Source organism: Microcaecilia unicolor, chromosome 9 (assembly GCF_901765095.1).
Source record: "Microcaecilia unicolor chromosome 9, aMicUni1.1, whole genome shotgun sequence".
Classification (NCBI taxonomy): domain Eukaryota; kingdom Metazoa; phylum Chordata; class Amphibia; order Gymnophiona; family Siphonopidae; genus Microcaecilia; species Microcaecilia unicolor.
This window is the reverse complement of record NC_044039.1, coordinates 27,561,709-27,811,669: the sequence shown is the minus strand read 5'-3', so window position 1 is coordinate 27,811,669 and position 249,961 is coordinate 27,561,709. Positions and strand designations below refer to the sequence as shown.

At 44.2% G+C, this 249,961-nt stretch overlaps 3 protein-coding genes across 6 annotated transcripts; 1 reads left to right on the top strand and 2 right to left on the bottom strand.

The window, feature by feature from the left end:
- Positions 1-22,939: 22,939 nt before the first annotated feature.
- SLC41A2 (solute carrier family 41 member 2) lies at positions 22,940-143,760 on the bottom strand. 4 transcript variants are annotated; one of them, XM_030215518.1, is made up of 11 exons: positions 143,737-143,760; positions 115,928-116,691; positions 113,381-113,488; positions 100,760-100,831; positions 96,115-96,259; positions 93,329-93,475; positions 64,044-64,191; positions 59,726-59,805; positions 47,522-47,653; positions 45,674-45,822; positions 22,940-24,079 (listed from the first exon to the last, which is right to left on the bottom strand). In XM_030215518.1, exons 2-11 carry the CDS (start codon positions 116,480-116,482, stop codon positions 23,894-23,896), a joined length of 1,722 nt encoding a protein of 573 aa, XP_030071378.1. In that variant the 5' UTR covers positions 116,483-116,691; positions 143,737-143,760; the 3' UTR covers positions 22,940-23,893. The 4 variants fall into 4 exon arrangements, with proteins under 4 accessions (XP_030071378.1, XP_030071376.1, XP_030071377.1 ...); XM_030215516.1 differs by lacking the exon at positions 143,737-143,760 and adding an exon at positions 143,261-143,382; XM_030215517.1 differs by lacking the exon at positions 143,737-143,760 and adding an exon at positions 142,746-142,837.
- On the top strand, positions 143,453-160,402 carry C9H12orf45 (chromosome 9 C12orf45 homolog). The gene is made up of 5 exons (XM_030215520.1): positions 143,453-143,535; positions 150,879-151,065; positions 152,684-152,770; positions 156,902-157,038; positions 159,749-160,402. Exons 2-5 carry the CDS (start codon positions 150,948-150,950, stop codon positions 159,932-159,934), a joined length of 528 nt encoding a protein of 175 aa, XP_030071380.1. The 5' UTR covers positions 143,453-143,535; positions 150,879-150,947; the 3' UTR covers positions 159,935-160,402.
- A 4,409-nt stretch (positions 160,403-164,811) lies between these two features.
- Positions 164,812-247,015, bottom strand: ALDH1L2 (aldehyde dehydrogenase 1 family member L2). The gene is made up of 23 exons (XM_030214764.1): positions 246,859-247,015; positions 239,393-239,537; positions 235,369-235,603; positions 233,317-233,482; positions 231,976-232,077; positions 230,532-230,621; positions 228,920-229,054; positions 225,667-225,792; positions 223,239-223,330; positions 220,967-221,111; positions 218,104-218,223; positions 214,901-215,028; positions 209,993-210,143; positions 206,347-206,417; positions 199,540-199,645; positions 196,231-196,318; positions 190,070-190,163; positions 182,058-182,157; positions 179,672-179,770; positions 178,392-178,557; positions 174,365-174,470; positions 172,374-172,573; positions 164,812-166,438 (listed from the first exon to the last, which is right to left on the bottom strand). Exons 1-23 carry the CDS (start codon positions 246,904-246,906, stop codon positions 166,383-166,385), a joined length of 2,769 nt encoding a protein of 922 aa, XP_030070624.1. The 5' UTR covers positions 246,907-247,015; the 3' UTR covers positions 164,812-166,382.
- Positions 247,016-249,961: the final 2,946 nt, after the last annotated feature.

The window sequence follows — 249,961 nt, the reverse complement described above, 5'->3', positions numbered from 1 at the left end:
CCAGAGACCCACAAATGTACTACTACTACTTAACATTTCTAGAGCGCTACTAGGGTTACGCAGCGCTGTACAGTTTAACAAAGAAGAACAGTCCCTGCTTGAAGGAACTTACAATCTAAAGGACGAAATGTCAAGTTGGGGCAGTCTAGATTTCTTGTATAGTGGTTAGGTGCCGAAGGCGACATTGAAGAGGTGGGCTTTGAGCAAGGATTTGAAGATGGGCAGGGAGGGGGCCTGGCGTATGGGCTCAGGGAGTTTATTCCAAGCATGGGGTGAGGCGAGGCAGAAAGGGCGGAGCCTGGAGTTGGCGGTGGTGGAGAAGGGCACTGAGAGGAGGGATTTGTCTTGAGAGCAGAGGTTACGGGTAGGAACGTAAGGGAAGATGAGGGTAGAGAGGTAAGGAGAGGCTGCAGATCAAGTGCATTTGTAGGTTAGTAGGAGAAGCTTGAACTGTAGGCGGTACCTGATCGGAAGCCAGTGAAGTGACTTGAGGAGGGGGTGATATGAGTATATCGGTCCAGGCGGAAGATAAGATGTGCAGCTGAGTTCTGAACGGACTGAAGGGGGGATAGATGGCTAAGTGGGAGGCCAGTGAGGAGTAGGTTGTAGGCCCAATGGGTCTACAAGGATAGAGGTGGGGTGGGGGGCTGGGACTGGCTTAGAATTTCTTCAGAGCATGGGTGGGAGGGGAGATCTTAGATGGGGGTATCTAAGGTTTTGGGGGGAACGTGGGGATCGGAAGGGGGGGGGGGGTCATTATCTAGCCTGAATATTTCTGTGAGTCCTGGCTGATATTCAGCCGGGATCCACATTAGCGTCTTATGTGAGTCCCAGCTGACTAGGAACTGCATAAGACCCTATGGCTGGCACTTACAGAATTTTCCCTGGATATTGAATGCCAGTGTCTGGGCATGGCCCAACACGGAATATCCTGGAATATTTCTGCCTGTGGTGGTCAGGGGTTTAAAAAAAAATGCTGACTGCTGTGAGCTAAATAGCAAGCGGATATTTTTCAGAGCACAGTTAACTTTGTGCCCCAGCAATCCAGGGAAAGGTTTTCAGGCCAGGGTAAAAATAGCACTAATAAAATGTTGAGCATGTAAAAATACAAGAAAAAGAAAGAAATTAGGAGAAAAAGATATAAAGAAAAGAAAGAAGAAGAGCAGTAGAAGGGTAAAAGCAACATAAATGGGCAAGTCCTCTTGCTTTATGTGTTAACTAGTAAAAAAGGCCCGTTTCTGTAGGCAAGGAAACGGGCCTTAGGCAGGCAAATTCCCCCCCCCCCCCTCCGCGCTACAGCCCCCTCGAACCCCCCCTTCCGCGAACCTGTCGATTCCCCTCCCCCGTGCCGGCGAAAACCGCCGTCGCTCTGCTACCTGTGTTTACAGCTGAAGTGTTGCGCTCCCTTCGCGTAGTTTCCTCAATCATCTTGTCTGGAAGTTCCTCTGCGTGCGTCTGACGTCAGATGCACGCAGATAAACTTTCAGTGAAGATGATTGAGTAACCTACGCGAAGGGGAGAGCAACACTTCAGCTGTAAACACAGGTAGCAGAACAACGGCGGTGGCAGGGGGGCCGGTTTTCGGCAGCGGGGGGGGGTGTTTTTCGGCGGTCCGGGGGGGGGGAATCGACAGGTTCGCAGAAGGGGGGGGTTCGAGGGGGCCGTAGCGCGGGGGGTGACAGATGATTCCAAGGCAGTAGGAGGAGTAGGGAAACACTTGTGCCTTGGAATCAGCTGTCTTGACGTCAGTGACGTCCATGCGTGTCTGCCTCACAGACCACCTCCAGCCAGGGAGCCACGGTCCCAAGCACAGAACGTTGGAGGTGAAAATTATTATATAGGACAAAGTATGAACTCATGTAACACTTGTGTGCACAATTTTACGCTCAGGTCTAGATTCTATAAATGGCGCTGAAAGATTTAAGCACTGAGCGCTATTCTATAAAGGATCTATGCCCTTTAAAGAATAGTAGCTAAGCACATAAACAGCACATAACTTAAGGCACTGCTCGGGTCTATTCTCTAACAATGTGCGTAAGTTCCGGGAATCCCCCTAGAACGCCCCTGGAACACCCTTTCATGTGCATAATTGTAGCATACAATGCACCTATAAATCCCAATTAAGGTCAATTAATGGCAATAATTGGTGGTTAGCAGCCAGTTATTGGCGCCGATTGGCTCCTTAATCAATTTACGTGCCTGCAACCTACCCATGGCCATGCCCCCTTTTCAATTGTGCGGATTAGAATTTATGGGCACCGCATTATAGAATATGCCTAGAAAGCTGTGTGCGTTAATTCTAATTAAAGTCAATTAGTGGAGGAGTAGCCTAATGGTTAGTGCAGTGGGCTTTGATCTTGGCAACCTGGGTTTGATTCCCACTGCAGCTCCTTGTGACCTTGGACAAGTCACTTAACCCTCCATTACCCCAGGTACAAAAGCTTAGATTGTGAGCCCCCTAGGGACAGACAAAGTACCTGTATATAGTGTGTACAGCACTGCGTACGTCTAGTAGTGCTATAGAAATGATTAGTAGTAGTAATTATTGCTAATTGGTTAAGTACTAGTTATTGGTACTGATTGGCTTGTTAATCAATAGAATACACCTAGAAAGTTGTGTGCATTGAAGCCAATTAGTGCCATTAATTTGTTAAGTACCAATTGTTGGCACTGATTGGCTTGTTAATCAATTAAGTTGTGCACGTAATTTGGCCATGCATAAGTACATAAGCATAAGTACATAAGCACTGCCATACTGGGAAAAGGTCAAGGGTCCATCAAGCCCAGCATCCTGTCTCCGACAGCGGCCAATCCAGGCTTCTATTGTTGTGGCACCGGTGCTTACCCGGTGGTAATCAGGCAGTGCGCATTACTGCCATGTTAGCACAGGAGCCCTTACTGCCACCACAATGGGTGTCGGTAAGTGCTCTTCCCCCCCCCCCCCCCCCGAAATGACCACATGGCAAGTAGTTCACTTACGGCATAGCCATTTCTTTTTCAGCTAAAAAGACAGCCTTTTACACACAGCGGTAAAAGGGGGTCTCAGCGTGTACAGTATCAAAAACACGCACTGATGCTAGCACAGCCCCCCTTTATCACAGCTTAGTAAAAGGACCCCTTATTGCTTTAATCTTTTGTTATAAGTCCTGATTTTTCTATAAGTGCATATTGTAAACAACAGTCTTTAGTCGTTTATCCACTAGCATTATTTTGTGCAAAAGATCTTTTCAAAGAACTGTATATAAATTGGACTTATCTGGCACTCACGTTTCCTTGAAAATAAGGTGCAGCACATACAGTTCCACAAAAAAGCCGACAAATTTGAGCTAAAGATCTGTAGCAGGACATGGCTGTACCAGTGGCGTAGCCAGTATGGGGCCACGGGGGCCTGGGCCCCCTTGGATTTGCCTCTGGACCCCCCTGCTGATGACCCTCTCGACCCCCCCTCCCGCCGCCAACCCGCCGTCACCTACCTTTGCTGGCGGGGGACTCCAACTCCCGCCAGCCGAGCCGAGGTCCTCTTCTTCCCAATCCTGCGCAAGGCTTCGTACAACGTGCAGGACGTCAGACTAGAACGAAGCCTTGCACGGGATTGGGAAGAAGAGGACCTCAGCTCGGCTGCCGGGAGTTGGGGTCCCCCGCCAGCATAGGTAGGCGAAGGCAGGTTGGTGGCGGGAGGGGGGTAGAGAAGGATCGGCGGTAGGGGGGTCAAAGTTGGTGGCGGGGGGTTCAGCAATGGCGGGGGGCGGCAGCGCCGGGAGGGGGGCCTAAAATGTGCCCCCTCACCTCGGGCTCTGGACCCCCCTCCTGCCGAAGTCTGGCTACGCCCCTGGGCTGTACGCCGTTGCAAAATTTCCAAGCATCACAAAAATTCCTTTTTTTAGAAAAACCTTTTTTTTATCTTTCAGAGAAAGCGCACTTGCACTCTCCCTGATTACTCCAGGACTCCATCTTTTGGAGGAGCAATGCTTGTAGAAAATAGGCAGGTCTACTTGAGAGGACCAGAGGGGAGGTTTTTAGTAATCGGGAAGAATGCAAGTGCGCTTTCCCTGAAAGAAAAAAGTTTTTCTGAAGCAGGAATTTTTGTGATGCTTTGAAATTGTGCAAAAGCATTCATGCTATGCCTTGATACAGAGCTTTTCATTTGTCATTTATTTGTTACATTTGTATCCCACATTTTCCCACCTATTTGCAGGCTCAATATGGCTTACATAGTACCGTAAAGGCGTTCGCCAAGTCCGATAGAGGAACAAATACTGTTAGGGTTGAATAAAGTAGGTATGTTTCAGGCACATTAGGGGTCAAAGATAGGGAAGGGGTGCTGGTATATCTAGGGTAAAATAATACGCTGTTTGTCCAGTTAACAATTCACAGCCACCTGCTCAAAAAATCAGGGCTGGTTTTAACAATGAGGCAGCCTAGGGAGCTGCCTAGAGTGGCATCTTCGAAGGGGCAGCAAAGAGCTGCTACAGTCAAGGCAGAACCCTAGGTCATGACCTCTACATAAACTTGATCTTTTAGCTTCAGGGAGGGTGAGCACTTTTCAAATGCCTTGTAGAAATTGGCCTTATGTATTATATCTCTGGAAGAAAAGTTTAATATTAAAAGTATGATTTCCAATTATGAGCTTTTACAGGATTGTTCTGTAAAGCAGTGGGTTTTAAACCTGTCCCGAGAAACCACCAGTCAGTTCGGTTCCCAGGATATCCCCAATCAACATGCATGAGACAGACTTGCATGCCAGTCATCTCCATTGTATGCAAATCTTCCATGCATATCCATCAGGGATATCCTGAAAACCTGACTGGTTGGTGGTCCCCCAAGACAGCTTTGAGCTTGGGCTTGAAATGTGATCGAATTTGGGGGGGGGGGGGGGGGGTCCTTTTACCAAGCTGTAGTAAAAAGAGCCCTTTGCTAGCGGCAGGGGCCATTTTACCGCAGTGGGTAAAAAGCCCCCAGACAAACATGGTCATGTGGTAAGACAGGGGTAGGCAACTCGAGAGCCGCAGGCAGGTCAGGTTTTCAGGCTATCCACAATGAATATGCAGGAGATAGATTTGCAAGCACTGCCTCCTTGGTATGCAAATCTATCTCCTGCATATTCATTGTGGATATCCTGAAAACCTGACCTGCCTGCGGCTCTCGAGGACCGGAGTTGCCTACTCCTGTGGCAAGAGAACTCTTACCGCATGGCCATGCGGTAGTAAGCCCTTACCACCACCCATTGAGGTGGCGATAAAGACTGCCATGGTAATCCGGCAGTAATTGAGTAACACACGGCAATGCCCGATTACCACCGGGTTACTACTGCGCAAGCAATTTCCGAGGATTATCTTTTTCCCCGGAAATGGCACGCACTCAGGGTGGACCTACCACCAGCGGGTGTGTTGGGCCAGTGGTAGTCCCAATTTGGCATTCAGTAAGCCCATGTTGGGCTTACTGACGCTTTGTAAAAGACCCCCTGGCTTTTTTGTGGAATTATATGTGCTGTACCCTATTTTCAAGGAATAGTTATTGTCAGATAAGACCTATTTATCTAGACACCAATGTCAGCGGTGAATCCATACCCTGTGCCCTATTCTATAAAATGCATGCCTAAATTTTACAGCATGCAACTCCAAAGGGGGTGTGGCCACAGGAGGGACATAAGCAAGTCAGGGGTGCTCCCAGAAATTAGGCACAACACTGTTTCCCCCTAAGCTGAGCGGGTGTCCTCCAACTGCATTGCTACCAGTAGGGGATGGTATGTTTTCAATTGCTAGGGACAGGAAGGCTCCCTAGAGTCGTGCAGAACTTGCTTGTCCCTCGTTATTGAAAATGTGATAGTGAAACAGCACCCCCCACTGGTAGGACTGTGGGTGGAGGATTCCTGCTCAGCTTAGAGAGAACAGTGAGAATAGGGTCATTTATGCATCCAGCTGCCATTAGCTGTATGCCAGCATTTACACCATTTCAGCAGGCATAAGCGTCACACCCAAAGTTAGAGACGAGATCCACACGTGCCCTTTGCAGAATACTGGTTTAGCACAGATCTTCCTAGCGCCTAACTTTGGGTGTGATTTATAAAATTCCCCCCTATCTATATAGTGTGGCACTGGATTCACTAATGACTGCTAGAGGTTATACAGAGAGCAGGTGATATTCAGCTGATATTTGTATGGCTTTGCAGCTGACTTTGGGCTGAATATTACTAGCGGCGGTTAGTGAGGAATCCATATATTTAGTGATACTACCTGTATAATGTGGCACTTAATACTTGGATTATTTTCTTTAAAAACCAGGATTTTACAAATCCTATTGCCTGAGAGAGTTGAATTTTAGCCATTTATTTACAAAGCATTTTGGGACGCTCTTTTTCAGCAGGCCTAAACAAAGCTGCTGAATATTAACACTGTCCAATTAACTAGACATCACCATTCACATTCTGCTCTAACTACATAGATAGTGCCAGTGGTTAGAGTGATTTTCACCAGCCACATCCATATACCCCCAGATTTGGATGCCCAAATTTGGGCATGTTTCCGAGATGCGCATAAAACTTAATTGGCTAACCAGCAATAAATAATTGGATGCGAACAGCCCATTATTGACATTAATTGATGCCAATTGAGATTTGTATGCACATCTGGCTGTGTGCTATTCTATAAAGCCAAGTGCCCAAATCGCATAAGGCTAGATCCTATATATATATGACCTGAAAAATCCATGCGGTAAAAAAATACGCCTAGGTGTATTCTCTAAAGTACGCCTAAATTTTATAGACTAGGTTTAAATTTCCACACGGTATATTAAGTAACGCTAAGCACCTCTCCATGTGACCAAATATGGTCATGTCCATTTAGGCTATGTTTTACTCGGCGTAAATCCCGACACCTAAATTAGTCGCAGCGTGGGTGTATTCCATAATAATGCACATAGATTTTTGATGGCCCGCCCATTCCACACCCGTAACCATGTCCCTTTTCAATTGTGTGACTTGCAATTTATGCGCACCACATTATAGAATATGCTTAGCAAGTTCTGCGTGTAAATGGTAATTAATGCCCATTAGTGCTGATAACTGCATGTTAACATCCAATTAACAGTGCTGGTTAGCTAGTTAACCAATTAAGTTATGCGCATTGTTATAGACTACACTTCGATTTCCATGTGGAAATTAAAATACGATATATAGAATCCCAGGGATAGTGTGCAACTCAAAAGGGGGGGAGGGGCATGGGTGTGTCAGCAGCATTCCACAAAGTTGCAAGTGTGGTTACTGAATAACGGGTCAGCATGCCCAACTTGGGCAAAAGCATTTTCACCAGTTTTAGCAGGCATAAGTCTGGTGCCCCAAATTAGAGTGCGGGAATGTGCACTAGGGTGCACACCCTTTATAGAATTGCGCTTAGTGCCGAACTTTTCCATTGTCCAATTTTGAGCACCATTTCTAGAATCCAGACCATAGGGACCCCATAGGGGACAATTCTATATCTGAGGAACTCTATTTAGGAGTCCCAAGGGCAGAATATTAGCATAACCTGTTTGTTCTGCTTTCCTTCCATATGATTTTTTTAAGTACGAGAACATGGCAGGGTTCTGCAGAGTACTGGTTGCTAAATAGCTCATAATTGATTTCTAATATACATCGTCTTCAAACACAGGAGCCAAATTATCAAAATGATTATGGGAGCTAAACCTCACAGAAATGACCTCTTTGCACACACTGCACTGACACCTATGTCTTCAAACGCAGTTATTTTTCTCATGTAGAATATCCTCGTCGTTGTTAAGTGTCTGTTGTGTAATATTCTGTATTCATGTGTCATGTGCATGTGTGGTGATTATATATTCCAGCAGGATGCTGAATCTTTGGAGAATATAGTTACTTTCTTATGTCAAAGTTTCCAAATGTTCCTCCTCTCCCCCCCCCCCCCCCAACATACCATAACCAGAATGAAATTCACTCATGAACCAAAATATATTGGATATGATCTCAGTCTGTTTCATGAGAGAGAAAGCTAGAAGTTCTCTGTGAAAATATGTTTGAAAGATGTCAGACACTCAACTGTCTCTGGTTCGATTTTGCAAGTATTACCCCTCAAAAATCCAAATGTGCAGCATGTATATATTTCTGTAGGGTATGAGAATACTGTGACGTAGGTAACAATATCTAGCACTCAAAAAGGACATAACAGTTTACAGAAAGTGTACTAAATAATCCATGACCCCGTTACTAAATTGTCGCATTTCTTTTTAAAGATTTTCTGAGTGAGCCAATCTTTCTTTTGGGTCTTCAAACCTCGCCTGGTAACATTTATTCCCAACATTGTCAGCCACGGACCCACAGTGAAACCATATTTGATTGGCAGCAGAGTATCCTGCATAGATTATGCTAAGAGGAAAAGTCTGGCAACTTTTTTAGGGCCAGACACTAGACTTACGGAAATGGCCAATAGTATTAATTAGCATTAATTCCTAATCGGAAGTGGCAAATCCTGAAACTTGTACACACTGATATCATACGCCTACCTTCTTCTCCCAAATAAATTGTAATCATTTAGCAGGTGCACCAAATGACAGATGCCCTGCCCTCCAGTAATACACACAGTTCCTTCCTGTTCATGTTAGCAGAAAGTATGTTGGATAGTTCAGGTATATTTCTTCTGAAAAAATTAAAATTAAAAAAGCCTTTTCAAAGTAGCTGCAGTCTGTGTGCTTATCCGTCTACACTTAAGCATTAGAGTGAAGTAATCCTCAGATAAATACGCTTCTAGAAGTAAACCCGGACACCCTACTCCAGTCTGCCACATGTTTCAGGCATAGAAGGGATCGTCCTTGCTATTACTCTTGTTACAAAGAGTGTTATTTTCTTAAATGCATGCACAGTACAATGTGTATATATAATTTAACATCAGTGTGGGGTTGGATCCTTTTTTTTCTTTTTATCTATTTGTACACAGTAGAAGGCTTGATGTAGAGGAATTACATATCCGAATATACTGTAAAAAGAAAACTGAGGAATTCTACCAACAAAAGTTGTGTGAAATATATTCATAATCCCTTCCTTGAAGAATTGCCATTCAAGCCTGATTATTTTTCTAAGCAAATTTCATTAAACTGAAGCGAGAAAAGAATTATGTTGTGTCTGCGTTTTATTTATGCCCCAGAAGCAAAATATGCCTTCAAAAAGGTGCAGCTTTTGATCGAAAATATCTGGTGGCTCTTCCAACGCAAAACCAAGAAGACAGAAAGGGCTAGATTCTATGTATCGCACCTCAATTTCCGCGTGGAAATCAAAGCGTATTCTATAAAGTACTTAATTTAGGCGTACATAATAGAATGCGCCGAGTGCTGCTCCGCATAACTAAAGTTAGTTGTGTTAAATTATGCCAATCAAAATCTGGGGTAAATCCCGATGTGTAAATTAGGCTCAGAGCGGGTGTATTCTAGAACAACGGCATAGATTATAGAAACGCCCATGATCTGCCCACTCCAATGCCCATAACCACACCTACTTTTCAACTATACAACTTAGAATTTATGTGCACCACATTACAGAATATGTGTGTGTAAATCTTAATTAATGCCGATTAGTGCTGATAATTGCTTAACATCCAATTAACAGTGCTGATTAGCTGGTTAAGCAATTAAGTTTTGTGCATTGTTATAGAATACTCTGATTTCTGAGCACAAATTAAGGCGCCAAATATAGAATCCCAGGAATAATCCAAACAGGTAAGTAGTTTATTATAGTCAAAACCTTTCAGATACCACCAGATTTAGATTTTTGCTCACACCTTTTTCAGTAGTAGCTCAAGGTGAGTTACATTCAGGTACACTGGATATTTCTCTGTCCCAGGGGAGCTCACAATCTAAGTTTGTACCTAAGGCAATGGAGGGTTAAGTGACTTGCCCAAGATCACAAGGAGCAGCAGTGGGATTTGAACTGGCCACCTCTGGATTGCAAGACCGGTGCTCTAACCACTAGGCCACTCCTCCACTAGCAAAATTCCATCTAGAATCTCAAAAAGTGGCAACATTCCATGTAGAATCTTCAATAGCAACATTCCATATATTTATTTATTTAGATTTTGCTCACACCTTTTTCTGTAATAGCTCAAGGTGAGTTGCATTTAGGTACTCTGCATACTTCTCTGTCCCAGGAGGGCTCACAAGCTAGTGAGGCAACGGAGGGTTAAGTGACTTGCCCAAGATCACAAGGAGCAGCAGCAGGATTTGAACTGGCCACCTCTGGATTGCAAGACCTGTGCTCTAACCACTAGGCCACTCCTCATACCCTACTTGTTTGCTTTCCCTTGTGGCTTTTCATAGTGGTGTTCTCCTTCCTCCATCTTTGGTGGTTTTCCATGTTACAGGGTTTTTTTTTTCCCCAGAACATGAAATGATTTGTAATACTGGGGCCCTATTACTAATCTGTGTTAGGCATTAACATTTATTTATTTAGAAGCCCTTTTACAAAGGCATGTAAAGCCCTACATGCCTCCAACATATGCCAAACCAGCACTACCGCCTGGCTACCACATGCCCCATGCGGTAATTCTAAATTTGGCGCACGTCAAAAACACGCAGTAGAAAATATTTTTTATTTTCTACCTCTTTGGTGCTTACCTGCGGTAAACGGCAGTGTACGCATGTTGCACACCTACTGCCCAGGTAGCGCGTGAGACTTTACCGCTAAGTCAATGGGTGGCGGTAAGGTCTCAGGCCGAAAATGGACGCATGCTGGTTTATAATTTGCCACACGTCCAATTTCCAGCCCCTTAAAAAAGGGTCCTTTTCCAGGAAGCGGCAAAAACTGGTCCAGTGTGTGCACAAGAGACGCGCTCGCACTGCCGCAGGCCACTTTCTGCTTCGCTCCAGGGGCAGTGATGTAAGAGACGAGAGGAGCCTGCAGAGCCAGCAGCCAATGCCTCAAGGCTGCCTGCGGTGCCACGCTTTTTTTTTTTAAACATTTTTTGTCATTAGCGCTCAGCTCAGTCAGCTTCTTTTTGTAGCGCTGGCCCTGCTGCTCAACAGGAAAAACAGCAGTGGCTGGCAATGGGAGCTAGGGCTGGCGCGGGCCTGGAGGAAAAGTGGGCGGGCAGTGTGTGTGCGCTTGGGTGGGCGGGCCAGAGCTGAAATTGGATGGGCCTGGGCCCACCCATAGCTACGCCCCTGCGACAGGGACCCATTTCATCATATGGCTTCATCAGGGATAATCGGTGCTAAATGATGCAAGGTTGTAAAAATGATTTAGCACCGACTGTCAAAGGAAATGTCACACTCAAGTCCAGGGTGGCAGAATGCCTAGACTAGCTTACCATGAATACAGAGCTTCCAAGAGGGTGACCCACTCAGAAGGCGATCTAAGGCCCGCCCCAGCCCATTCCACCCCTAGCACCACCCCACCCATTGCTCCACCTAGCACCTCCCAGAACTCTGCCCACTGCTCTGCCCTAGCACAATTGATTCACGGCCAGTGGCAAAAGAAGTGGTCTCCTTGTCCAGCGGTAGCAGGAAACGCCTTCATAAAACGTCATCGCCTGCTGACATGGGATCAGCGGCAGCAGGAGATGGTGCTTTATGAAGGTGTTTCCTGCTGCCGCTGGACAGGGAGGCCACTCAGTGGGAGATCCTGACTTGTCGGCGGGAGTGTGGGAGATGACCAGAAAAAGCGGGAGACTTGGCAGGTCTGTGAATAATACTACTCTCAGCTGTGGCTAGCAAAATCCATTTAGTGATGCTGGCAAGTGATCTGAGCTGTCAGGAAGCCCTTTGCATTATGAGGAATGGACACATGGAAGGTAATTCTATAAGGGCCTGATTGGAGCAGATTCTGTAAAGAAAAAGTAGGTGCCTTCTTTTGTCTATAGAATACTAGTGTAACAGATAAAATATGAGCATATATGGCAGAGATGAGTAACATAGTATTCTATATACTATCGGGTCAATATTGAGCCGGCAGCAGTAAGTATTTTTTTTAAACCCTGACCTCTGCCAGCTAACTTAGACTCAGATATCCTATGCCAGACCATGTCAGAGTACTGGCGTTGAACATCTAGGTCAGTGGCAGTACCTGGAATTTATGTGGGTATGGCTGGTATTTGGTACCATATCTAGGTAGTTAACCAAGAAAAGACAGGACTGCCTTGACTCTGCCCCTGGAGCACCCCGGCACTGCTCAGATACTGCTGTGGAAGTCATGGAGTATATTCAGCAGCAGTGCCCAAGTTCATCAGCATGATTTAGCTAACCAGTCCTGCCAGGTTAAATCCTTTTGAATATGGAGCCCTGTAAGTATACTGTAAAAAACAACGAAGCCAACGCCAACAGAGGGTGATCTCTCCACAGGAGAAACGAAAGCCGACACAAACAAACCATGGATCTAACAAAAAGTCCTCTCACAGATGGGGTTTCCTAAACAAGGTCTTTATTTCAAATTAATAAGAGTGACCCGACACGAGTCGTGTTTCGGCCGTACAGGCCTGCGTCAGGGGTCTATAAACTTCCAATAAAGAAATAATCTTGCAAAATAAATAACACACAGTTAACTTTCTGCTGAGAAATTGCATCAAAGAGCTGCTAGGCAACCTACTCCGTCAATAACGGGTGTACCAAAATGGATAACCTAAAAAAACACTGTCAATCCGCCCCTGAGCGGTTCTGTATGGCTAAGCATTTCTGAACATCAGTGCTGGTCCTGGTTAATATGATTTAACCAACTAGGAGCTCTCTGAATACACTGAAGGTCAATCCCTCAATTATTAATGTCAATATATCCATGTTCAGGAAACAGAGGGGAGTGGGGAACATAGGCTCTTAACAAACAATGGAGAAGACGTATAGTTTCAATTCAAAAAGTTTATTACAACAGGTTGACTCAACACAGCCGTAGCGCCTTCTTCAGAAGTCTTCCAAAGGTTATCAAGTGCTTGACTACGATCACGCTCGCTACCTGTTGCAACTGCCACCGTCTCCATGGAGAGAAAGAATTGTGAATTTCTATGTACATTGTTTACTGGTGTTTTAACCACCCAAGCACTTGACAACCTTTGGAAGACTCCTGAAGAAGGCGCTACGGCGCCGAAACACACCTGTTGTAATAAACTTTTTGAATTGAAACTATACGTCTTCTTCATTGTTTGTGGGGAATAAGTGCACCTCTACACTGTGTTTGGTACCCCCACACTTAGTGCGGTATTCTTTTTGGAATATATCCATGTTCATAACCTATTTAGAAAAGATCAGTGAATAAGGCTTTATCTATCATTTGCTTAATATCACAAAAATAAACTGATTTCTAATGGTCAAAGAGCAGCAATACTTGGTAGTCATAAGTACATAAGTAATGCCACACTGGGAAAGACCAAAGGTCCATCGAGCCCAGCATCCTGTCCATGACAGCGGCCAATCCAGGCCAAGGGCACCTGGCAAGCTTCCCAAACGTACAAACATTCTATACATGTTATTCCTGAAATTGTGGATTTTTCCCAAGTCCATTTAGTAGCAGTTTATGGACTTGTCCTTTAGGAAACCGTCTAACCCCTTTTTAAACTCTGCCAAGCTAACCGCCTTCACCATGTTCTCCAGCAACGAATTCCAGAGTTTAATTACGCATTGGGTGAAGAACAATTTTCTCTGATTTGTTTTAAATTTACTACACTGTAGTTTCATTGCATGGCCCCTAGTCCTAGTATTTTTGGAAAGCGTGAACAGAGGCTTCACATCCACCTGTTCCACTCCACTCCACTCATTATTTTATATACCTCTATCATGTCTCCCCTCAGCCGTCTCTTCTCCAAGCTGAATAGCCCTAGCCTCCTTAGTCTTTCTTCATAGGGAAGTCATCCCATCCCCGCTATCATTTTAGTCGCCCTTTCGCTGCACCTTTTCCAATTCAATCTGAGAAATAAGAAGAAAGTTCAGGTTGTAGTGTATGCATGTGACCTTTCACAGCAAACTATGATCCTGAGTGTGTGGGCTATGTAAATGACTGCCTGAGCATTTAGAACAGAGATTATTTTACTGTCACACAAAGCATCATGTGTTCCTTCCAAGCACCTAGGTCAGAGGAAGTTCAAAACCTGACCCCCACAAGAGTCTATCAGTTTCCATGAGGCAAGCAGATAGATTTTAGCTTTGCATGGGAATGGAAGCTAAGAAAACTTTGGTATGGGTACAAAGATTCAGTGGAATGAGTTACAATAAATTGTTACATATTTCATATCTGTGACCTTTGTCAGAATCCTTTAGCATCCAAATTCCATTTCTTCGAATAAACAAACAGCCAATGTTTGGCATTCCACACAGTGACGTAGGAACAGGTGGACCAGGAGCAGCACAACTATGATGTGGCTGACGGGAATCTCCAAGCCCCACCAGCTGAAAGCATACAACTCTCCCGCTTGCATATCTTTTAAATAGCAGATTTTCGAAGGCAGCAAGTAGTTGACTTGATACACACTGCTTGTGGAGACCCTACGGTCTTCCCTCTGATGCGCTCCCGCCTACGCGGACACAGGAAGTTGTGCCGGAGGGATGGCTGTGGGGCCGGTGTGAACAGAGGGAGATCAAACCTGGAGAAGTCGGGAAGGGGATCAGGCACTCTTGGTGGTAAAAGCGTGGGGGGAGGGGGGTGTGTGTGTGTTGGGTGACAGTTTGTGTCATTATGAACATCTATGCTGCTATTTCACAACACAGATGTTCATGTGTTGTGAAAGGGACATCTATGTGCCCGCTTTTTACTCATCCATATTTTGAATGTTTTTTTGGGGGGGGGAGGGGGGTTCTCTAAAACAGACATTCCTGCTGCATAGAGCTCGCCATAAATGTCCATTTCACCATGTATTTTCGAAGAGGCGCTACGTCTGCAGATCCTGTTCTAAAATACTTGTAGAAGTTCAGATGTCCTGACCTGGATTTTTTGTTTAAAAGTCCTTTCTAAAATGTTGCTCCATATGAAATTAATTCAATTACGCTTCCTGCTCCTTTTGCTCCATGGTAAAAGAATGTGCGGTATAAAGAGGACATGCACTAGGGCAGCTGACACCCGGGGCGGGTCGCCGCTGCGCACCCCCCCCCCCCCCGGGTGCAGCGCGACGCACCCTCCCCCCTCCGTAGCGCAACACCCCCCCCCCCGCAAGAACATACCTGGAAGGCGGTGAGGGGCGGGTGGGAGGGCCAATCCGCCGAGTGCACGCCGCTGGGGGGTGTCGGCGCCTCACTGGTTCCTTGCTCTCTCTGCCCCGGAACAGGAAGTAACCTGTTCCAGGGCAGAGAGAGCAAGGAACCAGCGAGGCGCCGACACCCCCCAGTGGCGTGCACCCGGGGTGGACCGCCCCACCTTCCTACGCCACTGCACTAGGGAGAAAGGGGAAATTTTAAAGTATACTTTTCATACTGTGGAGGAGTGGCCTAGTGGTTAGAGCACCAGTCTTGACATCCAGAGGTGGCCGGTTCAAAACCAACTACTGCTCCTTGTGACCTTGGGCAAGTCACTTAACCCTACCCTACTACTACTATGTACATAGCACTACGAGAAGCACGCAGCGCTGAACAATTGACATAGACAGTCCCTGCTCAAAGAGCTTACAATCTAGGTAAAACAGACAGACAAGACATTACGGGCAAGGGAATTACAGGGTAAAGAGGGATAGGGAGGAGGACACATGGGTAGTGGCTAGGAGCCAAAGGCAGCAGTGAAAAGGTGAGCCTTCAGCATAGATTTAAAAACAGGTAGAGACGGAGCTAGACGTATGGGCTCGGGAAGGCGGTTCCAGGCATAAGGTGCAGCAAGATAAAAGGAGCTGACAATCTAAGCTTGCCTCAGGTACAAGCTTAGATTGTGAGCCCTCCTGGGACAGAGAAATATCCAGAGTACCTGAATGTAACTCATCTTGAGCTACTACTGAAAAAGGTGTGAGCAAAATCCAAATAAATAAATAAAATACAGGTACATCTGTTTGCCCATGTAAAATGTTTTTTTAAAGCTACCATTATTGATGATTTAAAAACACACCTGTATTTATCACTTTGCATAAATCACTTTCATGGGTATACAAATACAGATAGACTGAGCACATCTCTTATCTGCATACAAACCACTGTTTGTAATTAATCAAACTAATGGTTCCAGTTGTCATTTACAGCTACATTTAGCAGACAGAAAAAGTGAACATCTCAAAGTCAAAAGTATTTCCTGGTAAGAAAAGTCAGACTCGATGGGTAAAGTGTATTGCACATTCCTGAGGTAGGGACAGACGTTCCTAATAGAACGTCATCACGATTTCAGACCTGGTGGTAGCGTAGCTCTCTTTCATTGCATGCTGGCATATTTTAATATGCTCTACAATCATCTGCTATGTCATCTGTGACCTGAAATTTATCCAGAAGTACTTTTCTTGTGAATGGTGACAAAAATCTCTGCAACAGCTTTGACTTCTCTTTCAACAAAAATCACAGTATACTCAAAAACTGCAGGTGCTGTGAGATAGTGCAGCATGGTACTTGCCAGACGACACGTCCAATGCTTTGCTGGATCGTTAATCTGGAACCTTTGGTGGTTATTTCAGAAGCTCTGAGGCCCTCTTGCTAAGGCGCGCCGAAAAATGACCTGCGTGGTGTAGGAGCATGTTTTGGACATGCGCAGGTCCATTTTTCAGTGTGCCTGGGAAAAAAGGCCTTTGTTTTGTGGCCGAAAATGGACGTGTGGCAAAATTAAAACCAGCACGCATCCATTTTCGGCCTGAGACCTTACCTCCACCCATTCAGTTAGTGGGAAGGTCTCACGCGCTAACCAGGCAGTAATCATCAGCACGCGTGAACTGCCGATTACCGCCATGGTAGAACATTGAAAATATTTTCTACCATGTGTTTTTGACACACGTCAAAAATGGAATTACCACCCAGGGCACGCCGTAGCCGAGCAGTAGTTCCAATTTGACGCATGTAGGCACCTACACACGTCATATTAAAAGGGCCCCTCTATTCTTGTTTTGGACATCTGAAAACCGGCATCTAAACATCCATATTGTAAGGATATCCAAATCCCAATTTGAAAAAGCCAGGATATGGACATCTAAAGCTGCAGTATGTCCATATGGGAAAGGGGTGTGATCTGGTTGTGTTTTGGCGGGATTAGGGAGGGTCCAAAATACGGACGTTCAACTTTGATTTTTGGCCCACCCAGGTTACAGAAATATACTCTGAATGAGTTCTCCACTGGAGGGAGTAAAAAGTCAAAGTAGGTATTTTTTGTGTTGTGGGAGGGCAGTGGGATTTGAACCAGTGCCCTCTGGTTCACAGCTGGCTGCTCTAACCATTAGATTACGCACACAGGTGTCTCTGTGGCCATTTTACAATAGGGATGTGCCTCTGCTGCCACAAAGATGTCCATGTCCCTTGTTTTGCTCCATTCATAGGGGTCCTTTTACAAAGGCACGCTGAAAAATGGCCAGCGGTAGTGTAGGTGCGGGTTTTGGCCGCACGCAGAATCATTTTTCAGTGCACCTGTTTTTTTTGGCCGAAAATGGATGTGCGGCAAAATCAAAATTGCCGCATGTCCATTTTGGGTCTCAGACCTTACCGCCAGCCACAGACCTAGCGGTAAAGAATTTGGGCAGCAAGGACCTATGCGCGTCAGATGCCACTTGCTGCGCGTCCGTTATGCGTGCCAGAAAATAAAAAATATTTTTCAGATGTGCGCCAACAATTAAATAACCACAAGAGCCACACGGTAGACGGCCGGGTAAGTCCATTTTGGCGCGCATTGGCGCCTACGTGGCTTAGCCTCAGTTCGGCAGTTGCAATTTGTAAAATGGATGTTCATGCTGGACTTAGCCAAGACTTGGATGTCCATTTCCCTTGTATTTTAGAACAGGCTGTATGTCAGCAGATCCTGTTCTAAAATACACGAGAAATGGATATTCATATATGACACACACCCTTATTCTGAGCTGGACCTTTCTAAAATCTACCTGTTTTGGACCATGCTTCCTTTTCCACCCTGCTGCTGGAGTGGAAGGTGAAACCTGCCTCTGGACATGACCTAGATTTTTTTTTTTTAAGAAAATCAACCACTGTTCCCAGTTATTTGGGATGTGCATTCATTAGAATGCCTTAAAAAATTTAGGGGCCCTTTTAATAAAAAAACATTAAAATCTGGGCTTAACGCATTTTACTGTGGAAGTTTCCTGTGTACTAAGCCCAGATTTAAAATGTCAGTATTTAGGGCTTTTAAAATATTCTTTTTGCAGGTCCTGTGCTAATTTTTCCATTAGAGCACGGGACTTGCAAAAAAAAAAAAAAAAAATTTAATGCAGAAGAACTAAGTGCTCCTGCATTAAGTCTGCGTTGTTCAGTTAGTGCGCGCTAATGCGAATCAGCTAGATGGATAACGCTTCCATGCTAATTCCCCACCCATGAAACACCTCCTCCCAAAAATATTCAAAACACATATGTGATCAGCGCATACAAACTGGCAAACAATCGCATAATGCTTTAAAGCATTTTGCGGTAAGCCTTTTCTTGTGTGTTAAACGTGCATTAGAGCTTAACAGCCTTTAGTAAAAGGGCTTCTTAGTGCACACTAAATTGATTTAAAGCGTGTTAATGCTTAAGTTGATTAATGTGCATTAAAAAGTTACAGTATGTATTAACATTTGTTAAAATGAACACATGAAAAGAATCAAATATCACATCTGAAAATTGTTGGGGGGGAGGGGTGGTGGAGGAGAAGCCCAAACAAACCAAAACGTTTTGTCCATGCACATCCCTAGCAGATATATACAGAACAGAAGGACTGGCACTTAAAAAAAGGTAAGACAGCTTTTATTCAAAAACAAAGAGGCATATATTCATCTGAACTGGTGAAAGCAGATTTCTTATTCCTTACAACCAAAATGGTTGCCAGATCCCCTTTCCCATAGTTATCAAACTAAAACGCTTTGCTGGAAAAGCTGGAATACAAAACATAACAGGTCGTCTAATGTTTGGTATCAACCCCCAGAATCTATATATGGCAACTAAAGTTGCGCTTGCAAATTTGGCAGTGCAGCCAAACTGCGCATGCAAATTAATTCTTTAACAAGCCAATCAGTGGCAATAATTGGCCAATAACAAGCAACTACTGGCACTAGAATTTACAAACGCAACTTTTAAGTGTATTCTGTAACGTGCTGCGTGTAAATTCTAAAGCACTGATCTCAAAAGGGGTGTGGCCATGGGAGGGGCATTGGAGAAGGGTCACGGGCATTCCTAGAAACTACATGCACTGTTATAGAATACGCCTGATCTGCACCTAAGTTAGGCTTGGCATTTACACCAGGTTTTAGTTGGAATAAATGGTTGCACCTAAATTTAATTGCGGGTCTGGGTGCTACGCATATTCTATTAACTGCGCTTAACGTTATAGAATAGTGCTAAGCGTGTTTTTTTTCAGCACCATATATAGAGTCTAGTCTTAACCTCACACATAAGTTACAGATTACTAGTACTTACGTGTGTTAACGGTAACAGCTGCACACACGTGTTCATAGGTATTCTATAATTTTAGTCTGCAACTCGCTTAGCATGTAAATCACAGGGGGATGAGCATAGACAGACCATAAGCGTGTCTTCCACTTATGCACGTATCTAACAGAATACTGTAAGTGATGCGCATAACTGCTAGAATTCCATAACAGAAATTATGCACGTTATTGTTGTTATAGGATAAGTTCCCAGCCTGGGTAAGATGGGTGCCCAAATTGTAGTGCCCAGTTATAGAACTGCCCCCTAAATATTTGGTGAACTGCTAATGCTAAAAAAATTCATTCTGAAGCAACACAGAATAGCGCAGGACTCTAGTGCGAGACATAAGCCCATGGTACCTGGTATTTAACAGAAGAGAAACAGAGAAAAACATTAAGGGGTGAATTCTATCTATGGAACCTAAAAAAAAAGCACTATTTTATAAGCTGTGCTTAAAGTTCAGTGCGGTTTGTAGAATAGCGCTTACTTGCGGGAGTCACGCGTAAATTCAGGCACCATCACTTACACCAATGAAAACATGATGCAAATGCCAGCCTAAATTTATATGCTATGCACCAATTACATGCGTAACTCAAAACCACGCCCAAAATGCCCATGACACCCCCCCCCCCCCCATTTCCATACCCTCTTTTTGGAGGCCAGGCGTAAAATTTAGGTGTGGATCCTGTGCCTAAATTTACACATATAAATAGCAACTAAATCTAATTAGTGGCAATAATTGCTTGCTAAAAAGCCAATTTGCACTAATTAGCTTATTTAATTAAACTGCATACACAAATTGGGTGCGTGCCCAAATTTGCACATGCAATTTTTGGCAACTTTCATAGAATTAGGGGGTAAATATTCTGCAGAAAACAAATAGCAAAACGTGGAGACAGCCAGGGGGATAGTGATGCCACTGAGTGAGCCACACGCAAGTTAATAATTTATTGCCGTATTTCAGTGAGTGCTTGAGTCGGGATCCTTGATTTTCAATGTGAGTAAATTCGGTATGTTTTCACAAACTTCAAGTGCTCTGATATAATCAGTTGATCCATCCAAGATACTGCTACACCATTCAAAACAGTGCTAAAACAGGAAGTCTTCACAAGCTCACGTGTTCGTGGTTGCTGCAAAGTAAAACAAAAAAATTTGGCACTGACCACAAACGTGTGAGCTTGTGAAGAGTCTTTGTTTCTACACAGTTTTGAATGGTGTAACTGTTGGATTAACTGATTATGTGAGAGGCTTAAGATTTGTGAAAAGGCCGAGTTTACGCACATTGAAAAAATCAAGGACCTATGACACAGGCACTTGACAAAGCACAGTCATATCAGGTCAGCTGGTCTGTAACTACATAAATCTATTTAAAAGGGTAATCCAGTGTTCTGCCTGCAGAAATGGACTTTCTTAAAACTGACTTCTCCATATGTGGGTTGTATATTCCTTCCTTTACTAGGCCTGTAAGACGGGTCCTGCTAGCCCTCAGATTTCCTAGTTTTGCTGTCATCAGCATAATTTTACTTTCTCCCTGCAGCTGCATGTAAGCAAGAGTGCTTTATCAGTAAATGGAAAGTACATATCACATGCCAAGGAGAAACTCAGGAGGAACTGAGGCTATGCGGCCCATATATGTCAGATACAAATGGATATAACCTTGATGGTGATGAGAGACTGAGGACCCTGCAGAATCCAAGATGTTCCAACAGAAATATGTGTTCAGAGGACACCAGGTGTTTCATACTACTCATTTGTTTGTGGCTTTTGCACGCAGGTATCATGCATTACTGATAAGGCATTAGCCAATGGCCACAAAGTGTGCATGTGATCACAAGAAGAGAGAGGATGATAGAATAGAGGAAATTGCCGTTTTTGTATATTACTATATTGTGTAATGGAAGGAAACAGGAAAATCCATATATGATCATGTTAGTTTAGGAGAAATCACATGATTTAGAAGAAACGAAACTTACAACAGTATATATACATATGATAACTAAGAAAGTTTTACTGAGCAGATTTTGTTATTCAAGTCTGTGCATCTGGATACTGGGTGACAACCTGCTCCAGAGAGAACAATTATTTTGTATTCGCTTAGTGAGATACCAATAAAGATTTTTACTGGTTGCGCCTATACCCAAGTCTGATTGTCTCTCTTATTCCAGCCTCTAGGGCTGAAGTGTCCTCTCCTCCTAGGGAGCAAGGGACTGAGGGGGACTTTAAAAGCACATGCATAGTGCTATTTAACATTTTTTTAGGGGGGGGGGGTAGCACTGGGTTGGAATTTGGAACTACACATGCACTTTTGGATTTTCAAAAGCATTTGTTTATTTTAGTTCATAATGATAGCCACATATATCCTGATTCTGTAAAAGGCACCCAAAGTCAGATGCGAAATTGGGCACACAGTTATAGAATAGGGTTAGTTACGTGTGTAAATTAATTGGCTAACTGGCGCTAAACTGACATTTAATTAGCGCTAAGTATCAATAACTGGCTTTTTACAAGCACTAATTGGAGCTAATTATATATATGTGCATAACTGCTTTACACCGTTATTCTATAAGCACTGCAAATAATTTCTATTGCATGCAACACCAAAGTGGATGTGGACCTAGGAGGGGCATGGGCGGGTCAGGTGTGTGATAGAATACTATCATTTACGTACTTGAATATCAGTACTTAGGCGCCAACATTTACATCAGCCTTTGCTTGGCGTAAATGCAAATCTTAATCTAGGATGCTATAACAGCAGCTCTATGCAGAACTGCCGTTAAGGAATTTGCGCATAGCGCCCATCATTTTAGGCATGTACTTTATGCTAACGAGAGCAGTTATAAAATTACCCCAAAACAGCTAATTAAAAATGAATGGTACATAATTTTTCATGCTTAACATGTTCTTACTTAAAAAAAAAAATTACAAAATCTGAACATATATTATTTCACAGACAGAAATGTAATTTATACAAATACAGCTTACTATTGACAGAACATAAAAACTTGTTTTAGGAATTTTACAGAAGCTTAGATGATTGACAAGTTCTAGAGTCGATCTTCTACCCCAAAGTAGTGTTATAATCTCAATTTTACCTTAATTTTGTTTTAAATTTTCCTTTGAAGTTTCACGCTATGATTGGGCATGACAGGCATATCCGTTCTCTAACTCATCTGCCATTGCAACATTCTGAGTAAGTCAAAGTGCTCCATCCAACAGCACTAAAACGAGACAAGTTTTCTATTCTGTGGAAACCATTATTAATACACTAGTAAAAAAAGGCCCGTTTCTGGAGCCAATGAAACGGGCGCTAGCAAGGCTTTCCTGTGGCCCCCCCCCCCCCCACCCGTCGTCGATGTGGGTGAATTGCTCCGCCCTCAACGTCATAACGTTTGACGCGAGGGCGGGGCCCAGAGACTGTGATTTTCGAGGCTTCAGAGCTTCGAACATACGAACCTTGGCTTCAGTGACGTCAGCAGCCAATAGAACGTTGAGGGTGAGTTTTATATATATAGATTGCTGCTGAGCGTTCTAATAGGTACAAACTAGCTACTGCAGATCATAAAGGCAGATGCTTCTGTCTGCCCCCCCCCCCCCACCCGCCTCCCCTCATTGCTGCATTGTGGCCTTTGGATAACAAGGGACAGCACCAGATCAACTTTTTAAAATGAGATTGGCTTCTTTGGTCAACAAAATCTTCACTCCTGTATGATCATTCAAGTTACATGTTAAAGCACCTGAAATGTCTGGGTAAAACCCATTACTGCTGTCCGGCCACAGAATTCTGGATTTAAAGCGAGCTCTTTACCTCTTATTATTTTCCAGTCTATTGTAAGAGGAAGAAAAAGGAAACACCGCTGACTATTATGTCCTTCCCCTACTAATCATAAAATAGGCTTAGGAAATTAATGATTCAATCATGTGTCAGACTGGTATAGTTCAACACACTGATCATAGCTCAAGGCAAAGAGATACTATTCACATTTTAACAGCTATATAAATCTGTAGGTGGGGTGGGTTAATGAAACAAGGTCTGTGGTGACTCTTGCTGTGTAAATTCACGTGATACTATTTTATAGCGTCAGTATACAAGAACTGCATGGTATAGAGCAGACGTTAAACACAAGATTTCTTTTTTTAAAAATATATAAAAATGAGAAAGAAATGCTTTCCACCTGCAAAGCAAATAAAACCGAAAAGGAGGATGTTCCATCACGCTTCCTTTTCCGCTAAATTCAGTCATAAAGAGAAATTAAGGCTATTTAATCCCATCAGTGCCACTGTATTGCCAGATCTCTCAAACACAATGGAACTGTTGTCCTGAAATCCTTCAAGTGGAACCGTAAGCAGGTGTCTTCTCTTCTGAGCTTAATCCCCTGGCAGCAGTGTGCAGGCTGCAAGATATTCAGTCACCAACATCCCCATCTCTGTCCCCAATGAGCCATAGGAAGTGAAAGCTGACAGCTAATAAGGCAGTCCCCAGCAAATCTCCCAGAGCAGTCAAATACGGAATTGAAAAACTGTCAGGATCTTTTCCTTTTCTCCAAATATGGTGCACCATCCAGTCGGCAATCCACAATAGCATAAACACCTGAATTGTTAAAAAAACAAAACAGAGCCTCATCTGTAAAGAGCCAGCTATGTCACATTAAACCACAAAATAAAGAGTGAATATATATTATTATTCTGAGTCAAAGGAGACTAGAGAGCTAGATAACCTGTGGGAAAAACGATAACACAGGGGGAGAAAAGTTATTTACGCAACAGAACTCAAGAGTGGGCCATGGAGTCAACTCTGCTGAAAGAACACAGACCAGCACGGTGCCATCGATATCAATACTAGGTCCAGTCCTCTTCAATGTCTTTCTAAGTCACTGTTTCTTATCCCTCTCCTGGAGGCACGTCTATTCTGTTGGGTTTTCAGGAATACCACAATGGATTTACATACCATAGCTCTCCGGTATATGCAAATTTTTCTCAATCATATTCAGGGGTCCTTTTACTAAGGTGCGCCGAAAAATGGCCTGCACTGGTGTAGACGCGTGTGTGCATTGGACAGGCACAGGTCCATTTTTCAGCGTACCTGCAAAAAAAAGGCCTTTTTTTGGGGGGGGGGGGGGGGGGCCAAAATGGGCGTGCAGCAAAATTGGCAGGTGTCCATTTTGGGCATGAGACCCATTGACCTAGGTCTGACGCATTAACCGGGTAGTAATCGTCAGCGCGCATATAATGCACGTAATGCACATAAAGTGGTAGTTCAAATTTGACGCACGTAGAACGCGTGTACATGCCTACGCGGCTTAGTAAAAGGGCCCCCTTGAAAACCCAACAGGCTAGGTGTGCCTCCAGGAAAGAATTGAGAAACACTTTCTTAGTGGTACTGTGGAATGGTTAGAAGGGGAAAGGGTTGACTTGTCTTTGGGTGATATAAAAATCGATGATGTTTAAACTGAATATCATCTAGTCAGCAAACTATCCATTTAAAGTTAGACTTGCTATTTTGCAGAACTAATTTTAAATGCATAACTTACCTGAATATACGTAGTTTGGAATTGGAACACCTGGCCGTGGAATTTTGTAGAAAGCACTGGCACTGAATAATTAATGAAAGTGATAGAGCTGTCTTTTGAGAGAACTTAGCTAAACTATGCATATTTCATAAAGAATAAACAAGAGCATGTTTGTTAATAGTTTAAAACATGGCCATTTTATGTTTAGTGGCTGAATAATGTTGCAAAACATAAAAGTGCCAGCTCTGCCTTTCTCCCTTCCTAATGATGGCTCCTTCCTTTACAGATACAATTATTCCATTTGATACAATTAGGTATGTTCGACACAGTGGTTTACAAAATATAAAAGTCTATAAGAGATATACATAGGTACGAAACAAGAACATTAAAATGTATCTACAGCAAATGTAAAATATAAAGACTAACTGTTCAATTCATGCTAAGGTTCAGTGCTGTCTTCTATCCTTAAATGCTTTGTCGTTGAGATCTAGACTGAAAGTCATCTGAAACAAACGGGTCTTGAACTTGGTCTTAAATAGTGAATAACAATATGCTAATTGTAAGGGTTGGGGTAAGTGGTTCCAGAGTGTAGGGCCAGTGATACTGAAGATGGAGTCATGGAAGGACTGTAGACGAATGTGACGGAACGAGGTGATAACTAATAAATTTTGATTTGATTAACGTAGAAGTCTGGGTGACATGTATGGTACAGTATTAGAGAAGAGGGGATTGCAGATTGATAAGATTTTGTGCACTGGGATTAGTAATTTAAATTTGATTCTGTATTGAACAGGAACCCAGTGTTCTTCTACAAAGGAAGGAGTTACGTGATGCCATTTTCTTGTACCTTTTATGAGTTTTATTGCAGTATTTTGTAATAATTGCAGGTATCAGAGTTCTATAAGTTGAACTCCTGAAAACAGTGAGTTGCAGTAATCTATGTAGGTAATAATGATGGAAAGAACCATTATTCATAGAGCTTCAGAAGTGAATAGGGATCTTACTGAACAAATCATATGCATTATATAGAAGTATTTTTTTACACCTGAGGCATATTTTCAAAGCACTTAGCCTTCCAAAGTTCCATAGAAACCTATGGAACTTTGGAAGGCTAAGTGCTTTGAAAATATGCCTCATAGTGATATATGATCTTTAAAGGATAGATCATTATCTATAATTACCCCTAATATTTTCAGAGATGTAACCCAGGTTATCACAGAATTCATTTGTACCTTAGGCAATGGAATATTTGCCTCCCTTTCTATTAAGCAGAATACCTTTGGGGGTTTTTTTTTCCTAGGTTTAATTTAATGTTATTATCTACTAACCAGTTTGCAATCTTCTCTAATTTCTGGTTAAGTGAATTAATCTCCACATCAATGTAATTATCGAATATGGTCATTATTTAAACATCGCCTCCATAAGCAAAGGCTGTTAAATCAAGAGACTGACTGAATCCAAGTAGCGGCACCAGAAATATGTTGAACAGAATTGGTGCCAGTAGGAAACCTTGGGGGAACTCCACAGTCAAAAAGTAAACTGAGCTGAATATGATGATGCCCATCTTACAGAGTGTTCTCGATTGTTTAGTTATGAGTTAAACCATGGTTGATCCACTCTTGAGATTCCTATCGAGGAAAGCTTGGCGAATAGAAGTGTGTTATCAATACCATCAAAAACAGCAGACAGATCTAATGAGAGTAATATAATAGTTTTATTTTGATCATTATGAGTCTGAATATAGGTCAATAATTCTAAGAGTGCCTTTTTGGTACTGTGGCCTTTGCGGAATCTAGATTTGTTGGGATGGAAGACATTGGTCTTCTCCAAAAAAAAAAAATCATTTAGTTTTTGGGATACTAAGGGGCTCATTTTCAAAACAATATATTTCTATTTTATCTCTTATCAACTTATTTGTATTAAGCAAATTTTAAAATTATCCAACCTATTGGTCCCATTTACTACATAGTTTTTGTACTTTGGGGAAATCTTGACAAATGTATTTAAACATATCTTTTATAAATAGCCCCTGCAGAGTACTTCAGAAACAAGAAAAACTTGTTCAACTGAGCCCAGTTTGGGTAGCTCTAGGTAGAAAAGGGTGCATTCAAGATGTAACATTCAAAATTAGAAACATATTTGACAAAAGGTTCACTGAACACGGAGCCTTCTGTAAAACACACATATGTATACAATATAGAGTATAAAAGGGGTAATTAGCATACAACTTTAGAATAATCTTCTTTTAAAAAGCAGGAAGCAAAAATGCTTTTTTTTAATATGCTAAAACAAAGAGAAATGATTAAAATATTCAGGCATCCCTTCAGAACAGTGAGCATGAGATTTACTGAATTTTCACTGAATGACTTCCTCTCAAAGAAACAGTTAAAAAGCAGATACTTTATTAAGTCAATAAGTAAACCAATGCACACTCTGCACGATGGCCACATTTTAAACTATAATCACGAGTTACTTTTCATTAACAAACATGCTCTTGTTTATTCTTTTTGAAACATGCATAGTTTAACTAACCAAGTTCTCTCAAAAGACAGCTTTAACACCACTACTAAGAATATTTAAGAAAACATGTTTTCTTTGGAATAGGCTTCCAGGTCCTTTGACTCTGCTCCTTTCTGCCCCAGCTCTGACCAAGTCTGTTTATAGCGAAACACTGACAACTATTTAGAAAAACACTGCAGTTAGGGCAACCTAAACAGTGACCGTATTTGCATATTTAGGGATCTTTTTACTAAGGTGCGTTAACGATTAGCGCACCTTAGTAAAAAGACCCCTTAGGGAATCTTTTACTAAGCTGCGCTAGTAAATGGGCTTAGTAAGTCCTAATACGGGACTTTCTTGAATGCTAAACCCATTTAAAATTATTTCATTATCTGGCCGAATGCTAATATTAGCATTAAAGGGAAAGGGAATGGGACTTATATACTGCCTTTCAGTGGGTTTTCCAACTACATTCAAAGCGGTTTACATATTATATACAGGTACTTATTTGTACCTGGGACAATGGAGGGTTAAATGACTTGCCCAGAGTCACAAGGAGCTGCAGTGGGAATGCGCAGGCACTGAAAAAAATGAACACGGGAGCCCTTACCGCGTTGTCAGTGTTATTCAGATAGCACACGCTAACATCGGCATGCTAGCTGAATAACGATTCCTCTCCCTCCAAATAAATAAGGAGCCCTTTTACTAAGCCACACAGGCACCTATGCACGCCCAACTCACGTCAATTCGGAGTTACCACCCGGCTACCGCATGGCCTGTGCGTTAATTTCATTTTTGACGTGTGTCCACTTCACACACCAGAAAATATATTTCATTTTCTGGCGTGTGGCAAAAATCAGGCGGTAACTCAGACTTGACGCATGTAGGCAATTACCATGAGAGACCTTACCACTAAGTCAATGGCTAGCAGTATAATCTCAGACCCAAAATGGACACGCGTCAATTTTTTATTTTGCCGCATGTCCATTTTTGGCAAAAATTTTAAAAAAGTCTTTTTTTTTTTTTTACAGGTGCGCTTGAAAAATGGATCTGCGTGCATCCATAATACGCGCCTACAGTACAACAGCCCATTTTTCAGCGTGCCTTTGTAAAAGGACCCCTTAACATTGTATGGCTAGCAAGCAAAAAAGGCAAAACAGACGCAAAATGCTTTACTGCATCAGGCCATTTTTCCCATGTTAAGGGCCCTGTTTACTAAGCAGCGTTATAGGCGTGTTAACGCTTTTAACGAACCTTAACCATATACGTGCCTGCAATATCCCTATAGATGTGCCTACATGGTTAGCATGCATTCTAAGTGTAGGCGCGCTAAAAACACTAACGCACCTTAGTAAACAGGGCTCCAAGCTGAGCACTAGCTCTTAAGGCAGTTTAGTGAAAGGGCTCCTTAGTGCTTTTGAAATGCAGTGGCCCTTAATTTGCTGTATACTTTATTTCATAACCTCAAAAGGCAGGCTGCAAACAGATTAAGCAGGACAAAGACACAAGATGGTATGATATAGCACAGAAAATATAACCCCATACTCTTATTTTAGACAAAGGCAAATATATATATATATATATATATATATATATATATATATATATATTATTTAAATAAAGGAAAGCCCTGGCACAAAAAAAAATTTATTTTAAAAACTTTTATACTGCTTCACTGGTACAGTTCTCTGAGGCAATTTATAATGACATCCTGTCAATCAACCCACCTTTATTGGTAGTTTTAATCTACACAAGCCAAACCACATATATCTGTTATGCTGATCATATTGCTCGCTAAGGGGTATGTTTACTAAGGCGCGTTAGCATTTTTAACGCAGCTTTAAAGTTAAGGCGCGTTAAACGCTAACGTACCTATATATTCCTATGGGCGCATTGGCGTTTTAACGCACTTCCACCATTTACACGTGTTAAAACCGCTAACGTGCTTATAGCGCACCTTAGTAAACATAGGCGTAAGTGAACTGTAGGAGTTTCGCAATTCTCTCTCTAATCTGAAGTCCTTCTAGTACTAGTTTGTAAGCTATTTCATACAATAGGATCCATGGTAACATACATAGTAGATGACAGCAGAAAAAGACCTGCACGGTCCATCCAGTCTGCCCAACAAGATAAACTCATATGTGCTGCTTTTTGTGTATACCTTACCTTGATTTGTACCTGTCCTTTTCAGGGCACAGACCGTATAAGTCTGCCCAGCACTATCCCCGCCTCCCACCACCGTATTATAAGGTTATGAAGCATAATCCCCAGTGGGTTGAATCACTCAAAACTCAGGGGTCCTTTTACCAAGTTGGGGTAAAAGGGGGCCTGCGCTAGCATCAGCAAGTGCTTTTGACATGCGCCAAGTAGTGCTGTAGCGAGGGCGGCTGACACCTGGGGCGGGTCACCGCTGCACCCCCCCCCAGGTGCAGCACGGCGCACCCCCCCCCCCCCCGGAGCACATTCTTACTGCCATACGAAAGTGGGGGGTGGGCGGGAACGCCGATCCGCCCCGAGTGCACGTCGCTGGGAGCTGCGTCGGCTCCGCTGGTTCCCTGCACTCTCTGCCCCGGAACAGGAAGTAACCTGTTCCGGGGCAGAGGAAGCAGGGAACCAGCGGAGCCGACACCCCCCCCCCCCCCCCCCCCCAGCGGTGTGCACCCAGGGCCAAGACCCACTTTTACTGCAGCGGGTAAAAGGCTGTCTTTTTTTTTTTTTTTTGCTGGAAAAGAAATGGCTGTGCGATAAGTGAACCACTTGCAACGCGGCTATTTCAGGGTGGAGCACTTACCGCTACCCACTGAGGTGGCGGTAAGGGCTCCTGTGCTAACCCAGCTGGGTATACACCAGTGCTACAAAAAGAAACTTTTTTGGAGCCCTGGAAATGGCGCATGCTGGGGGTGGGTGGGAACTACCGCCGGGCTCCTGCGGTAGTTCCAGATTGCCGCATGCCAACCCTTTACTAAAAGAGCCCCTTAACTGCTCAAAAAAGCAATTAGTAGAACAGCTTAGTAACATAGTAGATGACGGCAGAAAAACCCCTGCACGGTCCATCCAGTCTGCCCAACAAGATAAACTCATATGTGCTGCTTTTTGTGTATACCTTAACTTGATTTGTACCTGTCCTTTTCAGGGCACAGACCGTATAAGTCTGCCCAGCACTATCCCCGCCTCCCACCACCGGTTCTGGCACAGACCGCATAAGTCTGCCCAGCACTATCCCCGCCTCCCAACCACCAGCCCCACCTCCCACCACCGGTTCTGGCACAGACCGTATAAGTCTGCCCTGCACCATCCCCGCCTCCGACTCTGCCACCCAATCTCAGCTAAGCCCCTTAGGATCCATTCCTTCTGAACAGTCAGTTCTCTGTCTCTCTCTCTGTATAATGAAGCTGAACTTTTTCACATTTGCTAGAATGTTGTGATCGTGTTCTCCTGATTGTACACACTGTATTTGAAACTGGAATGTTTACATAATACGTGCAACTGTGGCAACTTCTTATTAACTCAAATGAGGAAAAATAAACCGGACTATTTCAACTCCACAGTTATGCTTTTGGGGGCTCCTGCATGAATGATCGGAAGGGATGGGGTGGGCACCACAAGCAACACTAATTGCTCCTCCCTGGATGTAATGAAAGAGCTTGCTCAATATTGGGGGTGCTCACCCACTGGTACCCACAGAGCTGGCTCCTATGGCCAGAAGCATCAGAGGGAATAAATCCGAAGGGGTCTTTGCTTTTGCAAAAGTATTAAAACACCCTCAACAAGTAAAAAAAAAACAGAATCAGTTTTCAAAGTTAACAACAGTGAGAGAAATTTACATGCTGAATGCATGGGCACAGTTTTTCATTTCTAGACAGCATAAGTGCTTTGGGATACTTTATATGTCAACAATATATATTTTTTAAAATGTATAACCGTGCTCACCCATGGCCACATTTGCAGAACTTTAACACAGTGTTGCACTTTAGCTTGCTGATAAATGTTATAGCTTTGAAAAGCAGTAAAATACTAAACAGCAGATATTTACTTAGCCACAAACCAAACAGAAAATTAAACTGTATCAAACTGGAAAAAAATTGGGGGTTTACTTGTGTTAGATTCTCTCTATATTTCCCCCCTCTCAACACAGTTCTACTAGAAAGATTTGTAAACATGTAAACTTGCCCATTTTTACATTTGATTTTATTCTTCTACATCCTTCTTTGTTCTTTTTTTACCCAAATAATTTTGCACATTGGACTGTTAACAATGTTAAATGCAAGCATATTTCTGTATTCACAGAACCCTTCCTCTCTCCTGAAATGGGTGCAGAGCAGAAACTGGACATTTCATCACAGAACTCACCAAACGCTTTTTGAAAATCTAGTTGCCCTACATCAACTAGCTCACCTTTATCCACATATTTATTCACGCACTCAAAGAAATGAAGCAAATTGGTGAGGCAAGACTTCCCTTGGCTGAATCCATGCTGACTCTGTCCCAGTAAACCATGTTTTCTGTGTGTTCAGTGACTTTAACCTTTATAATAGTTTCCACTATTTTGCCTGGCACTTTAGTCAGCCTTACCAGTCTGTAATTTCCGGGATCACATTGGCCACCCTCCAGGTATTACAGACAATTTTAGCAACAGATCTGCAAGTTCTTATTTGAGTTCCTTCAGTACTCTGGGGTATATATCATCCGGTCGGGGTGTTTTACTACTCTTAATTTGTCGATTTGGCTCAGTACATTTCCCAGGTTCACCGAGATTTCTTTCAGTTCCTCTGCACTGTCACTCTTGACAAGTCATCTCTGGTACAGGTAAATCTCTTACATTTTCTTCAGTAAAGACTGAGGCAAAGAATTCATTCAGCCTCTCTGCCTTTGGCCCTGTCTTCCCCATTTACTCCTTGATGATCTAACGGTCACACAAATTCCATCACAGGCTTTCTACTTCTGATATACCTGAAAAAAATATTACTATGAGTTTCTGCCTCCAAGGCAAGTTTCTCTTCATATTCTCTTTTGGCCTTCTTTATCAGTGCTTTGCATCTAACTTGCCAGTGCTTATGTTACTTCTTGTTTTCTTCATTTGGATCTTTTTTTTCCATATTGTGAAAGATGTTGTTTTGGTTCTATTAGGTTCTTTCACTTCTACCATTAACGATGCTGACTGTCCTTTGCTCTTCCTTTCTACTTTTATTAATACATGGAATACATCTGGTCTGGGCATCCAAAATAGTACTGTATTTGTACACAATGTCCATGCCTGATTTAAACTCCTAACCTTTACAGCTGAGACTGTCAAGGTTTATTTTTAACCATTTTTGTCATTTAAAATAGTTACCCTTTCGAAAATTAAATACTGCTACAGTAGATTTCCTGTGAAACAGGATCATTTTATGATCACTGTTTCCCAGTGGACCCAACACTGTTACCTCTTGTATTAAGTTCTGCATTCCACTAAGGACTAGATCTATAATAGCTCCCTCTCTTGTCAGTTCCTGAACCAGTTGCTCAAAGAAGTTGTCATTTATTATATCTAGGAATTTTACCTCCTTAGCACTCCCTAATGTGGCATTTAACTAGTCAATATTGGGGTAACTGAAATCATCTATTTTTGTACTGTTACCAAATTTGCTAGCCTTTCTAATTTCTGTTAACATATCTTCATCTGTCTGATCATTCTGGTCTGGTGGACAGTAGTATAGCCCTAAGCATATATTCTTTCCCTCCACACATGGAATTTCTACCTATAAGGATTCCATGTTGCTGTTTCATGCAGAATTTTTGTTTGACTCAATCTCCTCTTTAATGTACAGCGCAATGCCCCTTGAATTTCATCCACCCAATCATTGCGATATAATTTGTACCCTGGTAACACAGTGTCCCATTGACTGTCCTCCTTCCACCCAAGTCTCTGAGATACCTATTATATCTACCGTTTCATTTACTGCTATATACTCGAACTTGCCTGTCTTATTTTTTAGGGTTCTAGCATTTGTATACAGACACTTCAAAGTGTGTTTTCTCCTTGCATCTACAAGCCGCTTATAAGTTGACAGGGATAATTTGCAACCTTTGGTCTGTTCTACCCTTAAACAGTCCTGGCTTTCTTTCAACTTTGTTGAAACCTCTCTATTGACGTTCTCTAAATGTCTTGTTATAATAGTATCCTTCATAGATACCTCACTCCAAACCATGTGCTCATAAGCAATTGTCAGCATCCCCACCCCACCCCCCATTCTAATTTAAGAACTGCTCTATCTCCTTTTTAAATGTTAGTGCCAGCAGCCTGGTTCTATTCTGGTTAAGGCTGAGCCCATCCTTTCAGAATAAGCTGCCCCCTTCCCCCAAATGTTGCTCAGTTCCTAACAAATCTAAATCCCTCCTCCCTGAAACATTGTCTCATCCACGCATTGAGACGTTGGAGCTCTGCCTACCGCTTGGGTCCTGTTTCTGGGAGGGGTGGCATTGATGTGATCATGATTGTTGAGTTTATTGTAATCTTAGGGAAGAGTCTAGGGTTCTTGAAGTTAACTGAAGGGGGCAAAAGGAAGAAGATTAACATAGCACCTAATACTCTTGCAACAGGACTCTGCCTGGATCAGGGATGAAAAAGAATGAGAAATACATTCCCACAGCACTTTCAAGTAAAGGAACCTCTACTTGAGGAGGGGCCATAGACAAATGGTGTCAGGCTATATAGGGACTGTTTCATCTAAATCTAACCAAAAGTCTTTAATTTCTTTTATAAGAAAATCTACCAGTCTTCATTTGACACTTCTTTATCCAAAGTTTGAGAAAGTACATGCATCAGACTGTTTGCTAGGTGGAGAAAGGCCATAAGGGTCTACTTCCTCATTAATACTTCATTAAGCCAAGTTTCTAATTATAAATTTAATTTGAAGTATTTCTGTTCTGCCCTGTCACCCAAAAGTACGTACAGGGCAGATTACACATTATGTAATACAATCTTCTACATAAGTATGAACAGTTTACTTAAGTCATTATCCTTGTGTCATTATCCTTACTGAGCTTAAAGTATTTTGATAATCATTTTTTAATATAACAGAGCTGGCATATCTCCTTTTCAATCTCCTATTTCTTCTCTATAAAAATATATGTATAAACATTTAGGTGTCATTTCAAAGCGCACAGACTTACATGGAGGCATATTTTCAAAGCACTTAGACTTACAACATTACGTGGAGGGTCATTTTCAATATAACGCCTAAGTTCGATTTTGGATGTTTTGCACAAAACTGGGGGAAGGTGTGTTGGGGTGTAACCCCCGATTCCCTCCAGTGGTCATATGGTCATTTAGGGACCTTTTTGTGCCTTATTCGTTCTGAAAACAGGTCTAAACCAAAACATCTTAGTTTTAGTCCTGGACATTTTTGTTTTGTTCCATTATTTATTTTTATTTTAGTTACATTTGTACCCTGTACTTTCCCACTCATGGCAGGCTCAATGCGGCTTACATATACTTGCCCAGTTAAGTGACTTGCCCAGAGTCACAAGGAGCTGCCTGTGCCTGAAGTGGGAATCGAACTCAGTTCCTCAGTTCCCCAGGACCAGAGTCCACCACCCTAACCACTAGGCCACTCCTCCACTCTGTAAAATGTCTGCATGTTAGGCACGCCCTAATCCTGCCTTCGTAACGCCCAACACGACCCCTTGTGATTTGGACACACTGCAGGCAAATTGCACAGATAAACGTCTGCAAATAACTCTCTCAGTGATATGGTATTAGGTTATTTTGGAGGAAAAGACTAGTGACGAGCTAGCCCGATATCCACTATAAGAGGAAATCTCTTTCATGTTGGATATTGAAGGCATTAACCAAATACAGTTAATCCAACAGTTAACAAAAAAGGTTAAGCATCTGAAGTCTTTTCCTACAAAATAACCTAATATCATATCATACAAAACCGAACTCTTATCACATGACTGATTAACCTCTCTGATATTAATGATTAAGCAATATCACTTTACACCATATGCTAAATAGGGTCTCTCTTTAGTCGATGATCTAATGTATGTTACTATCCAATTTACTACTCAGGAACCTTCATGCACTACCATAATTTATTCTTCTTTACCATGTATATATATATATACACACACACCATGATTTGTTCCATATATGTTATGTTCCACATTTGCTACCATGTATGTATGCACCTTAACGCAATACCATTTGTAAGTGTAATTCTGCTACCCGGAAATGGCAATCACCATTACGGCAAATGTAAGCCACATTGAGCCTGCAAAATTGATGGGAAAATGTGGGATACAAATGCTACAAGTAAATGGTAATAAGCCATCTGAACTACTGCAACGCACTGTACGCTGGCTGCAAAGAACAGACTATCAAAAAACTCCAAACAGCCCAGAATACCACAGCCAGACTCATATTTGGAAAAACTAAATACGAAAGTGCAAAACCCCTAAGAGAGAAACTGCATTGGCTCCCACTCAAGGAACGCATTGCGTTCAAGATCTGCACGATTGTACACAAAATCATCCATGCAGACGCCCCAATCTACATGCTAAAGCTTGTGGACCTGCCTCCCAGAAACGCCATTAGATCATCCCGCAAATTTCGCAATCTACACTTCCCCAGCTGTAAAGGACTAAAATACAAGCTGACACACGCTACCACCTTCTCCTACATAAGCACGCAGTTGTGGAATGCATTACCTACAACCCTGAAATCCATTGACAAAATAACCAACTTTCGCAAAGCTCTGAAGACACACCTCTTCAACAAGGCCTACAAAGAGAACCCATAACTTCACAAAATTACTTCACCAACCCACTCAGTTATTAAAAGGACACCTTTTATATTATCCTGTTTATCATCTTTCACTCTCTTTCCCTTACTTTTCTCTGAACATTACTAATTGTAAGTGTACAGATACTATTTGTAACTGACACCCTGGAATGAACATGTCTTACATAACTCTGTAAGCCACATTGAGCCTGCAAACAGGTGGGATAATGTGGGATACAAATGCAATAAATAAATAAATAAAAATAAAAATCACAGAGAATTATTTGCATTGTTCAACATTTAACTGAGGTTTATTGGCAATACACCATCCGTTATCTAAATTATAGATAAACGTCTGCAAAATAGGTTTTGAAAATACCAATTTGGATGTTTTGAGAAGAAAAACATTCAAATGGTGCTTTATGACACTTTTTGGACATTTTTCTCTTTCGAAAATGAGCCCCGTAGTAACCTATGGAACTTTGTAAGTCTAAGTGCTTTCAAAATGAGCCTCATAGTAACCCATGTAACTCTGTAAGTCTATGTGCTTTGAAAATGAGCCTTTTAACTAACCCACCATTGAGAGAGAATAATTCTGATAATCTAATGCACCATTATTCTGTAAAAAGAATGTACAGGTTCCCTTCGATCCTCGTTGAGAAGCACTGTAATTGCAAGGAGGACTCTCGATTCCTGGGAACTCATTATTTTGTACTGCAAGAGAAAAAGAGTTGCCAGGGACGGAAGCACCAGTCACCGACAGCACAATCATAATTCTGAGGCAGGTAGAAAATTGACTCATCAGGACAGCTTCCTTCCCATTGAGAAAGGTTTCGGCAATATTGATGCAATATGATGTTTCTCAACTCATACAATGGGACCAGCGCAATGCTGAACACAACATGATTGAGGTGACTCATTCTATGGCTGTTCTGTATCTGTATAGAGTCTACATACAATGGTCCTTTGTTAAAGGCATAAAGCTTTATTTTATTTGTTCGTTGAAGGCATAAAGCTTATTTTATTTTCTAACACAGTACAGGGATTACTTTAAGAAAATCAAATTTTAGTATGACAAATCCTCTTACAAATATATTGGCTTCTAGCCTTTCTGTTAAAAAAGGGCTCATGGAAGGGGCATAAACGTTTATGGACAGAGAGGAAAGAAAATCACTGGCATGGAAGATGATCGATTTTAAAAACTGTGCTCTGCAGTTTTGTTGGTTTTTTTTAAAACACGTATTATAGATGTGTATTCGTATAACTGCCAGGTCATTCCTCTCATCTTCACCGAGCTGACATGTTGCTTAACCAGTTAAATGCTGAGAACAGGATGAGAATTTCAGAATGCCAGACTTAGCTAACTGCACTTATAGAATCATGATGTGACAAACCATGGAACGCACAGCTTTACATTCTGAAAAATACGATTCCAGTGAAGCTGATCCTCTAAAAGCTATGGGGGCAATTCTATAAATGTACGCGCAACAAAGAAGTGTACTTAGCGCCATTTCTATAATGGTGTTAAGACGCACCTAACCTGTTATATAACAGTAGTGCAAAGCCACTTTGGCGTGCTGACAGGTTCAACAGCTTATGCCAGGTCAATAGGCAAAAAAAGTTGGTGCATGCATCTGATAAGAATGTAATAGCAGCCATATTGGGTCAGACCAATGGTCCATCTAGCCCAGTATCCTGCTTCCAAAAGTGGCCAATCCAGGTTTCAAGTACCTGACAGAAAACCAATTAGTAGCAACATTCCATGTAGAATCTCAAGTAGTAGCAAGATTCCATACTACCAATCCCAGGGCAAGCAGTGGCTTTCCTCATGTCTATCTCAATAGCATACTATGGATTTTTCCTCCAGGCATGTGTCCAAACTTTTTTTTAAACCCAGATATGCTAAACCCTGTTACCACATCCTCTGGCAACGAATTCCAGACTTTAATTATTCTTTGAGTGAAAACATATTTCTTCCTATTTGTTTTTAAAGCATTTCCTTGTAATTTAATTGAGTGTCCCCTGGTCTTTGTACTTTTTGAAAGGGTGAAAAATTGATTCACTTTTACCTGTTCTAGTCCACTCAGGATTTTATAGACCTCAATCTATCCCCCTTCAGCCGTCTCTTTTCCAAGCTAAAGAGGCCTTTCCTCATATGAGAAGAGTCCCATAGCCTTTATTCTATACCAGTAAAAGAGGCCTGTTTCCAGGGCCAGTCTTAGCAAGTGCGGGGCCCTATGCATACCAATTTGGTGGGGCCCCATCCTAACTCCGCCCCTATCCTAGCCCCGCCCCCGCCCATTGATAAGATTATTCAATTTTTAGAAAATTTTTTATTTATGAAATTTCAAATAAAGACAAATGAAGCTAAACTTGTACAGAAAAACTGATTGAAATAATAAGCACAATGCTATCATGAAATCCCCCCTCCCAAGAAATTATTCAGTTCAAGTCCACAATTAGTAGTTCAAATTCTCATAACCCCGGGGGGTCAGAGGTGCGGACACACAATCTCTCCACTGCAAAACACTATACACAAACTTGTGCAAAAACACAGTCAGAACCTTACCAAACCATAACAGCAATAATTCCAAGGACAGGACGAGCTACAACCTTATGCATGGAAAGGCAGAACTGTAATTACACCAGGCTCTATAACACCAATACACTACCTTGTGAAAAAAAAAAAAGGGCTGCAAATACTACACGCTAGCAGAATACTGTACCTTGATCACACATGAAAAACACATGACACAACAAATATGAAGGCAAAATACTGAATGGAAAGTTACCTCAAGAAGTCAGACTCAGCATGAAGCAATACTAGAAAAATTGAAACTTACATGCAAAATATCACAGATGCACATTTCTAAAAGCTGACATATTCCAATTAATAAATTCTGAATAAAATACTTTTTTTCTACCTTTGTTGTCTGATCATTTAGTTTTTCTATTCGCTTTGGTCCCAGTGTCTTCTGTTTTATGCAGTGTCTTCTTTCCGTTTGATATTTTTTCTCTCACCGTGTCCACCATCCTCCTGTGTCCTTATGTGTTCTGTCTACCATCTGTAGCCCCCTGTCCCTATCCTTTCTCCAGTTTCAGCATCTGCCTTCAAAGTGTTCCGATCCAGCCCTTAAATTCAACAATTTGCCCTCCATCCACATCCAGCATTTCTCCTCTCTCCCCTCCACTCCATTTCCAGCAATTTCTCCTCTCCCTGGGCCCTGCTATCCCATCCAAGTCCATCCTTGGCCCTCTCTGCCCTTCCCTCCTCCATCCACATCCAGCAATTCTCCTCTCTTCCCTCCCCTCCATTTCCAGCAATTTCTCCTCTCCCTGGGCCCTGCCCTCCCATCTGTTCCTCTCTCCCCTGCCCCCCTCCATTCACCCATGTATCCAGCAATTCCCCTCTCTCCCTGGGCCCTGCCATCCCATCCAAGTCCATCCTTGGCCCTCTCTGCCCTTCCCTCCTCCATCCACATCCAGTAATTGTCCCCTCTCCCTTCCCCTCCATTTCCAGCAATTTCTCCTCTCCCTGGGCCCTGCCCTCCCATCTGTTCCTCTCTCCCCTGCCCCCCTCCATTCACCCATGTATCCAGCAATTCCCCTCTCTCCCTGGGCCCTGCCATCCCATCCAAGTCCATCCTTGGCCCTCTCTGACCTTCCCTCCTCCATCCACATCCAGTAATTGTCCCCTCTCCCTTCCCCTCCATTTCCAGCAATTTCTCCTCTCCCTGGGCCCTGCCCTCCCATCTGTTCCTCTGTCCCCTGCCCCCCTCCATTCACCCATGTATCCAGCAATTCCCCTCTCTCCCTGAGCCCTGCCATCCCATCCATGTCCCTCTTTCCCCTGCCCGCCCTCTTCTCTCCCCCACGATCGATCATCGATCCCATTCCCTTTCCTTTTTTGCTTTTAAATTTACCTCCAGTCCGGCAGCGTCAGTGAAAGCGCTCCCAGCCAGTAAAAGCGCTTCTCTTCGCTGTGTCCCGCCTTCTTCTGACGTCATGACGTCAGAAGAAGGCGGGACACAGCGAAGAGAAGCGCTTTTACTGGGAGTGCTTTCACTGACGCTGCCGGACTGGAGGTAAATTTAAAAGCAAAAAAGGAAAGGGAATGGGATCGATGATCGATCGTGGGGGAGAGAAGAGGGCGGGCAGTTCGGACGAGCGGCGGCAATCCCCGGGCGGAACTAGGTCAAGGCTGACTGAGGCGCGCCACGCGGGGCCCCCCTAAGCGCGGGGCCCTATGCGGCCGCCTCGGTCGCCTCGGCCTAAGACCAGCCCTGCCTGTTTCCAACAGAAAGGAAATGGGCGCTAGCAAGGTTCCAGGGCCCACTCCCTCGCTACCTCCCTCCCTCCTCTGAGTTCCAGGCCCCCTCCTCCCCCTCCTCCTCCTCCCCCCCTCTCATCTCAGGACCCCCCTCTCTCATCTCAGGACCCCCTGCCCCCCTTCTCTCATGTCTCAGGACCCCCTCCCCCCCTCTAATTCCGTGCCATCCGAGTTCCACAACCCCGCGGCTCCCTCCCTCTCTCTCTGTGGCCTCCGAGTGCAAGCAGGACATGTGCGGGTGCCCCAGCCCTTCGTAAGTGCCAGCTGTTTAAAACGTTTTACCTCCTGCTCCGCCGGCAACAGTGAAGTCCAGCACGCACGGACGCCGCTTGACACTGCCTTTGCTTTCAGCTGTTCTTCTGGTCCCGCCCTCATTTCCTATTTACGAAAGAGCGGGACCAAGAGAAGCGAAAGCAAAGGCAGTGTCAAGCGGTGTCCGTGCTTGCTGGACTTCTCTGTTGCCGGCGGAGCAGGAGGTAAAACGTTTTAAAAAGCAGCTGGCACTTACGAAGGGCTGGGGCACCCACACACGTCCTCCTTGCACTCGGAGCCCACAGAGAGAGAGGGAGAGAGGCGCTGGGCGGTGGAAATCGGAGGAGAGGGGGGCGTGGAACTCGGACGGGAGTGGGGCCGTCGGACTGGAGTGGGCCTGTGGAACTCGAACGGCCGGGAGTTGAAGGAGGGAGGGAGGGGGTCATGGAACTCGGGGGGGGGGGGGGGGGATTGTTTACTCACCTCCGGTGGCTGCTGCTGGGTTCCCTTCCCTCTCACTTGCCATTGGTCCACCCTGTGACGTCATCCCCAGGGCGGACCAATGGGAACTGTGTTATGAACCCAGGCAGCCAGACGGAGGTGCAAATTATTATACAGGATCGTGTGTGCATTGCCAGGCCCATGACATGCCCATTAGTGCAGCCCATTTGTTGTTTCATGTCATGTGACTAGCGTGCCAATTTATAGAATAGCACCTAGTACATATGTGCGTACATGCCAATTTGTAATGCCATTTCACACGCGTAAGCGCACCTATAAATTAGTGCATGCGATTGATGCCTAGATTTAGGTGCCCTTTATGTCTTTAGGAGAGCTGAATGCAGAAATCACATTTTGATATGGCACATGTAAGTGTTCAGTAGAAAGGGAATTCAAGAACAAGAGGTCTTGACATAAGGCTTAATGGAGAAGGACTCGGGGAGTAACATTACATCATATCTATCTCTTCACAGAAAAAATGGTGGGTGCATGAAATACCTTATCAATGGACAAGGTGAAGGTAACATCAGTACAAAAAAAGAAAACAAGAAGAACCACACTCTGCAGATCAACCAGGACAAAAGAAGAGCAGAGACGGCCAAAGGACTTAGAAGGATTGCCACAGTAGCCACACTACATAGATGGAATTTTGACTCAACGATCTGACATGGCCGCGTTTCAGCATGTGCCTGCGTCAGGGGTCCGAAGTCTCCGTGCAGTCAATTACAGCAGATCGCAGAAAATGAGGTTGTGCCCAATGCCAAAAAAAAATTAACTGTGCACTCTTAAAAAGAAAGCTACACTCATGGTAATAAAACCACTTTAACTAGTAGCGTGGCTCCTCTGGCAAGCCTTCTCACGCCTTTGGCCATCTGCATTCTTCTGTTGTCAAAGGTAATAGCAGAGTCGTAGCAAAAATAGGAGAAAAGACTACTCCGAAGCATAATCATAAAAAGCAGAAGGAAGTAATGGCAATGTGACAATATACATTAACTTATTCTTTACTTTTTTATTTATTATTTTTTAATTTTTTTAAATTGAGAAGAACGACAGGGAGGTATCGGATATTATTATTATTAGCATTTGTATAGCGCTACCAGACGCACGCAGCGCTGAACACCTGACACAGAGAGACAGTCCCTGCTCAATAGAGCTTACAATCTAAAAAATACAGATAGACAAGACAATTAAGGGCAAGGGAAGTACTGGGTGAGAAAGGAACAAGGGGAGGGTAATTGAGTAGTGGCTAGGAGCCAAAAGCAGTGGTGAAAAGGTGGGTTTTCAGCATAGATTTGAAAACAGGTAGAGATGGAGCTAGACGTACAGGCTCAGGAAGTCTATTCCAGGCATAAGGTGCCGCGAGGGAAAAGGAACGAAGTCTGAAGTTAGCAGTTAGCAGATATGCACTTATAATACCATTGGATCTCTTATAACTCCAGCTATTCCAAATCCCAGACTACAAAATATAATCAAATCACTTGCCTCCACTAGCTCTATCTCAACATATATCTGGACCAAACGGCTCCACAATTTAAACTTTATTCATGATCCTAAAAATCTAAGTAGGGACCAATAATGTCTAAATAAAATTCAAAATCAAACGTAAGAAAAAAGTGACCACAATGCGACATTGTAGCAACTGACGCCCACACTTCCAACATTGGCGTTTCAATCAAAGAGACCTGCTTCTGGGGTTGCTGTGACTAAATTCTAACTGGCAAAAAAACATCATCTTGTACAGCCCTGCGCTGTATTTTTACAAGATGGCGGACCTGGGCACCTTTCTTAATGCATTGCTCTTATTGATCATGTCTTCTTTGTTTCGGCCCGTTTACATTTTATTTTTTTGTTTATTTAATTACATCACTTGCTAACCTGCACAATCCAACTCTGTAGAGAAAATTCATTCTTCATTCAGGGGCCCTTTTACAAAGGCATGGTAGGCTCTACAGCACATGCCAAAATGAGACTACCACTTGACTAGTGCGCCCCCCCCCCCCCCCCCCAGGTGGTAATTTCAGATTTGGCGCGCGCTCATACAACCAGGACAAATTATTTCTTTTTATTTCATACCGCATATGACGTTTCCAGCATCAATCTGCAGTTGGCACGCGCCAACCGGTCACTGCATGTGAGCCTTTACCACCAGATCAATGGGTGGCGTTAAGGACTCAGGCCGTAAAAAGGCGTACGCTGGTTTCAATTTTACCGCAAGCTCTTTTCCCGGCACATTGAAAAAAAAAAAAAAAAAAAACCTTTTTCCCAGATGTGGTATAAACTGGCCTGGTGCATGCCAAAAACATGTGTCCACACTAGCACGGGCCACTTTTTGCCTCAGCTTTGTAAAAGGGCCCCTCAGAGAATAGGAAAGTGGTGCCCACTGCCTACAATTGAAATTCAACGCCAGAGTTATACCAAAGAATCTGGTAGCAAGACAAGACTAGGAAACTAGCTTTAAATTAAAAACTCTCCCTCTTCAGCAGTCATCATGCTCACACGGGACACTAATGAAAGTGACACACAGTTTCACACAGGACACTATTGAAAGTGGGACACGTTTTCATGCAGGACATTAATGAAATGGCACACATTTTCACTGCAAGCACAATTCTACTGCTGATAAGAATTACAAGCAGACTGGTTGACTTTCTGTGCTTTGAGTGCTGGAATGCAATCTGGTTTAATTACTGAGCTGTTTAATGTTGTGGTTTTAAACAACCTGTGTTTAACAGGATGGAAAATGGAACCACAAATTCTTATCTAGAGACTTAAATTGTGAACCCATCTAGTCATTAAACTATTTTGGTTAGAAACTGTTTCTGAGAGCTAATTGGCTTCTTTTAATAGGGTCCCGTGGGCTGCTCTTGGAAGGAGATCTAAGGCAAGTTAAATCAAGCTGAGGTACTAGTGCTTTCAAAATATGTAAGAAAATTCTGTTTCTAGAGAAATTCATTGTTTAGAAAACATGATTTAAAGGGGAAAAAAAAGAAAGCCTACTAATTTGTACCAAAACAATTGTAACTTCCTGATTAGAAAGCATATTGTATTATTATTGGGATATGAAACAACATATGCTCTTGCTAGCCGGCATGTTGCAAATGCGAGTCATTTATGCATCAGGCAGTAAAAGGAACATCAGGGCCTATAATTTGCAACACTGCTACAGCGCCACGTACACATCTGTGTTCCCACAATGACATCAGAAGCCCAGTTTCAACCGTCACAGAATTCCTGGAAGCAACCAGGTACATTGTGTTAAAAATAAGAGGCTTCCGACTTTTAAAACAAGATGCCTTTTCCAAAATCAGAGCCTCCTAAGGCGATTGCTGCATTTATTTACCTTAACATTTATGCGAACATAACAATCCTATATAATAAAACGCACCTCCAACATTCTGAAGCCGAGAAAGTGAAGCCTTCAAGCCTTGAAGCGTTCCTGCAACGTTCCGGAACTACGTGTCGTCAATTGAGGAGATGGAGCCTTACAGAGCGCACGAATGCTTCAAGGCTTGAAAGCTTCACTTTCTCACACACACACACACACACTCACTCACTGTCTCTCACGTACACTCTCTCTCACACACACAGACACACACACTCTCTCTCTCTCTCTCTGACACAAGCACACACTCTGTCTGTCTGTCTCTCACTCATTCTCTCTCACATACACATTCCATCTCTCACCCACGCACTCTCTCTCTCAAACATACACAATCCGAGGAGAGGGGGGCATGGAACACGTAGGAGGAGAGGGAGGGGGCATGAAACTCGGAGGGAAGGGGGGGCCAAGAACTCTGAGGGGAGGAGAGAGAGGGAGGGGGAGAGAGGGAGGGGGGCCTGCACCTCGGACGGAAGGGGGACCTGGAACTCGGAGGGGAGGAGAGGGAGGGAGGGAGGGAAGGAGGGGGTCATGGAACTCTGAGCCCCACACACACACTCACTCTCTGTCTCTCTCACACACACACTCTCTCTCTCTGACACAAACACACACACACTCTGTCTGTACCTCTCTCACACACACACTCCATCTCTCACACACACTTTCTCTCTCAAACATACACACTCCGAGGAAATCCTTGCTAGCGCCCGTTTCATTTGTGTCAGAAACAGGCCTGTTTTACTAGTTTTTCTATAAGCCGGGTAGACCTGTCAAGATCCCAATGAAACCTAGAAAGCAACAACAATGATGCTATTTGGAGCACACATTTAAAACTGAGCAGGTCCATTTTAAGCCTGTCTGTCAGCTTTGGCATGCAGATTAATGCAGTGTTATCCCCTGCTCTTGGAAATATGCTTTCTTCTTATCCTCATATTTTATTTATTTCTTACCTGTAGGAGAGCAGCCAACAGATATACAGCTATGAAGACAGGGGTCAGGGAAGTGTGACCACTTTTCATTAAATGGATAGTGTACAGGAAAATTAAATGTCCAGGAATCACTAGGAGGAACAGGACTTGGGCTGATTTATTGTTTACTCCTGGAACAAAACAATCAAACAAAATCTTACACACACTTGGAACAGAACAATGTTCTGATTAACAAGAGACAACAAAAGGTATTGATGTCCCCTTACTAAAATTAATTTCACATTAATTTCCACATACAGACTAAACAAACAGAGACAGCATTAACAATAATAATCTGAATTTCTTTTGGCATTTTTCTTGAAAAACAAGACTCCATTCAAATTCCATTAAAGAAGGCTGTAAAATGTGCCTAGACCTTCTGGGATATGAAGGTTATGAATGTGGTACAAGGAGTGAGTAATGAGGGTGACCATCCTTGGCACCATAAAAGATTGGCAGAAAAAGGGGAAGGGTGCCCATGTTTTAAGTCAGACTGAAGGTACATGAGTTCAAAAGGAAAAGAGGGGCAATGAAAGGAAGGTTAGGGCTCTTCAGCTTGGAGAAGAGATGGCTGGAGGGGGGGGGGGGGGGAAGAGGTCTACAAAATCCTATGTGGTGCAGAACGGGCAAAATTTAATTGATTTTATACTCTTTCAAAATGTACAAAGACTAGGGCAGTGGTTCCAAAACCTGGTCCTGGAGGCACCCCAGCCAGTCTTCAGAATATCCACAATGAATATTCATGAGATAGATTTGCATGCTGTGGAGGCAGTGCATGCAAATCTCTCTCATGAATATTCACTGCAGTTATCCTGAAAACCTGAGTGGCTGGAGTGCCTCCAGGATCAGGTTTTGGGAACCACTGGACTAGGGGACACGCAATGAAGTTTAATATTTTTATTATTAAGAAATCTTTTTATTAAGAAAAATACCAAAACACAGAACAAGTGCATCCTGACTACAGGCTGCTGGTGAGAGTGAGTTCAAATATGGAGTCCAAATGGTCGGAAACTCTTTCTGACACTTCGGGTGTTTACTAGCCCAATATGATTCTCAAAGCGTCAAGGCATGAAATATATTCCACCAATACCAAAATGCGGGCAGGAAGGCTTGTAGCCAATGATTTAACATACATTTCTGACCCAAGACATAGGCTTTCCCCAAAATGTATCCTTCCCCTTTGACCTGCGAACCCAAAAAGGAGAATTCATTCAATAGAACCCCCTCCAGGGGATGTTGCAAATAGGTCAGGAGAGCCACCCAAAAAGCATTGACTTCCCACAATTCCACATGCCACGGTAGAATGTGTTGTCGTGAGTGTTACATTTCATGCAGCAGGGAGCGTCAACACAGCCTGAACGATAAGCCCTACTCTTGAGATAAATAGGTGCAATGAAGCACTCAATACCGAAGCTTAGCTCATGGTAATACTTTTAAAAGAAATAGGAGAAAATATTTTTTCACTCAATGAATAGTTAAGCTCTGGAACTTGTTGCCGGAGGATGTGGTAACAGCAGTTGGCATATCTGGGTTTTAAAAAGATTTGGATGCTCCTGGAGGAAAAGTCCATAATTTAAGATAGACAGGGGAAAAGCCACTGCACTAATCCCGGGATCAGTAGCATGGAATTGATACTTTTTGGTATTCTGCCAGGTACTTGTGACCTGGATTGACCGCTGTTGAAAGCAGGATACTGGGTTAGATGGACCATTGGTCTGACCCAGCATGGCTATTCTTATGTTCTTATGCTTGGGATACCATTTTATACGCTGACTGGTCTGCATGTGGATGTCTGTGGAAATCAACTACAAATCAATATACTGTGTGTACCTGTCCCGTAATAAGTCCGACACGGGTAAAAGCAACCTTTGGCTTCTTCGGGCAGTTCCCCAGGAATACTATGCAAATGAAGGTGGGTAGAAATCCGGCTAGCTTGAATGGCCACTAAATTACCACCAATACCTGCAAACATTAAAAAAAAGAGAAAAATGTAACACAGAACTGCTATTCTCTGTTAAAGTAACATTTTTGCTTTTACCGATAATCTGCTCTTAGTAAAATATCTCTATGGCAAATTATTTTATTTTAATGTGCTTGATATACCACATATTAAAAATGCAGCCAAGCAGTTAATTCTCAGAGGGAGTTGGATTTCCAGCAGCTGAAGCATAAACACTGATATACAGAAATATAGAGGTTAGGGAATAGTTCCCCTCTTTTAGTCACAAATAGAGAGCCAACACATATACAGTCATGAACACAAAATTACATATACACAAGACACATACACATAGCAAATGAACACTTTCCAGCCGATATTCAACACTAAACCCGGATATTCAATGCTGAGCCATTTATTTATTTATTAAATTTGTACGCCACATTTTCCCACCTATTTGTACGCTCAATGTGACCAGCATTACGTTGGTAAGCCTATAGAATTGCCACTATGTGAGAGATTTAAGATTTTCGCGATAACCACTTTGGGTGTGTAGATTTATCACATAGTCTATGGGCCCGCTCCACCTGAAGTTTACCCAAGACAGTACCTGTGATGTCCAAGTTTCCAAAAAAACCCAGTAAGTTCATGATCTTTGATTGATTCTGGTATGCCCACAAACCGAAGATTACTTCGGCAGGAGTGAGTTTCCAAATCATCCCATTTTTATTCGTATTGCTCATTCTGCCGTTGTACAGTGACAAAAATCCACATGGAGGTGACGTAAATCATCTTCTAAATCAGAGATTCTGCAGTTCTGTTTCTCTCACTTCAGCCGCCTGACCTGCCAAGGTCTGAGTAAAGGTAGTAAATTGAGTTGATAGGCTCAAACTCACTCTCCAGAGCTAAAGCCACTGCTGCTGTAATTTGTGCATATTGTTCTCGTGTGAAACTATTCCCCCGCTGTGGCCTGATCCACCATCTTGTCATCCCCCCATTTAAACTGCTTGTCCTCATCTGCGGTTTAGATGTCATATCAGATCCAGATTTCTGAATATACCTATCCATAAACCATTTGGCTCTCTGTTAATATCAGGAAGATGTCAAAGTTTGCAGTTAGTTATGAACAAAGACAGGGGGATACTCCAGGGAATCTAAGAGCCTCAGGAAAACACGTCTGCCCAAGCTCAGCACATCACATGATTGCCATAAATGGAAGCTTTATGTGGGCTTCAGGTTCCAGAGTTTCTCTTGAATAGTTTATGTCTTAGTGACAGGTTTTGTAAAGTATATATATATATATATATATATATATATATATATATATATATATATATATATATATATCTCACTTTAAATCATTTTCAAAGTTTCTCATTTTTGTTATGTTGTCTTTTACCATTTATGGCTGTTTGCTTTTCAGAGGTGACACCAGGCCCACCTACCTTAGAGGTGGCTTCATGCAGGTTTCTGACACATTGAACTTTGACGTATGTTTAGACAGAAAGCACTGTGCAAACTCAAAGCATTGTTATTTATTGAATTAAAAAAAACACCATTATTGCATTCTTAATCCTCATTCAGGAGAAAATATTTCCCATGAACTAGTAGGCCCTGCCTGGATCCCCTCTGGCCACTCAGTAAGACTCCGGTATTCACCATTAAAAAAAAAAAAAAAGAAACATAACATATATCAGAACACAGTAAATTAATTCAGAACGAACGTTTTTACAAAAGGTTCATTCTTGAACTGTGCGTACACAAATGTCTATTTCATCCAGCAGTGTGAAAGCAGACATCGATTTACTTAAATCCTACATAATCACGAGTGTGAATTTTAATGAGTAGATACGAAATAAAAGGATGAGAAATAATGTGTTGGTTCAACTGTTATTAACCGCAAGGGGAAGGAGAAGGGTCTTCAATAAACTGAGGCAGGAACAGTGTTTATCAAGATGATTGAATTGAATGGCTGGAAAAACATATCCGAGAAAGGGATTCATCCATCCAGTGTCAGCTACAATTTGTCTATTTATTTTGCACTGTTTCTGACCTACTAAAGGTTATCAATAGAAATCAAACAAAATAAAACATGGAAAAGAAAATAAGATGATACCTTTTTTATTGGACATCACTTAATACATTTCTTGATTAGCTTTCGAAGGTTGCCCTTCTTCGTCAGATCGGAAATAAGCAAATGTGCTAGCTGACAGTGTATATAAGTGAAAACATTCAAGCATTACTATGACAGTCTGACAGGGTGGGAGGAGGGGGGTGGGTAGGAAGTATGCATGGGGACATCATAGTAACATAGTAGATGACGGCAGATAAAGACCTGCATGGTCCATCCAGTCTGCCCATGACAAACTCATATGTGTATACCTTACCTTGAATTTGTACCTGTCCTTTTCAGGGCACAGACCATATAAGTCTGCCCAGCAGTATTTCCCGCCTCCCAGCCACCAGTCCCGCCTCCCATCACCGGCTCTGGTACAGACCGTATAAGTCTGCCACCCCTATCCTCGCCTCCCAACCACCACCCCTCTTCCCCTCAACTGCTCCGCCACCCAATTTCAGCTAAGCTTCTGAGGATATATTCCCTCTGCACAGGATTCCTCTATGCATATCCCACGCATGTTTGAACTCCGTTACCGTTTTCATCTCCACCACCTCCCGCGGGAGGGCATTCCAAGCGTCCACCACCCTCTCCGTGAAAAATACTTCCTGACATCTTTCCTGAGTCTGCCCCCCTTCAATCTCATTTCATGTCCTCTCGTTCTACCGCCTTCCCATCTCCGGAAAGGTGCGTTTGCGGATTAATACCTTTCAAATATTTGAACGTCTGTATCATATCACCCCTGTTCCTCCTTTCCTCCAGGGTGTACATGTTCAGGTCAGCAAGCCTTTCTTATACGTCTTGGAACGTAAATCCCATACCATCCTCGTAGCTTTTCTTTGCACCGCTTCCATTTTTTTAACATCCTTCGCAAGATACGGCCTCCAAAACTGAACACAATACTCCAGGTGGGGCCTCACCAACGTCTTATACAGGGGCATTAAAACCTCCTTTCTTCTGCTGGTCACTCCTCTCTCTATACAGCCTAGCAATCTTCTAGCTACTGCCACCGCCTTGTCGCACTGTTTCGTCGCCTTCAGGTCCTCAGATACTATCACCCAAGATCCCTCTCCCCTTCCGTGCCTATCAGACTCTCCCCGCCTAACACATACGTCTCCCTTGGATTTCTCCTCCCCAAGTGCATCACTTTACATTTCTTCGCATTGAATTTTAATTGCCAAACCTTAGACCATTCTTCTAGCTTCTTCAGATCTTTTTTCATGTTTCCACACCCTCCGGGGTGTCCACTCTGTTGGAAATCTTGGTGTCATCTGCAAAAAGGCAAACCTTACCTTGTAACCCCTCGGCAATGTCACTCACAAATATATTGAACAGAATGGGCCCCAGCACCGATCCCTGAGGCACTCCACTACTCACCTTTCCTTCCTCCGAGCGAACTCCATTTACTACCACCCTCTGGCGTCTGTCCGTCAACCAGTTCCTAATCCAGTTCACCACTTCGGGTCCTATCTTCAGGCCGTCTAGTTTATTTAAGAGCCTCCTGTGGGGAACCGTGTCAAAAGCCTTGCTGAAATCTAAGTAGACGACGTCCATAGCACGTCCTTGATTTAATTCTCCCGTCACCCAGTCAAAGAATTCAATGAGATTCGTTTGGCACGATTTCCCTTTGGTGAAACCATGTTGTCTCGGATCCTGCAACTTATTGGTTTCCAGGAAATTCACTATCCTTTCCTTCAGCATGGCTTCCATTACTTTTCCAATAACCGAAGTGAGGCTTACCGGCCTGTAGTTTCCAGCTTCTTCCCTATCCCCACTTTTGTGAAGAGGGACCACCTCCGCCGTTCTCCAATCCCTCGGAACCTCTCCCGTCTCCAAGGATCTATTAAACAAGTCTTTAAGAGGACCCGCCAGAACCTCTCTGAGCTCCCTCAGTACTCTGGGGTGGATCCCGTCCGGCCCCATGGCTTTGTCCACCTTCAGCTTTCCAAGTTGTTGATACACAATCTCTTCCATGAATGGCGCTCTATCCACCTCCTTCTCAGGTGTACTTTTGCCAGTCCCTCTCGGTCCTTCCCCAGGGTTTTCATCAGTGAAAACAGAACAAAAGTATCTATTTAGCAAATTGGCTTTTTCTTCATCATTTTCTACATAGCGTTTTGATGTTTCTTTTAGTCTCACAATTCCCTTTATAGTCTTTCTCCTTTCACTAATATACCTGAAGAAGTTTTTGTCTCCCCCTCCTTACATTTCTAGCCATTTGTTCTTCCGCTTGCGCCTTCGCCAGACGTACCTCTCTCTTGGCTTCTTTCAGTTTCATCCGGTATTCCTCCCCGTGTTCCTCCTCTTGAGATTTTCTATATTTCTGGAACGCTAACTCTTTAATCTTTATTTTCTCAGCCACTTGCTTTGAGAACCATATTGGTTTCCTTTTTCTCTTGCTTTTATTTACTCTCCTTACATAAAGGTCTGTGGCCCTGTTTATGACTTCTTTTAGCGTGGACCACTGTCCTTCCACTTCTCGTATGTCCTCCCAGCCCATTAGCTCCTTCCTCAGGTATTCTCCCATTTTGTTAAAGTCAGCTCGCTTGAAATCGAGGACTTTGAGTTTAGAGTGGCCGCCATCCACATGAGCCGTTACATCAAAACAAACTGTTTGATGGTCACTGTTTCCCAGGTGTGCAGCCACTCGGACATTTGACACACTATCCCCATTCGTGAGCACCAGATCCAACGTGGCTCCCTCCCTCGTGGGTTCGTTCACCATTTGTCTGAGCAGAGCACTTTGGAAAGCATCCACAATCTCTCTACTTCTTTCTGATTTTGCAGACGGAACCTTCCAATCTACATCCGGCAGATTAAAATCTCCCAACAACAGCACCTCTCTTTTCTTCCCCAACTTTTGAATATCAGCAATCAGATCTTTATCTAGTTCTTCCAATTGTGTCGGGGGTCTATAGACAACACCCACGTGGACCAAGGTTCTATCCTCTCTTTTTAAGGTGATCCATATCGCTTCTTCCTTTCCCCAGTTCCCTGTCATTTCAGTCGCTGCGATATCATTTCTGACATACAGAGCTACTCCTCCACCTATACGTCCCTCTCTATCCTTCCTAAAAAGATTATAGCCTGGTATGTTTACATCCCATTCATGGGAACCATTGAGCCATGTCTCTGTGACTGCAACTATGTCCAAGTTAGACTCCAAAATCAGGGCTTGAAGGTCAGGAATTTTCTTGCTTAGACTGTGAGCATTTGTGGTCATCGCTTTCCATGTACATTTCCTAGTATGTGTTTTGGTTTTAGTGATTTGTGAGGGTGTTTTCTCTTTGGGTACCTTCTCATATTTTTGTTCCCTCTTCCATCAAAGCATATCATTGATATTCTAACAGGATGGGTGTGGATAGGTGAGGGGAGGGTGATCAACAGAGACATACAGCTTTATGGTTTATAATGGGCTAGGAACCCCAGATCCTTGTTACGTCCTTTCTGTTGGGTGTTAAAATATTCAATGACCTACTAAACAAATGGACCCTCTGTGGCAGTCCCTGCTAGGAAAAACAGCCTATCTGTCACACCCAGGCTCACAGACAGTCCCCTCTGGATCCATCTGAGAGCAAATTAGCCAGAGCATTTGGATTATCTGCCCCCAGTGAGTGGTATCTGTCAGAAAGATCATAGGAAATCACTGAGCTCTCCAACTTCAAGGCTTAATGACCAACATAGGACTGCAGACATAATTCCTTAGCGATTGTAAAGCACGGCCATAATGATATATTGTCTGTTTCCAACACTATTACAATGATTAACACTCAACAGTATTAATGGCTCTTGAGTTCAGTGGATCTGTTAGCTGTGTTGGGGGCACCATGAGACACATCTGCGCAACACAAATTTGATTGCACTGAGACAGGAAAGCAGAAAAGCAATTCTACAGCCCATAGAGTGGTGAATTCGGCAGAGTCTTAAAACAGTACAATTCCAGTTAACACCCTCAAAAATCCCATGTGCCTATTATTTGGCTCTGCTCTTCCCTCTGCTGGATTTCTTTTTCTATCTAGAATAAAGCAACATGGCTATCTAACTTTAATGCACTTGAAAATGTAGGAATACAAGTCAGTCAAGATGCAGGAGATGTCTCTTATCAGCCTACATTAGTAACTTGGGGGGGGGGGGGGGGGTCTTTACAAAGGTGTACCAGTGTTTTTAGTGCATGCTAAATACTAAGACGCCCATTATATTCCTATGGGCGTCTTAGCATTTAGCGCATGCTAATTTTTACCGCGCGCTAAAAAAAGCTAGCGTGCCTTTGTAAAAGGGACACTTAGAGACAGCCTTTTAAGCAAGATTCCCTTCATTCTATAACTTGGCGCCGACAATTAAGCACCATCTGCACGCTTAAATTATATAATACTGGGACTTACATGGACAGAGGAGCCAGCGCTGTGGGTGATTGAGCACCCCCAATAGCGAGCGAACTCCTTGACTATGTCTGGGGAGCGATAATTTCTAGGGCTGCATTTTGGTTAAAATTTTTAATTGCAATTAATCATGTGATAAAACTGTAATTGCTATTAATCACTAATTAAAAGTATTTTATTTATTTTTTTATTTCCCACTGCAGCTCCTTGTGACACTGGGCAAGTCACTTAACCCACCATTGCAAAGGGTACAAAATAAGTACCTGTATATAATATGTAAACCGCTTTGATTGTAATCACAGAAAGGTGGTATATCAAATCCCATTCCCCTTCCATTCAGGACTCATAACCTCCTTCCCTTCCACTGCCAGATCCAACATCTCTCCCTTTCTCTTCCATCCTTCCTTCTCACTTCTGTTTCTTCAGGTCCATTATCTCTCTTTCATTCCTGGGGTCCATTATCTCTCTCTCTTTCTTTCCTTCCTTCCCCCCCCCCCCCCCCCCCCCCCCCCCCCCATTATCCAGCACCTCTCCCTCCCTCCCTATGAGCAGTAACACATACTTAGTGGTGACCAGCACAAAGCTTTTCTTGAGGCTACTGGAGCTTACTGCCTTACCCATAGCTTTAATTGGTGGCCCCTCCAGTTCTGCTTGTGGGTCTGCAACTCACTCCTCTCCTCCCATCCAGGGTTCAGCATCTTTCCCCTTCTCAATCCTCCCTGCCAGTCTACCTTAAAGATGGTCTTCTGTCGGTCCCCAGAAGTGGCAGCGTTGCACATATACTGCATGCAGCCTGCTCGAAGCTTTCCCTCTGGCCTGTCCTACCTCCTCTGACATCACTTCCTGTTCCTGCATGGGCAGGAGGAGTCAGAGGGAAGCTTCAGACCAGGCTACAAGCAGCTTATGTGCAAGGCTGTCATTGGTGAGGATCAACAGAAGACCACCTTTAAGGTAAACAGAGTGTGTGTGTGTGTGGGGGGGGGGGGGGGGGGGGAATGAAGATGTTGAATCGCGGATAGGGGAAAAGAGGATTGCACCGAGGACATAGGTTGGGAGTGGAAGAGAGAAGAGATGTTTGGAGGAGACAGGAGACGCAGCAATGCAATTAATATTTTAAAAGTGATTGATGATTAACATATTAATCACAGAGTTAATTGCGATCAGAATGCACCCCTAATCATTTCCATTGGGTTTAGCACCCCCTATCATTTTCAAAGGTTTGCTCCTACAGGTAAGTGTACACTTATGCACATAATTCTAGGTGTGTGCTCAGCGCTAATCAATAAACGATGCACGCACATCGTTACAGAATATGCTTAGTGAGTTGTGCGTCTAAATTCTAATCTGTGCCAATTAATGCTCATTATTGCTTGTTAAGTGCTGTTATCAGTACTCATTAGCTTGTTAAGTTATGCATATTGTTATAGATTGGCACGGATCTCTAGGCGCACTATACAGAATCCGGAGGTCTGTGCCTAATTTAGGCATTGGGAATTACGCCAACTAAAACAGGGCATAAATGGCCACGACTAAATTTGGTCGCATAAGGAGGGTGTCACCAAAACTGACAAATATAGGAGAAAGCTCAACTGGTGCCAAATTCAAAATAGTGCCTGCACTATGCCATTCCCATTTATTCATTTAATAACTGGCCTTTCACACATACATGAAAATGAGGTATAATTAAAAAAAAAAAGAAACATCCAACACACATTCATAAGTAAAATACAACACAATAAATAATATCTGCACCTAAATATGCATACTGCCTCTCTCCACCTGTAACCTCACTAGCAATTACAAATTGAAGGCTATTTCAAACAGCCAGAGACCTTTAATTCTGTCCAGAACACCAAAATTAGCAGCTTCCAATCATAATTCACAAGAGACACTGCTCTACAACTGAGGGCAAAATAAGCAAATGTGCAGTCATGTTACAGTAAGCGGAGATACTGTTATAGCTGGAGTGGCTAAAAAGAGATTGATGGGATTTTTAATTTACATATCATGTTTAACAAAAACTGATTACAAAGCAGTATGCAAGTATAGAAACATACAAGGAAGCACAAAGCATTCACACTCATAGTGTGAACAAAACAGTACATCGCAATAAATCATAAATAAAAAACAAACAGCAAAATAACACAAAATTAGAAATAAAACCTCCCCAAACCTTGATACAATAATCCCTCACAGTAAAGGAGAAAAAGACCTTCCAACTTGGTATCAACTACAGTATTGATAGAAATATAGTGCTGACAGGTTCTCTCACATTGTATTTCACATTCACTCTGCAAACAGCTCCACGTACCATGGGTGCTTATGCAGGGGTTCCCAAACTTGGTCCTGGAGGCACCCCAGCCAGGTCAGATTTTTAGGATATCCTCAATGAATATTCATGAGAGAGATTTGCATTCAGTGGAGGCAGTGTATGTAAATTTCTCTCATTAATACTCCTTGTGGATATCCTGAAAACCTGATTGGATGGGGTGCCTCCAGGACCAGTGGCGTAGCGCTGCGCACCCCCCCCCCTGGGTGCAGCATGACACCCCCCTTGGCGCATCACCCAAGCCCCCCCCCCCCCCGAGTGCATTCTTGCCTGCCGTGTGCACGCCGCTGGGGGTTTTCGGGTTCTGCTGGTTCCCTGCTCCCTCTGCCCCGGAACAACCTGTTCCGGGGCAGAGGGAGCAGGGAACCAGCAGAGCCGTGGCGTGCACCCGGGGACCGCCCCGCCCTTGCTACGCCACTGCCTATGGATTGCTTGATAGTTATGACCAAGTTTTAGCTTTTTCGCCTGTATTTTCACCTAAGCTTACTAATTATTATTGTCTGAAATTTAACTTCAGCTACCCATACCTTTGTCAACTTGCTTTGAGCTAAATCTTTCATGAAAGGAATCAATACAAGGAGAGTAACTGCATCCTCCATTTTAGCTTCCTAAGGATAGCTCAAGCATTAAATCAAGGAAGGGACACACGCTGTCATCCTTGAAAGCACACAGTGAGGCCTTGAATGGATGTTGGACTCTGTGTAATCAAGCATTTTCCAAAGGCACGGTGGCATGTCGCATTCAGCACTGTCAGGAAAGACAGGCATTTGACTGGCCCACTGGAATTACTGGTTTAAACCAATGACATTCTGCACAAGGCACAGATTATATGCTGATGGGCTTTTCTTAAAACATATAACACTATACCATGCTTCGGCACTGGTGCAGATGGAACAGATCACTTACCGCTTCGTGCTCTTCACTTAAAAACCACAATTACAAGCCAAGCAATATCAGTATTTTAGGCTGACAGAAGCCTTTTATTGTGGCATTATGTACATTCTGTTTGAAGTGTCTCCAAAATCACCCTTAATGTAAAATTAATAGGATGATAAAAAGAAAAGGGCTTGAGTTTCTAAGGAAAAAAAAAACCTCATTACACATCTGACTTCTCCATATTAGCAGAATCACAAAATCATGGATTGTCTGACGGCCAAATTATTGGTATAATATAAAAGGTCTCAGTTTTTGCAGGAGCTCCTTTTAGTTAAGAGAAGCTCTGTGATTGAACGTAAAATGCTCTCTGATAGATGTCTAGGGGCAGGTACCCAAGTTCTAATTCATTTCAATTCAGAAATACAGATTTACAGTAAACATTCAGCAGTTCCAAGTTCCAAGTAATGTTGCTATTTTTTTTTTTACATAACTTTTTTTACTTTTTCTTTTTTTCTTCTAGCTCAATTTATTAAAAAAGACCTGAAATAAAGAAATTGCCCAAAACAACTCTGTTCTTAAAAAAGAATTACAAAAACACCATCTCAGAAGAAAATAGTAAAAAATTGATTTACATTTACTTGTTCTATACCATTCAGTATTTTGTAGACCTCTATTATATCTCCCCTAAGCCATCTCTTTTCCAAGCTGAAGAGTTCTAACCTTAAGCCTTTCCTGATTTGAGATGAGTTCCATCGCCTTAATCATTTTGGTTGCCCTTCTTTGAACTTTTTCTAATTCTGCTCTATCTTTTTTAAGACACGGAAGTGATAGAGAGGCATTATAATATATTCTTTGGGGGATAGACGGTTTCCTAAAGGACAAGTCCATAAACCACTACTAAATGGACTTGGGAAAAATCCACAATTCCAGGAATAACATGTATAGAATGTTTGTTCGTTTGGGAAGCTTGCCAGGTGCCCTTGGCCTGGACTGGCCACTGTCGTGGACAGGATGCTGGGCTCGATGGACCTTTGGTCTTTTCCTAGTGTGGCATTACTTATCTACTTATAATAATTCCTAGCATTGTTTGGGGTTTTTGTTGGCTGCTGTCACACACTGGGCAGAAGATTTCAGCGTATTGTCCAGTGTGCATCACTGCACTAGTTCTGGCACGTGAAGGGCCATTTTTTAACACAGCAAGAAAAAGGCCTTTTTCAAAATGGGGCGGTAAATGGCCGTGCGTTAGTATTAAAATTAGCACGTGGCTATTTACTGCCTGAGCCCTTACCGCCACCTATTTACAAGGTGGTAAGGGCTCATGTGCTACTCGTGTGGTAAAATCGGGCAATGCGCAGCAATGTGGCCTCGCTGCTGATTACCGCCAGGAACGCCCCCCCCCCCCCCCCGGATAGAAAATTATTATTTTTTTACTAGGGAAACTGTGCAAGACAACTTCGGAACTATCGCCGGGCGCCCACACTACCCTGGCAATAGGGTCGATTTGGTGCATACTTAGTAAAAAAAGAGCCTCTAAATCTCATCTGCCATTTGGACGCCCAATCTTCCAACTTCCTACAATTTTTCACAATCCGCATGCATTTTAACAACTTTGAATAGTGTCGTATGCAAATTTAATCACCTCACACTTCATTCCCATTTCTAGATCAACGTAAATATGTTAAATAGCACCGGTCCCAGTACAGATCCTTGGGGCACTCCACTAGTCACCCTCCTCCACTGAAAGAATTGGCCATTTAACCCTACCCTCTGTTTTCTATCCATCAATCAATTCCTAATCCACAGCAGAACACTGTCTCCTAATTTTAATTTTCTCAGGAGTCCTTCATGAGGAACTTTGTCCAATGCTTTCTGAAAATCTAGATACACTACATTAACCGGCTCATCTGTATTATCCGCATGTTTATTCATGCATTCAAAGACATGGAGCAAACTGGTGAGCCAAGACTTCTCTTGGCTGAATCCATTTTGACTGTGTCCCATTATGAAAAGGCTGCTGGGCCATACCCTTCCTGTTATACCGTTCCCCATTCCATGATTCTCTTTATCCCCACTGAGACTTCACTTCAACAGGGACCACAGAATTTAACTTGCCAAGAAATTGGGGGAGATTTGAAGTTTAAGTGTTGGAACTTGATAGAGACTCCGAGCTGTCAGCTTTCTTCTTTTGCTGGTAGCTGCAGCATCACTACACATACACACACAGCTGCTGTTTTGGAGAACCCCATGTTAAGCTCATCACCATGCAAAAATCAAATTGTCCAATTATTCTAAATCCTATCTTTAATGTCAAGTCCCTTTACTGTTTGTATTTTACATTCACGTGGACTACTGATGTGCCACAGATAATAAAAGAAAATGCCAAGGTCATTCTTACCATTAATTACAGGAGTATACACGACAATGCCAGCCAAGTTGGGATCAGAAACTGTTGTGTCTAGTATAAGGCCACCGATGCTGAAAAACACAACTAAAATACTTAGATTATTCCAATACTCTTGAGTGTACAGACAATGATTGCATTTGAACCATGATATTCTGTCATTGTGTTGTTAGCTACAGAGGGTAGGGATTTCTTCATACTGGTGGATTGTGTGATACGCTCCTGCCTATGCCAATTCTAATCTCAAAATGGCTGCCAGGACCTCCCGCACCAGTCTCGCAAGGCTGCTGCAGGAAGAGGAAGTCCAAGCAGCCATTTTGGCTGAGGAACCGGTGGGGGCAAGAGCGACTGTGGATCGCTGTTGCCTGGAAAAGGTCACTAGAGCACCAGGGAATTTAAAGGGCAGGCTCAGGGAAGGCAGAGGGGTTGTGGTCGGGAAGGTAGTTGGCCCTGTGGAACTCAAACTCACTCTGGCAGTGGTGGAGGCAGGCAAACTGAACTTGGATCTCGGGCCAGTTTCAGTGCTAAAGTCGAAACCAAAGCCCAAACTCAGTTGGCCTCTATTAGACACACTAGGGACCAGAGCAGAAAGTAAAAAGTGGGTCCAATCAGTGCACAGCACCCCGAAGCTCTATTGTAATGGCATTATTTAGATATGCCAACAGCAAACCTTGTGGTGTTGGCGACAAAAGATAAAGCATCCCCAAAACTGCCCCTGCTAAAGGCGACAGAGGCATTATTTACATTCATTAAAAGTGTATTAATGTGTAATATGATTCATGAAAAAAAACAAACATTAAAACTGCAGTTTTAATAAAGCTATTTTACATAATACATTTGAGAATAAGGGAGATTTTGGTTTAGCAGTGGCGTAGCAAGGGGGGGGGGCGGGGGTGTCAGCTCAGGGGGGGTGCTCCCTGCCAGCTCCCCCCCCCCTCGGCGCATCGACACCCCCCCCCCCCCGCGACCAGCTCCCACACCCTACCTTTAAAAAGAATATCGGAATCCGAGGCGAGGCGCAGCGCCTCGCACCTGCCCTGCACGTAAAAGAAATGTGGACAGTCGGGCCTTCCCTCGCTCTCTGTCCTGCCCTCCGCTGACGCAACTTCCTATTTCCGCAAGGGTGGGACAGATAGAGCGAGGGAAGGCCCGACGGTCCACATTTCTTTTACGTGCAGGGCAGGCGCGAGGCGGTGCGCCTCGGATTCCGATATTCTTTTTAAAGGTAGGGTGCGGAAGCTGGTCGGGGGGGGGGGATGTCATCGTGCTGCACCTGGGGGGGGTGCAACGGCGAACCGCCCAGCCCCAGGTGGCAGCCCCCCCTGCTACGCCACTATGGTTTAGCATTCGTTTTACAGAATTTCATTCCTATGAGATACAACTTTGTCACCTCCTCCATTATAGGGTTACATAAATGAATACATTTCCACAGTGGCGCTCCTAGCTTGTTCACCACCTGGAGTAGGTCGCCACTGTGCCCTCCTCCCACCCCTGCACGTCACCCTCTCAAGGGGGTGCGTGAAGCAAGCGTGGCTGTCGGCTCTGCCTGTTCCCTGCACCGGAATAAGAAGTAACGTCAGAGGGGGCAGGGGACCGGAAGAGCCGACAGCCGCGCTTGCTCCACGCACCCCCTTGGTTAAAGGAAAGGTGGTGGGGTGATGCGCTTGGGGGGGGGGGTGGCACACCTTGGGAGGATGACGCATCGGGGGGGGGCACAGTGGCCCTGCTCCATACACCCCCTTGGTGCATGCACCCGGGGGCGGACCCCCCCCCCCTTGGTACGCTATTGCACTTCCATGGTAGCCCCCACCAGAGCTACAGATGGGGATCAGATTGATGCATACAAACCATACAGTAGTTCCTGGCAGGAAAGGATCCCTGCACAGGCCTACTGGGCTCAGGCCCAAGGGTCCAAAGGTCTGGGGGAAACCTTCTCATTATGAAGGAAGGCTGGCTTTGCTTAGCAGCCAACCTGCACAGTTTGGTGGTCGTGTTTTTTTTAGGAACGTGATAAATATGTTTCTAAACTGTGCTGAAAACCAGACATTTACCATTTATTAATGCTCGTGTGACAACACTAACAGTATCTTAACCAAGCAGAATATTTTCTTTTCTTCCATCTACCAACTATGCAGACTATGTTTTGTACTCTATGTAGCCTACTTCCACTGACGTCATTTGTCATTGACATTTTGTTGGTTGTCGATACTGTTATTGTTAAATGAATCGTAAGCCTTTAAGTGGTGTTGCTGAGTGACCGGGAAGGGGGAGGGGGGGTCCTATATGCTATTTGGCCCAGGGGCCCACAAACTTGTGATCTGTCCCTGGTTCTTGGATGGCAGATGAACTACAAAAATCAGGTGGCTGGAAAAGGTTCTTTTGGTTTTGAGTGAGGACCTCTGCACTGTTCTAGTGGACCATTATCTTATCCAGAACATACTCCACTGATTACCACTCAAATATAAGGTCTGATCTACAAGTGATGAATGGATCCTTCCTGAGCTATATTAAGGACCTGTACAATATTAGGGTGGAGGGAAGGGGCTAAGAGTTGAAAATTAATACCCAGACACTAGAGCACAGCTTCCCAAACTCTGGGTTGGGGTCCCAAATGAGGTAACAAAACCCATTTAGGATCTCAATCAGTGTGGACTTTCCATAGATGCATCATTATTCTGCACCTCCAAGAAGGGGGGGGGGGGCACATAATTCGATCTAGCCACTATCATGGGGTCACTGACACAAAAAGATTGACACTTGCATTAGAGACATGATTACATTAAAACCATTGGCCAAACAGGATTACACCATTTTTAAAATATGCAGCAACTGAAGAGAGGACTCACGAAAGGAGAGCTGGGAAAATAAGGGGTGTATCCATAATAAAGGTGCCTTTGACTCTAATATATTTTGAAGCATTAAAATGCAAGAATTAAGGCCAAATGACAGAGTGAGAAAGCCAAGAATCGGACAAGTTCAGCCAGTGGATCTGCTTTAATTCTATATACCTCAAAATGCACTGAGGGAAAGAGGAGTGGCCTAGTGGTTAGGGTGGTGGACTCTGGTCCTGGGGAACTGAGTTCGATTCCCACTTCAGGCACAGGCAGCTCCTTGTGACTCTGGGCAAGTCACTTAACCCTCCATTACCCCAGGTACAAATAAGTACCTGTACATTGTGATAAAGTCACCTCCAGGATAGTTGGGTTAATGCAGTTTCAGTCTGAAATACAAGTCCCAGAAGGCATTGCAGGCAAGGAGCCAGAGGAGCCAGAGGGTGAGATGAAGAACCCGGACTGGACTCCTAGCTGCAATCGGGGAAGACATGGGTGTAAGCTGCCAGGGTGTGTAGAGTGGCTGCCACTAGGCAGAAAGAGAGTTAGGAAACCCTGTGTGCAGGAGCTCATCATTGGTCTCAGTCTAATGCTTAACTCAGCTGGTATGGGTGTGGGGAAGCTAATGGAAGGAGAATGATTGGTTGTGGTAGCTGAAGCCAGGGATTGATTAGACAGGTGGGAAGGAGTCTCAGCAGTTCAGTTCAGGAGAGAGAAGCAGAAGAAGAGAAGCAGTTGCAGGCTGAAAACCCTTGGGCAGGGAGGTCCCTAAGTACTGGCAGTTGCAGGCTGAAATCCCTTGGGCAGGGAGGTCCCTAAAGTACTGAAGCAGGCTGAAATTCCTTGGGTGAGAGGAAGTCCCAAAAGTATTGAATTTACTGTGAAGCTGGTGCAGGGGCAAACCCTTGGGTAGAGGGAGTCCCTAAAATATTGAACTCTCCTGAAGGTAAAGAGGATAGAAGGTAGAAACTGCTGCTTGGTGACTGAACTGTGATGCTGAACTGAAAGAACTGTTTGTCTTAGGAATTGAACTACTGTTTATTGTGCACTGGATAAAGATCCCAGACTGGAGCTGACTGTAAGCCTGTATTGAATCCTGGTATGTGCTGATAGCCTGCTGCTTAAAGGGGACTGTTGGCCACACACTTTCAGGTGGCTTACATGTGCTTAAGATTGAAGGTGAATGCTGCTGTTGGAACTGTGTATTAGAAACCTGCATGGAATAAAAGTCCTTAAGATTGAAGTTACTGGTGGACATCTATTTCTTCATTGTACCGGGAGCCTGTGGCTGGATGAGATTGTTCTATCCTTGGCTACACAAGAAAGATACCTGGTTACAATATGTAAGCCACATTGAGCCTGCCATGAGTGGGAAAGCGCAGGGTACAAATGTAACAAAAAATAAAAAAAAAATTGTTTTTCATTATGAAGAAAGCTTCATACTCAACAGATACATTTAGCTCTCAATGCAAGATACTAACCTGCTAATAAGCATTGCAATTATGACAGGTTCCCACCCCGAATGCAGGACAATCTTAGTTGCCGGATGCTTGGAGGCTATGATAATCCCAATAGGAGTCAGAGCTAGGAAAAAGGCACCGACTAAAGCAGGTACATAGGAGTAAGTGCCTGGGAAAAAACAAAAAAGGTTACCAGAGACTGGGTTAGTCAATATTTAACTTTGTCTTTCTCTTTTAAATCCATTTTTAAAAAGTTTTGTAAAATATGGTCTATTACAGCATGTAGGGAACAAAATAAATGGGTTGGTATTTGTACTCCCTGATTAGCATTTCATAAGCACATAAGCACGCAAATATGGAATGCACTACCAAACGTCATAAAAACAATGCACAACCTAACAAACTTCCGGAAATCACTAAAAACCAACCTGTTCAAAAAGGCATACCACAATGATCCATCCTAAATACCAGACAACGAAACATATACTAGACCTGGATATAACCGAACTTGTTATACTTGATTGCTTCACCTACTGTCACCAATGAACTCTAAACGCAATGCCACTTTATTTCACACTCTGGATTTGAACTCTCTCTACTTAACTGATTCACTCACTTGTCACTTATGAACTTTAATGCAATACCACTTTGTATTTCTCACTGCGGAAATGGCAATCGCCATTACGGCATAATGTAAGCCACATCGAGCCTGCAAATAGGTGGGAAAATGTGGGATACAAATGCAACAAATAAATTCACACGCTGACTGCAGTGCTTCATTTGGTGCCACCCACTATCTACCGGTTCGGTGTCAATTAGGCACTTAACTTTTAGGTGCTCAAATGAAAGTTAAGGGCCAGATTCTATATAAGGAGCCTAAAAAATCCATGCTGTAAACATTTCCGCCTCAGCGTATTCTATAAGCGGTGCCTAGATTTAGGTGCAGTATAAAGAACAGGCTTAGCTGATATCCCAGAGCCTAAAACTACAACAACAAAAATGTGACAAATCCTTGCGCACAGATTTACATACACTTGGACATATTCTACATCTACTTGTGTACATTTTGGAACGCCCATGAAACACCCATTTCCCCGCCCATAGCCATGTCCCTTTTTAACTGCACGCCTTTAGCAAGGTATGCATCTAAATTCTAATTATTGCCAATTAGCGCTCATTATTGTGCTGTTATCAATGCTGTTTACCTTGCTAAGCCAATTAAGTTACGCGGTTGTTGTAGAAAAGGCCTGGATTTCGGCGCAGATCTCTATGCGCACTATATAGAATCCGGCAATAAGTGCCAAAATGAAGGTGAAACAGCTCTTCGGCTTCTAAGCAGGGACGTAGCCAGACCTCAGCGGGAGGGGGGGCCAGAGCCCGAGGTGGGGGGGGCACTGTTTAGCCACCTCCCCCCGCCACTTCGGACCCCCCCCCCCCCCCCACATCAGGTACCTTGTTTGCTGGCTACATGCATGGTGCAGGACGTAAGGTGTCAGAAACAGATGATCACACAATGAAGGCGCCGGAGTCGACCGGCGCTGAAGACGACTCTTCGGCTGGCGGGGTTTGGGGACCCCCGCCTGCAAACAAGGTACCTGATGCGGCGGTGGGGGGCGGCCGGCATCAAATGCAGAGGGGGCCAGGGTGTAATCTGTGGGGGCCCATGACCCCGTGGCCCCACGTAGCTATGCCCTTGCTTCTAAGTGCACTTAGGCTGTATTCTATAACTTGTTGCCTAACTGTTCTAGAATGTAACTGCAAAGGGGGTGTTCCCATAAGTGGGTCATAAGCATTCCGACTCTTAAAATGCACACTTTAGTGAATACTGTCTTTTAGGCACTTAGGGACCCTTTTACTAAGGCGCATACAGCACGTGTCAAATTGGAACTATCGCCCAGTTACCGTGTGTCCCAGGCGGTAATTCCATTTTTGACGCGCGTCCAAAACATGCGGTAGAAATTTTCTACCGCGTGGCGCTTACCTGGTGGTAATCGGCAGTGCACGCGCGCCTGGTTAACGTGTGAGAACTTACCGCTAAGTCAATGGGTGGCGTAAGATCTCGTGCCGAAAATGGACACACGCTGGTTTTAATTTTGTCGCACGTTAATTTTCAGCCACAAAAAAAAAAGGGGAGGGGGCCTTTTTTGAAGGCACGTTGAAAAACAGACCTGCGTGCGTCGAAAACACACGCCTACACCAGTGCAGGTCATGTTTTGGCACACCTTAGTAAAAGGGCCCCGTAAACACTGCATTTAGGTGTGCCCATGTACACCTGCCACAGAACTAGTGTAGTAGTACAATGATACATAGTAGATGACGGCAGAAAAAGACCTGCACGGTCCATCCAGTCTGCCCAACAAGATAACTCATATTTGCTGCTTTTTGTGTATACCCTACTTTGATTTGTACTTGTGCTCTTCAGGGCACAGACGTGTGTGTGTGTGTGTGTGTGTGATGTGTGCTGGTATTTTATAATGGATTAGACAAACAAATTTGTCATAGAACACTAGACTTGATTTTGGGTGCCTAACTTTTAGCACCCTTTACAGATTTGCCCCCTATCCAGGGGTGTGCTGGTAAATTTTTAACAACAGGCTCTTTCTCCGGATGTAGCCAGCTCTGCAGTTGGAAGGGCCAGGGGTGGCCGGGTGGGGGTGGGGAGCAACACTTGCCTCTCTCTCCTCCCTCCCTTCGTGCGAGCACGCTAGGCATACCTTTGCTGGCAACCAATAAATGGACTGCCACCACTCCCAACGTCTTGCTCTGAGCAGCATGCTGAAACTTCTCACACATGCTGGAGAAGTCCTAGCCTGCTGCTCAGAGCTGGAAACAAGGAGCTAGGAGGAACAGCAGTCTATTTACTTGGCTGGCAGGGCTCAGCATCCCCACCAGCAAAGTAAAAGAGAATTCAGCAGGGGGCCCAAGCCCACATTTTGGGAGCCAGTTGTTAAAGTAGCCATGGAGGGCCCTACTTTAACAACCGGCTCCCAAAATTCTTAAAAACTTAACCAGCTCTTGAGAGCCTGTGAGAGCCTGCTCCAGCACACCACTGCCCCTATCCTATCTAATTCACAAAATACTCTACGGTGATGCCCCTGGTTATATGATTGGCCTCACTGATCTACCAGCCAGGAATAGTATCAGCTCATCTCGTACCTATATGAATCTTCACTATCCTACTTGCATTGGCCTTAAATATAAGGCGACCTACGTGTCCAATTTCACCTATTTAAGTACGCAAACGTGGAATGCATTACCAAAAGCAGTGAAAACGATACACGACCATATACAATTCAGGTGAACTTTGAAGACCTATCTGTTTTGTAAGGCCTACCCTGCTGTTCCTGATCAGCAACCTCAACTCTGCACTGATTTAAAAGACACTTATTTCTTATATCTTTGCCATTTATTGTTCCCATTTACCCCTACCTTACCTTACCCTGATTCTATTTGTATTTGTTTAACATCGGCCGTATTGTAGCTCCCAAATACGGTGACTTGTAAGCCACATTGAGCCTGCTAGTTTGTGGGGGAAATGGGGGATACAAATGCTGCAAATAAATAAGGGGCTGAGCCTGGTTTAACTCTGCAATTAATGCATTAATTATGATTTAAAAAATTAATCACATTGCACTGTCTCTTGCCTCCTCCAAACATTTCTTCCACTCTCGACCTCTGTCCTTGACGGGATCTGGCATCATCCCCCCACTTTGACGGTCTACCTTAAAGGTGGTCTTCTGTTGGTCCCCGGCAGAGGCAGCATTGCACATGCTAACTGCGGCCTGTTCTGAAGCTGAGCCGTCCCATCCATGCCAAAACAGGAAGTGATGTCAGAGGAAGTAGGACACAGGCAGCGTATGTGCAATGCTACCACTCCCAGAGACCAACAGAAGATCACCTTTAGGATACATCAGTGGGGGAGGGGGGATGGAGAGGGGAAACAGACCTGCAAACAGAACTGGAGAGGCCACAATTCAGTGTTGCCAGGTGGGCGGTTTTACCGCCCAATTGGGCGGTTTTCCGCGACTCGCCACGGGAAATTTTTGCCCGCGGCGGGTCGCGGTTTTTTGGGCGGTTTTTTCAGCCGTGGGGGGCAGGGTTAGTGACGTTTTGGGCGGAGTTAGTGACGTTCTGGGCGGGGCCGATGACGGGGGAGGCGGGGCCGATGATGGCGGGGGCGGGGTTGATGACGCGGGGGTGGGGGTGTCAGGGGCGGGGTTTGAGTTTGGGCGGGTTTTGGGCTGGATTTAGGCTGGTTTGGGTGGGAAAAAAATTTTCCACCTGGCAACCCTGCCACAATTGGAAGCTATGGCAGAGGCGGTGAGCTCCAGCAGCCACGAGAAGAGCTTGGTGCTGCTGCTTATCATCAAGTTTGTATTGCTGTTCATAAGGGTGGAGTGGAGGAAGAGAGAGGAGGAGGAGGAGGAAGAGGAGGAGAGAGAGAACGAGAAAATGGACCCCAGGAAACAAAGAGAGATAACAGACCTGGGGATAGGGAAGGAGGGAGATTATCTGTCCTTTAGGGAAAGGAAAGGATTTAATACATCACCTTTCTGTAATTACAATCAAAGCGGTTTACATATTATACACAGATACTTATTTTATACCTAGGGCAATGGAGGATTAAGTGACTTGCCCCGACTCACAAGATGCTGCAGTGGGTAATAAATAAATAAAAACCTTTAATTGCATGATTAATAGCGATCACATTTCTAAAATTGTGTGATTAATCATGATTAAAAATTTTAAATCGAACTACGGTCCTACTTTATTGTACTTAATATACTGCCCTTCCTGATTATCTGAGTAACTGTGATATTCAATACCATTAGCCAGCTTTTTTGCTGTTCTAAGAAATTCAGACATCCAGAAACCGGTGTTGCATATCATCGGTCTCCAAGCAACTCCTGGTGGTGCCCTTGGACTGTCCCAGCACTACCTAGCGCCAGGAAGTGGACTGCAGAGATTTTCCACTGTCTTATCCAGATAATGTGGCCAGGGCCGCCGAGAGACTAGGCCGGGCCCGGGGCAAGGACGCCCCGCCTCTGCAGTCTCATCTGCTTGCCTCCACGGCTCCGGGCCCCCTTCATTCAAAGCAGCAGTCGCGTCTCTTCTGGCCTTCCCTCCCTGTGTCCCGCCCTCGTCTGATGTAACTTCCGGTTTCCGCAAGGGCGGGACACAGGGAGGGAAGGCCAGAAGAGACGCGATCTGCGACTGCCGCTTTCAATGAAGGGGGCCCGGAGCCGTGGAGGCAGGCAGGTGAAACCGGGGACTGCAGCGCCGGTAGCCTGACCCCAGCGCCGGGCCCCCCTTGGAGGCCTGGGCCCGGGGAATTTTGCCCCCCCCCCCGCCCCCCTGAATGCAGCTGATAATCCAGGTATGGCCCCAATCAGTGGTACTCATCTCAGGGGCAGCATCTATTACATGGATAAGTGGCAGCGAGACTTGGGTGGAAAGCTTTTTAATGCAGGTAAATCGCAGAGCCGGTAGTGGGAGGCGGGGCTGGAGGTTGGGAGGTGGGGATAGTGCGGGGCAGACTTATACGGTCTGTGCCAGAGCCAGTGGTGGGAGGCGGGGCTGGAGGTTGGGAGGCGGGGATAGTGCGGGGCAGACTTATACGGTCTGTGCCAGAGCCAGTGGTGGGAGGCGGGACTGGAGGCTGGGAGGCAGGGATAGCGCTGGGCAGACTTATACGGTCTATGCCAGATCCGGTGGTTGGGAGGCGGGGCTAGTGCTGGGCAGACTTATACGGTCTGTGCCCTGAAGAGCACAGGTACAAATCAAAGTAGGGTATACACAAAAGTAGCACACATGAGTTGTCTTGTTGGGCAGACTGGATGGACCGTGTAGGTCTTTTTCTGCCGTCATCTACTATGTTACTATGTTACTATTATTTCCTGCAAAAGGGTGTCACTAATCCTTCCAGCTTGCAAATCAACACGCTCTGCTCAATATGCATTTTTCTATTATAGAAAGATATATTACCAAATTCTTCTGTTAACGATGTCATATTCATAATAATTAGGATCCCAATCTGCTCTGCAATTATAACCTTTCAAAAATATGCATACTGTCACCACTGGTGTGGAAAACCTGGCTACCAATTTTTAAGCATAGGGAAAGCAGCAGCAGCTATTATTAATATTACCCAGCTACTAATGGGTAAACAGAGAGGCCAACAGATGCAGGCTAAAACAATCTGTGAGACAGCAGGATGTGAAATTGGCAGGTTAGTGCACTATCTGATACAAACAAACACTCCAAGATACACATTATCCCCGAAATTCTTTAAATAGCGCTTAAAATCGTGCGAGCAAATTTGCATGTACAATTTAATTGATTAAGGAACCGATTAGCACCAATAATTATGTGGTAATCAATTATCAGCACCAACTGGCACTAATTAAAACTTGCGTATACATTTCTAGTTGCAGGATCCACGCATAAAGCTCCAAAGAGGGGATACGGCCAAGGGAGGGTCAGGTGCATTCCTATAATTTATGTGCACCGTTGTAGAAAGGGGGATCCACACCTAATCTAGATTTTAGGATTTACACCAGGGTTTTACTTGGTGTAAATCCTTACGTTTAAAGTTAGGCGCCAATTCCAGCACTAAGTATATTCCATAAACACCACCTAACTTTCAGAGCCGTTTTGTAGATTATCAGTGTGTTATTTTTTCAGTGTCAAATCTGCAGCACTATTTATAGAATTTGGTCCTATCTTCCTTTGCTTTAATGTTTTTCTCCAATGAGAAAAAAAAAATCTATCCAGTGCACACACACAGTTTAAATTAGACTTTAGCAGGCGAGGTGAGAGGTGTTGGTGATTTGGGGGTTGGGGGGTTATTGCTAGCGGAGATGAGGTTTGAAATTGATTATGTGGAAGTGTTGTATTCAATTGTTGTTTTAACATGTACATAAGTACATAAGTACATAAGTAGTGCCATACTGGGAAAGACCAAAGGTCCATCTAGCCCAGCATCCTGTCACCGACAGTGGCCAATCCAGGTCAAGGGCACCTGGCACGCTCCCCAAACGTAAAAACATTCCAGACAAGTTATACCTAAAAATGCGGAATTTTTCCAAGTCCATTTAATAGCGGTCTATGGACTTGTCCTTTAGGAATCTATCTAACCCCTTTTTAAACTCCGTCAAGCTAACCGCCCGTACCACGTTCTCCGGTAATGAATTCCAGAGTCTAATTACACGTTGGGTGAAGAAAAATTTTCTCCGATTCGTTTTAAATTTACCACACTGTAGCTTCAACTCATGCCCTCTAGTCCTAGTATTTTTGGATAGCGTGAACAGTCGCTTCACATCCACCCGATCCATTCCACTCATTATTTATACACTTCTATCATATCTCCCCTCAGCCGTCTCTTCTCCAAGCTGAAAAGCCCTAGCCTTCTCAGCCTCTCTTCATAGGAAAGTCGTCCCATCCCCACTATCATTTTCGTCGCCCTTCGCTGTACCTTTTCCAATTCTACTATATCTTTTTTGAGATACGGAGACCAGTACTGAACACAATACTCCAGGTGCGGTCGCACCATGGAGCGATACAACGGCATTATAACATCCGCACACCTGGACTCCATACCCTTCCTAATAACACCCAACATTCTATTCGCTTTCCTAGCCGCAGCAGCACACTGAGCAGAAGGTTTCAGCGTATCATCGACGACGACACCCAGATCCCTTTCTTGATCCGTAACTCCTAACGCGGAACCTTGCAAGACGTAGCTATAATTCGGGTTCCTCTTACCCACATGCATCACTTTGCACTTGTCAACATTGAACTTCATCTGCCACTTGCACGCCCATTCTCCCAGTCTCGCAAGGTCCTCCTGTAATCGTTCACATTCCTCCTGCGACTTGACGACCCTGAATAATTTTGTGTCATCGGCGAATTTAATTACCTCACTAGTTATTCCCATCTCTAGGTCATTTATAAATACATTAAAAAGCAACGGACCCAGCACAGACCCCTGCGGGACCCCACTAACTACCCTCCTCCACTGAGAATACTGGCCACGCAATCCTACTCTCTGCTTCCTATCTTTCAACCAGTTCTTAATCCATAATAATACCCTACCTCCGATTCCATGACTCTGCAATTTCTTCAGGAGTCTTTCGTGCGGCACTTTGTCAAACGCCTTCTGAAAATCCAGATATACAATATCAACCGGCTCCCCATTGTCCACATGTTTGCTTACCCCCTCAAAAAAATGCATTAGATTGGTGAGGCAAGACTTCCCTTCACTAAATCCGTGCTGACTTTGTCTCATCAGTCCATGTTTTTGTATATGCTCTGCAATTTTATTCTTAATAATAGCCTCCACCATCTTGCCCGGCACCGACGTCAGACTCACCGGTCTATAATTTCCCGGATCTCCTCTGGAACCTTTCTTAAAAATCGGAGTAACATTGGCTACCCTCCAGTCTTCCGGTATTACACTCGATTTTAGGGACAGATTGCATATTTCTAACAGTAGCTCCGCAAGTTCATTTTTTAGTTCTATTAATACTCTGGGATGAATACCATCAGGTCCCGGTGATTTACTACTCTTCAGCTTGCTGAACTGACCCATTACATCCTCCAAGGTTACAGAGAATTTGTTTAGTTTCTCCGACTCCCCCGCTTCAAATATTCTTTCCGGCACCGGTGTCCCCCCCAAATCCTCCTCGGTGAAGACCGAAGCAAAGAATTCATTTAATTTCTCCGCTACGGCTTTGTCCTCCTTGATCGCCCCTTTAACACCATTTTCGTCCAGCGGCCCAACCGACTCTTTGGCCGGTTTCCTGCTTTTAATGTATCTAAAAAAGTTTTTACTATGTATTTTTGCTTCCAACGCTAATTTCTTCTCAAAGTCCTTTTTTGCCCTCCTTATCTCCGCTTTGCATTTGGCTTGGCATTCCTTATGATCTATCCTGTTACTTTCAGTTGGTTCTCTTCTCCACTTTCTGAAGGATTGTTTTTTGGCTCTAATGATTTCCTTTATCTTACTGTTTAGCCACGCCGGCTGACGTTTAGTCTTTTTTCCCTTTTTTCTAATACGTGGAATATATTTGTCCTGAACCTCCAGGATGGTGTTTTTAAACAGCATCCACGCCTGATGCAAGTTTTTTACTCTGCGAGCTGCTCCTTTCAGTCTTTTTTTCACCATTTTTCTCATTTTGTCGTAATCACCTTTTCTATAGTTAAAAGCTAGCGTACTTGATTTCCTAGTTTCACTTCCTTCAATGCCAATATCAAAACCGATCATATTATGATCACTGTTATCAAGCGGCCCTCGTATCGTTACATGATATAAACAATTTTAAATTTATGGAATGCACTACATACAGACCTGAAAACAATCGACGAAAAAACTAACTTTCGCAAATCTCTGAAGACATATTTCTTCAACAAGGCCTACAAAGAGAACCTATAGCCTCACTAATCCACTTCACCAACCCACCCAGTTATGAAAGTCCACCTTCTATACTAACCCCCTGATCACTACCTTCTTTCTTCCCTTACTTAATCTCTGCACATCACTAATTGTATCTGATATCCTGGAATGACTGTCATAACAAAACTCTGTAAGCCACACTGAGCCTGCAAATAGGTGGGGAAATGTGGGATACAAATGCAATAAATAAATTAAAAAAATAAATACAGTAAATAAATAAATAAATAATCCAGCCCTGTTCAGGTTGCCCAAACTGTGGTAATTATTATTGGTTTTAGTCAGTCTACGAAAGGTGAAAGAAAGCCATTGGAAGTCAATCAGTTCCACATGTGAAGACACTGCTTTCCTTCCAGACAGTAAACAAAGCACAAACTAGCGCATGGCTCTGAATTTTAACTTCTCTTGCAATACCATTAATGTCTTGGAATTCATCCAACCTAATTTCAAAAATGGCTACTCAAAATGGCTGGTAGTATGTTGGTAGCATATTCAATAATGACCACTCTCAACTGAGATGGATTCATTTGTTTAAATGGATTTATGCCAATGTCAGACGAAGGTGCCTTTCGTTTTATCCTACTTTCTATACACGAGTGTCTTCTCCCATATCACAGCTACTGCAAATCTCATAATATTCAGTGGCTTTATGTGCAGTTACCCACCAGGGCCGCCGAGAGTCAGAGCCGGGCCCGGGGCAAGACCACCGTTGCCGCCGGGCCCCCCCCCCAACTCGGGACGCAGCTGCCGGGCCCTCTCCCACTCGGGACGCAGCCGCAGGGCCCCCTCCCCACTCAGGAAGCAGTCACCGGGCTCCCCCACCCACAGTTAGGATACAGCCACTGGGCCTAACCTGGAATGCAGCCGCTGCTGGTCCTCACTTTTGAGCTGCCATGAGAGATCCCAGCACCGGGCCCCCCTTTGAGACCGGGAGGAGCTGACACACTGATGTGAGGGGCCCCGCCCCCTACGTCAGTGCATCTGCTCCTTCCCAGCCTGCAAGGAGGACCCGGCACCGCAGCCTGTCTCTCACCTGCTCCAGCATACTGGGACTGGTTCTCGATAGGAGCAGGAGAGAGACAGACTCCAGGACCCGGTGCCGGGCCCCCCTTGGAGGCCAGGCCCAGGGAATTTTGCCCCCCCCCTCCCCCCCCCCCGGCGGCCCTAGTACACACAAAGTAATCCTCAGCAATGCACATAAATTTCCTTCTTACTAGAAAGCTGGGAAGCACTGCATTTCTTAACAAAATACATGGGGGGCAATTTATTTATTATTATTATTTTTTTTTTTTGTTACATTTGTACTCTGCGCTTTCCCACTCATGGCAGGCTCAATGCGGCTTACATGGGGCAATGGAGGGTTAAGTGACTTGCCCAGAGGCACAAGGAGCTGCCTGTGCCTGGAGTGGGAATCGATCTCAGTTCCTCAGTTCCCCAGGACCAAAGTCCACCACCCTAACCGCTAGGCCACTCCTCCACTGTTCCTACTATTTGAGATTCTACATGGAATGTTGCTACTATTGGAGATTCTACATGGAATGTTGCTATTCCACTAGCAACATTCCATATAGAAGTCAGCCCTTGCAGATCACCAATGTGGCCGCGCAGGCTTCTGCTTCTGTGAGTCTGACGTCCTGCACGTACGTGGAATAGCAACATTCCATGTAGAATCTTCAATAGTAGCAACATTCCATGTAGAATCTCAATAGTAGCAACATTCCATGTAGAATCTCCAATAGTATCTATTTTATTTTTGTTACATTTGTACCCTGCGCTTTCCCACTCATGGCAGGCTCAATGCGGCTTACATGGGGCAATGGAGGGTTAAGTGACTTGCCCAGAGGCACAAGGAGCTGCCTGTGCCTGGAGTGGGAATCGATCTCAGTTCCTCAGTTCCCCAGGACCAAAGTCCACCACCCTAACCGCTAGGCCACTCCTCCACTGTTCCTACTATTTGAGATTCTACATGGAATGTTGCTACTATTGGAGATTCTACATGGAATGTTGCTATTCCACTAGCAACATTCCATATAGAAGTCAGCCCTTGCAGATCACCAATGTGGCCGCGCAGGCTTCTGCTTCTGTGAGTCTGACGTCCTGCACGTACGTGGAATAGCAACATTCCATGTAGAATCTTCAATAGTAGCAACATTCCATGTAGAATCTCAATAGTAGCAACATTCCATGTAGAATCTCCAATAGTATCTATTTTATTTTTGTTACATTTGTACCCTGCGCTTTCCCACTCATGGCAGGCTCAATGCGGCTTACATGGGGCAATGGAGGGTTAAGTGACTTGCCCAGAGGCACAAGGAGCTGCCTGTGCCTGAAGTGGGAATCGATCTCAGTTCCTCAGTTCCCCAGGACCAAAGTCCACCACCCTAACCGCTAGGCCACTCCTCCACTGTTCCTACTATTTGAGATTCTACATGGAATGTTGCTACTATTGGAGATTCTACATGGAATGTTGCTATTCCACTAGCAACATTCCATATAGAAGTCAGCCCTTGCAGATCACCAATGTGGCCGCGCAGGCTTCTGCTTCTGTGAGTCTGACGTCCTGCACGTACGTGCAGGACGTCAGACTCACAGAAACAGAAGCCTGCGCAGCCTTCTACATGGAATGTTGCTAGTGGAATAGCAACATTCCATGTAGAATCTCCAATAGTAGCAACATTCCATGTAGAATCTCCAATAGTATCTATTTTATTTTTGTTACATTTGTACCCTGCACTTTCCCACTCATGGCAGGCTCAATGCGGCTTACATGGGGCAATGGAGGGTTAAGTGACTTGCCCAGAGGCACAAGGAGCTGCCTGTGCCTGAAGTGGGAATCGAACTCAGTTCCCCAGGACCAAAGTCCACCACCCTAACCACTAGGCCACTCCTCCACTCCAAATTTGATAACTGGGTGCCATAATTCAGGTGCCTCGATGGCTTAACCTTAACAGGGAGTCAATATCCATGGTTGTAGGCCCAACTTTGTGGAATTCACCGCCATTAGAATTGAGACATATAGAGTGTATTTTCAAAGCACTCAAACTTACACAGTTACACGGAGGCATATTTTCAAAGCACTTAGACTTACAAAGTTCCACAGTAACCTATGGAACTTTGTATGTCTAAGTCAGTGTTTTTTAACCAGTGTGCTGTGGAACATTGGTATGCCACAACTGATCCCCAGGTATGCCGCAAGAGTTGAGCCAACTTAATTTGTGCCAGAATGGAGTAAGTTTTCTTGTCTCTAGTGGTCGGTGGCAGGGAGCAGTGGAGCCTTTTATCTGGCGCATCCCGCCTACATGGAAGCAGGAAGTTACATCACAGAGGAGGATCCGGCATTGGCGCGAGTAGGATGTATGAATCGCTGCTCCCTGCCACAGACTGCTAGAGAAGAAAACTTTGAAAAGGTACGGGGGTGGGGTGGTGGGGGAATCAAGAAAGACAAGAGGAGATGCCTGGCTGGAGAAGGGGACAGGAGAGAGAGATGCTGTATGATTTTGGTGGGCGTGGGGGAAAGAGAAGGTAAATGCTGTACTATTTTTGTGGAGCTGGGGGGGGGGGGGGGGGAGGTAAAATGCTAGACTCTTTGTGAGGGGGTGTGTCTTGACAATTTTAGTACTGTATAGTTGTGCCATGAAGCGAGAAAGGTGAAAATCTCTGATCTAAGTGCTTTGAAAATCAGCCCCATGGAGTTTTGCTTTCTTTACGAAAATAGTTGTAAGCCTAATTGTTTCAGTAGGTGTCCACTGTCTTGTTGATTATATAATGGACTAGATTGTATACATGGTGCCTAAAAATATCTGTGTCGAAAAATACCAGCATAAGCGCTATTCTACAAGCTGCACCTAAAGTTCTGTGCGGTTTACAGAACAAACGCTTAAGTGGAGAGGTCGTGCATAAATTTAGGCACTGCCATTGGTACAAACGCTATGGGCCTAAATTTACTGCAGAGCACCATATTCTGTAATTACGCATGTAACTGAAAATCACGTCCCCATTCCACCCTGAAATGCCTATGACCCTCCCATTTCCGCACCCCTTTTTTTAAGGGGGGGGGGGGCGCAGTCTGCGGACAGGAGGAATTCTGCGCAAATTCTGCTTTGCGCAGTAGCACAGAATTCCCCCTGGGAATAAGAAGTAATGCCCAAAAAGAACATGGAAAAAGCAACGTCTTTGACTCTGCAGATATTGCTATTACTGTCAGACTGCTGTTATCAGTTATGAACACGAATGGCTTAATAGTAGAAGCAGTCCGATTGGCTGGATCAGAGCTCATCAATGTCAGACATCTTCTATCACATCCAAGTGAGATACACAGTGTCTTCAGAGATGAGAGATGCAGTGGCGTTCCTTGGTCGGCTGCCACCCGGGGCGGATTGCTGCTACGCACCCCCCCCCCCCACCAGATGCAGCGTCTTCTGTCCCCCCCCCCCCCGGGTGCATTCTTCCTACCTGCTGGGAGCAGGCGCCCGGCTGTCTGCTCCTCTTGTTCCCTGCTCCCTCTGCCCCGGAACAGGAAGTAACAGCAGAGGGAGCAGGCAAATAAAAGTCGCCTACCTGTAACGGTAGTTCTCCTTGGACAGATGATCTTGCAGCCACACAAATGAAGTGACTCTCCCGCGACGACACTTACCCAGACCAATACCAAAGCATTAAGCTTAAAAAGCTATCACAATATGCGTGCGTGCAGATTCCCGCTCTAGTCCACACTATATACCACCTGGTAATAACCGCCCCTTTTCAGTTTGATATAATAGCTAGCGGCATCTAAAGGGAGGGTTGGGAGGGATTGTGTGGCTGCAAGATCATCTGTCCAAGGAGAACTACCGTTACAGGTAACCAACTTTTATTTCTCCCTGGACGGAGTATCTTGCAGCCACACAAATGAAGACTCCCAAGCTACACAGGTAACAAGATTAAGAAACATACATATGTCTATTGAAAAAAATAACTGGTACCTGTGTGAGGAGGAGGTGGTAGTTGACGCCTCAGAGTACAGAAGAAAGGACAGCATGACCAAAAACTGCATCAGTAGATGAAGCTGTTATCGACGCAATAATGTTTCACAAAAAAAAGTGTGCACAGTTGACCACGTAGCTGCTCTGCAAATGTCCTGTAAAGGAGTTCTTTGCAAGTGAGCCCTTGTGGCCGCCATGGACCTGAGATTTATTTATTTTATTTATTTATTGCATTTGTACCCCACATTATCCCACCTTTTTGCAGGCTCAATGTGGCTTACAGGGTGTTAATTTGGTTTGATCATTACATAGTATTATATACAGTCGGTAATAAATTGGAAGTAAGAGAGGAATTAATTAGTAGGTAATGGGTAAGGTCGTGTCGAAGTGTTTTAGAGCGTTTGGGTGATGTACTGAGTAGTATGATTCATCAAGGATTGTTTTTGTATGCTATGTTGAAGAGAAATGTCTTCAAAGCTTTGTGGTATGATTCATCGAGGATTATTTTTGTAGGCTTTGTTGAAGAGAAATGTCTTCAAAGGTTTGCGAAAGTTGGTTAAGTTGTCCGTGGTGTGACACAAGGAATGTTTGAGGGATTAGATGTCTGTGCAAGTTGATAACAAAAGGTGATACAATTGGCAATCCACTGAGACAGAGTTGCTTTCGTCACTGGTTGCGGTTGGAGAGTAGATCGAAGTGACAAAAATAATTGAGAAGGTCTATTTTTGGATTTGGTTCTATCCAGAAAAATGGGTAGAGCCCTCAGACAGTCTAGAGTATGAAACCTCCTATGATCCTCAGAAACATGTGGAGGAGGATAAAAAGTTGGAAGTACTATCAGTGGTGTACCTAGGGTAGTTGACACCCGGGACCGGTCATTTTTTAACCCCCCCCCCCCCCCCCCCCAAATCCAGTACTAGGCATGCCGAGAATACAAAACACTCAGGACCTATAGAGCAATTCTACCATACCATAAGCAGTAATTTCTACGAGTCACACAAGGAAAAGGAAAGCATCTTAAACACTACAGTGAGCACTAGAACATCAATTCACCTATTGTAAAACGAAACCAGACAGAATAGTACAGATCGTCGATCCTGCACCAGTCAATGCCAACTGAAAGCCATGTCTTTTTCACAAACACAGATACATGCTAATCCACTACAGAATACGTTGGTGTATATGAGAAAGGTGTAGACCAAACGAATTTATGTTGATCTATGAGAACATCATGTAATGGCAATGCTATTATCTCTTTCGGTGCTTCCTTGTAGCGAAGAGCTTGTAGCTTCTTTGATCGTGGATCAGGTTGAGACGTTGAATGAATTTCCAAAGCTGATGCCAACTTTAGAAGAAATTTAGATGGTTGCGGAGGAGAGGGGTCTGAAGGTAAACCCAGAGTAGTGCCTGCATCGTGATCAGAGTGGTTATCAGGAGAAGAACACCTAAAGTGACCCTAAGATTCTATAGGAGAAGATTCATAGTCCGAAAAAAACTTCTGCTGCCATGGATTCTGATGTAGACACTGACCATGAACATTTCCTATGAGATGAAGAAGGACCGGAACGTGAGAAAGAAGCTGCCGAGTCTGAAGGTACTTGAGAAGTCGTGTGCTGTTGGTGACACTGCTGGTTCTGATTTTTTAATTAAAAAATCACGAAGGAGATGGAGAATATCTTGATTAGATTGTGACACTTGAAAAGAAGAAGAGACATTGTCGGTAGGCACTGTGCCTAAAACCCCTGATTTATGCCTAGGAGACACAGCTTGATTGTTGAAGTCCTGCCTGCCTTCTGGAGAGACAGATGGTATCTGATTTGGAGTGGTTTGAGTATGAGGAGAAGAGAAGCCAGAAAACTGCTGAAAGGAAACATTGTGCTGGTGAGAAGGGGAGGAGCTACATCGGTTCCAATGAGGAAGGGAGGAGCTAACTTGATTATGAGAGTGGGAGGAGCCAGCTCAGTGATGATAAGAATGGGAGGAGCTCTGTCGGTGCTGACGAGCAGGGCCGTGCCGACACGGTAAGCGAGGTAAGCATGGCAGGAGGGCGCCATCCTCTGGCGGGCGCCCCTCCGCACCATGCTTACCTCGCCCTCTTCTCCCCAGATCCTTGTCTTTTTTTTTAGTTTAAATTTACCTCTCCGGCGCGTGGCAGCGTAGCGTTAGTGAGGAGGCGGCGCTCCCCCGCCCCGACGTGTCAGTCTCTTCCCTTCGCTTGGTTCCGCCTTCTTCTGACGTCAGAAGAAGGCGGGACACTGAGCGAAGGGAAGAAGACACGTCGGGGCGGGGGAGTGCCGCCTCGTTCTCACTAACGCTGTAATGGTATCTTTTAAAAATATATATTTGACACGGCAGCAGAGAGAATAGTTTCATTTCAAGCCTCTCTCTCTCCATTCCTTTTTCTGGGAACTTCTGAGATAGTTAACTACACACACTTAAACACAAAAGAGCTTCCTCTGCCCTCCCACCTAACAAAAGATGGACTAAGGTGGACACCTGAATAAAACAAAAGAACTCAGAGGAGGCATAAACAGGACATTTGCTTGTCAAAAGTATACCTGCCCCTCCCATCAGCTTCCAGACATGTGCAGAAAGGAAGGACTTGTAATGTGTATCTGCCCCAGAGACTGAACAGGACATCAAAAGACAGTTGCCAGCAAAATCCAGACTGTAAGTCTTGTGATGTCATACCAGGACTCAGGGGTCATGTGCAGACATGAGACCAAGATACCACAATGCTTTGCAAATGCTCAAGGGTCGTGTGGAAACCAGGACAAAGATCCACATGGCATATCCTCCTGCAGCTTCCAGGATATAAAAGCAAAAGCTGTTTCCCCAAGACTCAGATTCTCTTCAACTGCAAGCAGATTCTCATCAACTGCCTCCTCCTCTTGGGAGCTGCTGCTCTCTTTGGGGTCTGCTGATGCCTTGCCCCTCAACATGTGCTCATCAATCAGCTGGACCACAGCATGCTTGTAACAAGGACTTGTAAGTTAACCTACCTGCTACTTTGTTCTATTTTATGCACAGATTATCTGTTCTAAGATCCTTTTAAAACCTACCTCTCGTGTGCAATTGTATATTAAATCAACCTTTTTGAAGCTAAAAATACGGTCTCTTTGTGTTCTGAGTATATTGAAGCTATATATATTTAATTTATTGCAATTATCACCTTTGGTGATTGGTGGAGAAATTAATATCCTAAAACTTATACATACAGCACCTGCTCTTAAATTATAAACAGTAGCGAGTGCTCTCGAGCTCTTTCCCCAAAATAAATAATTTCTTGTAACAACGCTACGCTGCCGCGCACCGGAGAGGTAAATTTAAACAAAAAGGAAAAGGATCTGGGGAGAAGAGGGCGGGTAGTGTAGCAATCGTTTTCGGGGGGGGGGGGGGGGCGCCGGAGACCTTACGCACGGCCCTGCCGACAAGTAGGAGAAGAGCTCTTTCGGTGCCGAGAATAATGATGCTGATGAGCCTGAGCTCTGTGATGAGGCAGAGAAGAGTCAGATCGGTGCCGATGAGAGTGAGGAGATTCTGTGCCATGCTGAAGATCAGTAAAGCATTCTAGCTCGTTGAGCAGGAGATTTTGTCAGCTCCAATGGAGGAGCTATAAAGGGCGTGTCCTGAATCTGAGTCTCAGCACCGACAACTGTAAGTTGTGGTGGCAGAGACTGAAGAGAGATCAACATTTGCTGAACAGGCTGCTGATTCGTGAGAGAAACTGCACCATCCGAACTTTTAGCAGACAAGAGGTTCATCGGAGTGCTCTCTTTTGCTTGTAGCTTTCTTACCAAGCTGTTTAGAAGACGTCTGATGAGGTAACTGGTCGACAACGGCTCTCATTTTAAGATCTCTGATTTTTCGTGTTGGAGGGAGCGTGCTAGCACACTTGTCACAGTTGGAATCTAAGTGTGCTTTCCCCAGACAGCGAACACACTGATTGTGAGGATCTGAGAGACATTTTACTATTACAGTCTTTGCAGCATTTGAAACCCTGTTTCTTTGCCGAGATGACAGGGAAGAGAAGAGCTGCTAAACTGAATTCTTTAACGAAGGAGGAAATTGTGAAGAAGAAAAAAAAAGAAAGAAAAAATATTTAAAAAAATAAAATTTAAATATTCGTGAGAAAACTGCACTGTGAGAGAATATTGAGTCAGCGGGTCTGACCGTCAGCACGGAAAGAAATAAACTGAAAAGGGGCGGTTCTTACCTTATGATATATAGTGTGGACTAGAGCAGGAATCTGCACGCACGCGTATTGTGATAGCTTTTTAAGCTTAATGCTTTGGTATTGGTCTGGGTCAGTGACGTCGCGGGAGAGTCACTTCATTTGTGTGGCTGCAAGATACTCTGTCCAGGGAGAAACAGCGGAGCCGACGGCCTCATGGCTGCTCCCTGCACCCCCCCTGCTGCGTACACCCAGGGTGGACCGCACCCACTGCCCCGCCCTCAGTACGCCACTGGAGAGATGCAAATGAGATACAGATGAATGATGGGATGCAGATGGTAACATAGTAACACAGAAAAAGTCGGCAGATAAAGACCTGTAGGGTCCATCCAGTCTGCCTAACAAGGACAATACTGTTGCATCTTCAGAGCTATTCTCAGGTTGAGAAGGCCTAAGATGCCTGCTTCTCTGTAGTACACATTAGAAAAAAAAAACAGAGAACAATGTCTCTTTCACACAGGCCACTTCACAGTTCTGTAGTGTTAAATTCAGAATGCTCTGAGGTGGAAAATCCATGATGGCTTAGTTCTGGTATCACACAGGTTTACAAAAGTTTAGCCAGGCTGTAATCTTACAAGTTATCGCATTACCTTTATTCATCCCTAAATTTGTATGGCTCCTATGCTTCTTTGAACTAACAAGCAGACAAGGGGCAGTGCAGGAAAGAGCCAGAAGTCCCAAGAAAAATAAAATTCTGACCCTGTAGTAGCTAAGGGGGCAATTTTCAAAACAGGTATTTTGCACCCACCCACTCTGAACAAATTTTTAAAGGGAAAGTTTACATATGCTTATATGGCAGCAGAAGTACCATGAGACTACAGCTAGGGGCCATAACCACCATTTTTGAACCTCAGCAGCTCCAGGGCAAGAGCAAGAGACTACATCTACTCTGGTCCACTATATTACGTGAGTCCCACGGAAAGGCAGGGTGTGGGGGAGGGGGCAGGGCAGTTTACCTCAGGGGAGCTATTGTATGGACCGCTGATCAGGGAGAGAGGGTTGAGCAGGGAAGGCTATATCTTGAGGAGGTACTGTTGGGGCAGGGGTTTTGGATTGGTAGGGTGGGGGGGGGATCCTGGCCATTATTATTATGATGATGATAATGATTCATTACCCACCTTTATGAAGAGATTCACCCCAGGCAGTTTACAGCTTGGCATAAAACTTACAATTTTGTTAACATTAACAATATGTTGGAATTCTATACATTATAAAAGTAAAATAAAAAAAATACAGTCGATAAAAGCAAGACTATGAATCGTACATTTAGTGTGGCGCACAGCTGGGGATGGGGTATCATCTCGCATGCTACCTGTCAGTGCCATCCACTCCCAATCCTGCTCCCACCCACACTAAGCAGCTAGCGTGAGATTTTTATACCTCTGCAGTAGCCATTAGCGCAGATCCATGCTAACGGTTATCATGTACTAATACCTAAGCTAGCTGCTTAGCACCGCTTGGTGAGCATGCCCCTACGTTGTTTGAAATTAATAAGCAATGATTCAATAATATTACGAAAAGGATAGAAAAACATATGAAGAACCTAATTTTAAAGCAAAAAAAAAAAAATGAAAATGGAGCTGAAATTAAATTAAGTAATTTAAATAAAATGGATTACATCCATATTTCAGGGTTTCAATTAAAATTAAGAACATAAAATAAAGGCACTCTCCAATACAGAATGCTCTATTTTTCTATTGTTTTAATCAATCAGTCTTTCATCCCTGACCATCATACTTACAATCTGAGCATAATTGCTCAGCCAGATAAATGGCATAAGAACTGCTCACAACTTTTTTTTATCTATCACACCAGCACCCTCCAGGAAGCAGAATGATGATCCTACAGTGCCCTCTAGTGTTCACATACTACCTGACCCCACTGACATGGCAAAATGCATTTCGTAATCTATTATAATAAAAACCTTCACCAAAATCTAAAGATGAGGACATTTTTGAGTAAAATCTTCCCAAACATAAAACCCTCTCTCTCTCTCGTTTTTTTTTAAATCAATATTTTCTGGTGGAAAGTTACTAATGTTTCCTGATGTGGCTTGTGCCACACAGTTGCATAGAAATTCAAATGAATCCATGTGTTCTGGCAATAGGGGCAAGCTCTTTTTTTTTTAAGCTTCTTTGCAAGTGCTTGATAAAAACTTCTGATTCTAGTTTGTGCAGCGCTGCATATGCCTTGTAGCGCTATAGAAATGCTAAATAGTAGTAGTAGTTATACTTTTTTTTGTTTCATCTCAATTAGATCGGTTTAAGATAGATAAAGAAGTGAAATCATAGGAGCCAACTTTTCAAAATGGTTCGGGATGCTGAACACAACCCGATATTCTCCCTCTGCCAAAAAAAGAAATAGTCTTAATTTGCATTGCTAATCTCCTGAATAGCTCACAAAATCAGAGGCAACCCAATGCCAATACTAAATACTGCAAGCGAAAAATGAACATATATACACCAATGCAAATCAAGGAGATTAACTCAGTTTACATCTGCAGCAACAACCTACATAAGTACATAAGTATTGCCGTATTGCCATACTGGGACAGACCAAAAGGTCCATCAAGCCTAGCATTCTGTTTCCAACAGTGGCCAATCCAGGTCACAAATACCTGGCAGAAAAACAAAGAATAGCAACATTCCATGTAAAACCCCAAAGAGTAGCAAGATTCTAGAATTCTAAAGAATACCAAGATTCCATGCAGAATTTCAAAGTGTAGCAACCCCAAAGAGTAGCAAGATTCCATTCAGAATCCCAAGTACATAAGTATTGCCACACTGGGACAGACCAAAGGTCCATCAAGCCCAGCATCCTGTTTCCAACAGTGGCCAATCCAGGTCACAAATACCTGGCAAGATCCCAGAAAAGTTCAATACATTTTATGCTGCTTACCCCAGAAATAGAAAAGTAAAAAAGTTAGTGCCACCAGGTACTATTCTAATTGAATATCAGGGACGTCTCATATAGTCAATTCAATTAGAATAGTACCTGGTGGCACTAACTTTTCTACTTTTCTATTTCTGGGGTAAGCAGCATAAAATGTATTGAACTTTTCTGGGATCTTGCCAGGTATTTGTGACCTGGATTGGCCACTGTTGGAAACAGGATGCTGGGCTTGATGGACCTTTGGTCTGTCCCAGTGTGGCAATACTTATGTACTTGGGATTCTGAATGGAATCTTGCTACTCTTTGGGGTTGCTACACTTTGAAATTCTGCATGGAATCTTGGTGGCACTAACTTTTCTACTTTTCTATTTTTGAATATTATAGCTGTGTTCTTTTGGACATAATAAGTAGAACGCCTTATAGTATTTTGACAGTACCCCAGAAATAAGCAGTGGATTTTCCCAAGTCAATTTAATAATGGTCTAAGGACTTTTCATTTAGGAAGCCGTCCAGACCCTTTTTAAATCCTGCTAAGCTAACTGCCTTTACCACATTCTCCAGCAACGAATTCCAGAGTTTAATTACACGTTGAGTGAAGAAACTTTTTCTCAGATTCATATTAAAATTTACTACTTTGTAGTTTCATCGCATGCCCCCTAGTCCTAGTATTTTTGGAAAGAGTAAACAAACGATTTATGTCTACCCGTTCCACTCCACTCATTATTTTATAGACCTCTATCATATCTCCCCTCAGCCGTCTTCTCCAAGCTGAAGAGCCCTAGATGCTTCAGCCTTTCCTTATACGGAAGTCGTCTCACCCCCTTTATCATTTTTGTCACCCTTCTCTGTACCTTTTCTAATTCCACTATCCAGCTTATAATCGAAAGTGATCGCCGGCCATCTTCCGACACAAATCGGGAGATGGCCGGCGATTTTTTAAAAGCGGCGAAATCGGTATAATCGAAAGCGGCATTTTTGACTGCATCGCCGCTTTCCTGTTGCTTCGGCGGCGAAAGTTCAAGGGGGCGTGTCGGTAGATTAGCGAAGGCGGGACATGGCCGGGCATGGGCGTGGCTACCAGATGGCCGGCTTTCGCCGATAATGGAAAAAAAAAAAGCGGCGTTAAGCAGTATTTCCCCGGCTTTACTTGGTCCTTTTATTTTCACGACCAAGCCTCAAAAAGGTGCCCCACTGACCAGATGACCACTGGAGGGAATGGGGGATGACCTCCCCATACTCCTCCAGTGGTCACCAATCCCCTTCCAAACTAAAAAAATAAAACTAAAAACCTTTTTTGCCAGCCTCAAATGCCGTACCCACCTCCACGACAGCAGAATGTGTTGTATCCTCCGACAGCCTTTCCCTGGTTGCGATGTGGCTCTCGGGTGAGTGTGACACCTTTTCTGTTAGGTGCCCTCTCCATAATTCCATTTACCTCCTTCCCTTATCTCTTCCTCCACCCTCCCTTTTGCTTCTCTCTTCTAAACCACACTCTTCCCCATTCCTTCTTTCTTCTTCTGACCCTTCCTACATCTTTTCTCCCCACCCTTCTCAGCAATTCTTCCTTCCCTTTCCCCTTCCTCACCCTGCCTTTCCTCTTGCTTTTTTTCCATCTCTTCTCTCCACTCTCTCTCCCTTCTTCATCTCTTTCCTTCTCACTCCTCACATCCTCCCCCTATGTCTCTTCCGTCTCTCACCTTCCCACTCCCCCACTACACACTGCTCTCTCTTCTTTCCTTTCCTCCTCTTAATACACTCCCTTCCTCACCTCGCCTTCCCTCTCCCTTCACCATCCTGGAACTCTTTTATTTGAAACATTTTTATTAAAGCATCAAATAAACATTGCTGTGAACAGGATACAAAATGTTAATGCATAAACTGTACAGTCATAATGCTACTACATCCTTGTTCCCCACCCTCCCCCGGAGATCCAAAACCCCATTCCCTACCAGGAACACCATTCCCCCATCTTCCCCAGTGACTCGGAAGATGGGGGAATGGTGTTCCTGGTAGGGGAAATAACAGAGAAAATAACAAAACCACCTCCTAGGGGACGAGAACCAAACAAATTAACCTCCCAATACACTTAAGATAAGACGCCTACACCTCGCGGAGATAATGTGGCCAGATAGGTACCCCAGATCTTCAAAACTTGGAACTCTTTTTCTGGGACAGAGGAACATCTTTTTACTTGGAAGAGACAAACAAGCCAAGCTCTGCCCCTACCCCTTGCACTCCCCTGTTGTTGATGCTGTATGGGACAAAAAAACTGGTAGGACCATGGTCCCTGTGACTCACCCCATTCTTCTGCTTATGGTCTCCCACCCTTCCCCTCCCCACCTGCCTCACAAGGTTGTGAATAAAATAAAACCCTCCAAATGGACACTCAAGATTATACCACACCAGCAGAATCCTTTACCTCATTTGCAGAGTACGACTGTCATCTGATACAAAATAGTGAACCACAAAAAACATGCAAACAAAAACTAAACGCAGAGACGCAGGATTCTGCATGTTGTGCAACACCAGAGAAACAGAAAGAAATACACGTTCTACAGTACAGTACAAAATAAAGCCGACAGATGTAAATTAAATCACGAAACTGAAAATAAAATCATATTTCCTGTAGTCTGGTGATTTTATTATTCCAATCATCTTGTTCACAATCTTTGGCTCTGCTTTCCTCTGTCTGTGCTCTTAACTCTATTTCCAGGGCCTCCTTTCCATTTGCAATTTCTTTTCTCACCTCCTGCCCTATATCTCGTACTGATCTTTCATGTTCAGCTTTCTTTGATTTCTCTGCCTCTCTCTCAAATCTATCTCGTTTTCCCTCTTGCCTTCCCTTTATTTGCAGCCTGTTCTTCCCTTCCCTTTATGTGCAGTCTGTCTCCCCTTTTCTTTTTTCCTTCCCTCTATAGATTGGATAACAGAGCCGGTAGTGGGAGGCGGGGATAGTGCTGGGCAGACTTATATGGTCTGTGCCAGAGCCGATGGTGGGAGGTGGGGATAGTGCTGGGCAAACTTGTACGGTCTGTGCCCTGAGAAAGACAGGTACAAATCAAGGTAAGGTATACACAAAAAAGTGGCACATTTCTTGGGCAGACTGGATGGAACGTGCAGGTCTTTTTCTGCCGTCATCTACTATGTTAATATGTTACTATATGTGCAGCCTGTCTTCCCTCTCCCGCAAGACTAGTCTTTTCCTACCTTCTTCCTCTCAACCCCTTGGGTCTCTTTCCTCTCAGTCATAATTCTTCAAACTTTGCAGTTACCGGCAGGTATTAGAACAGGCCTTCCTCTAGTCATCCCGTGGCTTTCCCTCTGCCATGTCCCTCTAAAGGAGGTTACATTGAGGAGACAGTATGAGCCTATCTAGCCTATTCTGTGGGCTGAAGCTAGTAGGCGATTGCTGGCAGTAGGCAGAGACTGCCACCATTTTCACTCGCCCAAAACAAATAGCAAAAGATTATTAGAAATAACAGACTGCCAATGTGTGGTCCATCTGTAAAAAGTCAAAAAGATGTTCCAGTGGGATAGGTAGTGCTTTAAAAGGTGAAGACTTCAGATTTTTTTTTTTTTTACTTATATGACAGCTTTTTAATTTATTTGAAAGCTTCCCATATGTAGATATAAATAGCACGAAATAAAAACTGAATATCACTAAAACAGCTTTAAAAATTATTGTAGCTGGTAGAAACAGCAGTTATAAACTCTGTGTTTTATGCTCATTTTTCTACCCTGTTCTATACAATACAGAAGGCCAAATTTCAGTGAGGATATCCTGTTTCCTGATGGGTTCATCTTAACAACTGTTACTGTAATCTGCATTGGGAGGCTTTATAATATACTACTGCATTCCACAAAACAAGAGAAACAAGTTCCCACATGCCATCTTTTTCTTTTGATGCAGGCACAGGGAAAAAAAATGTTAAATGCTTCCAGGTTTCAACCTAATTAATTTTGGGTTGTTTTTTTAAATTGTACTTATAAATCCAGCATGTTTGAAAACACAAGTTGAGATCAAATAAAAATGCTGACAAACAATAAAGGATGACAAGGTGGATAGAGCAACTCATAGGTTTGCTTGTACGGTCTGTGCCAGAGCCAGTGGTGGGAGGCAGGGATAGTGCTGGGCAGACTTATACGGTCTGTGCCAGAGCTGGTGGTGGGAGGCGGGACTGGTAGTTGGGAGGTGGGGATAGTGCTAGGTAGACTTATAGGGTCTGTGCCAGAGCTGGTGGTGGGAGGCGGGACTGGTAGTTGGGAGGTGGGGATAGTGCTGGGTAGACTTATAGGGTCTGTGCCAGAGCTGGTGGTTGGGAGGCGGGGTTGGTGGTTGGGAGTCGGGGATAGGGCTGGCCAGACTTATACGGTCTGTGCACTGAAGAGGACAGTACAAATAAAAAAGTAGCACATATGAATTTATCTTCTTGGGCAGACTGGATGGACCGTTCAGGTCTTTTTCTGCCGTCATCTACTATGTTTTGTTTTGGGTGAACGACTGCAAGGAGAGGGAAAGGGAAACCAAACTAATTGGATTCATCTTTTTGAAGTCTCGCTGTCTCCTGTTCTCCAATCTAACCTCCTTAGTCCGTTCTGGTTCCCCTAGCTCCTGCGGTCCATCCTCCCTCTCCCCCCCCCCCCCCCCCCCAAACCAGAGGCTCCTTCTCGATGCAGCGGGTCTCAGCTCTAAAAAGAAAAAGATAAAGCTGCCGGTACAGAGCCACGTGCTGCAACACTGACAGCCAGGCTCTGCTGGAACCTCCCCCAGTGCAGCAGGAAGTGTGTCACAGGGAAAGGTTCCGGCAAGCCTCGTCGTCAGTTTTTTTAAACTCCGCTAAGCTAACTGCTTTTACCACATTCTATGGCAACGAATTCCAGAGTTTAATTACATGTTGAGTGAAGAAATATTTTCTCTGATTTGTTTTAAATTAACTACTTAGTAGCTTCATTGCGTGCCCCCTAGTCCTAGTATTCTTGGAAGCAGTAAACAAGCGATTCATGTCTACCCATTCCACACCACTCAGTATTTTATAGTCCTCTATCATATCTCCCCTAAGCTGTCTCTTCTCCAAGCTTAAGAGCGCTATCCTTAGTCTTCTTCCTATCAGCTTTATCATTTTCGTCTCCCTTCTGTGTACCTTTTCTAAATTTGCTATATCTTTTTTCAGATGCGGTGACCAGAATTGCACACAGCATTCGAGGTGTGGTCGCACCATGGAGCAATACAAAAGGGCACTGTAACATTCTCATTTTTGTTTTCCCTTCCTTTTCTAATAATTCCTAACATTTTATTTGCTTTCTTAGCCGCCGCTGCATACTGAGCAGATGACCACCTAGATCCTTTTCCTGGGCCCTGACTCCTAATGTGGAACTTTGCATCACGTAGTTATAGTCTGGGTTCCTCTTTTACACATGCATCACTTTGCACTTGTTCACATCTGCAATTTCGGATACCTGTCTCCCAATCTCATAAGGTCCTCTTGCAATTTTTCACACCCTCTTGCGATTTAACAACTTTGAATAACTTTGTGTCATCAGCAAATTTAAATTACCTCACTGGTTATTCCCATCTCTAGATCATTTATAAATATATGTTAAGCAGCAGTCCCAGCACAGACCCCTGGGGAACCCCACTATCTACCGTTCTCCACTTGAGAATACTGAAATGGCCCCTAAATGGCTCTGCAAATTTTTCTCTCGGGGAATAATTTTCAAAGCCATTCCATGTGCACAGAACAGTTACTTATGTGTGAAAACAACTTGTTATAAAATTGCCCAGATCATTAACAGGTAAAAATCTACTATAATAAAACTCACCCTCAACGTTCTGAGGACACTGACGTCAGTGAAGCCAAGCTCTGACTTCCTTCAAAAAGATTCGAAGGTTCGTGGTGGTGAAGCCACCAAAATCGCTCCAGGCCCCGCCCTTGAGGGCGGAGCAATGGCAGAAAAACGAAGGGGTTGGCAGGGAGGCGGGGTGGGTGGTAAATCGCTCTGGGCCCCGCCCTCGAGGGCGGAGCAATGGCAGAACAATGAAGGAGTTGGCAGGCAGGGAGGCGGGGGGGGGGGGGGGGGAAAATCGCTCCAGGCCCCGTCCTCAAGGGCGGAGCAATGGCAGAACAACGAAGGGGTTGGCAGGGAGGGAGGAGGGAGTTGGCGACGAAAACCTTGCTAGCGCCCGTTTCATTTGCTCTGAAACGGGCTTCTTTTACTGGTATGCATATAAATGCCATTTCACTCATACTTTTCATTGTGCCAAGCAGAGGTGGAGATGAGACAGGGTTAGACTTATGCACATACTTTTGGATTTTCAGAAGCGTACAAGTAAATTTCCAAAAAACTTTTGTGCATACTAACCTACCCGGGGGGGTACAGAAGCTCTTATTTATGGTGGGATAATTTTGAAAAGGAAAATACATTTGCACTGTCCCTTGGTAACTTACGAGCGTACCCCCAAATTCTATACATTGTGCCTTAATTTCCAAGCAGAAATCGAAGCGTATTCTACAACAATGCACGTAACTTAAAATCGTTTAACTATCTAATCAGCGCTGTTAATTGGATGTTAACAAGCAATTATCAGCACTAACTGGCATTAAGATTTAAGCGCACAATTCGCTAAGTGTATTCTGTAACGTGATGTGCAAAAATTCCAGGTCACAGTTGAAAAAGGGGTGTGGTTGGGGGGATTTTCAAAATTCTATAAACACCATTATAAAATACACCCGGCTCTGCACCTAATTTAGGCATTGGGATTTACGCCCAAGTAAAACCCATCGCCTAAATGTACGCAACCAAATTTGGTTGCATGGAGAGGTGCTCAGCGTATTCTATTTACTGCGTGGAAATTTAAGTCGATTTTATAAAATGTAGGCGTACTTTAGAGAATAGGCTAGATGTTTTTTTTTTTTTTTTTTTTTTTTAACCACATGGAATTTTCAGGTGCCGTATATAGAATCTAGACAAACAAAAAAAGCAACACTGGGCCTTCAAGACAGGTGACCCGACACGGGCCGTGTTTCAACGCCTGCCTCAGGGGTCAAAGTTTGGTTCTGCAGTATGGAAGTTGTATAGGTCCAATGCCTCAACAGATGGAAGGGTGTCTGTTGAAAATGATCACCGCAATGCGAAGATTAGGCTCCTGTGAAAACCTTCTCATTTGCACCAGCTATTTTTGCAAACGAGAAGGCTTTCACAGGAGCCTAATCTTCGCATTGTGGCAATCATTTTCAACAGACACTGGTGGTTAGCTTGGCAGAGTTTAAAAAGGGGTTAGACGGTTTCCTAAAGGACAAGTCCATAAACCGCTACTAAATGGACTTGGGAAACATCCACAATTCCAGGAATAACATGTATAGAATGTTTGCACATTTGGGAAGCTCGCCAGGTGCCCTTGGCCTGGATTGGCCGCTGTCGTGGACAGGATGCTGGGCTCGATGGACCCTTGGTCTTTTCCCAGTGTGGCATTACTTATGTACTCTATTATTCTGTATATAGAATCTAGCCCATACTGGCTATACCTGTTAATGTTACAAAATCAACCTCTAAATGACTTCTAAAAGATCTTACAAAAGTATAAGGTATGTTTACGACACAGAAAAACTACATATTTGAGCCCGGTGAAAGCTATGGATGGGGCATGTTTTGATAAAAGCAAGGTTATCTTAATCTAAACTATAAGAAAGAGGTTAAATTCAGCTTTCAATAATTCTAAACATTACTAGATTGACAAAGTGACTTTTTTTAATGTAGGTAAAACCCTACTTACCCAGGCAATCATAAAGACTTTGGCTTATCCAAGCCAGTATGGCAAGAGTGATGAGGTCCCCGAAACTGGCAGCAATAGGTGTGGCAACATTGTCAGGGTTTATACCAGTCTTCTTTGACCCAACAATTACACCCACCATGATTATCCCTAAAACGTACAAAAAAACACACACACACAAATCTTAGCAACACAGTTCCTTTTCTACAATAAAACAAGTCATACCATTCTAACGTTATATAAATGAGGGACCTCTGAGATCTGACTGAGTTTCTTGAATTTTCCTTGCACCATATTTGATATTGTCTGAGATTTTACTGAGGAAGTATTTTAAGGAGATTCTTGGTGTAGCCACAGCTGATACTGTATCAGTTTCTAATTGCTATTTACCAGATAACAGTAAGATTAAGTTGGATTAACAGGGTGTGGATCAATTAGTTTCTTCAGAACTAGATTGGACTGCCTTTCTTGATGATATTCAAGATATTTTTTTTGTTACATTTGTACCCAGCGCTTTCCCACTCATGGCGGGCTCAATGCGGCTTACATGGGGCAATGGAGGGTTAAGTGACTTGCCCAGAGTCACAAGGAGCTGCCTGTGTCTGAAGTGGGAATCGAACTCAGTTCCCCAGGACCAGAGTCCACCACCCTAACCACTAGGCCACTCCTCCAGTAAATAGGGGCCCTATTTACTAAACTGCGTTAAAGGCGCATTGGTGTTTTTAGCATGCACTAAGCATTAACTTGTGCTAACCGTGTAGATGTGGGCATCTACATGGTTAGCGCATGCTAATTTTTAGCATGTACTAAAAATGCTAGTGCACATCAGTAAACATGGCCCTCGATCTACTCTTTTGCAGGCAGATGATCAAAAGCCCTGCGCTGTTCCAAACAGCGCTCTAAAATAGCACTGGAACAGCACGGGGCGCTATTAGACCTATGATCAGAGATAATTGCGCTGCTTAAATTTGCATGCATTATCTCTGATTATGGGGTAGAAGTGCAGAATTGTGCCTGAGAATGCGCTCAGCACAATCCTCCCGCACTTGTTTGACATGTCTGGGCTGGAGACCAATGAAAAGAGAAGGATGCCATCTTTAAATCGGAAGATGGACGTCCGCAACTGCCCTGTTGCAGGGACGGCCAAATTTCATGGGGTGTAGGAGGTATAGTGACGTGGCAGTTGAGGATGTCCAAATTTTGGACGTTTTGGCAATGGGCAGTTAAGGACATCCAAAATTGGATGTTTCTATGAGAAAGACGTCTTGAAATGTTGAGATTTGGGCGTCCCCAACCGTATTATCGAAACGAAAGATGGACACCCATCTTGTTTCAATAATAGCGTTTTCCCCGTCCCTTCGCTGGGACGTCCTTAAGAGATGGACGCCCTTAGAGATGGTCATCCCTGTTCGATTATGCCCCTCCAAGACCCATTACTTTGTAAAGGCCTTTCTAGAGGAATGAAGTATACTGAAGTACCTGTGAGCTGAGCCATTGTATTGACTGTGGATGGACTTATGTTATTTAGATTCTGCTTTGCTTGTATAATAAAGATTGTTGTTGATTTCTTTTATTTTGATATTATGTATGTTTTATTGTTACCTGCCTTGGGTTAAAGCAGGATAGACATGTAAAATAAATAAAAAATAAACTACTGGTATTCAGACTGGATATTGTGTGCATCCACAGGAGAACTGTTGGTAATCAGATTAGATACAGTGTATACATAGGACAACTGTTGATAATCAGACTGGATATAGGACTCAATTCTATAAATGGCGTTGAAAAAAATCAGTGCAAAAAAAATGAGCGCTGCTATTCTACAAACGCCGCTCTGAGTTGGACGCCATTTATAGAATAGCGCTTAATGCCAGGATCCACTCCTAGAGGATTTACACCAACTGAAACCTGGTATAAATCCTTGTGCCTAAATTAGACGTGGATCAGGCATATTCTGTAGAGTGCACACAAATTCTTGGAACGTCCATGACCTGTCTATGACCCTACCATGGCCATGCCCCTGTTCAGGTCTGTGAACAAGAATTTACATGTGCATCTTTATAGAATAGCGCCCAGCAAGCTAAGCGTGTAACTTCCAATTGTTGCCAATTAGCACCAATAATTAGCACCCAATTATTGGTGCTAATTGGCTTGTTAGTCAATCAAATTGCATGTGGAACTTGGGCACCCGCCCAAAATTCCACACACAAATTTTGAGCGTCATATATAGAATTAGGGGGTTAGTGTATCCACAGGAGAACTGCTGCCAATCAGACTGGATATAGTGTATCCACAGGAGAACTGTTAATAGTAAGATTGGATATAATGTATCCACAGGAGAACTATTAGTAATTAGGTTGCATATAGTAAATCCACAGGAGAACTGTTGGTAATCAGATTGAATATAGTGTATCCATCCTAGATTAGAGGACATGTTTAGATTTATATACCACTTGTTGGTACATCTCTAGTTTGCTTGCTTGGCCTGAATTCAAGGATACACCTGTTTATTACAGTATATACAGGAATTCACTGTAATACCTTAAAGTTAATTCTGAATTGCAACTCTGTACATCTCTGCTGCCTATCATTTAATTAACACGCAGATAATTAAAGCTACATGTGTGCTTGGTGGTGGGAACATTTAATTGATTAATGTAACTCCCTATGAGATAATCAAACAGAATTTATGGTCTTCCTTCCAGCTTGGACTAAATTAGCGTGTAACCTATTAATTTAGTTAACTTGAATTAAAAAAAAAAAAAAAAGCTGAGCAAGGCAATCCACACCTTGTAAAAGAGATGCTATAAATGCAGTAGCCACACTGCTGGAACACAAAAGTATTGCATAATCTAGCTGATATTTTCCTTCTGGTATCCAACCCAGTATGACTGCGGCCACTGCTGCCAGAAAACCAACCACGGTCGCTTGCACCTAGGAAGTTAAAACGAGAGAGGTTGTTAATGCAGTAACATATCCCATGGAGTAGAAAGCTAAAGTACATGCTTTCTTCTCTAGGGTACAGGCTGTGCTCATGCACTTAAACGGTTTGTAGTCTAAATAGCAATTATCACGATAGGAAACTTCTAGCTCAAATCTCGGGGACAGAACTCGGCACTAAACTTCATTTATTATGAATGTGAAGGATATTGGTGCACTCTTTACACGCTTTAACATACAGGTTTAATTAGAATTGTTTCTCCGTAGATGTGTTTATGTTTATTAATGATTTGATGAATCGTCAAATCCTGAGAAATCCCATATCTAAGCCATTTACAAAATTTCACAAATATATAAAAACATACTAACATAGTAGATGACGGCAGAAAAAGACCTGCACGGTCCATCCAGTCTGCCCAACAAGATAACTCACATGTGCCACATTTTGTGTATACCTTACCTTGATTTGTACCTGTCTTTTTCAGGGCACAGACCGTATAAGTCTGCCCAGCACTATCCCTGCCTCCAAACCACCTGCCCCGCCTCCCACCACCGGCTCTGGCACAGACTGTATAAGTCTGCCCAGCACTATCCCTGCCTCCCAACCACCAGTCCCAGCACAGACCCCCATACTCATCCCCATTTGGGAATCTGCTACCAAGAGAACAGAACAGATCCCAGGCATGACAGAAAACAGACCTACCCCAAACTAACTTTAGAAAGGTACAGAGGTGTCTAAAACTTAACAAATAAAAACTATAACTAACTGTTAGATATGTTAATAATAATTCCACAATTAACATATACGCCGGTGGTGGGAGGCAGGGATAGTGCTGGGAAGACTTATACAGTCTGTGCCAGAGCTGGTGGTGGGAGGCGGGGTTGGTGGTTGGGAGGCGGGGATAGTGCTGGGCAGACTTATACGGTCTGTGCCAGAGCTGGTGGTGGGAGGCGGGACTGGTAGTTGGGAGGCGGGGATAGTGCTGGGCAGACTTATAGGGTCTGTGCCAGAGCTGGTGGTGGGAGGCGGGACTGGTAGTTGGGAGGCGGGGATAGGGCTGGCCAGACTTATACGGTCTGTGCCCTGAACAGGACAGTACAAATAAAAAAGTAGCACATATGAATTTATCTTCCGGGCAGACTGGATGGACCGTGCAGGTCTTTTTCTGCCGTCATCTACTATGTTACTATATGTATATACAGCCACTTGCACAATTTTATCCCAACTACATTCTCACAACCATAACATTTACCAGATCTTCTCTGGTCTAAATTGCAGCCTGAAGCTTTAAGGACAAATTCTCAGGTTCTAATTCATCACACTCACAGTCTGTGGCTCTCCCCATTATGATCACAGCTTGTAGCCTCAAATAGCCCAATTAACCGTTACCTTTTCTAAGTATAATTTCCAGACAGATTACAACATTTCCCTTATAGGATTCTTCCGTTGGCTTATTTTAGCTTACATATATTTTTAAATAACATAACTCTGAGCCAGCCTAGCTTAATGCAAAATGCACTCGCAAACATTAAGGGGTGGGGGGGGGGGGAGAATTCTATAAATCACACTCAAAAATAGATGCTAGAAAAGATCGGCACAAAGCTCTAGTTTAAAAAGTGCCTGCGCCCTTTCTAGAACAGCTCTTGGCGCCAACTCCCAAATCTGGGTGCCATACTCACACCTGCTGAAACCCGGTGCCCAAGTTGGGCATGGAAACTCAATACTCCATAACACTGCGCACAACTTTTCGGAACGCCATGGCCCGCCGATGCCCCTCCCATGGCCACACCCTCCTTTGAGTTGCAAGCTATGGGATTTAGGCACCCAGCATTAAAGAACAGCGTGCAGCCAGATGTGCACACAAAATCCTAATTGATGCTAATTAACATTAGCATCCAATTATTGACGGTTAACAGTTCTCGTTAGCCAATTAAGTTGCACCATGTATGTCGAAGAATCTGGGAGTAAATTTTCTTTGTATGAAGCCTCAAACTATTCAACGTTTATTCTAATTAAGAGATTGCTTCACCTGGACTCCATGATCAGCAGAGCTCAGCCCTTCTCAGGCAAAATTCAGGGTACATTTGACTTCCATCAAAAGCACTTCACAAGGCAACACAGACATAGTTATGGGTACCAATGATGAGTTGGTCCCCCTGACCCCATGGCCAACAAGATTTCCTTACTTTTTGCTTGCCCAAAATAAGCAGGCAGACTACACCAAATGCATAGCAATGCTCCTCTATCCATGCTCCAAAAATCTTAAACATCAACCAGTGTCAGAAGAGACTGAACTCTCTTGTTCTTTTGCTGTATCTGATGGAGGTTCTCTGTGGGGTTAGGGTTGATACCAACTGCGTTATACTGTGACTGTGAATAGGAGAGGGGGGCAATAAAACTGATAAAAACTTGATGATGGGTTGTATGGTATTGTACTATAATATTCTGTTTGTGTACTCTAATATTGTCTATATTGACTGGTGCTGTTACTAGCTTGTCATCAATAAAACTTGTTCACTATAAACATCAACCAAGAACAGCACTTAAGTTCCTACATTTATTACATGATTTGATAACTAATGCTCAAGCATTTTCCCTTAAGAGTTTCTCTCCTAAAACATCCTTCTAGTTGGGCTGCTCCTCTTGCCAGTCTTCTGCTGGTGTCGTCATTGCCTGTAAAGATTAGTTTTCTCCAGAGTCATTCCCACTTATAGGACTTTATTTTGTATAGACACACGGAGCAACGCGCCCCTGCGTTTACAGTAGTTGAAGAGTAGAAGGAGCTCCAGAGCAGATAGCACAGAGCAGTTTGGGAACGGTAGTATGAAGCATCAGGGGCTCAGAACACAGGTGGAGCAATTAAGCACCTAGGGGCAATTACTTGGGCTGCAGCTGGACTGAAGAAAAAGTGTGTTGAGAGAGAGAGAGAGATGGAGATGTAATAAATGTAGGAACGTAAGTGTTGTTCTTGGTTGATGTTTATATTGAACAATTTTTATTGATGACAAGCTAGTAACAGGACCAATCAATATAGACAATATTAGAGTACACAAATAGAAAATTATAGTACAATACCATACAGCCCATCATCAAGTTTTTATCAATTTTATTGCCCCCTCCCCTATTCACAGTCACAGTATAACGCAGTTGGTATCAACCCTAACCCCACAGAGAACCTCCATCAGATACAGCAAAAGAACAATACCAAGAACAAGAGAGTTCAGTCTCTTCTGACATTGGTTGACATTTAAGATTTTTGGAGCATGGACAGAGGAGTATTGCTATGCATTTGGTGTAGTCTTCCTGCTTGTTTTGGCAAGCAAAAGGTAAGGAAATCTTGTTGGCCATGGGGGCAGGGGGATCAACTCAACATTGGTACCCATAACTATGTCTGTGTTGCCTTGTGAAGTGTTTTTGATGGAAGTCAAATGTACCCTGAATTTTGCCTGAGAAGAGCTAAGCGCTGCTGATCATGGAGTCCAGGTGAAGCAATCTCTTAATCAGAGTAAACGTTGAATAATTTGAGGCTTTATACAAAGAAAAGAATTTACTCCCAGATTCTGACATACATTGTGCAACTTAATTGGCTAACGAGAACTGTTAACCATCAATAATTGGATGCTTACAGCATGCTAATTTGGAACTACCGCTGGACCAACGTGGGCGCCGGTGGTAGATCCAGTCCCATTGTGCGCCATTTGCCGTGCTAGGGAAAACAGCTATTTTCCAGCGCGCTGCTAACCCAGTGGTAATCGGTCAGAGCTGCGCACTACCTGGTTAGCACCGGGTTAGCATGGGAGCCCTTAACCCATTAGTGCCCAATGTTCCCATAGTAAGCCACCATATGGGAACATTGGGCACTAATGGGTTAATGCAACCTCAATGGGTAGCATTAAGTGCTCCCCCACCCATAACACCATGCAGTAAGTGAAATCTTACTGCATGGCCATGTCATTTTATGGCCTTTTTACTCGCTATGGTAAAAAGGGCTGCAGCACGAAATTGGGTGGCGGAGCCGGTGGTGGGAGGCAGGGTTGGTGGTTGGGAGGCGGGGCTAGTGCTGGGCAGACTTCTACGGTCTGTGCCCTGAAAATGACAGATACAAATCAAGGTAAGCTATACACAAAAAGTAGCACATATGAGTTTATCTTGTTGGGCAGACTGGATGGACCGTGCAGGTCTTTTTCTGCCGTCATCTACTATGTTACATGGCAAAAACAGCCCTCACTGCTAGAACAGGGCCCTTTTTACTGCAGCTTGGTAAAAGGACTAGTAAGTGCCGACTCTACCCCCAGACTGCCCACAAAATAGCTGGCTTAGCAGACTCTGGCAGTGTTCAGCGGTACTAACTGGTTAAATGCCGCTTAACATCAGTGGATAGCCCCGAAAAAAGCGATTTAAATAGCCAGGAGCAGTTTCTGGCTGATAAATTCGCTTTGACTACTGACCCCCAATTTTTTTTTTTTTAATTTTAGTTTCTTTACAGTTCTCACCTGTTTTAATGCCAGATTGCCAATTATCAGGTTCCACTTCTCGATAGGTGAATCCATTTTCCCAATATTCACCTTGTCGAAAATAAAATTGTGTTAGCATGAAACTATAATGTTAGGATTTTGATTTGTACACCATAAATGCCAATGAAAAACAAAAAACATTTCTTACTGAACATGATTATTTTACTCAGCTACCTCAGGAAAAGTGCAGGAACTGCAGGGAACATATTTTGCAATCAACAGAACTGAATTTCAAGGAAAGCTACATTAAAAAGAAAAATACTTGAAAAACTAAATGCATACAATATATAGTATTTAATCACCACAGGCACCAGGTAGGAAATCAGTGTCCTGATTTGGGGTGTTATATAAATGCTGAAAGAACAATAAGACAGCTCCTTCATAATCAGCCACAAGCCTGAAATCAAGTTTAATGGTCTTTTTAAAGTATGATTGGTTTCCTCAAACTATGCCACAGCATTCAAGTCTTGCCAGACAACTGAATGGAAGATGGTTCTCATCTTGGTTTGTGTTATCTATAAATCTGTTTTCTCTCTCTCTCTCACCCCCAGCTCCAATGCAGTGAATTCTATGAGTCATCAGTGAAGCAAGCAAAAAACATTTTCACCAATACATATCACCTCACCTTGTGGCACACTGACATTACGAAACTCGATGAGGAATGTATGAGTAAGTGCGAGGGTGTGAAGGGCTCAGACTGATGACATAAAATTTGACACAGGCCATTACTATGTGTTGAAAGACTAAGGTAAGCTACCTGTAAAAAAAAAAACTCTTCCTAAGCAAAAATAACTGGAAATGCAGAACCACCACAAGAAACAACATGAGGCAGCTCATCACATAGAGATGATATGATTATAGCTTTAAAATCCTCTCTCTTACTAAGGAAACTCTTATTAAAAGGAAGGCTGAACACAGTCTTCAGCTAAGGAGGATTACATGAGGGTGCAAAAGCCTTTTCTGAAAAACAAAGGCTCGATATTCAGTAAGCTTTATCAGAGTACAAGCGGCACCTTCTCAGAAAGTCCCATTCATCGGGTTAGACCCAGATTTTCAGCAGCACTTAACCAGACAGTAATGCTGAAAACCAAGCAGGCTACCTTGGCACAATCCAAGCAGTGCTGGAGCGGTCTGGGGCACAGCTGGGAGTTACCTGTTTATGCCAAGGAGGTTTAACCCATTAGTGCCCAATGTTCCCATAATAAGCTCCCATATAACGTTGGGAACTAATGGGTTAATACATAGTAACATAGTAAGTGATGGCAGATAAAGACCTGAATGGTCCCATCCAGTCTGCTCAAAAGTCATATTCATTATCAATTCAAGATTAAATCATTTGATCATAGTCTTTCTTCGGTATTGCTAGGACATAGACCATGGAAGTCTGCCCGGCTCTGTCCTTATGTTCCAACTATGACAGGAGACAGCATGACATCAAAAAGTTGAAGCCGTCTTCCCTATGCAGCAGCCATATTTGGTGTACCCTAAACAAACTATCAGCTGCATCCTTAAAGCTCTTCGCTCACCTGCTCTCACAGTTTTCAGCCTGATTAAGTCTGCATATTGTATTTAATCTCAGTTATAGAAACATGCCAGTTTGTGCGGCATACAGATGTACACAGAAGAACTGTTAGAACAGAATTACCTTCCATCGATTAAAGTAGTAATTTGTCCTAAATCGTAATCATTGTGTCATTTGGAGGGGCTGGTTATAGGGACACCCTAAAAGGCGTTGTATTGGTGCGGTCATTTTTTCACCTAGTAAAGGGCCACCATGTTATGAGAATCAGGTACAAAGTACAAAGGTTTTGGGGAGCGGGTTTAACTAACTGGGTTGAAACCTGGGAACATTTACAATCTTTTTTCCTGTGAAAGATGGTATATGTGGGATTTGCTCCTTTTTGTTTCATGGAATGAAATTATAAAAATGCACTATTTAAAGGAGAGGTATTGAATAATGAGGGAAGAGCTACCTTCTTGCAGAAGTCCACAGTCAGTCTAAAAATGCCAATTCTGTCGTATATATTTATTTCTTCTTAAAGTTTGTTTGGATGTAAATGCAAGCAGCACGCTATTAGCCGCCAAGTTCATAAAAAAATATTTTTTGTAGGAAAATAAATCTGTTGGCTGCCTGCTACATGAATATTCCATTACTGTTTCATTATTGCTACCAAGTATTGCATATTTTGGGCATTTGCTTTAAACTTTGATTGCTTTATTTCGTTTACCCAGAGCTTGCATGCATATGGTATTGCTCGAAACCTAAGGGTGGTTAAACAATTAGGTATACACTGTGTTGTTTATGATTTTACTTGTTTAAGACTGCTTTTGGGTGCTACTGATCTGTACATCTGTTGTGTTATTTTGGTGGGTTTACACAGGTGGGATTCGAGGGAGGGAGGGAAGGGAGTGCGGAAGGGGAAGGGTCCTTGGGATATGTTTCTTTGTAAATGTTTAAATTGTGCCATGCTGGATGGTTCACTGGTTTTTCTTGTTCTGTACAAAGCTATGAAGCTTATCTAACAACATGTTGAGCTTTTAATAAAGATGATTTAAACATCAAAATTAAGTTTTGGATGTACTCTGTAGAAGTTGTTGTTGACTTTGGTAATGTGTGTATGGATCCCTATTCCATTGTGTGAATGGGATGTTGTTTGAGCAACTGTCCATATTTATGGCTATGATTTCTGAATATGTGGCATCATTAAAAGGACAGACTTTCATATTCCCAGTTGAGCAACGATGTGATGTTCACAAAGACTGCATTAGGGGCTTATAGCCCATTTAGATATGTTTAAACAAAGGAGAGATCTGCATGACTTATAAAGCCACTTGTCCCTGAAACATGCCCAAAACAGAAGAATCCATTTGTGTATCTAAAATGCAAACTTCTACAAAAGAGATGAAGTGAGGATGTGATTCTATGTGCCCCAATATAAGGAGAGTTTAATTTTACTTCCATTTAATTTCAATATATTCCATCTTTATAACAACAAGCTTCCCAAGGCAGATTACAACAGTTAAGATGAACACAAACAGAGAAGTTCCACCTTGAGTCTGGCAGCCTTGGAGGAGGGAGGTCTTCTAAAAGGAGAGCATCACCCTGGTAAAGCTGGAAGTAATCCTGTAACCAGGACCAGCCCACCAAGGGATACAGTATCCTCTCGCAACGAGGATGTGTCTGCAGAAGCTTCTGCCCATGAGCTAAGGGTTAGGATGGCTGCTATTCGATTATTAGGCATACAGATAGCTGGGTGGCTGGTGAACGGGGGAATCGACTGGTCACTTGCCTGCCTGATGTGAAGGTGGTGGCCCTCACTTGTTGCCTAGATAGGATTTTAGATAGTGCTGAGGAGGAGCCGGCAGTCTTGGTACATGTGGGTACCAATGACATAGGAAAACGAGGGAGGGATGTTCTGGAAGACAAATTTAGGCTCTTAGGTAGAAAGCTCAAATCCAGAATCTCTAAGGTGGTATTTTCAGAAGTGCTCCCTGTTCCACGCACAGGGCCCAAGAGACAGGCAGAGTCTCAATGCGTGAATGAGGCGATAGTGCAGGGAGCAAGGTTTTAGATTTATAAGGAACTGGGCAACATTCTGAAGAAGGGGGAGCCTATTCCGGAACGATGGGCTTCACCTTAACCAGGGTGGGACTAGGCTGCTGGCATCAGCATTTAAAAAGGAGACAAAGCAGCTTTTAAACTAGAAACTGGGGGAAGGCTGAAGTCGTTCAAAAGCGCATGTTCGGAACAAGGTATTTTTCAAAGGTATCACCAAAAAAGGAAGATAGGGTATCCAGATAGCAAAGTTGCAATAGAGACCATAGTAGACTAGGTGTCTTTAAATAAAAAGCAAACAAAAGATTACAAATTTTCACTGTCAACTGCTAAGCAAGATGTAAATAGGAAAAACTAACAGTTTGAAATGTCTATATGCAAATGCCAGAAGCCTAAGAAATAAGATGAAATAAGATGGTAGAATATATTGCACTAAATGAAAATTTAGATATAATGATAGGCATCTCTGAGACCTGGCGGAAGGAGGATAACGAGTGGAACATTGTTATACCAGGGTACAAATTATATTTTAATGATAGGGTGGATCAAATTGGTGAAGGGGTAGCATTGTATGTTAAGGAGGGCCTTGAATCAAATGGATTGAAAATTCTGCAGGACACAAAACACACCTTGGAATCCCTATAGATTGAAATTCCATGTGTAAAGGGGAAAAGGATAGTGATAGAAGTGTACTACCATCCACCTGGCCAGGATGAACAGATGGCCGTAGAAATGTTATCAGAAATTAGGGAGGCTAACAAACTGGGGAACACAATAATAATGGGCGATTTCAATTACCCCGATATTGACTGGGTAAATGTAACATCAGGGCATGCTAGGGAGGTAAAATTCCTTGACGAAATCAAGGACTGCTTTATGGAGCAGCTGGTACAGGAACCAACAAGAGGAGGAAAAATTTTAGACCTAGTCCTTAGTGGAGCACATGATCTGGTGCGGGAGGTAATGGTGCTGGGGCCGCTTGATAACTCATAATATGATCAGATTTGATATCGGCTCTGGAGTAAGTACACACAGGAAATCCAATATGTTAGCATTTAACTTTCAAAAAGGAGAGTATGACTATGATAAAATGAGAAGACCTGTAATAAAAAAAAAAAAAAAAACCCACGAACTTCGAAGAGAAGCTGCAAAGGTCAAAAATTTATATCAGGCGTAGATGCTGTTCAAAAATACCATCCTGGAAGCCCAGGCCAGTTATATTCCGTGTATTAAAAAAAAGGAAGGAAGTCCAAGCGACAGCCAGCATGGTTAAAAAGTGAGGTGAAGGAAGCTATCAGAGCTAAAAGAAAATCACTGCAAGAGCAGTAGCAGCAGATACCGTATTTTTCGGACTATAAGACGCACCTAGGTTTTCCTCCCAAATTTGGAAAAAAAAAGTGCATCTTATAGTCTGAAAAATAGGCCCCCCTCCCTATCCCAGGCACCCTCCCTCCGTTACAGGCACTCCCTCCCTCCCTCCTGTAACGGAGGGAGGGAGGGAGCCTGTAACGGAGGGAGATGCCTGTAACGGGGAGGGGGGGCTACATTCGGACTATAAGACGCACCAACATTTTCCTCCCAAATTTGGGAGGAAAAAAGTGCGTCTTATAGTCCGAAAAATATGGTAAGTATAATTTATACATTTTTTTTGTGAAAGACATAGTTGAGCACTAATTATTGTTAAGCACATTTTGTTGGAGTTTGCCCTATGAAAGATACTAAAAAAAATCTACTCGATTAACAGTTATAACTTTGAAGACCATAGCATGGGTGAGCTATTTTCCATTTTCACACATTATTTTGGTGACTATATTTTCCCTAGTTTTATTAAGCTTTGATATTGATAGGGGATTGATGTAAGCTATTTTTGCTTTATTATATTTTATGCCAATGGCAAACGATTGGCAAGGCATGTTTAGCTATTCAACCAATCATGTCTCGCCGGTGTTACAAAGACCTTCTTTATGACACCAGACATGTGGAGATTATAGAAGGGTGGGCTTCATGTTTGCGCTTGAAACTTAATCAAGGTAAAAAAAAATTTTTTTCTTTGGATAGGTCCACCTAAGAATACAAAAGGTAAAGAAACTTTTGTTATTGGAAGTAACACTTTTAAGTTTGAGTTCACCACTCGTATATTAGGAGTTGAAGTGGATCGTCAGGCTAATAATGTGGTAAAGAACTCTTTCTTTCTATTAAGGAAATTAAGAGCAATATGTTGAATTTTTTTAATTACATTCTTTTAGGCTCACAGTAAAACCTTTGTTGCTTTCCAAGTTGGATTACTGCAACATAGTTTAAGCTGGTTTCACAAACAAGGTCCTAAAAAAAAAAGCTTCAGACAATTCATAATCTTGCAGTCAGTGGCGTAGGACAGAGAGAGCAGTGAACCAGCGCGGAGCCAACACACCCCAGCAACGTGCAGTTGGGGCGGATCGGCCCTCCCGCCCGTCCCTCGCCGCAGGTATGCGCTCCGGGGGGGGGGGGGGCGCTCCAGCGGGAGGAGGGTGCGCAGCGGCAACCCGCCCCGGGTGTCAGCTCCCCTCGCTACGGCTCTGCTTTTACTTATCTTTTTCTCTGAGTAGGGAAGAGCATGTATCTCCTTACCTTGCTAAACTTCATTGGTTAACAGTAGCCGCTAGGTCTCATTTTAAATAATGTACTATGGTTTTTTTGGGCATTGTATGGGAATCTTCCATTATATTTGGCTGAGTTTTTCTCTTTGTTGAACAGATACAGTGGGGGAAATAAGTATTTGATCCCTTGCTGATTTTGTAAGTTTGCCCACTGACAAAGACATGAGCAGCCCATAATTGAAGGGTAGGTTATTGGTAACAGTGAGAGATAGCACATCACAAATTAAATCCGGAACATCACATTGTGGAAAGTATATGAATTTATTTGCATTCTGCAGAGGGAAATAAGTATTTGATCCCCCACCAACCAGTAAGAGATCTGGCCCCTACAGACCAGGTAGATGCTCCAAATCAACTCGTTACCTGCATGACAGACAGCTGTCGGCAATGGTCACCTGTATGAAAGACACCTGTCCACAGACTCAGTGAATCAGTCAGACTCTAACCTCTACAAAATGGCCAAGAGCAAGGAGCTGTCTAAGGATGTCAGGGACAAGATCATACACCTGCACAAGGCTGGAATGGGCTACAAAACCATCAGTAAGACGCTGGGCGAGAAGGAGACAACTGTTGGTGCCATAGTAAGAAAATGGAAGAAGTACAAAATGACTGTCAATCGACAAAGATCTGGGGCTCCACGCAAAATCTCACCTCGTGGGGTATCCTTGATCATGAGGAAGGTTAGAAATCAGCCTACAACTACAAGGGGGGAACTTGTCAATGATCTCAAGGCAGCTGGGACCACTGTCACCACGAAAACCATTGGTAACACATTACGACATAACGGATTGCAATCCTGCAGTGCCCGCAAGGTCCCCCTGCTCCGGAAGGCACATGTGACGGCCCGTCTGAAGTTTGCCAGTGAACACCTGGATGATGCCGAGAGTGATTGGGAGAAGGTGCTGTGGTCAGATGAGACAAAAATTGAGCTCTTTGGCATGAACTCAACTCGCCGTGTTTGGAGGAAGAGAAATGCTGCCTATGACCCAAAGAACACCGTCCCCACTGTCAAGCATGGAGGTGGAAATGTTATGTTTTGGGGGTGTTTCTCTGCTAAGGGCACAGGACTACTTCACCGCATCAATGGGAGAATGGATGGGGCCATGTACCGTACAATTCTGAGTGACAACCTCCTTCCCTCCGCCAGGGCCTTAAAAATGGGTCGTGGCTGGGTCTTCCAGCACGACAATGACCCAAAACATACAGCCAAGGCAACAAAGGAGTGGCTCAGGAAGAAGCACATTAGGGTCATGGAGTGGCCTAGCCAGTCACCAGACCTTAATCCCATTGAAAACTTATGGAGGGAGCTGAAGCTGCGAGTTGCCAAGCGACAGCCCAGAACTCTTAATGATTTAGAGATGATCTGCAAAGAGGAGTGGACCAAAATTCCTCCTGACATGTGTGCAAACCTCATCATCAACTACAGAAGACGTCTGACCGCTGTGCTTGCCAACAAGGGTTTTGCCACCAAGTATTAGGTCTTGTTTGCCAGAGGGATCAAATACTTATTTCCCTCTGCAGAATGCAAATAAATTCATATACTTTCCACAATGTGATTTTCCGGATTTAATTTGTGATGTGCTATCTCTCACTGTTACCAATAACCTACCCTTCAATTATGGGCTGCTCATGTCTTTGTCAGTGGGCAAACTTACAAAATCAGCAAGGGATCAAATACTTATTTCCCCCACTGTAGATAGGGGGCCAGATAGTTTTGAGAATTCCTTCTATGGCTATGATTAAACATAGGAGCTGGCTTCATGCCTATCGTATAAGGCTGCTTCAATTTGGAATTCACTTCCTACAATAATCAGTTCATCTAAGGACTATTTAGCTTTTATAAACAATTGAAAAGATTTCTCTTACTTATTGTATTCAAACTGTAAATTCACAAATTGTCTCAGTCTTTAGTCTTTTTTGATCCGTGCTGAACTGTGAAGGCTTTTACGGAATACAAGATTAATGTGTAATGTAATGTAACAATTAGATCCCGGAGAACAAAATATTTTGAACTTTAAAGAATTCATTAGTACAACACAGGCGTAATTTGGTTCGGTTGGAGCTTCTTGAACTGCAAATGGTTGAGTATGTTAGACATCAAATGATACCTCATGGTCTCAGAACACAAAAGGATCTCAAGATATTTTTGGATAGAAAAAAAAGTTTGGAACGATGGGTGGCTATCTTGAGTAAGTGTTCATGTGACTTGATGTTATTGATTATAGAAACAGCACAGGAAGTCTCAAAGGAAGTTCAGGTGGAACCAGAGAGTGTCTTGACACAGATGCAATATGTAGGAGCTGTGGAAACTACTACTCCTTTTAAAATGGAAGAAGGACTAAGTTTGGAAACGTCATTGTTGGATCCGTATTACCATAACCTTAAACAAAATAAGATTAAGAAATTTCAAAGGGACGATTAGAGTGGAGCAAATATATCCTTGGTTGTGTGAACGCCCAACTCAAGGTGTAATAGAAAAAGTGGGAGCAGTTTCTAAAACTTTCTCAAACTCCGATGAAAGCGTTGGGTCAAGTTCCATGGGACAGCCTTTAAGAGGGGCGCAAGGTGGGAGACAACGCAACAAAGGAACTAGAAAAAGAAGACAACTGTACCAACAACAGCCAGCTTGGTCAGGCACGATCACAAGGTCCGGTCAACTGTGGAATCAGGTGTAATCAATATATCCTCTGTTCAATTATTTTCAGTTCAACAACAGGTTTTGAATTATGATTGTCTTTTGTACCTACCTCATTTCATAATAAATTTCATACTCAATTGGAATTAGCAAGGATTTTTCGAAACTTATATGTTAAATTATACTTTGCTTGGAGGGATGCTGAATTTGAGGATGTTATTTATTGTCAACCCTTAATCAAGTTGGGTTCTACTGGGCCCCATGGATTCATACATAGTGACTTTTAAAGCACTAGTTTTGAGAGGTATTGAGATTTTAGAACATCAGCTAGAAAGAAACAGATTTGTTAACTGTACCACCACGGAATGCCAGGCACTTCAGAAATCATCTAACTACTCTACAGTGATCCATTCAGCGGATAAAGGTGGGTCCATAGTGGTGCAGGATATTGTCCAATATGTTAAGGAAGATCAACATCAGTTATCCGATTCTTGTTATTATATTTAGTTGGCTATAGATCCTACAGCGAGATTACAGCAAGAGATATCTTCCGCAATTTCCACAGTTGTGTCTAATGGTTTTCTCACAAAAGTGGAAGCCAGGTTTTTGGTTTCTCAACATCCCAAGATTCCAGTGATTTAACATGATACCAAACATCCATAAGAATCTGCAGCTTCCACTGGGTTGTCCCATCACAGTTTCGGAGCCTTTCTTGCGATTTCTGGATTCATTTACATCCTTCTGTGCTTCAATCAAGATCATATATAAAGGCTACATCACATTTCTTAAGAAGCTTACAATCTATTTCAGAAGTCACTTCAGACATGATTTCTGTTACACTGGATTTGGTGTCATTGTATTCCAATATACCTCAAGCAGCTGTTTTAAATATTGTTTATGAGACTTTACAACGAAGACCTCCTGACACACGAGTTCCAACTAATTTTTTGATGGAGTTGGTTAAGTTTGTTTTATGTCGGAATTAATTTGCTTTTGGTACACACTTTTATTTACAAGTTCAAGGAGTTGTCATGGGAACAACTACAGCTCCTATCATGGCTAATTTGTTCGTGATCACCTTGGAGAATTTACATTTGTTTACCTCAAAATGGTACAAACACATGCGAGTGTAGTATCGATTTATAGATGACTAGTAAAAAAGGCCCGTTTCTGCCTCTGATGAAGCGGGCGCTAGCGGGCACGGGACTCCCTTCCCCTTCCCTTACGCTAGTCTCCCTGGTGGTCTAGAGGTACCTGTTCGGTCGGGGCAGGAAATAAAAGAGCCCCCTTTTTCCTGCCCGTAGCGGTGCTGCTAGCTGCCCTGCTGCATCGTGTGGGAGTCTGGCTCTCGGCGTTTTAAAATGGCCGCCGAGAGTTGAAGTCTCGCGAGGCAGCTTGAACTCTCGGTGACCATTTTGAAACTCCAAGAGCCGGACTCACACACAATGCAGCCGGGCAGCTAGCAGCAGCGCTCCGGCCAGGAAAGCGGGGGCTCTTTCGTTCCTGCCCGAGCGAACAGGTACCGCTAGACCACCAGGGATAGTGGCGTAAGGGGAGGGGAAGTGACAGGGGGGAGGGAAGGTGATGAGGGGAAGAGGGGGCGACGAGGGCGGGGCGGTACCTTTAAAGGGGCGGGGTGATGGGCACGTCCTCGGCGGCTACGATTTGTTGGAAGGGGAGGAGTACGTGCGTTCATTTGCCTTGTTGTGTATGTGTTCCGCCCTCGACATCACGTGTGACGCGAGGGAGGGGCATGAAGACATGGTGAGTGTTGTGGCTTCACCACCATGAACTTAAGAACCGGTGTGTGAGTGCCTGCAGTGACGTCAGTGTCCTCAGAACGTTGAGGGTGCGTTTTATTATAGTAGATGTTTTCTTGATATGGCCAGCTTCGGCACATCATTTCAACAGTTTATTGACTGGCTCAATTCACTGGATAATCATTTGAGATTTACTATGAATTAGAACTATCAGAGCATTTCATTTTTAGACACCCTTGTATATAAGGATGGCAGTGCTATCAGAACTTCAGTATATAGCAAGCCTACAGATCGTAACACTGTTACGATTTATGAGTCATCATCCGTTTTGATTAGAAAAGGTCAATTTTTGAAACTGCAAAGAATTTGTACCACAGATGTAGCATTTTAAAACAAGCTAAAGCTTTGTCTGCCAGACTCACAGAACAGGGGTACCCTCAAAAAAATATTCATCAGACTTATAAATGGGCTTGGTTTGCTCAAAGATGTCTACTACTTTTAGACAAGCCCAGAGAAATAAAGGATACGTTTGGTTTGCATATTGAGTCATTCAGATTTGGCTCCTAAAATTCTTGCCCGCATTATTTCAAAACATTGGGAAGTTTTATCTTTTCAGTCTGTATTTCAAGGATGCCCTTGTATAGCATATAATTGGGGGGGGGGGGGGGGGGGGGGCGCAATGTTCGAGACCAATTAGCTCATTCAGTTTTTCAGAAGCAAGATGAACAACCTCAGCAATATACAATCCATCGACCCTGCGGGCAGTATCAGTACTGCAGTCAAACATTTTCATATTTGGAGTGGGAAAATACAAAAACTTTAAAAAAAGTATAATATGAAAATTACTGCTCACTGTACTTTCACATATGTGGTATATGTGATTCGATGCCTTGCAATCTCATATATGTGGGACGTACAACCAGAAGGATAAAGACGTGTTTAACAGAAGATCTGATTGAATACCCGTGTCATGTTTGCACCTTTGGTATCACATTGTTTAGAGAAACAGCATGTATTTGAGGACCTCTAGTGGCATATTATAGATCAGATTTTTCTTTCCAACGTGGAGGAAACCATGACTTGCTGTTGACTCGAAGAGAACAATATTGTATTTTTGCATTAAAATCAGACTCTCTTTCTGTCTAAATGAATCTATAGAGTGGAATTCCATTATTTGATTTTTAAAGGGACAGGGTGGTGGGTTTTATTTCTGAGAGTTTCCATTTGCTATTCATTGCCTATGTATGTTTCCACAGAGTCTGGTGTTAATAAAGTTAATTGTATTAATTGTGATGACATCATTTCCAGGATATGTTTTATGTTGCTGGGAGCCATCACTTGGTCACACCATGTTGGAGTCTTGCAAAAACCTATGCAGCAGAGATATTATGCTTCTTGGAGAAGGATCGTAGAAGTATAAAGCTCATCTGAGTCACTGAGGAAGTCGCCGAGACAAAACCCGCAGCATCAAGCATTTGAAGGGGAGTGATTTGGAGTTGCTGATTAAGCTTAAAAATTAGTTGCAAGAGTAGTGGTGACAGGTAAGTATATTTATACATATATGTTTAGATTCATTGAATGTGAAAGTCACAGTTGAGCAATGATTGTTAAGCACATTTTGTTGCAGCTTGCCCTATCCATCCATTTAACAGTTGAAGACCGTGGCATGGGGAAGTCGTTCATCTGAGAGCTTCTCCATTTTCACATATTATTTTGGTGACTATATTTTCCCTGGTTTTGTTGAACTTACCCATGGCAAGCGTTTCCAGGGGTGGAATTGGGATGGGTTTTAGACTTAGGTGCATACTTGTAGATTTTCAAACTTATGTATGTAAATGTCAATGAAAATTTTGAATGTGCAAAATACTAAGTGTAAATGTCTAAGGGTATTTTCAGAGGGATAATTTTTAAATGAAACATATATCCATACTTCCCCTTTGAAAACTGATGTAACTTACATGCATACTGGTTGAACAGGTTAGGTGGGCTATTAATAAACTATCCATTACTTACAGCAGTTGAAAGCCTTGATGCCAAGGTCATCTCCAAATTACCCTTGAGTCCAAGAAGTGCAGGAACTAAGATAAAAACTTCAGTAAGATTTTTGAACACATCCCAGTGCTATAAAAGAAAAAAAAGAAAAAAGAGAACAGTGCAAGTTTCAACACAGAAGACTGAAAACAACAAAAAAGGGGTCAGTGTTCAAAAGATTTGTCCTACTGGAGTGGAGGAGTAGCCTAATGGTTAATGCAGCAACGGGGAACTGGCCTTGATTCCCACTGTAGCTCCTTGTGATTCTGGGCAAGTCAGTCAACCCTCCGTTGCCCCAGATACAAATAAGTACCTGTAGATACTATGTAAATCGCTTTGAATGTAGTTGCAAAAACCACAGAAAGGCAGAATATCAAGACCCATTTCCCTTTCCCTATTTGAGATTCTACATGGAATGTTGCTACTATTTGAGATTCTAGATGGAATGTTGATAATGGAGGAGTAGCCTAGTGGTTAGTGCAGTGGAACATGGAATGTTGCTACTATCTGAGATTCTATAAGGAATGTTGCTACTATTTGAGATTCTACATGGAATGTTGCTAGTGGAGGAGTGGCCTAGTGGTTAGTGCAGCAGACTTTGATCCTGGGGAACTGGGTTTGAGTCCCACTGCAGCTCCTTGTGACTCTGGGCAAGTCACCTAACCCTCCATTGCCCCAGGTACAAATAAGTACCTGTATATACTATATACATTGGCTCCCAATCAAAGAACGAATTGCGTTCAAAATTTGTACCCTGGTTCATAAAATTATTCACGGTGAGGACCCGGTATATATGGCAGACCTCATAGACTTACCAATCAGAAACACAAAAAGGTCAACACGCATGTATCTCAACCTCCACTTCCCAAGCTACAAAGGACTAAAATATAAATCAACCTATGCATCCAGCTTCTCCTACATAAGCACACAACTATGGAATGCACTACCAAACGTCTTGAGAACAATGCATGGCCTAACAAACTTCCGGAAATCATTAAAAACCAACTTAAAAAAGGCATACCATAACGATCCAACTTAAACACAACGGAATTTATACCAGAACTGGACAAAACTTAACTCTTCCTCCTTGATTACCTATCTACTCTGTCACCTGTCTTGAAGATGAGTTGCGGGCCATAGACTGACAATTTGGAATACCTTGCCAGCCGAACTTTGAAAGATGAGCAATATGTTTGAATTTAGGGGAAAATTGAAAACTATTCTTTTTGAAACAGCCTCTCTCCTAAAACAAAATATTATCAGTCTTTGAAAGTTCAGCCAGCAAGGTACTTTAGCTACAGTCAGCCTTATTTGGCATTCCTTTTGCATGTCTTCTGTTCTAATGATTATGGGGGTTTTTTTGAACCCACCAAGGCCATCAGATTGGTGATATACAAATACTGTATATATAAAATATTAAACAAGTTGAACCCTTCAATGGTGTTCTTGCACAAGTTCAAGTGCAGCCTAATTACATATGATCACCAATTGTGAAAAGGATCTAAAATGCATCATCTGTACAATCTAGCCAAAACCAGGAAACAGCCATCCTCTGCACTGCTGCACACAATGCGACCTCCAAGCTGCAAGTCTCATCAAGCCCATCCTATGTCTATAATGCAAAGAGTTTTGTTGCAGACAGAACAGAATTAAAATAAGTCACAGTATCAATTACACCTCAAACGAAAAGGAAAATATTAACTCATAATCTTAAGGATACAATTTTAGGAACTGCAGCACAAAAAACACTTTAATCAAGCTAAACTTTGGGGGTCTTTTACTAAATACTTATATACGGATGACTTCTTAGCAGTAGTACTGTCAGACTGCCACTAGGAGGCATTGCCATTTTGAAGGAGGCACCAACCCAGAGGCAGTGGAGAGGGACCACTTCTGATGGTGGCTACACTAACAGATGCGCCAAACACTAAGCTCAGAAGACTCTGGGAAGGCCCAGGGAAAGGTCGAGAGAAGGAGAAGGGCAAGTCTCTGAGGGTGGCACGGTTTCTTTCAGGAGGGAGAATATGGGGGGGGGGGGGGGGGCTCAGATCTAAGGGAGAACAAGGATGGAGGACTAGATCTAAGAGTGGATCAGCATTCGGGGGAGTGGATCCAAGGGAGGATTGGGAGAGAGGGAATTGTGTTGAGAGGGGTGTGCCGCTACAGTACTGACACACGTTTTGGCAACTGTGCTACCACGCTGCCAGTACTGCAGCTGTACCTAGCACCTTCTCTTGAGGTGGTACTAAGTGCAGTCGTACTATCAGCAGTCGTGACAGCTAGAGCACAGTAATGACCCACACGCTGTCACTGATGTTATGACTCTGCTGTGCCCCTGTCAAGCCCATTCGGTGCATTAAGCAGTTAGCGTGGATTTTTGCCGAGCTAGCTGTTTTAACATATGTTAGAGGTTTGCGCAGGTGCACGTTAACCTCTAATGTTTGGCAAAACCCAAGTTAGCTACTTAACACAACTTAGTAAAAGTGTCCCTTTATTGAGAAGAGTTGTCGAACCAAGAGATATACCAACCTGAACAATATCCAAAACCATGCCTGCCGAGACTGTGCCAAATCCAGCCAATAAAAATGGGACTAGAATCTGTAATGCCATAGCAATACTGGACTCCTTTGGCAGTTTTTTACTTCCTTCTGGACTATTATCTTCATCGCCATCGCTAGACACGTCGCGATCCTGTAAGATAGGGTCTGTTTCCGAAGCGTTCATGTCATCACAGTAATTAAAGTCACCAAAGCCATCATACTTTGGACTACAACTCGTTGGACTATGCACGTTGTTACTATGAAAAACTGGTTCGGACAAGTGGTGGTATGCCGAGTGTTGGTCCAATCGAGCGTTGAAACTGTGCACAGCTGGCTGTAATCCATCATGTCGTATACCGTTCATTTTCTTATGCTTGTCATCCTGGCTACTGTAATACACAACTGGAACCATACCCAGCAGCATGGACAGGAACCTGTCAGTCTGAATTGTATTTAAACCACTACTCCAACTAACAAGCCCTTCTCTAGAACAATCTGTACTATTTATTTTGTTGGCGGTAACGCTGCCTTTCCAGTTAATCATATTGACATCAGGGTAGTACTATAAAGACACCTTGGCTTGTATTGTCTTCTGCAAAAACAATATGGCAGCTCGCTCGATATGTTGCCAAGCACCATTTTAAAAAATATAAAATAAACAAAAAATGTAACTGTCCAGAGCTCTGCTAGAAGTGGGATAACGCTCACTTGTGGGTATCTCTGTCTCAATCATTTCCACAATATGGTCTGCACCTGGGGGAAGGAAAAACATGAATTCAGTGCTTGCAGTTTTCATTACAACTAATTGTTAACATCAACAATATATTATCAAGAATCATGATGCAACCAATTTTGTCAGTTTATAAAAGATATAAGTCCAATTTTACATAGATCATCTAGGTAGAGAAAGGGGCATCCGACTGAGGTGTAAACAATTTGAAGTGCATTTTACATAGTGTTCACTGAAATATAGCTTTAAAAACACACACGCACACACACATCTGAATGGTAAGGTAAAAACAGGTATTTTGCAGCACTCTGTGGCACATAGAGCAAGAACAGCCTTTTTTAAAAAAGAAAACATTAAAAAAAAAAAAGAAGCATTACATGTATTTGAACAGACAAGTAGCAATACTTACTCATTTAAGTGGACAGAAATGTTTAGGGTTTTTTTGTCTTTTTTTTTTTAAGGGGGTTTAAACACCACAGAGGAAACAAATGAGCAGTTAGCTGACATTTATGTGTGACTCAGAAAATGGATAAAGGCCAAGTTTTTAAAAGTGTATGTATACTGCTGTTGCAAAACTGAAACATGTTTATTTATATTCTGCATTCTCTCAACACTGTAAGTGGAGAATATACACATACAACAAAAGACTAAATAGCTAGCAATATTTAAAACAGAAAATATAAAATATACAGCAGTATAAAAGCCCACAAAGGCACCAGCCAGATCTACTTTGCCAGCTCAAAATATATGACAAATAATAAATCAATTTCAATACTTCAACGCGAACAAGCTAGTATAATCTCAGTCTATACCATAATACTGTTGGAAAACAAACATTTTCAATTCTCTCTTGAAATGCCCCACAGTTTGTATTTCCCATATCTCTAGTGGTAGAGAATTCCATAATATCGTGGATATGTACATACTTTCAGGCCTGCTAAAAGCATACATAGTAACATACTGGATGACGGCAGAAAAAGACCTGCACGGTCCATCCAGTCTGCCCAACAAGATAAACTCATATGTGCATATATACCTTGTTACCATCTTAAAATTTTCCAGTACATGATTAAACTTATCCTTGGACAAGTTGGAAAGTCATGGGATAGGAGGTAGTGTTCTATTGAGGATTAAAAACTGGTTAAGAGAGAGAAAACAGAGAGTAGGATTAAATAGTCAGTATTCTCAATGGAGAAGGGTAGTTAGTGGGGTTCCCCAGGGGTCTGTGCTGGGACCGCTGCTTTTTAACATATTTATAAATGATCTGGATATGGGAATAACTAGTGAAGTAATTAAATTTGCAGATGACACGTGGAGGGGCATAATCGATCGGGGCACCCAAGTTTTCCTGAGGGCGTCCTCGCGAAGGGGCGGGGAAACCCGTATTATCAAAACAAGATGGGTGTCCATCTTTCGTTTTGATAATACGGTCGGGGACACCCAAATCTCAACATTTAGGTCGACCTTAGAAATGGTCGTCCCCGGTTTTCAGCGATAATGGAAACCGAGGACGCCCATCTCAGAAACGACCAAATCCAAGCCATTTGGTCATGGGAGAAGCCAGCATTTGTAGTGCACTGGTCCCCCTGACATGCCAGGACACCAACCGGGCACCCTAGTAGTAGTACTTCAGAAATTGCTCCCAGGTGCATATCTCCCTTACCTTGGGTGCTGAGCTCCCCAACCCCCCCCCCTAAAACCCACCCCCTCACAACTGTACAACACTACCATAGCCCTAAGGGGTGAAAGGGGGCACCTACATGTGGGTACAGTGGGTTTGTGGTGGGTTTTGAAGGGCTCACATTTACCACCACAAGTGTAACAGGTAGGGGGGGATGGGTCTGGGTCCGCCTGCCTGAAGTGCACTGCACCCACTAAAACTGCTCCAGGGACCTACATACTGCTGTCAGGGAGCTGGTTATGATATTTGAGGCTGACAAAAAATATTTTTAAAGTTGTTTTTTGAGGGTGGGAGGGGGTTAGTGACCACTGGGGGAGTAAGGGGAGGTCATCTCCGATTCCCTCTGGTGGTCATCTGGTCAGTTCGGGCACCTTTTTGAGGCTTGGTCGCAAGAAAAAATGGACCAAGTAAAGTCGGCCAAGTGCTCGTCAGGGATGCCCTTCTTTTTTCCATTATCGGCCGAGGACGCCCATGTGTTAAGCATGCCCCAATCCCGCCTTCGCTATGCTTCCGACACGCCCCCGTGAACTTTGGTCATCCCTGCAACGGAAAGCAGTTGAGGATGCCCAAAATCGACTTTCAATTATGCCGATTTGGGCGACCCTGGGCGAAGGACGCCCATCTTCCGATAATAAGCCTGAAAGTCATTTAAAGTTGTTAAATCACAAGAGGATTGTAAAAAATTGCAAGAGGACCTTATGAGACTGGGCATGCAAATAGCAGATAACGTTTAATGTGAGCAAGTGCAAAGTGATGTATGTGGGAAACTGGAACCCAAACTACAGCTATGTGATGCAAGATTCCACGTTAGGAGTCACCCACCAGGAAGAGGATCTAGGTGTCATTGTTGATGGACACATTTAAACCTTCTGCTCGGTGTGCAGTAGTGGCAAAGAAAGCAAATAGAATGTTAGGTATGATCAAGAAAGGAATGGAAAACAAAAATGAGGAAGTTATAAGTTATAATGCCCTTGCAATTCTGGTCACCGCATCTAAGGGTGACGAAAATGATAAAGTGGATGGGACGACTTCCTTATGAGGAAAGCCTAAAGCAGCTAGGGCTCTCAGCTTGGAGAAAAGAAGGCTGAGGGGAGATATGATAGAGCCTATAAAATAATAAGTGGAGTGGAATGGGTAGACATGAATCCCTTGTTTACTTTTCCAAAAATACTAGGACTAGGGGGCAAGCAATGATGCAACAAAGTAGTAAATTTAAAACAAACTGAAAACAGTATTTCTTCACTCAACATGTAATTAAACTCTGGAATTCATTGCCAGAGAATGTGGTAAAAGCGGTTAGTTCAGCGGGGTTTAAAAAAGGTTTGGATATCTTCCTAAAAGAAAGCCATTATTAAGATGGACTTAGGAAAATTCAGTGTTTATTTCTAGGATAAGCAGCATAAAATGTATTGCACTGTGCTGGGATCTTGCCAGGTACTTGTGACCTGGATTGGCCACTGTTGGAAACAAGATACTGGGCTTGATGGACCTTTAGTCTGTCCCACTATTGCACAGCTTATGTTCTTATATGGCATAGGTGAGCCTCCTTTAACGAGAACAATACCTTCAATGTAACTGACAGAAATATTCAAGTTTTTGAATAATGGAAATGTTCTGCTGCAAAGTTTGTATTAGACTAGAAAACGGAAATGTTGGCACCAGCCAGGTCCGACTAAGAGATATTTGGTCCCTATGAATAAAGACTTTACCTCTCTTCTAGCTGCAGGTTGTGCAGCTCCTCCATCTTCTATGTTGAACATTATTCAGCCTGTGGTGCTCCCTAAAGAAGTTCCATTACTTGAAGCTAGACCTTCACAAATATCATTATTAGATTTATGGAAGGTACTGAAGAGGACAGTATCAATGATCCAGGGTCCAGTACAGCAACTTTTTAATTTCACTCCAGAGTGTGGTCTCTAAAGTAGATGACTTGGACAAAACAAATGTCCTCTTTAGATGTTTCCTTTAAAAAAAAGTATAATCCTAAGACTGGTGCTCTACAGCAGGTTGCAGGTTGGGTCTATCAGTATAAAAGATAGTCTTCTTCCTACATAAGCAACTTGAGATGGTGGAAAAATCAGTTGAAATCATCTGAGATTCTTACATTTTATGGTTTGCCCATTATTATTTGCAGAGATCCTACTGAGGAAATAATGCTGACTCTTTGTTAATTACTAAATGTTATTATATGCCACAAGGTGTTGGAAAGTCAGCAGGAAGGTGCTAGGGTTGATGTTATGGAAAATGTAACCACTTTTTTAGAGAATTCCCAGGATTATATTATTCAATGCTCTTCTCTTCTGGCTTCCTTTGCCTCCGAGGCAGATAAAGTTATGACATTGAAGGCTTATTTTAGGAACAAAGGTTTCCTTTTTTCTGACTGGCATGCAAATGTTATTATCCTTCTTATAAGATTATCTCTTAGTGTCCTGGAATGTATATGGCATAATAACCTAACAATAGCATAAGTTTCACCCAAGTATAAAGAAGGGAGTCTGGCAAAGCTGAACACCTGCGTCAAGGCTCAAATGCATCTTTGGTGGTCTTCCACTGCCCACACACCTGGCAACCATATCTTCAGAGCAGGCCAAACCCTCCCTCCTTTCTTGGCATGCCCAGATCTGCAAAGTTTTATGTTCAGTTGCAGATTCCTTCTGTAAGTTTTGCTTGGGAGGCCCGAAGTTTGAACTTAGCCACTGCTGCATAGGCTTCTACCCATTACTTTACCCTCCTCCACTAAGAAGTTGTTGGGCTGAACAGAGATGCGTTAAATTACAGAAGATCAGAACTTCAAATCCCATCTAGTTTGTCCTTTCTCTCTTTATTTTGATGGTACAAAAACATTACAATCTTTTTACTATGACTTTTGTACAACTGTGGCTCCTCTGTGGTATCTCGTGTTTTCTTGAATTTTTCAGCCAGCGTCCCTTGCTGACTGAATACTTTGGGGGGGAAAAAAGCTTCTATGAAGACTGATCTTTCCAGGGCTGCCCCAATCACAGCAGGGGTCGACCGGATAGCTGCAGTTGACCTACTCCCAAGAAAGCCCAAGATCAGAACCTCTGCATGGCAACTGAGCCCCTCACCATCTCCTGCACTCCAACAGCATGGCCAAGCCACGCGGCTAAGGAGAACAGAATAAACTGTTTTGGGGAATAACATTTATCATAAAATTCTAAGTGCATTTACCCTTGCCTAAGACATGATAAGAAAAACTTGTGGCATGAACAGCTTATGTCTGTGTGATGTTAACTGGATGAGCTATTTATGGCTGTTATCTGCCAACATGTTTCTACGTTTCTCTGAGTCTCAGTGGAATCCTGACATGCCCCCTTGTGATCTGAACGTACTTCTGATGGACTTCATGGGAAAACATCTAAAAGTTGGTTTTGAAAATACCAATTTGGACGCTTTTGTGAGAAACACATCCAAATGAGGATTTATGCCACTTTTGGGACGTTTTTCTCTTTTGAGAACAAGCCCCTTAGCCTACTTACCAAACTGTGGGGTCAATGCATAAAGCTGCATGTTACAGCCTTGTGCCAATGGCTAAGCGAACTGCTTCTAATGCAAACTTAAGTAGAAAGTTTTGCTCGGCATTGCACTGAGCTAATCATATACTGTTTGGCAGCACCTCATCGCCACCATATGCACTGACTTGTGAAAGTACCAGAAGGTTCGATACTGTCACCCATTCTGTTCAATATCTACCTCAAGCCACTAGCCAAGGCAATTCGGTCAATGGACACTTGGTTCTACATCTATGCGGATGATGTGCAGCTACTCATACCCACTGAACCTGACTTACCCACAAGCCCTGAATACACTGACTGTCTAACATCAATTCAAGAATGGACTAAAAACAACAAACTTTGCCTGAACACCTATTTTAAGAGAAATTCACTAGCTACCAGCAAAAGCTTGACTGGACTTTAAAGTGGCTTGTTTAGTTTATAAGATCTTTATAAAAACTTTACAGGGAGTTGCCCAGTTTCTCATAGTCAGTTATTAACTTATCTTTCGGGTAGGATGATGGCTCATTCTACCTCTTTTTTTAAGAGTAGGTTTCCCCTCTGTTAACAATATAAACGAATCCATAAAAGTTCATTTGCATATCAGTCTTGTAAAATTTGGAATATTATCCCTGTTTCCATTTGTATAGTTCCTACCTATTTAATGTTTAGAAAGGCTTTGTAATCGTATCTGTTTGACAAATATTATGGTTCTATCAGTATTTTTTTATGTAACTCTTTGATTCAAGCAGGATATAAGCAATGGAATGGAAAGTCTTAACACTAATGGAAACTACTCCACATTCAATCCTGGGGCAATGCCACAGTATGAAAAGCACAAGCAGCAAAGACAGGCCATCTAATCCAGAACTGAATAATGTATTAACTATTCCTGCAGAACAGTCTGCGTCTAAAAACAATATTACTGATGCCAGATGTGACTGCTGTCTAGTCCAACATCTGTCTTATATCTAGCACTCAATATACCGGTCTGAAATTCTACTTTGGGGCTTCCCAAACCTGTCCAGGCAACACCCCCTCCTCACTGCCCCCCCTCCCCATCAGTTGGGTTTTCACAATAACCATAATGAATATACATGTGATAAATTCAGACACACTGATGACGACCCAGTATATAATATTTAATCTCATGCATTTTTATTGTTGATATTCTGAAAACTTGACTGGCTATAGAGTCACAATGAAGTGTCTAGGAAACCCTCTGCTAGATTTTAAAAAAAAAAAAAAAACAACATTCAGGACAGATTATATAACCCCCAAATTCCAGAAATACCCAACCTTCAACAAGGACACATGCATATTTCATTAATATCATCACTCTTTTCGTTAGCTATATGTACCAGAACACAGTACCCCCCCCCCCCCCAAACTGATAAACATATAGATTTTGTATGTTACTATATTTAGTTACAAGAAATATGTTCACAGGATTGTCAAAGAAGAAAAATATATTCATGAAATTAAAACAAACCGCCAAGAATGCAAATAATGAAACTAGAACAGTTTTTTTTAGGAAAATATCTATATATATAAAAGGCACTTTGAAGCCTCAAGCCGGAAACTTGAGGCGCCCGAGATATCCGGTTTGGCCTGCAGGCTCCAGTCACTGTAGCTCCGCCCTCGCGTCAAAACGCGATGATGTTGAGGGCGGGGCGGCCCTTGCGTCAAAACGCGATGACGTTGAGGGAGGGGCGGCCCTCGCAAGCACGTCACTGAGGGACCAAGGGAGGAAGAGGAGAGGTGTGCAACTCGGAACGGAGGCACGGAGGGGGTGTCTGCAACTCGGGAGGGAGGACGGGGGGGGGGGGGGGGATTACCCTGCTAGCGCCAGTTTCATTTTTTCCAGAAACGGGTATTTCTTACTAGTCTCCTACTAATTCCATGGCTGCCTGCAGGTCTCAAGTCGATTAAAGGGTAAAGGGTCATGGATTTGATATCCCGCTTGTTAGTGGTACAACTGAAGCTATTTACATATATTATTACATCAACCCTAGGGACTCCAGAAATTCAGAGAGCTAACTGAAAATTCCCTAGTAAAGCAAAGAGCCTGTACTCACCCAGTTTCTCTCAGTGAGCTCAGCTGGAAACACTTCAGTTTTTCTAAGGCATGAAGTGCAAGCCACACACGAGCTTAAATTCAAACACAGAGATCAAGTGGGATTTCTGCTGAATTCAACAGAAGTAAGTTTTGAGAGCAAAGGTGTTAATGATGCTTACATAATGCCAAAGAAAAACTGCATATGCCTGAGCCATCAGCAACTATCAAAAACATTGCAGATGTACGACTGCCAGTTCAACAAGTACCAGCTGCACACTTTAAATATACCCTCTATGAACATTTCCTGCACACCAAGCAGCAAAACTGGCTGAACCTATGCTTTTCTGTGTTCAGGATAAAAATCAAGTCTAATTTAATAACAGCCTGCTTCTCCTAAAAGCTTAAAAGCAGGGAATAACTATAATAAGGCAGGAAAGACGACAAAGCAACAACAAAAAAAACTGCACCAAGCCAAACCAGCTCCAACCAATTCAGAATGCTGCAGTCACACCTTTCCTGCAAAAGCTACACTGGCTACCAGTACCTACAGGGCTAAATTTAGAACTCTTATGTTTGATTTTCAAGGTCCTCAGACAAAATTAGCCAGAATACTTAAAGTTAGCCCTTTGTACACCTTTAAGAAGGATCATCACTATTTGTACCCTCGTCAAAAGAAATTGTACGACGTGATACCCACCAGCGAGCCTTCTCAGAAGTAGCCCCTACGCTCTGGAATTTACTCACGAAGGAGCTACGTATAACTCGAGACTACCTCTACTTCAGGATGCAAGTGAAAGCCTGGCTCTTCTCCCAAGCCTTTAACACATAGGGTGATAGACTACACACTCAATTCTGCACTTGGCCTAGCTTGAAACACACACTGTAACTTGGATCGGTTCCTTATCTCTTGCTTAACTATACAATGAACTTGCCTTGAGTTTAACTAACCATCAAATTAGCCCAACTGACTCTGTACCACGCATCTTGCTCGCATCATATATCTGCTCTTGGTCCCTCAGCTATACTGTAAGCCGTATTGTAGAAAACCTTTAGCATCATATCTATGTTAGTTGAATGTTCTAATGAATGCTTATTAGGTGTATAATTAGAATTATGCTAACATTGTATTATAACTCTGGTATTTGAATTCCAGTGCTGTTAAATGTGTATATTTTTGATACTGTTTCACATTAGTTCTATTATTAGGTTTCAATTTACTGTTTTCAAGTTTACCTCATTTATTGTATTTATGTTTATTCTTGGTTATTTTACTATTGTTATGCTGTTAACATTATAAGTTTTATGTTAAACTGTACCTACTGTACACTACCTTGGGTGAATCTCTTCATAAAGGTGGTTAATAAATCACAATAAATAAATAAGAGACAAGAGGAAAGCACAAAACAAACAATTTGTGACAATGTGTCACAGTGTATCACAGTGTAAATACAAAGGTAAAATTATGTATCATACCTGATAATTTTCTTTCCATTAATCATAGCTGATCAATCCATAGACTGGTGGGTTGTGTCCATCTACCAGCAGGTGGAGATAGAGAGCAAACTTTTGCCTCCCTATATGTGGTCATGTGCTGCCGGAAACTCCTCAGTATGTCGATATCAAAGCTCCATCCGCAGGACTCAGCATTTAGAGAATTACACCCACGAAGGGACACTCTGCCCAGCTCACCACCGCCGAAACGGGGGAGGGGAATTAACCCAGCTCATCCCCACACAAGTGGGGGAGGGGAATCTGTCCAGCTCATCCCCGCGGAGCGGGGGAGGGACACCACACCCGCCGATGCGGGGGGATCTGGCTTATCCTGCAACCGCAACCGCGGGAGGAGCTGACTGACCCTAACACCGCCGAAGCGGGAGGGGTACAAAGCTGCCCTACAGCCGCACGAAGCGGGAGGGAGTGCCGGCAGAATTTAAATCTCAATCCAGCCCCGTAAAACGGAGGGGAGAGGAATGCAGCAGCTCACTGTAACACAAACTCGTCTCAACTCTTGAAGAATCCAAGTGAAAGAAGAACTTGAACACGAAGTCCTCCTGAAGTAACTGAAGGCTAAACTTGAACCTAAAATTCAACCAGAATATAAACAGTACAGATATCTGGGAGGGGCTATGGATTGATCAGCTATGATTAATGGAAAGAAAATTATCAGGTATGATACATAATTTTACCTTCCATATCATCAAGCTGATCAATCCATAGACTGGTGGGATGTACCGAAGCAGTACTCACCCAGGGCGGGACATAGAAATCCCTGACCGCAACACTGAAGCTCCAAACCGGGCCTCCGCCCGAGCAGCCACAGTCAAGCGGTAATGCCTGGCAAAGGTATGGGCCTTCCCCGCGGCCACCTAAGCCGCTGCAATGGCTTCCTTGCCCATCTTGCCACTGTAGGCTTAGAATCCTGCAGACCCTTACGAGGACCTGTAAACAGGACAAACAGATGATCCGATTTCCGGAAATCATTGGTCACTTCCAAGTATCTGATGACGACTCGTCTCACATCCAGAAATTGAGAGCAGAGTATTCCTCTGGGTAGACCTCCCTACGAAAGGAAGGGAGACAGAGCTGCTGAATCACATGGAAGCGAAAAACAATCTTGGGCAGGAAGGAAGGCACTGTGCGAATAGTCACTCCTGCCTCAGTGAACTGCAGAAAAAGCTCTCGACATGAGAGTGCCTGGAGCTCGGAAACTCTTCTGGCTGAAGTGGTAGCCACCAAAAAGACTGCTTTCAACGTCAGGTCTTTCAGAGATGCCCTCGACAAGGGTTCAAAAGGCGGCTTCTGCAATGCTCTTAGCACCAGGTTGAGATTCCACGCAGGCACCACTGAGTGCAGAGGAGGGCGCAGGTGATTAACTCCCTTGAGAAAGCGCACCACATCTGGCTGCGAAGCCAGGGAAGCACCCTTCAGGCGGCCCCTGAAGCAAGCCAGAGCCGCTACCTGAACTTTCAGGGAACTGAGCGACAGGCCTTTGTCCAGACCTTCTTGCAGGAACGCCAACACTGAAGAAATTGGAGCAGTGAAGGGAGAAAGTGAGCCTGCTTCACACCACGCTGCAAAGATACGCCAAACCCTGGCGTAAGCAGTAGAAGTAGAGCGCTTCCTCGCTCTCAGCATAGTGGCGATGACCTTGTCTGAGAAGCCCTTCTTTCTCAGACGCTGCCGCTCAATAGCCAGGCCGGAAGACCAAAGGGGGAGGGATCCTCCATCACCACGGGACCCTGATGTAACAGGCCCTGCTCCACTGGCAGCCGCAGAGGATCGCCGACTGAGAGCCTGATCAAGTCCGCATACCAGGGACGTCTGGGCCAATCCGGACCCACCAGGATTACCCTGCCGGGATGCTTTGCCACCCGGTCTAGCACCCTGCCCCACATGGGCCAGGGCGGGAACACATAGAGAAGCTCTTGTGTCGGCCACCGTTGGAGAAGAGCATCTACTCCCAGGGATCGAGGGTCCCGTCCTCTGCTGAAAAAGCGCGGCACTTGGCAATTGGCCGATGACGCCATAAGATCTAGGCTCGGCTGGCCCCAGCGCTTCGTGATGCCCAAGAACGCCTGAGCAGATAGCTGCCACTCTCCGGGCTCCAAGGTATGGCGACTGAGAAAGTCCGCCTTGACATTCATGACTCCGGCAAAGTGGGCCGCTGACAGCTGTTCCAGGTTCGCTTCCGCCCACTGGCATAGATTCATGGCCTCCTTGGCTAGAGGGGCGCTCTTGGTACCTCCCTGGCGGTTGACATAGGCCACAGCCGTGGCATTGTCCGACAGGACCCGTACAGGCTTCAACACCAGTACCGGGATGAACTCCAACAACACCAACCGAATGGCTCTGAGTTCCAGGAGGATGATAGACCACTTGCCTCTGCAGGAGACCAGAGCCCCTGCACTGTCCTTCCCAAGCAGTGGGCTCCCCAGCCCATCAAAGAGGCGTCTGTCGTGACGACAATCCACTCCGGGGTCACCAGAGGCATTCCTGCAGACAACTTGTCTGTCTGCGTCCACCAGCTCAGCGCCTTGCGCACTGCTGGGTCCAAGAGAAGGCGCACAGCATAATCCTCCGACATCGGAGTCCAGCGCAGCAGCAGAGATTGTTGTAGTGGTCTCATATGAGCCCTGGCCCAGGCCACTACTTCCATCGTGGCCGTCATAGAGCCCAACAGCTGCACGTAGTCCCAAGCCCGAATAGGAGAGGCTACTAGGAACTAGTCCACCTGAGCCTGAAACTCGACAATCCGATTGTCTGGCAGGAACACTCTGCCCACTTGGGTGTCGAATCGAACTCCCAGATACTCCAGGGACTGAGTCGGGCGCAGCTGGCTTTACTCCCAGTTGATGATCCACCCCAGGGAGCTCAAAAGAGCAACCACCCGGTTCACAGCTTTGCCGCACTCTGCATAAGAGGGGGCTTGGATCAACCAGTCGTCCAGATAAGGATGGACTTGAACTCCTTCCTTCCTCAGGAAGGCCGCGAAGACCACCATTACTTTGGAGAAGGTCCGCGGAGCAGTAGCCAACCCGAACGGGAGGGCTCTGAACTGGAAGTGTCGGCCCATTACTGCAAAACGCAGAAAGCGTTGATGAGGAGGCCAGATGGGAATATGCAAGTACGCTTCCTTGATGTCCAAGGATGCCAGGAACTCTCCTGCCTTCACTGCCGCTATAACAGAGCGGAGGGTCTCCATGCGAAAGTGCCGAACTTTCAAGGCCCAATTGACCCCTTTGAGGTCGAGGATAGGCCGTACAGAACCTCCTTTCTTTGGTATCACAAAGAAAAAGGAGTAACATCCCTTGCCAAGCTGATTTTCTGGCACCGGAACGACCGCCCCCAGGCGGATCAGATTGTTCAAGGTCTGCTGCACTACCACAGCTTTGACCGGAGACTTGCAGGGAGAGAGTACAAACCCGTCTTTTAAGGGTCGGCAGAACTCTAGCTTGTAGCCGTCTCTGATGACTTCCAGCGCCCAAGCGTCTGAAGTTATTGTGGTCCACTCGCCCAGAAACGAGGACAGCCGTCCTCCAATCAGCACTGGGGCGTGGACCAAGGCCCCGTCATTGGGTCCGAGACCCTGGGGGAGGACCGGAGGGAGCACCTCCGGGACGGCGGTCTCTGCGAAAGGAATGCTGCTTGGGGGAGAAGTTCCTCTTGAAGGAAGAGGGGGCAGAAGAGCCCGACCTGCCCGGGCGGTACCGACGGGCTTCCTGAAACCGTCCTCTGGAGGTACCGGGGCGAGTACTAGCCCGAGCCCTGACCTCTGGTAACTTCTTGCCCTTAGACGTGCCGAGATCGGTCACGATTTTGTCCAGCTCGACCCCAAAGAGCAGCTTGCCTTTAAAAGGCAATCTAGCCAGGCGGGATTATAGGCGTGGTCAGCAGACCAATGCTTCAGCCAAAGCCACCGCCGCGCAGAGATTGTCTGAGCCATGCCCTTAGCTGAGGCCCTCAAGACATCATACAGCAAGTCTGCCAAATAGGCTAAGCCCGATTCCAGGGCCGGCCAATCAGCCCTCAAGGAATGATCCGAGGGGGAAGCCCGCTGCACCATAGTCAGGCACGCCCTGGCCACATAGGAGCCGCAAACTGAGGCCTGCAAACTTAAAGCAGCCGCCTCAAAGGACGACCTTAAGGCCGCCTCCAATCTTCTGTCTTGGGCATCCTTTAGGGCCGTGCCACCTTCCACCGGCAATGCCATTTTCTTAGTCACCGCAGTGATTAAAGAATCCACTGTAGGCCACAGATAGGCCTCACGTTCACTTTCAGGCAAAGGATAGAGGCGGGACATAGCCCTAGCCACTTTAAGGCTCGCTTCCGGGACATCCCATTGAGCCGAAATTAAGGTGTGCATGGCGTCATGCACGTGGAAGGTTCTAGGCGGGCGCTTCGTCCCCAGCATAATGGCAGAGCCAACAGGGGCTGAGGGAGAGACGTCCTCCGGAGAGGAAATCTTCAAAATGCCCACGGCCTGCACTAACAGGTTGGGCAAATCCTCTGAGCTAAAGAGCCGCGCTGCAGAGGGGTCATCCGCTCCATCCGAGCGGGGATCCGTCTCCTCCAAGGAATCCGCAAAGGACCGTTGGGAGAACTCAGATACGCTGCCCTCATCTACATCGGAGGAGACAAAGTCCTCCAAGGCCTGGGAATCAACCCGAGGGTGTTTACCTCCGGGGGCCTCAACCTCTTTACCAGACGAGGGAGCAGGGGCAGCGTTTTGCATAAGGAAGGCCTGATGCAGCAGCAAAACAAACTCGGGGGAGAAACCCCCCAGACTGTGCACTTCCGCAGCCTGGGCTACAGCCCTAGACGCACCCTCAACCGGCGCTCGCAAGAGCGGGGGAGATACATGCTGCGCATCCAAGATGGCGTCCAGCGCAACACTCCGCGAAGGAGCTGCGCGGGAAGAACGGCGCTTAACTTTAGCCGCTTTTGTGCCGTCGCCCAAATTAAGGGCGTTCATGGCATTAATGTCTCCTACCTCAAGGGCGGCCCAAGAAGAAGCCGTCCGAGCCGCGTGGCCGGCCAAGATGGCGGAGGCGAGCAGCGAGGGATGGGCGTTTATGGCGGGAAAAACCGCCACACCTGAGGAAGGACCGGGACACTCATCGGTCACGAAACTGTCACCCAACAAGGGCGAATCAGACTTCAAGACCCCCGCATCCCCTCTAGAAGCGCCCAAGCGATCCGGGGAGCGACTCTTTGCGCCCTCGCCCTCCAACGCCATAGGCCACGTGGAGATCAATCGGGGAACCCCCTGCCCGCTATAAAAAGGTAAAAATTACCTGCTTTCCGCTCCGAGCTGTAACGACCTGGTGTCCCAGTGAGTAGCTGCAATAAACGTTTAAATAAACGTCGAAATAAACGCCTTTAAGGACGTTCAAAAAAAAATTTTTTTTTTTTTTTTTTCAAACGGAGCCAGCGGGAGGGGGGAGAAAAGGAGGGACCTGGCGCCACCAGGTTTGCACTTGCTCAAGAAGAGCCCTCAACCCCAGGCACTCAACAAAACCTAAAAATTAGGCTTGGAGGCCTAGCCAGAGCTGCTGCTGTGTGTGACCACCACCTGCTGAGATAGAGAACATACTGAGGAGTTTCCGGCAGCACATGACCACATTTAGGGAGGCAAAAGCTTTGCTCTCTATCTCCACCTGCTGGTAGATGGACACAACCCACCAGTCTATGGATTGATCAGCTTGATGATATGGAACTATTCATTTCCTCTTCCTCCATCTGCAGACTTAGGCTCGTTTTTGTGGAGGATTTCAGAGGGAGAGACATGGAAAAGTGTGTTTCAATAAAGTACCAGGGCAGTAATTCAATACAAAGAACACAGCCCCTCACAAAACCTTCAAAAAAATATCCTTATTTTAGAAAGTGTACACATTTCATTCCTTTTCATATTTAATCTGCTTTTCCAACTAATGCTCAAGGCTTTTTACAGCATTTTTAGAATTCAAGTGTTGCAGGAATTAATACATGAATTTGTGATGCTTCAGGAGTCAGACAGCACACACCAGAATGAGAGAGTAATCTTCTTTATTTGCCAGCAAACAAAGCAAGACATCAGTTCTAGCTCTCTTCTCCTCTGTCTCAGCTCTCTTCTTATGCTGTCTTCTCCTTCTTCTGTCTGTTCCTTCTGTCCTTCTCTTTCTTCTGAGCTCCTTCTGAGTTCTTTCTGACGTAAACTGCTTCTGCTCCTACTTAAATAGGGTCCTAAGCCCTCCTCCTAGCCTAGCCCCCTTTACTCCCAATTGGTTAAGGAATTAGATTGGCTACCTTGCCTCAACCAATCATTACTTTTGAAATATCAGTTACATAGGTTCCAGACATCCTAAACTGACCTCTGACCTGGGGCCCCTTAAGCCAGACATTTGGTCTCCAGTCTCTTACATGTTATTATGATTGATTTCTCATATTCCTAGTACTAACTGCTAACTAAACTCTGGCATTCATTAAAGGGGTCAAAAGCCAATCTTACTTAATGGCATACATATCAGGTTATTACTTCCAGGAGGCCAGTCCTACACTTAGCTATAATTAATCAAGGAGAAGAGAGCTGACTAGTTCTGACCTTTTTCACCTATCAGCTCCATACACAGAACTAGCTAAGACCGCAGAAAACTCAAAACACATGTTGGCCCCCCCTTCACTGCAATCCTTGCTTAGAAAATACAGCAGAGAGTAACATTAGATTTAAAAAGGTATTCTACATTTAACTACACAGAATACACATATTCTAAATAAGCATAATCAGTATTCCTTATAAGATATATCTAAACATCAGGAATATCTAGAATTATTTAGAATCTAACTAGCATTAAACTAATTCTTTTAAAACTACGGCATGTCTGGCTCATGCTTTGTTCATTCATAATAGTTTACAGCTGTGCCAGCTAGCATTGGCAATTCACAAGGGACAGAGTTTCATTTCTCACTGACCTTTCCTAACCTTAGCTCGGCCAAGACTTTCAAATAATATGAACCATCTGGCATTCCTTTGCTCTGCTTGCAAGGTAAAAAGCTGATTTTGAAATAGGAATTCAAACACCACTTTTAAACCCCAGATTTTAACAGACTTAACACTTAATATGATTTCTTATATATAATTATTTCCATGGCTGCCTCACAAGTATAAAAAGTTCCAGAATTTCTTCAAAAAGGCAGTAAAAAAAAAATCCTAAGAAATAAAATAAAAATACACCTAACAGGTTACAAGGTATACCCATGAAGGAAGTGAGATTTAAACCTTGTTTTCATTGATTCACAGCTCACTGCTCCAACCACTGGGTTACACTTCCTCAACAATAATTTTAGATTTCTAAAGGCCCTCCCAATTTTGGCTCAAGAAAAAGGTTATGATGGACCTGCTCAAAGATATGTTTAATAGATCCCTAGAAATAGGAGAGGTTCCATGGCATCAGAGAAGGGCAGATGTTGCCCCTCTTTATAAAAGTGGCAACACAGTTGGAAACTATGGGGGTCTTTTACTAAGCCTCGGTAGCATTTCTAGCTTGCAGTAGAAATCAGCTGCTGGTAAACGCTGAGATGACTATAGGAATATAATGGGCGTCTCGGCATTTACCACCAGCTGATTTCTACCACGAGCTAAAAATGTGACCGTGGATTAGTAAAGGCTCTCTATAAAAAGGTAAGTCTCAGCTTGGTGGTGTGAAAGACAACGCTATAGTGAAATCTCTACAATTCAGTGGGTTGCAGTATCCGAGGCATAGTTTGTCAGATGTCGATTCGATTGATTTTTGACAGCATGCACTTGATATGGTCTATCGGGCTTTCAGCAAAGCCTTTGATGCAGCCCTTCACAGGAGGCTCATCATGAATTAACTGAGAGGCATGGGGGGTGGGGTCCTATGGTGTAAACTGGATTAAAAATTAATTCACTGACAGAAAGAAGAGGTAAATGGAATCCATTTGGGAGAATGAACAGTGAGCAGCAGGGGTGCCTGAAAGATCTGGCCTGAAGCAGATTCTGATCAATACCTTCATGAGCGATAATGACCAAACAGTTTCAAGAGAAAGCTTGCCTTTCTGTGGATGACACGAAGATCCGCAACGGAGTGAAAGCCCTGGAGGGAGTAGACAACAAGGAAAGTGATCTACAAAAATTATAAGGCTGGTCAAATGCTTGACAATTAAGCTTCATTTTGAAAAAGTGCAAAGTGATCAACAACGCATACCAATAAGAGCAACAACTATAAATGTAATACATCGCAACCTTATCCATTGTCAACAATGTGTTTTACATCTGCTTGTTGAAACTCGATTACGTTATTTCCTATGACATCTCCACCTTCCTATTACCAACACTGATTTCTACTTATATTTACCTGCTTAGTTTCGATTATGCTATTCTCTATGTAACAATAACTGTTATCTCCTAATCTGCTATCTACCAATAACGACACATTGTAAGCCACATTGAGCCTGCAAAGAGGTGGGAAAATGTGGGATACAAATGCAATAAATAAATAAATCTGAGGTGCAGAAATCCAAAAGGTGTATGAGATAGGAGAGAAGCTGATGTGCACAAACCAGGAAAGAGACCTCATGGTGACAAGGTGATAAATTGGTGGCCAAAGCCAGAAGGGTGTTAAGCTGCATAATGTGAAGTTACTTACATGTAGCAGGTGTTCTCCGAGGAGGGCAAGCTAATTATGCACTGGACCTCTCTGGGTCCTTTTCTGCATGTGTAAACAGAGGCCACAGGAATGAGAACCGTGGTCTAGGCCCACCAGCTATGGGGATCAGTCCAAGAGAGGACCCTATTACACTAGGAGCAGTGCTTGAGGGCACTGGGAGCCTTCTGGGACATGAAGGGGAAACCAGCTGACGCAAAATCAAATGGCTCACTGGTGAGGGAGGAAAGAAAGGCCATTAAACTCCGAAAAAGGTCGATGCAATCCGGCTGGAGCTCAGGCCTAAAAGGGCCCTGGAGCCAAAAAAAAAGAAAGAAAACTTAAACCTAGGATAAAAAGAACTAGGGACACTAGAGGAATCAAAAAAAAAAAAAAAAAAAAAAAAAAAAGAACAAGAAGGAACAGTGAGGAAAAAAAGGCACAGGGAAGGCCCCCAAAAAAGGAAAAGTTTGACATGCTGAAAAGAGAGACCACAAATGCAACCCTTCTGCTCCACGGAAAACTGAAGGCTGTTGGTCCCGTACTCGCATGTCGGGTGGGAAGGCACCAGCACATGATTGGTGGGAGGCTGTCAAAGGCCTCTTCAAGAGCATCCACACCTGGCTCCGTCAGATGATGCCACCCAGTTGTGAGACTATTATGGCCTGCTTTTCCTTGAAGAAGTAGCACTTTTTAGCCAGCCATTGAGGCTTTCCTTTTTCAACTACGTTGATAACATTCAATTTTTAATCATTATGGATCAATTCAGGAAGAACAACTCTTCCCTCTCCTCCAAACTTGATAGTATTGCAAACAGGCTTGGTGAGAATGATTTAAAACTCAATCCCAACTGCCACAAAAATCAATTCACTCCCACCATTCTGGGAACCCTGATTCCGCTCAAGGACTTCCTCAAATTCCTTGGCATTATCCTCAATAGCCATTTAACATTCATTGCTCAAATATGTAAACTCATGACAAAAAAATCCTTTTTTTCAACCTGAAACAATTTGGTGCTGCCTGACCCCGTTTGACTCTCCAGTTCCTAATACATTCTTTGGTGCCATAAAGAGCTACAATAGTAAAAATGCAATATCAGGCCTCTCATTCATGCAATCAGATGACTTTAGCTTATTCAGAATACATCAGTCACTCCCTTCCTGACAAATGAACAGTGGTTGCCTGCTGCTTATCATATGGATACTTGGAATGCCCTCCCGCAGGAGGTGGTGGAAATGAAAACGGTAACGGAATTCAAACATGCGTGGGATAAACATAAAGCAATCCTGTTCAGAAGGAATGGATCCTCAGGAGCTTAGCTGAGATTGGGTGGCAGAGCCGGTGGTGGGAGGTGGGCTGGTGGTTGGGAGGCGGGGACAGTGCTGGGCAGACTTATACGGTCTGTGCCAAAGCCGGTGGTGGGAGGCGGGGATAGTGCTGGGCAGACTTATACGGTCTGTGCCCTGAAGACAGGTACAAATCAAGGTAGGGTATACACAAAAAGTAGCACACATGAATTTATCTTGTTGGGCAGACTGGATGGACCGTGCAGGTCTTTTTCTGCCATCATCTACTATGTTACTATATTCCTTTCCAAATTCTCAGTATAGTTCATTAGTCCTGTTATGCTGCTGGTCCTCCTGTCTCTTAATTCTTTAGGTCCCTTCATGCGCCCTCTGTTCCACTCAACACAATCTAGTGGTCAATGTTCCCTCTAATATGTGCGGGAGTCTTCCTCCTACATTCCTGTCAGCGGTGGTGCTGTTTCAATATCACATTTTCAATAGCAAGGGACAGATACGTTCTGAAAACGTAATACTTTATCTCTAGTCAGGAAATCTAGACTGCCCCAACTTGACATTTCGTCCTTTAGATTGTAAGCTCCTTTGAGCAGGGACTGTCCTTCTTTGTTAAACTGTACAGCGCTGTGTAACCCTAGTAGCGCTCTAGAAATGTTAAGTAGTAGTAGTAGTAGTAGTATTACATATAGCAGTGATTTAACCAGAGCTGAGATTGTGATGTCATAATGCCTCATTCCACCAATGCCTAAGAGCCAACCTCATCAGTGATGTCACAATGGCTTGATTGTCCTATATTTGTCTCACTCTTATCTATTAGATTGTAAGCTCCTTTGAGCAGGGACTGTCCTTCTTTGTTAAACTGTACAGCGCTGCCTAACCCTAGTAGTGCTTTAGAAATGTTAAGTAGTAGTAGTAGTAGTACTGGTAGCAATGCAGTTGGAGGATTCCTGCACAGCTTAGAGGGAACATGGCTACTGACTGTACCCTCTCACTGTCAACTACGTTCAAAATAAAACTTGCCGTATCTGTTTCTGCATGGCTGCCCCTACCTTAAGGAACAGCCTGCCCCTCTATATCCGTGCCGAGTCCTCATACAACAAATTTAAGAACAACTTGAAAACATATTATTTTGCTGCAGCCTTCCCACCTGACCAACTTCTGACTCGTTTTTCCACATTTCACTGTGTAATGTTCAACAAAGTTCGTATTTCTCCAACAGATTCTCCCCTCCACTTATCAAATGTCATAAACCAGATGCGATGTAGAAATAAATGACAAGCTTTCCTCCATTCCTTTGTCAGTCACCGGATATTCAATTGTCAGCTGTCACTGTGGAAGAGTTCCTGTTCTCTCTCGAAATGTCCCAATACGTCCATAGAAAACCCTGAAGTTTACCTTCCACCTTTCAAAGACAAAAATACTAGTCTAGGAACAAACCATAACATATCAGGATCAGAGGGAAAAACAAACAAACAAACAACATTCAAACATTGCAGGTATGCGATTCAGAATTTAAACAACACAGTTCCTTTAGGATGTGGTCCTCATGCATATGTTATATATAACAAAAGAGAAGGAACGAAGTACAAACTAAAGTCCAAACAAAAAAAACAGCACCACGGGCCTTTAAAAATGGAACACAGTTCTTTAATGAATGAGCCTTGACAAAAAGACCCGACACGGGCCGTGTTTCGGTGACTAGCACCTGCGTCAGGGGTCACAGTGATGACGTGGAAAACTTGGGGAATAACTCGAATATATTCCTCTACAATATTCCTTACCCCACATCTCATGTAGTAAAAGCTACAAAGCACCAAGGCACTTTCACTTTCTGTATCCAAATGCATATGTTGACAGAATTATGCCATTTTTTTTAACCAGAAGTATGTGGATAAGGCAGAAAAATTGAAAGCTGTGCAAGTAGTTACCATCCATCTTCAATGGAGCTGGGCAGCTGTAGGTAGCAGCTAAGAAGATTAAAAAAAAAAAAAAAAAAAAAAAAAACATACTGACCTCTGACTGCATCTGTGCACCTGGCTGGAGGCTCTCAGGAACATTTAAAAGCTAGTTACAACAAAGGGTAGGGCTGTGCGCCCTTAGCAATATGAAGAAAAACATGTTTTCTACTGTACACGCCTACTTCCTGGAAGATATCTGGCCATTTGGATAGCTCAGGAATTTCTACAGAATACAGAAACATATTTTTGAAGTATTCATCAGGCTGTTGCTATACACCACAAAAAAAAAAAAAAAAAAGAAAATACTGCTTTTAGATTGAGGCCATGTGTCATTGGGTCAAAACTGATGCCGTAATGCACATCTCAAACCCATAAACCCAAATACTGGAGGAGTGGCCTAGTGGTTAGGGTGGTGGACTTTGGTCCTGGGGAACTGAGGAACTGAGTTCGATTCCCGGCACAGGCAGCTCCTTGTGACTCTGGGCAAGTCACTTAACCCTCCATTGCCCCATGTAAGCCGCATTGAGCCTGCCATGAGTGGGAAAGCACAAATGTAACAAAAATAAAATAGATACTATTGGAGATTCTACATGGAATGTTGCTACTATTGGAGATTCTACATGGAATGTTGCTATTCCACTAGCAACATTCCATGTAGAAGGCTGCGCAGGCTTCTGTTTCTGTGAGTCTGACGTCCTGCACGTATGTGCAGGACGTCAGACTCACAGAAGCAGAAGCCTGCGCGGCCACATTGGTGATCTGCAAGGGCCGACTTCTACATGGAATGTTGCTAGTGGAATAGCAACATTCCATGTAGAATCTCAAATAGTAGCAACAGTGGAGGAGTGGCCTAGTGGTTAGGGTGGTGGACTTTGGTCCTGGGGAACTGAGGAACTGAGGAACTGAGTTCAATTCCCACTTCAGGCACAGGCAGCTCCTTGTGAGTCTGGGCAAGTCACTTAACCCTCCATTGCCCGCCGCATTGAGTCTGCCATGAGTGGGAAAGCGCGAGGTAACAAATGTAACAAAAAAAAAAAATTAAAAAAAAATAGCTAAAAGCTGCCAGCTTGTGGGGGGGGGGGGGGGGAGAGAGGGGGAAATTACTACTGTAATATTGGAAAATACTCTGTTATTTATATGCCACTACAAGAGATGAGAAGAATTATGGCTGTCATCGGGGCTGTGGAGTTGATACACGAAACCTTCAACTCCGACTCCTCTATTTTTCTACTGTCCAACTCCAACTTCTACTGATATTAAATTTTTTGTTCTAAAACAAAAGTACTGGTAAATACAACTTATATTTGCCAGTACTTTAGATCCAGGACAAAGATACATACATATATGTACATAGAGAGAGAGAGAAAGAGAAAAAAATAACATTTACCATACATTATGGGTTTTTTTTTTATTTTGAAGCTGGAGTCGAAGTTAGTACATCTTTACCAACTCCGACGCCACCCAAAATTGCTTCTGACTCCACAACTCTAGTTCTCATGTTAGTCCACTTGGATTTTTGGAAACATATTGTAGGCGATACCTTTTTACTAGAATTCCTTAAATTTTCTTTGACAAGTGTTCCAGGAGAAACAATGCTGCTGAACTGGTTTAAACAGAAAAACGAGAAAACCAATGAATGCTCCCACAGAAAAGCACGAGCAGAACTCAAGAGTGGAAGAGGTAAAACGCCAGGATGATCCAAAGTAGTGGTGATAAAACAATTCCTTTATTAGTAGCTCGAATTTAGGTGCAAAAACACAGTTCCTAGACAGGGCGTTAAGTTTTGGACTGAATGCACTATAATGCAGAATTTTAATGCGCAGCAAGACCAAAACTAACACTGCATCAAAAAGGGGAGTTCCCACTATTTTTTTTTTTACTGCAAGGTTATGTGTTAAACATTCAGATTAACACACAGTACCTGCTATTTAGGAGGCAGTAAGTACCGTATTTTTCGGACTATAAGACGCACCGGACCATAAGACGCACCTAGGTTTTAGAGGAGGGAAATAGGAAAAAAAAATTTTCCTTTTTCCCTCCTCTAAAACCTAGGTGCTCCGGTGCGTCTTGTCCGAATCCCTCCCTCCAAGTTCGGGATCGCCGTCAGGGTTACCTCCTGCCCCCCCCCCCCCCCCGCCCTGTCACCACCTCTCCCCTTACTCACGCGATCTTCCCTATTGGTCTAGTGACGTCGGGGCAGGAAAGAGCCCCCTCTTTCCTGCCCAGCGCGCTGCTCTCCATCCTCCTGTATGCATTGCTGCCTGACGGTCTCGGCGAGATTCAAAATTGACGTCTCGGCGGCCATTTTGAATCTCGCCGAGACCGTCAGGCAGCAATGCATACAGGAGGATGGAGAGCAGCGCGCTGGGCAGGAAAGAGGGGGCTCTTTCCTGCCCCGACGTCACTAGACCACCAGGGAAGATCGCGTAAGGGGAAAAGTGGTGACAGGGCCGGGGGGGGGGGGGGGGGGGCCAGGAGGTAACCCTGACGGCGATCCCGAACTCGGAGGGCGGGCGGCCTGCCACCCAGCCAGCCAAATCTCTACCTTCGGACTATAAGACACACCCCCCATTTTCCTCCCAAATTTGGGGGGAAAAAAGTGCGTCTTATAGTCCGAAAAATACGGTAATCCAACATTATTTCTGCATTAGCCAGTTAATATACAGTAAGAGTAACGTACTAGCTGGTTAATGCTTATTTATTATTAGTATTTTCTATACCGACAACAATTGTACAGCAAGTTTACAATATGTAAAAACAGACAACATAAAAGAACTCCATTAAAATAAAGGAAAGCAAAAACACACTTCATTTAAAACAAAAAAAAACCACAAATCATTCATAGCTACAATTCCAAAATAATATAAAAGACTTAACATATCACAACAACACACTGCAGAATCTGGTGGAACTACTACTACTATAAATCACTTTTATAGCACTACCAGTCGTACGCAGCGCTTTACAATTGAATATGAAGAAGAAAGACCGTCCCTGCTCAAAAGATCTTACAATCTAAATCAGGACAAACAGACAGGACCAAAAAGGATAAGGGAAGGACAGACAGAAGGACACATAAGGATAAGATAAAAGTTACAAGTTAGGAGTCGAAAGCAGCATCAAACAGGTAGGCCTTTAGCCCAGATTTGAAGGCTGCGAGGGATGGAGCCCCACTCTCTGCCCATGCCATGCCCAAACAGAAAAATTCCGTAACGCAGTTTAACGCGTGGAAACGGGCAAACTACAGCAACACTCCTTAACGCGGTCACCTGTTTCCACGCGTTAACCACATGTTAAGGGCGTCTTTTACAAAGGTGCACTAGCGGTTTTAGGGCACGCTAAACGCTAGCAACGCCCAATATGGGAGATTAATGTTTAGCACGTGCTTATTTTTAGCGTGTGCTAAAAAACACTAATGTGTCTTTGTAAAAGAACCCATAAGTGCTTAACGCCCCTTTAGTGAACGGCCCCCTTACACTATACTGATCTTTATTTCCATACACTAGAAAAAATAGGCATGGTGAGATGATTGCCACATCACTCTGATCTTACTAGCTACGTCTGGCAATGTTCACCAAAAGATGCTTGCCTGTCTGCCAGTCACCCTCAAACTCTAGCACTCAACCCCAGCCCAACCATATTCAGTTATTACAACGATCCAAATGATTCACAATCTCAACTGTAATTTGACACCGGTAACCAACTGGTTACAACAAAATAAACGAATTCTCAATCCCGAGAAATCGAGATGTGATCTTTTTTCAAACTCATCAAATAAATCTCTTGTGCATCCTAGTCTTCTTCACTCAGCCACTGTTTCTCAATTAAAACCTAAAATATTAGGTGTCATTTTAGATTAATCTCTTTCTTTCTGCCACCAGATCTCTAACGTGCTTAAGTCCTGTTTCTACAGGCTCAGCCAAATCTGTACCATCCGCTCATATTTATTGATCCACCAGCTTTAAACATTCTTATACACTCTTTTGTAATAAATAAACTAGACTACTGTAATTCATTGCACCTGGGCCTTAAATCTACAGATATCCGATATTTACAAATAGTCCAAAACACTGCCATCAAGTTAATCACTGGGAAAAAGAAATTTGATCATGTTACTCCATTCTTAAAAGCTGCTCACTGGTGAATCATCATACCTCCTCCGTCTATTAACCCCTTACTCTAATCAAAGATCCCTTTGATTGTCTAAGTGGAGGTGTGGCCTAGTGGTTAGCACAGCGGACTTAGATCTTGGGGAACTGGGTTCGATTCCCACTGCAGCTCCTTGTGACTCTGGGCAAGTCACTTAACCCTCCATTGCCCCAGGAACAAATAAGTACCTCTATATACTATGTAAACCCCTTTGAATGTAGTTGCAAAAACCACTCAAAGAGGGTAAACACCAGCGCTACAAAAATAAGAAATATTTTTGTAGCGCCGGAAATGGAAGACGCTGGGGGTGGGAACTACTGCCGAGCTGCTGCAGTAGCCAGGCGGTAGTTCCGGATTAGTAAGCGGTAAGACCGCGTTGAGATTACCAACGCTTAGTAAAAGACACCCTTTACTGATTAGCGCAGTCCTTATTGCCTACTAAATGCATGGCGGTAAGTGCTCACATGCTAATTTTTGTAAATAGCTGCATGCTAATGGCAACGTTAGCACATGGCAGAAAAAAAAAAAAAGAGCAGACCCACGAATTGAAATAAGACAAAATTTAAGTAACCGTTTTTGAGGTTTGCTGTTATGTATTGAATATTTATATGTATTTGTACGATTCCCTAAAGTGGCTGTGCCACATGAACTTTATCTTACCACAACATCACTTTGTATTTGTTCACACCGGACTCTGCAAACACCTCTCCGGTACTATGTAAGCCACATTGAGCCTACAAATAGGTGGGAAAATGTGGGATACAAATGTAACAAAAAATAATAATAAACTTTGTCTTGTTTCATCAGGTAGGTCTGCTCTTTTTTTCTGCTGTTCTGATCTTGCAGACCACTTGCCGTGTGTTTTTTGGAACATTAGCAGATGACCAATAATTTGAAAAATAGAAAATTTGTCATTTTCTGGCCACAGCATGGGGAGGAGGAACCTGCATTCTAAGGCCAACTTTCCCCACAGCTTGGTATAAGGGCCCCTTAGAACGCTAATAAATGCTTAAAGAAATATTTAAGGTTCCTTCCACAGGGCTGAACTCTCACCTATCTTGACCAACTCAGACATCCGACACTGTAATGCTACCTTCTCCCTATTCCCCCAAGCATGTGATAAGAAACGTCAGCTTCATTCCAAAAGTATCTCTTTCCATCTTTTACTGTGTGACTTTACAAATCGTCATCAGTTGTCAACCAAAGAACATTTAATAAAACCTAATAATAATGATTTAAAAAAATCAGCATCTGCTCAGCTGTTAAGTCACAAACCTTTCCTCCTGATCACGTGCAAATAGATGATTCAGTCCTAGCCCGTGGGTCAGGATGGACAGCTGCCCAGCTGCCCGCCCCGTTCGTTAACCAAGTTACCCGATACTTGCTGAGACACCCCTGAACTCCATGTCACATTCCAGCAAAGGGACGGTGTAAAAGCCAGATCTGCGGGATCCTCGGGGTCCCAGCCAGGGGACGGTAGGATCCCGCTGTATCCGGCTTTTACACCGTCCCTTCCAGCAAAGTCTTCTTCCCTCCCGCATCTTAGAATGTCAGCGCCACTCTCCTCGCCATCCTTCAGAAAAGAGAAGCTGCAGAGGTCCGCTCGGAGGGCACCCAAGGGCCAGAGCTGGGCAGTTTCCCAAATAAGCCCCGGCTTCCTCCAACCCCCTTAAGATGCATTTCAGAAAACCCCTTTGCAAACTGCTTAGGAGCTGGAAAGAGAGGAAGAAAGAAAGGCAGTTGCAGACGAAGGGCAGGTGGGGGCGGGGAGACGGTCGTCGTGGTCCTACCTGGGAGCGCGCGGGCCGCTCGAGTCCTCCTCCGGTGCGCCAGCGGAGAGAGGGCGACGGAGTAGTACAAGCGGAGGAAGCCCAGTACAGTGACAGCCAGGCCGAGGCGAGGAGTGGCGCCGCCACCGGCACGAGCCGAAGTAGGAGGGGAGCGTGACGTCAGAGCGTAGCCCGGGCCCCTCTCGCGCCAAGAAGACCCAGGCCAGTCAGTCCCCAGCCCTGGGGAGAGGTAGCACGTGGCAGATGCAGGATGACAGCGCCTCGTCGCACATCCGGTTCGTGAATGCGGTCGCTCCCTCGCTCGCACACGTTTGAAGTCTTTATATCAGTCCTCAAATTCTCCCCTCCCCACCCCAGTGATGCGCGCTTCCAGGATTACCTCCCAAATCACCTCCCAACTCACTAGGCCAAATGCACGAGTATGGCACTGGAAGGCAAGTTAATGCAGATCTCCCAGGTCATTCAGCTAGTCCTACCTTTCTTGGATCTACATAATCTTCATGTTTGGCATAATCCTTTTCACCTCAGCTACTGCCTGTAGGCGCCGCCTCCTCACCCCGTGTCTGGTCACAGGCAGCCAACAGCACTCATTTGCAATCCTTGCTTTCCTCAGAAAGTCAATTGCCTAGGGACATTTTTTGTGCCACCCGAAATTGACAGGTTTACACTACTGTTCTAGAGATGAAACAGTTGAGTTTTCATGATTTGTGATGCAGGGTTCACAGTCTCTGAAGGGCTTTTGGCTTTATTCCCACTGCCTGTCAGATTACAAAATGTGATTCACACTGGCAAAATAACCTTCTTAAACTGCACATCTGTTTACTAGCCAAAAGCAACCAATTCAGGACTTTTAAAAGAACCCAACCTACTCTTTCAAGCTGCAAAATCTGGATAACCAAAATTTATGTGATATTGCTGTTTCGCCAGCACAGGAATGGATATCCCCTAGTACTAGTAAATCTGGTTCATTGACGTTTTTACTATTGTTACTGTTGTCTATGGCGAAATCCAAGTCTCAACATTACTCATGAATTCCAGCGCATAAGTAGTGTTGGGACTTCAGACAGTAGTGGTATCAGCAGGGCATGCAAGATGTTATATAGAAGAGAAGGGACTTAGGGTTCCTTTTACCAAGCTGTGGTAAAAAGGACACTATGGTAGCAGCAGTTGCCATTTTTGCCGAGCACCACGGCCCTTTTTACCACAGTGGGTAAAAAAGGCTGAAAAGCAACATGGCCATGCGGTAAAATTGCATTTACAATGTGGTCATGTGGGGGAGGAGCACTTACCAGCACCCACTGAGGTGGTGGTAAGGGCTCCCACAGTAACCCGGCGGTAACCAAATTTCCACCTTGTTAGCATTGCACTAATTATTGCAGAAAAAATTTCCATAGCACCGGAAATGGCATGCACTCCAGGCAGAATTACCGCAGGCCCAACACGGATGCCGGCAGTAATTCCGGGTTGCTGTTTGGCTCCTAAGAGAACCAAACATGGGAAGGTGAAAAGAGCAAGGCCCCAGAATTATTTTATTTGGAGTGATCTCTCCAAATAGATTGCTGTAGTAGTCTGCTGGTATTTCAGATTCCGGTTTAGAACAATCCAGGTTAGGGTTACCATTTTTTGTCCTTAAAAAAAGAGGACACATGCCCCACCCCATTTCACGCCCTCTCCCTGCCCCTTTCCACACCTTGCCCCACTCCTTTCCACACCTCACCCCGCCCCCCTGTCGCAATTTCCTCTCCCCCTCACCTCCCCTCCTCCCGGCCCTGTCACCACCTCTCCCCTTACTCACGATCTTCCCTGGTGGTCTAGTGACTTCGGGGCAGGAAAGAGCCCCCTCTTTCCTGCCCGGCATGCTGCTCTGCATCCTGTATGCTGCCTGTGACGGTCTCGGCGAGATTCAAAATGGCCGCCGAGAATTGAAGCCCCGGTTAGAACAGACAGCTGAACATCAACATTGTGGGCTCCTGTTCCAGTGGCTTGTTTTTACAGCACTCAGGCCCAATGCAAGCTTACCGCTCGCTCTTTCGGGACTACCACAAGCCCAACAAGGCCACTGGCAGTAGTCCCAGCCCGAGCGTGCGCCATTTCTGAGGGAAAAAGAACCCCCCCCCCCCGAAAATGGCTTGCAAGGCGGTAATTGGGCATTGCCATGCGCAGCCCAGTTAACGTGGGAGCCCTTATCGCCACCTTACCACATCAGAGCATTGGATGCTTTTCTGTCCATGCAGACTCCTGATGCAGGCATAGCGGCCGAAACACAACGTTTGTGTCGAGTCCTTTTTTAAATAAGCGTTTTATATATAAACGTTTTGTTTTTAAGTTCATTTTATGCAGTCTGTGGTCAACTTCCCACCCTTTTCTGTTTTTCACTTTTTGTGGGACGTTCGAGTTCTCCGCCTTGGCGGATTCTCTTAGCCTTAAATATGTAAAATGCCTAGAAAAAGTATTTTCCTTTATAAATAGGCAAGAAATTAGTGTACCTGTTTTTATTTCTGGGTGGTAGTCATACCATTTGAGCATTTAATAGTTCAAAAAGAGATTAACGCCTGTATTTACAAAGGCATGCTATAGGTGCATTAGCGTTTTTAATGCACGTTAATCGCTGATGTGCCTATAGGAATGTATTGGCGCATTAGCATTTAACGCCTTAACTTTATAGGCACATTAAAAACGCTAACGCACCTTAGTAAACATACCTGTAAAGTTGATAGAATTAAAGTATAGCCAGAAAGGGATTAAATGGAAAAGAATTAGAAATATAACTACTATTAACCGAGAAACTAGTCATAATTGTATTAAGGGAGTCTTTTACAAAGGCGCACTAGTATTTTTAGTGCTTTCTAACTGTGTAGACGCCTATAATATTCCTATGTGTATCTACATGGTTAGTGCGTGCTAAAAATGCTAGTGCACCTTTGTAAAAGGGGCCCTTTCACTAAGCTGCAGTAAAAAGTGGCCTGCGTTAAACGCTAAAGCGCCAATACATACCTTTAGGCATGTTAGCATTTCATGTGTGTTAGCATTTAATGCGCGTTAAAAACGCTAACGCACCTATAGCGTGCCTTTGTAAACACAGGCGTTAGACTGACTCTGGACTTCTGCATGAAGATAGCTCTGCCCTGATTATTTAATATCTTTCTTTTAAATAGTAGTAATAAACAATGTTAAGTGCATTTTTATAATATACCACTGCATTCCACAAAACAAAAGGAGCAAGCTCCCACAAACCATCTTTCTCTTTTCATCTGGGCACAGGAAAAAAAAAGATTTTAAATGCTCCCAGGTTTCAACCTAATTCATGTTTCATATGGAATACTGACCATCTTTATCTCCCACCTAACCACCTCTCCATCATCCATCTCTACCTACCCATTCATACTATCACTATGCTATACTTAGTTTCTTACCATATCTAAAAAAAACTCTGTATTACCTACTACTGTGTAAGCCGCATTGAACCTGCTTTTAGTGGGAAAGTGTGTGATACAAGCAGTGCTTTTTTTGTGCCGGTACGCAACGGTACAGCGTACCGGCACCTTTTTTTTTTACTCCCCCCGCCCCGTGAGTCCATGTCCTGCACGCAGTGCCAGCCCCCATTTCTGGCCGCTGCTGCTTCTCCTGTTGAGCAGCAGCGGCCGCTACATAAAGAAAAAGATTTTTTAAAAAAAACCTTCAAACCTGGCTGAAACGCAGCACCCCGGCACTGTAGACAGCCATTAGGCATTGGCTGTTGCCCTGCAGCCGCTCCTCCTCTTGCCTCTACGTCACTGCGCTCCTCCGGGGTCTTTCTCCAGGGGCAGTGACGTAGAGGCAAGAGGAGGAGCGGCTGCGGGGCAACAGCCAATGCCTAATGACTGTCTATAGTGCCGGGGTGCCGCGTACTTTCAGCCAGGTTTCAATTTTTTTTTAATCTTCTTTTTCTTTGTGTAGCGGCCGCTGCTGCTCAACAGGAGAAGCAACAGCGGCCGGAAATAGGGGCTGGTGCCGCGTGCGTCGCGACTTCGCGCCGTTCGCGGGAAACTTGGCAGGGAGAGGGAAACCAACAGAGGGAAGGATTGGGGGAGAGAGAGAAAAAGGGAAACCAACAGAGGGAAGGATTGGGGGGAGAGAGAGAAAGAGGGAAACCAACAGAGGGAAGGATTGGGGGGAGAGAGAGAAAGAGGGAGACCAACAGAGGAAGGATTGGGGGGGAGAGAGAGAAAGAGGGAAACTAACAGAGGGAAGGATTGGGGAGAGAGAGAAAGAGGGAAACCAACAGAGGGAAGGATTGGGGAGAGAGAGAAAGAGGGAAACCAATAGAGGGAAGGATTGGGGAGAGAGAGAGAAAGAGGGAAAACAAAGAGGGAAGGATTGGGGAGAGAGAGAAAGAGGGAAACCAACAGAGGGAAGGATTGGGGAGAGAGAGAAAGAGGGAAACCAACAGAGGGAAGGATTAGGGAGAGAGGAGAAGAGGGAAACCAACAGAGGGAAGGATTAGGGAGAGAGAGAAAGAGGGAAACCAACAGAGGGAAGGATTGGGGAGAGAGAGAAAGAGGGAAACCAACAGAGGGAAGGATTGGGGAGAGAGAGGGAAAACAACAGAGGGAATGATTGGGGAGAGAAAAAAAAGAGGGAAAACAACAGAGGGAAGGATTGGGGAGAGAGAGAAAGGGAAAACAACAGAGGGAAGGATTGGGGAGAGAGAGAAAGAGGGAAAACAAGAGAGGGAAGGATTGGGGAGAGAGAGGAAAAACAACAGAGGGAAGGATTGGGGAGAGAGAGAGAGAAAGAAAGAAAGAGGGAAAACAACAGAGGGAAGGATTGGGGAGAGAGAGAGAGAGGGAAAACAACAGAGGGAAGGATTGGGGAGAGAGAAAGAGGGAAAACAACAGAGGGAAGGATTGGGGGGGAGAGAGAAAGAGGGAAAACAAGAGAGGGAAGGATTGGGGAGAGAGAGGGAAAAACAGATGGAAGGATTGGGGAGAGAGAGAGAGAGGGAAAACAACAGAGGGAAGGATTGGGGAGAGAGAAAGAGGGAAAACAACAGAGGGAAGGATTGGGGAGAGAGAGAAAGAGGGAAAACAAGAGAGGGAAGGATTGGGGAGAGAGAGGGAAAACAGATGGAAGGATTGGGGGAGAGAGAGAACGAGGGAAACAACAGAGGGAAGGATTGGGGAGAGAGGGAAAAAGATGGAAGGATTGGGGAGAGAGGGGAAAAACAGATGGAAGGATGGGGAGAGAGAGAAAGAGGGAAAACAACAGAGGGAAGGATTGGGGAGAGAGAGAAAGAGGGAAAACAACAGAGGGAAGGATTGGGGAGAGAGAGAGGGGGAAAACAGATGGAAGGATGGGGGGAGAAAGGGAAAAACAGATGGAAGGATGGGGAGAGAGAGGGAAAAACAGATGGAAGGATTGGGGAGAGAGGGGAAAACAGATGGAAGGATTGGGGAGAGAGGGAAAAACAGATGGAAGGATGGGGAGAGAGAGGGAAAAACACAGATGGAAGGATTGGGGAGAGAGGGGAAAACAGATGGAAGGATGGGGAGAGAGAGGGAAAAACAGATGGAAGGATGGGGAGAGAGGGGAAAAACAGATGGAAGGATGGGGAGAGAGAGGGAAAAACACAGATGGAAGGATTGGGGAGAGAGGGAAAAAACAGATGGAAGGATGGGGGAAAGAGAGAGGGAAAACAGATGGAAGGATGGGGAGAGAGAGAGGGAAAATGGAAGGATAGGGAGAGAAAGAGGGAAGACGCTGGATGGAAGAATGCAGAAAGAAATAGGGGAGACACTGGAAGGATGGGGAGAGAAAGCAGAGCTGCTGGATGGAAAAGGGGAATCGAGAAAGACTGGAGAATAAGAGGAAGGGGCATGGGGAGAACAAGGGTGAGGAAAAGATGAAAAGCCACAGGTAGATGAAGGAAATTAAAGAATGGATAGTAAGAATGAATTAAATCTGGACAGAGAGAGAGCCTGAAAAATATTGAAGAAAGCAAAGAAAAAGGAGACAAAAATGACAAATGGCACAGAAGAGTTAAGTGAAAATAAAGGAAAGGAGAATCACAGACTGGGACCAATATGGAAAGAAAAACAGTCACCAGACAACAAAGGTAGAAAAAAAATCATTTTATTTTCATTTTAGTGTTTGTAATATGTCCAATTTGAGAATTTACATTGGCTGTCTTATTTTGCACTGGGTATACTGGAGCTGTAAGAGCTTACAGAGATTATTTATAATGAAAAAAAATCACATTATTTCTTTCTCCTATAGTACTGTAATATTTTCAGTGATGTCTGTTTATATGCGCCATGGCTGGTATAGGGGGTGTGGCTATCATAGGGGTGGAGCCATATGTGGTGACCCCGCCCATAATGAGTACCGGCACCTTTTTTTCTACAAAAAAAGCACTGGATACAAGTGTAATAAATACATAGTAGATGATGGCAGAAAAAGACCTGCACGGTCCACCCAGTCTGCCCAACAAGATAAACTCACATGTGCCATTTTTTGTGTATACCTTACCTTGTCTTTTTCAGGGCACAGACCGTATAAGTCTGCCCAGCACTATCCCCGCCTCCCAACCACCAGCCCTGCCTCCCACCACCGGCTAAGCTTCTGGGGATCCCTTCCTTCTGAGGAGGATTCCTTTATGTTTATCCCATGTCGGTGTTTCCTTTTCTCTACTCCCCTACCAAATTTGAGGGACAGTTTTTTGGGGTTCTGGGGGAGATCTAATCAAGACTCCACTAATAAATGGCAATCTTTAAAAATGGTACATATCTGTAATGTTTTACTAAAGGACTGTAATAGGGAGTACCATTCTCACTGTCCCCCTGACATATATTCCCACTTCCCTGCCTTTCTCTCCACCACCCAGCACCTGGAACACCCTCAACTTCTCATTCTTTCTCCCCTCCAAGGCACATCTCCCACCTCTCATTCTTTGTCCTTCCCTCATGCACATACCCCCAGTTTTCATTGTTCCTCCACCCCCTCCCACCCCCCCACACACACACACACACACACACACACACACACACTCAGCACTCGACTCCATGTCTGGTTTACTCCCCATTTCCCTCCCATATGGAAATCAGACTCACTGGTCTATAGATTCTCAAATCACCCCTGGAGCCCTTATGAACAACAGTAACTGCCATAAATAAGTAAATAAATAACTAGATAGGTAGAAACTGAATGTTGCGCACCTGATTCTCATTGATGGCCCTTTACTGGGGAGGGGGGGGGGGGGAATCTCTGCACCAATATAACGCATACTAGGGTGTCCCCTCCAAATGACACCCTGATTATGATTTATGCCGTCATTTACTATTTATTTATTTTACTGCTCTACCTATGAAAAGTTATTCCGTTATTATACTTCTCCAGTGTACATCCGTATGCTGCACAAGCTAGAATGTTTGATAATATGTGAGATTAAATAAAAATGCTACCAACAATAAAGAACGACAACGTGGATGCAGCAGCTCATAGGTTTGTTTGCTTTGTTTTGAGTGTACAAACACACACACACAGAACGATGGCTGCGCAGGAAGGGGAAACAGAGATTACGCTAAGTGGCTTAAATGTTTTGACGTCATGCCGCCTTAATTAACAATCCTTGCTTTTATAGGGGGTTTTGAATGACGTGTACGGACGTCAATGATGCGCGACGCCAGCTGAGGAGGTCGTCGTTCCCTCAATGCTCCCGCCCATTCTAAACTCTCCTTACTCCTGGCAGCGCGTGAAGATGGAGGGAAGCGGCGGAGATGGAGATAGAAAGGCCTCGCGGGAATTGCTGGCTGTGGGCTGTGGAGCAGGTGAGGGATGTCGGACGGTCGAGCACCGAGACCCGGATCTACTTATGCTCCTGTTAACAGTGTACTCATTCATAACTTTCTACTGTTACCGACTCCTTCCAAGGCCTAATGCTCTGTATTTGGAGAGAGAAGGATTTTTTTATTTATTATTATTATGGCCAGCAAAATAACAAAAGATAAAACATATATATATCCGTACGATGTGGGGGAGAAAAACCGACTATATTCTTTCTGTGGGACTCTTATGTGTTTCTCAGAATAGCTCTTGCATATATTAGCGAATGTGATACATAATGAATGAAGTCCTATATGTTACAAGAGACATGGGACATCTTTCTATATTCATGATGTATTGTAAGCCACATTGAGCCTGAAAAGAGCTGGGGAAATGTGGGATACAAATGCAATAAATAAATAATGTTGAGTACTTCTCATGTTCTCAGAAAAAGAAATCTGTTAAATGTACTTTTTTTCTATCTCACCTTATGTCTTCACTTCCTCTTCAGCCCCATCTGGTTTGTTACCCCCTCCTTCTGTTGTCCTCCCCTACCCCCCCCCCCCCTAGGTTTTTAACGTTATTGTTAGGGAAGGATTGCTGAGCGTCTTGTTAATAAGTTAACGTGCGGTGAACATTTGTGTTTTCTGGAGCAGAGACCAAGGCTGGAAAAATTCCAGGAGCCAAGTCATCTGGGCCTCTACATGTTGGTACCCTCTGCTTAAGAGTCTAGATGGTAATGATAAAATGGGGCCTTGCAGTGACCAACTTTTTGCCCCAGTTTTGGCAACTTGAGGGAGGGGAGCAAAAGCAGAGTTTGCTTGTGTTGCCCTCCCACCCCCATAGACATCTTCTGCAGCCTAGCTGAAGATCAAGAAATTAAAAACAAAAAAAAAGTAGGAAAACAAGCAAAATATAAACTAAAAATGGACAGGGGGAAAAAGAGTAGAATAAAATAAGGTCAATCAAATAAGCAAACTGGCCACAACAAGAAAATTAGAAAAGGGTAAGGAAAAAATTTCCCAGGCTTAAAATTTTTTTTCAACTATTAACCTTTTTTCCTAAATATGGACATCTTTTACAAAGCCATGCTTGCAATTCCTGCAAAACAAATACTATTATTACTTATCATTTCTATAGCACTTCAGGGCATGGAATAGACTACTTGAGCCAGTACGTCAAGCTCCATCTCTGGCTGTCTTCAAATCTAGGTTGAAAGCCCACCTTTTTGATGCTGCTTTTAACTCCTAACCCTTACTTGCTTGTTCTGTACCCATATTTTATTATTCCCACCTTAGTAATTCCCTTATCTCTTACTTGTCCTGTTTGTCCTAATTAGATTGTAAGCTCTGTCGAGCAGGGACCGGCTCTTTATGTCCTATGTACAGCGCTGCGTACGTCTAGTAGTGCTATAGAAATTATAAGCAGTAAGCAGCAAATGAGAGGAAGCCCATTCAATTCCTGTGGGTATCCTCTCAATTGCCGTGCAGCTTTGCAAAAGAAACAGTATGTTTACACCACACCAAGAGAAACTGAGGAATACACATTTCAGCTTTTATTTTCGTGAAGAGCAGCAGTGCTAGTGATCAAATAGATGATTAATACATGCTTTAAAATATTTAGGTCTTCACGAGAAGTTGCTGGTTAATTCAAAGCATGGGAAAAGAAAAGACACAACTTTGCCAATTGTTAAGATTCCAAGAAGCAGTAGTAAGTTTTTCTTAACAATTTTCTTTAACTCTTTACTTCCTGATTATTTTTTGTACATTAGAGCATAATTATAAAATGCAGAGTTTGTTAGAATGACCTTTTTTTAATAGTTTAATAGTGTTGGCATGCTGTTTCCAGCAGAAAGCGCAAATTATGTACAAAGAGCTGCTAAGGAACAAAAGAATTAACCACTTAAAACAAATTAAAAAAACAAATGCTGTGGTTTACAAAGCTGTAGTGCCAACACAACCCATTCACTTTGAATAGGTTGTGTTGGGCAATACCGCAGGGAAGCCGCTAGCGCAGCTTAGTAAACAGAACCCAAAATTCTATAAAGGGGAAAAGCATATGCTCAGAAAGGAATAACTTAAAACCCCTTACTGGGCTGAAGAGTCTCAATGTGGAAAAACTCTTTAAATAACTGGAGGAAGCAAGTTTTTAAAACATCAAAAGAAATATTAAAAAATGAATCAAATAATACCTATCTGTAACAAATGTCCAAGTTTTGAGCTTCCACAATAAGAAGAATTATAGCAATGAAATAACATGCGATTAATTTATACCCAGCTACAAACCACTTCCTCGGGGAGAAGGTGACTAAAATCCCAATGATTACTGCTGCAGTGTTTTGCCCCAAGCACTTTTTTTTCAACATGGGCTAATGCAAAAAATGTACTTTATACGGAATTCTGTAGCAGCTCTTTGTACTTTCTTCTTGAAGATAATTGTTTTTTTTTTTAATATACCATCCATTTTCTAATTAGGCATCCTCTGTATACACCTCACACCATTTTGAAATTCATGGAGGATTATAGGCTTCTTTTACAAAGCCACGTCAGTGATTTCCACGTGGCAAATGAGAGGAACTTCATAGGAACTGAAAAGGCTTCCTCTCATTTGCCATGCAGGAATCGCTAGTGCGGCTTTGTAAAAGAAGCTGTAAGTGATTTGCACAATTTCACAAGGAGGGTTGATGGGATAAACCTTTCATGTGTTGCAGACAAAGAGCTGGGGTACGGAACTTAGCAGATATCTTGTTCAAATAACTAAAATGCCATACCATGGCTTCTGGGCTGGAAATAGCATAGTGAACACAGACAAAAAAAAACCAAAATACAAAAAAATAAGTTTATAAAATGACTGCACTTATGTTAATATGTTGAGTAGTGTTTAGACGGCAAGTCCAGCTGTGAAGAACTAAGGCCAGTGCTAGTTTGTGTGTACTGTGTAAGGCAAGACTGATTAGGATAGGCTGGAATGGGCTTCAGCTCCAGTAGTTGGAATGTAAGGACAGTGCCAGGTGCACTTCTACTATCTACATCCCAGAAATGGCAAAGAAAGACCAGGATCAAGTATTTCATACCACATTTATTGTTGGTTTAATCATGAATTGATAATGAGTGTGACTGTTGGGCAGACTGCATGGATTGTTCAGGTCTTTATTTGCCGTCATCTACTATGTTTCCTATGGGGCTCATTTTCAAAGCACATAGACTTACAAAGTTCCATAGTAACCTATGAGCACCCCCATCGGCTATGTATTGGCTGCCACAATTTTGGGCCCAGGCCCCCACATCACTGGCACAGGGACCCGCTGTGTGGTGATAGTACATTCTTTGATAATGTTATCAAGTTTTAAGTTTCTTCGTATTTACTAATCCACCAACCAGCAATGCCATCTGGGTGGCTTACAATGCATAAATAATAAGAAAAGGAGGAAAGGTGATAGTATCTGCACATAAGCAATCGCCAGATAGTGAGGGAAGGGGGGAGAACTCCATATTTTTGAGAAAAAGAAAGGGGAGGCACAAACAATTTAAGAATTCAGAGAAGGCTACTGCAGTGTTCCACAGGTGAATAAGGTCTAACAAAATGCATCTTGGAATAGAAATGTTTTAAGTTCAGTCTTGAAGGCTAGTAAAGAGGTAAACTGTCATAAGGAGAAGGGTAGAAGGTTCCAGAGATATGGTCCTTGAATGGAAAAAATTGAGGCATGGTTATGGTGGTGGAGGGCTTGTTTATGAGATGGGACAATGAGTAAATGTTGGTCTTGTGTGCAGAGAGTATTGTATTCGGAGGCGATAGAGATAGTGGGGTTCCTTTGAAGCTAAAGTTTTTTGAAGACCAATAAAAGTAATTTATATGTAATTCAATGGGTAACGGAGCCAGTGGGATGCTTTCAAGGGAGGTGTTACGTGGTCAAATGTTTTGGCAGTCTGGATTAGTCGACTAGTGGTATTTTGCACAAGCTGTAAGCGGTGTAAATCTTCAAGCCTAAGACCTTTGTACAGAGAATAACAGTGATCAATTTGTGATATACCAAGTGAGTGTATAAGAATATTTAGTGCTGAAGATTGTGAGATTGAACTGAATGTATAGGGCGCAGCCTCAATTTTACGTTTTATTACCTGACCTATTTGTGACTGAAAGGACAGTTTGGTGTATACCAGTACACTGAGAATGTGAGGGACTGGGATGTTGTTATAAAGGCAGATGGGCAAATGAAAGTGGCTGGGAGTATGACTTGTAAATAAGAGAATCTTAGATTTTCCTGGGTTGAGACTAAGATGATTTTCCTGTAGCCAATTTGTTACTTTGTAAAAGTTTTTGTTGATGCTTATAACAGGGGCGTATCTGGACTCGGGCGGTAGGGGGGGCCAGAGCCAGAGGGAGGGGGCACATTTTAGCCCCCCCCCCCCGGCACCACCGATCCCCCCCCCCATTTCCGGACCCCCCCCCCTCGCCACCAATGACACCCTCCCCCGCTGCTGTCACTTACCTTTGCTGGCGGGGGACCCCAACCCCCCGCCAGCCGAGGTCCTCTCTTCCATGCAGGCTGCGCCGCTGCAAGTTTCAACGCTTCCTGTTCTTCTAAGTCTGACGTCCTGCACGTACAACGCGCAGGACGTCAGACTGAATTCCAAATTCTGAGTCTGACGTTCTGCACGTTGTACGTGCAGGACGTCAGACTCAGAAGAACAGGAAGCGTTGAAACTTGCATCCTGCACGGAAGAGAGGACTTCGGCTGGCGGGGGCTTGGGGTCCCCCGCCAGCAAAGATCGGCGACAGGTTGGTGGCGGGCGAGAGGGGGAGGTAGAGAGGGTCTGTGGTAGGGGGGTCCAAGGCGAAATCTGTGGGGGCCCAGGCCCCTGTGGCCCCACGCAGATACGCCCCTGGCTTATAAGGGCAGTATGGTTGAAATGATCCACTACAGAGAGAAGTTGAATGTCATCAGCATAGACAAATGCTTACAATAATAATTCCTCCTAAATGCCAATTAACAATTGTACCTATGCAAATGTATTCATTAAGCCTTCATTGCTTTTTGCTAAAGTATCTTGATTTGTAGTTTTAATATTCCTAATTGTTCAAGTTAATCCTTCACGAACCAAATTAACCTAATACCTTTCAATTCTTATTATAAGACAAACTTTCCTTCCTGTAACCAGATTCACTCTGTATCCTCTACCTTAACTATGTATTTCTCTTCTCCGGAACTGGTATTCACCATTTACGGATCTATGTAAGCCACATTGAGCCTGCAAATAGGTGGGAAAATGCGGCATACAAATGTTAAAAAAATAAATAAATAAATATAGTGTATATCTGAAAGATTGGGCCAGAGTAAGCAAGTCTTTGATAACCATCCCAACTCGGCACAATCGTGCAATGATGTCACCATCTGTGTGGCAGTAGGATCCTGCTATTTATAGCGAACATCCGTTACAGGTATGCAGCTTTGCTTACTTGATGGGTGTTTGAGGAAAAAAAAAAAAGAGAAGATTCTGAATCATGAGTGGAGACACCATTATGGTTAAAGGAGAAAGAGAATTAGACTATGAAGTATAACAAGAATGATTTTATAAGTTATCTTGTCTGTCTGTGGCCTCATATCGTAGGCAAAAACAACGGAAGATGGGAGCTTGTGTTTTGCTGTGGTACAATTAGTTTCACTTCAGTAAATCCAGAATTAGAATGTTGCTCCTACAATTGTATATTCCTAGTAGGGCTATACCATTTATACTTGTTTATCATAATTGAAGTTGGAAATGCTGAATTCCACACATGCTATTACATATAAATATTTTCATGTAAACACCTCGGGGTATTCCTTTCTATTGTTCTTTCAAGTTTTGGACCGAGCGCAGCATTTTCTACCACAGATGGCTCAAGCAAATGATGAACTGGCAAAAGAAATGGCAACAAAACCAGCGAGTCACTTTGATATTGAAACCATAGAGGACACGCTTGACAGCTTTATCGAGATGGTAAATATGTTGATTAAAATGTGGGAAACTGTTTTTCTGAAAGAGATTTTGCTGATGATTTGTTAAGATTAGATGCACGGTTGAAAGGGGGCTGATTCAGGAATAATGTCTGGAAGTATTTTTCACTGAGAGGGTGGTAGATACCTGGAATGCCCTCCCGTGGGAGGTAGTGGAGATGCAAATGGTAACGGAATTCAAAAGTACGTGGGATAAACACAAAGGAATCCTGTTTAGAAGGAATGGATCCAAAGAAGCTTAATGGAGATTAGGTAACAGCACCACCTTCTACAGTCTATGCCCTGATCGTGGCTGAATAGATTTGGATGGGCTGGAGTGGAGCTTTTCAGGGCCTTCAACAACTTCAGAAATTTTAGAACAAGGACAGTGCCGGGTAGACTTCTATGGTCTGTGCCCTGAAAATGGCAAAGACAAATCAAGATCAGGTATACGTAAGAAATATCACATATCATATGTAAATAGTTTATCTTGTAGGGCAGACTGGATGGACCGTACAGGTCTTTATATGCCCTCATCTATTATGTTACTGTGTTCTTAGCTACCGAAGAAGGGATTTCTGTGGGTTTGAAGGCTCAATGATATTGTCTTCTGATAGTCCTTACATTGGTTCAGTAATAGGTCTCATGACCTGCTCAAAATCCAGTTTCCTCCAGGAACAACTAATGTACTCTGTAGTGAATTTGCTTTTTCTGTGTTTTCCAGTAGTTGATGTTAAGGAAGATTTTGTGACTTGTTTTAGAAACAAAGTAGCAGAACGTAGGCAGAGAATGAATAATATGTTTTTCCTGCAATTTAAAATGCCTTTTCCAAGGGCTTGAGACAGATATGTAACAAATTAGAATTTTACATTAAATGAACATAGACAAAAACAGACCAAACAAAGCATAAACCCAATAATTAGAATGTGTCATAAGTAGCTTTAAATCACAACCAGAAATGAAGCCCTAATAGGCTAAACAAAGGAGCAGATAACTGTATAAATTTCTGATGATATTAAAAAAAAATAAAATAACCAAGCTGACCTTAAAAAATTAAACTTTACAGACTTTTATGCCTTATCCTTTTCCTTTATATTTCTATAACATCTTGTTCTATATAAAGTGTTAGTTGATTCTTTGTATGTGCAGCACTGAAAAAAAAGAGGTTTTCAACTGTTAAAGGTCCTGAAACATTTAGCTTATGTCACAGAAATTTTTATTTATTTATCATAAAGAAAACCATTCTTACGGTGGTGTCTTTTTATAGTTTTGTTTGGTTTTGCAATTTTGTTGTTTTTGTATTTGCCTCCCCTCTTCCCTCCATGATCCCTCTCCCATGTCCTCGCTTTGCCTAGCTGCCACTGTTCCTTCCCTTCCCCATTCACTGCACCGTCAGCCACTCTTCATTTTGCTTTTGGGCTGGGCCGCCGCTGCTGCTGCTTCCCAAAGACAGGTGCCAGATTTGGTTTTTAGGTGCTGGGGTTTTTCCAGCACTAAATAGAATCATAAGTTTAATGGAAAACACTTGCACCTGCCCTAGCACCTGCCATTCTCTCCCCTCCTCCTCATCCAGTGGGATCAGTGGAAGATGCTCATAGAACACTGGTGCTATCTATGCCTGACGTCCCGACAAAAGAACTCTGTAAGAGGTGCAGTTCTTTGCCAATATGCTCATGCATGCTGCCATCTATTGCCAATAGAAACAAAAGAAAAAGGCATATATCATAAAAGAATTTGTAGTATGTAGGACTTAACGTTAGTTACTCCATTGTAGGTTGTAGGTGTGTGTTTGTTAATTTTTTTCTCATCTTATTTGACAAAGAGTAAAGGCAATAAAATAGGGATAGAAGAATGACCTTCAAAGAGCTTCAAACTCCCCCCGAATCGGTGAGCTGTTGTCGTCACCATACATTTCAGGCACAAACATCCTGGCGATCCAGCCCTCCCTGGCCCAGGTAGTTATCAGTCAGTGAAAGAGGCGGTCCCTGATGCCCAAACAGCTGGAACTGTAGAATGGTTTGGATTTGAATAACCCTGTTCACAAACTGATTTGTAACACTTACTAAACCTGCCCACGCCTTCACCATCAATGTGGTGTTGCACAGTTAGAACTGCATTACAAAAACATGAATCTGAGCCACCTTTTGTCAACCATGTTCCCACTCCCTAAAACACACCAGCAAATGTTTTCAAAATTGTGGTGTATTTTTATGGTTTTGTTCTGCCATGTCTTTTGAACAATTTAGGTACAAAGCAGTGTGTACACCAAAACAGTTTATACTTGCTATCTTGTGGTATTCAATTCAGTTTAGGTCTTATATACTGCTACTATCCCCTGTATAGGGTTTAGTGGGTTTTATAGTATTAGTAGGACAGCAGTTACAGATTTATAAGACAGACATGGGTGAATACATTCTTATTGATATAGTGTTAAAAAGCAGTAGACAGTATGGTAATAGTTTGTGTTAAATTAGATGTTTCTAAGATTCATAGGAGATTGTTGACCGGTGAGTGTTAAATTAGATGTTTCTAAGGTTCGTAGGAGATCGTTGACCGGTGAGTGTTAAATTAGATGTTTCTAAGGTTCGTAGGAGATCGTTGACCGGTGAGTGTTAAATTAGATGTTTCTAAGGTTCGTAGGAGATTGTTGACCGGTGAGTGTTGTGTTCATGGTGTTCATGTTTGTTTTCTAATGGATCATGTTCCCTATGCAGAATGTGGCTGTGATTGAAATGAATGAGTCTGATACTAGCAGTGATGAAGAGTCAAGCTCAGAAGACAGCTCACAGTCTGACAGCGATGTCTGCATCACTGAAGAGGTGACACAGAACAACATTCGACTGCCAAAACAGAATGGGAAAGGGGGGAAGATAGAAATTCTGGAAAGTGAAAAGGATTGAATATATTTAGAGCTGGAAATTCAGTGCCAGCTGCATTTGGAAGTTATATGGATACGGTCGATGTTCTGTACTATACCCATATAAACCCGGGCAGAGTTAGGACATCCTTTTGTGCGGTCCTATATGCCCAGTTAGCTTATGCGGGCATCAACACTGAATATCACTAGTGCCTATAGAACTCCTGACTCTGCCCCAGGGCCATCTTAGCAAATGCCACAGCAGCCACACTGGATTTTTAGCAGCACTGTGTGGTTGATTTACTACTGAAAATCCAGAGATGGCCTGCTTCCCTTGATCTAACTGGACAGGGGCCTCGTGACCAGTTAAATCATTGATGATTTCAGTATTCATATTCTCATCAGCCCACTGGCAGGCAAGTTAAATTGCGTCTTCACATGGATGGATTTAATCGTTTAGCACTTGCCAGTCAGGAGTTGAAAAGTGCTGAAAAGAAGAGAAAAAAAAAAAGACTAGTTCTGTATTTTGCAGCAGTGGCTGGTTTTTTTTAATTATTTCAAATGCCAGATTGATATCTGTGATAAAAAGTGGCTGTCAATCAGTATCCCTACAGAATTGTTTGTCTTCTGCAGAAAAATCATGTCATGTCTACAACTCCACCTGAAAGGAGTGCAGACTAAAGGCCCAGCCCGGCTTTACTAAAATGCATTATTAGACTTTATTAGTTAATAGGTCCTATTGCATAAAATGGGACCTGTGGTAAATAACATGCATTAAGATAGTGCCTCTTATTAGATTTAGCTCTAAGGGCCCTGTTTACTAAGCCGCACTGTAGACGCGCTAACTTTTTAGCGTGCGCTAACGATAGAAACACCCATTATATAGTAAACAGGACCCTGTGTTTGGAAAAAGCAGAAGACAGCAAGTTCTCCAGCAGTTCATCTGAGTATTTGTTTTGCATTTCAATTACGAAATACCTCTTAATTTTTTAAATGTGTTTCTTAAAGAAACAAAGCTGTACAAAATTATGAAAACATTTTGTTTCAATAAAATATTGAAAACTTGTGAACATGAATTATTTTTTTGTTTGTAATTTTTTTTGGAGCTGGTGGTATTCAGATCTGCCTGGCCACACTGTAGGTCTTTTCAGTAAGCTGTTGATGTACTACTGTGCAAGAAACTGCATGACTCCAGTTTCTGCCTCAGATGTAATGTCATCACTTACAGGAGAAAATCTGTCCAAGAAAGGGATAATCTGGGTTTCTTCCTCTTCTCTCTATCCATCTCCTGTACGTAAACCTTAGCTCTGAGTTAAGCATAGCTGGCTTAGGGATAACAGCAAGTGGCTGCCTCTCAGCCCCCCCTCTTCCCTGGGGTTCTTGTATCTCCTTTCCTGGACTCTTATGGAGGGCACAAGAAGATGGTTGGTCTCTGGATGCAGGGCTATTTCTTATTTCCTCCAAACACAGTGCAGGAGACATCCCCTGACCAATTACTGTCAGGCCGATCTGTCCTCTATTACTTCAGTTTGAATTTAGGTCAGACTAGGATAAGGACTACTAAATGCTCTTCAGTGTGGACATAAAAGGCACATTGTGTTGGCTTTGTTTCATATACAATATTATTTAAAAACAAGTTTAAAAAAAAAACATGATGGCACATGTTTGAAACTTCAAATGAAATAATTCTGGAGTTGATTCACACTATTCTAGCACAGGCTACTCTAACTACTATAAACACGCAACTATGGAACGCACTACCAAACGCCATGAAAACAGCGCATGATCTACCAAAATTTCGGAAATCACTAAAACCTAACCTATTTAAAAAGGCATACCTCAATGACCCAACCTAAATGCCTCGATCCTGCAACACAAGGAAACTACTACTCGACCTGGACATAACTTAACCCTTCCTCCCTATTCCCTAATGTGTCTATCACACATGAACCTTCTACAATATCACTCTGTATCTGTTATACTGGAACTGGCGATCACCACCACGGTATTATGTAAGCCACATTGAGCCTGCAAATAGGTGGGAAAATGTGGGATACAAATGCAATAAATAAACTTCATTCAGCATGTAAATCCCTCCTTACGTGGTACACAGACTTGGCTTTCCACTCATTGCTTGCCAGGGCTGTAGTTTGTTAAATCAGAAAATGCTCATATGTATTGCAGCTGCTTCAGTGAAAATGTTCATAGAAATTAGCGTTAATGATCGAAAACAAAATGTAAGCTGGTCCAGCAGGTTCATTATAACAGGATACCACTTTTATTTATTGTTAGGTCATGGCAACTCGAATAAGAGTAGTGACAATTATAGCATGTGAAGTTATGGCACAGTTATAACACCCCCTCATGTGTTTGAAATGCTGTATCCGGGAGAACTTAAGTACAGAAAATGCAAATAATATTATGACCATGTCACATTCTTAGTGATTTTTTAGTTTACCATTGTACCTTACAATATCAGGAATGGTACATATACATAAAACATTGTTTTACACCAGCCTGTACAGATTGCAGCTTCCTTAAGGCAAGAAAGTAGAAAATATTTCCCATACTTTGAGCACTTTACGCACATCTTTATACTGCTACAGAACTCTGTATGTACTATACAAAGATCACACTAAGTGCACTTTATTGCATTGGATTTACAACTTGGCACCATAGTTTTCTTGTACTTCTGAGGAGTAACAAAAGCAACATTTTGCATCTGTGCAGTCAGTCTGTTTACAGGTCTTTTTCAGTATCAGACAAGAACACTAAAGCTGAACAGCAAAAGTATCTCCTTGTGTAGAAACATGGCATCTTGAATTTTAAAACTTACAATGTTGTTATTATTATGGATTTTGCTCACACCTTTTTCAGTAGTAGCTGAAGGTGAGTTACATTCAGGTACACTGGGTATTTCCCTGTTCTCGGAGGGCTTGCAATCTAAGGAGCCCTTTTACTAAGCGGCAGTAAGCCCAACATGGGCTTACTGCTCGCCATGCCGAAACTACCACTGAGCTACTGCAGGAACCTGACTGTAGTTCCCACCCCCAGTGCATGCCATTTCCAGCGCTACAAAATATTTTCTAGTTTTAAAGTGCCAGGTTAGCACTGGAGCCCTTAAGTACTTTACCCTGAAACAGGTGGTGTACTTAAGGGCTCCAAGGAAAAAAGGCTGCCTTTTGCCCACTGCCGGTAAAAGGGGGCCTCAGCGTGCACTAACGCTGGCCCCCTTTTACTGCAGCTTAGTGAAAGGAACCCTAAGTTTGTACCTGAGGCAATAGAGGGTTAAGTGACTTGCCCAAGATCACAAGGAGCAGCAGTGGGATTTGAACTAAGCACATCTGGCTGTCAAGACCGGTGCTCTAACCACTAGCCCACTCCAGTATGTAAGCATAATTCCCAAGATATGTTGCAGTATTCATATTTACCATCACCATGGGTTGTGAGATATTCTGGTACTGTTAAATTCTATGGAAGACTGAATTGAAATTCTAGTTCACCATCTAAAATGTCACACAAAATCTGGTCAACCAGAAGTAAGAGGTTAATTATGTATTAAAACATTTTCAAGCATAATTCAGTGTTCAAAAAATGTATAATCAATGCATAAAATAGTTACAAAAGTTTTTGCTATAGTCGGTTGGGAGAACACTAAGTCCAAATACTTCTCAGTCTTTACAAAATGAAACTTCAACTGCCGAGGGTGATTGTGTCTAAAGCCTCTAACAAACCCTCATAAGCAGGTCATCCTGTATCACCAGTTTCAAGTATATTCTGGAAAAACAATCAGCATATCCCGATACAGCAGGGACAAAAAACTACTGTTTCAAAAAAAACACAAACTAATCCACAAAATTACTAAACATGGAGGGGCATTTTTGAAAGAAACGTCCAAGTTGGGATTTGGATGCCTTTGTAAAACGACCAAATCTGGGGACAGGGAAAAGCGTATTTTTGAAAAACGATGGATGTCCATCTTTCATTTCGAAAATACCAAGGACGTCCTTGGATTTGGACGACATTAGACATGGACGTCTTTGACTTTAGGCGATTTTCGAAACCAAAGATGGCCATGTCTAAAACGTCCAAATGCAAGCCACTTGGATGTGGGAGGAGCCAACATTAGTTGTGTACTGGTCCACCTGACATGCCAGGACACCAACTGGACACCCTAAGGGGCACTGCAGTGGACTTCATAAATTGCTCCCAGGTACATAACTCCTTTACTGTGTGTGCTGAGCCCCCCAACCCCCCCCCCCCCCAAAAAAAAAAAAAAAACCCCACTACCCCCCAATTGTATACCACTACCATAGTCCTAACGGGTGAAAGGGGACACCTAAATGTGGGTGTAGTGGGTTTTGGAGGGCTCGCTGTTTCCTCCACAAACGTAACTTGTAGAGGGGAATGGGCCTGGATCGGCCTGGCTGAAGTGCACTGCACCCACTAAAACTGCTCCAGGGACCTGCATGTGCTGTCATGGACCTGAGTATGACATCTGAGGCTGGCACAACATATTTTGAAAGATGTTTTTTGAGGGTGGAAGGGGCTTAGTGACCACTGGGGGACTAACAGTAGGTCATCCCCAATTCCCTTCGGTAGTCATCTGGTCATTTCGGGAACCTTTTTGTGCCGTATTCATAAAAAAACATGTTCGGGTGAAAACTTCCAAGTTTTACTTTAGGACGCCCCTGCTTTTTTCTATTATGGCTCAAAGACATCCAAGTCTTAGGCACGCCCAAGTTCCGCCTTCACCACACCTCCGATAAGCCCCCTTGAGATTTGGATGTCCTTGCAATGGACTGCAGTTGGAGACGTCCAAAATCGGGTTTCGATTATGCCGATTTGGACGTCTGGGAGATGGACATCCATGTTCTGATTTATGTCGAAAGGTGGACGTCCATCTCTTTTGAAAATGAGCCTGACAGTGTACTCTGAAAACCAACTAAAAATTAGGGAAAAAATTACAAACATTAATTGACACTGCACAGCATATATATATATATATATATATAAAACAAAAAAACTCCACCACTTAGGATGGGAGTCCAAAAATATCTTCAACAGAAGACTCTAACTTTCAGTGGATAATTATATTTTTGGACTCGCTCAGATAAATAGTGGAGTTTTATTATATATATATATACACACACACACTGTGCAATGTCAATTAATACTGTTTGTAATTTTTTCCCTAATTTTTAGTTGGTTTTGAAAGTACACTACGTTTAGTAGTCTTGTGGATTAGTTTGCATTTTACATTTTTTTTGGAACAGTAGTTTTTTCTCCCTGCTGTATTGGGCTTTCGGGAGATGTTTCCTTCTGTTTGTTTTTCCGGAATATAATTGAAACCGGTGACAGGATGACCTGATTTTGAGAGTTTGTTAGAGGTCTTGGACACTCTCCCCCTGGGCAGTTGAGGTTTCATTTTGTAAAAGTAAGAAGTGTATTTGGATATAATGTTCTCCCAACTGACTTAAGCATTTTTTTTTAGATTTATTAACGTTTTGCTTTCCCAGTACTTATTAATTCTATAAAATAGTTACATCATGGGGAAAAAGACCTATTTAGGCATGTATACACCTTTATAATGTTTTATTTTTGCCTTTTTTTCCTGGGTGTGTTCTTCATAAACCATGCAAATAATCCAAAGGTACTCCAACTCAAATAAATATCATTCTTTAATGTAAATTAACTGCACAATTATAATCCACACACACCAAATGGTCCAAAGGAACTCTGCATATCAAACCTCTCACACCATCAACCATACACAGCCATCCAACCTCATTATCCACATAATCATTATATCATCTGCAATTATATAGCTTCATAAGATGCTGTTAATACATATCAAATGAACTTACTCTCTGTATCTATCATTAACTGCAATACATTAAAAATATATGTATACAGCTACAAACAAAATCAATGTGTTAAAGTTAGAGTCAATATATTAAAGTTCATATCAAGCCCATAACAGGCAAACAGCAAATTCCCACTAAACAGGATTCAGCTATTACAGTCCATATATTGAATGGGTGCGGTGCCAGATTTGAAAACAGCTTCCCTCGGAGCCACTTTACATAATCATTCTGATCATGCTAACTTCCTCTAGTTTCTCTATGCGAGACCGCATTTCGTTGTTCACTTCATCAGGAGGAACACGATAAAACTTCCGGACAACAGGATTCGGGCTGTGTATGGTTGATGGTGTGAGAGGTTTGATATGCAGAGTTCCTTTGGACCATTTGGTGTGTGTGGATTATAATTGCGCAGTTATTTTTCATTAAAGAATGATATTTATTTGAGTTGGAGTACCTTTGGATTATTTGTATGAAATTTGTACTCCTAGTTAATCTATTTCCCCTATTAGTAGTAGCTTCATAAACCATGCCCAGGACATTGTGAATTGTCTTTAAAACATTGAATGGAGTGAATATGAAAGATCTGGAGCTTCCATCTGGTGCTGTACATCTTCAGCTTCTGTATTAATACTCTACAGTTACTGCTTTAGTTCTGAGGTATTCATGAAGTGCTTCTTCACCTAGGATTTCAGAGTAGAAAAACATTGATCAGATGAGGCATTTTTGAGCTAATCTGTGGCCCTCATAGTTGGTCTTTGTCTTCCTGTCCTATAGCATGAAATACTGAAGTTATTAGTAATCTTGTCACACTAATATTACAGCATTCTGTTTAATATATTTACATAAGAACAGTTGGTCAGATCAAAGGTCCATCAAGCCCAGTATCCTGTTTCCAGCAGTAGCCAAACCAGATTACAAGCACCTGACAGGTTCCCCAAAAAGTAGATCAATTCCATGCCACCTATCTCCATGGATAAACAATTACTTTGCCCAAGTCTATCTTGTTAATAATGGTTTATGGACTTTCTCTCCAAGAACTTTCCATATCTTTTACAGATCTACCACATCACTCATATCTTTTTTTTTTTTAACCCAGCCATGGGGCTAGTGAACTAACAAAGGATTCCCTGGAAATGGTCGTGATGTGAGTTATTTCCCTTGAGAAACTAGTTCATTTGCATATTATGCAAATTGTTGGTGCTTTTTTTGGCATTAATGTTCACACAAAATCATGAACTTGATTACAAAAATTAACTGCATCTCCAGTGTATAGTTAAGTCTCACAAAAAAGCATTTGTGTTCTTGAATTTGTGAAAGCCAACTAGATGAAAATAATTTAAAAAACTGATTTGCATGATTCTTCAACTTGAGAGCAATTTTTGCATTTGTACAAAATAGTGTTAGTTTAAATTTGCAAATATGATTATGCATATTACTTGCTGTTTTCATGCCTCACATTTACAAATGTAGACACTTTAGTATACAGCCTCCAAAGGAAAGGATTGCAATGAACTAAGGGTACCAGATAGCTCCAAATCAAATGTGAGTTGAACTAGTCCTGGCTCCATGCTATTGTGTGTATGGACTTCTAACTAAAGTGGGACTGGTTCAGCTTATCTGATTGATTGGGTGGCATGTTACAATCCAGTAGTGCTTGAGGGCAGTAGCGTTCCGAGGGGGGGCGGTCCGCCCCGGGTGCATGCCACCAGGGGGGGGGGGGGGGGGGGGGTGCCGCGCGTGCGCCTGCCCTCCGTTGTTCCATGCTTCTTCTCTGCCTCGGAACAGGTTACTTCCTGTTCCGGGGCAGAGAAGAAGCATGGAACAACGGAGGACAGGCGCGCGCGGCACCCGCCCCCCCCGGCGGCATGCACCCAGCGGGGGGGGGGTTCCGCCGGGGGGGGGGGGCGAATCAGCGATCCGCCCCGGGTGCCAGCCCCCCTAGGAACGCCACTGCTTGAGGGTAAATGTAGAGTAAGGAGCAATGAAAGGGAGAATCACATCCTAAAGGAATAAAAGGTGTACCACTAAACTCCAAAAATGGTAGACCATGAGGCATATTTTCAAAGCACTTTGGGAGGCTAAGAGGCAGATGCACTAAAGCTAAATGAGCCTTTAATGACTCTCCAACGAGGAAAATTTGATCCATTGCATGCATCAAAGGGCTTTTACCGAGGAAGCCAGCAGCTAACGAAAACGGAATGGAGATCAGCAATTAGTGTGAAAACCCCATTGAAACGACATGCACTAACCTTTTCCGATTGCCTTTACGCAGGAAAAAGGCAGGAAAACTAACGAGAGGTCTGGACCTCTCGTTAGGACAGCTCTGTGCCAGGACAAAATCATTAAGTGAAAAAATAAACAAACTTTGAGCCAATCCCAGCGCATTAGCAGAGCTAAAAGCGCTGTGATTGGTCCAAAGGACGTCAGAAAACACATAAAAAATAAAAAAATAAAAAAAGGATCGGGAGGAGGCAAGGGCTGCTAAAGGTACGTTTGCTTTTATTCTTGGTTTTTAATTTAGAATGCAGGGGGAAGTGGGGCGGGGGGAACGGCGACCACAGGTGGGGGGGGGGGCAAGGACGGCCATACAGGACGCTCCTGACCAGCGCCTTTGCCCCCTCCCGACCCTTTTTTTTATTTTTGTTTTGATTTGGGAGCCATGTGCTTGTGATTTGACTGTGTTTTGACTGTTTGTGGCATGCGCAGAGCAGCTAACATAACGCTTGGCTGCTCTGCGCATGATTTGGGGGCCGATTAACGATGTGTATTGTGATTCTTTGATACATTGTACGTTTCAATACCGATCTCAGCATGTGTGACTTTTTTTTTTGGTGCATTTTTCGTTATTACGTTTGGTTGCTGCATCTGCCTCTAAGTTCCATAGGTTTCTATGGAACTTTGGGAGGCTAAGTGCTTTGAAAATGAGCCCCCATGGGTTCACTACAGATTTGGTAAGTGGGCGAGAAAAAGTCTCATACTTGTCACAGGGTCATGATTCACACAATCAACACCCAATCTATGGATGAAACACTTTGTTTGTGACTGGTTTAATCATTGACAAAAACCACCTTCCAACCAAATGTTTTTGTCAATGATTAAACCAGTCACACACAAAAAAAATGGTTTTCCTCCATAGATTGGGTGTTGATTGTGCGAATCATGACCCTGTGACAAGTATAAGGCTTTTTCTCACCCACTTACCAAATCTGTAGTGAACCCACGGTCTACCTTTTTTGGAGTTTAGTGGTACACTTATTTGTTAGTAGACCTCAGTCAATTTCTGTTTTCTAAAGGAATAAAAAGAGGCAGCAGATCTGTCCAAGGGGCTCCTTTAAAAGAGCAGGGAATCGGAATGATTCATGATGATACTGTAACTGACTCCCAGAAGCCGTCCCTGTGACTGTTAAACACCTCTGGTTTTCAATTGTAAGCAAATTCTTGGACAAAACATTTGCAAATAATCAGCTAGAGTTCTCAACGTGCTCTACCGATTCAGTTTGTGCTACTGCTAACGCACATTCTTTTACTGCAAGCCCTATTTTATGCAATGGGAACTAGATACTAATAATGTACATTAATAACTAATGCAGTAGAGTATATTAGTTACTCAGGCAATAAAAATGTTTAGTGTGTATATAATCTCCAGATGTGCCCTCAAGTCAGAGTTGACTGCTGGCAACCGAACAGTGAGGGACCCCCACCTTCACATTGTGGTTTTTATGGCACAATAGAGGAATGGTTTGCCATTGCCTTCTCCTGAGGGAATGGAGGGTTAAGTGACCTACCCAAGGCCTCAAGGAGCTTCTGTAGGATTTGAACCTGTTAGGTGTGGGGATGATGCTTGCTAAGCACCAATTCTATATCCAGGGCCGGTCTTAGCAAGTGCGGGGCCCTGTGCAGACCAATTTGATGGGGCCCCATCCTAGCCCACCCCCACCCTAGCTCCACCCCACCGAGCTCCCTCTGTGCTCCAGGGCCGGCCACCCCTCCCCCCCTGAGCTCCAAGGGCCCCCTCCCTCCCTTTCTCCCTCTGAGCTCCAAGGTCCCCCTCCCTCCCTCCCAGCTCCAAGGCCCCCCTCCCATCTCCAAGGCTCCCCTCCGAGCTCCAGGGGCCTCCCGCCCTCCCTCCAAATTTTAAAAATCATCTTTCCTCGTCGGGTTACAGCGGCAGGCAGCAGCAGTGAAAGCATGCAAGCTCGGCGCTTCAGGAGCCTTCCTTTCTCTCTCTCAGCTCTGGTCCTGACTCCCGCCCTCATTTCCTGTTTCCACAAGGGCGGGAGGGCGGGACCAGAGCTAGGAGAGGGAAGGGAAGGCTCCTGAAGCGCCGAGCAGCTCGCACGCTTTTCACTGCTGCTGCCTGCCGCCGTAACCCCGACGAGGTAACTTAGATGACTTTTAAAATTCAGAGGGAGGGGGACTGGAACTCAGGCGGTTGGGGCAGAGTTCAGGCACGCCGCACGGGGCCCCCTTGAGCGCGAGGCCCTATGCGGTCGCCTCGCCCTAAGACCAGCCCTGTTTATATCCAACAATTACGCTAGTAATTGCTGTTATAGCAGAGGTTTTCAACCCAGTCCTCGGGGCACACCCAGACAGATGGGGGTTTTCAGGATATCCCCGTTGAATTCGATGGGGATATCTTTAAAACTCTGACTGGATGGGTGTGCCCTGAGGACTGGCCCTGTGTTATAATATACTAGCATAAGTCCCCGGTTACATGTCTAACTTTAGGTGCAAGCAATCAATGGTAGTTTAATGGCTGGTGTAAATGCTTGTGCCTAGCTGCTCTCATGACCAGATGATCACAAACCCCGCGCTGTTTCAAACAGCGCTCTAAAATTAGTGCTGGAACAGCACGGGACAATAACATCCCTATGATCAAAGCTAATAGCATGCAAATTCATGCACGCTATTAGCTCTGTGGGAGGATTGTGCCTGGGCACCAACCAAGGCACAATCCTCCCGCAGAAGTTGTTTAACAGATCCAGGCTGTCAAAAAAAGGCCAGTCCCTCCCCCCTCCCCGAACAGAGGCCTTGGTGGTCTAGCACCCACTGACCCAACCAGACATGCCCTGACTGACCAACCTGCCCTCCAGTACCTTCAGATGACAGAGGAGGCAGTAGCACTCCCTCCTCCTTCCAGCACTGCCTCCAAAATGGGCAGGGCTTCCCTCCCATATAAGGGAAAAACTCTCTTATATGGTAGAGAAGCCCCACCCAACACATCCCAGGATGCACTGGGCAGGGCACTGTTTTGGAGGCAACGCTGGAAGGAAGAGGAAGTGCTACTCCTTCCTCTGTCATCTGAAGGAATGGGGGGTTTGGGGGCACTAGACCTCCAGGTGGGGGCTGGAGGTCCGGTGGACCTCCAGCCCTCTCTTTTGTTGGGAGGGTGGGTCGGTCAGTTGGGGGATCTAATATATCAGGGGGGATGTGGGGCCTCTGCTAGCATGCAGATGCATGCTGGACAGGGCTTCCAATTCTTCCCCAGTGCTTTGTAAACCCTAACGCCAGCTCTGAGCTGGCAGAGGGTTTACAACAGTAGCAGCGTCCTTGTTTGGGGAATACAAAGGTCCCCGTTTAGCATTTTCATGCTATTAGTGTTCAGAGCCGGCAAGCACATTGTTACACGCACTCACCGGCTCTGATCATGGGGCGCGGGCAAATGTGGGTGCTAGTCTGGCACTATTGGCCTTTAGCGCCTGCGTTTGCTTTTGATCATCTGGTCCTCAATTAGGAGTGTAACTGTTAGTAATCTAGAACCTGTGCAATAAGTGCTAAGCATGCTCCTGACCCGCCCATGCCCTTCCCCTTGCAGTTCTGCGTTATGGATTTTGTGTGCTGAATTTGACTAAGAGCAGCTACGCGTGCAAAGTAATTCCAGTGATCGCCAAGTATAACCAGTTATCGGTTGTTAATTGGTTGTTATTGACAGCAAATTTGCCAATGAAGTCACATGCGTAACTGGCGCTATTCTATAACCTACGAGTGCAACTCTGCAAGCTAAGTGTGAAATTGTGCATGCAAGTTCACAGAATGAGGGGGAAAGTACTTATTTATTTATTTTATTTATTTATTGCATTTGTACCCCACATTTTCCCACCTTTTTGCAGGCTCAATGTGGCTTACAGAGTGTTATTATAATGTAGTCATTACATGATCTTAAATACAGTCAATAGTAGGCTGAAGGTAGATGAGGATTTAGATGGGAAGGTGTTAGGTAAGATCGTGTGAGAGGTGTTGTTTGATGAACCTGAGTGGTTTAAGGGATGATTTATTTCATTAAGGATGTCTTTTGTAGGCTTTGTTGAAGAGATGTGTCTTCAACGATTTGTGAAAGTTGGTTAGATTGTCCATGGTTTTCAGGGTCATGGGTATTGCGTTCCATATCTGTGTGCTTTTGTACGCAAAAGTAGTGGCATATGACTGTTTGTATTTAATTCCTTTGCAGCTGGGGAAGTTCAGATTGAGGAATTTGCGGGCCAATCTTTTGGCGTTTCTGGGCGGTAGGTCCACTAGGTTTAACATATAGAGTGGGGCATCTGCGTAAATAGTAAATAGGACCCAAAAAGTCTTGAATATAAGATACAAAGTCCAGTGACTGCAGCAGATACTTACCTAAATCTTTGCCAAATCCCGACTGTTTGAATCCACCAAACGGTGCTGCAACATCCGTCTTGTTATATGTGTTAATAAACACTGTTCCAGCTTCTAGTTTTTCACTAACGTACATAGCCTTGCTTATGTCCTTTGTGAAAACCCCCGAAGCTAAACCATATTCAGTGTTGTTTGCTCGCCGCAACACTCCATCTATATCTCTGTAAAAGAAAAATGTATATGAACAACACTATTCACTCAGCAAAACATGGTTTTAAATTGTTGCAGTGGGGATAATGAGGTATTCTGAGGACATTCTCTTTTCTCATTCTCAAATATCAATCATCACAGCTCATTAGAGGATGACCGAAACCAGTGGTTTTGGTTCTGGCTGAAACCAAATCTGAGGCCAAAATCTGCAGCTCAGTTTTGGACAGAACCAAAGCAGAAACCAAAAATGTGCCTGCCCCCGTAGCCCCCCATGCCCCCCTGCGGGCTGCTGCCACCCCAGAGCATCAGTAGGCCCTCCACAGGCCTTTCTTAACAAGCTCTGGCACTAGACCACCAGAGCTTGTTAAGAAAGGCCTGTGGAGGGCCTACTGATGCTCCAACTGCAGTCCTTTCGCAAGGACGTCCAAAGTTCAAGGGGGCGTGTCGGAGGCGTAGCGAAGGTGGGACTTGGGCATGCCTAACACTTGGATGTCTTTGACCCATAATCGAAAAAAAAAACCAAGGACGTACCTGACGAACACTTGGATGTTTTCCCCCGGACGTGTTTTTCTTACAAATAAGGCACAAAAAGGTGCCCGAAATGACCAGATGACCACCGAAGAGAATCAGGGATGACCTCCCGTTACTCCCCCAGTGGTCACTAACCCCCTCCCACCCTCAAAAAACATCTTTAAAAATATTTCGTGACAGCCTCTATGCCAGCCTCAGATGTCATACTCAGGTCCATGACTGCGCATGAAGGTCCCAGAAGCAGTTTTGGTGGGTACTTTCAGTGTACTTCAGACAGGTGGACCCAGGCCCATACCCCCCCCTACCTATTACATTTGTGGAGGAAACAGCGAGCTCACCAGAACCCACCACAAACCCACTGTACCCATATATAGGTGCCCCCCTTCACCCGTAAGGGAGCTATGTTCCTGGGAGCAATTTATGAAGTCCACTGCAGTGCCCCCTAGGGTGCCCGGCTGGTGTCCTGGCATGTCATGGAGACCAGTGCACCACAAATGTTGGTTTCTCCCACGCCCAAATGGCTTGCATTTGGATGTTATTGACATGGACGTCTTTGGTTTCGAAAATTACCAAAAGTCAGAAATGTCCATGTCTAGGGACGTCCAAAATTAAGGATTTGGACGTCTCTGATGGTATTTTCGAAACGAAAGATGGACGTCCATCTTGTTTTAAAAATACGGATTTCCCCGCCCCTGGATTTCACCGTTTTGCAAGGATGTCCAAATCGCAACATAGATGTCCCTTTCTAAAATGCCCCTCCTGGTGTGACAGTCCACCAAGACATTAATCCTGAACTATGAAAATCATTTGAGCATTTTTTTTTGAATTCCAGATGACTGTACTGGTAGCTGTATCTAATTTCTTAAAGAGATCTAAGGATCCAAACTGGAATAGTATTGAATTGTATAAAGGTTTATGTATTTTAACCATTATAGAATGAATGACCCTATCCACTAGAGCCCCTGGTAGTTGAATATGTATCTATCAAGAAGAGGAAGTTAGTAAATATTTGTGAATAATCTCAGTTCATAGACTCTGTGCATTTCTATCAGTTTGTATACTCAAATATTTAAAATGATCATAAAGCACCGGGAACGGGAACTCTGCCAGGTGTAATACTTCTCCTGAGCCATGCACAGTTCAGTTATTTCCAGTTCAATTTCAGTGCATAAGAAGATCTGTAGTTATTAATACATGGAATAATGCAGACAAATGGTAGTTTCAAAGGTATGAATTAAACTTGATAACTTTAAATAGAGACTAGAACGTACCCATCCTTAAACTTAGAAATAACCATAATAGGACCAAAGGATTCTTCCTGAGCGAGGTACATGTGGTCTTCAACATCTGTAAAGACTGTTGGTTCCATAAAGAAGCCTGTAGACAAGGGTGAGATCTTTTCAAGGGTCTGTCTTAATATATTTCTGATTAACAGAAGTCATACCCATTGTCATTTATGGACAGCAAAAATGGTTTATATCAAAAATGTCTTCTCACTTTCAAGGGGTCTTTTACTAAAGATTAACTCGAGTTATCTGCAGCAGGGCCCATTTTATTCCTATGGGCCCTGCTACAGATAACTCGAGCTAATCTTTAGTAAAAGACCCCCTCAGTAATATATTTATAATTTATTAAAATTTACCATACCGCCAGGCTTGAAGCAGGTCACAGCAGTTTACAGTGTAATAATTTTTAAAAGAACTCCATAACCGTGATAGGAAAGATCCTAATACATCCTCACAGACCATTTATGCAGCATGAACCAACTGAAACAATCAAGATAAGTCAAAGCAAAGTAAAATAAACATAAAATAAAATATACTAAAACAATGACATAACATTATAACGAGCCCTCGCATTCCTATTGATCTAGAGTTCCAAGTGTTGTAACAAAAAATACATCTTATGTAGTATCTTAAATTTCTTCAAAAGAATTTCAGCCCGTATCGGAATAGGTAACTTATTCCAAAGAGCATGTGATGCCAGATGAGCCCTAGATGGAGTGGATAATACCTATGATCTGACAATGACTTCAGAGCTCTCCCTGGATTATAATGGCACCACTGTTCTCTCTAAGCTGAGTGGGAGTCCTCCAAATGCATTGCTGCCAGTGGGGGGCAGTGCTTCAATATTGTGTTTTCAAGCACTAGAGACAGCTAAGTTCCTTGGAGTCCTGTAGAACTTGCCTGTCCCTCACTATTGAAAATTGATAGTGAAACAGCATCCCCCACTGGTAGGACTGTAGGTGGAGGACTCCCGCTCAGCTTAGATGGAACAGTGAATGGCATTCCATTGAAACCAGGTAAGATGACGCATTTTCACACAGGGGCATAGCTAGGTGGGGCCACGGGGGCCTGGCCCCTCCCAGATTTTGCCCGAGCCCCTGGTTTTGCTAGCCTCGCTGCTCCCACCGCCGTACCCCACAGCACCACATACCTTTGCTGGCGGGGGTCCCCAACTCCTGCCAGCCGAAGCTTTCTTCAGCGCCGGTCTCTGGCGTGCCGCGTTCGCTGCCCTGTGCTTTGTTCCTCCTGACATCCTGCATGTTCCTTTAAGTGAAACTAAGCAGGTATTTGCTGCTGTGGGGTGCGGCGAGGCATTGGGGGAGGTGAGGCGGTGGGAGGGGGGGCGAGGCAGCGGGGTGGCAGACTAAAATGTACCCCCCCCCCCACCTCAGGCTCTGGCCCCCTCCCACCGCGAGGTCTGGCTACACCACTGTTTTCACAGTGAGGTCTATGAGCAAGCACCAGCACTTTAAATTCAGTCCTAAAAAGTACAAGAAGCCAATCTAATAACCTCACTTCAGCATTTTACAATGTTTGAAGCAAATTAGCAGCAGATATACCTGCATAGACTACATTACCATACATATCGGTGTCCACTGTTAAGTTTAGCCCACCAAGCATTTAACTTTAGACTACATACAATGCTATATGGTGAAAAGTGAAATGTTTTGTTTGAGACAGGCTGGAATTGGCGGGAAAAGTTTTATGAAAAGCAGTGAAATTCGGTTGTTTTCTGCATAACTTCAGTGTCCAAGTGCCAATACACAAATATCAAATATAATTTTACATGGATTTGTTTAAACTTACATGGGACTTTTCAGCAGCAGCACTTGAATGTACATCAAAACCAGAAATCTGAATAACTTTAAATGGATATTTTATTCATTTAAAGCAGGGGTTCTCAACCCAGCCCTCGGGAGACACCCAGCCAGTCAGGTTTTCACAATATCCACATTCCACAATGAATATGCATGAGTTAAATATCAGTGGCTTAGCCAGAACTTAAATTTTGGATGGGCCCAGAGCTAATAGGGGTGGAATGAGTATTGTTTCTTGGGATACTAGTAAATAATGCCTTAGAGTGCACTTGATGACAGATTTCTAAGTAAATCATCTGCCCAACAGCTACTCTGCATCCATATAAACCACATACATACTTAATGGAAACACCGACATTTTTAAATATAATTACATTAGCCCATACCTTAAACTTGACCAGATATAAGTCTACTACTAGTTGGAGTGGACTGAAGGCGTGGCCTAGTGGTTCGGTGCAGTGTGCCTTGGATCTGGGGAACTGGGTTTGATTCCTGCTGCCTGGCAACTGGGGCAGTGGGTTGATCTCCTGAGGAACTGGGTTTGATTCCCACTGCAGCTCCTTGTGATCCTAGGCAAGCCACTTAATCCGCCATTGCCTCAGGTACAAATAATGCTTACATTGTGAGCCCATTTGGGACAGAAAGTACCTGTACAAATATTTGTGTCAGTAAACCACATAGTTGCCTATGGGGATCACGTGGTATATCAAGTGCCATAAATAAATACTATAATGGGAAATCTCTCAACACACATGACAGTATTCTGTAAATAATTACAGCAATGACACATATCCTTCAAACCTTGCCTTATAACAAATGGAAATGCCTGTATTCATAAAACAGGTAAATACCTTTGAAGTCTTTTTTGTTCCCTACCCCACCCCATCCATCCATCCCTGTAGCCCAGCATCAGCCCTTCCCTTTCCTACCCCGTCATCCACCCCTGCAGCCTAGCGTTAACCCTGTCCCACCCCCTCTTATAGTCTCATCAGTCCTGCCCTTCTCTACCCCCTCCCCCACCAAAGGCACACCAGCATGAAATATAAAACTTTTTTTTTTCTGTGAACATTCTGGGCACTGCAGAGCCCACACCCACCCACCAACATGAAATATTAAACATTTTTAACCTGGGTACTGCAGAGCTCATCCCCACCCAAAAACCAACATGAATAAAATTTTAACCTGAGCACTGCAAGGCTCACACCCACCTAGAAGCCCACCAGCATTACAAAAAAACTTTTTTTTTCTGGGCTTGTGGTGTGCATGTGGTGCTACTGGTGCTGGAGAGAAGGCCCAAGCTGGCTCCTGCAGTGGGTATTGGCCGTGGGGGAATGGGGCTGCGGAATGCTCAGATTTCTCCTGCGCCATTCAACTCCCTGCAGGTTTTTGTCAGGTCAGATTGGGTTTTCTGAAGGTGCGGAGACTGGAGGGAGACCCGAGTTACAGCAGACTGGTGCTTGTGGGCTGCGGAGTCACAAGGCAGGCCTCATCAGTGAGGAGGAGCAGAATCAGCCGCAGGGATAAAGAGGCAGAGCCTGCAGTGGTATGCTGCGTTAGCTGCCGGAGCAGATTGCCACCCCAGTGCCTAACTCCCGACCGACTCCCAGTTCCGTGCAGCTAAAAAGGGCAGGTGGACTGCTGTGCTGCTTACTTGCTAGGCTGCCTTGCACGACCGCACGTGGCTAAATGCAGTTGTGCAGAGTGTAGACAGGCACTGATTGGCAGTCAGAAAGACTGGGTGGACCTGGGCCCACCCATAGCTATGCCCCCCGTTAAATATGCATGCACTGGCCTTTCTTGCTTGCATATCTAGCTCATGCATATTTGATGTGGGTATCCTGAAAACTTGATTGTCTGGTGTGTCCTCAGGACTGGATTGAGAACCACTGATTTCAAGTAATATGGTTAGCCCACAGCTGAAAATTGACCTCAATATTTACAAATGTTAACAATCAATATTAATGCCTTTTAGTACACTGACCCCTAAGTTTTGCATAATGGTCCATTAATGCCCTCCCTCTTCCCCTTCCATTTAAAGGTTTCTTAACATTTTGCTGACCTGATCAATAAATCCAGACTCCTAAGTGTTAGCACTATTAGAATAAAACAATGCACTGATATCAAACATCTTCTTATAGTCTTCCATAGCACAGACGATACATTTTCTTCTCACTCTGTGCATTCTCTCTATTTACCAGCTCTGGGTACTTGTCTTCCTCCATACACCAGGGTGGCTCCTTCTTTCACCCCAGTCTCGCAGTATTCCAACAGTTTTTCCAGGTGTGCCTTGTGGTTCTGTGGACCGTGATCGGTGGATCGGTCAAGAGGGTCACCAATTTTCATCTTTTTGATTTCTTCTACCTACAAGATTATGTATTAGCAGAAAATGCAAAATAAGGTAAGATCTTCTCTAAATGTCTTTAGGACCTGGAAGAGATTCAATATTTGTATTGCTTTGTTTGGCATTTTTTCTATAATGATTTCCGACATTTGTAACTAAATTTCTGGATCAAATTCCAGTACAGTATATTATAAAAGTTTATGGATTCAACTTTCAGAAATAAAAATGACGATCGTTGAACAGTAGGAGGGTAATGTTACAAATCTTTTTTTGTGTGTAAAACACCTCTTATAAAATTAGGTCATGCCTAAAGGTACAGGTGGTACAAGGTAGCATGCACTTGTACAGTAGATGCGCTCATGGGAGGAGTTTGGATGTAATATGGGCAAAGTCACAATTTACACAGGACTCGTTGCCGGAGGATGTGGTAACAGTGGTTAGTGTATCTGGGTTTAAAAAAGGTTTGGACAAGTTCCTGGAGTAAAAGCCCATAGTCTGTTATTGAGATGGACATGGGGGAAGCCACTTCTTGCCCCAAGATTGGTAGCATGGAATCTTGCTACTGTTTGAGACTCTACATGGAATCTTGCTACTCTTTGGAATACTGCCAGGGAGTTGTGACCTGGATTGGGCACTGTTGGAAGCAGGATACTGGGCTACATGGACCACTAGTCTGACCCAGTATGGCTATTCTTAGGTTCTTACTTTATGTGCTAACATTTAGGCCTCCTCCTGAGCAGGTAAAAATGTCAACATCCACAATCTCAGCACTATCTCTCCAGGATTTGTGCTAGTAACTTATAAAGACACACACTGTTAACTCTTGTACATGGTTAACGTGCGTTAAAAAACACTAACGCGCCTATAACGCGGCTTAGTAAACAGGGCCCTTAGGTAGTTGTAAATGAAGTTTCATGGCAACAGAGTCCCTGCTACAGCTCCAGTTGAGATTCTGACCGAAAGGAGCAGTGGACATCACCATAATTGCACGCCATATTTTAGCAATAAAAGGAAATATGTTGCCAGAGGCAAAGAGGCTCATTCCTGTGGCCAATAGCACCTACTCTTACTGTAAAAACAAAAGAAGCTTCCTGTAATTAAAATTAATTTAAAAATAGATATTACACATCTTACCACTCTCCTCACAAACTCATCGTGAATCGATTCTTCAATAAACAGTCGGCCAGCTGCAATACAGTTTTCTCCCTTGTTGAAGTAGACCGCTCCCATGCCCTTCGGAAGAAATGGGGAAACGCTCATGAAAGCACGCAGTGCTACAGAAAGCAAATGCAGAATATCCTACCTCTGATAGTAGAAAGCAGCAGATACCTACAGGAAGCCCATAAGAAAGAGGATGTGTGTTTGGTGACCCTTCCCCCCCCACCCCATCACACTCTTCCAATTTGGGGAGCCACTGAATCCAGAGTGAAAGCTTTGTCTTATGCTTAACAACTGAACAATCAAGTTTAATGATTAATGGATCTCTCTTACATTTGTCTAATCCCTTTCTAAATGCAGTTAAGCAAGGTGGCAGTGAATCTCAACAGAACAAGTCAGTGTTGTGTAAGGAAGTCTTTTGCTTATTTTAAATCTGTCATCAAATAAATCAAAACCACAATCACCTGGATTTAATCAGAACCTTTAACTTTTCAAGACCTCAGCGGTGTAACTCAATAGCACAAATTTTGAGATTTATACACCCATCTCGTCACTGGTCTCTACACAAATTATTTATTTAGTCACAATTCAGCAATCCCTAACTTTTAGTCCAGAATCTATATATTTAATAATTTATTGTAGAAATATACTCATCTGAAAGTTTAAAATAAGTCAGTCAAGGACCTCAATAGCACAGATTTTGTATTGCTATTGAGATTTATACACCCACCTCATCATTGGTCTCTACACAAATTGTTTAGCCAGCAATCCTTAACTTTTAGTCCAGAAGTTTAAATAAGCTAGTCAGGGATCTCTTCTAACCTGACTCATGTTTCGCTCTTAACCTATCTCAAGGACTGTCCCACTATAAAAGGGGCCATGAATTTTGTGCTGTGATTAGTGGATGAGTCATGTGGTTATGGAGATGAGATAAGTAGGAGAAGGAACATCAAACTGCCACCATCTTTGATGCTGAAAATTTGTATGTCGAAGAGACAGACTTGGTTTAATGAAGGTAGGATGACACATATTTTCTTGAGAAGGAAGGGGGATACATTTATGTGGAGGTTTTAATAGATTTTTTATCTTTTATAGGGGACAATCCTCGAGACAGCCTAAGGGCGAAACATGAGTCAGGTTGGAAGAGATCCCTGACTAGCTTATTTAAACTTCTGGACTAAAAGTTAAGGATTGCTGCATTGTGGTTAAACAATTTGTGTAGAGACCAATGATGAGGTGGGTGTATAAATCTCAATAGCAATACAAAATCTGTGCTATTGAGTTACCCTGCCGAGGTCTTGAAAAGTTAAAGGTTCTGATTAAATCCAGGTGATTGTGGTTTTGATCAAATAAATCAAGGCAGGGACAGATGACTAATTAATAAAAGTTATATAAGAGAAGGGCCAGGTTTATGCATATTGTGGCCCCTAAGCTGAAACATTTAAGAGCCCCCCCCCTGGATTAAATAGAAGATAAATGTTAGGTATGGGCTGTCGTTTGCAAAGATGTCAACGACATATCCCAATTGTTAAACAAAAACAAGCAGAAAAAAAACACAAGATTTTCTGTTTTTTTTTTTTTGGGGGGGGGGGGGTTGATTGCTGATAATAGTACGCACTTTTTGCAGAAGGCATGCTCTTAACAACGTGGAGGGGCAATTTCGATATGACATCTAAGTTGAACAATGGATGTTTTGCGCTAAATGTCCAAAATCCAAATAGAAAAACAAGAAGACTGCAGAAGCGGAAGACTGTGGTCCACTACGCATAAAAGTCTAAAACAAAGGAGTAGTATGACCAGCAGGGCACCTCCAATAACAACAGGAAGACAGTGGGAAAAAAAACTTTATTTTATAATGCCCGATATAGCACCGTGTTTCGGCCAAGTGCCTGCCTCAGGGGCCTTGATATAAATATATACGCTTGAGAGTTTGAAGCACTTGCTGTCTTGAAAAAGACGCTCTGTGCAGAAGAGAGGTTAGTAAAAAGCGCTAAAGTAGGTGATCACTGTTTCACCGCCAATAACAACAGTAGAAAAAAAAATCATGTCTGGACTCCACATGCATCAGTATATAAAAAGATTCGACATGGACCCATGTTTCGGTGCACAGCACCTGTGTCAGGAGTTGTGCAATCTTATATGAGTCCTACTTTACCAATGATCATCAGAGGAGATGCTGAAAAACAGCAGAAAATGTGACTTCATATAGTGAGAGCCTTACACCATAACTTGTCTATACTGAACGCCGTGTATGCAAAACAGTGTCATTGCAAAATTAGGTTTCCCTTTGGAAAGTAAATTGTACATTTTTCAGTAGGTAAGTACAAGCTTCATATAATTTGCAACATTAATGTTGCCTTACCATTCTCACGGCTTTGTCCAGATCACAGTCACTGAATATAATAAGCGGTGATTTCCCACCGAGTTCAAGCGAGACTTTTTTCAGGTTACTGACAGCACAGCTAGAGAAACAAGGTTGCATAAAATCAATGAACATTCAGAGGTTTGGGAAATGATCCCTGAGGCTTTATTTTCATGAATGAGAAGTGCTTACAATCCTAGTATCTGCTGACTTTACCATGATGGAATTGCTTTCGACTGCTAGAGGCGAGGATGGCTAACAGAAGAGAATAAAAACAACAATGTCTGTGTCACGAAATGCCTAGTGACCTGCCTGAGGTTACCCCGCGGCCACTTAGAGGGTCTATCCCCAGCACAGCTCAGGTCCACCTGCACCTGCCGCTTGTGCACTACACTAGCACCCTCCTCCCACTGACTGGGTCACAACCGCCTCTGGGCGAGACTCCCGCTCTCAAATTATCCCCAGTGATTTCTAGGTTACTGGGGCTACACTCCCAGTGGTCCCACAGTTTCCAGAAAGCACTCACAGACCCAACACACAAACCACCAAGATTCTTTATCAGTTCAGACCAGGGGCGTATCTGCGTGGGGCCTCAGGGGCCTGGGCCCCCGCAGATTTCGCCCTGGACCCCCCTACCACTGCCAACCCTCCCCCTCCGTTGCTCGCCTACCTTCGCTGGCGGGGGACCCCAACCCCCGCCAGCCGAGGTCCGCGTCCTCCTGCCGCTGCCGGCTGCCTTTAAAGAATTCCGTCAGCTGGCGGGGGACCCCCAACCCCCGCCAGCCAAGCCGAGGTCCTTTCATTTTTCCACTGAAGCTGGCGCCGACGAAAGTTTCTTTTGAGTCTGACGTCGCTGTATGTTGTACGTGCAGGACGTCAGACTCAGAAACAGAATGAAGCTGTTTCTGAGTCTGACGTCCTGCACGTACAACGTGCAGCGACGTCAGACTCAAAAGAAACTTTCGTCGGCAGGAGGATGCGGACCTCGGCTGGCGGGGGTTGGGGTCCCCCGCCAGCGAAGGTAGGCGAGCAACGGAGGGGGAGGGTTGGCAATGGCAGCGGCTGGGGGGAGGGGGATCGGCAATGGCGGCGGTGGCGGCGGCGGCGGGGGGGGGCTATAATGTGCCCCCTCACTCTGGCCCTGGCCCCCCCTACCGCCGCAGTTCAGATACGCCCCTGGTTCAGACAGCAGAGGCAATAAACTGAATAGTGTTTACAACAATGAACAAAAAAAAAGTGCAATCAGTAAACAATAACAGGTAACTGAAATATAGATCAATTATAATACTAACTAAACATTTGTTTACTTTCTAAAAAGTACCTTGGAAGATCAGGACATATAATTCACCGAACGTCAGCAAAGAGATCCTACTCTCTTTTCTTCCTGGCTAAGACTGGAGAAAAAGCCAGTAAAATCCAAATGAAAATGAGCTCCTGGGCCAATCAGAGCTCAGAACAACAATCTTTGAAAGTACACTGCAGACTGCCTTTCCAAAAGGCTTAAACCAAGAAAACAGCCTTAGTTCTACAGCAGCTTCAAAAATTAACATGCACCACCTGCTGGCCAAACTAGAGAAATACACTTCAAGAATTAATGCAGTTTTACAGGCTTAAAACACACTGTTCTGTCACAGTCTGCAAAGCCACCGTGCTGCTAGGAAACACCTAACTTAAACGGCTTTAAAACAATGACTAAAATTGCTTTTTTACAGTATTTAATGCTAGCTGAGTCTGCTTTTTTAATTGTGTGTCTGACTATGGTAAAAAAATATTACATATCTATCTATCTATCTATCTATCTATCTATCTATCTATCTATATGATATGTTTTCTAAGAAAGGTTTTTTTGTGTTTTAAATGCAGTCAAGCAACTCAGCATTTGAGTCATTTTTCAAATGGACTTACATATTTAATGGCAGTGAAGTAAATGTATAACTATTATTCTGGGTTTTCAAACGCTATATGGATGGGCTGAAAATCTGTCTAACCACTCTGCCATTATCCACACAGAAGCAGGGCAGCAACCTGAAACTATCCCTTTAAGGCCTAATTCTATATGTGGAGCTAACAATTGTGCACAGAAATGTGGCTGTGCATCTAATTTCTGCGCCCACTTTAATTGAATTACAAGCCAGTTAGTGCTGATAATTGGATGCTAATTGGCATTAATTAAAATTTAGGCGCACATTTTTAGGCACCGGGTTCCGCATGGCCATGGAAAGGGCATGGGTGGATCAGAAGCATTCCTGGAATTTATGTGCAGTTTTATAGAATAAGGGAGATCCGCCCTAATTTAGGTGCGAGAGAATTTGCACCAGGTTTTACCTGGTATAAATCTTCACGTTTAAAATCAGGCGTGGATCCCGGCACCAGACACTATTCTTTAAAAGGCACCCAACTCTGAGCGCTGCTTATAGAAGAGTGTTTAGCATGAAATTTTATTGACGCTGATTTTTCAGCACCATATATAGAATTTCGGCCTTAAGAGGTAATATTAGAACCAGGTACCTAGTTTAAGGTAGCCAAAAGATGTCTATTACAAGCCTATTTTCTAAAGCACAGTAGGTACCCCCTTTGCTTTATAGAATACTAGCATAAATGGCTGAAAACACACCTTAGTTTAGGCGTGATAACTTGCACCGGCCCTGGAGACAGGGGCGTAGCTACGGGGGGCCACGGGGGCCTGGGCCCCCCGCAAATTATGTCCGAAGGAGCATCAGCGTGCACAGGACAGGAGGAGCAAGAAGAGCAGGGCACGAATGCGGCTGTGCTGGAGACGGCGCTGATGAAGGCTTCGGTTGGTGAAGGTTGGGGACCCCGTCAGCAAAGGTATTTGCGAGGTGAGAGGGTGCGAGAAGGTGCAAGGCGGTGGCGGGGGGGAGGTGAGGCAAAGCGAGGCATGGCGGTGGGGGTGGTGGCGGTGGGGCGGCACTCAAAATGTGCCCCCAACCTTGGGCTCTGGCCCCCTCCCACCATAAGGTCTGGCTACGCCCCTGCCTAGAGATGCCTGCATTTTGCAAATAGACATGGAAATTATACTGGGCCCTATAGTCAGCACTATTTAAACTGCCAGTAATGGTTCCTGGAGGTTAAATAGCGCTTAGCTGGCTAAGGGCTAATATTCAGCGTGAGATAGTTGGTTATCTCCACTGAATATTAGCGCATAGGAGAAGATTCTATATTTGGTGCCTAAAAAATGGGCGCTAAAATCAGTGCCGACTAAGCATCTACTATAATAAAACTCACCCTCAACATTCTGAGGACACTGACATCAGTGAAGCCAAGCTCTGACTTCCTTCAAAAAGGTTCGAAGGTTCGTGGTGGTGAAGCCACCAAAATCGCTCCGGGCCCCGCCCTCGAGGGCGGAGCAATGGCAGAACAACGAAGGGGTTGGCAGGGAGAGAGGCAGGGAGGCAGGGGATGGGAAATCGCTCTGGGCCCCGCCCTCGAGGGCGGAGCAATGGCAGAACAACGAAGGGGTTGGCAGGGAGGGAGGCAGGGAGGCGGGGGTGGGTGGGAAATCGCTCCAGGCCCCGCCCTCGCGTCTAACATCATGACATTGGGGACGGAGCAATGCCAGAACAACGAAGGGGTTGGCAGGGAGGGAGGAGGGTGTTGCCGAGGAAAACCTTGCTAGCGCCCGCTTCATTTGCTCTGAAACGGGCTTCTTTTACTAGTATTCTATAATCGGCTCCTAGATTTAGGCGCCGATTATAGAATTATGCTTAGTTGATATTTCAGCGCTGATATCTGCGCGCATCCATTTACATCAACGAAGACCTGGTGTAAATCTCAGTGTGTAGATTTAGGAGCACTGGGCCATATTCTATAACTAGGCGCCTAAATTTTGCAACACCATTGAAACGCCCATTTCCCCACCCATAACCACGCCCCTTTTTGTCTTTGCATGGCTTACCACAAAGATCAATGTGAATATACATAACTCCTCCACACAGTTAGAAATGTCTTATAATATTTGATTGTTATACTACTATCATATCTTATCATTATCATGTTGCCAAAAAAGTTTCTGTAACACTAAATGTCTATTTTCTAATATATTTCCACCACTCATGATGTATTGTAAGCCACATTGAGCCTGCAAATAGGTGGGAAAATGTGGGATACAAATGCAATAAATAAATAAATAAATAAAAATGTTAGAAGTTTGGTGCACATCATTACAGAATACGCTTAGCGAGTTGTGCGCCTAAATTCTATTCAGTGCCAATCAGTGCTCATTATTGCTTGTTAAGTGATGTTATCAGCGCTCATTAGCTTGTTAAGCCAATTAAGTTACACGCGGTCTTATAGAATCCAAGCGTATTTAGGCGACTAAATCTAAGCGAACTATATAGAATCCGGGGGTTAGTGGCTAGACACTAACCAGCTATGTCATGCGACTTCAGCGCTACACCAGCTAAGCTGAGCAGTTAAGAAAGGCTGCTTAAATGCCAGGCCTATCTTTAACTGCTATTAACTTAACCGGCTAGCGCTAAATATTCGCTTAGCCGGTTAAGTTGCAGCAGCCAAAACTGAAACCAGATATTCAATGCCGGTCACCAGATATGGCCCACATTGAATATCCAGAGTCAGTGCCGCTGGCAACAGCTAACCGCAGTGCCTTAAACTGGCTGAATATCAGAGGGTGTATTTATAAACCACATGCCATGCCAGTGCTCCACCAAAACTCCACTCATGTATATGTTCACAGTGGAAGTATGCCCCGTGCTAACAATGCATACACTTTTGTGCTGGTCAGTATTTTATAAGAACTCATCAAACATATAAACGGCGAGTGACCGAACTCACGCGCAAATGCGCAGTAAAGACCCTCTCTGTCCCACCCCCGCGTCAATACGTGATGATGGGGGCGGGACAGAGAGGGTCTCTACTGCGCAAGGAGAGGGACGAAACCACCATCGCTACCACTTCCCCCTCCCCCCCAAGGTCGCCGCCACCACTCCCACGACTCGGTCGCCGCCGCCACCCACCCTCCACCCGGGCCGGGCTCTCGCTCCGCTATAGAAACAGCGTCAACGCAGCACACAGCTCAGCTGAGCTGCCGTCAGACTTCCTTCCCTGCCTGTGTCCCAGAGAAGAAGGACGGCAGCTCATCTGAGCTGTGTGCTGCGTTCCCGCGCTGTTTCAATAGTGAAGCGAGGGCCTGGCCCGAGTGGAGGGGTGGCGGCAACTCCAGGGGGGGGCGTAGCGGTGACTTCGGAGGGGCAGCGGCGAGCTCGGCGGCAGGGGGGCCTTGCAGCGGCGAGGAGGGGCCTTTCAAACCCCCCCCCCGTCCTATACTAGACCGTTTTTACGGGCTCAACGGCTAGTTTATGTATATAAAATGCCACCATTTACATATGTCCTTGGCAACTCAAATTAGGTGCCCTCCTTGTGAAATTACCCCCTTTACAGTGATATTCAGTGGTTTATATTGGTCACATAGCCAGACCTTCAATCTTGGGGGGATGGGCTGAGCCCACAGTGGAGAGGCACAAAGGTTTGCCCCGCTCTCTCTCCCCCCCCCCCAATCTTGCTCTCTGTGCCCTCCCCCACAACCTCCAAATACCTGAGTTGGCGGTGATCCCCAAGCCCACCAGTGACACTGGTCCTCTACTGGCGGTGTGGCAGTTGGAAGTATTTTCCGTGGGACACCACCATGTTGCGCCCCCCCCCCCACCCCCAGTGCATGCTCAGTTTTGGGGAAAGAAGCATGTGTGGGGAGGGGACTGGCATGACAGTGGCCCATGGAAAGTAATGCCAACTGCCAGGCTGCTAGTGGAAGATTAGTTTCGCTGGTGGGGATTGGGGATCCCCACCAGCCGTAGCATCTGGGCCTGAACCCAAAGTGGGGGTGGATCAGGCCCTCCAGAGACCCCCCCCCCCCCCCCCCATTGCTGCACCACTGGTTTATATGCTGAAGCCTTGGCTTACCCCCAGGAGCTCTTGGTGGAGTACAAAAGAGTGGAGGGGAAAATGGTACGAAAAAATTTTAAAAGCTGAAATTAAAAACAAATTCATAAGAGGGTAAAAACAAACAAAAAATGTTTAGAAGTGTTTCTTCCCCTGGCGCCTAAGCATTTTGGCTGGTGCATATATTTTCTACAGGTACAATTTATTTACTAGCCGTTCAGCCCATAAAAACGGGCTAGTATAGGAGGGGGGGGTTGAAAGGCCCCCCACCCCGCCGCCGAGTTCGCCGCTGCCGCTCCCCCTCCCCCTCCGAGTTCGTCCCCCCCCCCCCCCCGGAGCCGTCGCCATCGCCACCCACCTTTCACCCGGTCGGGCCCTCGCTCCGCTATTGAAACAGCGAGGGCACGCAGCACACAGCTCTACTGCTGAGCTGCTGTGGCCTTCCTGCTTCTCTGCCTGTGTCCCGCCCTCGTGTGACGTAACGTCGTCGAGGGCGGGACACAGGCAGAGAAGAAGAAGGAAGGCCGACGGCAGCTCAGCAGAGCTGTGTGCTGCGTGCCCTCGCTGTTTCAATAGCGGAGCGAGGGCCCGACCGGGTGGAAGATGGGTGGCGGCGGCGACTCCGGGTGGGGGGAGCATTAGCGACGGCGGTGTCCCTCGCAAATGCGCAGTAGAGACCCTCTCTGTTCCGCCCTCGTCATCACGTATTGACACGGGGGCGGGGCAGAGAGGGTCTCTACTGCGCATTTGCGAGTATGACACTCGCCATTTATATATATTGATTTGTTACATTTGTATCCCACATTTTCCCTATTTGTAGGCTCAATGTGGTTTACATAGTACCGGAGAGGGCGTTTGCCAGATTTTTTACAGTCTAAGGGTCCAATGCTCAAAGCCTAACACCGGCATTAGAAGCAATACGTACCTGACTAGCATGAACGTTAATGTGTGCAGAACAGGGGCAGACTGACAGGGATCCAGGCCCTGGATAATAAGAGGGTCCTGCCCCCCCCCTCCCCACTGCAGGGTCCCATGGCACCCCCATCCCTGACTCCCATATCCTTCCTCCTCCGATCCTTGGGTCCCACTTCTCTCACCCTCCCCTCCGTCCCCAGGTCTGGAATCCCCCCTCTCTCACACACCCCATCCCCGGGTCCAGCACTCCCTCTCTCTCACCTCCCCCATTCCCAGTTCCAGCACTCCCCCTCTCCCCCCCCCCCCCCAGTTTACAATAGTCCCTTTCTCCATACAGGGCCCGGGTTGTTTCCCATTGACCAGAACGTCTCTGCTGTGGCCCATCCTTGTGGAAGCAGGAAGTTATGTCAGAAAGGGGCGGGCTGCAGCAGAGAGAAATTTCCGGTCAGTGACAAACAGCCATGGTCCTGTAAGGAGAAAGGGACTTTTGAGGTAACGGGGGTGGGGGTGGGGAAGAGAGAGGGGGAGTGCTGGACCCGGAGATGGAGGGGTGAGAGATGGGGAGTGCCAACCTGGGGATGATGGGGTGAGAGATGTGGGATCCAGGGACATAGGGGGAAGGATATGAGATCCAGGGGCAGGGGCACCATTCTTCTGTGTTTAAATATGAGCTTCTCAATTGAATACAAATTTATTTAAAAGCACAGAAGAATGGTGATGATGTGTATTTGCACTTCTGGTGTTGCCTGGTGCATGCGCACAAGAGTTTCACAATAAGCACAGGACTTGTGCATTGGAATCAGGCATGTTCCTCCCCCTTGCCTTCACTTTCATTGCACACATATAATTTGAATACCATTTCCTTTGAGCATTGGAGCACTAGGTTTCTGCACTATGGGGTCTGCGCTGTTGGCTTTAGTACCGGACCTTTGAGCAACAGGGCCAAGTCAGCACCTGAGGCAAAGGGAAATAAATTGACTTGTTCACATTCACAGTAACTATCCATAGCATAATTTTGAACCTGCGTTGGCTCAATTCCCTATTTATCATTCTAATCCCTGACTAGGCCCCCATGCTCACTTCTGAGCAGAAATGAAGAAGAACAGGAAAGATGATCTCAGTCCTATCAATCTAAAAGCACCAAGTAATATGCAGTGTGATCCAGTTTCAATACAAAATACCTTTTCATGATCTGTTTACCAATGGGGGTTGAACCAGTGAAGCCGAGTTTACGGATATCTGGGTGTTCAGACAGACGCTGTCCAACAAGGCCACCTAGGTTATAGCAAAAGTAAATAGAAGATCATATGCAGTTCTTTGTCCAAAACCTGAAAGTACCTAGGCAGAGTAACCACAAGCCCCAATCCTAACAGTACAGTTTCCGTGGGGTCTGTTGTTTGGGAGTATTTGCAGATTTTACACCCTGTGGCGGATGGCACTTGAAGATTATGTGGCATGTGCTTTACTCTGAGGGGAATCTGCTACTCAGGAGATCTCTTTTGGGTGTAATGCTCTAATGGGCAGATGCTCAAAACTCTGGTGCTGTATAAAACAGCGCCGGAAAATACCGCCCTTCCAATGACGAAGAACGTCCCAATGCTCAGTGCTAAAGGCATGCAAAATTTATGCACGCTGTTAGCGCTGAGCATTGAAAAGTAAGGAGGGGGAAAACGTGCCCAGCACATGCGCACGATTGTCAGGAGGCCACCGCGCTTCTGCGCATCCCATGAGCCGACAGCTAAACCAGAACTGCAGCAAGGAAATACTTGTCAACTGTTCTAAGATGTGCAGCAGCGAGGCATCAGTCTACAATCCTGCAGCCTTGGGTGATGCTTTATAGAAGTCCTAGTTCCAAGAAGTCTTCTCAAAAGTGGGTAATTTTTTAAAGACGGCTTGACTTTTTGTTCCCCCTCTTCTCTCTCCAGCTCTGCAGGGGCCTGCCAGAGGTGGAAAGGGGCCTCAAAAGCCTGTGCAGACACCTAACGCCAGTTTGGAGCTGGCGTAGGGTCTGCGGTGATAAGGGTGCCCTTCTTAGCTGTGCTGTTTGCTGTGCATTGGAGGGAATAAGAAATTCCCTCATCTGCATCCTTTTGACTACATTTGACTGCTCAGTGCCCCGTTCTTTAGCGCATGATGTTTCCCTCTGTGCCTGCTGCGCTTGCAAATGCGGGCAGTAGTCTGGCGCTAATGGCCTCTAATGCCCTCATTTGCTTCTGAGCATCTGCCCCTAAGAATTGTTCTGATAGACAAACCCCCTGAGTCTATAAACTTGTGCACACAATTTTAGAGCGCAAAGTTGCACGCAAAGGTTACAGAATAGTGTCGGTTGCATGCATAACTTAATATAATAATTAGCTTCTAACTGGCATTAACTACCATTAATTGGCTACAATTGGTGTTTGGTACTCGTTAGCAGTCACACGCATAACTACCATTGGTTGGTATTCAATAAATTGCTGTGCAAAATCTATCATGCACACCTTAAAGGGGGTACGGACCTGGGAGGGGGCATATAAGTACAAAGTACATAAGTATTGCTATACTGGGACAGACTGAAGGTCCATCAAGCCCAGCATCCTGTTTCCAACAGTGGCCAATCGAGGCCACAAGTACCTGGCAAGATCCCAAAACAGTACAATACATTTTATGCTGATTATCCTAGAAATAAGCAGTGGATTTTCCCCAAGTCCATTTGAATAATGGACTTTTCCTTTAGGAAGCCATCCAAACCTATTTTAAACCCCGCTAAGCTAACTGCTTTTACTACATTCTCTGGCAACGAATTCCAGAGTTTAATTTACTCGTTGAGTGAGGAAAACCTTTCTCTGAGTCAAGGGAATGCTTATAGCTTACAGAATAGTACATTTACACACCTAACTGACAGCAGTTACATGCAAGCATTTCCACCAGCCATTGAGCTAACATACGCGCTCGTGGCTAAAGTTAACCGCGTATATGCAGACTTACGCTAGCATTCTATAATGGCAATTCTGTGCACAACTGTCGATATAGAATTAATGCTTAGCATGTTTTATCCCAGTGCCTAATCTTAGGCATCCTTATTATTATTTGTTACATTTGTATCCCACATTTTCCCACCTATTTGTAGGCTCAATGTGGCTTACATAGTTCGGGAGAGGTGGTTACAGACTCCAGTGTACCAGTACAGATTGGTTTGTACATGTACAATTAATTAGAAGTGGGGTGATTTGTCCCATGCAGAACGCAAGGGTGGGAACCGCGGCAAGGAATAGGGTAGCGTCTGTTTCCTAGTTTGATTATTGTGCTTCATTATTCGGTGTTTATGTCTGTTCTGTGGGGTATGCCTTTTTGAAAAGGTGAGTCTTTAGATTTTATTTATTTATTTATTTTGTTGCATTTGTACCCCACATTTTCCCACCTTTTGTAGGCTCAATGTGGCTTACATAGTTCCATAATGGCGTTCGCCAAATCGGTTGATAACAAATACAAGGTTATATTGTGGTCGAATGAGGTAGGTGTGTATCAGGCATCATGAGGGTCGAGGGAATGAAGATTGTATATTGTCCAAGAATCAAACCCAGTTCCCCAGGATCAAAGTCCGCTACACTAATCACTAGGCTACTCCTCCACTCCAGGAGCCACACATGCTCTGTCATCAATGACATAGCAAGGAATTATTAACAGGAAGTTCTCTCACATCCCCTGTCCCCTGAACACCCCCCTCGGTACCTTAAAATCATCTTTGCTCCAATCTTTGCCTGATAGTGGCACTCATAGGCTGCCTGAGGCCTGTATCGGGACTCTCTCTCTCAACTGTCTTGCCCTTCACAAAACAGGAAGTTGCATCAGAAGGGCGGGACAGTTCAGAGAGAAAGTCCCAGTGACCACCGCAGGCAGCCTATGATTGTCGATGCCTGTGCAAAGACTGGAGTGGAGATGATTTTAAGGTATGGGCAGCAGGGGCGTAGCCAGACACCCAATTTTGGGTGGGCCTGGGCCCAAGATGGGTGGGCAGAAGAACTCCGCCTTGTCCCACAAGTGATTTGATCTCTCCCTCACTCGCCTGCATACCATATGGTCTCTCAAAAATCCCCCCATCCCCTGCATACCTTTTAAATAGCAGCTTTTCACCGGCAGCAAGCAGCAACTAATGCACACTGCTCAAGGTGACCCCACAGCCTTCCCTCTGATGCAACTTCCTGTTTCCGCATAGGCGGAAGTATATCAGAGGGAAGGCTGTGGGGCTGGTTTGAGCAGTATGTATCAGTCGCTACTCACTGCAGGCAAAGATCTGCTGTTTACAAGGTATGCAGGAGGAACAGTTGTTGGGAGTTTTCGGCTGGTGATGCTTGGGGATCCTTGCCATCATAGGTGTGCTGTTACTGATGGGCAGGGGGAGGGGGGAGGTCTGACAGGGGGTGCATATATAACGCACACACCTTGAATAAATATGTCACTGTCTGGCATTGAATATCTGGGGTTAGGTCAGCCTGTGGTGGTAAGCGGCTTCCAAGCTGCCCTGGGCTGAATATTACCCTGAACATTTATAAACTCTGTAATCACCCAAAGCGATTTACAATTGTCATATAAAGCACAAATCTAACTTAATATAGATAAAGTGTATAAAATTATGTGCTAGCGCTAAACATTCTTATAGTTAAACAGTGGTGTTCCTTGGTCTGCTGCCACTCGGGGCGGATCGCCGCTGTATACCACCCCCCCCCCCCCCCCAGGTGCAGTGTCATTCCCGCCGGTGCATCAACTCAACCCCCCACCCCCAGTGCATTGCTTACCTCCTGGGTGCTGGGAGCAGCCGTCGGCTCTGCCAGTTCTCCCTGGACAGAGTATCTTGCAGCCACACAAATGAAGTGACTCTCCCGTGCAAGATCATCTGTCCAAGGAGAACTACCGTTACAGGTAGGCAACTTTTATTTCCCTGCTCCCTCTGCCCCGGAACAGGAAGTAACATCAGAGGAAGCAGGGAACTAGCGGAGCCAACAGCCGCGCAGCTGCTCCCTGCACCGCCCCCCCTGCAGCGTGCACCCGGGGCGGACAGCCCTCAGTACACCACTGTAGTTAAAGATTTATTTGCTTTCATCTTTCTGGGCTCACTTCTAGATGAAGAAATTATACCAACTCGTGAACAAACTCCTAGACACCAACTTGGTCACTACCACGAATACAGACATCCCATCTGCAGATAAACTTGCGAAGTACTTCAATGAAAAAATTGTAAACCTACGCAACAGGCTACCTCAGAACAACACCGACATTGAAAACTTCTTTAATGAATTGGACCCAACCATTGGAGAATACCCAGCAGATCGGACCAGGTTAATCTTCACCCTCCTTACCATCGAACCAGTTACCCAAGCGATTAGTAGGTTTTCCAACAATCACTGTAAACTAAATACCTGTCCCAGCTACCTAATGAAATCCGCCCCTGACCGCTTCACAGCAGACCTCACATCCCACCTAAATTACATGCTTCAGCAAGGCCTCTTCCCTAAGGAAAATGGCAATGTCCTACTCACCCCAATACCAAAAGATACCAAGAAAAAAACAAACGAAATCACTAACTACCATCCAGTAGCATCTATCCCGTTGGTGCTCAAACTGATGGAAAGCATGGTAACCAAACAACTTACAGATTGCATAAAGAAATTCTCAATATTACATGAATCACAGTCAGGCTTTCGCCCCCTCCACAGCATGGAAACAGTATTACTCACTCTTCTAGCCAAATTCATGCAGGAAATAGCAACAGGCAAATACATCCTTCTCCTCCAATTCGACATGTCTAGTGCATTCGACAAGGTAAACCATAATATATTAATAAGATTACTAGATAAGTTCGGGATTAGTGGAAACATACTTAACTGGATCAAGGGCTTCCTAACCACAAGAACATATCAAGTAAAATCAAATTCAAACATATCATCACCGTGTAAAGCAGACTGTGGAGTACCGCAAGGATCACCGCTATCACCGATCCTATTCAACTTAATGATGACCCCACTTGCTAAGTCCTTATCCAACCATGGCCTTAACCCTTTCATATATGCAAATGTTATCACAATATACATTCCTTACAAAACCAAACTAACAGAAATCACCAACGAAATCAAGCTCGGCCTGAACATCATGGATTCATGGGCAAATGCATTTCAACTAAAACTCAATAAAGAAAAAACTCATTGTCTCATCCTCTCATCCCAACACAGCGCAGACATCCCCACAAGTATCAACACCCCAGATCACATCCTTCCTATCTCAGTCAGCTTGAAAATCCTCGGCGTTACAATGGACCGTAACTTAACACTAGAGAGCCAAGTGGCATCCACAACAAAGAAAATGTTCCACTCAATGTAGAAACTCAAACGAATGAAGCAATTCTTCCCGAGGGAAACATTTCGCAACCTGATACAATCAATGGTACTAAGCCACTTAGATTACTGCAATGGAATTTATGCGGGATGTAAAGAAAGAAACTTCAGACTGCTCAAAACATGGCAGCTAGGCTTATATATGGTAAAACGCGATTGAAAGAGCAAAACCCGTCTGCGAAAAACTGCACTGGCTCCCAATCAAAGAATGCATCGCCTTCAAAATCTGCACCCTGGTTCACAAAATCATCTACGGAGAAGCCTCGAGTTACATGACAGACTTGATCGACTTACCAATTAGAAACTCATCTGAATCAACACGATCTTAGCTAAATCTGCACTACCCAAGCTGCAAAGGACTTAAATACAAAACAACTTACGCATCTAGTTTTTCCTACATAAGCACACAACTGTGGAACGCATAACCAAAAGCCTTGAAAACGACGTACGGCCACCGAAACTTCCGGAAATCACTAAAAACCAACCTGTTTAAAAAGGCATACCCTACCGATCCAACTTAAATGCCTAATCTCTGCAACACAACCAAACTAAAGCACGTAATGAACATAACACAACTCTTCCGTTCTCCGATTCCCTAATGTGGCTGTGCCACATGAACTTGATCTTACCACAACATCACCCTGTATTTGTTCACACCGGAGCCTGCAAAGGCCTCTCCGGTACTATGTAAGCCACATTGAGCCTACAAATAGGCGGGAAAATGTGGGATACAAAAGTAACAAATATATAAAATAAATGAAATGCTTTCTGCTGGACTCTTGTTAGGGAAGAATTAATGGAAAGGAATCAATCATGTTGAGCTATTTTGTATGATAAGGGGTTGTACACCAGTGAAGAACATTTCATCATTTCCAGCTTCCTGTTTTTGCTGCATTACTCTTTTATTCTCATTTGTTAATGTCTACATCAAAGTACAGTAAAAGAGTAAAATAAGGAAATTTTACAGGAATTACCTGACCCTGGTAAAATATTGATAACTCCCTTTGGAAAGCCTGCTTTTGCTGTCAGCTCTGCAAACTTCAGAGCCGTCAACGGCGTGACCTAAATGTGAATACACACAGAAAAATGCATTTTATCATTTTTGTGTTCCATTATGTTTACTGCTGTAACTTTCACTTGCACCACGTGGCACTGTCCTGCTTTCATTTTTCCACCTTTCTGGAACCCCCCTTCCCCCTGCCCCTCCCCAGAGATCAGGCAGTATGTTCTCTATAAAATCACAAAGCGTGACAGGAATGTGATAAGCAGGCAACTTTTTTCATTTTAACAATATGACAGTGTTATCTGCTGCTCAATATGATTTTAACACTTGAAATCAACAGTCTGGTGATTTTCTGCAAACAATATATTAAGTGTAAAATGGAATCGGTACTCGTTCACCATTAAATGCTTGCTTAAAGGTACATTTCGTTTCTTTTGCTATACAAATGAAACCTTAGTGAAACATGTTTTCCTTGATTTTCTCTGCCCCAGTCTGCCAACAGTCAGAATGAAAGTCTCTTCCAAGATGAAATCCTTCAGGGCAACCCTAGGCTACCAGGCAGTGGTAGCTTTTTCTCTGCTCTGTCACCCCTCTTCTCCCCCAACCCACCAACCTCACAGTATTCAGGACCCGTTGCTCAAAAGTAAACGCAGGCATTAGAGGCCATTAGCGCTGTACTAGCAGGGCTGCTGAGAGACTGAGCCAGGCTCGGGGCAGAGCTGCCGCCCCCCCCCCCCCCCCAGGATTACCGCCACTACCGATGCCTCTCCCCCCCCAGGATCACTCACTGCTGCCATCCCCCCAGGATCACCGCCGCTGCTGCCACCCCCCCAGGATTGCCGCTGCTGCCGATGCCCCATGATCGCAGCTGCAGCCACCCCCCCCCCCCAGGATTGCCGTCGCCGCTGCCACCCACCTCAACTGCAACTACCTCGGCTGGTGGGGATTTCAAGGCCCTGCCAGCAGAAGAGGGTCTTCCTCCAGCGCTGCTCTTCTTCACTCTGCCACATGGCCCTGCCCCTGTTTTTTCTCTCACGTCACGCATGCTCAGTTTCAAAACCGAACATGCACGGCCTGAGGGGAAAAGCTGCCACTTGACAGGCAAGGTGACACAGTGAAGAAGAGCAGTGCTGGAGGAAGACCTCTTCTGTTGGTGAGGCCTGGGGGGGGAGGGGTACCCCCACCAGCCAAACCTAAGGCCTTGGCCCGAGTTCCAGCCTCCAAGGGCAGCCCGGCAACAGAGTTTTCACTCTCTCCTCCTGTCAAGACACGATCACCCGGATCCCGTCAGGAGCAGGGGAGAGAGAGAGAGAGAGACCCCGGCACTGGGCCCACCTTGGAGGCCTGGGCCCGGGGAATTTTGCCTCCTCTTGGTGGCCCTGTGTACTAGCGCCCACAACAACCAGTGTGCCAGACACTAGCGCAGATAGCATGCAAGTGTAGTCAAGCTCAGGTTAACGAGGTATTCCTCCCCAATGCTCAGAAAAGAGCACCGGAAACAAAACTGACTTACCACTGCAAAAAATAACGCTAGGTCAGAGCAGGCGTTAGGGTGCTGGAAGAGAGAATTTCCCATGATTCTAATGCTTCTCTCATGCTTCTTTCTGCAAAATCTGCCAGTTTTGATTGCTTTTGAAAGCAGAAGGAAGCCCATGCGAGCCCTTAAGCATTGGTCGTGAAAAACAGCAGCCCCATGCGAAGGCACACGTTGCCGTCTGTTTCCTGCGTCTAAATTTAAAGTGTCCATGCTAAAAAAAATCCTAAAAATGCCCAGTGAAAGCATACATTGGTTTCTGTTTCCTAAATATAAGTATCCACGCTAAAAAAAAAAAAAGTAAAATGCTTTTATTTAGGTTGCAAAAAAAAAAAACAGATGCCAATATCTGCTTCACGTTTGAGTTTTACCAGGCGCACGCTTACCATCGAACTCTTCTGCACACGCACAAAGTACAACCCTCCCGCGCCAAAGCATAATCCTCCCACCAAACTCCCTAATGCTCAACAGTATGAGCGCACCTATATTTGCATCTCATTAGCACTGAGCATTCGGGCATTGTTCTTCTGCGCTGTTCCAGGCAGCGGTATTTGGAATAGAGCCGTCTGGTAGCACTATATAAATTGCCAAGCACACAAAAAAGAAGTCCAAATCTCCCGTGAAAACAGAACAAAACACAAAAAAGGCGGAAGATAAACCAAAACAGACCAAAAACAAGGGAGTAAGAGCGCCAGAGGAGGAGGAGTTTGAGTTCTGTTCCAGGTCCAGGACCAGAATAGAAGAGAGCTGGGACCCCTGAGGAAGGCCTGTTGGCCGAAACACGGACCGTGTAGGGTCCTATTAAACTTTTCTGGCGCTCTTACTCCCTTGTTTTTGGTCTGTTTTGGTTTATCTTCCGCCTTTTTTGTGTTGTTTTTTTTTTAGCACTATATAAATGCTATTAGTAGTAGTAGTAGTTTTGAGCATCGGGGCCTCAGTGCCTAGGGACACCATCATCTGAACCCCACCCACCCTGTCAGACAGGAAACGCAAAGAGGATCTGCTGCGTAACCAACGTATACTGAAATTAAGAGCGTATAATAAGCAGATGTTAGCAACAAAAAAAAAAAAGGGAAATTAGTGTTTTGCAATCACTTGTTTTGCATATGATTTTTTTTCCCCTTATTCCAACAAGGAAATGAAATATATATTTTTTCCAACAAGGAAATGAAAACCATACCTTTGCATGGGTTTTTCAGCACTTTACAAAATGAAAGTGACTACAGCCTCATCGGATTCTGGTCATTTTCAGCTTTGATAGCAGACTACTTGCTGGTGATTTGGAAACACAACAGGACACGCTGTTTGTGTTGGGGTTTTTTTGCATTTCCTTTTTCCTTGTCCCGATATGCAATTTGCAATTGTTCTTATTCGTAGAGATACAGACTAGCCCCTGATGCAGCCCTTTTGTGGGCGAAACACGGCCTGTGTCAGGCAACTGTCTTAAATACGGTATCTTCAATAAAATATTTTGGATAATATACTGATCTGCTTGCTCATTTTCCACGTTGGGTTTCGCAGATCGTTTGCCTTGCTGTTTTCTGGCATTTTCAGTACTATCCCGTGCAGGACCATGGTGAACCTTTTCCGTAAGTATGGACCTGACTAGTGCACATGACAGGAAGTTATTGTGACAATGAATGGAGGTGGATTGAACGAACCCCAGCTGCTTTTTACGTGTATTGGAAAGTGTTACAAAGCATGAAGAATGGTTGCCCCCCCTCCCCCCCCCCGAGTTTTTTTTACCTGGGCTGGTTTCAGAACTAGTGTGTTGCCAGCAGCCAAGCACGCTGCGCTCTTCCATGCAAGCATCATGAGAGGGTAATTCCACGGGATTACAATGGCGCAGACACTTAAAATAAAAATCAGAGAGGGAAATTTCAGAATAGAGTTTAATCAGACTCACTGGTTTGTACAAGTACTGGCTACTGTCGGCAAGAGTAAGAAAAACAACTGGGATATCCTGGGAAAAGTGTGCTCAGATGTATGAACAGAGGTTATCAGGAGCAGAAAAATGAGGTTAGTCTGCGTTCCATTAAGTCACCAGTGAATGCTGAGTTTAGTTTGAAAGACTATTATTATTATTACCTAGGTTGAGGGAAGAAAGGCTGCCACACACAACAACACAGATGTAGTAAATATGTTTTGCCTGAAAGTGTTTTCTGGCTGAGGGTATGTACAGTGGGGGAAATAAGTATTTGATCCCTTGCTGATTTTGTAAGTTTGCCCACTGACAAAGACATGAGCAGCCCATAATTGAAGGGTAGGTTATTGGTAACAGTGAGAGATAGCACATCACAAATTAAATCCGGAAAATCACATTGTGGAAAGTATATGAATTTATTTGCATTCTGCAGAGGGAAATAAGTATTTGATCCCCCACCAACCAGTAAGAGATCTGGCCCCTACAGACCAGGTAGATGCTCCAAATCAACTCGTTACCTGCATGACAGACAGCTGTCGGCAATGGTCACCTGTATGAAAGACACCTGTCCACAGACTCAGTGAATCAGTCAGACTCTAACCTCTACAAAATGGCCAAGAGCAAGGAGCTGTCTAAGGATGTCAGGGACAAGATCATACACCTGCACAAGGCTGGAATGGGCTACAAAACCATCAGTAAGACGCTGGGCGAGAAGGAGACAACTGTTGGTGCCATAGTAAGAAAATGGAAGAAGTACAAAATGACTGTCAATCGACAAAGATCTGGGGCTCCACGCAAAATCTCACCTCGTGGGGTATCCTTGATCATGAGGAAGGTTAGAAATCAGCCTACAACTACAAGGGGGGAACTTGTCAATGATCTCAAGGCAGCTGGGACCACTGTCACCACGAAAACCATTGGTAACACATTACGACATAACGGATTGCAATCCTGCAGTGCCCGCAAGGTCCCCCTGCTCCGGAAGGCACATGTGACGGCCCGTCTGAAGTTTGCCAGTGAACACCTGGATGATGCCGAGAGTGATTGGGAGAAGGTGCTGTGGTCAGATGAGACAAAAATTGAGCTCTTTGGCATGAACTCAACTCGCCGTGTTTGGAGGAAGAGAAATGCTGCCTATGACCCAAAGAACACCGTCCCCACTGTCAAGCATGGAGGTGGAAATGTTATGTTTTGGGGGTGTTTCTCTGCTAAGGGCACAGGACTACTTCACCGCATCAATGGGAGAATGGATGGGGCCATGTACCGTACAATTCTGAGTGACAACCTCCTTCCCTCCGCCAGGGCCTTAAAAATGGGTCGTGGCTGGGTCTTCCAGCACGACAATGACCCAAAACATACAGCCAAGGCAACAAAGGAGTGGCTCAGGAAGAAGCACATTAGGGTCATGGAGTGGCCTAGCCAGTCACCAGACCTTAATCCCATTGAAAACTTATGGAGGGAGCTGAAGCTACGAGTTGCCAAGCGACAGCCCAGAACTCTTAATGATTTAGAGATGATCTGCAAAGAGGAGTGGACCAAAATTCCTCCTGACATGTGTGCAAACCTCATCATCAACTACAGAAGACGTCTGACCGCTGTGCTTGCCAACAAGGGTTTTGCCACCAAGTATTAGGTCTTGTTTGCCAGAGGGATTAAATACTTATTTCCCTCTGCAGAATGCAAATAAATTCATATACTTTCCACAATGTGATTTTCCGGATTTAATTTGTGATGTGCTATCTCTCACTGTTACCAATAACCTACCCTTCAATTATGGGCTGCTCATGTCTTTGTCAGTGGGCAAACTTACAAAATCAGCAAGGGATCAAATACTTATTTCCCCCACTGTACACGAGATTCAGTATGACTTATTGTTTGTTAATTTATTGATAATATATGATAGTGTACTGTGTTCTGGTATGGATGTTTACGTACTTTTAACAGATCACAAATTGGAGTTCCATTCTTTTCTTTGAAACTTTTTATATTATTTGTAAGCCGTTTTGAATGCCTACCATCTGTAGAGTGGAGGAGTGGCCTAGTGGTTAGAGCACTGGTCTTGCAATCCAGAGGTGGGCGGCTCAAACCCCACTGCTGCTCCTTGTGATCTTGGGCAAGTCACTTAACCCTCCATTGCCTCAGGTACAAACTTAGATTGTGAGTCCTCCTGGGACAGAGAAATATCCAGAGTACCTGAATGTAACTCACCTTGAGCTACTACTGAAAAAGGTGTGAGCAAAGTCTAAATAAATAAATATCAAGAACAGTATATCAAGTGCCAATTAGAGAATGACACAGGGACAGGGAACCACAGTAACTGTGGGGATGGGGATGGGGACAGGGACAGAGCTTGCAGGGACGGGGCGGGGACAAATCCCACAGGGACAGGGGACAAACTTTGTCCCCATGTCATTTTCTACTTTGAAGCCTGTTAATGAACTGGACTGTTATTTATGTTTAAGTGATGCCTACAAAGATAGCAAACGTACTGGCCACAACTAGCAAAATTTGCATGGGAGATCCTGTACATCCTGCTACCAGCACAACTTCTAAGAAGACAACTTCTATTCCAGGAAGGACTGTGGGAGAGCTAGATTGACTCCTGAGATAAAACCATAACAGTCCTTCATCGGGCATACTTTTCCCCTCTAGGGCATTTAGAACAAGTTGTATTTATACCCCTGGGCATTGTAACAGTGTGAATTAGGATTCCTTGGTGTAGTAGATAGAAATCACCTATTGTTGGGGTTGGAAGGGTAGAGGGTGGTGGTGGGAAGGAGGGTTATTATAGCTGCTCATTGTTATTATTGTTCTCTATTCATAATTTATACACAACAGTTGCACAGCATATTGTTCCTTTTTATACTTTAATAAAAGATTTAAATATAAAATCATAAGTGTTCAAGGCTTCTGCAGATGAGGACAGAGCCCACGGGGACAGGGCGGGGACAGAGATAGAACCTGCGGGAATGGGGTGGGGACGGAGACAGAACCCACGGGGACAGGGCGGGGACAGGGCGGGGACGGAGACAAACTTTGTCCCCGTGTCATTCTCTAGTGCCAATAACCCATAAAACATTATTACTTTCTGTGTCGCTGGTGAGCTCACAATCTAAGCCCCCTGTTTACAAAGCCGTGTAGCGCACTGTACCGGCAACCATTACCATGACTTTGTAAACAGGGGGTCTCTTCACTAGGACATTGATTGTAAGCATGGCAGTAGTTGGGAAAAGGGCTATCAAAATGATACCCTTTCCAAAAAAAAAAAAGGGTGATGCTCAAAACATACTTGCTGGGAAATCCACAAGTTTTCAGAAAGGATGATGCAAATTTTAAAGTTTATTTTTACATATTTGTTACATTTGTGTCCCACATTTTCCCACCTATTTGCAGGCTCAATGTGGCTTACATAGTACCGGAGAGGCCTTTGCAGGCTCCGGTGTGAACAAATACAGGGTGTTGTTGTGGTAAGATAAGGTTCATGTGGAACAGACACATTAGGGAATCGTAGAGCGGAAGAGTTGTGTTATGTCCATTTCGTACTTTGGTTTTGTTGTGTTGCAGAGTTCAGGCAATTAAGTTGGATCGGTAGGGTATGCCTTTTTAAACAGGTTGGTTTTTAGTGATTTCCGGAAGTTTAGGTGGTCATACGTTGTTTACCATCTACCATCCCTTCCTCTACTTTATAGATCCTATGTACTTGTTCCAAGCATGCTTCAATTCAATTCATATTCACCTCCTTCACTGGGAGGCTGTTCCACAGCATCCGCTACCCCTTCCGAGAAGAAATATTTTCTTTAGTTACTCCTGAGACTGTCCCTTTTCACCTTCATGCTATGACCCCAGAGCTTCATTTCAATGCAAAGATGGCAGTGCCGAGGCAGGAGTGAGTGAGCAGGAAAGGTTAACCTTCCTTTGCAGCTAGCGCACACCTTTTTCAGTTGTAGCTCTAGATGCACCTTAGGTATTTCCCTGTCCCTGGAGGGCATTCAATTTAAGGGCCCTGTTTACCAAGCCATGCTGTTTTATTAGCGTGCACTAAAAATTAGTGCGTACTAATGATGGAGACACCCATTATATTCCTACGGGTGTCTCTAGCGTTAGCGCATGCTAATTTTTAGCGTGCGTTAAAACGTTTGCATGCCTTAGTAAACAGGGCCCTAAGGGCCCCTTTTACCAATCTGCAGCCAAAATGGGGCTGGAGCTGATGTCGGTGTGTATTTTACAGGTGTGCTGAGGCTCCCTTTTACCGCAGCTAGTAAAAGGGAAGTCTCACCTTCCTGCAGGAAATGGCTGTGCAGCAAGTAAAGCACTTGCCGTGTGCCCATTTCAGGGGAAGCCCTTACTGGCACCCATTGAGGCATGGCCGCCGAGAGGGGGGGCAGTGGGGACAAAATTCCCCGGGCCCGAGCCTCCAAGGGGGGCCTGGCACCGCAGTCCCACCCGCCTTCCGTTGTTGACCGTCTGCCACCAGGCCGGGCCTCCTGCATTGAAATCACAGTGCCTCTCAGCTCCATGTGAAAGCGCTGCAGGTAGCAGGGCAGCAGATCGCCTCTCTTTGGGCCTCCTTCCCTCCCTGTGTCTCTCATCTGACGTAACTTCCGCGAGGGCGGGACACAAGGAGGGAAGGAGGCCCGAAGAGAGGTGATCTGCTGCCTGCAGTGCTTTCACACAGAGGTGAGAGGCTCTGTGATTTCAATGCAGGGGGCCCGGCCCGGTGGCGGACGGAGGGGGGTGAGCGGTGGTGACCTCGGGGGGGGGGGGGGTGGGGAGCGGCGACCTCGGGAGGGTGGGAGGTGGAGGGGGAGCGGGGGTGGCGGCCTTGAGAGGGGCAGTGGTGGCGACCTTGGGGGGGGCCTGGCCCAGTCTCTTGGCAGCCCTGCACTGAGGTGGCGGTAAGACCTCCCATGTTAACCTGGCGGTAACCAGGCGGCATGGGGCACTGCTCGATTACCTCCAGGTACACTCCGGCGCTACAAAAATAAATACATTTTTGTAGCACCAGAAATGACAGTGCACTAAGGGTGAGAAGTACCGCCGGGTTGCTGCGGTAGCCCAGCAGTACTTCTTGTACAGTGAGCGGTAAACCCGCATTGGGCTTAGTAAAAGGAGCCCTAAGTTTGTACCTGAAGCAATGGAGGGTTAAGTTATTTGTCCAAGATCACAAGGAACCACAGAGGGATTTGAAGCTTGGAGAAAAGGCTGCTGAGGGATGATATGATAGAAGTCTACAAGATAATGAGCGGAGTAGAGCGGACAGATGTGAAGCGTTTGTTTACACTTTCAAACAATAATAGAACCAGGGGACACAAGATGAAGCTAGAATATGGTAGATTGGAAACAAATAGGAGAAAGTTTTTCTTTACTCAGCGTATAGTTGGACTCTGGAACTCGTTGCCGGAGAATGTAGTGGCAGCAGCTGGCCTTACAGAGTTTAAGGGGGGTTTGGACAGATTCCTGAAGGAAAAGTCCATTGAACATTATTAAAAATTATTATTATTATTATTTTCTTTTTCTGGGGGGGGGGGGGGGTTGCCAGGTTCTTGAAGCCTGGATTGGCTACTGTCGGAGACAGGATGCTGGACTTGATGGACCCTTGGTCTTTTCCCAGTATGGCAGTGCTTATGTGCTTATGAAGTGGGCTTCCCTGGTTCTCAGCCTTCTGCTCTACTTATTAGGCTGTCCCTCCACTCTACAGAGGTAAGAATGAAAGTACATATCTGAAGATAGGGTGATCAGGGGTACAAATGTAATAAAAATAAAATAAATAATAACAGGCTGGCTGGGTAAATAGGAGATGGGGGGGGGGGAGGATGGGGAGAGTTAAAATGAAATGGAGAACTGTTATATTTTTTCAAACTCAAAATGCATTTTGAGAAAAATATTTCTCCGTTAAAAAAAACAACTTTCATTACAAAAACATTTACTCATAGGAACAAAGAAAGGTTAAGGGAAACATGATAGAAACTTTCAAATATTTGACAGGCTTCAGTTAAGCCAAGGAAGGTGAGATCATCCTCAGAAATGAAATCAGAAGAAACTTGAGAAACTACACCTTTAGTGATAGGATACCAGAAACTAAAGATGCATGTGAGAGAGAGAGAGAGAGAGAGCAGAGGTACGGTTAAGTTAAGAGCAATAGGTAGAAGAAATGACCAAGATGATTTAAAAGTTTTCTCAGTCACACAAAACCTTAGAGGGCCAATAAGGGTAAACACAAGCAATTGGGCAGAGAATGGTCAACTGCACGCACCTGTCTTCCAAAAGAGCTGGTGAAACCAGAACTAAGTGGCCATGGTTAACTTCCAAAATGGAATGGGTAATTTGCACGAAGCAGCCATTATTACAATCTGCAGTGTGGACCATCTATGATGATTGGGGTAGCCTGCATGGAACAGGTAACATTACAACCCAGTACTGGCCTTCCAAGAAGGCTGGGGTAACCTACAAGAAGGGGCCATGGCTACTGGGGGGGGAGGGATTTGGAGGTTAGGACATTAGGGGAGCTGGTATTGGTTAAATTATGGGTAATAAACTGCAGAGTAAGATTACTGCGCAGACTGTATGGGCTGGTTGGTATATATGTGCCATCATTTACTATGTCATATTACTACATAAAAGAGCCTTACCCTAATGGTTCTTTTTTGGTAAATGTTAGGTTGCGATTTGGACGTGCCTGGTTAATTGGGATTGTGGAACCCTAAAAAGAAATAAAGAATTTGAAATAAAACATTCCATTCCACTCATTAAAATTCAAAGTACACAACAGGAGAAATACCTCTACGATGAGGAAAACCAGGAAACTGTTGGATTTACATCTCCGGTGGTGATTCGTCCTTACTCATTAAAATTCTCCATTCACCTTCTACCCTATTCACCTTAGAATTTCTTTTTTTTTTTCTGCCATTACTACAGTCTTTCCCTGTACCCTCCTTCTCACAATTTACCCCTCTTGAAGGAGTACCCTTACCAGCATGGAGAGTTGGTGGGGACTTTCAAAAAGATGTACCCTCGGCTTTGCTCTTTTTGGCCAGCAGGGGTTGCTATGATAACAGCAGCCCCTTTCCTTCCATTGGATCAAACACATTTTCTTTCTGGTGACCTCCGCTGGTCCTGTTAGACATGAACCTTAAACTTCTTTCGTTGCAGCTCTTATAGTCACTCAGGGAGAGATGCACAGAACTTTGATGCTGTTCCCTACAGCGCTGGGAAATACCGGTTCTCACAATGAGAAACAAATAGCGACTGATGCTCAACACTAACAGCATGCAAATTATATGCACAACGTTAGTGTTGGAACGCTCCTGGCGCGTCCTACAAGAGCTGTGTGGCAAGGCACAACTCTCGTGTGCATGTCCATTGAATGGGGGAGGGGAGAGGGACTCCCGCTGCACTTAATAGTTCTATGGAGCTGCCCATAAGCTTAAGAAATGGTGCTAACCCTCTCTGCCTCGTACTGCTGCAATCAATGAGAGCTTTTAGAGTACTGTTTGCCTTGCAGTCCTAGCTGGGAGCATCCAGCATTCTGCTGAAATCATGGGCAGAGATGATTTTAGACATTAGGGCAGGGGTTTTCCATGTGCCATTTCCATGTGCATTACACGGAATTGCTAATGAGCTCATTTTAATACTAGTAAGATCATTAGCATTGGACTTTTGGTCACTGCTTCCGTGAATGATAAAGCAGTGGCCGAAAGCCTCTGGTGAAGGTGATCAAAAACTCCATATAAGGGATCCTGGGATGCGCCGGGCAGGGCAGGGTGCTGCCATTTTGGAGGCAGCGCTGGAAGGAGGAGGGAGTGCTACTCCCTCTTCCGTCATTTGAAGGTATGGGTGGTTCTGGGGGGGCTAGACACAAGGGAGAGGGGCACTAAACCACCAGGTGAGGCTATTCTTTCAGAGGAGGGGGTCAGGTCATCTGTCGGGGGCGGGAGGGGGCAGGGCAGGCTCTTCTGTCGGGGAGGTGGAGGGTCAGGTTGGGTCAGACTCTTCTGTCGAGGGGTCAGGTCGGTGTCTTGTGTTGGGGGGATGGGAGGGCCTGCTAGCATGCACGTTGGACAGGGCACCCATTGCTCCCCAATGCTCTGTAAACCTTAATACCAGCTCCAAGCTGGTGTAGGGTTTGCAGTGGTGGCAGCGCTGCCCCCTGAGCAATGGGTAGGAATACAAATGTCCCTGTTTAGCATGCATTTGCATTCTATTAGTGTTCAGAGTTGGCGAGCGGGTTATGACATGCATTCGCCGGCTCTGATCCTGAGGCGCAGGCAAACGCAGGGTGCTAGTTTGGTGCCAATGGCCTCAAGCTCCCGCGTTTGCTTTTGATCATCTGGGCCAGATGTGCATTAGCCACACAGTAATGTTTCGTTTAGACTGGCAAAAACCAGTCTAAATGAAACACTGCAAGCATGGTAACCTTTGAGCATCTCCCTGAAACAGGGCCCCAACAGGAAGAGGTGTAAGGGGGGGGGGGGGGGGGCTCTAGAAGAGAAAGAGGAGAATCCACTCCAACTATTTTAATGACTGCAAATTCTCTAACTAGCTCTGTCAACAGCGGCTGTAATACTCTTCCCCAAATATCAGCGGCGCCCTGGATGTAATTCGTAATTTCCTCCATCATGGAGGCCAGGAATTTGGAATCTGAACCTGCTTTAAATCAGGAGCTTCCGTCACACCACTCAAAGGAGTGTTGGAAATTGAAGTGTTTATGTGCCGTGTTACACAGCTTTAGACACTGTGTATTTTAAAGCTCTGACAGCAGCATAGGGCTTTTCAAATGGCTAGTACATCTTGTATATGCATTTTAAAAAAGCCATGAATGAATGTAAAAAAGGGGGATTCAACATTTTTTATGCAATAATGCTATAACCATTAAAACGTTTCTTGGCAGATTAGGATAGGCAGTATTAGAAACAGCCTCACCGTTTTTACAGACATCGTGACGCCTTCATATTAAATGAAGCACCCAAGACGAATGATGCACCTCTAGGAACTTTTCCAAAACTGAAGCATAGATGTGCTTGTTAAAGACCAGATTAATCAAAGAATGGAGCACGGTAGCTTATGGCTAGCACTTTGGTAGTTATATGTGCTCTGTTATGAGATGGAACGGTTTTCTCAATGGAGCCACATTTGTAGTATAAGCCTCACTCAAATCAACCGCTTTAAATGTCCTTTTGTACAAAATAAAATGACAGTAGTTGAAAGGAGCAGAGGGCACATAGAGGGGCATAATCAAACGCCGTAAAGCGGCGTCCCGACCGTATTATCGAAACAAGATAGCTGGCTATCTTTCGTTTCGATAATACGGTTCAGAGCCAGCCAAATCTCAACATTTGGGCCGGCTTTAGAGATGGCCGGCATCGGTTTCCAGCGATGATGGAAACTAATGGCAGCCATCTCAAACCCGGCCAAATCCAAGGCATTTGGTCGTGGGAGGAGCCAGCATTTGTAGTGCATTGGTCCCCCTGACATGCCAGGACACCAACCGGACACCCTAGAGGGCACTGCAGTGGACTTCAAAAATAGCTCCCAGGTGCATACCTCCCTTACATTGTGTGCTGAGCTCCCCAAATCCCCCCCCCCCAAAACCCACTCCCCATAACTGTACACCACTACCATAGCCCTTAGGGATGAAAGGGGGGCACCTACATGTGGGTACAGTGGGTTTTGGGGGGGGGGAGGGGGGTTGGAGGGCTCCCATTTACCACCACAAGTGTAACAGGTAGGGGGGATGGGCCTGGGTCCACCTGCCTGAAGTGCACTGCACCCACTAAAAACTGCTCCAGGGACCTGCATACTGCTGTCATGGAGCTGGGTATGACATTTGAGGCTGGCAAAAAAAAAAAAAAAATTTTTTTTAGGGTGGGAGGGGGTTGGTGACCACTGAGGGAGTAAGGGGAGGTGATCCCCGATTCCCTCCAGTGGTCCTCTGGTCAGTTGAGGCACTTTTTGGAGGCTTGGTCCTAAAAATAAATGGACCAAGTGAAGCCAGCCAAGTGCTCGTCCGAGCCGGCCTTCTTTTTTCCATTATCGGCCGAACCCGGCCATGTCTTAACCATGCACCCGTCCCGCCTTCCATACCCTGCCGACACGCCCCCTTGAACTTTGTCCGGCTCTGCGACGGAAAGCAGTTGGAGCCGGCCAAAATCGGCTTTCGATTATACCGATTTGGCCGAGTTTAGGAGATGGCCGGCCATCGCCCGATTTGTGTCGGAAGATGGCCGGCGATCTCCTTCGAAAATAAGCAGGACAGAGACACATCAGTTTTTAACTTGCCTGAATTTTGTCACACCATCCGGCGAAGTATCTGAATGTTTGCACAGACATTCCTACATGGGTCTTGAGTGCCAGCGTGTACACAGCTCCCGAATCAATGGCTTCGATCGTCGCCAGCTCTTCTTGGTGTTCCTCCATCAGATCTGCAAGTCTTTAACCAAAAGAATATGAAAAAAAAATGTTTTTTCCCAGATCAGCTACTTTAGCGTTTACATTACCTTTCCCTTTAAGGGACTGCTGAGAATTTTTTTCACCTCCTTTCAAAATCATATAATTAAGAATTTCTTGACCTTCAGAGAATTTGCTAGCCATTCCCTGCTTTAAAATGAAAGGGATTAATGCGAATCAAGGGGGCAGAGGGGAGGTTGGGGGAGGGGACGGGAGGGAAGGGTTGGAGGGGACAGGAGTGTGGGGGGGGGGAAGGTAATGCTATCAGTGGCGTAGCCACAGGTGGGCTGGAGTGGGCCAGGGCCCACCCACATAGGGCTCAGGCCCACCCAACAGTAATACACATTTAGCAGTAGCTGATGGGGATCCCAATCTCCACCAGCTGAAGACTTCCCCCTGATGGTAATGAAAACGCTACTCTCCACGATACCGGCACCTGCACATTCTCAGTTTTCAGTGCCTGCCTGCTGCAGACTGCCGAGGTGGAGAGAAGCATTTTTCCACCAGCTGACATATTTTTTTGGTGGGGTGGAAAACACTTGGTGCCCACCCACTTCTTGCCTAGGCCCACCCAAAATCTGCTGTCTGGCTACGCCCCTGAATGCTATAAAGGATTATGTCGTTCAGCGGGTTAATGGGCAATTGTTCGGTATTTTTCAATATACAGTAAAAGTTGGTTATGATCTGAATGTTTCCAGTGCTAATATGCTTGAAATTATGTACTGGAGGTAAAAGACAAGTTTGGGGATAAGGGGACAACATGTTATAAGTTTTGGGTGTTGTTTAGTAAGGCGTGAGATCCTCACGCCGAAAGTTTGTGTAATCTGCTAAGTGAGGGTTATTGCTGTGGTATGGCCTGTTGAATCCGATGCTAGAGTTAGTGCAATGTTTAAACACACCAGCAAAATGGAATTGCCATAACAGGTTTACGGACTATGTATAGTGGGAGGAGGAGGGGTGACATTTTTTAAGTTTGATGACTGTACATCATGTTGTATATCTGTGATGTTGCTCTCTTAAGTGTTGCAATACTGTACTATAGCCAATGTGATGAGGCGGACTTCTATTTCTCGCTGTGTTTTCAAATAAAAACCGTTGAAACATAAAATGAAAGGGATTAGAGAAAGAGGAGCCTTATCTCTTTATGGGCCGATATTCAGCCACTGTGGTTAGCTTTTGTTTTAATGTCAGATGCAAAAGCCAAAACAATCCAGATAGTGGCCCACACTGAATATCCAGATACAGCAGTGACCAGCGTCAGTATGGATAGCAGTGATATTGAGCCTGCTAGCTGGACAGTTAACTCAGTGATTCCCAAACCTGTCCTGGGGGAACCCCAGTCAGTCAGGATATCCACAAACGAATATTCATGAGATAGATCTGCATACCGAGGAGGCAGTGCATGCAAATCAATCTCATGCATATTCATTGTGGATATCCTGAAAATCTGACTAGCTGGGGTTCCCCGGGACAGGTTTGGGAACTCCTGATTAAACTAGCTTAAGTTACGACAGTTAACTTCATCTGGATAGTTATCTAGTTAGTGGACTGACAATCACCACTAACCATAACTTCCACTTCCACTCCATCCCCCTACCACCCTCGCACTATTCCGATAGTGCACTGGAAATCAGTGGACAACTACAGTCAGTGGCTCTTATCCCGACAGCAGGTGCTATCCTGTGGTAATTTTGCTATATGTGCACACTATCTATACGCTAAAAAATATTTTCTATTTTTTTGGTGCAGGGCGTATGTCTGGGGGGGGCAGAGAGTGGGCATGTTCTGTGCTAATCAGTTAGCACAGCTATATTGCCGTGTGATAACTGCAGCTTTGTAAAAGGGCCTCTTAGTCTTCATTTCTGGCTAAAGCAGGGCCACCAAGAGATGGGGCTGGGCCTGGGGCAAGGCCGCCCCCCCCCCCCCGAGGTCATCATTGTCGTTGCCACTGCCCCCCCCCCCCCCCCCCGAGGTCGTTGTCATCACTACCACCCCCCCTTCACCCACCACCGGGCCGGGCCCCCTGAATTCAAATCACAGCGCCTCACTTCGTTCAGTGTGAAAGCGCAGCAGCGGCAGTCTGCAGATCGCCTCCCTTCGGGCCTTCCTTCCCCGTGTCCCGCCTTCACCCTCTGATATTCAAATACACTTATCCGGATAGCAGCACCTGCTATCGGGATAATTTCCATTGACTGGGGCTATCCATTGATTTTTAGTGCACTGTTGGGATAGGGGAAGGATGGTAGAGGTAGGGAGTGAAAGTGGAAGTTATGTTTAGTGGTGATATTCAGTCTCCTAACTAGAAAACTATCCATCTTAAATCATGTTTATCTAGTTAACTCAGGAATTCAGAAAACTGGCCATTCTACCCAGTGGTAAAAATGGCCTTAGCACATGAGAATGACCTGCGAACAGGTGCATTAAGGCCACTTTTTACCGCTGTTTGGTAAAAGGGTCCCTATAAGATGGCCAACCCTTTGAATCGACTGCCAAGATCTCCATTAAGCCATGATGCTGATACCACACACATTAAAAGATCTGCCCCTTCTGGGTTTAAAATAAGGTTTGGACAAGTTCCTGGAGGAAAAGTTCATAGCCTGCTGTTGAGATAGATAAGGGGAAGCCACTGCTTGTCCCTGGGATCAACAGCATGAATCTTGCTACTATTTGGGATTCCGTCAGATATTTGTGACCTGAACTAGCCACTGTTGGAAGCAGGATACTGGGCTAGATGGACCGTTGGTCTGACCCTGTATGTCTATTTTTATATTCATACAGTCCAAGGTATTATTTTAACTTTCTTCAAAATGAGTTTCACTCGTTTACGAAATTTGAATTCTAATTTGTGATACTTAAAATAAATTACTCCGCATAAAAGGTGCCAAACTTCTTAACCTCTATGTTGAAAATCTCTGCAGCACTCTGTAGATTTACACACAGTCTTTTCTAATTTCAGTTAATCACCTTGATCTCAGATCCCCAGTGCTGTTTTTATCTTTTAGATAGATACGTGCACTGTAGTTCTTACAGCGAAAATGGGCATTGTAAAGGTTTAGCTCCTGAAGAAAGCTCGAAACAGGAGCTCACTGTTGAGCTAACCAGTGAGAAAGCCTGAACATAAAGAAGATAAGTGTTGATTCAAAGTTTATATATAAAAAAGAAATTGAACAAAAAGTGTAAAAATAAATAACCTTGACCGGTGAGGATTCCCGCAAAGTACCGCACTGGAACTATAAAATCCAGCGGTTTAGCGCAGCAGTGCATATATCTATCTAAAAGATAAAAACAGCACTGGGGATCTGAGATCAAGGTGATTAACTGAAATTAGAAAAGACTGTGTGTAAATCTACAGAGTGTTGCAGATACTTAAAATAAAACAAACATCATAAAAATTAAGGCTTCTCAAAAACCAATAAGGCCACTAGAACATCCGTTAATACATGAAAAAAATGTATCAAAATGAAAATTACACATACTGCAAGATAGCCAAAATGTTAGAGGCCAGCTGCTGCTATATGAATACAAATACAGAAGAAAAAAAAAGATATACTGTGTTAGAGTGGCCTAGTGGTTAGGCTGGTGGACTTTGGTCCTGGGGAACTGAGGAACTGAGTTCGATTCCCACTTCAGGCACAGGCAGCTCCTTGTGACTCTGGGCAAGTCACTTAACCCTCCATTGCCCCATGTAAGCCGCATTGAGCCTGCCATGAGTGGGAAAGCGCAGGGTACAAATGTAACAAAAATAAAATAGATACTATTGGAGATTCTACATGGAATGTTGCTACTATTGGACATTCTACATGGAATGTTGCTATTCCACTAGCAATATTCCATGTAGAAGGCTGCGCAGGCTTCTGTTTCTGTGGGTCTGACGTCCTGCACTTACGTGCACAGAAGCAGAAGCCTGCGCGGCCACATTGGTGATCTGCAAGGGCCGACTTCTACATGGAATGTTGCTAGTGGAATAGCACTATTCCATGTAGAATCTCAAATAGTAGCAACAGAATCTCAATAGTAGCAACATTCCATCTAGAATCTCCAATGGTAGCAACATTCCATGTAGAATCTCAAACAGTAGCAACAGTGGAGGAGTGGCCTAGTGGTTAGGGTGGTGGACTTTGGTCCTGGGGAACTGAGGAACTGAGTTTGATTCCCACTTCAGGCACAGGCAGCTCCTTGTGACTCTGGGCAAGTCACTTAACCCTCCATTGCCCCATGTAAGCCGCATTGAGCCTGCCATGAGTGGGAAAGCGCGGGGTACAAATGTAACAGAAATAAAATAGATACTATTGGAGATTCTACATGGAATGTTGCTACTATTGGAGATTCTACATGGAATGTTGCTATTCCACGAGCAACATTCCATGTAGAAGCCTGCGCGGCCACATTGGTGATCTGCAAGGGCCAACTTCTACATGGAATGTTGCTAGTGGAATAGCAACATTCCATGTAGAATCTCCAATGGTAGCAACATTCCATCTAGAATCTCAAACAGTAGCAACAATGGAGGAGTGGCCTAGTGGTTAGGGTGGTGGACTTTGGTCCTGAGGAACTGAGTTCGATTCCCACTTCAGGCACAGGCAGCTCCTTGTGACTCTGGCCAAGTCACTTAAGCCGCATTGAGCCTGCCATGAGTGGGAAAGCGCGGGGTACAAATGTAACAACAAAAAAAAAGGTAAACTCGCTGAAAGCCCGTCAAGAATAGCTTGGAGTGGAAATGAAAAACATAGAGTCCCTCACCTGTACATCAGTCTCCCTCTGTCCCTTGCATTCATTTTCCCCCACTCTCCATTTTCAAAAGCATCTTTAGCTGCTGCCACAGCTTTATCTACATCAGCCACTGAGCAGTAGGACACTTTGCATATCACCTGTGACAAGACATTCAGCTGTTAGCTCAAGGAACACCCCAGCTCTGTACTTTATTCAGACAACGTTGTTTTCCTTTGAAATTCATGCAGCGCTTCCAAACTGGGCTCTGCGACAGCTTCAGGAAACACACATAGCTATTTTTCTAAACCGTTCACACAAACACGTATGCTGTGGCATATACACATTTACGTTGCTATTTCATAACATAAATGTTTATTTGCTGGTGATAGTTTAGGCATTAATGGTTCTAAAATGGATGCTCCTATCACATGTAACTGGTGAATAAACCTCGATTTCTTCATGTCTTTTAGAACAGGCTCTACATCGGAAAATCCTGTTTTAAATACTAGCGGAAATCGAGATGTCTCCGCTCTGGGTGTCTCAGTTCCATTTTGTACAGCCTTCCTAAAATCAGCCTCCACATCTTGGCAAGGGCAACCCGTGGGGGACGCAGGGCCATGTGCAGAGACTCATTGTGGGACCTTGTTAGTTTAGACTACTGCAATCTGCTTTTTGCTGGCCTCCCACTTAGTCACCTCTCCCCTCTCCAGTCGGTTCAAAACTCTGCTGCCCGTCTCATCTTCCGCCAGGGTCGCTTTACTCATACTACCCCTCTCCTCAAGACCCTTCACTGGCTCCCTATCCGTTTTCGCATCCTGTTCAAACTTCTTCTACTAACCTATAAATGTACTCACTCTGCTGCTCCCCAGTATCTCTCTACACTCATCCTTCCCTACACCCCTTCCCATGCACTCCGCTCCATGGATAAATCCTTCTTATCTGTTCCCTTCTCCGCTACTGCCAACTCCAGACTTCGCGCCTTCTGTCTCGCTGCACCCTACGCCTGGAATAAACTTCCTGAGCCCCTACATCTTGCCCCGTCCTTGGCCACCTTTAAATCTAGACTGAAAGCCCACCTCTTTAACATTGCTTTTGACTCGTAACCACTTGTAACCACTCGCCTCCACCTACCCTCCTCTCTTCCTTCCCGTTCACATTAATTGATTTGATTTGCTTACTTTTTGTCTATTAGATTGTAAGCTCTTTGAGCAGGGACTGTCTTTCTTCTATGTTTGTGCAGCGCTGCGTACGCCTTGTAGCGCTATAGAAATGCTAAATAGTAGTAGTAGTAGTTAGTATAAGTCAGTAGGAGCCGAAAAGCAGGTAGGAAAGTGGTGCCATGTAAGAAAAACACAGTTGCTTGATGGTAGGGGTTAGCCTTGCATCTTAGTCCCCAGGTACCTTTGGAAGCTGAGATTTATGGCTTTCAAATGAAATATGTAAGACAAAGAAATCCAGAGAAGTCACCACTTAATATCTGTAACAAAACCATCACGCTTGTGGCAGTCCCATGAGCCATTCTAGGCTTGACGATGATGGATCTTTGTAACAAGATCAGAAATCACTGGCACTGCAATACACAGCTGAGGCTACCCGCGCCTTTTCTTCCTGTGATTCTGAATCTGCAACAGAAGAACAGCTGCTGCCTATCCCTCTAAGAAAGGAGCTCATGTATTCCACTTCATGTCTCAAATGTAAAAGTACTCTTTAGTAAAAGCATTCTTGAAATTACTGAACACACACTAATTACACTGAATTTTCAAAAAGCACTGTAACATCCCAAAATTCAGTGCTACTCAGTGCATAACATAATGGAAAAATATTTTAATAAGTGGAGTAGCACTGAAGGTTGCCTGGTCATAAAAACATATGTGTGCTGCTGTAATAGCTTTTTAAGAGCACAGAACATATTAAAAATCAGACTTCCTGAAGTAGATTGCAACTTTAGAAAATCAAATTGGACTAGTTAACAATATGCAACACTTCCTGGCTCATGAAGAAACCTAGGGGTAGATATTCAAAAGGGTTTAACCAGGCAGGAAAGGCTCCTGCCCTGTTAAACCCTGCTGAGCTGGTCAGTGCTGGATATTCAGTGGCAATTAACTGGCCATCCCCAGCCAGGTTAGGGGAGGGCCAGAGGCAGAGCCGGTTAGAAGCAATATTTGGTCCGCTAACTAGATGTCCTAACTTTATGCAGGGCGTTAACCATAGGGTTACCATTTTTTGTCCTCATAAAAAGAGGACACGCCCCACCCCTTTCATGTCCCCTGCCCCGCCCCTTTTACGCACTCGCCCCGCCCCTGATGCATATTCCCCTCCCCCGGTCACCCTCTCCTCCCCCCATCACCTTCCATCCCCCGTCATCTCCACTCCCCCCATCACCTCCCCTCCCCTCCCCTTACTCTACTATCCCTGGTGGTCTAGAGGTACCTCTTCGGGGCAGGAAGGAAAGAGCCCCCTCTTTCCTGCCCAGAGCGCTGCTGCCAGCTGCCCTGCATCCTGTGAGTCTGGCTCTCGGCATTTCAAAATGGCCGCCGAGAGTTGAAGTCTCGCGAGGCTGCTTCAACTCTCAACGGCCATTTTGAAATGCCGAGAGCCGGACTCACAGGATGCAGGGCAGCTAGCAGCAGCGCTCCGGGCAGAAAAGAGGGGGCTCTTTCCTGCCCTGAAGACGAAGAGGTACCTCTAGACCACCAGGGATAGTAGAGTAGAGTAGGGGAGAGGAGTCCCGTGCCCGCCAGCCAGCCCGTTTGTCCAGACATCCGGACAAACAGGCAGGCTGGCCAAATCCGTCCGGACATGTCCTAAAAAAGAGGACATGTCCGGGTAAATCCGGACATATGGTAACCCTACTTAACCAGGCACTGGTCTGAATATCTGCTGGTGTCTGGTTAACTTCCGGGTCAAGGTTCATACGGTGTCTGGTTAACTTCCAGATATTCAATGCTGGTAGCTAAATGTATTATGTAGCTCACCTGAGCTGCTACTGAAAAAGGTATGAGCTAAATCTAGAGAAAGAAAGAAAGAAAGAAAGAAAGAAAGAAAGAAAGAAAGAAAGAAAGAAAGAAAGAAAGAAAGAAAGAAAGAAAGAAAGAATCAGAAGGAATTGCTGTGATCCAGCCTGGTTTGCTCCTGCAGACTCTGCTCACTCCCGGTCATCAGTTTTGCCATGCAGTACTTGTATTTTACATCCTAACTGTGGTTTATTACTGAGTTCAGATTTTAATACTCACTGAGCCATCTGTTGGATTTATTGTATCATATTTCTTCTCATCATCAGCATCCACAAATTGTCCATTTATAAAGCATTGATAGGGCATTTTCACAGTCATGTTGTTAATATTTTGTGTAGCCTAACAAAAAACACAGCAAACGTTTTATGCAGTATTAGATTTTTGTTGCCAAATTATTTTTCCACATAATGCCAGAAGAAAAGAACTAAAATATAAGTGAGATATAACATAGTAACATAATAAATGACGGCAGATAAAGACCTGTACGGTCCATCCAGTCTGCCCAACAAGATAAACTCATTTGACATGGTATGTGATACTTTATACCCGAATTTGATTTGTCCTTGCCATTCTCAGAGCACAGAAATTAAAATGAGGATACTTGGGTAGATGTTACACTAAGAAATGAAAAATTAAATCATGCTCATTCTGAACGAGATGTCTTACCAAATTGTTACAGGACACAAGGGAACAAGACATGCAAATCTTTGTCCTCTGGAGAGTCTACTTAATTTCTGGGGCACTATGAATACAAGTCTCAGTCTAGCACCTTCGTGACATTACATTGAGCTCTAGGTAAATGTGCGTTCAGTGGCACCCATTCCCCTTCCCCTCCTGTCCCCCTCTCCATTCATGTTCATCCCCCTCTGCCTCTCAGGCTGCCCTCCCCTCGGATTGTCTCTCCTGGGGTGGCTTAGAAAAACGCAGGGGCTGATGTGGTGTCAGCGGCAAGTTACAAGTGAGAGTAAGGACTGAGCAAATGTATACTCACAGCCTTCTCCCACCTCCCCCCCCCCCCCAGCACCAACACAACATAGAACCCAGAGGCAGAAGAAGGAGCCATTCTGTAGCCTATAAGTGCTGCTGGTTTGGTCTTTACACTTACAATTTTCTGACACAGGGGCCAATGCTCAAAAGCCATCGTTAACAGCCGCATGCATTTATAGCTGCGTCTGAACTTATGAACGTGGAACAGTGATTGACGCTCAAAGGAAATCGCAAGCAAACAGGATGCACGGAAAGTCTGCATGCAGTTCAGTAGGTAAAGTGCCCAGCACATGCGCAGAATGGTCTCGCAGTAAGCATTGATGTTCTACACATGCGTGCGTCATAGGCTTCTCTTGCAGCAAAGTTTTTATAGCGAGAGAAACCTTGCGAGAGATCCTACCATAAAGCAAACCGCTTTTCCCGTGCATCATAGACAGACTTTATATGTGTTAATGGAGGAATGATTTTTTTTTCTTTTTTAATTGTTCCACTACACTTTTCTTTTTTATACAACTGTTCCGGGCAGAACACATACATATGATACACGCACATGAAAAATGCAGATACCATTGCAAATTGCAAGCGGACCGCTTAATTGAGAAGCTGCCCTTTTGCATGCAATGCCACCTCAGACCTGCCGGAAATTTCTGAACATTACAGGTAGGCTCTCCCTTCTGTGCATTGCATGGAAATGTCTGCGCATCCACAGAATGCTAATTTTAATACTAATACTAATGAGCTTGTTTTAATATATTTGCATAGTGTTTCCAGTTGCTGCTCCCGTGAAGGGTAAAAGCAATGCCAAAACCCATTGTGCTTTAGTCGCACAATAAAGTACATGTAAAACCGGCTAAAACCAATCTAAATGAAACGTTAAAAGCCCAGTAAGTTTTGAGCATCAGGGCCCACACTCAGGATCAGTGATTTACTGGAGAGATGAGCTGGGAGGCGGATAAGCAGGAAGAAACGGAGGTGTGTGCAAGAGGGGAGGGAGAGGACTAGGGACTGACAGGTTGTGAAGGAAAATGTGGATTCAGGGGATCTGGGAAGGGACTGCAGCCAAGTGGGGAATACAGCATGTCTATTACTACCAATGCAAACTGCTGGCAGATTACTGGCAATTACATTGCTAATTGAAACCTTTTTCCACCCATTGACCTCTTAATCAAATCCTACCCTAACCCCATGGGCCCTCCATTCTTAGCTGGGAGGCATGACAGGTCTGTGGACCCCATTTTGACTTTGAGGCCTAGGCATGTGCTTAGCCTATATGTTAACCCTGCCCTGTAGCTGACTGATCACATGTTTTGCTTGGGTTAGTTATTTGATTAAGTGATTTTACACAGCATTGTTTTATATTTTTTATTTATATTTGTATTTATTTTTCTTGGGTTACGCGTATTTGGGGGTTAGGCGTATTTGGTTTTTTAGGACTTTTATGTGTATTGCATGTTTGTCAATCTGCTGTTTCCTGGTTTTATTCTATAAATTTTATTCTTCATTGCTTTGGCCCTGCTACAGGGAAAGGGAGGGGGGTTAATAAAGCTTAATTTGGCTTGATTTTAGAGGTCCCTCATTCCTTTTTTTTGCACAGAAAGAGGGCAAAGTCACAGAACAGCAGTCATGGATCATTATATATTATATATATGTATGTATATATATAGTAAGTAGGATCAAGTATGCAGAGCAGTTGACCCACAAAATGCAGATCTCGTGCTTAATGTATTACATTCTTACCAGTGTTATGCAGTCAATAAAATTCATCCCACAATGGTGGAAATTTCAAACCCTGCAGGGAGGTTGCACAGGAACTCTGTACCCACAGACTGGCAAGCTAATTTTCATGGAGGACATTCCCATGCAATTTCCCTTAAAAAATGTGGGGTTGGTGTGCTGTGTCCATCCAGTTTGCCCTTGCTTTATAGCAGCTGGAAAGCACGCACAGGGTTTCAAATGTAAATCCCCACATCTGTTTAACCTCCAATACTCTGCCCCTTTTTGCAAGGGTAAAAAGCAGGGGAAGGTAACTTTCAGCCTAGGGAATTTATTTGGGTATGAAAACAACATGATCTCAACCCAAACACTACGCACTTACATAGTCTATAACTAACTCTTCTTTGTCCTCTCCCCTTGATTTTCTCACAACCATCTGTATGAATTCATGAAATGTGGTAGCCATGTAGACATCTTCATTCTGCAACTGCAGCCCACCACACTTCTGTCTGATCTCTTCTACCAACCTTAAGAGAACAGAAAAACATAAGAATTCAGTGGAGTGGATTATCCTAGAGGCCACAGCACCAGGATGACAACCTGAGAAGTCCAGTTCAAATCCCACTGATGCCCTTTGTGATCTTGGGTAAGTCACTTAACTCTCAATTGCATCAAGTGCAATATAGATGATAAACCCTCCAGGGACAGGGAAATGTTCAAGGTGAGTTATATTTAGGTACTCTAGGCAATTACTGAAAAGGTATAAGCTAAATCTAAATAAATTCTTAAAAAAAGGCCTGGGATAGACAGATAACCACTCAAATGGGGGGAAATCTGAGAGCTGATCGGCTCTAATGTATTGCCTCAGAAATGAGCAGACTAAAATGGGCCCCATCATCTGTCATTTTCTCCATTTTTACACAGGTGTACTTTAGAAGGCGCCCTGCAAAAGTTGTTTACCCATGTATAACTACTTACATAGCTAAAAGACTTTTGAAAACTGTCCCCCCCTGTGTGCAGCTTACTTTTATCCATGACGCCCAGTTTTGCATTTTCCAAACCATGCACATTATTTCAGCCACAGAAAACAGGTGTGCAGGGGCATTTTCAATATGACATTTAAATCCGACTTTGGATGTTTTGCTCAGAACTTCCCAAATTCAAGTGGCGAATATAGTGATTTTCAAACCAGAAAAATGGTTATTCTTTTGTTTCAAAAATGGCCATTTGCTAGATGTTTTTCTGTGTCTATCTTTTTGGACCATTTAAAAAACCCCCAAAAAACATTCGAGTGAAAAGCACACAAAATCAAGCCATTGGGATGTAGGTGGAGCCAGCATTCACAGTAGACTGGCCAACAGACATCCCAACAGAGCAGTGGGCACCCTTGGGGGCACTGCAGTGGACTTCATATAAAAGGTCCCAGGTACACATCTCACTGTTACCCCCTTATCTTGTATGGTAAGTCCTCCAAATCCCAGTGTACCCAACTGTACACCACTACAATAGACCTTATGGTTGTAGGTGTCACTTACATGTGGCTACAATGGGGTTTTGGAGGGCTCATACTTTCCAACACAAGTGTAACAGGTAGAGTGGGATATGGGCCTGGGTCCCCCTCTCTACAGTGCACTGCACCAACCACTAGGCTACTCTAGGGACCTGCTTGCTGCTTTAAGAGGAATGGCTATAACATCTGAAGCTGTCACAGAGGCTGGTATGTGCTTCTTTCACATCTTTGGGGGTGTGGGTGTCAGTGACCACTGAAGGAGTAAAGGGGGGGGGGTCATGCCTTAATCCCTCCAGTGGTCATCTGGTCATTTAAAGCACCTTTTTATGACCTAGTCATGATAAAAACAGGTCTAGACCAAAACATTTAAATTATAGCCCCAGACATTTTTGTTTTGTTCCATTATGGCAGAAAAATGTCCCAGTGTTAGTAACACCCAAAGCCTGCCCCCAACATACCCCCCCCCCCCCGACATGCCCCCACACAGGGAGGAGGAGGAGGGAAGGCACAGACAGGCCCCTCCTACGGTGAAGAGAGAGACTGGATGGGAAAGAGAGGCACAGAGAGAAGCTGGATGGGGAAGAAAGACATTGCTCTTTTTATTCTTCCTTAAATTTACATTTTAAGTCAAGACTGACCCAATCCACGAGCAGTCCAGATTTTTGGGCATATATTGTAAAAGGGGCAATTCTATAAAGGGAACTATAAATTAAATGCCCACAATATGTGTGCTAAGATAGTAATTCTATAACAGAATCTGGGCACCCAGATTCCATTACAGAAGAGAGATTAAGTTGACATTTGGGCCCCAACATTTAGGTGTCAACACCAGGGAAGTAGCCAGACCTCGGCGGGAGGGGGGTCCAGAGCCCAAGGTGGGGGGGGGGCACATTATAGCCCGCCTCCACCAGTCACTGACCCTCCTGCCACTTTCAACTCCACCCGCTGCTGCTGACCCTCCCCCGCCACCTTCGACCCCCACCCCCGCCGCCACAAGGTACCTTTGCTGGCGGGGTCCCCAACCCCCGCCAGTCTTAGTCCTCTTCAGCACCGGTCTCCGGCGCGTTCATCCACTTCGTTCTATAGCTCAATATCTTGGTGGAGTCTGCGCCAGGAGATCTGTGAGACAATAACTCTTTTTTACCTGACCACATCCATGGAAGCAGCTCCAGATTTAAAGAAGTCTGTGGAATCTTCAATGGCAGGAATATTGCTTAAAATCCCTTTCCAGATAGCCTGCAGAAGGCAGACACATTATTACACAAATAAAATTAAGATTTGACAGAAAACAACTACTCACTGAAAATGACAATGCTAATATGGTGATAAATGGTGCAACAGCAGGCTCACCAACTCACCCCCACATTGATCAAACAGGTAGATTCACTTTTGGTTTGGGCCCATTGCACATATGGAGCTATAGGTTGGGCTATATAATGGAAATCAATCCATAAGAACTACAACTCCATGCATGCAACTGGGGCAAAACAAAGAGTGGATGAGCCTGTTTGGTCAAACTAGGGCAAGCTGGCAACCCAAAAATCCCTTCATCTGCTTTGCCTAAACCAGTGGTTCTCAACACAGTTCTCAAGATGAGATACTAATACATACATGAGATATATGTACTAGTAAAATAGTCAGAAGTGAATTTTCTCTGCAGACCCCCCCACCCCCAAGCATGCACAAGGGGTGTCACTATTGGTAGTGGGGAATGTGCCACCAATTTCATCAGCGTTCAGCCTAGGGCTTCCAGCAGAGGAAGCACCCAGTTGGTGGGGGGGGGGGGGGGGGGGGGCTTGGGGATCGCACCAGCTACATCAAGGATGTGCACCGCTGCTGGGTGGGTGGACATGAATAAACATACTAGAAAATATATGCACATATCTACAAATGTAGTCTGCTTGAATTACAGTGTCCTCCACCTTTATGCAACGCCTCTCTGAAGTGTCCATCCCAGGGGCGTAGCTACGTGGGGCCACCGGGGCATGGGCCCCCACAGATTACGCCCTGGCCCCCTCTACATTTGACCCCCCCCCACGCTGCCACCCCCCCCCCCCCCCCCCACATCATCAGGTACCTTGTTTGCTGGCAGGGGTCCGTTTTCTATTTCTGTTGATGGCTCTCTCATTCTCCCTGTCTCCTCAGCTCAAAACCTTGGGGTCATCTTTGACTCTTCTCTCTCCTTCTCTGCTCATATCCAGCAGACCGCCAAGACCTGTCGTTTCTTTCTTTACAACATCCATAAAATCCGCCCCTTTCTTTCCGAGCACTCTACCAAAACCCTCATCCACACCCTTGTCACCTCTCGTTTAGACTACTGCAATCTGCTTCTTGCTGGCCTCCCACTTAGTCACCTCTCCCCTCTCCAGTCAGTTCAAAACTCTGCTGCCCGTCTCATCTTCCGCCAGGGTCGCTTTACTCATACTACCCCTCTCCTCAAGACCCTTCACTGGCTCCCTATCCGTTTTCGCATCCTGTTCAAACTTCTTCTACTAACCTATAAATGTACTCACTCTGCTGCTCCCCAGTATCTCTCCACACTCGTCCTTCCCGTGCACTCCGCTCCATGGATAAATCCTTCTTATCTGTTCCCTTCTCCACTACTGCCAACTCCAGACTTCGCGCCTTCTGTCTCGCTGCACCCTACGCCTGGAATAAACTTCCTGAGCCCCTACGTCTTGCCCCATCCTTGGCCACCTTTAAATCTAGACTGAAAACCCACCTCTTTAACATTGCCTTTGACTCGTAACCACTCGCCTCCACCTACCCTCCTCTCTTCCTTCCCGTTCACATTAATTGATTTGATTTGCTTACTTTATTTATTTTTTGTCTATTAGATTGTAAGCTCTTTGAGCAGGGACTGTCTTTCTTCTATGTTTGTACAGCGCTGCGTATGCCTTGTAGCGCTATAGAAATGCTAAATAGTAGTAGTAGTAGTAGTAGTAGTCCCCAATCCCCGCCAGCCGAAGAGTCTTCTTCAGCGCCGGTCGACTCCGGCGCCTTCGTTGTGTGATCATCTGTTTCTGACGCCTTATGTCCTGCAGACGTAAGGCACCAGACACAGGGATTGGAGGATTGGGGACCCCCACCAGCAAACAAGGTACCTGATGTGGCGTCGGGGGGGGGGGGGGGGGGGTTGTGGTTGCAGCGGTGTTGGGGGGGTCCAAAGTGGCGGGAGGGGGGTTGGCGGCTTGGGGAGGCAGCTAAACAGTGCCTCCCCACCTCGGGCTCTGTCCCCCCCTCCCGCCGAGGTCTAGCTACACCCCTGGTCCACCCCTACCTCATTTGTCAGTGCACTTAACATAGTAATATAATAAATGATGGCAGATAAAGAGCTGAATAGTCCACCCAGTCTGCCCAACAGTCACATTCATTATCAATTCAAGATTAAATCAACAATGAATGTGCTATTACTTAACACTGAGCAGCAGTTTCAAAGCTGATGCGATCCTCCCCCAACACCAGGTGTTTATCGGTTCTGGATGTTTTAAAACCAAGGGCCAATGTGCTCTTAACATGTGTACCAACATAACATAGCCCAGAAGAGTGGAATTATCATTTGCACTGCTCACCCCAATTTCATTTGCCATCTTTGTCTCCTCCTCTGTCAGCTCCACAGCTGAGGTTTCACCAGTTGAGAAGTATTTAGATGCAGGAATCATCTTCCCATCTTCAAACTGAAGATTTTTCACCATTAGCTGAAAAAACCCAAAATACTAGCTAACTTACCTGGAAATATAGTAACAATTTATAAAACTGGATTTCAGGTCTTATTGCTCTCATCAATCTAAGATTCAGATATCCAAGTAGATGTTCAACTCTATTGATACAAACGCAATTTTGCCCATATAATGAGGCATATGCTCTAGGGGTAATACAGCAGCCATTTTTGAGACCCAGTGGTCATGAGACGGGAGCAAGTAGGCATTGCTCCTATTCCATTAGACACCATGGACCCCCAGTAAGCCCAGAGACTGGGTTGGAGGGTGATCTTGTAGCTTTGGGCCCACGGGGGAGGGGGGCAGTCTAGGGAAGTCTGCCACATGTAGGGCTCATGCTCACATGTAGGGGCTTTGGGGGAGGGGGTTTTGCTGCCAGGAGGCCTTGGCTGTGATGTCTGGGGGCGGGGGAGGGGCTTCTGATGAGTAGGTCAGGTGATATCAGGAGACTTTTGCTTGTGATACTGGAAACAGGCATCGGGGTGGGGATGTGGTGGGGAGAGCACCAAAGCTAGGATCGGAGAGCAGTGAAACATATTTTTTTTTCTCCCACATCCAGCTTTCTAAAATTGCTGTTCCCTCTGGACATGGAGGAGCTTGATCATGCAACTCTGCTCCTACTTTACAAGAGACTTTAAGTTTGGCAGGGCCTCTTGTAAAATACTGTGGGAATTCTAGACATCCTGAATTGGACGCCTGAATTCCCCTTAACCCGTCCTTTCTAAAATCTGCCTACACATCAGCTGGCTCACATTTACCCACGTTTATTCATGCCTTCCAACAAATGCAGCCGATTGGCGAGGCGAGACGTCCTATGGCAAACTCCGTGACTCTGCCCCATTTAACTATGGCTTGGTGCGCAGTGAATGGGCCCTACAGGGGAGCCTGAAGGTAGTTCCGGGTCTCCCGTGTGCCATTTCCGGATGTAGAAAATACCCTTTTATTTTCTAGTGCTGGAGGCAGTAAGTGTTCTGGCTCTTGTGTGTAAGTCCAAGCTCATCTCTGCCCCTTCTTATCCTGCTGACTGTCTCATTCCTTACACACCTGCGCGTTTCCTCCGCTCTGCTGATCATAACCTTTTTCACCCTTCCCTCCTCTTCACAGATCTACCACTAGTGAGATCGCTTTCAGTTACCCGGATCCCAAACTTTGGAACAACCTCCCACTTGACGACCGCAATCAACCTTCTTTCCTGACTTTTAAAGAAGCCCTGAAGACCCATTGGTTTTCTTTGCCCCTTTCCCTCTTCTTCATGATGTTTTCCCTTTTTTTTGTAGTAGTAGTAGTTTTAATGCTTTGTTTGCACCAGGGGCGTATCTGCGTGGGGCCTCAGGGGCCTGGGCCCCCGCAGATTTCGCCCTGGACCCCCCTACCGCTGCCAACCCTCCCCCTCCGTTGCTCGCTTACCTTCGCTGGCGGGGGACCCCAACCCCCGCCAGCCGAGGTCCGCGTCCTCCTGCCGCTGCCGGCTGCCTCTGGTGCTTTCATTTGTCCATTGAAGCTGGCGCCGATGAAAGTTTCTTTTGAGTCTGACGTCGCTGCACGTTGTACGTGCAGGACGTCAGACTCAGAAACATTTTCTGAGTCTGACGTCCTGCACGTACAACGTGCAGCGACGTCAGAGTCAAAAGAAACTTTACTTGGCGCCAGCTTCAATGGACAAATGAAAGCACCAAAGGCAGCCGGCAGCGGCAGCGGCAGGAGGACGCGGACCTCGGCTGGCGGGGGTTGGGGTCCCCCGCCAGCGAAGGTAAGCGAGCAACGGAGGGGGAGGGTTGGCAATGGTAGCGGCTGGGGGGAGGGGGATCGGCAATGGCGGCGGCGGCGGCGGCGGGGGGGGGGGGGGCTATAATGTGCCCCCTCACTCTGGCCCTGGCCCCCCCTACCGCCGCAGTTCAGATACGCCCCTGGTTTGCACTGTGTATTGTATTTTATATATTGTTATTTTAACTGTTTTCTTATGTAGATTTTAAACTCTGTAAACCGCTTTATACCTTGTGATAGGCCATAGAGGTATGTCACGGCTTGGAAAACAAATTACAAAGGACCTCATACTTCACCAGCAAGGAAAACTATTAAACTATTAAATGTACTTTCTACTTAATAGAGAGGTTCTCTTAAATGTTACAGCTTAGGGACTACAATAGGCATTAATCCAGCATCCAGTTATCATGTACTATTGATCATCATGCCAATAGAGAGCAATTTTATAACAGGTTGCCTGGTCAAGCAGACACCTAGGTGTTTTAATAAAATTGCCCCTGAAAAGCAGCAGAAATCATGGCTATAATGAAGCTGTGGACATAAGCTCAGGATCTGGTGTACATGTGCATTTCATAAAGAACACACAGAAATCCCAAATCTGTCTGTGGTCCACCCAAAAGCCATCCCCGCAGTCTAATGGTCTCCAAAGCACCTCATTGATGGTGCCTCACTCCTCTCTCTCCCTCTGTCTCACGGCAGCTGCCTTTCTGTCTCTGACCCCCCCCCCCCCCGCCCCTTCTACCTTTGAGCTGTTGCCGGCAGCGATTCCTGTAAGAAACCGGCGCCAGCCCTGCAGGCTTCCCTCTTCCGCATCCCACTCTCGATGATGTCACTTCCTGTTTATTCACTGGTGGTAGAGGAAAGCCTGCAGGGCTGGTGTAGGTTGCTTACTGGAATCACTTCCGGTGATGGCTTGAAGGTAGACCGGTGGAGCGAGAGAAGAGCAGATGCCAGGCAGGGTGGGGGATGGAGAGAGGAGCAGATGCTAGGCCAAGGGGGAGAAAGAAGACAATAGCAGAGCCAGAGGGAAACTTTTTAAAATATCTGTATGTATGTACTGGGGTTGGGGTAGGAAGAGCCCACCTGGGTTAACTCAGGGCCCACCCAAAATAGCAGGTCTGGCTACACTCCTGCATCCCTGGACCCCTCTGCTACAGAGCTGAGAGGAATGGGGCTTGAGTTATTTAACATGCATTAATTCAGATTAACTCATTAATGCACATTAGTAAATGAGACCCAATGTTTGTAACTGTGTTTCTTCTTCAACTTTTCTGTATTCACAAGGAACTTTATTTCTTGTTCAATCTCTCCAAATACACATCATTTATTTAGGAGTACTTACCATTTTCCCATCCTTGCCAAAAAGAATGAGGCCATTTTTGGTTACAATGCCAGGCTTTGAAGCACCTTGGATTGCTAGTGGCTCTCCTGAAGGCACTGAACCTTCAAATAAGGATGAGCCATAAAAAGTCACCACCTTTACAAAGGACAAAATGAAAAGGGTACAGTAAGTCATGCAAGATTATACATAATCTGCCCTTAGCTTTCATGGCCAAATTGGGGCAAACTGTTTTACGTGTTGCTTTTAAATCTACCTATGTAAATTTTTCTTGGGATGTTAGCAGGCTCCCATTCCCCTCAATGAAGCAACCCCCCCTCAGGAACTGACGCCCCCCCGCCCGCGACAGGTGGCTGGAGGTCCGGCGGACCTCTGGTCCCCCTGACACCCCCCCCCCCCCGACACAGGCTCAGGGAGGGCTGGAGATCTGGTGGGTCTCCAGCCCCGCCTAACCCCACCCCAGCATTGGTGGCCCAGTGGGTGACCGACACCCCCCCCAGCGACATGGGGCTGGAGGTCCGGTGGACCTTTGGTCCTCCCGACATCCCCCCCCCCCCCCCCGACACAGGTTAAGGGAGAGCTGGAGATCCGGTGGGTCTCCAGCCCCCCTAAACTCCCCCAGCATTTGCAAGAAGTAAGTCCCTGGTGGTCCAGTGGGCTGCCCATTCCTTGAGCTGGAGGTGGCCTGCCTCCCTCCTCTTCCTTCGACGCCGCCTGCAAAATGGCGGCACCCAGCCATTGTGAAGTCCCACCCAGTGCATCCCAGGATACATTGGCAGGGCTGAGCACCGCCATTTTGCAGGCGGCATTGAAGGAAGAGGAGGGAGGCAGGACACCTCCCTCCTGCAGCCCAAGGTAGGGGTAGGGGAATGACAGCGGCCCACTAAACCACCAGGAACGTACTTCTTGCAAATGCTGGGGGGGGGGGGGGGTTAGGGGGGCTGGAGACCCACCAGATCTCCAGCCCTCCCTGAACCTGTGTTGGGGGGTGTCGGGGGGACTGGAGGTCCGCTGGATCTCCAGCCCCCTGTCACTGGGAGGGGTGGGGTCATTGGTTGCCTACTGGGCCACCAGGGACTTGTTAGAAATGCTGGAGGGGTTAGGGGGGCTGGAGACCCACTGGATCTCCAGCCCTCCCTGAACCGGGGTGGGGGGGGGACCGGAGTGTCTGCCAGACCTCCAGCCCCCATTTTGCCTTGCTCGGGGCAGAGGTAGTTGGGGTCTGGTGATCCCATGGACCTCCACTTTATGTGTTTGACCGGTCTGGGATTTGACAGCCCAGACCTGTCAAACAAGTGTGGGAGGATTGTGCCTGAGCGCATGCTCGGACACAATCCTCCCACACTTCTTCCCTATGATGAGAGAGAATTGCGTGCTTAAATTTTCATGTCATTATCTCTGATCATAGGTCCAAGGACGCCCCACGCTGTTCCAGCACTATTTTTAGAGCGCTTTTTGGAACAACGCAGGGCTTTTGCTCATCTGCTAGCAGAAGACCAGACAATGTATGCAGGAGCCAAAAGACAAAGGGGGAACAGGAGGACCTTGGCTATCTGGCCTTGACATAGTGTAGAATATTAAAACTACATACATATATTTATTTCATAGTACACACCCGATCATCTATCAATGTCCACGCACCAGGCACTTTATCATGTCCTCGAATCCAGTTGTGGATAACTTCTGTTGGCTGGTCCCAAGATATCTAGGAATCAGGAAAATGTGTAATGTGGTTGGCTCTTCTGTCTCATTATATCAGACTAAATCTTCACAAGGTAAGACAACATTCAGAACAGACTGGAATAAGTTCCTAAATTTGTTCCCAGCAAACAATCACACAGATTTCACACCTTAGTAAAACGATAGCAGTTTACAAAGAAAGATTCATTGAAATGTCTTAAATCTGCCTTTCCTCACTCTTGCTTTGTGAAAAGGGTCAAATGAAACTACAGAATCCACTACAGAGGTGGCTGCAGTTTCTGTCCACTTCAAGACTTTTTGCAATACTGCCGAAACAGAAGGCAACATAGAAAACCTGGCATAATGGAGCAGCACTAACATCCAGTGGGTGGGCACAAAATTCTCCCTGTCCCACCCTATCCCCACCTCAAAGGTGGCCAGAACTCCCTTTTACCAAGCTTGGCTGGCAGCAGCAATGTCCCTAAGCCACTGATGCTGGCATCCCATGCACGTTTAGTTGTCGGTGGCTCAAGGATGCTGTTGCTGACTGCAGAACTTGGTAAAAGTTCCATATAGAGCGGAGAAGTAGCCTAGTGGTTCGTGCAGTGGACTTTGATCCTGGGGAACTCAGTTCAGTTCCCACTGCAGCTCCTTGTGACTCTGAGCAAGTCACTTAACCCTCCATTGTCCCGGTACAAAATAAGTACCTGAATATATGTAAAACTGCTTTGAATGTAGTTGCAAAAACCTCAGAAAGGTGGTATATCAAGTCCCATTTCCCTTTCCCTAGTTGAGATTCTACATGGAATGTTGAAACTATTTGTAGATTCTACATGGAATGTTGCTACTATTGGAGATTCTAGATGGAATGTTGCTACTATTGAAATTCTGTTGCCACTATTTGAGATTCTACATGGAATGTTGCTATTCCACTAGCAACATTCCATGTAGAAGCCTGCCCTTGCAGATCAGCAAAACAGCTGTGCAGGCTTCTGTTTCTGTGAGTCTGACGTCCTGTACGTAAGGACATCAGACTCACAGAAACAGAAGCCTGCGCGCCCACATTGCTGATCTGCAAGGGCAGGCTTCTACATGGAATGTTGCTAGTGGAGGAGTAGCCTAGTGGTTAGTGCAGTGGACTTTGATCCTGGGGAACTGAGTGCAATTCCCACTGCAGCTCCTTGTGACTCTGGGCAAGTCACTTAACCCTCCATTGCCCGCCCCCTGGTACAAAATAAGTACCTGTATAAATGTAAACCACTTTGGATGTAGTTGCAAAAACCTCAGAAAGGTGGTATATCAAGTCCCTTTCCCTAACCTCCTTAACAAGTGTGTGTTGGGGGGGGGGGGGGGAGGAGAAGTGTTTAATCATATCCTACCTTGGCATTTTCTTTTTTCTGTATTCCTTCATAGGTGGCCCCTTCTTCAAGCTGAGGTATACGAGGAGCTCTACCATCAGCAATGAGCTGCACAGCTTCCACCTAGGAGAGGAAACAGGTAATGTTAATGCCTCAGGAGGTTTGCACATACTTATATACTGCTTCAGATAACTGTATGTCCTTTGACTTCTACTGCACTGTGTTTTTTATTGCCATTCAATTATTTTTGTGTGGTATGAACACCTTCCAGCAGTGTCCTAAGGATCGAATATGCCACTTCTTTTCCTCTTCCTGCTCTAAATTTACAGTTGATGTATTGTGAACAGACTGACTCAATGTCATAAGCCTCTTTAGAAGGGGTCAATATTCAGATGGTGTTTTCCTTTGAAGATATATCCAAATGGGAATCATCGAACTGCACTGATGCCAGTGTGTGTGTGGGGGGGATGCTGCTTCAATATTGTGTTTTCAATGGCTGCAGACAGGCAGGTTCCCTGGAGTCCTGCAAAGCTTGCCTATGCCTCACTATTGAAAATGTAATAGTGAAACAGTACCTCCCACTGGCAGGACTGTAGGTGGAGGACTCCCACTCAACTTAGAGGGAACAGTGCATGGGTACTCTTATACTGGGAAGCAGGTGCACAGTGTATATGTGGAAGTGCATGCAGAGATTTGAAAATAAAATCTTCATGTGTACTTTTAATCCTGTCAATTGAATATGTCCCACTATCCCCCTGATTCTATAAAAGTCGCAATAATCGCATGCACAAATTTGGGTGCGCACAATTTAATTGAATAATGAGCCAATTAGTGCCAATAACGGGCTGTTTTACAAGCAATTATTGGTGCTAATTGAAATCAATTAACATTTATTTATTTATTAGGATTTATTTACTGCCTTTTTGAAGGAATTCACTCAAGGCGGTGTACAGTAAGAATACATTAAAACATGAGCAATAGACAATTACAGCAGTAAAAATATTCAAATAACAATACAAAGTATGGCATAGTATACTACGTACATTGTCAACACAATACATAATAGAACATTTTAATAGACAGCGTAGGGTATAAGCAAAGATAGATAGATAAGAGAGTAAGAGGGTTCTCTGCCCACTGCTCTAACCATTAGGCTACTCTTCCACTCCGCTGAATTCTTTTACTGCTTTTCCAAATTGTTTTACAATATTTATCTTCAGAAAAAATATTTCATCATTGCCCTCAAAGTGACATTTAAAAGACGTGACAGAAGAAAGAAGCAATGCTATCCAAAGCATTTAAATTCTGAAGAACAGTTTATAATGCTGCATTTCCTCTTAGAATATTTATCTGATGATTTACCATGGCTTTTATCCCTTTTGGAAAAAGGAAACGATTATAGAGTGTGTCCACTGTATCATCTGGTTCCACATCACACTCACGCTGGAGAAGAATAGGGCCAGTGTCCAAACCATCGTCGGCCCAGAATATAGAAAAACCAGCTTTCTTATCTCCATGAATCAGAGTCCTGAAAAGAGCACCGAGATTAAACTGGTTTTATGTAGCAATTCTTGTGAGAGAAGTTCAACTGCTATACTGACAATGCAATGTCAAATATAAAAGCAAAGACCTGGAAATGCATGTACCTAAGATTTCAAACAAGGAATACCAAAGAGTTTGGTGAAAGATCTGGTATTCAATCTGTAAAACTCACTGAACCATGACAACGATGAACTGGGACTCATACAGCCACATTTCAAATTCAACCTTAAAGGCCCAAACGGAAAAGCTGCACTAGGATTGAGCAAATGTTTTATGGCTGCCTGGAATAGAGGGGGAGAGAGAATTGTTGGACATGGGGGGAGGGGCGAGAGAGAGAGGGAGACTTGTTGGATGGGGTGGAGAAGGAGAAAGGGAGAGGTACAGCAAACGGGTGGAGAGAAAGGGAAAAATATTGTATATCGGGATAGGGAAGCGGCAAGAGAGGGACAATTGTTGGACATAGGGTGGAGAGTGAGGAAAGGAGAGATGCAGCAAAGGAGTGGAGAAGGGTGAGAAAGGGAAAAATCTTGCATATGGAGGTGTAGGGGACGGAGATGCTGCATAGAAAGGGGAGGGGGTAAGAGAGGGAGAAATGTTGGACATAGGGGTGGAGAGGAGGAAGAGATGGTGCATGGGAAAGAGAGGAAGAAATGATGCACACAGTAGTAGGAGGAGGGGCAAGAGAGATTTTGGACAATAGAAGAGAGGGAGAGACATTGGACATGGGGGTAGATGAGGGAGAGGTAAACAGTAGGTGGAGAGGACAGAAAGAAAGAGAGAGAGAGATGTTGGATCCAGGAGCAGAAGGAAGTGATGGAGAGATACCGGACAATGCGAGTGAGGGAAGGGAGAGGGAGAAATGCAGGACCATGGGGGAAAGAGCAAGAGAGAAGAGAAAAGGGACAGGGCCATGTCAGACTATGAGAGTGGGGAGAGTAGAAAAAGGGAGCAGTTTCTGGGCTAGAAGGGTGGTGGGAATGGTGGAACCATGTAGGAGAGGCCAGGAGGGGGAGGAAAGGAAACGAATGAGAGGATAGTGATTACAGAGGGTAGAAATCTGGTAACAGGGAGTAGATTAAAGATGAATGGGACTGGAGGGCTGGGGAAGGTTTGAGATGGGTAATGGAAGAGCTAGTGGGTGAGAGAAGATGTTAATTTCACAGGTGGCTGAAAAGTAAAAAGGAGGAGAAGGTGAGAGAGGGTGAAATTTGAGTTGACAGAGCAGAAAAGAAAAAAAAAAGAAGAGAGGTAAGAGCTAAAAAGAAACAATACATCAGAAGCAGGTGTACTGAGGGAACAGACAGAAGAGAGGAGAGAAGACAAAAGACAAATGGACAGCAGCTGCTTAAAGGAGAATTAGCAGACAACAAACAGAAAAGCAGAAAAGAGAAACTGAAACCAACATGATGGAAAAACAACATGTCCAGATCACAAAGGTAGAAAAAAATAATTTTATTTTGAAAGCTTTAAACTTTGATACATCATGGATAATTTGTTACTGGAATCAGACTTTTCCCAGCACAGCCTAGGGATCATAATTAGTGGGGATCTTACACCAATGCTGCCAAAATAACAAACCAAAAGTGCAATGACACATGTGTATATGACCTTCATTCCATTTAAAGGTACAAATAAAAGCAATGAGGGAAAAGAAAGATTAGGAGACAGTTGTCACTTTTGGGAGGAGGGAAGGATTAAATAGACATAATATTGTAATAAATGCATAATGGTATGTATTCCTTACTTTGCTATATTACGATATAGTTTCACTATGTTTGTAAGCAAAATAGCTTCCAGAACTCCATATCCAAGCAGATCAACTTTATTATTTTCCTGCAGAGTTAAGGAAATCAAGATCCAAGTAAATCTTACCAGTTAATAGCAGAGGCACCTCTGTGACAGGGCAGTAGGGAGGGATGGTAGATAATGGAGCCATGCTTAGGATGATCGATGACATCCATAGGGATGAACTGTGTACAGAATGGGAGCACATTCAATTCAGCGTCCACAGATTTATAGGCTTCAACCACTTCTTGGAGGGACTTTCCCTTAACTCTCCATCTTGGGAACTTGAACACAGGGGTCCCGTCTTTCTCTGCCGCCACCGCTGAGAAAATGGCAGAAAATAAGGTACTGTTAAGTACAATTTATATATATACTAGTAAAAAAGGCCCGTTTCTGAAACCAATGAAACGGGTGCTAGCAAGGTATTGGCTTCCTGCAATTAATGTTTTGGGAGTCAGTCTTCCACAGGTGTCCCCCTCCCCTATGGATTTCAGCACTAAATTGGATTCCTAGGCAGGGGGAGGAGTAGGGAAACACGCTCTGTGTGTTTCCCTACTCCTACCCCTCCACATTGGACACTCGCTGCTCCCTGCATCACGGCTCCTCCTCCCCCTCTACATTGGTCACTCGCTGCTCCCTGCATCACGGCTCCTCCCCTCTCCATGACGTCACTATTATGATGTGCAAGGGGGCGGGGCTTCTGTTCCTGCTGCTGTGCATTCCCCGTGTTGTACTGATTCACTGCTCCCTGCATCGCGGTTTCCCCCTCTCCCTTCTACTGGCCAATCTGGTGTGGGATGTGTGACGTCAGTATTATCTACTCCATCTAGCAGACCACCTCCGAGGGAGCCACGGTGGTTCCAGGCAGCCTCAAAACGTTGGAGGTGAGAATTATTATATAGGATAGATATAGATATATGATTAAAATTAGGAAAATGTCAGCACATAGCTATATTAAGCTTGATCCAAAGTGTGCTATGCTAATCTATGCACAAAAATCTCAAGCTCTTATCACAATGTTATCTTAATAATATTTTATTAAGGTGTCTCCTGCTGCTGGAGGGGGAGATGCCTTGCTGATGCTGTGGCTGAGGAATTGAGGTATGTCAGGGGTGGAGCCAGGCAGGGGCTTAGCCAGACAACAGATTTTAGGTGGGCCTAGACAAGAAGTGGGTGGGCACCAAGTGTTCTCCCTCCCCCCAACCACTGCCCAAAAAATATCTCAGCTGGTGGGAAAATGCTTCTTTCTACCTTGGCAGTCTGCAGCAGGCATGAGCTGAAAACTGAGAATGCGCAGATGCTGGTATCGTAGAGAGTAGTGTTTTCATTACCATCAGGGGGAAGTCTTCAGCTGGCCAAGCTTGGGATCCCCACCAGCTACCAATAAACGTGTGCTACAGTTGGATGGGCCTGAGCCGTAAATGGGTGGCAGGCTCACCTGTGGCTATGCCACTGGAGCCAGGAGGCAGATTGGATGGGACTGGGGGCAGGGCTGGGTATCATGGGGTGGAGCTGGGGATATCTCAGTGGCACGATGCCCAGAAGTTCAATGCTGGGCCATGTCCAAGCTGTGGCAATTAATTTCTGGGTTTGTGGAGCCAGCTAAAGCGTAGTCAGTTAAGGGCCCTTTTACCAAAATTCCCAATCCCAAGACCTGCAAAATTGTGGGCCATGGGCCAAATGTCGTTATCCCAAAATCCAACCTGTCCCTGCATCTCACTGTCCTGCACAGTTCACAGTTTCAGATCACCTACTTGTACTACATCTTTAAAAAAACAATCCATGGTCTGAACTGTGTGGCAGAGATACATGCCAGGCCGGCAGAAGAGTGAATTATAGAAGCTCCAAGCTAGAATGGGTTTGTAAGGAAGATACAATTATTTTACCTAAGGGACAATCTGCATCTGTATCCCTTACAGGTACTTTGTAATAATCTGGCAATGAGACAGCTTAAGACTGTTTCTTCAGGTATTTATTAGGACTCAGGCCCCGATGCACAAAGCTTACCATGCTAGGAATGCCTGATTTTGACCGGTTCAATCCAGTTTAGCGTGCATGTTAGTCAGTAATGCACAAAGGGGTCTGGCGTGGTTTTTACCATTCGCAGTAGCAGCCAATGAGAATTGTATGCAAATGTATTAGAATGAGCTGATTAATATTTAAATATGCATTCCGAGTGATGAACAGCCGTTTCCAAGAAATGCGCAGAGAGGAGCACCTACTTTTAACGAGAAAAAATTTACAGGAGGTCAGGAGCTGTCATACCATGATGGTGGCTTCTCGGGGGAGCAGTCTGATGCCATATTTAAATACTATTTGCACTTGTGTGTGTCCTGCACGTAACAGCAATGTGAAGTAGTTGTCTTGGAACAAAAACACATGTTGTGGAAGGGAGCCTACAGCACCCGTATTTTTGAAATAAAGCTACATATGGTTTTCATACACGTGCATATAAATAATCCCCCCCCCCCCCCCCCCGGAGCGTGAAAGCTGGCGTGGTACCCCTGAAAAATAAACTTTCACGGCCTGGGTGGTTTATTGCTAATATGCACGTACGAAAGATGTGAGTAGCAATGGACCGCTGTGGAGGCATGTCCACAGCACACGCTGTTCTGGGCACGCGCATAGCATCAATGCTTAGCAGGTGACTGTCCTATGCATGCGCTGCTTAATGGGTGGCTGTTCTACGCATGCGCTGGTGCTTTCCCTACCGAGCTGCTTGCTGTAAATGCGAGCAGCTCTTTTGATTGATTTCCTTTCAGCATTGCTCACTGTTTCAAACGATAACTTTTTACTGGTGATCTAAAAGCAATGATTTTTTGTACGGGGGCATTTGTGCATCTGCCCCTTAAAAAGAATCAGTTTTGTTTTCAACTTCAACTCTTCTCACAAGGCCAAAAAATTTCTAGAAACATTTAAACCCTTACATTGCACGATCTGGCTTTGCATTCTTAAATGCTTTCGAACTAGCCCCAGAAAGCTACAACATAAATAAAATTATGGCCTTACACCTTTCAGAGACAGGGAAGGTTGCTGACTCTATTATTCCAAGTCCTTGGTCAAGGCAGTTGAAAGCATGGGAGCCTATCTGTTTGTTAAGCTTGGAGGTGGGCATTTGGGAGTTTAGTGATGGTCAATTTATTGAATATTGGGGGTATTACTGAGTAATATTGCACTGTTTGTCCTACATTGGTTTTGTAGCAAATCATAATTAAGTCTTTTTCAAAAATTTTGTATTGACTTGTTGGTTTCTCTGTGTGAAACTGTAATTGTGGTTTTTACTTTATCACCTTGGGCCAGAGGTTCTCAACCTAGTCCTCGGGGCACACCTAGCCAGTCAGGTTTTTGGGATATCCACAATGAATATGCATAATTATCCGTAACACAGGGGTTACAATCCAATTTGTAATTAGTCACACTGTATCAACTACCCTGAAATTTCGCTAATTATTCCTTATTATAAACACATTCATTTCTTTGTTAATTACTTTTTAAAAAACATTTATTCAATCAAACATTCCCAATCCACCACAGTAAGTACCTCGTATAACAGTTTCCCTCAATATAACATTCCACTTCTTCTGACCCTGATTGTTGAAAAATAACACAGTCCAAAGCAGCGATGGACAGCGATTGGACAGCGATGGACTACAACAACTCACAGGGCAGTTGAGCGGTGCATAATAGCCCGCGATGGACTGCTTTGGACTGTGTTATTGTTCAACAATCAGGGTCAGAAGAAGTGGAATGTTATATTGAGGGAAACTGTTATACGAGGTACTTACTGTGGTGGATTGGGAATGTTTGATTGAATAAATGTTTTTTAAAAAGTAATTAACAAAGAAATGAATGTGTTTATAATAAGGAGTAATTAGCGAAATTTCAGGGCAATGAATATGCATGAGATAAATGTGCACGCACTACCTCCATTCTATGCAAATCTATCTCAGAGGTATTCACTGTGGGTTTCCCCGAAAACCTGACTGGTTAGGTGAACCCTGAGGTCTGGGTTAAGAACCCCTGCCTCAAGCATTCTGAGAACTTAATTTCTGGGGGGAAAAGGATTTACAAATCTTTTCAATAAATATCATTCCATGATATTTGCACTCACCTAGAGGATCAGCTTTCCCATCCTTGTCTGGAATTGTAAACACGCCCACCACTTTATGCCCTTCTTTACGGAGGCTACGGTAAACTTCTTGTCCAAAAAGACTCTGACCTATTAAGGCTAGTTTTAGCCTATTTTGGTAGTAAACCTGCCAAGAAAAGATGAAAAAAAAAAAAAAAAAAAAACAAGCTAAATTCTTCAGTGTAACAAGAGCAGACACACAAGTACATAAGTGTTGCCATCAAGCCCACTATCCTGTTTCCAACAGTGGTCAATCCAGGTCACAGGTACCTGGCAAAGTCCCAAAACAGTGCAATACATTCTATGCTGCTTATCTTAGAAACAAGCAGTGGATTTTCCTAAGTCCATTTTAATAATGGCTTATATTCTTTTTTAAAACCCCGCTAAGCTAACTGCTTTTACCACATTCTCTGGCAACGATTTCCAGAGTTTAATTACATGTTGAGTGAAGAAATATTTTCTCCAATTGATTTCAAATTGACTACTTTGTAGCTTCATTGCGTGCCCCATAGTCCTACTACTACCACTTATCATTTCTATAGCATTACTAGACGTACACAGAGCTGTACACTAAACATGTAAGAGACAGTCCCTGCTCCACAGAGCTTACAATCTAATCAAGAGAGCCAACAGTATAAATAAGAGACAGGGGAAATATTTATGGTGGGAATGATAAAACAGACATGGGTAGTGAACAAGTGAATAGGAGTTAGGAGTTAAACACAGTCTCAAATAGATGGGCTTTTTAGCCTAGATTTGAATGTGGCCAGAGAAGGAGCTTGACGTACTGACTCAGGAAGTCTATTCCAGGCTTACGGTGCAGTAAGATAAGAAGAATGGAGTCTGGAGTTGGCAGTGGAGGAGAAGGGTATAAATAAGAGAGATTTACCCGATGAACGGAGTTCCCAGGGAGGATTGCAGGGAGAGGTTAAGAGCGGAAAGGTACTGAGGAGCTGCAGAGTGAATGCACTTGTAAGTCAATAAGAGGAGTTTGAACTGTATGCAGAAATAGATAGGGAGTCAGTGAAGTGGCTTGAGGAGAGGGCTAATATGAGCATAGTGACACTGGTGGAATATAAGTTATGCAGCAGAATTTTGAACGGTTTGAAGGGGAGAGAGCTGGCTTAGTGGGAGACCTGCGAGAAGCAAGTTGAAGTATTCTAAGCATGAGGTGTCTAGCAATAAGATGGCAAATCACAGCCCCACCCATACTCCTGCTGAAATGCAATCACTTACCTCTCACCTCCTGCAGCCCACACAGTCAAATGAATTAAAGAGCCAAAATATTCCTTCTACCAAAGAGAAGATACACATACACCTAGCAAGGTAAGATAGTTTGGCCCACGGGAAAAGCATCAGGTTTTAAGATATTTATTTAAACAGCCCATGTTATGAATTTAAAATGTTGCAAGGTCAAGAACCTACAAATAAATGCCATAAAAATGGAGAACCAAAATCTGTCCATATACTATGGACAGAGTTTTGCCTAGACATCACTGTTGGTACTAAAGGCAGTATATCAAGTAAAGAAGTCCATTACGAACTTTAGTTTTGTTGTGTTGCAGAGATCAGGCATTTATGTTGGATTGGTAGGGTAAGCCTTTTTAAACAGGTTGTCTGCAGTTGAGTGGGTTGAGTGAACGTGAGTGAGTGATTTGGTGGACTGTGTGTCCGAGTGAATGGATGTGAATGAGTGGCAGGGTGTGCGTGGTCCATTCTTTCCTCCCTGCAATGCTCACTTTCTGAACATCTCTGCCTCCTCTTCTGCTCGTTCACATCCGTGACAGCTTTTTCTCCTTCATCTCTTCCATTCTGCTCCTTTTCTTTCCTCCTCCACATCTCCACCTTCTTCTGCAGTACCGCCTCCTCTGTTGTGGCTGACAGAGCCCGGCCTCTATACTAGCTCCGCTACACAGGTCCTCAGTGTCACCTCCACTTTGGCAGACAGTTCCCACACCAACAAGAAAACACCGAATACAAACCATCGCTTTTATTAACGCTGAGATTATTGCCATGCACAGTAGTTGAAATAGTAGCTTTTTAGTGAGAAATGTGGCTGCATACCTGAAAGAAGTATTGCAAATTAAGCACATAAGCACCGCCATACTGGGAAAAGACCAAGGGTCCATCAAGCCTAGCATCCTGTCTCCGACAGCGGCCAAACCAGGCTTCAAGAACCAGGCAACCCCCCCCCCCCAAAAAAAATAAATAATAATTTTCCCCTTTTTTTTTTAAATAATGTTCAATGGACTTTTCCCTCAGGACTCTGACCAAACCCCCTTTACATTCCGTAAGGCCAGCTGCTGTCACTACATTCTCCGGCAACGAGTTCCAGGGTCCAACTACACGCTGATTAAAGAAAGACATTCTCCTATTTGTTTTAAATCTACCATATTCTAGCTTCATCTTGTGTCCCCTGGTTCTATTGTTGTTTGAAAGTGTAAACAAACGCTTCACATCTGTCCGCTGTACTCCGCTCATTATCTTGTAGACTTCTTTCATATCACCCCTCAGCCGCCTTTTCTCCAAGCTGAAGAGTCCTAACTGTCTTAGCCTTTCCTCATAGGGAAGTCGTTCCATCCCTTTTATCAGTTTCGTCGCCCTTCTCTGCACCTTCTCCAATTCCTTTATATCTTTTTTGAGGTGCGGCGAAGTTAAATAATCAGCACAGAGCAAATGCAAGGTCATTGGCAAGAAGGGTTTGCTAGGACTGCCAGTCTTCCCTTGACTAGGGAGATTTGATTTGACCTACTTTTAATCTAGATCAATAGAACTCCAGCAACAAATGTTGACTTTCCTCATCGGGAAAGGCCTGAGGGGTAGATGCATCAACAAAACGTTAAAGAACCGAAAACGTAAAAGATTTTCCTTTGACACACAACAAAGGAAAATCTTTTCAGAGTAAGACCCTGAACGCTAAGGGGCCCTTTTACTAAGCTGCACAGGTTCCTACGCATGCCCAACGCGTGCCAATCTGGAGTTACCACCCAGCTATCATGTGGCCCTTGCGGTAATTTCATTTTTGACACGTGTCCGAAAAATAATTCTATGTGCATAGGTCATTACCGCCCGGTTAACGGATGAGACCTTATCACTAAGTCAATTGCTGGCGGTAAGGTCTCAGACCCAAATGGACACTTGGCGATTTTTATTTTGCTGCACGTCAATTTTATGCAAAAATGATAAAAAACTAATCCTAAAAACCCATCTACCCAACACATATCCAGGAGACTACGACAATGACCCAAACTACATCTCCCACCAAATTTCCCTATGCTTTTCCCGTATCCCATCCCCCCTCCCGCCTCCTCTAACCCTCCTCCAATGCTCAACTACACCTTGTTCATACCTCTCCTACTCCCTTCACCCTTGCCATCTCTGCCTACCTATCTTTTTTATTATTCTGCTTTAATTAACTTATTTTCTCCTTATCAATTCTCTGTAATCCATATTATTATGTAAGCCGCGTTGAACCTGCCTTGAGTGGGATGGCGCGGGGTACAAATGTAATAATAAATAAATAAATAAGGCACTTTTGCAGGCGCACTGAAAAATGGATCTGCGCGCACCCAAAAGCCACACCTACACTACCACGGGCCATTTTTCAGTGCACCTTAGTAAAAGAACCCCTAAAACAAGAAGTCAACTTTGGGTAGGCCAGATTTTCACTCAGTCCTAACTTTCAGTACACTATCCCCCACTTTTACAAAGCCGCACTAGTGGCTACTGGTGCGGTAATGCCGACACAGCCATTTAAAGGGATGCACCAGGCGGGGCCAGTCTGCCACATAAGGCAGGTAAGTGTTGTCCATGTTTGAGTTAGCTATGATTTGAAGAGATACGATAGTTGTTTTAATAATATAAAATCAAACTTAATAAGTTAAAAATGTAAAAAGCAGACAACTGTAAAAACTAGAACTACGAAGCATGGGGGGAGAATGCTTTAAGTATGAAATTTAAACACTGCGCTCACCTTTATTAGAAATCATTTGGGTGAAAGATCTATTATTTTGATTAGTGTATAAAATACACACATACACTTACACTGACTACTGAGCAGCTGTAAATATATGCAGGTGCGTTTTAGTTTTATTTTCTGTAGGTTTTATACATTGTTTTAGAAGAGAGGGACCGTGCATAAAATGATTAGGCGATGTGGAAAAATGTCTTTGCAATATCTGATAAATATTTAAGATATAACGATTGTTGATTAGATAAACAGAAGAGAACACATACATCCTTTTGAACATGCAGTGTGTGCGTTTGTTAGCTTTCGCTTTCTACATTATTGTCTTAGATATTGTCTTAAATTATTAATATATTTTTAACATATTTTTATTTTAGGATGTTCCGATTTATTATTATTTTTAGGGGTGTATTCCCACAACCCTTCTTTTTTTAGGTATGTACATATTTAATTTAATATTTTAAATACTCATTAAATGTTGAAGCATGTGTATGCTATATTTTTATGCTTTCAGTAACATTAATTCCACCTCTCCTTATATATGTTTTGATTTTTTAATTTTTACTTTTGTTTTTAATTTTCTTGTTTCAGTATATCTAAATGTACTAATTTTATTAATTATTTTGATATCTAATTTTATTCTATTGTCATTTGATTATAAGTGATATTATGGATGTATAGAATATGCTTTTAGTTTTGTGATATATATGTATATGATGCGTAAACATGATGATTTTATATGTTTTTATTTTTTATTTTGTAGTTTTGCCCCTGATGCAGCCTGAGGGTGAAACGTGGCCATGTCAGGTATTGTTTTTACTTTCACCTCTGGGCTTTGTTTCAATAAAGTATTTTTATATATTTCATATTTGTATCAGTCTGCTTTTTTTTAGTCTGTATCTACTTTAGTAAGTAGACTTTTGCCTTTTTTTTTTTTTTTTTTACGATCTATATAGATATATACATATAAATTTAGATATATAATAAAACTAAGTTTAATGTTTAAAAGTATGATGTCCAATTATGCATTTTTACAGGACTTTTCTGGGTTGATGGTGTTGAGGTGAATGTGACTGTTTAATTATCAAATTTCAAGAGGGTGAGTCTAGAGACCTTAAACTTAACTAAGGGAGGTCAAGCCTTTGGAGAATTGTGTGTAGGGGAAAAATATGAGAAGAAAGATTGTTGATGGAGGAAGGAAAGAGAACAAAATAGAGGGTGGGGGGGGGGCAGAACAAGGCATGTGGTGAGAGATGGTCTGAATAACAGCATAAGGAAAAATGCTGTGAATCAGAGTGGCACATTCATTAATACTCTCGCCTCTTGATTATTGTAATGTCATTTACTTAGGGGTCTGTTTACTAAACTGCACTAGCAGCTTCAGTGCGGCATTGCCGACACAGCCCATTCAAAGTGAATGGGCTGTGTCGGCACTAGCAGCTTAGTAAACCCCAGCGTTAGGTTGTACAAGGGGATCATTTCGGAAGCTTCAAACAATCCAAAACACAGCAGTTAGACTGATATTTGGGTTGTCCACCTAAATAGAAGGCGGTAATGGCTGTGCGCTAATTTGGCCATTAATGGAAGACACTGAAATTCAGCCATTTCAGAGCTATGCTAAAAAGTGGCCAGAATGCACGAGAAACCCATGCGCAGCCAACTCTGGAACGCCATATCAAGATACATCCGAACAACCAACGAACATCTACCCTTCCGAAAGCTGCTGAAAACATACCTCTTCAAACAAGCCTACCCAAACGACCCAACTTAATTCATGAACCTAATCCACACCACTAACATTAACCATAACTCACTCCTCCCCCCCCCCCCCCATATCTCTTCCTCTTATCCTTCTCTATACAATTGTGTTATCTATGGGATACTTTGTACCCATACATTGTGTTATCTCTGTGATATATTGTACCCATACATTGTAAGCCACACTGAACCTGCAATCGAGCGGAAAAGAGTGGGGTATAAATGGTACAAATAAATAAATAAATAAATAAATAAAACTACTACCGGCCACTTTTTAGTGTGGCAAAGTAAAAGGACCCCCTTGCTTTAGTTACATTATTTAATGTTAGTGTGCTTGAATGGCCACATCATCAGAGGGAGACCAACTGTGTTGGCTCTTCCTGCCAAACTGGGCCCAAGATGGAAAAACAGTGAAAATCGCTGCTTTGTATCTGTCCCTAGGTGAGTTGTGATCCAAAGGATCTAAGAAGCAATACTATGAGTAAAAGTTCAGGGCTGGTAGGAAGTTAGGTTAGAGGAGAGGAGAGGCATAAAACAGTGGTGGCTCCCTGGATAAGACAGTGAAATCTATTTCTGATAACTTTCTTTGGTGCCCTTTCTGTACCATTTTCAGGACAGAGGGATTCAGGAGAAGTTTGAAGGGAATTCACATTACACTATTCCCTGGAACTTCCTGTCTTTTTTTTTTTTTTTTTCTTTTCATTTTCCATACTTCTCTAGAAATCCTTAAGCTTGCTTTCAGGTCAGTCTGCCCTCCCTCTCCTGTTTGTAAATACATTTTTACTTGATGTTCTGTTTACAGTCAGCACGCAACAGGCTGTATAAATTGCACAACCGATCCTGTTGGTCTTAACGCTGCAAAACGGAATATCATATGCCTGCGAAAAGGGGTTTGAAACAATGTTGCAGTGGGACTCAGGATTACAACTTGATTATATGTTTGTTATTATACTGATCCATGCGGCTGTGTATATGCAACGTGTCGGTCCTCATTCCCTTTTTTGGCGTCGCTGATGCAATTCAGAGGTGCGTGGGGGTAACGCCTCCTTTTCAGTATAGTACAGTAACTCAACATGACTTGCCCACGCCAGCAGCAGTGAGCAATTGCAATGGATACCGAATCTTTAATGCCAACAAATCCAAAGTCACTTCGCAATTTTAAACAGGAGGGGACACTGGCTTCCAATTGGATAGAATCCATCTAAACCCACAGCATGAATCCTTCTCCGTATCCAAAGGGTTACAGCAGGATTCGTTTACGTTTAACCAATCAGCTACCGTGTAGCCAAGCAACAGCTGCTCTTACGCTAATATACGCTCTATCAATCTCATTTTCTCAATGTTTTTACCCTGGTACTGCCGCCCCAACGTAGATATCCAGGACAAGATGATCATGCATCTTTAACCTAAATCAGTGCTTAAAACCGTCTTCATCGCCTTGCCTGATTTTGCCCTATAGGTTTTAAAAGCCACAATCCCATAGTAATAATGGTATTGAAGAGGTTGGGAATGTATATATCCTGCAAGCACTGTTTCTTTAAAGCTGACAGCGGATGGGAAATCCAAACTCCTTTTCTTTTTAACACAAAATAATGGGAAATCGTATTCAGCGTTACAAATTCTGCAGCTCTTTCAAAGTGTCAGAAAGCTAGCTGTCAGGGTGTACACTCGATATTATTACTACGATATCCTGGCAGTTCCACTTCGACGATGGCATACTCACTGTGGTAGTAGAGAATTTCCTGATGAACTGATTGGCCGTCCACAGCATTTTGCGAAGGCAGCGACGTTCAGAGCACCAGAGCTTCCCGCAGCGCACGGCAGGGTGCGCGAGCCAGATGCAGCGCTCTGCGAGTCTCGCCAGCCCCCCGGGCCCTCCGCGTTCGGAGACTGAACTGACGCAACCCCGGTGGTTGGGCTGAGCGGCGGGCACGCGCATTAGTGCGGGGTGCACGCGCTCTGTCACGGCAGCTGCTAGTGCTACCTTAAGGAGGTGCCAAATTGAGGGACGCTGGAAAGCCTCAGCGTCTAAGGGATACATCTCGGGTTAAATGGAACAAGTGCCTCTTTTTTTTATTGCGCCTTAAGTTACCGCAATTCATAGCAATGATCTCATATTCGTTTTATGACTGCAGCCCTGGACCACACAATACTAGCAACCAGGGACTAGGAAAAAACAAAGCAAAACCTGATGAACTGAAGCAAAGTCATCTTCGGGGCTCTAATTACTGTAGCAGAAGCTGGTGTACCACAATTGTTCACTTTCCAAGGATCTCTGCCTCCTCTTCCTTTCCAGTCTCAACCATGACACCTATCCTTCCCCTTAAAAAGTTGGATCGAAAATAAAAACAAGCCACTGTCTGCAAATGTACAGTATAGGCAGATGTACACACCAAAAGCAATTCTAAGAAGAAGATGTTCATTATTCAGCTGTGTCCTGGTTTCTCTGTTTCCATGGCTGGAGAACTCTGAGATGAAATTCCTGGAAATGGAAGAGTAAGTAGCCTAAGTAGCCTAGAGAGTCTTTTACTAAAGATTAGCTTGAGTTATCTGCAACAGGTCCTATTTTATTCCTAGGCTGGGCTGCAAGATAACTCCGGCTAATCTTTAGTAAAAGACCCCCCCCCCTCTAGTGAATAAATCAGTGGGCTGGAATTGTTCACAATTCTTAGTAATGGCCCAGTCCTTGAGCAAAGCATCTGGTTTCCAGAAGGTGTGCCGCAAGAAGTTCAAGGAACAAGTGTATTAGATTAGTGACTGAAAATGATTGATTTCTTTTTGAATCTGCAAAGTACAAAAGCTTTGGAAGTACAGAGAGATGTAGAGAGGAATTTTCGATATGTCTAAATCTGACTTTGGACATTTTGCTGATAATGTCTAAAAATCAAGTAGTGAAAATGACAATTTTCAAACCAGAAAAATGTTTATATTTTTTCTTTGAAAATGACCATTTCCTAGATGTGGTTTGCTTAGTATGGCTATTTTTTTCAGACCATAAAAAATAAAAAGTCCAAGTGAAAAACACAGGAGGAGCCAGCTTTCCTACTAGACTTCATCCTAGTAGAGCAGTGTGGCACCCTATGGGGCACCGCAGTGGACTTCACATAAAAGGTCCTAGGTACACATCTCACCATTAACCCCTTATATTGTATGGTGAGCTCTTCAAAATCCATGAAAAGGCTACTGTACTCAAATATACACCACAGTAGTCCTTATGGCTGTAGGTGTCACCTATATGTGGGTACAGTATGGTTTTTTTGGTGGTGGGGGGAGAGCTGACATTTTCCACCACAAGTGTAATAGTTAGAGTGGATTATGGGCCTGGGCTGGGTCATTTTCTTTAAAGTGCACTCCACCCACCATTAGGCTATTCCAGGAACCTGTTTGTTGCTCTAATAAGACTGGCCATAACATCTGAACCTGCGGAATATAATCACGCAAATAAGGGATATCCCCAGGATAGTTGGAGGGGCAGGCCTTAGAGAATGTGCGTTTAGAACGCTACATAGAGCCTATTTCACCCAGCAGCAATTGTACAGGTCGGGAGGAATACAAACTGCTATCTGTTTGAAATGTAAGGGGGCAGATAACACATTATACCATGGGCTTTGGGCATGCCCCTTAATACAGTGGTACTGGAGACAAATAGCTGCATTCCTGTCTAATATTGTGCACAGCAGAATTGAAATGAATCCATTGCTGTTAATATTAGATATTCAAAATACATATCCTCGATTAAAAGCAGACAGCATAATGTTTTGTCGCAAAGCATGTTTAGTGGCTAGAAAATGCATAATGCAGCACTGGACATCAACATCTCCACCGACCTTTTGGCACTGGCGAAACCAGATACATCAATTGCTGTCTTGGGAAGCGAGAGAAGCGAAAGGAACACACAAGCGGAAAACACAGTTTCTAAAAATTTGGGGATGGTACTTGGATGGGATGACTCCGAGAGGGAGAAGTCGAATTCTTAACACTTTGTAATATTCATAGTACTAATAGTAGTGGATCAATATACATATAATAGATCAAATAGGGAGGGGGAGGGATGAGTATATATGTGAATATGTTGAGTATATAGTGTTGATGTGAAATTTGGATACTGCAAAGATGAAGACCACAGGGTTGGAGCTAGAATGTTTAATAGTAACAAGCAAGAGACAATAGTAGATGATTTCATTTAATTATACGACACTCCAATTCCTAATCCATAACTTTAACATCTGCAAGCAGGGTTCAAGAGGAGTTGGGTGGGGAGGGAGGGAGGGGGGGGGAATATAATAAATGCTGTTGCATAGAGTTGATACTATAATTGGTTGACTGAGATGTAATTGTATATCACTATGTTGTAAAGTATATTGGTATTGCAACTCTAATAAAAATGTTGAAACATAACATCTGAAGCTGTCATAGAGGCTGGTATGTACTGTTTTATTTACATCTTTGTGAGGTGGGAAGGGGTCAGTGACCACTGAAAGAGTAAGGGGGGTGTCATTCCTTTATTCCTGCAGTGGTCATAATAGTCATTTAGGGCACTTTTTTGTGGCTTTTTTAATAAAACAGGTCTATGCCAGAACTTCCAACTTATAGCCCTGGATGTTTTTGTTTTGTTCCATTATGGCAGAAAAAATGTTTAAGTGTTAGGAACACCCAGATCCCACCCTTAACATGGCCCTGCCATGCCCCCCTTGTGATTTGAACACACTTCTGATGCACTTCATAGAAAAAATGTCTAAAAATTGGTTTTGAAAATACCAATTTGGACTTTTTTGTGAGAAAAACATCCAAATGCAGATTTATGCCACTGTTTGGACATTTTTCTC

Coding starts and splice junctions, on each gene's coding strand:
- SLC41A2 (XM_030215518.1), bottom strand. CDS start 116,482: ATGATTAACTGGAAAGGCAGCGTTACCGCCAACAAAATAAATAGTACA. Junction 113,489..115,927: donor TGGTTTTGGATATTGTTCAG/GTTGGTATATCT, acceptor TTTCTTTTATAG/CACTGGGATGTGTTCAAAAA. Junction 100,832..113,380: donor CATCAAGGCTTTCAACTGCT/GTAAGTAATGGA, acceptor ATTTTCGACAAG/GTGAATATTGGGAAAATGGA.
- C9H12orf45 (XM_030215520.1), top strand. CDS start 150,948: ATGCTCCCGCCCATTCTAAACTCTCCTTACTCCTGGCAGCGCGTGAAG. Junction 151,066..152,683: donor GGCTGTGGGCTGTGGAGCAG/GTGAGGGATGTC, acceptor TAAAATATTTAG/GTCTTCACGAGAAGTTGCTG. Junction 152,771..156,901: donor TAAGATTCCAAGAAGCAGTA/GTAAGTTTTTCT, acceptor TGTTCTTTCAAG/TTTTGGACCGAGCGCAGCAT.
- ALDH1L2 (XM_030214764.1), bottom strand. CDS start 246,906: ATGCTGTGGACGGCCAATCAGTTCATCAGGAAATTCTCTACTACCACA. Junction 229,055..230,531: donor GGACATTGATAGATGATCGG/GTGTGTACTATG, acceptor TCCTTTGTAAAG/GTGGTGACTTTTTATGGCTC. Junction 210,144..214,900: donor AGAGGGAGACTGATGTACAG/GTGAGGGACTCT, acceptor TTTTGGTTAAAG/ACTTGCAGATCTGATGGAGG.